Source organism: Pseudophryne corroboree, chromosome 2, assembly GCF_028390025.1.
Source record: "Pseudophryne corroboree isolate aPseCor3 chromosome 2, aPseCor3.hap2, whole genome shotgun sequence".
NCBI lineage: Eukaryota > Metazoa > Chordata > Amphibia > Anura > Myobatrachidae > Pseudophryne > Pseudophryne corroboree.
This window is the reverse complement of record NC_086445.1, coordinates 814,568,371-814,856,728: the sequence shown is the minus strand read 5'-3', so window position 1 is coordinate 814,856,728 and position 288,358 is coordinate 814,568,371. Positions and strand designations below refer to the sequence as shown.

Sequence of the window (288,358 nt, the reverse complement as noted above, 5' to 3'; positions counted from 1 at the left end):
TATATTTCTAAAGTGAAGGTTTTTAGAAGTGGAGATCTTGCCCATTGCAACCAATCAGATTCTACTTAATATTTATCTAGCACATTCCAGAAGATATTAGCTAGAAATCGCAAAACTACAACTCCTTTCTCTATCGTCCTAGTGGATGCTGGGGTTCCTGAAAGGACCATGGGGAATAGCGGCTCCGCAGGAGACAGGGCACAAAAAGTAAAGCTTTAGGATCAGGTGGTGTGCACTGGCTCCTCCCCCTATGACCCTCCTCCAAGCCTCAGTTAGGTTTTTGTGCCCGGCCGAGAAGGGTGCAATCTAGGTGGCTCTCCTAAAGAGCTGCTTAGAAAAGTTTAGCTTAGGTTTTTTATTTTACAGTGAGTCCTGCTGGCAACAGGATCACTGCATCGAGGGACTTAGGGGAGAAGAAGTGAACTCACCTGCGTGCAGGATGGATTGGCTTCTTTGGCTACTGGACATTAGCTCCAGAGGGACGATCACAGGTACAGCCTGGATGGTCACCGGAGCCTCGCCGCCGGCCCCCTTGCAGATGCTGAAAAGAGAAGAAGGTCCAGAATCGGCGGCAGAAGACTCCTCAGTCTTCTTAAGGTAGCGCACAGCACTGCAGCTGTGCGCCATTGCTCTCAGCACACTTCACACGGCAGTCACTGAGGGTGCAGGGCGCTGGGGGGGGGGCGCCCTGGGAAGCAATGTAAACCTATTTTTTGGCATAAAATACCTCACATATAGCCTCCGGGGGCTATATGGAGATATTTAACCCCTGCCAGAATCCGTTAAAGAGCGGGAGACGAGCCCGCCGAAAAAGGGGCGGGGCCTATCTCCTCAGCACACAGCGCCATTTCCTCACACAGTTCCGCTGGTCAGGAAGGCTCCCAGGCTCTCCCCTGCACTGCACTACAGAAACAGGGTTAAATCAAGAGAGGGGGGGCAAAATTTGGCGAAATTGTGATTTTATAAAAGCAGCTATAAGGGAGCACTTATTATAAGGCTATCCCTGTAAAATATAGCGCTTTGGTGTGTGCTGGCAAACTCTCCCTCTGTCTCCCCAAGGGGCTAGTGGGGTCCTGTCCTCTATCAGAGCATTCCCTGTGTGTGTGTGCTATATGTCGGTACGTGTGTGTCGACATGTATGAGGACGATGTTGGTGAGGAGGCGGAGCAAATTGCCTGTAATGGTGATGTCACTCTCTAGGGAGTCGACACCGGAATGGATGGCTTATTTATGGAATTACGTGATAATGTCAACACGCTGCAAGGTCGGTTGGCGACATGAGACGGCTGGCAAACAAATTAGTACCTGTCCAGGCGTCTCAAACACCGTCAGGGGCGTTAAAACGTCCTTTTACCTCAGTCGGTCGACAGACACAGACACGGACACTGATTTCAGTGTCGACGGTGAAGAAACAAACGTATTTCCCTTTAGGGCCACACGTTACATGTTAAGGGCAATGAAGGAGGTGTTACATATTTCTGATACTACAAGTACCACAAAAGAGGGTATTATGTGGGATGTGAAAAAACTACCTGTAGTTTTTCCTGAATCAGATAAATTAAAGGAAGTGTGTGATGATGCGTGGGTTCCCCCCGATAGAAAATTATTGGCGGTATACCCTTTCCCGCCAGAAGTTAGGGCGCGTTGGGAAACACCCCTTAGGGTGGATAAGGCGCTCACACGCTTATCAAAACAAGTGGCGGTACCGTCTATAGATAGGGCCGTCCTCAAGGAGCCAGCTGACAGGAGGCTGGAAAATATCATAAAAAGTATATACACACATACTGGTGTTATACTGCGACCAGCGATCGCCTCAGCCTGGATGTGCAGAGCTGGGGTGGCTTGGTCGGATTCCCTGACTAAAAATATTGATACCCTTGACAGGGACAGTATTTTATTGACTATAGAGCATTTAAAGGATGCATTTCTATATATACGAGATGCACAGAGGGATATTTGCACTCTGGCATCAAGAGTAAGTGCGATGTCCATATCTGCCACAAGATGTTTATGGACACGACAGTGGTCAGGTGATGCAGATTCCAAACGGCACAAAGGTGTATTGCCGTATAAAGGAAGAGGAGTTATTTGGGGTCGGTCCATCGGACCTGGTGGCCACGGCAACTGCTGGAAAATCCACCGTTTTTACCCTAAGTCACATCTCTGCAGAAAAAGACACCGTCTTTTCAGCCTCAGTCCTTTCGTCCCTATAAGAGTCATATCTGCCCAGGGATAGAGGAAAGGGAAGAAGACTGCAGCAGGCAGCCCATTCCCAGGAACAGAAGCCTTCCACCGCTTCTGCCAAGCTCTCAGCATGACGCTGGGACCGTACAGGACCCCTGGATCCTACAAGTAGTATCCCAGGGGTACAGATTGGAATGTCGAGACGTTTCCCCCTCGCAGGCTCCTGAAGTCTGCTTTACCAAGGTCTCCCTCCGACAAGGAGGCAGTATGGGAAACAATTCACAAGCTGTATTCCCAGCAGGTGATAATCAAATTACCCCTCCTACATAGAGATGAGCGGGTTCGGTTTCTCTGAATCCGAACCCGCCCGAACTTCATGTTTTTTTTCACGGGTCCGAGCGACTCGGATCTTCCCGCCTTGCTCGGTTAACCCGAGCGCGCCCGAACGTCATCATGACGCTGTCGGATTCTCGCGAGGCTCGGATTCTATCGCGAGACTCGGATTCTATATAAGGAGCCGCGCGTCGCCGCCATTTTCACACGTGCATTGAGATTGATAGGGAGAGGACGTGGCTGGCGTCCTCTCCATTTAGATTATAAAAGAGAGAGATTTACTGGAGCTTAGGACTAGGAGGAGTACTGTAGAAGTGTAGAGAGTTTACTAGTGAGTGACCACCAGACAGTGCAGTTTATTTAATATATCCGTTCTCTGCCTGAAAAAAGCGATACACACAGTGACTCAGTCACATACCATATCTGTGTGCACTGCTCAGGCTCAGCCCAGTGTGCTGCATCATCTATATATATTATATATCTGTCTGACTGCTCAGCTCACACAGCTTATAATTGTGGGGGAGACTGGGGAGCACTGCAGTGCCAGTTATAGGTTATAGCAGGAGCCAGGAGTACATAATATTATATAGTGAGTGACCACCAGACAGTGCAGTTTATTTAATATATCCGTTCTCTGCCTGAAAAAAGCGATACACACAGTGACTCAGTCACATACCATATCTGTGTGCACTGCTCAGGCTCAGCCCAGTGTGCTGCATCATCTATATATATTATATATCTGTCTGACTGCTCAGCTCACACAGCTTATAATTGTGGGGGAGACTGGGGAGCACTGCAGTGCCAGTTATAGGTTATAGCAGGAGCCAGGAGTACATAATATTATATTAAAATTAAACAGTGCACACTTTTGCTGCAGGAGTGCCACTGCCAGTGTGACTGACCAGTGACCTGACCACACTGACCACCAGTATAGTTAGTAGTATACTTATATTGTGATTGCCTGAAAAAGTTAAACACTCGTCGTGTGACTTCACTTGTGTGTTGTTGTTTTTTTTATTCTATAAAAATAAAACTCATTCTGCTGACAGACAGTGTCCAGCAGGTCCGTCATTATATAATATATAATATATACCTGTCCGGCTGCAGTAGTGATATATATATATTTTTTATATCATTTATCATCCAGTCGCAGCAGACACAGTACGGTAGTTCACGGCTGTGGCTACCTCTGTGTCTGCACTCGGCAGGCAGTCCGTCCATAATTGTATACCACCTAACCGTGGTTTTTTTTTCTTCTTTATACATACATACTACTACGACATCTCTTTATCAACCAGTCTATATTAGCAGCAGACACAGTACAGTACGGTAGTTCACGGCTGTGGCTACCTCTGTGTCTGCACTCGGCAGGCAGTCCGTCCATAATTGTATACCACCTAACCGTGGTTTTTTTTTTCTTTCTTCTTTATACATACATAGTTACATAGACATCTCTTTATCAACCAGTCTATATTAGCAGCAGACACAGTACAGTACGGTAGTTCACGGCTGTGGCTACCTCTGTGTCTGCACTCGGCAGGCAGTCCGTCCATAATTGTATACCACCTAACCGTGGTTTTTTTTTCTTTCTTCTTTATACATACATAGTTACATAGACATCTCTTTATCAACCAGTCTATATTAGCAGCAGACACAGTACAGTACGGTAGTTCACGGCTGTGGCTACCTCTGTGTCTGCACTCGGCAGGCAGTCCGTCCATAATTGTATACCACCTAACCGTGGTTTTTTTTTCTTTCTTCTTTATACATACATAGTTACATAGACATCTCTTTATCAACCAGTCTATATTAGCAGCAGACACAGTACAGTACGGTAGTTCACGGCTGTGGCTACCTCTGTGTCTGCACTCGGCAGGCAGTCCGTCCATAATTGTATACCACCTAACCGTGGTTTTTTTTTCTTTCTTCTTTATACATACATAGTTACATAGACATCTCTTTATCAACCAGTCTATATTAGCAGCAGACACAGTACAGTACGGTAGTTCACGGCTGTGGCTACCTCTGTGTCTGCACTCGGCAGGCAGTCCGTCCATAATTGTATACCACCTAACCGTGGTTTTTTTTTCTTTCTTCTTTATACATACATACTACTACGACATCTCTTTATCAACCAGTCTATATTATTAGCAGCAGACACAGTACAGTACGGTAGTTCACGGCTGTGGCTACCTCTGTGTCTGCACTCGGCAGGCAGTCCATAATTGTATACTAGTATCCATCTCCATTGTTTACCCGAGGTGCCTTTTAGTTGTGCCTATTAAAATATGGAGAACAAAAATGTTGAGGTTCCAAAATTAGGGAAAGATCAAGATCCACTTCCACCTCGTGCTGAAGCTGCTGCCACTAGTCATGGCCGAGACGATGAAATGCCAGCAACGTCGTCTGCCAAGGCCGATGCCCAATGTCATAGTACAGAGCATGTCAAATCCAAAACACCAAATATCAGTAAAAAAAGGACTCCAAAACCTAAAATAAAATTGTCGGAGGAGAAGCGTAAACTTGCCAATATGCCATTTACCACTCGGAGTGGCAAGGAACGGCTGAGGCCCTGGCCTATGTTCATGGCTAGTGGTTCAGCTTCACATGAGGATGGAAGCACTCAGCCTCTCGCTAGAAAACTGAAAAGACTCAAGCTGGCAAAAGCACCGCAAAGAACTGTGCGTTCTTCGAAATCCCAAATCCACAAGGAGAGTCCAATTGTGTCGGTTGCGATGCCTGACCTTCCCAACACTGGACGTGAAGAGCATGCGCCTTCCACCATTTGCACGCCCCCTGCAAGTGCTGGAAGGAGCACCCGCAGTCCAGTTCCTGATAGTCAGATTGAAGATGAAGATGTTGAAGTACACCAGGATGAGGAGGATATGGGTGTTGCTGGCGCTGGGGAGGAAATTGACCAGGAGGATTCTGATGGTGAGGTGGTTTGTTTAAGTCAGGCACCCGGGGAGACACCTGTTGTCCGTGGGAGGAATATGGCCGTTGACATGCCAGGTGAAAATACCAAAAAAATCAGCTCTTCAGTGTGGAGGTATTTCAACAGAAAAGCGGACAACAGGTGTCAAGCCGTGTGTTGCCTTTGTCAAGCTGTAATAAGTAGGGGTAAGGACGTTAACCACCTCGGAACATCCTCCCTTATACGTCACCTGCAGCGCATTCATAATAAGTCAGTGACAAGTTCAAAAACTTTGGGCGACAGCGGAAGCAGTCCACTGACCAGTAAATCCCTTCCTCTTGTAACCAAGCTCACGCAAACCACCCCACCAACTCCCTCAGTGTCAATTTCCTCCTTCCCCAGGAATGCCAATAGTCCTGCAGGCCATGTCACTGGCAATTCTGACGAGTCCTCTCCTGCCTGGGATTCCTCCGATGCATCCTTGCGTGTAACGCCTACTGCTGCTGGCGCTGCTGTTGTTGCTGCTGGGAGTCGATGGTCATCCCAGAGGGGAAGTCGTAAGCCCACTTGTACTACTTCCAGTAAGCAATTGACTGTCCAACAGTCCTTTGCGAGGAAGATGAAATATCACAGCAGTCATCCTGCTGCAAAGCGGATAACTGAGGCCTTGACAACTATGTTGGTGTTAGACGTGCGTCCGGTATCCGCCGTTAGTTCACAGGGAACTAGACAATTTATTGAGGCAGTGTGCCCCCGTTACCAAATACCATCTAGGTTCCACTTCTCTAGGCAGGCGATACCGAGAATGTACACGGACGTCAGAAAAAGACTCACCAGTGTCCTAAAAAATGCAGTTGTACCCAATGTCCACTTAACCACGGACATGTGGACAAGTGGAGCAGGGCAGGGTCAGGACTATATGACTGTGACAGCCCACTGGGTAGATGTATGGACTCCCGCCGCAAGAACAGCAGCGGCGGCACCAGTAGCAGCATCTCGCAAACGCCAACTCTTTCCTAGGCAGGCTACGCTTTGTATCACCGCTTTCCAGAATACGCACACAGCTGAAAACCTCTTACGGCAACTGAGGAAGATCATCGCGGAATGGCTTACCCCAATTGGACTCTCCTGTGGATTTGTGGCATCGGACAACGCCAGCAATATTGTGTGTGCATTAAATATGGGCAAATTCCAGCACGTCCCATGTTTTGCACATACCTTGAATTTGGTGGTGCAGAATTTTTTAAAAAACGACAGGGGCGTGCAAGAGATGCTGTCGGTGGCCAGAAGAATTGCGGGACACTTTCGGCGTACAGGCACCACGTACAGAAGACTGGAGCACCACCAAAAACTACTGAACCTGCCCTGCCATCATCTGAAGCAAGAAGTGGTAACGAGGTGGAATTCAACCCTCTATATGCTTCAGAGGTTGGAGGAGCAGCAAAAGGCCATTCAAGCCTATACAATTGAGCACGATATAGTAGGTGGAATGCACCTGTCTCAAGCGCAGTGGAGAATGATTTCAACGTTGTGCAAGGTTCTGATGCCCTTTGAACTTGCCACACGTGAAGTCAGTTCAGACACTGCCAGCCTGAGTCAGGTCATTCCCCTCATCAGGCTTTTGCAGAAGAAGCTGGAGACATTGAAGGAGGAGCTAACACGGAGCGATTCCGCTAGGCATGTGGGACTTGTGGATGGAGCCCTTAATTCGCTTAACAAGGATTCACGGGTGGTCAATCTGTTGAAATCAGAGCACTACATTTTGGCCACCGTGCTCGATCCTAGATTTAAAGCCTACCTTGGATCTCTCTTTCCGGCAGACACAAGTCTGCTGGGGTTGAAAGACCTGCTGGTGACAAAATTGTCAAGTCAAGCGGAACGCGACCTGTCAACATCTCCTCCTTCACATTCTCCCGCAACTGGGGGTGCGAGGAAAAGGCTCAGAATTCCGAGCCCACCCGCTGGCGGTGATGCAGGGCAGTCTGGAGCGACTGCTGATGCTGACATCTGGTCCGGACTGAAGGACCTGACAACGATTACGGACATGTCGTCTACTGTCACTGCATATGATTCTCTCAACATTGATAGAATGGTGGAGGATTATATGAGTGACCGCATCCAAGTAGGCACGTCACACAGTCCGTACTTATACTGGCAGGAAAAAGAGGCAATTTGGAGGCCCTTGCACAAACTGGCTTTATTCTACCTAAGTTGCCCTCCCACAAGTGTGTACTCCGAAAGAGTGTTTAGTGCCGCCGCTCACCTTGTCAGCAATCGGCGTACGAGGTTACATCCAGAAAATGTGGAGAAGATGATGTTCATTAAAATGAATTATAATCAATTCCTCCGCGGAGACATTGACCAGCAGCAATTGCCTCCACAAAGTACACAGGGAGCTGAGATGGTGGATTCCAGTGGGGACGAATTGATAATCTGTGAGGAGGGGGATGTACACGGTGATATATCGGAGGGTGATGATGAGGTGGACATCTTGCCTCTGTAGAGCCAGTTTGTGCAAGGAGAGATTAATTGCTTCTTTTTTGGGGGGGGGGTCCAAACCAACCCGTCATATCAGTCACCGTCGTGTGGCAGACCCTGTCACTGAAATGATAGGTTGGTTAAAGTGTGCATGTCCTGTTTTGTTTATACAACATAAGGGTGGGTGGGAGGGCCCAAGGACAATTCCATCTTGCACCTCTTTTTTCTTTTCTTTTTCTTTGCATCATGTGCTGATTGGGGAGGGTTTTTTGGAAGGGACATCCTGCGTGACACTGCAGTGCCACTCCTAAATGGGCCCGGTGTTTGTGTCGGCCACTAGGGTCGCTAATCTTACTCACACAGCTACCTCATTGCGCCTCTTTTTTTCTTTGCGTCATGTGCTGTTTGGGGAGGGTTTTTTGGAAGGGCCATCCTGCGTGACACTGCAGTGCCACTCCTAGATGGGCCCGGTGTTTGTGTCGGCCACTAGGGTCGCTAATCTTACTCACACAGCTACCTCATTGCGCCTCTTTTTTTCTTTGCGTCATGTGCTGTTTGGGGAGGGTTTTTTGGAAGGGACATCCTGCGTGACACTGCAGTGCCACTCCTAGATGGGCCCGGTGTTTGTGTCGGCCACTAGGGTCGCTTATCTTACTCACACAGCGACCTCGGTGCAAATTTTAGGACTAAAAATAATATTGTGAGGTGTGAGGTATTCAGAATAGACTGAAAATGAGTGTAAATTATGGTTTTTGAGGTTAATAATACTTTGGGATCAAAATGACCCCCAAATTCTATGATTTAAGCTGTTTTTTAGTGTTTTTTGAAAAAAACACCCGAATCCAAAACACACCCGAATCCGACAAAAAAAATTCGGTGAGGTTTTGCCAAAACGCGTTCGAACCCAAAACACGGCCGCGGAACCGAACCCAAAACCAAAACACAAAACCCGAAAAATTTCAGGCGCTCATCTCTACTCCTACAACAAGGAAAGGGGTATTATTCCACACTATATTGTGGTACTGAAGCCAGAAGGCTAGGTGAGACCTATTCTAAATCTAAAAAATGTGAACACTTACAAAGGTTCAAATCAAGATGGAGTCACTCAGAGCAGTGATAACGAACCAGGAAGAAGGGGACTATATAGTGTCCCGGGACATCAGGGATGCTTACCTCCATGTCCCAAATTTGCCCTTCTCACTAAGGGTACTTCAGGTTCGTGGTACAGAACTGTCACTATCAGTTTCAGACGCTGCCGTTTGGATTGTCCACGGCACCCCGGGTCTTTACCAAGGTAATGGCCGAAATGATGATTCTTCTTCAAAGAAAAGGCGTCTTAATTATCCCTTACTTGGACGATCTCCTGATAAGGGCAAAGTCCAGGGAACAGTTGGAGGTCGGAGTAGCACTATCTCGGATACTGCTACAACAGCACGGGTGGATTCTAAATATTCCAAAATCGCAGCTGTTCCCGACGACACGTCTGCTGTGCCTAGGGATGATTCTGGACACAGTCCAGAAAAAGGTGTTTCTCCCGGAAGAGAAAGCCAGGGAGTTATCCGAGCTAGTCAGGAACCTCCTAAAACCAGGAAAAGAGGCTTCCTACGAAGCAATTCCATTCGGCAGATTTCACGCAAGAACTTTTCAGTGGGATCTGCTGGACAAATGGTCCGGATCGCATCTTCAGATGCATCAGCGGATAACCCTATATCCAAGGACAAGGGTGTCTCTCCTGTGGTGGTTACAGAGTGCTCATCTTCTAGAGGGCCGCAGATTCGGCATTCAGGATTGGATGCTGGTGACCACGGAGGCCAGCCCGAGAGGCTGGGGAGCAGTCACACAAGGAAAAAATTTCCAGGGAGTGTGATCAAGTCTGGAGATTTTTCTCCACATAAATATACTGGAGCTAAGGGTAATTTTATTATGCTCTAAGCTTAGCAAGACCTCTGCTTCAAGGTCAGCCGGTATTGATCCAGTGGGAAAAACATCACGGCAGTCGCCCACGTAAACAGACAGGGCGGCACAAGAAGCAGGAGGGCAATGGCAAAAACTGCAAGGACTTTTCGCTGGGCGGAAAATCATGTGATAGCACTGTCAGCAGTGTTTCATTCCGGGAATGGAAACTGGGAAGCAGACTTCCTCAGCAGGCACGACCTCCACCCGGGAGAGTGGAAACTTCATCGGGAAGTTTTTCCACATGATTGTGAACCGTTGGGAAATACCAAAGGTGGACATGATGGCGTCCCGTCTGAACAAAAAACGGGACAGGTATTGCGCCAGGTCAAGAGACCCTCAGGCAATAGCTGTGGACGTTCTGGTAACACCGTGGGTGTACCAGTCGGTGTATGTGTTCCCTCCTCTGCTTCTCATACCTAAGGTACTGAGAATTATAAGACGTAGAGGAGTAAGAACTATACTCATGGCTCCGGATTGGCCAAGAAGGACTTGGTACCCGGAACTTCAAGAGATGCTCACAGAGGACTTATGGCCTCTGCCGCTAAGAAGGGACTTGCTTCAGCAAGTACCATGTCTGTTCCAAGATTTACCGCAGCTGCGTTTGACGGCATGGCGGTGGAACGCCGGATCCTAAGGGAAAAAGGCATTCCGGAAGAGGTCATTCCTACCCTGGTCAAAGCCAGGAAGGAGGTGACCGCACAGCATTATCGCCACATGGGGCGAAAATATGTTGCGTGGTGTGAGGCCAGGAAGGCCCCACGAGGAAATTTCAACTCGGTCGATTCCTGCATTTCCTGCAAACAGGAGTGTCTATGGGCCTCAAATTGGGGTCCATTAAGGTTCAAATTTCAGCCCTGTCGATTTTCTTCCAGAAAGAATTGGCTTCAGTTCCTGAAGTCCAGAAGTTTGTCAAGGGAGTATTGCATATACAACCCCCTTTTGTGCCTCCAGTGGCACTGTGGGATCTCAACGTAGTTCTGGGATTCCTCAGATCACATTGGTTTACAACCAGTCAAATCTGTGGATTTGAAGCATCTCACATGAAAAGTGACCATGCTCTTGGCCCTGGCCTGGGCCAGGCGAGTGTCAAATTGGTGGTTTTTTTTTTTTTTTTCTCAAAAAAGCCCATATCTGTTTGTCCATTCGGACAGGGTAGAGCTGCGGACTCGTCCCCAGTTCTCTCCCTAAGGTGGTGTCAGTGTTTCACCTGAACCAGCTTATTGTGGTGCCTTGCGCCTACTAAGGACTTGGAGGACTCCAAGTTGCTAGATGTTGTCAGGGCCCTGAAAATATAGGTTCCAGGACGGCTGGAGTCAGGAAAACTGACTTGCTGTTATCCTGTATGCACCCAACAAACTGGGTGCTCTTGCTTCTAAGCAGACTATTGCTAGTTGGATGTGTAATACAATTCAGCTTGCACATTCTGTGGCAGGCCTGCCACAGCCAAAATATGTAAATGCCCATTCCACAAGGAAGGTGGGCTCATCTTGGGCGGCTGCCCGAGGGGTCTCGGCTTTACAACTTTGCCGAGCGGCTACTTAGTCAGGGGCAAACACGTTTGTAAAATCCTACAAATTTGATACCCTGGCTAAGGAGGACCTGGAGTTCTCTCATTCGGTGCTGCAGAGTCATCCGCACTCTCCCGCCCGTTTGGGAGCTTTGGTATAATCCCCATGGTCCTTTCAGGAACCCCAGCATCCACTAGGACGATAGAGAAAATAAGAATTTACTTACCGATAATTCTATTTCTCGGAGTCCGTAGTGGATGCTGGGCGCCCATCCCAAGTGCGGATTATCTGCAATACTTGTACATAGTTACAAAAATCGGGTTATTATTGTTGTGAGCCATCTTTTCAGAGGCTCCGCTGTTATCATACTGTTAACTGGGTTCAGATCACAGGTTGTACAGTGTGATTGGTGTGGCTGGTATGAGTCTTACCCGGGATTCAAAATCCTTCCTTATTGTGTACGCTCGTCCGGGCACAGTGTCCTAACTGAGGCTTGGAGGAGGGTCATAGGGGGAGGAGCCAGTGCACACCACCTGATCCTAAAGCTTTACTTTTTGTGCCCTGTCTCCTGCGGAGCCGCTATTCCCCATGGTCCTTTCAGGAACCCCAGCATCCACTACGGACTCAGAGAAATAGAATTATCGGTAAGTAAATTCTTATTTTCTCTAGCATGCAGGGGCCACCCAGCACAGGACAAAGCCGCCCCGCATGCCAGTCTCCCCCCCCCCCCCCGCCCCCGCCCCCGCCCTCCTTCCCTGCTGAAATATGTAGTCCTCTGCCTTTGCCCCCATGTTTTCGGTTGCAGCAGCTGTGTGTAACATTACGCAGCAGCTGATGCCCGCCCCGCAAACGGTCCAGACACAACTCCATTGTCCGGGCCGTGCCACCCCAACCAGTGCCGTTTCTTGGGGTGGGCGTGCCGTGCAACTGCACGGGGCACCCGCCGCGGCACTTCTCCGGGTCCTTGCTTCCCCCTCCTCCCTCTTTCTGAGTACTCCGCTCGGGGGGTGGAGTTTCATGGAATGATGCGATTGCGTTGTGATGTCACAATGTAATCGAGTCATTCCGTGAAACTCCCCCCTCCGAGCGGAGTACTAATGACAAGAGGAGGGGGAGCCAAGCTACTAGAACAGGCCTGGCAAACCTGTGGCTCTCCAGCTGGTGTAAAACTACAAGTCCCATCATGCTTTGCCACAGTTTTGCTATTAAGGAATGCTAAAACTGTGGCAGGGCATGCTGGGATGTGTAGTTTCACAACATCTGGAGAGCCACAGGTTGGCCAGGCCTGTACTAGAAGGACGAGGCGGCTGGCGTGAGGAGGGAGAGGCGGGCCGAAGAGCGTGAAGAACCTCTGCAAATGTTAGTCTCTCTCCCTTCCTCCCCCCCACTTGACACTTGCCTGCCTAATGTGTAAAATGGGGACTCTTGCCTGCTTAATGTGTAAAATGGGGACACTTGCCTGCGTAATGTATAAAGTGGGGACACTTGCCTGCGTAATGTATAAAGTGGGGACACTTGCCTGCGTAATGTATAAAGTGGGGACACTTGCCTGCGTAATGTATAAAGTGGGGACACTTGCCTGCGTAATGTATAAAGTGGGGACACTTGCCTGCGTAATGTATAAAGTGGGGACACTTGCCTGCGTAATGTATAAAGTGGGGACACTTGCCTGCCGTAATATGTAAAATGGGGACACTTGCCAGCCGTGATGTGTGAAATGGGGACACTTGCCTGCCGTGATGTGTGAAATGGGGACTCTTGCCTGCCGTTTTGTGAAATGGGGACTCTTGCCTGCCGTTTTGTGAAATGGGGACTCTTGCCTGCCGTGATGTGTAAAATGGGGACTCTTGCCTGCCGTGATGTGTAAAATGGGGACTCATGCCTGCCGTGATGTGTAAAATGAGGACTCTTGCCTGCCATGATGTGTAAAATGGGGACTCTTGCCTGCTATGATGTGTAAAATGGGGACACTTGCCTGCTGTGATGTGTAAAATGGGGACACTTTCCTGCTGTAATGTGTAAAATGGGGATTTAATGTATCAAGGGCATTGCGGTTTATTGCATAATATATATATATATATGTATTTTCCTCTGGTGGCCGTGATCTGTTGGTACAAGGTCAAAAACTCGAGTGTAAGGTAGTCTTTTTAGATGAGGCCCACGCCCATTTTAATGATGCCACATCCCCTTGCCGGGAGCACGCGTGCCTTTGGCGCACGCATACTTTTTCTTTTTGTATCTGTTTTTTTTATGTCAATGGGGGGGAGCATTTTTAAATCTCGCACTGGGAGCCAAATTGGCTAGAAACAGCCCTGACTCCAACGTCACATCACCACCTCCAAAATTCTGTGTTGACAGCGCCCCCCGCTGGCTCTTAAACTACAATTGCATGCGATCGCAGTTTAAGTCATCATGCATATGCACAGTAGCGTGCGCGCATGCGCAGAAATCATTGAATAGCGATTTCCACACTTACTACGATCAGTACTGAATTGGGCCCTAAGTTTCCACTTTTATAAACCCACACTTTAGTAAATATACCCCTCAGAGTTATCATTGTAAGTAAAATTAAGCCGAGTCTGAAAAGCAAATATCTTTGTGCCTGGAAATATTTTATTAGATAAACGAGCAACCAAGAAAGACATACATCTGTACAAACCAAAGTCCAATTACTCATAGTCCATGGAGAAAAAGCCCTACAACAATAACAGGGATTCAAAATAAAACCAATAAAGTGGGGCCACAACCAACAAGAAACAAAAACAACACACATTTATATATTTACAACACAAGCAAAGAACTGAGCAAGCACTTCAAGCATATTGTAAAGCCATATACAAAAAAAAAACCTAAGGGAGTGGAAAAGGATAGCAAAAGCCAAAGTCAAGAGAAGCGCCCAACTTTGGCCGCCCACTCAAGGGGGTTTGAGGTGGCGCCATAACCTGGACTACCCCACGGCCTCCATCCGACACCTCTCCAGAACCCTTAGCTTCCAAACCTCGTGCAGAATGTCAGCCACCACCACATCCCAGGGGAGGACTTTTTGCCTAATGGAAATCTGACATTGTGCATTCCATGTGAAGTATCTAACTATTACACTGACTAAAAACAAGGTGGATAACTCAAAGTGACCAACCCTCTTGAATGCCCCATAAGCCCACTCAGGGTAACTCAGCCCCGAAAGGCATGGGATGCCCAAGGCCCTGGACACTCTCCTATAAACCTCCACATTGAAGGGACACTTGAGCAAGAAATGGTCCATTGTCTCCTCCTCCCCTAGACACTCCTCACGTGGGCAGCCACGATCATCAGCATTTCTATACATCAAGTTTCCCCTCACATAGAGCCTTCCATGAAAGGAGAGCCAGGTAATGTCCCGAAACTTCAGCGGGATCCTCTGGGAGTTAACCAGAGCAAGCCTGTCCGAAGACAAACTACCCAGGCAGTCCTTCAATGACAGCGGTTCCCAGAAGTGAGACCACAAAATCATCCTCTCCAACACCCTTTTAGAGGAGCTTTTGACCTCTCCCGCCTACAGGCCCCATCGCCTTGTCACTTTCAAGCTAAGAGTCACGTAGGTCGGGAGGTACCCGTGCCTAACTCGTAAGCTCTTTACACTTCCTCCCTCTAACCATGCATTGAGGAAGGGAGACATCCAGACCCTAAAACCCTTTACCCATCGAGGAGGAGCCTCTAACTGGAGGCCTTCCAGATGTAATTTAAGAAAGGTAAACAAAAAGAATAGCACTGGGTTGACCATTCCCAGGCCTCATTCCCTCCTCGATCTGTAGGGGACAATCCTCTTGATTAGATTCAGCCTATTTCCCCAGAGCATCTGGAAAAATAAAGCATAAATCTTAGTCCATCTAGATTCTGGCAAAATACACACGTAGCTGACATACAAGAAAATTGGGATCAGAAAGGTTTTAATAAGATCCACCCTTTCCCTGAGAGACAACTTCCATCACTTCCAATGCACCACTTTCCGGCTGGCCTCATCCAGCCTAAGATCACAATTTCGGGTGGCATAATCACCAGGGCCAAATCTGATGACTACAACTTTGATCTCTTGGCTCGCCTGGGGAAGGCGTCAGTAAGGTCAAACTCCTGAACCTCCTGTCCCATCCAGAAAACCTCACTCTTATCCTGGTTGACCTGAGAACCTGAAGCTTCAGAGTACTCCTGGACAGCCGACATCACACCATCTGCCTCTGATGGATCTGACAAGATGAGTGTGACTTCATCTGCGTAAGCCACCACTTCCAACGAGCAACCCGGGCCCAGCAAGAACCCCCTTACAAAGCCTTCTAATGAAGGGGTCAATGGCAAAGACATATAGGAGGGGGCACAGGGGGCAGCCCTGTCTAACACCTGAATCCACAGAGAAAGTGGGACCTACCCAACCATTAACCAGAGGGAAGCTCTCAGCTTGCCTATAGATTACACGCAGCCAATCCACCACCCTCACTGGGAGGCCATACTATTCCAGCAGAGCCCACAGGTACTCATGGTAAACCCTATCAAAAGCCTTTGACTGATCCACAGCCAGCAGGTACTTTCCCCAACCCTCAGCACGACACCGCTCCACAGCCTCCCGAATGCCAAGGACAGCCCTAAAAGTACTCCGGCCCTTCACGGTGCAGCGCTGAGAGGGAGAAAGCAAAGACCTGGAAAATTCCATCAGCCTATTAAAGAGTACCTTAGCCAGAATCTTTCTATCCGTATTAAGAAGAGCGATGGGGCGCCAGCTCTCAATACGGGATGGATCCTTCCCTTTAGAAAGCAAGATAAGAGCAGACAATCTCATGGAAGGAGGGAGTAAACCCTCGCCCAGGCACTCATTAAACACTTCCATAAGATGAGGGGCCAGAAGGTCACCAAAGGTTTTACAAAATTCAGAGGTTAACCCATCCCGTCTTGGGGCCTTCTTCATAGACAAAGAGTCTATGGCCTTCATGACCTCTTCCACCGTTATCTCATTCCCTAAGGAATCAAGAGAACTGCCATGGCTCTCAAGACCCGGAGTCTCCCTCAGAAACTGCTCCATCCTCTCTCTGCTCTCTGATAAGTGGCATCACAGACAACAGGTCAGAGTAAAAGGATCGCACAACCTCCAGAATGTCCCCACTATCCTCACGGAGGACACCCTGGCCATCGCACAACCCCCTCACCTCCTTACAGTTGACAGAGTTCCTACAACTCTGGTAAGGATCAGGCAATTGGTATTTACCATAATCCCTCTCCAGAACCAAGGAAGCATAACGGTCATACTGTTACTCCTTCATCTGAGCTTTCACCCGGGAGATTTCCCCACCATCCCCCTGCTCAGAAATCAAGAAATCAAGTCTCTTTCTCAAGGCATGGTAGATATTCCTTTGGCTACGAGGTTGCGGAAAAAGCTGCAAGCCCTTTTCTTGCATACCTCCCACCACTCTGACCTACTCCATCCCACCTCCAAAAGTGACTCCTGAGATTCAAAGAAGTCTCTGAAGGACTGTCTAATCTCTTCCTCTTTCAGAAGCTCAGAGTTTAAGCGCCACAGGCCCCACCCTTTCTGAGGATATTCTGAGGCGTTCAAGGATGCACACAGACAAACGTGATCAGAAAACTTATCTGGCTTCAGCTCAGGGGCCAAAGTTTTCGAACTCTCCTTAACATAAAATCTATCTATTCTACTCCTACATCTACCTCTAAAAAAGGTGAACCCCGTGAGGTCTGGTGAATGGCGAATGTGCACATCCACCAGACCTGCCTGCCTAACCATACTATCTAAAAAATAGGAATCATAACCCAGAGCAGTCTTTGAACCCCCCCTGTCTTTTGGCCTAAGGACGGTATTGAAATCACCACCAAAGACTATCTGCTGGGCTGAAAAAAGATACGGCTTTATCTCCCTGAAAAGATATTTCCTATCCCACTTAGTCTGGGGGCCATAGATATTTATAAGCCTTAGGTCGTGTCCTCTCAGGTTGACATCCAAAACCATACACCTGCCTACCTGAAGCTCAATAACCCATTGGACAGTTATAATGCCTGTAAAAAGGACCGCCAACCCACTGTATGACTCGGCCGCAAGAGACCAGAAAGACGGGCCATGCCTCCACTCAGCTTTTGCCTTGTAAAGGTCTGCAAGCTGCCCAATCCTGGTCTCCTGCAAAAACAAAATATCAACTTCCAGTTTGCTAAAAAAAAACCTCAAAAGCCATGTGCCGAGGCCCAGACAAGGAGAAGAAGGCGGTGCCCCACCCACCCCCTGAACTTTATCATGCACCTTAGGTGCCATACCCATTAAAGGAGCATCCAGCTCATCCAGAACTTCCTCCACCTCCTTCTTCCCTTTGCGTCTGCCTTTACCCTTACCCTTAGCTGATAAGGGGAAGGTACCCGAGTATGTGTCGCCTCTGCTGTGTGCGCCGCGGCCGGAGGAGAAGAGAAGAGGAGCAGCTTCGGGGGCAGGGGAGGCGGAGGAGGGCGGGGGATTGGAGCCGCAGCAGCGCTATGTAATTGGTAGTGGCGCCACTGCAGCTGTCCCTCTCCTTCCGCATTGGCTGGCCGGTGCAGCTGTGAATGCTGGGATGCGCTTCCCTCATCCCAGCATTCACCGTGGCTGCGGGCAGCCAATGCGGAAGGAGAGGGACAGCTGCAGTGGTGCCGCTACCAATTACATAGTGCTGCTGCGGCTCCAGTCCCCCTCCCTCCTCCTCCTTCTCCCCTGCCCGGGATCTGCTGCATGAAGCCTGCACCGAGGAGCCAGACTGCCTGAGCCAGTGGGGAGAGATGGTAAGTATCAGTCTGTCTATCTGTCTATCTATCTATCTATCTATCTATCTATCCTGTCTGCCGTAATGTGTAAAAAGGGGGACGCTGTCTACCATAATGTGTAAAAAGGGGGACGCTGTCTGCCGTAATGTGTAAAAAGGGGATGCTGTCTGCCGTAATGTGTAAAAAGGGCACGCTGTCTGCCGTAATGTGTAAAAAGGGCACGCTGTCTGCCGTAATGTGTAAAAAGGGCACGCTGTCTGCTGTAATGTGTAAAAAGGGCACGCTGTCTGCCGTAATGTGTAAAAAGGGGATGCTGTCTGCTGTAATGTGTATAAAGGGGACGCTGTCTGCCGTAATGTGTAAAGAGGGTACACTGGGGTAAATTTACTAAGATTCGTGTTTTCCCGTTTGAGGTCAAAGTTCAATCACGAATGACATCGAAAGTGTAAATATGCAACTTTTTGAATTGATTACGACTAATTTACTAAGCTGCCGTATTCTGCATTTTCGGGTTTTCCGATGTCGATGTCATTAATTTTTTTAGGCAGTGTTTTACGTGAGTGACTTGTAAAACACTGCCGACTTTAATACAATGAATCTCGGCCGGATCTGAGAGATCCGTGCTGGGCTTCATTGTGCACTTTGTTTAAAAAAAAAAAAAAAGTTTAAATGTTAAAAAAAAATTGCGTGCGGTCCCCCCTCCTAAGGCAAACCAGCCTCGGGCTCTTTGAGCCGATCCTGGTTGCAGAAATATGGGGAAAAAATGGACAGGGGCTCCCCCATATTTAAGCAACCAGCATCGGGCGCTGCGCCTGGTCCTGGTTCCAAAAATACGGGGGACAAAAAGCGTAGGGGTCCCCCGTATTTTTAAAACCAGCACCGGGCTCCACTAGCTGGACAGATAATGCCACAGCCGGGGGTCACTTTTATACCGTGCCCTGCGGCCGTGGCATCAAATATCCAACTAGTCACCCCTGGCCGGGGTACCCTGGGGGAGTGGGAACCCCTTCAATCAAGGGGTCCCCCCCCAGCCACCCAAGGGCCAGGGGTGAAGCCAGAGGCTGTCCCCCCCATCCAATGGGCTGCGGATGGGGGGCTGATAGCCTTTGTTGATAGTTATGAATATTGTTTTTAGTAGCAGTACTACAAGTCCCAGCAAGCCTCCCCCGCAAGCTGGTACTTGGAGAACCACAAGTACCAGCATGCGGCGGAAAAACTTGGCCGCTGGTACCTGTAGAACTACTACTAAAAAAATACCCCAAAAATGACAAGACACACACACCTTGAAAGTAAAGTTTTAATACATCCATCCACACAAACATATACACATACTTACCTTATGTTCACACGCAGGTCGGTCCTCTTGTCCAGTAGAATCCATGGGGTACCTGTTGAAAAAATTATACTCACAAAATCCAGTGTAGATCGGTCCTCTTCAAATCCATTTGTAATCCACGTACTTGAGAAAATAAAAAAACGGAGTCCCGACCACGAACTGAAAGGGGCCCCATGTTTTCACATGGGACCCCTTTCCCCGAATGCCAGAAACCCACTCTGACTTCTGTCTAAGTGGGTTTCTTCAGCCAATCAGGGAGTGCCACGTTGTAGCACCCTCCTGATCGGCTGTGTGCTCCTGTACTGACTGACAGGCGGCACACGGCAGTGTTACAATGTAGCGCCTATGCGCTACATTGTAACCAATGATGGGAACTTTGTGGTCAGCGGTGAGGTCACTTTCGGTCAACCGCTGAGCAGAAAGGGCATGCTGTAAATGTGTAAAAAGGGCACGCTGTCTGCCATAATGTGTAAAAAGGGGGATGCTGTCTGCTGTAATGTGTAAAAAGAGCACGCTGTCACAATCCTCACTGTAGTTCTCATATTTGGTACCTCTGCCATCTCTGTCCTGGATCCTGCATCTTTCTGCTCACTGGGATAAACAGCTTGCCAATACCATGAGTTTCCTGAGTTCTCTGCCTGGAAGGTAAGAGTTAACGAGCTCCACCTGTGGTGATTAATCTTCTGTGTGAGTCTGAATTCAGCAATCTGAAGTTTAGGCCTAAAAGCCAGCATCCTCTGTTTGTTTGCAGAAGTTCAGGCTTCAGTGTTCTTTCGGCCTGCTAGGACTCACTCCACATCACAGCCTAGTCTAGAGTACTCACATGACAGTGACTGTTCACCTGACCCAGAGCTGTCCAATCCTGTGCCAGCCTGAGACTCTCTGAATCACCTGACACTGCTCACCAATCACCAAGGAAAAGGAAGTATAAGTCAGGAGACTTGAGTTGGAAACTCTACCAGTTCCTTGTGTCACACACAGCTCTGTGTGAGTTTAGAAGCTGAGCTCCCTAAAGGTAACACTTGTACTTCAGTTGTGTTACCATTGATATCCAGTATTCTACGGTTTCATCTTAAAGTCACAGTTGCAGTATTCCACAGACTCCTCTTAAAGCCACAGCTGCAATATTCTACAGTTTCATCTTAAAGTCACAGTTACAAGCCCGGATTACAGTTGCGTTCGAGTATACCGGTACACAGTCCAGTTCACAGTGCGGTTCCCAGTCTCACTGGTAACCAGCTCAGTTCCAGTCTCACCAGTAACCAGTCCGGGTCTCAGTCTCACCAGTAACCAGTCCGGTTCTCAGTCTCACAAGTAACCAGTCCGGCTTACTATCTCGCCAGTAACCTTGAGTACATAAGCACCTACTCCTGTGACACTATATCCAGTTCAATCTCACCTATACATTCATCATCCTGCTATCAACACCAAGTCCCTGGTGATCCAGTGGTCAGGATACGGCTTCCTCTGCCGAGGCCCGGGTTCGATCCCCGGTCAGGGATTGCTCCTTCTTCTCACTGATTCCTACAGACCAGCCTAATATTCACATAGTCCTCCAGTCGCCCGCACAGACCTCACTAACACCGGGTTCACAAAAACCACAGTCATAACAGACGCTGTCTGCCGTAATGTGTAAAAGGGGGCTCTACCTGGTGTAGTGGCGCTACTGTGCAGCATAATTTGAATAATGGAGACTACTGTGCACCGTAGTACGAATTGGTATTATTTTGTGGCCACACCCCTTCCCAATGAAGCCTGCCCCTATATATTTTCCGTGCGCCTACGTCAGGGGGCTCCAATGCTGTTTCTTGCACACAGCTCTCAGGCCCCACCCCAGACATTGACAGCCCCAGGAGCCTTCACTAACCATGTAACCAAGGACTCTACATACCTTAATAACCAGAAGGACAGTTCAACCTTGCTCAGAGATTCATTACAGACCAATACCATGACTTTAGCCGTCTCCTATTTAGTTACAGCAATAGCCCGGAAATTAACCCACGGTTCCTTAACCTTAAAGCCTGCCAACTTCTCCCAAATGGCCTGTAACCCATTATAAGTCATGAAACTCACATCGTATTCGTTGGAACCAACCGGGTGGATTCACGCAAAAAGATCTTTAGCCACAAAACCCATATCAAAAAAACTTTAAAAAAAAATCATGTTGAGTTGGAGGGGCTGCATTATCGATCCATTTGAGCTGACCCACGTTCCTGCACTTTACAGGTTGACCCCCACTTCCTCCTAAGGTCACTACTCTATTCACCCCACCACCCAGACCACCCACCACTGCCCTTGCATAAGTTACCACCTCTGGCTCAATTGAGGTGGTAACTCCACATCGACTCCACATTTTTAGTATTAACCCCTTGTGAACCACCTACTACAACCGGCACAGGGTTTGCACTGCTATTTTTATTATTATCCCTTTCTATTAGCGCCAAAGCAGCCCCCACTCTAGCAGGAACCTCCAAATTGCAGAATATTGTTTCTACAAGCTGCGTTTGGACATTGTTTAGACTCCCTTTATTCAAAGCCGGCATACCCTGTGCCAATTTTGCTGAGCTCTTACCAACCAATGCACTGACATTTTTAACATTACCACCTGCCGGATCAGCTTTCTCAGGGCATTGTATAGGCTCACCCAACTGCTGCCCCTCCACCTCCTTTCCACCCTTAGCATCAAAAGTCACTGTCGACACGGCTACTGCCGACACAGCCACCGCTTGCACAGAGACTGCTGCCACCTTTATTTTGTCAGTATCCATAGCAATAACTCCCGATGGCTGAACATCACTATCCTGCACACACATTGCAGACGGCAATGCCCCCTCCCCCTCCAACTGCCAGATGGCCTCATAAGTTTGATGCACGCCTTCCTCACTATCCATAACCTCTACAAAAACATTAGGCGGTGGCATGTCCACAGACCGCCTCCGACTGGCCACTCTCACTAGCGGCAGTTATTTTGGACACCAAGACCTCCAATTCATCTTCTTTCAGCTTTAGCCTTCCTCCTATCTCCCGTAGCTCAACTGTCAAGGCAGAGCTATCTCTGCTGAATGCTTTATTCCTCTTTTTCTTTTTCAGAGCCACAGACCTTTTTAACATAAAAATCTCCCGCTCTAGCACTAATGCTTCCATATCTATTTTCTCTTCAACCAACACCTCCGCTATAGGAACTGAATCTGCTGCCGGGACAACCATCCCCAGCTGCTCTCCTTCAGCAGACACCAGACCACCCTCCTCTTTCATACATCCCGAGGCTTCCTGCACCTCCATTTTCTCAGTTGCAGACACATCACCAGCATTAGGCTGCATATTTGCATTGCCCACTGCAGACACGTCACCAGCATTAGGCTGCATATTTGCATTGTCCACTGCAGACACGTCACCAGCATTAGGCTGCATATTTGCATTGCCCACTGCAGACACGTCACCAGCATTAGGCTGCATATTTGCATTGCCCACTGCAGACACGTCACCAGCATTAGGCTGCATATTTGCATTGTCCACTGCAGACACGTCACCAGCATTAGGCTGCATATTTGCATTGTCCACTGCAGACACGTCACCAGCATTAGGCTGCATATTTGCATTGTCCACTGCAGACACGTCACCAGCATTAGGCTGCATATTTGCATTGCCCACTGCAGACACGTCACCAGCATTAGGCTGCATATTTGCATTGCCCACTGCAGACACATCACCAGCATTAGGCTGCATATTTGCATTGCCCACTGCAGACACATCACCAGCATTAGGCTGCATATTTGCATTGTCCACTGCAGACACGTCACCAGCATTAGGCTGCATATTTGCATTGCCCACTGCAGACACGTCACCAGCATTAGGCTGCATATTTGCATTGTCCACTGCAGACACGTCACCAGCATTAGGCTGCATATTTGCATTGCCCACTGCAGACACATCACCAGCATTAGGCTGCATATTTGCATTGCCCACTGCAGACACATCACCAGCATTAGGCTGCATATTTGCATTGTCCACTGCAGACACGTCACCAGCATTAGGCTGCATATTTGCATTGTCCACTGTAGACACGTCACCAGCATTAGGCTGCATATTTGCATTGCCCACTGCAGACACGTCACCAGCATTAGGCTGCATATTTGCATTGTCCACTGCAGACACGTCACCAGCATTACGCTGCATATTTGCATTGTCCACTGCAGACACATCACCAGCATTAGGCTGCATATTTGCAGTGTCCACTGCAGAGGGTGGTAGTCATGTGACCGCCGGTCGGCTGACCGACAGTCACATGACCTCCTCCGTGAGCCCAACGGCTCACTATCCCGATGGTCGGCATGCCGACCAACAGGGACTATTTCCACTCGTGGGTGTCCACGACACCCATAGAGTGGGAATAGAACCCGTGGAGACCGCAGGTCGCCACCGAGCCCGCATCGTGGCGAGCGCAGCGAGCCCGCAAGGGGCTTGCTGCACTCGCCCCTCCCCACCGTGATCCCGGCGTCGGTATGCTGCCGGGATCCCGGCGTCGGTAAGGTGACCGGCGGTCAGAAGACTGCCGGTCACCCGTACTACACCCCACTGCAGACACATCACCAGCATTCGGCTGCATATTTGCATTGTCCACTGCAGACACATCACCAGCATTAGGCTGCATTGCTAGATTAACCCCTGCAGACACGTTACCAGCATTGGGCTGCATATTTGCATTGTCCACTGCAGACACATCACCAGCATTAGGCTGCATAGCTAGATTAACCCCTGCAGACACGTTATCAGCATTTGGCTGCATATTTGCATTGTCCACTGCAGACATATCACCAGCGTTAGGCTGCATAGTTACACCATCTGCCATTAAATCTGGCGTACTCACAGTTTCAGCTTCCTGCCGCACAAACTTGCTTCCCGCAGACTGCTTACCATCCACGCCAGCTGGGGCTTGCTCCATAGTAGGCGTCCCACCGGCTTGCCTCCCTCCAGCCTCCATATTCACCACCTTGTTGGCAGCCATTACACACTCCCCACCAGGGGCCTCCTCCAATTGCTGCTCAGCTGACTGCATGCCATCCGCCTGTACCGCAACATGCATCAGCAGCTGAAGCTGGGGCAGTCTGCCTGGGGATATCAGCATCCTCCCACTTGGCAGCACTAGCGGTATCTCTGCCGGCTGCACCTCCTCAGAAACACTAGAATCACTGTGATTTTCTTCCACAGACACATCACTTTTCTGGGACAGGCTCTCCAAGCACTGGAGAACATCTTTAAATCCCACTAGGCCTGGGCGAAGCCCAGCAGCCAGGGACCTCTCCTGGACCTCCTCCCCAGGAGACTCGATCCCTTTCAGGAGAGGCCTCCAGGAAACACTGGTGCTCTGTCTTGCCTCTGGAAATCAAGAGCTCAGCAGCACACCTGCTCACACCACAGCTGAACTTTGTGTCTGGAACAAACCATATTGTAATACAAGGGATGCAAATGCATTTTTTTATTGCATGCAGTGTAAATACAGGTGATTTTGCATGTAACACACAAATATTGCAATCAAACTGTGAGTTTGGATACAGCCTTCTTAAATATCTCTCTGCACAGTTTGAAGTCTTCCCATCTGCTGTACAACATGGTTTTACCAAGGTGCAAAGTTACTGGCTTTATCTAGCGTTGCTCCCTACTCTGAATCACCACCAATGTGTGTGGTATACAGAGCACATAGAGAAGGAACACATTTTTATAGCACAGGTCATGGCCATAACTAGGGGGGGCTAGGGGGGCATGTAACCCGGGTGCGGATTGGATAGGGCGCTGGGATCTGTCTGTGTCTGATACAGCAGAGAAGGTAGTGGAATAACATGGGATTTGTAGTCATGTCTATTACTGCTTAGACTTTAGACAGTAACGGAGAGACTACAAATCCCATGAGGCATTGCAGAAAGAAGGCTGCCGCTGGAGCTGCAGTAGTCAGCTATCTTCAGTGGCAAGCTGAAAAAGTACACCAGCCACCAGTTGTCATACTGCTGAGCTTTTTCCAGGCCCACACAGCATTGCATGCTGATAGCAGAGTGATTGATGGAAGCAGGACAGCATCCTTCACCTCTGTCTTAGTAAAAGAGGGAGGTAAAACACAAACAAACACACACACACACTCACTCTGACTTGGTGTTAACCCCTGCAGCTCATTTAAATTATTATTATTATCCTTTATTTATATGGCGCCACAAGGGATTCGCAGCGCCCATTACACAGTACATAATCAAATGAGCAAACAAGTACAAGACAATATAGGACAGGTACAGAAAACTGTAGTTTTCTTAAGCTCACTTATATTGCCTTAGGTTATAATAGTGATAGTACAATTGTAAAAAAACGGCATTAGGGAGCGCTATTAAGATTGAACTAAATATGTGCAAACACCTGTGGAAAAAAAAGGTTAAATTAGTAAATGTTTACAGCACTTTTAAGTGCTTGTGCAGGAGTCTGCTTGTGGGTTCCGTTAATTGCCAGATTTTCGTCCCCCACTGCGGCGGTGGTCCGGGGCTAGCTATCTCACTTTCCCTGACACTGCCTACCTTTACGTTGGGGATTGTGAGTCTTTTTAAGTCCGTCCCTGCTTGGCTGGTTCCCACACGATCCTTCTCCGTTCTCACCCGTTGGCGCAGGCTGAGTGACGTAATCCAATGTCGGATCCTCCTGCAGCCGCTTTCCAACACGTTTTGGACCCGTGGGCCCTTAATCCTGGATAGCGTTCATGTTCTCAATTAGTCCTTTTATGCTGAGCCTTTATTAGTTAATTGGCTAAATTAAAATCAATGAAAAATGATTTTAACGTTTTATTAGGTTACTGTTATTCACTGGTGTTTGCAATGTGTATTAATAAATTATTATATGCACTGGTTTTTATATATTGCTTTATTGAAAAATTATAAGTAATTGATACGTAATAATAAATTATAATTAATTAATTACATTTTTATTGGGTCCTGTGTTTGTTTAATATTATTTTGTCTAGAAGATATAATAATTCTTTCTGATATTCGTCTGTTGGATTATGCATGTGTTGTTTGTATGTTGTACTATCTGATAGGAGGTTGAGTATTTCTGCTTCATATTTTCCTTTGTCAAGAAAATAGCGTTGCAAAAAATAGCTAGCGTGCGATCAGGTTGAAATTACCCCCTTAGTGATGGCAAATAATCAGCAGATCAACGTTTTGATTTAATGTAAATCGTCTTCAGGATCAAACCTTTTCATACAAAACATTAAAACCTTTTATAACTCACCCAGAGTGCCCCTGTCTACTCCCACAGCTGGGTCCAGTGGGCTGGTCGTCTTCCAATGACGCAGTGGCGTAAGTTCGTCACTGTTGCCCGGAGGCAAGATAAATATTGGTGCCCCCCTATTTCCTATATTAAGATAAATATATGTATGACTGTGCATATATATGTGTGTATGTGTGTGTTTATGGAGTGTTCTGAAAATAATGTATATACTGTATTTATACATTTAATTGTCTTTTATTTTAAATCACACGTTTCTTAGCAGTCATACCCAGGATTAGAACCCATGACCTATTACACTGACAGCAGACACTTTACTGATGGAGTTATTTGCTCCTGTAGAGGAAGCATGAGAATTCTAACTATATGAAGTTACGTGTAATTGTCAGAGAAGTATCTTCATATAGTTAAACTTCTCATATTTCCTATACAAGAGCAAACAGCTTCATCAGTAAGGTGTCTGCTTTCAGTGTAATAGGTCATGGGTTCTAATCCTGGGTGTGATACTTGTAAAATGTGTATATTCAGTATAATAAAGAGGGTGTGATTTGTAAGGTGCAGGGACCAGTGAGGAAGTCCGCCACTGAAAAGACAGCGACAGCTATCAATTAACTTAATTCAATGGTGTCACAGAATGGGAGGAGAGGTGCCCCCCTTCAGGGCAGGAGCCCGGCGGCAGATGACTCCGTTGCCTCCCAGAGTTCTGCCTCTGCAATGACGTCACCATTGGCGACATGTGTGACACAGCGTGTCCCGGCTGCCCTGCTTCCCATTGCCTGGCAACGGTGGAGAACAGTATAATCTGTGAAAACCAGTACCCAAATGTTACATTAACAGTTGCGGACAAATCCAGTCTAGCTTATCATAAATACTTATACAATTACTTATGATTACATAACAAGCAGTAGCGCACGCAGGGGGGAGGGGGGGGTTCTGAGTACCCAGAACCCCCCCCCCCCCCCGATGAACAAAAAGTTTTTCTTGTAATTTTGCAGCCCGCAATGTAGCCCCCCTACTTCCCCCACATTCCCCGCTGCTTTATGCCGCAATTTGCAGATCTGTTAATAGGGGCTGAGCCAATATGATGTGAGTCTCATAGACATCATATTGGATCTGCCCCTGCCGGCCACCCACAAATCGTGGCATTATGGGGGCGGGGCCTAACAAAAAATGTGACCCTGCCTAGCCCCGTCAACATTCTCCTGCTCCTAAACCCTTAGGCAGCGATAGTAAGTGTAACTGTGTTGTGTGTGTGTGTTGTCTGTGTGTATATGTATGTATATGTATGTGTTCTATGTGCGTGTATGTGTTCCGTGTGTGTGTGTGTGTGTGTTTGGGTGTATGTATATATTTTATGTGATTGTTTCTGTGGTTATGTGTTTGTGTATATATGTATGTGCTCTAATTGTGTGTATATTTATGTGTGTATCCGTTCTGTGTGTATATGTACAGTATATGTGATGCATGTGTGTGTATATATTTGTATATATACTGTATATATTTATTAATTTAAGCTCTCCATTCCAGCTGCAGCTGTATTTTGGTTACGTTGGAGTGTTGCGGCGGCAATCATGGACATTCAAATTAACATATTGATTTTTCTATGTTTCTGTTTTATTCACAAAAACTGTTGTCAGGAATACAATTGCTTAAAAAGTCTTGCCTTAAATCGATATTTATGGTAAGACTTTTTGAGCATTTGTAGTCCCGATGACGGTTTTGTGATTAAACAGAAACATAGAAAATTCAATATGTTCATTTGAATGTCTATGAGTGCCACCGCTACTGCTGTATATCTACATTTAAAAATATGGAAGGCACCAGGCAAATTGTTTATTGACAGCGTTGGAGTGCCAGACAATTTTTATATATACACATGGAAACCCCCCCTTACGAATCCTGCATTTGCCCCTGACAAGTATCACATAAAGGGCCAGACTGTAGCGGACTATTGCCCTTATTTATCAAGGAGTGATACATTTCACTGTGAGTGATAAATAGCACAAGCCAATCCGCTCCTAACTGTCATTTTTCAAACCCAGCCTGTGACATGAAAGTTAGGAGCTGATTGGCTCGTGCAATTTATCACTCACAGTGAAATGTATCACTCATTGATAAATAAGGGCATATATATATATTAAATCCAATACAAAATAGAGAGCAACAAATAAAAAATAAGTACAAGCATAATCACACACAGTATGTATCACATTCTTAAGAAACAATTCAGGCCGAAATTCTAGTTTCACCTAAAAGGGGATACCGTATTGAGGCGATGTATCCACCTCGGCTCACATTGTAAAAGGTCCCTACCCCTATCTCCACCTCGCATTTTCTTCTTCACCTGTTAAATGATTTTATAGCGCAAGGTGGCTAATCCATGTTTGTATTCCCTAAAATGACGTGCCACCGGCTGTTCTTGTAACAACACTTGTCGCTCCACAGCTTTACGAAAAATAGCTTTAATATATATATATATATATATATATATACAGTAGGGCAAAAAACGTATTTGGCAGCCACCTATTGTGCAAGTTGACCAACTTAAAAAGATGAGAGAGGTCTGTAATTTCCATCATAGGTACACGTCAACTGTGAGAGACAGAATCTGAAAAAAAAAAAAAAAAAAAAACAGGAAATCACACTGTATGATTTTGAAACAATTTACTTGTATATTCTTGTGGAAAATAAATATTTGGACACCTACCAAGCAGCAAGATTTTGGGCTCTCACAGACCTGTTACTTCTTCTTTAAGAAGCTCTTCTATCCCCCACTCAAAACCTGTATTAATGGCCCCTGTTTGAACTGGTTATCTGTATAAAAGACACCTGTCCACACCCTCAAATAGTCAGACTGCTACCTCTCCACTATGGCCAAGACCAGAGAGCTGTCTAGGGACACCAGGGACAAAATTGTAGAGTTGCACAAGGCTGGGATGAGCTACTCGACAATAGGCAAACAGCTTGGTGAGAAGAGATGAACTGTTGGCGCAATTATAAAAAATTGGAAGAAATACAAGATCACTGACAATCTCCCTCGACCTGGGGCTCCATGCAAGATCTCACCTCTTGGGGTATCAATGATCTTGAGAACGGTGAGGAATCAGCCCAGAACTACACAGGGAGACCTGGTCAATGACCTCAAGAGACAGTCACAAAGGTTACTATGTCGTCATGGATTGAAATCCTGCAGCACCCAAAAGGTTCCCCTGCTTAAGCCAGCACATGTCCAGGCCCGTCTAAAGTTTGCTAGTGACCATCTGGATGATCCAGAGGAGGATTGGGAGAATGTAATGTGGTCAGATGAGAGCAAAATCAAAGTTTTTGGTATAAACTCCACTCGCTGTGTTTGGAGGGAGAAGAATAATGAATGGCATCCCAAGAACACCATACCTACTGTGAAGAATGGGGTGGAAACCTCTTGCTTCGGGACTGCTTTTCTGCAAAGGGGACAGGACGACTGATCCGTATTATGGAGAGGATGAATGGGGCCATGTATCGTGAGATTTTGGGCAAAAACCTCCTTCCCTCAGTAAGAGCATTGAAGATGGAACGTGGCTGAGTCTTCCAGCATGACAATGACCTCAAACACACTGCACCGGGAAACTTAGGAGTGGCTCTGTAAGAAGCATTTAAAGGTCCTGGAGTGGCCTAGTCAGTCTCCAGACCTCAACCCAATAGAAAATCTGTGGAGGGAGTTGAAAGTTCATGTTGCCCGGCGACAGCACCAAAACTTGACCGATCTAGAGAAGATGGGCACGGAAGAGTGGGCCAAAATACCTGCTACAGTGTGTGCAAACCTGGTCAAGAACTACAGGAAACATTTGACCTCTGTAATTGCCAACCAAGGTTATATTACAAAGTATCGAGTTAAACTTTTTGATTGTCCAAATATTTATTTTCCGCAAGAATATACAAATACATTTTTTAAAAATCATACAATGTGATTTCCTGGTTTTTTTTTCAGATTCTGTTTCTCACAGTTGAAGTGTACCTATGATGGAAATTACAGACCTCTCTCATCTTTTTAAGTTGGCCAACTTGCACAGTTGGTGGCTGTCCAAATACTTTTTGGCCCCAATATATATATACAGGTTGAGTATCCCCTATCCAAAATGCTTGGGACCAGAAGTATTTTGGATATCGGATTTTTCCGTATTTTGGAATAATTGCATACCATAATGAGATATCATGGTGATGGGACCCAAGTCTAAGCACAAAATGCATTTATGTTTCATATCCACCTTATACAAACAGCCTGAAGGTCATTTTAGACAATATTTTTAATAACTTTGTGCATTAAACGAAGTGTGTATACATCCACACAATTCATGTATGTTTCATATACACCGTATACACATAGCCTGAAGGTCATTTAATACACAAAGTTATTAAAAATATTGTATTAAACAAAGTTTGTATACATTGAGCCATCATAAAACAAAGGTTTCATTATCTCACTCTCACTCAAAAACTTCCGTATTTCGGAATATTCCGTATTTCGGAATATTTGGATATGGGATACTCAAGCTGTATATATATATATATATATATATATATATATATAATGGAAAGGTAGTCCTTGTACAAGAAGTCTTTAGGACATCCGGAGTTTTTCAAGCGTCGAAGTGCAGCTCTGATATCCACTCCAAACCACTGGAGTATAAATAGAAACTGAAGAATAAACGGAGAGCATATTTGTAAATAAAAGACGCAGGGGGATATCCAATTAACCCTGTTAAAACATTGGGTCCAAAAAACGGACGTTTTCAGACGTTTTTTCCGATGTTTCACCAATTATTATTTTTTTACAGGCTATCCAGATGGATCGCCTATAAAAAAAAAAAAACTTTCTCCCGAAAACACACAGGTTCAGTGAAACCTGTGTGTTTTCGTGTGGGGCTGTTTTCGGGGACTCTGCTTCACCTGCCGGAGGCAGGTGAAACAAAATCCCTGATAAGCCGCGGCACGCGCTGGCTTATTGGGGCTAATTAGATAGCCCCCGGCGGGACAATTAGCCCCGGTAATTTACTTGGATATCCCCCGCAACGTTTACTTGAAACATAAGCTCACATACATGTAGGTTTAAAAATATCAGCATATGTGACATCAGTAATTTGGCCGCCCTGAATCGGTAATCCGGCTTGTTAACAAGCCAGCTCTGCACCCGGCGGGTGATGGTACAGCATCCACGTCCTTAGCCACACCTAATGTGTTTCGTCCAATCGGGAATTCGTCAGGGGTTGTGGTTCACCTCCAAAGTTGTTCCTATATATACCCATTTTGGGTGGTCCCTACAATCATGTGATTGCTATCACTTAATCTGAAATACTCATTACAAAATCGTTTCATTTATAAAAACACAAAATACACTATTCCTCATTACAGAATGAGATCTCACTGGAAGTCCCCTCTCTAACATTCCATAGATCTATCATTATAATTGATCTAGCCCCATTAACTTCTTCATGGCCAACCCCATAGATTTCAATTCTATATCTTTATATGTCTATTAGAGCAGACCTGCAGCGCAGATCCCAACCTTTACAAATCAATACATCTGAAATAGTTTACACTGACCATATAATTACATATTACATTGTGATTACTTTCATAAAATTTATACATCATCCGGAACAGATCAAATAGAAACAATACTGATAGGGATGCCTAATTCCACACATCGGGCCTATTTCAAGGTTGATTGCAAAATAACATTTTCCTCCAATGGGCAAAAACATGTGCACTGCAGGGGGGGCCAGACATAACACGAGCAGAGAGAGTTAGACTTGGGTGGGTTATATTGTTTCTGTGCAGGGTAAATACTGGCTGCTTTATTTTTACACTGCAATTTAGATTTCAGTTTGAACACACCCTACCTAAGTCTAACTCTCTCTACACATGTTATATCTGCCCCCCCCCCCCCAACAGCATATTTAGATACATTGGTCGGGACAATACCGCTGCCACCAATATACCACAACGCGGATGCATTAATCATGCATCAACCGCACAATATCACATCCTTCATTTATGCCAAAAGGTACAAATGTATTCAATGTATATATCCAAAAAGTTTCACATCTTGAAAGTAGAGATGTGTGGCGGGCACGTTTTGTTTTTTGTTTTTGGTTCTGGTTCTATGCTCGTGTTTTGGATCTGGATTGGTTTTGCCAAAACCACCCTTTCGTGTTTTGGATCTGGATGATTTTTGAAAAAAAAATAAAATAAAACAGCTAAAATCACAGAATTTGGGGGTAATTTTGATCCTATGGTATTATTAACCTCAATAACATTAATTTCCACTCATTTCCAGTCTATTCTGAACACCTCACACCTCACAGTATTGTTTTTAGGCCAAAAGGTTGCACCAAGGTGGCTGTATGACTAAGCTAAGCAACACAAGTGGGCGGCACAAACACCTGGCCCATCTAGGAGTGGCACTGCAGTGGCAGAGAGGATGGCAGATATAAAAAATAGGCCACAAACAGCACATGATGCAAAGAAGAAAAAGAGGTGTAATGTGGTAGCTGGATGGCAAAGCTCAGCGACACAAGTGTGCGGCACAAACACCTGGCCCATCTAGGAGTGGCACTGCAGTGGCAGACAGGTTGGCACTTAAAAAAAACTAGTCCCCAAACAGCACATCATGCAAGGAAGTAAAAGAGGTGCAATGAGGTAGCTGTATGACTAAGCTAAGCGACACAAGTGTGCGGCACAAACACCTGGCCCATCTAGGAGTGGTACTGCAGTGGCAGACAGGATGGTAGATTTAAAAAATAGGCCCCAAACAGGACATCATGCAAAGAAGTAAAAGAGGTGCAATGAGGTAGCTGTATGACTAAGCTAAGCGACACAAGTGTGCGGCACAAACACCTGGCCCATCTAGGAGTGGCACTGCAGTTGCAGGCAGGATGGCACTTAAAAAAACTAGGTCACAAACAGCACATCATGCAAAGAAGTAAAAGAGGTGCAATGAGGTAGCTGTATGACTAAGCTAGTGACACAAGTGTGCAGCATAAATAACATGGGACATGGGAGATGTAATACACACACAATATTGGTGGCACAGGAGAGCGTCCCCCTTAACCACACACACACACACACACACACACACACACACACACACACACACACGGCAAAGCCTGTAAAATTAATTTGGATAATAACAACCGTTTTATTTGGAGCTATTATAATAATATGCAGAACAGGTGAGCGTACCCCTACACCACACAGGGCAAACCCTGTAAATTATTTGGATAATAATATAAGTAATGTATATAACCCCTTTTATTTGGAGTAAATAATATACAGCACAGGACACCACCACTGGACTTATGGCAGTACAAGACACCACCACTGGACTGGACTTATACGGCAGTACCCCTGGACTGATATGGCAGTACCCCTGGAGTTGTACGGCAGTGTCAGACAGAATGGCACTTAAAAAAAACTAGTCCCCAAACAGCACATGATGCAAAGAAGAAGAAGAGGTGCAAGATGGAATTGTCCTTGGGCCCTCCCACCCACCCTTATGTTGTATAAATAGGACATGCACACTAACAAACCAATCATTTCAGCGACAGGGTCTGCCACACGACTGTGGCCGAAATGACTGGTTTGTTTGGGCCCCCACCAAAAAAGCAGCAATCAATCTCTTCTTGCACAAACTGGCTCTACAGAGGCAAGATGTCAACCTCATCCTCCGATTCCTCACTCCTTTCAGTGTGTACATTATCCTCCTCATAGAGTATTAATTCGTCCCCACTGGAATCCACCATCACAGGTGCCTGTGTACTTTCTGGAGACAACTGCTGGTAAAGGTCTTCCTGGAGGAATTTATAATTAATTTTGATGAACATCATCTTCTCCACCTTTTGTGGAAGTAACCTCCTACGTGACAAGGTTACCGGCTGCACTAAACACTCTTTCGGAGTACACACTGAAGGAGGGGGGGAGAGGGGCAACTTAGGTAAAATAAAGCCTGTTTGTGCAAGGGCATCCAAATTGCCTCTTTTTCCTACCAGTATACATACTGACTGTCTGACGTGCCTACTTTGATGCTGTCACTCATATAACCGTCCATCATTCTTTCAATGGTGACAGAATCATATGCAGTGACAGTAGACATGTCAGTAATCTTTGGCAGGTCCTTCAGTCTGGACCAGATGTCAGCACTCGCTCCTGACTGCCATGCATCACCGCCAGTGGGTGGGCTAGGAAATCTTATCCTTTTCCTCGCAGCCCCAGTTGCGGGAGAAAATGAAGGAGTAGCTGTTGATGGGTCATGTTCCACTTGAATTGACAATTTTCTCACCAGCAGGTCTATGAACCTCTGCAGACTTGTGTCTGCTGGAAAGAGAGATACAACGTAGGCTTTAAACCTAGGATCGAGCGCGGTGGCCAAAATGTAGTGCTCTGATTTTAACAGATTAACCACCCTTGAATCCTGGCAAAGCGAATGAAGGGCTCCATCCACAAGTCCCACATACTTTGTGGAATTGCTCCATCTTCAATTTCTCCAGCTGCTTCTGCAAAAGCCTGATGAGGGGAATGACCTGACTCAAGCTGGCAGTGTCTAAACTGACTTCATGTGTGGCAAGTTCGAAGGGTTGGAGAACCTTGCACAAGATGGAAATAATTCTCCACTGCGCTTGTGTCAGGTGCATTCCCCCTCCTTTGCCTATATCATAGGTGAATGTATAGGCTTGAATGGCCTTTTGCTGCTCCTCCATCCTCTGAAGCATAAAGAGTATTGAATTCCATCTTGTTACCACCTCTTGCTTCAGGTGATGGCAGGGAAGGTTCAGGAGTGTTTGCTGGCGCTCCAGTCTTCGGCCCGCGGTTGCTGAATGTCAAAAGTGGCCCGCAATTTTTCGGGCCACCGACAGCATCTCTTGCATTCCCCTGTCATTTTTCAAAAAATTCTGCACCACCAAATTAATTGTATGTTCAAAACATGGGACGTGCTGGAATTTGCCGAGATGTAATGCACGCATAATATTGGTGGCATTGTCCGATATCACAAATCCCCAGGAGAGTCTAAGTGGGGTAAGCCATTGTGCGATGATGTCCCTCAGTTTCCGTAAGAGGTCAGTGGTGTGCCTCTTAAGGAAAGTGGTGATACATAGTGTAGCCTGCCTAGGAACGAGTTGGCATTTGCGAGATGCTGCTACTGGTGTCGCTGCTGCTGTTGCTGCGAGAGGCAATACATCTACCCAGTGGGCTGTCACAGTCATATAGGTGGTCATTCCGAGTTAATCATAGTTGTGCTAAATTTAGCACAGCTACAATCATGTTCCCAGACATGCGGGAGGATGCCCAGAGCAGGGCTAGTCCGCCCCATATGTCTGTCTGCCCCCCCCCCCTTCCCGCACAAGTACAAAAGCATCGCACAGCGGCGATGCTTTTGTACTTGTTGACCAACTAACGGTCAGCGCAGCTCCTGCGACTAGCTGGGAGTTGCTTGCCGTTGCCCCTGGTCGCAGTGGCTGTGTGTGACTTCACGCAGCCGCTGCGACCCGCTCCCCGTGGCCGGACTATGCCCCCAAAATGGTGGACAAATGCCGCCATGCCGCCCCCTCCCGCCCAGTGACAGCCTCTGCCTGTCAGTCAGGCAGAGGCGATAGCTAGGGAACGACGACCTTCACCCGTCTGGCATGTGCCAGCGCACTATGGTGCCGGCGCATGCGCAGTTCCGACCCGATCGCTGTGCTGCGAACAACTGCAGCGAGCGATCAGGTTGGAATGACCCCCATAGTCCATAATCTGCCCTGTTTCACTTGTCCACATGTCCGTGGTTAAGTGGACAGTGGGTACAACTGCATTATTTAGGACACTGAGGTCATTTTTTCTGACGTCTCTGTACATTCTCGGTATCGCCTGCCTAGTGAAGTGGAATCTAGATGGGATTTGGTACCGGGAATACACTACCTCCGTCAATTCTCTAAGTTCCACTGAACTAATGGCGGATACCGGACACACGTCTAACACCAACATAGCTGTCAAGGCCTCAGTTATCCGCTTTGCAACAGGATGACTGCTGTCATGTTTCATCTTCCTCGCAAAGTACTGTTGGACAGTCAATTGCTTACTTGAAGTAGTACAAGTGGTCTTCCGACTTCCCCTCTGGGATGATGATCGACTCCCAGCAGCAACAACAGCAGTGGCAGCAAAAGCAGCAGTAGGCATACCACTCAAGGATCCTCCAGAGGAATCCCGGTTAGGAGAGGACTCCTCAGTCTTGCCAGTGACATGGCCTGCAGGACTACTGACGTTCCTGACTGAGTAGAAAGTTGACTTTGAAGGGGTTGGTGGTGTGGTTTGCAGGAGCTTGGGTACAAGAGGAAGAAGGGATTTAGGTGTCAGTGGACTGCTTACGCTCTTACCCAAAGTTTCAGAACTTAACACTGACTTCTGATGTATGCGCAGCAGGTGACGTATAAGGGAGGCTGTTCCTAGGTGGTTAGCGTCCTTACCCCTACTTATTACGGATTGACAGAGGCAACAGATGGCTTGATACCTGTTGTCCGGATTTGTGGAGAAATAATTCCACACTGAAGAGGTGGCTTTTTTGGTATTTTGCCCAGGCATCACAATGGGCTTATTCATCCCACAGTCAACAACTGTCTCCCCTGGTGCCTGACTTAAACAAACCACATCACTATCAGAATCCTCATCGTCATCTTCCTCCTCAGCACCAGCAACATGAACATCCATATCCTCGTCCTGGTGTACTTCAACAGCGACATCTTCAATTTGAATATCAGAAACTGGTCTGTGGGTGCTACTTTCGGCACTTGCAAAGGGTGTGAAAATGGTGGAAGGAGCCACCTCTTCCCATCCAGTGTTGGGAAGCTCAGGCATCGCAACCGCCGACACACTTGGACTCTCCTTGGGGATTTGTGATACCATGTTAGAACGCACTTTTCTTTGCTGTGCTTTTGCCAGCTTAACTCTTATCATTTTTCTAGTGGGAGGATGAAGGCTTCCATCGCCATGTGAAGCTGAACATCGTGTGAACGCCATGTGAAGTCATGAACATAGGCCAGGGCCTTAGCCATTCCTTGCCACTCCGTGTCGTAAATGGCATATTGGCAAGTTTACATTTCTCCTCAGACCATTTAAATTGATTTTTTTCTGCAGCGGGGTACACTGTATTCCACAGGGAAGAACATTGGGGTGTAGAGTAGGATCTTGATCCGAGGCCCCGACCGGCTAAAAGCTTTGACTGTTCCCAAGATGCATAGGGCTGCCTCCTCTATAACCCCACCTCCATGCACAAGAGCTCAGTTTTGTAAGTTGGTACCTGCAAGCAGGTCACTAACAGGAGGGCTGCTCCAGCAGCCCTGAAAAGAGCTTTTATAATGGAAAATAGAAGACTTCAATGGCTACAGCATAGGTATTGAATACTAGATGTCACTCTGACATCTCATGCTGCAGCTCCATCAACTCCCCCAGCGGCGCTGTATACTCCCGCGCCCTGGTTGCCGGGTACTTACAGCGGAGGGCTCCGGTCTCCATCAGAGCACACACACCTCACCGCTGCTCGCCAGGATCGCGTGGCTGCACCAAGGGAGGAGGTAAGAGGGTGCCCCAGATGGGACCTGCTGAAATCGCGATCTTGTGCGGTCTTTAGGAGACAGACCGCGCGCTGGCGTGAACACTGTGGCTGTACAGGGACCCCACTAGACCACCAGGGCAAGGGCGCAGGTCGGATTTCACTAAAAATTCATTTTAACAAGGCCCGTAGTACCCGGTGAAGTCCAGCAGGGGGATAAGGCTTTGACCTTTAGCCCCTTCCCCAGCCCCAGGCGCCATTTACTGCAAATGTTCCCGCCCTGGAGCTGCTTCTCCTTGCCTCCCTCACTCCCTGTCAGCGTTTGGGTTCCATTTCTCACATGCTGCGCTGATCCTGGGACTGCTAGGCTCTGTCTTCTCTGTAAAGTCGCCTGCATCCAGCACTGTGCATTTATAGGACACTTAAGTATTCTACATGTCTTTAGACAGCGTTAGTTAAGAAAGAGTGCATACATTCAGGGTTGTTTAGTACAAGTTCCCTGTGATATACATCCAGTTTCACTGTGCATTGTTATATCTATATTGTTATTTAGCATTACTCTGTAGTATTGCTAGTCCAGTGCAGTTTTATTGTTGTTTGTAATATTTAATGCATTGTACATGTAACTGTTTGTGTGTGCCAGTAGCTGCCGTGTGATTTCTATTCCGTGTAACCCACAGGTTTTGCTAACCCTATATTCTATACCTTGAGGGGGGCTACGTGCGTCAGGGTCCTATAGATATAGTGTTTCACAGAATATACTCGTTTGGTATTTTCTCTGTGAAAGTTACGGTCACTGTATACCTCTTAAATTCCCTTTTTTTGTGTTCTCTGCTTGCAGCCACACTGTGAGGGTTTTTTTTGCCAGGTATTCTGTCTGCTTATATTGAACTTTTGGTCACCCTAAGGATTCGCTTCCAAGTAATGTCTGCTAGACAGGGTGAGGATTCCGTGGCTGATCCTGCACCAGGCAGTGATGATGCCATGGAGGGTCATGAGGAAATTATAGCAGCAGAGGGTTCAGGTACGGGGGTCTCTGCACCCCAGGGTCAGTTGGCAGCACCAAGGGCAGATCAACTCCCACCGTGGGCTACCTTTACTACTTTACTGACTACGCTGATAACTAGGCTTACGGGACCTTCTGTGCCATTACAACCACATATTGTCCCTGCAGTTAATCCGCCATGGGCGGATACTCTGTCTTCTCAGTTACAGCAATTAAACCAGACTCTGGTTAAAAAAAAAAAAGCTAACCCTCGCCCGCCTAAGACCAAGGGGTCCTCTAAACGGGCCATTACCTCATCACAATCCACACATGTCCCGGATACTTCTTCCGATGAAGATGGCACTTACACTGACCCCACTGATACTGATCCAGATACTTCAGATGGGGAAACTCTGACACAAGTGGATGTTCCTGACCTCTTGGAGGCCATCAGGCTCATTCTTTAAATTGAGGATGATGAGGAGCCTCCTACTACCTCTAAGAAACCAGATAAGTTTAAACGCCAGAAGGTGACTAAATTGCTTATGCCCCATTCTGACCACCTGGTTGACATATGTCAGGAATCCTGGGAACATCCAGGTACGAAATTTTCACTGACTAAAAGATGCTGGCTCATTATTCCCTCGCCACAGAGATCAGTAAGAATTGTGAAACCCCTCCTCCGGTGGACTCGCAGGTTGCACGCCTTGTGGTGTACACGGCTCTGCCTGTCACTACCGTCACCTCCCCGAAGGAACCGACGGATAAACGTGTGGAGGGTTGCTTGAAGTCCTTTTACACTCTTACAGGGGCCGTGCATAGACAGAAAGCTATTGAAGCCTGGGTTCAGGAAGTTGAAGCAGAACTACCTTCTAGTTTTTCTGATAATGCTATACAGTGTGTTCCCCATATCATTACGGCCTCTCATTACATTCAGGAGGCGGCTTCTGATGCAGGTGTCCTTACGGCCAAGGCGTCTACTACGTCCATTCTGGCTCGCAGGATTCTCTGGTTGCAGTCCTGGTCTGTTGACCTGGAATCTAAAAAGACCTTTAAGGGGAACATACTTTTAGGGGAAGACCTCAATAAGATTGTTGCTGATTTAGCGTCAGCTAAGATGGCTTGTCTACCTAGTACTACTCCTTCAGCTCCGAAGGCTAAGAGTACTTCCTTTCATTCCTTTCAGCCTGCAGGTAAAGCAAAGGGTCAGGCGTACCCAAACAAGTCACCAAGCCCAAACCAAAACATGCCTGGGCTGCCCGTCAGCCTGCTTCCAAAACGGATAAACCTGCCGCAGGACGAAGCGGGCCTCCCCCTGCAGGATCCCAGGGTAGGAGGCCAACTTCTACGGTTTGCTCAGGTGTGGTTAAAGACCACTTCGGATGCCTGGGTAAGGAAAGTCATCACTCACGGTTACGCCATCTCTTTCAAGAAACGTCCCCCGGCTCGGTATTGCTCGACAAACATCCCTTCGGATCAGGTCAAAGCAAAGACGCTCCATCTGGTGGTGCAATCTCTCCTGGATACAGAAGTGATAATGCCGGTGCCTCTGGCTCAGAGGGGCCGGGGGTACTATTTCACGCTGTTTATAGTCCCGAAACCGAATGGGTCCTTCCGGCCCATTCTCAACCTCAAGTCTTTTAACAAATTTGTGAAGGTTTCCAAGTTCTGTATGGAAACTCTTCGTTCTATTGTTCTGGCCTTGGCGCCCATGGACTATGTGGTATCCCTGGACATACAGGATGCTTTCCTACATATCCCTATTGCCATTTCGCATCAGCAATACCTGCGGTTTGCTATTGGCAACCTACATTACCAATGTCAGGCCTTACCTTTTGGTCTGACCATGGCTCTACGAATTTTCACCAAGGTCATGGCGGTTATGACGGCTCTACTTCACCGTCAGAGCATCAGGATTCTACCGTATCTGGATAATCTGTTGATCCTGGCAACCTCACCAGAGATTCTCCTATGTCATCTGGAACTGACGGTCCAATTCCTACAAGCCCACGGGTGGCTTATCAATTGGAAGAAATCCTCCCTGGTCCTGGCACAGAGCATGCTGCACCTGGGAGCATTGTTGGACACACACAAGCAGCGGTTGTTTTTGTCTCCGGACAAGGCCTGAAACTTCAGGACAAAATAAGACACTTCCTATCTCGCCCACGTGTGTTGATACACTCAGCGATGCAAATACTAGGCCTCATGGTGTTGGCTTTCGACATGGTAGAGTATGCTCAATTTCACTCTCGCCCTCTCCAGAAGTTGATTATCTCCAAATGGGATGGCTTGCCCCACTGGATCAGGACTCACATGATCTCCCTGACTCCGGAGGTTCACCTGTCTCTGTCCTGGTGGCTCCAGGATCAGCGATTGAGCAGGGGCCGTCCCTTCTGGATCTCAAACTGGGTCCTGCTGATGACAGATGCCAGTCTGAGGGGTTGGGGCGCGGTATTGGAGCAACACTCTCTTCAGGGTCGGTGGACCAGGGAGGAGTCTCTCCTCCCGATAACTGCGGGCAGTGTTCAATGCACTGACACTAGCCCTGCCTTGAATACAGAACAGGCCTGTTCAAGTACAGTCAAACAACACCACCATGGTGGCTTACATAAATCATCAAGGCGGCACTCGAAGCCGCATGGCAATGAGGGAAGTGTCAAGGATACTTAAGTGTGCAGAACGCCATCAGCCAGCCACATCGGCAGTGTTCATTCTGGGAGTCCTCAACTCGAAAGTGGACTTCCTCAGTCGTCAGGACGTACATGCCGGAGAGTGGAGCCTTCATCCAGAAGTATTTCAACTCCTAGTGGACAAGTGGGGCCTACCAGATGTAGCCCGGATGGCGTCTTGACACAATCACAAGGTTCCGGTCTTCGGAGCAAGAACAAGGAATCCTCAAGCAGCGTTCGTGGATGCACTGGCAATTCCATGGAACTTTCTGCTGCCGTGCGTGTTCCCTCCGGTGTCACTCCTGCCCAGGGTAATAAGGAAGTTCAAGCAAGAAGGAGAAATCCTACTTCTACTCGTTCCAGCGTGGCCCAGGCGGCCTTGGTTCTCAGACCTACAGGGTCTCTCGATAGAGCATCCTCTTCTATTTCCACAATGCCCAGACCTCCTCATTCAGGGCCCCTGTGTCTACCAGGATTTGGCCCGACTGGCTTTGATGGCGTGGCTCTTGAAGCTTCCGTCCTAAGGGCCAAATGTTTTTCTGAGGCGGTCATTCAAACTATGTTGAAAGCCTGTAAACCGTCTTCCGGACGGATTTATTATAGGGTCTGGAATTCTTATTTCACATGGTGTGCTGCTAAGAATGTTGATGTATTCAAATTCAGTACTGCCAATCTGTTGGCTTTTCTGCAACAGGGCCTGGACTTGCGTCTGGCCTCTCTCAAGGTTCATATTTCGGCCTTGTTGAATTGGTTTCAGAGAAAGATTGCAACTTTGCCTGATGTTCATACCTTCACTCAGGGTGTTCTCCGAATTCAACCTTTCTACATTCCTCCTGTGGCTCCTTGGTATTTGCCGGTTGTTCTGGACACCTTACAAGAGGCACCTTTTGAACCCCTAGTGTCGGTGGACCTTAAATGGCTTACTCTAAAGGTTTTGATTTTACTGGCTATTGCCTCTGCTAGACGAGTTTCAGATTTAGGTCCCTTATCTTGTCGGTCACCATACCTGATTTTTCACCGTGACCAGGCGGTTCTTAGGACCCGCCCTGGTTATCTGCCCAAGGTGGTGTCTTCTTTCCACCTTAACCAAGAAATTGTTGCTCCGGCATTTACCTCTCCAGGTTTGTCATCCAAAGAGAAGTCTGTATATATGTGAAAAGAACGGAGTCGGTTCAGAAATCTGGTCTTTTTGGTTTTCACAAACGTGGCTGGCCTGCTAATAAGCAGACCTTGGCCAGATGGATTAGAATGGTGATTGCACATGCTTATGTACAGGCTGGCCTTCCAGCTCCTGATACCATTAAAGCCCATTCTACTCGGTCTGTTTGACCTTCTTGGGCGGCCCGCCGTGGTGCGACCCCTGAACAATTGTGCAAGGCGGCTACGTGGTCCTCAGTGAACACATTCATTAGGTGCGTCCCCTTCCTTGAGAAAGGAACTGCTTTAGGACATCCCCGATGTTATTCCCTGTGGAATACAGTGTACCCCACTGCAGAAAAGGAGATTTATGGTAAGAACTTACTGTTGTTAAATCTCTTTCTGCGAGGTACACTGGATTCCACAGGGCACCCACCCTGACGCAATTAGCTTCTTTGGGTTTGTATGGCATTAGCCGCTGGTACATTCTCCTGTCATGAGAATGTGGTTCTGTGTGGCTACTAACTGTTGTCGTCTCTTTTCTACCTGCTACTGCATTGGACTGGTTAACAAAACTGAGCTCCTGTGCACGGAGGCGGGGTTATAGAGGAGGTGGCCCTGTGCATCTTGGGAACAGTCAAAGCTTTTAGCCTATTGGTGCCTCGGATCAAGATCCTACTCTACACCTGGATGTTATTCCCTGTGGAATCCAGTGTACCTCGCAGAAAGAGATTTAACAATGGTATGTTCTTACCATAAATCTCCTTTTTGGGTCTTTTTACTGAACTTTGGCTTTTTGGATTTTACATGCCCTCTACTATCACATTGGGTATCAGCCTTAGCAGAGGACGTTGATGGCATTTCATCATCTATGTCATGACTAGCAGCTTCAGCACTAGGAGGAAGTGGTTCTTGATCTTTCCCTATTTTATCCTCCAAATTTTTGTTCTCCATTATTTTTCTGGAGTTATATAACACAATATGCGGCACAGGACAGCGTATCCCTGCACCACACAGGGCAAACCCTGTGAAAATAATTTGGATTAAATATTAATAACCCCTTTAAATGGAGTAAATACAATAATATACAGCACAGGACAGTACCACTGGACTTATATGGCAGTACCACTGGAATTATACGGCAGTACCACTGGAATTATACGGCAGTATCACTGGAATTATATGGCAGTACCACTGGAATTATACGCAGTACCACTGGATTTATACAGCAGTACCACTGGACTGGATTTATATGGCAGTATCACTGGAATTATACGCCAGTACCACTGGAATTATACGCCAGTATCACTGGAATTATACGGCAGTACCACTGGACGTATATGGCAGTACCACTGGACTTATACTGCAGTGCCACTGGACATATACGGTAGTATCACTGGACTTATACGCCAGTACCACTGGAATTATACGGCAGTATCACTGGACTGGATTTATATGGCAGTATCACTGGAATTATACGGCAGTACCACTGGATTTATATGGCAATATCACTGGAATTATATGGCAGTACCTCTGGACTTATACAGCAGTACCACTGGACTGGATTTATACGGCAGTATCACTGGAATTATACGGCAGTACCACTGGACTTATATGGCAGTATCACTGGAATTATACGGCAGTACCTCTAGACTTATACGGCAGTACCACTGGACTGGATTTATATGGCAGTATCACTGGAATTATACGGCAGTACCACTGGATTTATGCATCAGTACCACTGTAATTATACGGCAGTATCACTGGAATTATACAGCAGTACCACTGGACTGGATTTATATGGCAGTATCACTGGATTTATACGGCAGTACCACTGGAATTATACGGCAGTACCACTGGATTTATATGGCAGTACCACTTGACATATACGGCAGTATCACTGGATTTATACAGCAGTCCCACTGGACATATACGGCAGTATCACTGGATTTATACGGCAGTACCACTAGACATATATGGCAGTATTACTGGACTTATACGGCAGTATCACTGGACGGGATTTATATGGCAGTAACACTGGTCATATATGGCAGTACCACTGGACTTATACAGCAGTTTCACTGGACATATACGGCAGTATCACTGGACATATACGGCAGTATCACTGGACATATATGGCACTACCACTGGACTTATACAGCAGCACAGGGACACCACCACTGGACTGATGCAGGACAACACAGCACCACTGCAATGGAATGGACTTATACAGCAGCATATGGCAGCAGAGGATACCACCACTGGACTGATGCAGCACAAATCAGCACCACTGGACTGATGCAGCACAAATCAGCACCACTGGACTGGACTTATACAGCAGCACTGGACATAAGGCAGCAGAGGACACCACCACTGTGACTGGACTGATGCAGTACAAGACACCACCACTGGACTGATGCAGCACAACACAGCACCACTGGACTGGAGTTATACAGCAGCACTGGACATATAGCAGCAGAGGACACCACCACTGTGACTGGACTGATGCAGCACAAGACACTAACACTGTAATGAATGATGCAGGACAACACAGCATCACTTCACTGGACTTATACAGCTACACTGGACATATAGCAGCAGGGGACACCACCACTGTGACTGGACTGATGCAGCATAAGACACTACACTGGACTGAGCAGCACAAGGCAGAACTGGAATCGCCACCTCACTTTCCTTTCCGCACAGACACTAAGGACAGAGACACGTCCTCTCGTTACACTCTCTGGAACTGGAGTGAAAATGGCGGAGACGCGCGGCTCCTTATATGGAATCCAAAACCCATGAGAATCCGACAGCGGGATGATGAGGTTTTGCCTCATTCTTGTTTCCAAGTCAGGCGGGAAAACCCGAGCCGGGCTCGGATCCGGGCTCGGGTAGTGAAGTTCGGGGTGGTTTGGTTCTCAGGGAACCCAAACCCACTATCTCTACTTGAAAGGCTTTTCAATATATCCCCTTTTCTGTCATCCACCTGAATCTTTTCTATAGCTTTAAGCGAGAACATTTCGTAAAGTGACGCAGAACGCTATGGTTCTCTACTTTGTTTGTATTATTACGCATATGTTCTAAAATTCGTTATTTTAAGAAACGTTTTGTTTTTCCCACAGCGCGTTTACCGCATTTACATGCCAGCAGGTAAATTACGTGTAATTAAACAGCCTAATTTCCCTTTAATTTTCCATGATTTATCATTGGTAGAGTTAAATAATTGTTTATTATCCTTATTGGCAAACTGACAAACTTTGCATTTAGTACAGGCATAAAACCCTTCCAATCTGTCACACTGATGAACATCTTTGAACACTTTTAAGTTGCTAGGTGCTAATTTATTTTTCAAATAGCGAGATTTCCTGTATACCAGTTGTGATGGTTTAGGAATATAAATTTGCCAGACTCGGTGCATACGGTGTTCCTAATTTAGTGATGTGCACCGGAAATTTTTCGGGTTTTGTGTTTTGGTTTTGGGTTCGGGTCCGCGGCCGTGTTTTGGGTTCGAACGCATTTTGGCAAAACCTCACCGAATTTTTTTTGTCGGATTCGGGTGTGTTTTGGATTCGGGTGTTTTTTTCAAAAAACCCTAAAAAACAGCTTAAATCATTGAATTTGGGGGTCATTTTGATCCCATAGTATTATTAACCTCAATAACCATAATTTACACTCATTTCCAGTCTATTCTGAACACCTCACACCTGACAATATTATTTTTAGTCCTAAAATTTGCACCGAGGTCGCTGGATGGCTAAGCTAAGCAACACAAGTGGCCGACACAAACACCTGGCCCATCTAGGAGTGGCACTGCAGTGTCAGGCAGGATGGCCCTTCCAAAAAATACTCCCCAAACAGCACATGACGCAAAGAAAAAAAGAGGCGCAATGAGGTAGCTGTGTGAGTAAGCTAAGCGACCCTAGTGGCCGACACAAACACCTGGCCCATCTAGGAGTGGCACTGCAGTGTCAGGCAGGATGGCCCTTCCAAAAAATACTCCCCAAACAGCACATGACGCAAAGAAAAAAAGAGGCGCAATGAGGTAGCTGTGTGAGTAAGCTAAGCGACCCTAGTGGCCGACACAAACACCTGGCCCATCTAGGAGTGGCACTGCAGTGTCAGGCAGGATGGCCCTTCCAAAAAATACCCCCCAAACAGCACATGACGCAAAGAAAAATTAAAGAAAAAAGAGGTGCAAGATGGAATTGTCCTTGGGCCCTCCCACCCACCCTTATGTTGTATAAACAGGACATGCACACTTTAACCAACCCATCATTTCAGCGACAGGGTCTGCCACACGACTGTGACTGAAATGACTGGTTGGTTTGGGCCCCCACCAAAAAAGAAGCAATCTCTCCTTGCACAAACTGGCTCTACAGAGGCAAGATGTCCACCTCATCATCATCGTCCGATTTATCACCCCTTTCACTGTGTACATCCCCCTCCTCACAGATTATTAATTCGTCCCCATTGGAATCCACCATCTCAGATCCCTGTGTACTTTCTGGAGGCAATTGCTGCTGGTGAATGTCTCCATGGAGGAATTGATTATAATTCATTTTAATGAACATCATCTTCTCCACATTTTCTGGAAGTAACCTCGTACGCCGATTGCTGACAAGGTGAGCGGCGGCACTAAACACTCTTTCGGAGTACACACTGGAGGGAGGGCAACTTAGGTAGAATAAAGCCAGTTTCTGCAAGGGCCTCCAAATTGCCTCTTTTTCCTGCCAGTATAGGTACGGACTGTCTGACGTGCCTACTTGTATGCGGTCACTCATATAATCCTCCACCATTCTTTCAATGGTGAGAGAATCATATGCAGTGACAGTAGACGACATGTCAGTAATCGTTGGCAGGTCCTTCAGTCCGGACCAGATGTCAGCATCAGCAGTCGCTCCAGACTGCCCTGCATCACCGCCAGCGGGTGGGCTCGGAATTCGTAGCCTTTTCCTCACATCCCCAGTTGCGGGAGAATGTGAAGGAGGAGATGTTGACGGGTCCCGTTCCACTTGACTTGACAATTTTCTCACAAGCAGGTCTTTGAACCTCTGCAGACTTGTGTCTGCCGGAAAGAGAGATCCAACGTAGGTTTTAAATCTAGGATCGAGCACGGTGGCCAAAATGTAGTGCTCTGATTTCAACATATTGACCACACGTGAATCCTGGTTAAGCGAATTAAGGGCTCCATCCACAAGTCCCACATGCCTAGCGGAATCGCTCTGTTTTAGCTCCTCCTTCAATGTCTCCAGCTTCTTCTGCAAAAGCCTGATGAGGGGAATGACCTAACTCAGGCTGGCAGTGTCTGAACTGACTTCACGTGTGGCAAGTTCAAAGGGTTGCAGAACCTTGCACAATGTTGAAATCATTCTCCACTGCGCTTGAGACAGGTGCATTCCACCTCCTTTGCCTATATCGTGGCCAGATGTATAGGCTTGAATGGCCTTTTGCTGCTCCTCCATCCTCTGAAGCATATAGAGGGTTGAATTCCACCTCGTTACCACCTCTTGCTTCAGATGATGGCAGGGCAGGTTCAGGTGTTTTTGGTGGTGCTCCAGTCTTCTGTACGTGGTGCCTGTACGCCGAAAGTGGCCCGCAATTCTTCTGGCCACCGACAGCATCTCTTGCACGCCCCTGTCGTTTTTTAAATAATTCTGCACCACCAAATTCAAGGTATGTGCAAAACATGGGACGTGCTGGAATTTGCCCAGATGTAATGCACTCACAATATTGCTGGCGTTGTCCGATGTCACAAATCCCCAGGAGAGTCCAATTGGGGTAAGCCATTCTGCGATGATCTTCCTCAGTTGCCGTAAGAGGTTTTCAGCTGTGTGCCTATTCTGGAAAGCGGTGATACAAAGCGTAGCCTGCCTAGGAACGAGTTGGCGTTTGCGAGATGCTGCTACTGGTGCCGCCGCTGCTGTTCTTGCAGCGGGAGGCAATACATCTACCCAGTGGGCTGTCACAGTCATGTAGTCCTGAGTCTGCCCTGCTCCACTTGTCCACATGTCCGTGGTTAAGTGGACATTGGGTACAACTGCATTTTTTAGGACACTGGTGAGTCTTTTTCTGACGTCCGTGTACATTCTCGGTATCGCCTGCCTAGTGAAGTGGAACCTAGATGGTATTTGGTAACGGGGGCACACTACCTCAAGAAATTGTCTAGTTCCCTGTGAACTAACGGCGGATACCGGACGCACGTCTAACACCAACATAGTTGTCAAGGCCTCAGTTATCCGCTTTGCAGTAGGATGACTGCTGTGATATTTCATCTTCCTCGCAAAGGACTGTTGGACAGTCAATTGCTTACTGGAAGTAGTACAAGTGGTCTTCCGACTTCCCCTCTGGGATGACGATCGACTCCCAGCAGCAACAACAGCAGCGCCAGCAGCAGTAGGCATTACACTCAAGGATGCATCGGAGGAATCCCAGGCAGGAGAGGACTTGTCAGACTTGCCAGTGACATGGCCTGCAGGACTATTGGCTTTCCTGGGTAAGGAGGAAATTGACACTGAGGGAGTTGGTGGTGTGGTTTGCGCGAGCTTGGTTACAAGAGGAAGGGATTTACTGGTCAGTGGACTGCTTCCGCTGTCGCCCAAAGTTTTTGAACTTGTCACTGACTTATTATGAATGCGCTGCAGGTGACGTATAAGGGAGGATGTTCCGAGGTGGTTAACGTCCTTACCCCTACTTATTACAGCTTGACAAAGGCAACACACGGCTTGACACCTGTTGTCCGCATTTCTGTTGAAATACTTCCACACTGAAGAGCTGATTTTTTTGGTATTTTCACCAGGCATGTCAATGGCCATATTCCTCCCACGGACAACAGGTGTCTCCCCGGGTGCCTGACTTAAACAAACCACCTCACCATCAGAATCCTCCTTGTCAATTTCCTCCCCAGCGCCAGCAACACCCATATCCTCATCCTGGTGTACTTCAACACTGACATCTTCAATTTCACTATCAGGAACTGGACTGCGGGTGCTCCTTTCAACACTTGCAGGGGGCGTGCAAATGGTGGAAGGCGCAAGCTCTTCCCGTCCAGTGTTGGGAAGGTCAGGCATCGCAACCGACACAATTGGACTCTCCTTTGGGATTTGGGATTTCGAAGAACGCACAGTTCTTTGCTGTGCTTTTGCCGCAAGTCTTTTCTTTTTTCTAGCGAGAGGATGAGTGCTTCCATCCTCATGTGAAGCTGAACCACTAGCCATGAACATAGGCCAGGGCCTCAGCCATTCCTTGCCACTCCGTGTCGTAAATGGCATATTGGCAAGTTTACGCTTCTCCTCAGACGCTTTTAATTTTGATTTTTGGGTCATTTTTTTACTGATCTTTTGTGTTTTGGATTTTACATGCTCTGTACTATGACATTGGGCATCGGCCTTGGCAGACGACGTTGATGGCATTTCATCGTCTCGTACATGACTAGTGGCAGCAGCTTCAGCACGAGGTGGAAGTGGATCTTGATCTTTCCCTATTTTTTTAACCTCCACATTTTTGTTCTCCATATTTTGCGCACAACTAAAAGCCACCACAGGTATACAATGTAGATGGGTGGATAGTATAGTATTATATTACTTATGGACGACGAGTGATGACACAGAGGTAGGTACAGCCGTGGCCTACCGTACTGCTGCTTATATATATAATATACTGTATAACGGACCTGGTGGACACTGTCAGCAGACTGCTAAACTAGGATGAAGAAAAAAAGAAAAACACCACAGGTATACAATGTAGATGGATGGATAGTATAGTATTATATTACTTATGGATGACGAGTGATGACACAGAGGTAGGTACAGCCGTGGCCTACCGTACTGCTGCTTATATATATAATATACTGTATAACGGACCTGGTGGACACTGTCAGCAGACTGCTAAACTAGTATGAAGAAAAAAACAACAACACAGGTATACAATGTAGATGGATGGATAGTATAGTATTATATTACTTATGGACGACGAGTGCACTGACGACACAGAGGTAGGTACAGCCGTGGCCTACCGTACTGCTGCTTATATATATAATATACTGTATAACGGACCTGGTGGACACTGTCAGCAGACTGCTAAAGTAGGATGAAGAAACAAAAAACACCACAGGTATACAATGTTGATGGATGGATAGTATAGTATTATATTACTTATGGACGACGAGTGACGACACAGAGGTAGGTACAGCCGTGGCCTACTGTACTGCTGCTTATATATATAATATACTGTATAACGGACCTGGTGGACACTGTCAGCAGACTGCTAAACTAGTATGAAGAAAAAAACAACAACACAGGTATACAATGTAGATGGATGGATAGTATAGTATTATATTACTTATGGACAACGAGTGCACTGATGACACAGAGGTAGGTACAGCCGTGGCCTACCGTACTGCTGCTTATATATATAATATACTGTATAACGGACCTGGTGGACACTGTCAGCAGACTGCTAAACTAGTATGAAGAAAAAAACAACAACACAGGTATACAATGTAGATGGATGGATAGTATAGTATTATATTACTTATGGACAACGAGTGCACTGATGACACAGAGGTAGGTACAGCCGTGGCCTACCGTACTGCTGCTTATATATATAATATACTGTATAACGGACCTGGTGGACACTGTCAGCAGACTGCTAAACTAGTATGAAGAAAAAAACAACAACACAGGTATACAATGTAGATGGATGGATAGTATAGTATTATATTACTTATGGACGACGACTGACGACACAGAGGTAGGTACAGCCGTGGCCTACCGTACTGCTGCTTATATATATAATATACTGTATAACGGACCTGGTGGACACTGTCAGCAGACTGCTAAACTAGTATGAAGAAAAAAAAACACCACAGGTATACAATGTAGATGGATGGATAGTATAGTATTATATTACTTATGGACGACGAGTGCACTGACGACACAGAGGTAGGTACAGCCGTGGCCTACCGTACTGCTGCTTATATATAATATACTGTATAACGGACCTGGTGGACACTGTCAGCAGACTGCTAAACTAGTATGAAGAAAAAAAAAAACAGGAGTGTTTTTCAGGCAGACAAACGTATACTGGACTGGTGGTCACTGTCAGCAAAACTGTGCACTGTACTCCTGCTATAACTGCTCCCCAGTCCCCACAATTAGGCAGTGTGAGCAGAGCAGTGCACTCAGCACAGATATATCATGCAGCAGTGCAGCACACTGAGTGAGCACAGATATGGTGGTCGGAGCGTTTTTTTCAGGCAGAGAAACAAAGGATTAAACTCACTGGTGGTATAATAAAAACCTGGCACTGTACTCCCTAACAGCTGCTCCCCGTCCCCAATCCTCCCCACAATTATAACTAACTAAGTCACTCTGTGTTCTACTATAACGGAGAGGACGCCAGCCACGTCCTCTCCCTATCAATCTCAATGCACGTGTGAAAATGGCGGCGATATATAGAATCCGAGTCTCGCGAGAATCCGACAGCGGGATGATGACGTTCGGGCGCGCTCGGGTTAACCGAGTAAGGCGGGAGGATCCGAGTCGCTCGGACCCGTGTAAAAAAAAGGTGAAGTTCGGGCGGGTCGGATTCCGAGGATCCGAACCCGCTCATCACTAGTTCCTATTGCTACACCACACTCTTGGTTGTGCTGTGATGTCATTAATTTACTGGACTATTTCTTCTCTAAATTAAGCCTGCTGACTCTCACCATCAGAGGTTAAAGGGAGCCGGAACGGGGCGGAACTGCGTTCCGTCAGTTCCATATGGAGACGGAATCAGTTCCGCCTCCTCCGGCTCACCTAACCCACGCTGTCAGCCGGCGGTGCAAGGAGATGCTGGGCGCCCACTGAGACTTTATTTCCAGTGGGCGCCCGGCTTCCTCTTCACAGCGGCAGCCGGAGCTCACTCCCGAGCTCCGGCTTCCGGCTTTTGCAGTGTGCGGTGTGCGCTATGGGAGAGACATCATGACGTATCTCCCATAGTTCCGCGGAGGAGCGGGCGGAAAGCAAGAAGGACGTCAGTGGTCAGATGCGGGAGCGGGGCTTATGGTGAGTATATTGTGTGGGTTTTTTTGTGTGTAAGCGGCACTTCTAAAGGGGGCATACCTACAAGGGGCACTACTAAAGGGGGCATACCTACAAGGTGCACTACTAAAGGGGGCATACCTACAAGGGGCATAACTAAAGGGGGCATACCTACAAGGGACACTACTAAAGGGGACATAGCTACAAGGGACATAACTAAAGGGGGCATACCTACAAGGGGCATAACTAAAGGGGCATACCCACAAGGGGCATAACTAAAGGGGCCATAACTACTGGGGGAAAAATGAAAGGGGGCATATCTAAAGGGGACATAACTACTGGGGGCATATTTACAGCGGCAAAACTAAAGAGGGCATATCTACTGGGAGCATATTTACAGGGGCCAAAACTAAAGGGGCATACTGTACAGGGGCCATATCTACAGGGGGCAAAACTAAAGGTGGCATATCTGCTGGGGGCAAACTAAGGGGGGCATATCTACAAGGGGCATATCTACTGGGGACATAACTAAAGGGGGCATATCTCCTGGGGGCATATCTACAAGGGGCATAACTAAGGGGCCATATCTACAGGGGCAAAACTTAAGGGGGCATAGCTACTGGGGGCATATCTACAGGGGGCAAAACAAAAGGGTGCATATTTGCTGGGGGCAAACTAAAGGGGGCATATCTACAAGGGGCATGTCTACTGGGGACATAACTAAAGAGGGCATATCTACAAGGGGCATAACTAAGGGGGCACATCTGGAACGGGCAAAACTAAAGGGGGCATATCTACTGGGAGCATAACTAAATGGGGCATATCTACTTGGGGCAATACTACATGGGGGTATTACTACATGGGGGCACTACTAATGAGGGCATTGCATAAGGTCCACTTCATAAGGGGCACTGCATAAGGGGCACCAATACTATAGGCTCTACAAACGGGGCACTACCACTGTGGGCACTACCATTACAGTGGGAATTGTATAAGGGGCACTACTACTGTGGGCATTATGTGTATTTGGGGTGCTACTACTGTGGGCTTTCTGTATAAGGGGCACTAATGTGTGTCATAACATGAATAAGGGACACTACTGTGTGGTGTAATGTGAATAGGATTGTGCTACTGTGTGGCGTAATTTGAATTGGAGATACTACTGGGTGGCCATGCCCCTTTCTTTTTGAGACCACGCCCCTTTGTGTGGTGCGTGCCTCAGGCGCACGGGCGGTGGGGGGGGGGGGCTGTGAGTTCCACCACCTCCCTAGGACCACTTTAAGCACTGCTCACCATTAATAGGCCACCAAGGCCCCCATAGTGGGGGTAATTAAGACCTGATCGTAGCAGCAAATCTGTTAACAGTTGGGCAAAACCATGGGGGTCATTCTGACCCGATCACGCTGTAGTTTATCACAGCAGTGCGTTTGGGTCAGTACTGTGCATGCGCCGGCGCATGCCAGACGGCTGAAGGTTGCCTACCGATCGCCTCTGCCTGATTGACAGGCAGAGGTGGTCGCTGGGCGGGAGGGGGCTGGATGGCGGTGTTAAGCCGCTATTTAGGGGGCACAGTATGGACAACGCAGGCGTGACCGGACCGTTGGGGGACGGGCTGCGGCGGCTGCGTGACATCACACGCAGCCGCTGCAACCCGGGCATCGAAGAGGTTCTCCCGGCCAGCCGCAGGAGCTGCGCTGGCCGGGAGTTACTCCTCAAATGCAAAAGCATCGCCGTTGTGCGATGCTATTGCATTTCTGCGGGGAGGCCGGCCCTGTGCTGGGCGTCCCCCCCGCATGTCTGAGTGCCTGATTGTAGCTGTGCTAAATTTAGCACAGCTACGATCAGCTCGGAATGACCCCCTATGTGCACTGCAGGTAGGGCAGATATAACATTTGCAGAGAGAGTTAGATTTGGGTGGGTTATATTGTTTCTGTGCAGGGTAAATACTGGCTGCTTTATTTTTACACTGCAATTTAGATTTCAGTTTGAACACACCCCACCCAAATCTAACTCTCTCTGCACATGTTATATCTGCCTCCCCTGCAGTGCACATAGGGGGTCATTCCGACCCGTTTGCATGCAGCGGTTCTTCGCTGCGGTGCAAACGGGTTGGAAATGCGCATGCGCGGCGGATGCATTGTGCACACGTGGCGTTGCCGGGCAACGATGCCGCCAGCGACAAATGTGATCGCCGCGGCGATCGCAAGAAGATGGACAGGCGGGAGGCGTTCCGGGGCGGATACTCGCCGTTTCCAGTTGTTTTCGGGGAATGGTAAGAAAAACGCAGGCGTGTCCAGGCGAATGAAGGGCGGATGTCTGACATCAAAGCCGGGACCTGCATCGCTGGATCCGACGCACAGGGTAAGTAGGTCTAGGGCTAGTCTTGTTTTGTGTGAAACTTTTTTAGCATAGCAGGGCTGTACAAGTGTTCGCAGCCCTGCTATGCTAAAATACACTCCCCATAGGCGAAGATTAGTTGCTTGGTGCGATCAACTCGGAATGAGGGCCATGGTTTTGCCCAACTGCTAACAAATTTGCTGCTACGATCAGGTCTGAATTACCGCCTGTGTTGGAAATTATTAGTGTTCAGGTGTTGATATTGCAGAGTTATATAAGCACACACCAGCCATACCTCCCAGCTGTCTACTTAGCTGCGATAATGCCGCAGATAAAAAATTTTTAGTTTTTTTCATCACCAATATTTTTTCACCGGTAAAGTACATTGCCCTGTTTTTCTTGCGAAAATACATAGGGGTATATTCAATTGAAGTCGGATCTATTCAGACATTCATTTGTCGGAATGGATCCAACCTGGGCTATTCAATACATTCTCAATTCGACTTAAAAAAAAGTCGAATTGAGATGCAGGAGCTTAGACGGGGGAGAGCCGCTGGCAGACCGGGGAGAGCAGCGCTACAGCAGCGGCTATATAGCGCTGCTCCCCACCATCTGCCCGCGGCTCTCCCCTGTCCCCCCCCCCTCATCTCTCTTCCTCTCCACGTCCCTCCTCTCCGCGGCCCTGAATCACAGCCGCCGCTCACAGCAGCGTCCACCCAGCTCCAGCAACCAAGGTCTCGCTTGCTGGAACCGGGTGGACGCTGCTGTGAGCGGCAGCTGTGACATCCTCCGGTGCTGCTCTCCCCGTCTGATTGCCCGTGGCTGTCCCCGTCTCTGCTCCCACATCTCACTTCGACTTTTTTAAAGTCGAATTGAGATGGTCGAAAAGGGGGCCAAAACCTGTGCCCCGTTTTCGACACAAGCACGCGGATTGGTAGCTATTCCGCTGATCCACGTGCTTTTTGACAAGTTGAATTCCTCGACTTGTCAAATAATTTGGGGTTATACTGAATAGGTCGAAACCCCTACCGACGTAAAAAAGTCGAAAACTGCCGTCTTAACGACAGACGGCAGCTTTCGACTTCAATTGAATATACCACATAGGGTTCCGTGAAAAGCTGCAAACCTATGTATTTTCACACCACTTATCGCTCCAGAATTAGTCACTTATCAGGGATTTGGCTTCTGAGGCAGGCGAAACCAATCCACGATGAGTGCTGGCTATCGGTGCTATTAGGGTAGCCCCCCGGTGAACCAATTAACCGTGGCAAATTACCCCTGCTAAATGGAATACCCCCCTTTATCTAAAAAAAAAATTATTCTTCAATGAAGGAGATAATTAACAGTTTGTTTACTCACACCAAAAGGAGCCTTAGTGTACTAATTATAACAAAGTATAGTCGAAATTGGCACTTAGTCAAAACCGTACATAGTCAAAATCTGTACTATCTGTGCTATCTGGGCTCTGGGGGAGTTGAAGGGAAATCGCATAGTCAAAATCGGACATAGCAAGGATCTCGCCGTGTGTACACACCTTTAGCTTTTTAAGCTCCTCTGACCATTTTCATTTTCTTTTGTGTGATGTATAATTAGCTTAAATAAACAGTGTCCTACGGTAACTAACAAATGTTAATAATTATATCAATAAAATCGCTAAAGCTTGAAATACTAGGATAGTGTACCTGCTGCTCTCAGCTGTTATATTTAGGAAGCTCGCTAATCAGACTCAGAACTTAGGGGTACAGTATGTTTTGGATATGTATGGATTGGACTAGCTGGATCCCAAACCAACAAATATTATAAAGACCCATGAGGTTCTCATCCAGCTCTGGGTAGTTATTTGAGGCTGTCCTTTCATGTAACCAGATAAGCATATTCTCTGCATATATTTGGCACATTTACAGAATCACCAACAGGATGTAGAAGTTGTAAGGGTAAGCAAATCCTAGATCATTAAAGGCTAACAGTGCTCCTCACATCTGTGGTGTGCCGGCGGCCACTAGATGGCACCTGACGAAGCAATTCAAGTGTTGCTCCATTCAGGCACGCATACCCAGGGCCGGTGCTAGGGTGTTCGGCGCACTCATGCAAACTATCAATTTTGTGCCTTTCTACAAATATAAATGTGACCGATCTCATCCTCAGAGCTGTAAACCCCCAAGATCCATAAATATAGGGTCATAAAAAAATTACATAAAATATAGGGGCGTAAAATAATTATGACGCAGAGTAGTCAACAATTACGCCACACAGTAGTACCACGTGTATACATTACGCCAGGTAGTGCCGCTTATACAGGTTGAGTATCCCTTATCCAAAATGCTTGGGACCAGAGGTATTTTGGATATCAGATTTTTCCGTATTTTGGAATAATTGCATACCATAATGAGATATCATGGTGATGGGATCTAAATCTAAGCACATAATGCATTTATGTTTCATATACACACAGCCTGTAGGTAATTTTAGCCAATATTTTTTATAACTTTGAGCATTAAACAAAGTGTGCCTACATTCACACAATTAATTTATGTTTCATATACACCTTATACACACAGCCTGAAGGTCATTTAATACAATATTTTTAATAACTTTGTGTATTAAACACAGTTTGTGCACATTGAGCCATCAAAAAACAAAAGTTTCACTATCTCACTCTCACTCAAAAAAGTCCGTATTTCGGAATATTCCGTATTTCGGAATATTTGGATATGGGATACTCAACCTGTATACATTACGCCAGATACAGCCCCCTTTTACATATTGCACCAGGTAGAGCCAGTCACACATTATTCCAGGTAGAGCACCCTTTTACACTTTGCGCCAGGTAGGGCACCCTTTTACACGTGCCACTTCCCTCAGCAGGGGAAGTGCCAAAAATATAAGGGTCACGGAATAGTACCAATTCACATTACAGTAGTGTTCGCTAGTCACATTACACCGCACAGTAGTGTTCGCTAGTCACATTACACCTCATAGAAGTGTCCATTAGTCACATTATACCGCACAGTAGTGTCCGTTAGTCACATTACACCGCATAGTAATGTTCACTAGTCACATTACACTGCACAGTATTGTTCGCTAGTCACATTACACCGCATAGTATGTCCTTTAGTCACATTAAACTGCACAGTAGTGTCCGTCAGTCACATTACACTGCACAGTAGTGTCCGTCAGTCACATTACACTGCACAGTAGTGTCAGTTAGTCACATTACACTGCACAGTAGTGTCCCTTATTCACATGACACCGCATAGTAGTGTCCCTTATTCACATTACACCGCATAGTAGTGTGCGTCAGTCACATTACACTGCACAGTAGTGTCCGTTAGTCACATTACACCACATAGTAATGTGCGTCAGTCACATTACACTGCACAGTAGTGTTCGCTAGTCACATTACACCGCATAGTAGTGTCCGTTTGTCATATTACACCGCACAGTAGTGTTCGCTAGTCACATTACACCGCATAGTAGTGTCCATTAGTCACATTACACTGCACAGTAGTGTCTGTCAGTCACATTACACTGCACAGTAGTGTCTGTCAGTCACATTACACTACACAGTAGTGTCCGTCAGTCACATTACATTGCACAGTAGTGTCCGTCAGTCACATTACACTGCACAGTAGTGTCCGTTAGTCACATTACACCGCACAGCAGTGTCCGGCTCGGGCGCTGCTCCTCCTCTCCCTTCTCCTCCGGTTTCTCGCAGGCTCCGTTACTCCAGTGGCTCTTTAGGATGTTGTCATTTACAGGGGGGAGGGAACGGGTACTAATTACTTGGGCCTGGGACTGATGGAGGGGCCCGGAGGGGGTCCTGGTCTGCTGCACTCCCACCTTACTAGGCAGCAGCAGCAGCAGCTCTCATCTTGGCAGCACAGCACATGCTGCAGTGTGCTGTGCTGCAGTGAGGCAGACAGGCTGCTGTTATTGCTGATCCACTGTGTGTTCCTATATCGGTGGGTGGGAGGATTGTGATCACAGTGATTACACTCCCCCCTCAAATTGACCCTGGCTGGGGACTGGGGGCTCAGGGATCAGGCACTGCACCCACCCTGTACTGTACTGCAAAGACTTTAAAAAAAAAAACCATTTCAGAAAGGGGCGTGGTCACGGCTCCCTCAATTAGGCCATGCCCCCAACCCGCTAAGCAGCTCGGGATGTCAGCGGCGCTGTGTGTGAGTTGAGGCCGCACACTGCATGCACTCTCTGGGGAGGAGGAGGGGGTGGGAGCCGCGCTGCAAGCTGCCAGTGCCGCTACCTGTCATCCAGTGTGACAGGCGCAGCGGCAGTTGGCAGCAGCAGGGAGAGGCTGAGCGCCTCTTCAGTTTGGCGCCTCCCTGCACTGCATCCCTTTGCTGAGAGGCTAGCGCCGGTTCTGCGCTTACCCACACACAAACAAACACACACACCTCTACACACCCACACCTCAGCATGACAGAGCTCCGGCTCCCAGTAGCTCCGTCATTTTGACAGGCTAGTATCTAGTATATTATAAACACAGTAAGCAAGCAGGCTCAGTGCAGTACATAAGCTGCTTATTTTCCTGTTTCATTTCATTCTGTTGCACTTGTTATATTTTAACATACAGTATGTGGATAACAATAGAAAAAATCTTACGTCTTTGGTGTTTCTTCTTTTTTTTTAATTGAGTTTCTTTATGAATTTTGAAAGTGCACCCACAAGAGATATGTTTTTTTTACGTCTTTAATTAACACTTTTTCAAAACAACACATACTGTATTTTCAGTTTCACTATACATTTCTTACAGTAAAAAAAAATATTATTACCCCAAATCATAAATCTAGGATTAATAAGTACAGTATGTATGCCTCAAACTGGCAGCAAATGTTTAACCCAGTGGTTTCCAAACTTTTTTGAATCACGGCGCCCTAGAATATCAGAAATGTTTTCACGGCACCCCTAGGCCAAAATTTTCTTATTGAGAAATTTAGAAAGAAATATTACATTAAGTAGATGGCGTTTATATGTCATCCTTAGGGTCAGTTGTGTGGTGAGGGACAAGATTTGCTTCTGTTTGGCCACATATTTTATGACTGGCAGCCACCAGCACTGGTTTTGCCTATTATATTGACCATGAATAATTTGAATTGGTCCTGGACCACCAACACAGGGCACCCCTGCAAGTGTCCCGAGCCACCCCAGGGAGCCACGGCACACAGTTTGGGAACCTCTGGTTTAACCTGTTCAACCTGATTGATTGATTTTTGTAAACGGTGGATTCTTTAAGATTTTACATGCAACAACTTGTTTTCTTTGGACTTATTGATCTTCTTATTGTTACCACATTATTTTTCATATCATCTTCATGCTCCTTTAGGGATCTGTTGGAGAAATAGAAGGAAAGACATTTCAACCAGAAAAATGGAATGGCTGCTTGAGCTCCCTGCACTAGTAGTTTCTCATCAAGCTTTATGTATCTTTGGGGTCGATTCTATTCGGCAACTTAAGAATAGCGCCGGGAATTAGCTCCCGACGCTATTCAATTCAGCTCCAGTTAAGTCGGCGATGTCCCGTTCTCGCCGACTTAACAGGTAGTTTTGTCGGGAGAACGGGCATTCTCCGACTTAACTACCCGCGGCAATGCTGATTCCCGACAGATTCAGCCTCGCGCCAGCCGCGAGGCAGCACTTTTGTCGGGTTTCTTCTCTCATCCCCCGGGGATGAGAGAAGAATTCCCGACAATTGCGGGTCACTAGCAGCTGAATTGAATAGCGTCGGGAGCTAATTCCCGGCGCTATTCTTAAGTTGCCGAATAGAATCGACCCCTTTGACTTATAAGTAGAGGGGTGCTGCTCAGGGGCATTTTAGCAGAGGAGGGGGCTCTGTACGTCGCAGTAGACTCCGGCAATGTTCCAGAGACCAAAATTAATACTGCGGTAGCGCAGCGGCAATTTTGGCTGTGATTTACGACACGACTACAGCGCCCAGCGTTTCACTCCGGAAAGGTAAGTATTAAAAATGTGTGTGGTGTGGGTCCCTCCTGGACCCAGGGGCCGTGTGCACTGCACACATTGCACCCATTACAGAAACGCCTATTGGTGCTGCTGCTATTAAGTACTAATGTTGTTTTGCCTTGGAGGCACACATTTTTTTGTGGGGTCAATCTCACTAAGGGCCGTATTTATCAATATTATGTTTACTAAAATATTGTGAAAACGGGTGTTTTCACTGAAATGTATTAAAGGGCTTTTGGAGCAGTTTTCATCAAAAACTACTCCAAACTCTTTAAGTTGCATTTTTATAGTAAGCAGATCACATTTTCAATACTTGTATTAGGAAATACCACCTGCTCAGATTTACTAAAAATAAATTGTTAAAAAGCACCAGAGAGCCCTGCGACAACAACACCATCTTTAAATAGAGTTATCCACAGTCCCATCCAGTTCCCTGGCTCCATCTCTGCTCTGACAGGCAGAGCAGAGTTGGGAACTGGTGCCTGTGATTAGCCATGCGTGTCTAATAAAACCACAAGCTGATCACCATATAAAAGAAAACGTATAAACTTCTCTGTGACTCCGGTCATCTGAGCACCACCTTCCGGTTCTTTGAACCCAGTCATTTGATGTCTGCTGTAAACCGGCATCTCAGTATACAGCAGACATCAGATGATGGGGTCATAGAGCTAGAAGCCGGTGATCAGATGATCATAGTCATGAGGTGCTCACTGTGGGTCACTGATCACCCGGTAAATGCAAGAGGGGGTAGCACATTCTCAGGGTTTGTTTTGCGAAAAATACCCCAATAAGTGTACGGAAAGGATTCGCAGGGACTGAGCTTTCTTGCAAGCTCTGTCTCTGCATGCGATAAGTGATATATCCTTATGATGTATTCAATGATCGCATTGTGAGTTTGGGCGATTTTATTACCTCTTATCCACGGGGCCGGTGCAAGGTCTCTATGCACCCTAGGCAAAGCTTCAACCCGGTGCCCCCTATCCCACAACTCCCCTGCAAGAGGTGCATCAGGGCTATGAGGAGCAGCCGTGGGGGTGCCCCTCGGGAGCCATAATTACATCCACATCCTATGTGCCTTCACATGACTTGATGTTACTCATGTCTGCACAGAGGAAGCACTGAGACACTATGTGGTACAGCCTGAGAGTGGCGGCTGCACTTGATTAGACCCGCAGCAGCAGCCAGCGCAGTGTAAAAGGAGGAGGCCGCATACAGGGACATCCTTCAGTTTTTTGCTAGATGATTTCAGTGGCGCCCTCCAGGAGCAGGCGCCCCTAGGCAGCCGCCTAAAGCTGCCTAGTGGTAGAGCCGGCCCTGCTTATCCACATCTGTGAGGCGGATTGTGATAAATATCCCCATACAGTAAGTAATTACCTTGTGCAGACTAGACTGGAGATATGTTCACATTTATGACAGAAGGGCTCTAGCCTGGCACTGTGTGCCATTTTTCTGTTTTGTTTACACATTTGTTGTATGCCAGCTTCAACAGTAACTAAACTATTTTAAGAAGGGAAAGAAGCCATCTGGAGATGAGACCCATACTTACTAAGCCACATTTCCAAAAGCCTACTATATTAATTTGAGCACACCACTACTGTGCTGAACTTGGGCTGGTCTGCCCTTGACACAGCTCACAAGATGCCTGAGTCCGTAATTGCAATCTACGCTTATCTGTAATTCTGACAATATGTTACTGCATATACAGTACATAGGGGTAAATGTATGAAGCAGAGATGAGAGTGGAGAAGTGAGCCAGTGGAGAAGTTGACCATGGCAACCAATCAGCTGCTCTGTATAATGTTATAGTATGCAAATTATAAATGTTACGTCAATGCTGATTGGTTGCCATGGGCAGCTTCTCCACTCTTATCACTGCCTCATACATTTACCCCATAGTCTGGCAATGTGGGTCTTTGGCCTGCAGTTGGACCACTTGCATTCAAACTAGTCTACTTTAATACAACTCTAAATCAGGCATAGTAACAAACCTGAAACATGATTTATCATGTTTGAGTTTGTTAGCAACCACCAATGTGGAAGTACCCAGGAGACAAAACATGGACAGCTTATATTACATGTAAAATACATATATAAATGAAACACTCAGGTACAGCATGTGCTCACCTGACCATCTGGCTCAGTGATTCCATGATGTTAATGCCGGATGCTGCACTGCATTCTTTGAATAATAGTTTGTGCTCCTAGGAAAAGAGTCATGTTAAGTTTGGATTGTATTAGTAAATTGATCGGTTTCTTTTTCTAGGGATAATAGAGCCCCATACCCTAAAATAATCAGATGCTGCATCAGGTAAACACAGACAGGGCCTGCATTAATAACATGACACTGTATTATAGGGTGAGAAGGATGCCAACTGACAGGAACGGAGTGATCTGGTTATAAAACATTGCCATCGTGGACAATGCTTCCATAAGCATAAAGGCCTTCCTGGCCCAGTATGATGCATCTGCATTATTCATATAGGATACCTCCCAACTGTCCCAATTCCAGCAGGACAGTCCAGCTATTCGGACACTGCTCCGCTGTGTCCCACGGGTGGGGGACAGTTGGGGGATCCTTTGATCATCCACTGCTCTGCTCTGCAAAGCAGCGATTGATCTCTGAATACATGCTGTGCGTACACGCACGGCATCTATTCAGTGAGGGGAGGTGAGCCGAGGGCTGCCCAGCTGCTCAGGGAGTGATGGACACGCTCCCAAAATGACAAAAATAGGATTTTAATTACCTACCGGTAAATCCTTTTCTCATAGTCCGTAGAGAATACTGGGGTCCTTTTAGTTCCATGGGGTATAGACAGGTACACTAGGAGCCATGGGCACTTTAAGAATTTGTTAGTGTGGGCTGGCTCCTCCCTCTATGCCCCTCCTACCAGACTCAAGTCTAGGAAACTGTGCCCGAGGAGACGGACATACTGTAAGAGAAGGATAGATAAGGATAGTGGTGAGATTCCGAACCAGCACACACAACAAGAGGAAAGCCAAGCTAACCAAACTTGAAACAGGAACAGCAACGGCTGAACCAACATTACTTAACCAAGTAACATTGCAGGAAGAACGAAGCACTGGGCGGGCGCCCAGTATCCTCTATGGACTACGAGAAAAGGATTTACCGGTAGGTAATTAAAATCCTATTTTCTCTTACGTCCTAGAGGATACTGGGGTCCATTAAGTATCATGGGGATGTACCAAAGCTCCCAAATCGGGTGGGAGAGTGCTGAGTTTCCTGCAGAACTGATTGACCAAACTGAAGGTCCTCAGAGGCCAAAGTATCGAACTTGTAGAACTTATCAACCGTGTTCGAACCTGACCAAGTAGCTGCTCGGCAGAGCTATAAAGCCGAGATACCCCGGGCAGCCGCCAGGAAGAACCCACGGACCTAGTAGAGTGGGTCTGTACAGATTTTGGACTTGGCAAACCTGTTGTGGAATAAGCATGCTGGATAGTAGGTCTGATCCAGCGTGCAATTGTCTGCTTTGAAGCAGGACACCCAATCTTATTGGGATCATAAAGAACCAACAGCAAGTCCGTTTTTCTGTGACGATCTGTTCTCTTCACATACACCTTCAAAGCCCTCGCAACATCCAAAGACTTTGAAGTAGCAGAGGTGTCGGTAACAACCCGAACCACAATAGGTTAGTTGATGTGAAACGCAGACACCACTTTAGGAAGAAATAGCTGACGAGTTCTGAGTTCAGCTCTGTCCTCATGGAAAATTAAATAGGGACTTTTATGAGACAAAGCACCCAACTCCGACACACGTCTTTCTGAAGCCAAGGCCAACAGTGTGACAGTCTTCCACATAAGATATTTTACGTCCACCTCCTGTAACGGTTCAAACCAGTCCGATTGGAAGAACTGCAGCACCACGTTGAGATCCCAAGGTGCTGTGGAAGGCACAAAAGGAGGTTGGATGTGCAGAACACCTTTCAAGAACGTCTGGACCTCAGGGAGAGAAGCCAATTGTTTCTGAAAGAAAATGGACAAGGCCGAAATCTGGACTTTTAAGGAGCCCAGACACAGGCCCACATCCATACCTGCCTGTAGAAAAAGCAGGAAACATCCCAGATGAAATTCCACCGCAGAATAATTTCTGCTCTCATACCAAGAGACGTATTTCTTCCAAATACGATGGTAATGCTTAGACGTTACCCCCTTCCTGGCTTGGATCATAGTCGGGATAACCTTGTTAGGGATCCCTCTCCTGGCTAGAATCAGCCATTCAACTTCCATGCCATTAAACATAGCCACGGTAAGTCCTGATAGACGTACGGGCCCTGTTGCAGAAGATCCTCGTGAAAAGGTAGAGGCCACGGATATTCGAGGAGCATCTCCAGAAGGTCCACATACCAGGCCATTCTTGGCCAGTCCAGAGCAATGAGAATTTTGAACCTTTTACCCTTTTATTCTCTTTAGAATTCTTGGGATCAGAGGAAGTGGAGGAAACACGTACACCATCTGATAGACCCATGGAGTCATCAGGGCGTCTACCACCACCGCCTCTTGGTCTCTCGACCTGGAACAATAACACTTGAGCTTCTTATTGAGCTGAGAGGCCATCATGTCAATCTGGATATCCCCATCGACTTGTGAAGCACCTGAACACTTCCGGGTGAAAGCCCCACTCCCCCGGGTGCAGGTCGTGTCTGCTGAGGAAGTCTGCTTCTCAGTTGTCTACTCCCAGAATGAATACTGCTGACAACGCCACAGCATTTCTTTCTGCCCAGAGTAGAATTCTTGACACCTCTGACATCGCTGCTCTGCTCTTCGTTCCGCCCTGTCGGTTTATGTACGTCACTGCCATCACATTGTCCTACTGGACCTGAATGGCCCGATCTTGAAGAAGATGTGAGGCCTGCAGAAGAGCATTGTATATGGCCCTGAGTTCCAGAATGTTGATTGGAAGGACGACTTCATGACTTGACCATCTTCCTTGAAACTGCACCCCCTGAGTGACTGCTCCCCAACCTCTGTGGCTTGCGTCTGTGGTTAACAGAATCCAGTTCTGAATTCTGAACTTCCGACCTTCGATGAGGTGAGAAGACTGTAGCCACCACAGAAGGGAGATCCTGGCTTTTGGCGACAGACGGGTCCTCTGGTGCATGTGAAGATGCGATCTGGATCATTTGTCCAACACATCGAGCTGGAAGGGTCTTGCATGAAACCTTCCATATTGAAGAGCTTTGTAAGAGGCCACCATTTTCCTCAGAAGGCAAATGCAAAGATGCATCGATACCCGGGTTGGCTTCAGGACATTACGAACCATCGACTGGATTACCAATGCCTTTTCCAACAGAAGGAACACTTTCTGTCCCTCAGTGTCAAGTATCATTCCCAGGAATGGGAGCCTCCGTGTTGGCTTTAGGTGAGATTTCGGAAGGTTCAGAATCCACTCGTGATCCTGGAGGAGTTTGGTTGAGAGACCAATTCTGTCCAGCAACCTTTCCCTGGACGGTGCTTTTATCAGGATATTGTCCAGGTACGGAATTATGTTCACTTCCTGTGTGCAGAGTAGAAACATCATCTCTGCCATCACCTTGGTGAACACCCATGGTGCCGTGGAGAGACCAAATGGCAGGGCCTGAAACTGGTAGTGACAGTCCTGTAGTGCAAACCATAGATAAGCCTGATGCAGCCAGATCAGAATGTGAAGGTACGCATCCTTGATATCCAGAGACACTAGGAATTCCCCTTCCTCCAGACCTGAGATCACCGCTCTCAGAGACTCCATCTTGAATTTGAACACTCGTAAGTACAGGTTCAATGACTTGAGGTTCAAAATTAGTCTTACTGAGCCGTCCGGTTTCAGTACTACAAACAAGTTGGAATAATACCCCTTGTTTTGCAGATGAGGTGGAACTGGAACGACTTGAGTCTTTACCAGCTTTTGGATGGCATACTGTAAAGTAAGTTATACTTGCCTCTTGTGAAACTGGTAAGCCTGATTTGAAAAATCTGTGAGGTGGGAGCTCTTGGAACTCCAGTCTGTAGCCCTGGGAAATAAGATCTATGACCAAGGGATCCTGGCACGAACTTGACCAGATCTGACTGAAGAATTGCAATCGGGCTCCCACCTGACAGCCTTCCAGGCATTGCGGTCCACCGTCATTCTAAAGGCTTTGAGGAAGCAGAGCCTGAGCTCTGTTCCTGAGCACTGGCAGTTGCTGGTTTTCATGGTTTACCTCTTGCGCCGTTGGAGGATGTAGAAGCACCTCTGGATTTGACCTTGAACTTGGCCGTCCAAAAGGACTGAAACTTAGAAGCTGAATTAGTCTTCTTGGTTGGGGGGCTGCGGAAGGAAGATACGTAGACTTACCCGCAGTAGCTGTGGAGATCCATTTGTCTAGTTCACCTCCAAATAAGGCCTCTCCTGTGAATGGTAGGCCTTCCACGTCTTTCCTGGAGTCCGCGTCAGCAGTCCACCGGCGTAGCCACAAGCCCCTGCGTGCCGACACTGCCATAGCGGTGGTGCGTGCATTAAGCAAGCCTATTTCTTTTTTTATGGCTTCCACCATAAAGTTTGCAGAGTCCTGTATATGCTGCAGGAGTAAAACAACATCCCCCTAGACAAGGAATCTAACCCCTCAATTAGGTTACCTGACCATGTAGCAATGGACGCACATGCAATAGTGGGTCCTTGGGCCACCCCAGCAGCTGTGTACAATGATTTGAGTGTAGTCTCAATTTTACAATCAGCCGTGTCTTTAAGGGAGGCTGCACCAGGAACAGGCAATACAATTTTACGTGACAGCCTAGACTGATGCGTCCACTATTGGTGGATTTTCCCATTTTTTCCTATCCTCCAAAGAAAAGGAAAAGATGAGAGCAACCTTTTAGGGATCTGAAATTTCTTATCAGGATTAACCCATGGTTCTTTAAACAGGGTATTCAATTCCTTTGACGCAGGAAAAGTGACTGAGGACTTATTTTTACATTAAAATAAGATTCCTCGCACTCCTCTGGCACCTTATCAGGAATATGCAGAACATCTCTGATAGCCTCTATAAGAGCCTCTATTCCCTGTGACAGAGCCGCATCCCCCCTCCAAATCTACCTTACCCTCCTCCATGTCTGACCTGTCAGAGTCAGACTGCAGGATATGGGCTAGAGATTGCTTTTGCAGACAAATGGGATGGGATTGAGACACTATTTTGGGGACTGAGTCTCTGTTCATAAACTCATCCACAGTCTGTTTTAAGTATTGCGTCTCATTCTTATTGTGGGACAATTTTGTAGAAAGAGTGGAGATCATTCCTTTAAGAGAATTAACCCACTCCGATTCAGCCCTGCTATTCTGTGAACCCTGAGTACCCAGTAGTGAGCCCCCTGGTGAAGAGGAACACTCTGCTATACAAGAAACACACTCTTTGCATGACATAATGTGAATGTGAAAGTACACACACACACACACACACACACACACACACACACACACACACACACACACACACAGGAAAAGGTTAAGTACAAGTAACCCACAAAGAGCCCTTCAGGGAGACACAGAGTTGTTTGGAGCCAGCCCCCACCACACCCTTACCGCTAATGCCAAGCTCAGCCATGTCGCAGACTAAGTACCCTGATAGGGGACTTAGTACACTAATAGTCGCTCACCCCCTGCTATGACCCCCTGGTACCGCTGAGGTCATTTGGAGTAACACCGGAGGAGCTGCGCATCCCTGTCAGTCAGCGTCTGTGTCCACTGCAGAGGGAAAATGGCGCTGGTGAGCTGCTGGATCCTCTCATAGTGAAGCCCCGCCCCTTCAATGGCATGCGGTCTTCCCGCTTTTTTTATACAGGCTGAGGTAATTTTTGTGCTTAAAATGAAGCAGAACCGTTTTAAGGCTGTGCTTGCCAGTTTGGGTACTGTGTACAGTGTACTGAGACGCAGTTGTGTACTGTGTCTGGAGACGCATTCCGCCCCGTTTAGAAGCCGTGCGTCTCCATACCCTTGTGCCGCCGTAATGGCCTGCACCCCGCTAACCGGGACGCCGGCTGAGTACTCACCACTCTTCATTCTTCTGGTTCTGCTAGGGGTGGCGGAGTGCTGCGGGAATGTACGCTCGCCGTGTTGGAGCTTGCGAATAGATCCCTCAGGAGCTCAGTGTCTTGTCAGCAGGGAACGGGACCATTAACCGTTTAAGAGATTGAGCCCCCCCCACCCCTCAAGTCCCACGAAGCAGGCAGGCTGGTGCCAACCAGCCCTGCCTGAAAATAACAAACATATCAAATAAATTCAGAAAACTCTTCAGGAGCTTCCTTCAGCGTGACTGGCTCCTCCGGGCACATTTTCTAAACTGAGTCTGGTAGGAGGGGCATAGAGGGAGGCCACACTGTCAAATTCTTAAAGTGCCCATGGCTCCTAGTGGACCCGTCTATACTCCATGGTACTAAATGGACCCCAGGATCCTCTAGGACGTAAGAGAATAATGGATCTGTGCCATTAGGCCATGCCTCCTCGCTCAAGAGGCCACGCCCCCTTTTTGGGGTCAAGCATCAGTCCAGATCCCCTCCTGACAAAACTTGTAAGGTATCATATAGTGCAAGTAAGTGCAAGCACTGGAGTGCCCTAAGCGGAATAGACACTCCTCCTCTGCAGCTTCTTACCATAGCAGGTAGAGTTAGGGCTGGCATCTCCTGCGACTATGAGTATAGCGCTTGGCTGTGACATTTTAGTCAAGCACCACACTCCCAGCATAACACGGACATGCAGGACCTAGAACCAGCAGCTACACATATAAGAAGCTGCCAGCTGTTTCTCCTTCAGTAACCTTTCTAATGAAAAAATCTATGCTAAATTTTAGTAACATATAATCAGGGCCGGATTAAGACTAGTGGGGGCCCCGGGCAACAAAGGTGTGGGGGCCTCCACCAGTAAAATTGACTGCACACCGCACTGTAACTATGATGCCCCTTAGAGGAGTAGGAGAGAGTGTAAGGGGAGTGAGAGACAAAAAGGGTATCGTGGAGTGAGAACGAAAGAGGGGGAATTGAGGGAGACAGAAAGGGGGAAGAACAAGAAGGGGGTCAGGTAGAGAGAGTGTTGGAGAGAGAGAGAGAGAGGATGTCAGGGAAAAAGTGGGAGTGAGAGAAAGAGTGTGTCGGAGACAGAGAGACGGGAGAGAGCAAGAGATAGAGACAATGGCCCTCATTCCGAGTTGTTCGCTCGCTTCTAATTTTAGCAGAGTTGCTAATAGGCTAAAATCCGTCAGTTCTGCACATGCGAATGCACAGCAGGGCGCACGCGCTAAGCAATTTTACACAAAACTATGCTATTTTACTCACGGGCGAACAAAGCTTTTCAGTCGCTCTGCTGATCGTAGTGTGATTGACAAGAAGTGGGTGTTTCTGGGCGGAAACTGGCCGTTTTCAGGGAGTGTGCTAAAAAACGCAGGCGTGCCAGGTAAAAAAGCAGGAGTGGCTGGAAAAACGGAGGAGCGACTGGCCGAACGCAGGGCGTGTTTGTGACGTCAAACCAGGAACTAAACGAACTGAGGTGATCGCAATCTAGGAGTAGGTCTGGAGCTACTCAGAAACTGCAAGGAAATTGCTGTCGTTAGCAATTCTGCTAATAATAGCAGAATTGCTAATCTTTCATTAGCAATTGCTAATTTTTCGTTAGCAATTCTGCTATGCTAAGACAGACTCCCAGACGGCGGCGGCTTTGTGTTTGCATTTCTGCTAAAAGTAGCTAGCGAGCGAACAACTCGGAATGAGGGCCCATGTCATGGAGACAGATAAAGGCAGAGAGGAACAAGAGAGAGAGAAAGAGGGTCTCAGTGAGATAGAGAGAGAAAGACAGAGAGTGAGGGGGAATTAAGAGAGAGGGACAGAGAGAGAGTCAAGGAGAGAGGAGAAAAAGAGGGTGTCAGGAAGAGAGAGAGAGAAAGAGGTAGTCAAGGAAGGAAACAGAGAGAGAGAGAGAGAGAGAGAGCAAGAGAGAGAGTCATAGAGAGAGAGGAGGCAAGATAGGACCAATAATGAAAGAGAGCGTGTCAGGGATGGAGAGAGAGAGAGAGAGACAGACAGGGAGAGAGAGGGGAGCAAGAGAGAGCGTGTCAGGGAAAATGAGTGGGGAGAGAGAGAGGGCATTTAAAGAAGAGAAAGAGACAATGGGAGAGAGACAGAGAGGGAAGGGAGAGAGGGAGGAGGAGTGAGCGGGAGAGAGGGGTGTGTCAGTGAGAGAGAGAGTGAGAGGGAAATAAGGGAGAGAGGGTGTCAGGAGGGAGAGACAGAGTGAGAGGGGGGAACGAGAGACAGGGATAGAGAAAGAGGGGAGAAAAAGAAAGTCAGCAAGACAGAGAGCGGGAAGAGGAAGGGGAAGAGAAGGGAGCAGGAGAAAGAGAGAGAAGGAGGATGTCAGGGACAGAGAGGGTGTGTCACGATCCGGGTATCTGGACGCCATTACCTGCCGTTTAGGTGTCTTCTGAGACTGGCCCAGCGTTCCAAATCCGGATCTCATCTGTGTCAACACTCTGCACATCCCTCCTGTCATTCTGAGACACTACCACAGCGGCGCCATGTTTGAATCCAACATGGCGTCTCCTGTCCTCCGCGGCCGGCGCCGCCATTATCACTATGTTTGCACATTTCATTACAAACCAGTTTTCCCTCCAGGTTCCAGCATGGGCGCAGCCATGTTGGATTTAATCACATGCTCCAATTCCTCCAATCCACCATCTCTGGAATCTGCATAATTGCCTAGCCAATGCCTGCATAGCAGCAGGTATAAGTATCCTGTGTCTAGGCCAGATAGATGTCAGTGCTTTGAATGTCATACCTTGTTCCAGTCTCTCTCTCCTGTGGCTTGTTTCTCCAGGTTCCAGCTCCTGTCTCCAGCATCCACAAAGAGACCCGCACCTGCTTTCCATCCTGCGGTGCAGCCTGACTTTGCAATCCTCTGTGACTGATCCAGCTTTCAGCTATTACTTCGTTTGCTTCCAGCTTCCAAGCTTTCAGCTATTAACCCATCTGTTTCCAGCAACCTGCTTCCAACAGAATTCAGCCTCCTTAAAGAGCCGGTGTTCTCCCAGCGGATTTCTACTTACCAGCAGTATCCACTACCACCGGTAACCACTCTTCATTTCATCTGTTTCCACGCACCCTAGCATCTTTCAGTTTTAACTCCGTGTCTCCACCATCTGGCTGGTTCCGTCCAGTGACTCCTACAGTGCATTCCAGTTACCAGCATCATCTCATACACCTACTGGCATGTTCCTCGGTTGTCTTCACTACTACAGCCTGGCCTGGTAAGGTTATTCTACCCAAGGACTATAACATCCGTTCTGCAACCTACCAGTGCCCTGTTATACCTGTTATGGTTTAGTGATCCAGGAACTGTATTATCTGCCACTGCTAATTCTGACTGTGAACGCTGTTGTGATTATACGGAGTCTGTTTAATAAACTTTCATTTGACTTTTTAACCTGCTTGTCATGGTCACACCTTCGGGTTTCCTTCCACACTTACATGTCCAGGGGTCTGATTAAACCATCTAAGTTTGATTTCATTTCACCCCCTACAACTGAGGCTTCCTCCCGTCAGCCTAAACCCTCAGTTGTGACAGTAAGCACTGACCATATGAATCCAGCCGGAGACCAGGATCAAGCGGCTAGACCTATGCAAGAACTGGCAGCCAGACTCGAACATCAGGAGGCTGCACAAGGTCACATCATCCACTGTCTCCAGGATCTCTCTACTCGGCTGGATGGGATTCAGACGACCCTCCGTGGACCTGGCACGTCTGGTGCGTCCACCACAGTGACTCCAGCTGTAACCCCACCCACCTTGCCCATTTCCATACCACGTCTTCATCTTCCAACGCCAGCAAAATTTGACGGATCTCCAAGGTTCTGCAGGGGATTTCTCAACCAATGCGAAATCCATTTTGAGCTTCAATCTGGCAACTTCCCCAGTGACCGTACCAAAGTTGCTTATATTATTTCTCTCCTCAGTGGCTCAGCCCTTGATTGGGCATCACCGTTATGGGAGAAGTCTGATCCCCTGCTGTCCTCCTATACTGACTTTGTAGCATCATTCAGGCGCATCTTCGACGAGCCGGGCCGGGTTTCCTCTGCTTCATCTGAGATTCTCCGTCTACGCCAGGGAACACGTACTGTGGGACAGTATCTTATACAGTTCAAAATCCTGGCATCTGAACTGGCCTGGAACGACGAGGCCCTGTATGCTGCATTCTGGCATGGCTTGTCAGAACGCATTAAAGATGAGTTAGCTACCAGAGACTTGCCTTCTAAGTTGGATGAGCTAATTTCACTATGCACGAAGGTTGATCTACGGTTCAGAGAGAGAGCAACCGAGCGAGGAAGACCATCCGTTCCTAAATCTTCTGCTTCTCCTCCTCGTCAACCATCTCCATCCAAGGATGAGCCTATGCAAATTGGTCGTTCCCGTCTATCTCCCGCTGAGCGCCGAAGACGCCTCTCCGAGTCTCTATGTCTCTACTGTGCAGCTCCGTCGCACACTATCAACGCCTGTCCCAAACGTTCGGGAAACTCCAGATCCTAGCTCGCCAAGGAGAGGGCCGGCTAGGAGTAATGATCTCCTCTCCATCTCCTCATGATTGTAACCTCCCAGTGTCGCTCCAAATTGCTCAACGTTACAGGAACGTAATTGCCCTCCTTGATTCCGGAGCAGCTGGGAATTTCATAACCGAAGCTTATGTTAAATGGTGGTCCCTACCCACCGAGAGACTGTCCTCGTCCATCTCTTTGACTGCCGTGGATGGCAGCAAGATTTTTGACGCAGTCATTTCCTTAAGGACTCTTCCAGTTCGTCTGAGAGTGGGAGTTCTTCATTCTGAGTATATTTCTTTTCTAGTGATTCCAAGAGCCACACATCCAGTGGTTTTAGGCCTTCCATGGCTCCGTCTCCACAACCCATCGATTGACTGGACGACTACGCAAATACTGGCATGGGGTCCCTCCTGTGCTGAGACTTGTTTAGCCAAAGTTCTTCCTGTTTGTTCTTCCTTCCCCAGGTCATCTGATGTTCCGCGCCTCCTCCATATCAAGACTTCACGGACGTGTTCAGTAAAGCCTCTGCTGATATCCTTCCTCCACATAGAGAATGGGACTGCCCAATCGACCTCATTCCAGGGAAGGTTCCACCGCGAGGCCGAACTTATCCGTTGTCTCTGCCTGAGACACACTCCATGGAAGAGTACATCAAAGAGAACCTGGCGAAGGGTTTCATCCGACCATCTTCTTCTCCAGCCGGCGCAGGCTTCTTCTTCGTTAAGAAGAAAGACGGTGGTCTGCGTCCGTGCATCGACTACAGAGGTCTGAACGACATTACCGTCAAGAACCGATACCCTTTACCCCTGATTACCGAGCTCTTTGATAGAGTTAGTGGTGCAACCATTTTTACAAAGCTGGACTTGAGGGGTGCCTACAATCTCATCCGAATCCGTGAGGGTGACGAGTGGAAGACCGCCTTTAACGGACATTATGAGTACCTCGTCATGCCCTTCGGATTGAGCAACGCTCCAGCAGTCTTCCAGCACTTCGTGAATGAGATCTTCAGGGACATCTTGTACCGCCATGTCGTGGTTTATCTAGATGACATCCTCATCTTTGCTAATAATCTCGAAGATCATCGTTTCTGGGTAAAAGAGGTTCTTTCCCGTCTCCGTGTCAATCACCTCTATTGTAAATTGGAGAAGTGAGTGTTTGAAGTTAAAACCATTCCGTTTCTAGGTTACATTGTGTCCGGTTCCGGACTAGAGATGGATCCTGAGAAACTCCAAGCAATCCAGAATTGGCCTATACCCTTAACCCCAAGGGGGTCCAGAGGTTCTTAGGGTTCGCCAATTATTATAGAAAATTTCTACGAGACTTTTCCACCATTGTGGCGCCTATCACTGCATTAACCAAGAAAGGTGCTAATCCGTCCAAGTGGTCCGAGGAAGCTACGCAGGCCTTTCACCTTCTGAAGCAACGGTTCATCTCTGCACCAGTTCTGAAACAGCCCGACACCGACTCTCCTTTTATCTTAGAGGTAGGTGCCTCCTCCGTTGGAGTAGGAGCAGTGTTATCCCAGAGGGCCAAAGATGGACATCTACATCCTTGCAGTTTCTTCTCCCGGAAGTTCTCCCCAGCTGAGCGCAACTATGCCATTGGCGATCAGGAGTTGCTGGCCATCAAGCTCGCTCTGGAGGAGTGGAGATACCTGTTGGAGGGAGCTTCCCACTCAATCACCATACTTACCGACCACAAAAATCTTTTTATATCTCAAAGGCGCACAATGTCTGAATCCTCGTCAGGCCAGATGGGCACTTTTCTTCTCTAGGTTTGACTTTAAACTCCAGTTCTGTCCGGGTTCTCAGAATCGTAAGGCCGATGCCCTTTCCCGCTCATGGGAGCAAGAAAATGAGTCCGAGTCTGCAGACAAGCATCCTATTATTAATCCATTGGCATTCTCCACGGTAGGGATGGACTCTACGCCTCCACCAGGGAAAAGTTTTGTTAAGCCAGTTCTAAGGAAGAAGCTCATGCATTGGGCCCATGCTTCCCGTTTTGCTGGACATACAGGCATTCAGAAAACCCTTGAATTTATTTCTAGGTCCTACTGGTGGCCAACTCTGAAGAAGGACGTTATGGAATTTATTGCCTCCTGCCCAAAGTGTGCCCAACACAAAGTCTCCCGCCAGTCGCCTGCGGGGCAACTGGTTCCATTATCTGTTCCCCGTCGACCAAGGACCCATTTGTCGATGGACTTTGTTTCCGATCTACCTATCTGCAACAAGTTTAATACCATCTGGGTGGTAGTTGACCGGTTCACCAAGATGGCACATTTCATCCCTCTCACCGGTCTTCCGTCAGCTTCCAAGTTGGCTCAAGTATTTATACAAGAGATCTTCCGACTTCACGGTCTTCCTGAAGAGATCATCTCGGATCGTGGAGTACAATTTGTAGCCAAATTTTGGCGAAGTTTGTGTCAAGCCCTCCAAGTCAAGTTAAAGTTTTCCACGGCTTACCATCCTCAGACCAATGGTCAAACCGAGAGGGTGAATCAGGACTTGGAGGCCTTCCTCCGTATATATGTGTCTTCCTCTCAAGATGACTGGGTTCAACTCCTTCCTTGGGCCGAGTTCAGCCACAACAATCAATACCATTCCTCATCATCTTCTACACCATTCTTCATTAATTATGGATTCCACCCTAAAGTCCCAGAATTCCAACCGCTTCCCGCAACTTCTGTTCCAGCAGTGGATGTCACCTTGCGTCAGTTTTCAAATAACTGGAGGAACGTCCGCGCAGCCCTGCTTAAAGCCTCATCCAGGTATAAGAAGTTTGCCGATAGGAAGCGTAGAGCGGTTCCTGCTCTCAAGGTGGGTGATCGTGTGTGGTTGTCCACGAAGAATTTGAGGTTGAGAGTTCCCAGCATGAAATTTGCACCTCGCTACATCGGTCCCTTCAAGATTGAACAAGTCATCAATCCTGTTGCCTACAGATTACAGTTACCACCCTTCTTGAAAATACCCAGGACATTTCATGTTTCCTTGTTGAAACCGCTGATCCTAAATCGGTTTCATTCCGCACTTCCTCCAGCTCCCAAAGTTCAGACTCAACGGGGAGTCGAGTACGAGGTGGCCAAGATTTTGGACTCACATTTCCGTTACGGTCAGTTACAGTATCTCATTGACTGGAAGGGCTATGGTCCTGAAGAACGCTCTTGGACCAATGCCTCAGACGTCCATGCTCCTGCCTTGGTCCGAAATTTCCACTCAAAGTTTCCTTTAAAGCCTAAGAAGTGTCCTGGGGCCACTCCTAAAGGGGGGGGTGCTGTCACGATCCGGGTATCTGGACGCCATTTCCTGCCGTTTAGGTGTCTTCTGAGACTGGCCCAGCGTTCCAAATCCGGATCTCATCTGTGTCAACACTCTGCACATCCCTCCTGTCATTCTGAGACACTACCACAGCGGCGTCATGTTTGAATCCAACATGGCGTCTCCTGTCCTCCGCGTCCGTGCCGCCATTATCACTATGTTTGCACATTTCATTACAAACCAGTTTTCCCTCCAGGTTCCAGCATGGGCGCAGCCATGTTGGATTTAATCACATGCTCCAATTCCTCCAATCCACCATCTCTGGAATCTGCATAATTGCCTAGCCAATGCCTGCATAGCAGCTGGTATAAGTATCCTGTGTCTAGGCCAGATAGATGTCAGTGCTTTGAATGTCATACCTTGTTCCAGTCTCTCTCTCCTGTGGCTTGTTTCTCCAGGTTCCAGCTCCTGTCTCCAGCATCCACAAAGAGACCCGCACCTGCTTTCCATCCTGCGGTGCAGCCTGACTTTGCAATCCTCTGTGACTGATCCAGCTTTCAGCTATTACTTCGTTTGCTTCCAGCTTCCAAGCTTTCAGCTATTAACCCATCTGTTTCCAGCAACCTGCTTCCAACAGAATTCAGCCTCCTTAAAGAGCCGGTGTTCTCCCAGCGGATTTCTACTTACCAGCAGTATCCACTACCACCGGTAACCACTCTTCATTTCATCTGTTTCCACGCACCCTAGCATCTTTCAGTTTTAACTCCGTGTCTCCACCATCTGGCTGGTTCCGTCCAGTGACTCCTACAGTGCATTCCAGTTACCAGCATCATCTCATACACCTACTGGCGTGTTCCTCGGTTGTCTTCACTACTACAGCCTGGCCTGGTAAGGTTATTCTACCCAAGGACTATAACATCCGTTCTGCAACCTACCAGTGCCCTGTTATACCTGTTATGGTTTAGTGATCCAGGAACTGTATTATCTGCCACTGCTAATTCTGACTGTGAACGCTGTTGTAATTATACGGAGTCTGTTTAATAAACTTTCATTTGACTTTTTAACCTGCTTGTCATGGTCACACCTTCGGGTTTCCTTCCACACTTACATGTCCAGGGGTCTGATTAAACCATCTAAGTTTGATTTCATTTCACCCCCTACAACTGAGGCTTCCTCCCGTCAGCCTAAACCCTCAGTTGTGACAGGGTGGTTGTTAGCAGGGACGTGCGGTGAGCCAAATAGCTCAGGAGGCACTGGCTAGCACCAGAGCCAGATTTAAATGCAATATATGAGCCAAAGGGTACATCTGGGCATTATACACAGGTGCAGCAGTATAAACTTCTGGAAATTTGGTGAGTTTTGATCTGAGAAGTGCAGAAAAGGTCAGCGCCTCACCTGCCATAGACTTTTTATTACTCCAGAGTTTTGGCTATAAAAAGGATTAGAATAATGCAAAGAAGATATTTCAAACATATTGTTTGTATTTTTCATATACTTTATACCAGTGGTTCTCAAACTCTGCCCTCAGGACCCCACACAGTGCATGTTTTGCAGCTAACCCAGCAGGTGTACAGGTGTATTCATTATTCACTGACACATTTTCAAAGGTCCACAGGTGGAGCAAATTATTTCACTTGTGATTCTGTGAGGAGACCTGCAAAACATCCAGACCCCAACCACCTTTCCCTCTCACACTCTGCTGTCTCAAAACAACATAGAAATCCATCTAACCTCATAAATATCACGTGTCTCCCATCCCCCTCCAAATCACTAAAATGTGCCTTATTGAATGCACGCTCTGTTTGTAGCAAATTAACATCCATCCATGACCTCTTCATATCTCACAACTTTAATCTGCTGGCTATAACAGAAACATGGCTCACACAATCAGACACTGCCTCCCCTGCAGCACTGTCACATGGTGGTTTCCACTTCTCACACACATCTAGGCCTAATAATAGTAAAGGTGGTGGGGTCGGAATCTTACTGTCACAGTTTTTCACATACACTGTTCTACCTCAGGTTCCATCACTCGCATTCACCTCATTTGAAGTTCACTCTATCAGGATTTGTAACCCCTCCTCTCTGCGTGTTGCAGCTATCTATCGCCCTCCTGGGCAACCTAAACAACAATTTCTAGAAGATTTTTCTGCCTGGCTCCCACACTTCTTATCCTCTGACATCTCCACCATCATTATGGGCGATTTCAATATAGCTCTTGACAGTCCACAATCTGTTCATGCATCCAAACTCCTCTCTCTAACCTCCTCTCTTGGCCTAACCCAATGGTCCGACTCCTCTACTCACCAGGAGGGCCACTGCCTTGATCTTGTGTTCACCAGGCTCTGCTCAGTTTCCGAATTCACTAACACTCCTTTCCCTCTTTCTGATCACAACCTGATCACTTTCCCAATCTCTTCTATTACTTTAAATTCTAGGACACTAAAACCAAGCAAGCCTCCTCTAACCCGCAGAAATACTAACAATATACATTTTCAACAACTTTCCACTTCTCTGCAACAACTGCTCTCACCAATCTCTACATTTACTACACCTGACACTGCTGTATCACACATGCACCAGACCCTAGAGAGTGCCCTTGATGAAGTGGCTCCAGCTACCCATCACACTCCACGTAGGCTTAGATGCCAACCATGGCACTCTAAATCAACAAGACACCTACAAAAACTGTCACGTAAAGTAGAACGTCAGTGGCGGAAATCTCAGAATCCAAGTGACTTTCTCACATATAAGACTACCTACCACTCCTATCGTCAGGCCCTGGACACTGCCAAACAAACATATTTCCAATCTCTCATCTCTTATCATGCCAACAACCCCAAGCGACTTTTTAATACATTTAAATCACTTCTTTACCCTCCCTCACCTCCCCCACTAGCTACTATCTGTGCACAAGAACTTGCTTCCTACTTCAAGGATAAGATTGATAAAATCCGAGATGAAATGGTTTGCTCTAACTCAGCCAGTGACCTGCTCAATTCCCTACCTGAACCCTCTGGCACTTTCTCTTCATTTGATCCCACAAGTGAAGATGAAGTATCAACACTCTTTTCATCCTTCTACTCCACTACCTCTCCTCTTGATCCTATACCCTCACAGGTCAGTAAAACTTTGTCTCCTGTGCTTATCCCAACCTTAACTAAAATCTGTAATCTCTCTCTCTCTACTGGTATCTTTCCCTCTCTGTTTAAACATGCAGTCATTACTCCCATTCTAAAAAAACACAACTCTGACCCAAACACACTCTCTAACTACCGTCCCATTTCTCAGCTACCCAGTCCCTCCAAGCTACTTGAGAGGCTTGCCTACACTCGCCTTACACACTTTCTTAACTCGCACAACTTATTGGACCCACTTCAGTCAGGCTTCCGTGCCCAACACTCCACAGAGGCGGCACTGACCAAAGTAGTGAATGATCTAGTCACTGCTAGATCAAAAGTCCATTACACACTACTTATTCTTCTAGATCTCTCTGCTGATTTTGACACTGTTGACCACTCTCTTCTCATACAAACACTACAATCCCTAGGTCTTCAGGACACAGCCCTTTCTTGGTTCTCATCCTACCTATCTAATCGCTCTTTCAGTGTTCACTTCTCTGATTCTACCTCCTCTTCTCTACCTCTATCAGTTGGAGTACAGCAAGGCTCAGTCTTAGGTCCTCTGCTTTTCTCAATCTATACCTCCTCTCTTGGTAAACTAATCAGCTCCTTTGGATTTCAGTATCATTTGTACGCTGATGATACTCAAATCTACCTATCCTCCCCAGATTTGTCACCACCAGTATTGACTCGTGTCACTGGATGCCTGTCTGCCATTTCATCTTGGATGTCATCTCGCCACCTCAAACTCAACATTTCCAGAACCGAATTAATTATTTTCCCACCAGCTAAGAGTAGTAACCAACCTGATATCTCTATAACTGTTGACAATGCAACTATCCACCCCACCCCACAAGCTCGTTGCCTAGGTGTCACCCTTGACTCTGAACTGTCCTTTGCTCCACACATTCAATCTGTCTCTAAATCATGTTACATGCACCTTAAAAACATATCCAAAATACGCCCTTATCTTACACTGTCTGATGGGGGCAGGCACTTCACTGTGTTAGGCCCCGACCCCTTCTCCATACACTCACGAATCACGTAATTATGTCCATGAGGAGGCAAAGCTTAATGTATGGAGACAAAGTTTTCTCCATCTCAAATAAAAAAACAATCATGTGCTGCCAGGGCAAGCTCTAAGCCGACCAGGCAGGGTGCAGTGGGGCTGAAGTGGGGCAGTGTTTGCCAGAGTGTGGGGCCCCCCGATGTGTGGGGGCCCTGGACGGCCGCGCCGTCCACCACGCCTATAATCTGGCTCTGCATATGATATTCTCACAGTCAACATTTCACCTTACTGTATTTTGTGTATCATTTAGTAAGGTCACAGAATTTTCAGCAAATTAGATTGCCTACATGGTGAAGGAACGCTTCTCTATAATACCAATTTTCCTTTGGTCTCACCCCTTACATGACTGCACACAAATGTTCTGTACAAAGCTGAAAGTCCATCTGCAATAAGCAGGTTGGGTTGGGACTTTGTATTGCTTAGCAACCTTAATGCTATGGAAAAGTAGGATAAATTCACACCCCAAGGCTAAATATAAAATGTTCTTTCAAGTTTTTTTCAAGGTAAAACTCATTTACTCATTGAATAAATCATGTAAAATATACACATACTTGGGCCAACTTCTTCCCTTCATCATATGGCACCTTTCTTTCAGAATCACGGTCTATTTTGTTGCCGATAAGTAGAATGATAATATCATCTATAACTTTTTCCTGCAAGGAGAAAATGACAGCATAAGAACATATATGTCACACATGTAACTTATTTTACACAATTCCTCTCTACAGGCCATACACATATTTAAGAATATAGTAAGCTTTACAGGCAGACTTCTCGTACTGTAGTAACTACAGAGTCAAAGTAACACCACACAAAACAGGTGTCATTCTTTATTACTATACCTCCCAACATTTGTAAAGCAGAGATCGGGACAACTGCAAAGGGGGGGTGTCCTGTGCAGGGGCCCAGTGGTGGAACTAGCAAATGGTGGGCCCAGTTGCAACAAAATTCTTTGCCCCTCATCCCATCCAAGTCCACTCCCTCACCCCTGGAGAGGATCTGGTGAGGGGGACCTTCTCAGGGCCAGAGAAATGGATACCTAGCAACAGTGCCGTAACTAGACAGTTTAGCGCTGTGTGTAAGAAACAGCATCGGAGCCCCCCCTCTATGTAAAACAGGGGCAAAAAATATAGGGGCGTGGCTTTGTGAGGAAGGGGTGTGGCCACAAAATAATACCAATTCTTATAACGGTGCACAGTAGTCTCCATTATTCAAATTACGCCGCACAGTAGCACCACTACACCAGGTAGAGCGCCTTTTAATCCTTACAGCGGACAGATTCCCCCTTTTACACATTACGGCAGACAGCGTCCCCTTTTTACACATTATGGCAGACAGCGTCCCCTTTTTACACATTACGGCAGACAGCGTCCCCTTTTTACACATTACGGCAGACAGCGTCCCCTTTTTACACATTACGGCAGACAGCGTACCCTTTTTACACATTACGGCAGATAGCATCCCCTTTTTACACATTACTGCAGACAGCGTCCCCTTTTTACACATTACGGCAGACAGCGTCCCCCTTTTTGCACATTATGGCAGATGGCGTCCCCTTTTTACACAATACGGCAGATGGCATCCGCCTTTTTACACATTACGGCAGACAGCGTCCCCTTTTTTACACATTAAGGCAGATAGCGTCCCCCTTTTTACACATTATGGCAGACGGCTTCCCCTTTTTACACATTACGGCAGACGGCGTCTTACTTTTAACACATTACGGCAGACAGGAAAGAAAGAAAGAAAGAAAGAAAGAAAGAAAGAAAGAAAGAATAATACTTACTGTCTGCGCTGGCAGTCAGGCTCCTCAGTGCAGCTTCTTCTGGCAGAGATCCCGGGCAGGGGAGGAGGAGGAGTAAGGAGGGGGAGGAGGGAGCTGCAGCAGCGCTGTGTTATTGGTGGAGGTGCTGCTGCTGTCCCTCTCCTTCACCATAGGCTGTTTTCCGCCGCTGTGAATGCTGGGATGTGCGTCCCAGCATTCACAGCGGCGGAGGACAGCCTAAGGTGAAGGAGAGGGACAGCAGCAGCAGCGCCTCCACCAATTACACAGCGCTGCTGCGGCTCCCTCCTCCACCTCCCTCCTCCTCCTTCTCCCCCGTAGCCGCTGCGCTCCTCTCCTCGGCGGGTGGCTGTGTGCTGCGGGCGGTGGTGGCCCGCAGCACACAGTGGCATGTAATGAGTCAGTTTGACTCATTACATTCTGCGCTGCTTTGGGCCCCTTGACAGTGGTGGGCCCCAGTGCAAGGCACTGCTTGCACTGGCGGTAGTTCCACCACTGCAGGGGCGTCTTAAGCGAGGAGGGGGCCCGTGTGCAGACTTCAGGCTCTGACACTGTGCCGGAGACTACTGCACATGCGTAGGTCTCTGGAAACATAGCACCCGCCATGTTCTGGAGACCAAATTCAAACTGCGCATGCGCGGCAGCCATTTTGGAAGGGATTTTTAGCAAGGCAGCCCGATGCTGGACTCCGGAGAGGTAAGTACTAATATATGGGTGCAATGTGTGCGGTGTGGGCCGCCCTGGAGCCAAGGGCCCGTGTGCACCGCTCACAATTCAACCATGATAGAAACGCCAATGGGCCTGTGTAAAAGGGGGTGTGGGGCTTCGTGGGAGTGCAATGATCGCGAGCCACGCCCCCATTTTCATCACTGAGGGGGCATGCCCAGCGATCTATGAGCTGCTGGCATGACCCCTCTGTCTCCAGTGAAGAGACGCTGTGCCCCCACACACACCGCGGTACTGTCCCACGAAAATCGGGATAGTTGGGAGGTACGTATTACTCTACTAATAGTTACATTAGAAATTACAAAAGTGATGCTACGAAGAATAGGGATAGAGAGCCTTTAGCTGATTATTTTATTAGGTTTCACCGACTTGACTACCAGCAGTCAGGATGCCAGTGCTCATGCGATCGACGCTGGAATTCCGACACCACTCGGAATCTCGGTGGTGGAACACCGACCGTCAACATCCTGAAGGTAAGTATCGGGGTGAGGGTTAGGGCAGGGCCGAAACTAGGCGTGTGCTAGTGGTGCCTGGCACACAGCGTAGATGCGCTGGAGGTGCAGGACCACCGGCAACACCTGCCCGGCAGCTCCGCCACCGCTGTCACCGCGGCCGCACTGTGGTGTCCTGGCCGCGTCTCCTCACCGTCACCGGACGGCCCCCAGCTGCATTGCACGGCGGAGGCTGCCTCTCACATAGGTAGCAGGGCAGCACTGCAGCTCCCCCTCCGATCCCCCCATGTGCTGGGAGAGATAACCTCTCTCCCAGCCCGCCCCCAGCCCATCCACAATGCCCTGTGCTGCGAAGAGCGCAGCGTAGGGCAGGAAGACGGAAGAGGTGAGGAGAGGAGAGGAGCATCTATCATGCTCGCTCGTCACAGATGGTGAGTATAACACACATACACACTCACACACTCACTCTCTTTCTCTCCTTCCTTCCTTTCCCTTCCATCCCCACCCATAATGTGTAAAAAGGGTGACTGCCTGCAGTAATGCGTAAAAAAGGGGACTGCTTTTCATAATGTGTAAAAAAGGGGGACTTCCTGCCGTAATGCGTAAAAAAGGGGGACTGCCTGCCGTAATGCGTAAAAAAGGGGGACTGCCTGCCGTAATGCGTAAAAAAGGGGGACTGCCTGCCGTAATGCGTAAAAAAGGGGGACTGCTTTCCATAATGTGTAAAAAAGGGGGACTTCCTGCCGTAATGCGTAAAAAAGGGGGACTGCCTGCCGTAATGCGTAAAAAAGGGGGACTGCCTGCCGTAATGCGTAAAAAAGGGGGACTGCCTAGCATAATGTATAAAAAAGGGAAACTGCCTGCCGATATGTGTAAAAAGGGGGGATTGCCTGCCATAATGTGTAAAAAAAAGGGGGACTGCCTAGCATAATGTGCAAAAAAGGGGGACTCTGTCGTAATTTGTAAAAAAAAGGGATTGCCTGCCGCAATGTGTAAAAAAGGGGGACTTCCTACTGTAATGTGTAAAAAGGGGGGCTGCCTGCCGTAATGTGTAAAAAAGGGGACTCTGCTGCCATAATGTGTAAAAATGAGGGTCTCTGTTGCTGTGTGTGTGAAAAAGGAGGATTTTGTTGTCGTAATATGTAAAAAAGGAACTGTGCTGCCGTAATGTGTAAAAAAGGGGGTCTCTGCCTGCTGTAATATGTAAAAAAGGGGGTCTCTTCCTGCTGCAATGTGTAAAAAAAGTAGACTGCCTGCCGTAATGTGTAAAAAAGGGGAATTGCCTGCCGTAATGTGTAAAAAAGGGGGATTGCCTGCCGTAATGTGTAAAAAATGGGGTCTCTGCTGCTGTAATGTGTAAAAAGGGGACTCTGCCTGCTTAATGTGTCCCCATGAATCCATGCCCCTATATTATTTTTCACTGGCCCTGCTTTGTATATGGGATGGAAAGGGGGGGGGGGGGGAGTCGGGCGTCAACGATGCTGTTTCTTGCACACAGCGCTAAAATGTTTAGTTACGGCAGTGGGTTAGGGCTTGGGGGGGAGTTTAGGGTTAGGCACTGAAGGGGGGCTAGCCGTAGCCGCCACCCCCTGAGTCTTATCCCTAGCCGCCACCCCCACTATCTTAGCCCTAGCCGCCAATCAGAGCTCACGAACAGGCACTTCATTAAACAGATACGCCGCTGCCGCCGGAGACCCAGGAGGGACACACAGGAGAAGCGCGCGCTATGCCCTCCGTGTCCCTCCTTCACAAAACTCACAGCACAGCAACGGGGGAGCCCGGAGGGGAGGGAAGGGATGGGGGTGTACCTGGCACTGGGGGAGCATATTTGGCACTGGGTGAGGGGAGCATATTTGGCATTGGAGGTGTGCATATTTGGCACTGTGGGGGGCATATATGGCTCTGGGGGAGCATATTTGGCACTGGGGGGGCATATTTGGCACTGGGGGTATATGTGTACCTGGCACTGGGGGGCGTCATAGTTGGCACTGGGGGTATATGTGTACCTGGCACTGGGGGCATATGTGTACCTGGCACTGTAGGGGAATATCTGGCACTGGGAGCACAGCCCTAGCAACAAGCATTACACCCTGGTTACAAGCACAACACCCAGCTCATGAAATCCCTGGCAACAAGCATTACCCCCTAGCAACGAGCATGACACCCAGTGCATGAAACCCCTGGCAACGAATATTACCACCTGGCAACAAGCTTGAAACTCAGCACATGATACCTCTGGCAACAAGCATAACACCTACTGCATGAAACCCCTGGCAACGAACATGACACCCTGAGCATGAAAACCACTGGCACCGTGCATAGAACCAAGAGCATGAAACCCCTGCCAACGAGCAGGTAATTTCAAAGTAATTAGAAGCCTTACTGTAGGACTTAATGTGTAATGGGCATTGCGGTGTGTGGCATAAAGTGTCACGGACATTGATTGCGGTGTGTGTCATAATGTATCACGGACATTGCGGTGTGTGTCATAATGTGTGACCTGCATTACAGTGTGTGGCATACTATATCACGGGCATTGTGGTATGTGGTATAATGTGTCAGGGGCATTGCAGTGTGTGGCATAATGTATAACGGGCATTGCGGTGTGTGGCATAGGGTATAACGGGCATTGCTGTGTGTGGTATATTATATCACGGGCATTGTGGTATGTGGTATAATGTCTCAGGGTCATTGCAGTGTGTGGCATAATGTATAACGGACATTGCGGTGTGTGTCATAATGTGTCACAGGCATTGTATGTGCTATAATGTATCAGGGGCATTGCAGTATGTTACTATAAGGAGGAAAAATGACAAATAATGTAAGGGACATGAATCAGGATTCTTTTTTTTCCTGTGGTGGCCAACGTCTGGGCGTGCAGGTTGCAAAACTGGGGTATAAGGTAGTCTTTTCCTGCAATGTCACGCCCCTTTATGCAAAGCCACGCCCATTTCAGCAAGGCCATGCCCCTTTTTAGATTTACCACTTTATTAGTGCCAATTATGGCGGGGCGCCAGAGAATTTTTTAGCTTGGGGGGAGAAAAATTTCTAGTTACGCCACTGTGCCAAGGGCTTGATGAGAGAGAATCGGGAGGAGTGGTGTCAGAGGGAGTAATCCAGGTTTTACAGCAGAATTATCTACTGTAGTTTAATATACTCACTTGAATGCAATTCAGCCAGTGTCGCACAGCAGTGAAGGATTCCCTAGAGGTAATATCATACATGAGCACCATACCATCTGCTTTTCTGAAGAATTGTTCTGTGATACTATGAAACCTGTTGGAAATATGTATTATTTACAGATGTAATCCAATTCGTTAATTAAACTGATATAAAATATTTCCTACAATGAATTTAATCCAACCACTCTTATCCAGTAATACAGATTATTTTGTGTATACGCCATATCACTGTCCATCACCACCTACCACCCAGGGCCAGAATAACAATGGAGAGGATGATACTACAGCTCCTGGCTTATGTTGCCATTAACCACTTGCCTGACATGGTGTGTTATCTAATCTGGATGCAAACAATGCGACCAGTCATATACACAGTGTGGGCGGCTGCAGGAAGAGAATCTTCCCACAGCTGCTGCTCTCACAGGGACCTCCCAGGACTACTTAGCGGCTGCGGACATTAGCAACTGTTGGGAAAAGTAAATTACCCCAGTCCCCCCCAGTGTGTATCTAGTGGCTGCTCAGATTAAATGTTACCGATTTTCTGGAGGTGACTATCCAATGTTACAATGTTTGAAAAAATTATTTTTTTACAAATATGTTTGGGTTTTTTTATAATTTTTTTTAATAAGTTTAAACACATGGGGGTATATTTACTAAGCTCCCAATTTTGACCGAGATGGTGTTTTTTCTTCAAAGTGTCATCTCGGGAATTTACTAAACTCAAATCTCGGCAGAGATGAGGGCATTCGTATTTTTTTGGAAGTCAAAGAAAAAAAATACGAATGAATACACCATCGGTCAAATACGACTGTTTTTTGATACAACACGGTAAATTACTAAAAAGTGTATTTCAGGAACACTGCCGGCAATAGCCAAACACTGCCGTGAAAAAATACAAATCGTAAAAAAAAAGCAGATTTAAAACAGACCTGCTTTTTTTTACCGTGTTCTGATAGGCATGCACGGATCCATGAGATCCGTGCATGTTTATTAGTGGGAAGGGGTGGGAAAGTGTTAAATTTGCAGGAAAAAAAATGCGGGGGGTCCCCCCTCCTAAGCAAAACCAGCCTCGGGCTCTTTGAGCCGGACCTGGTTGAAAAAATATGGGGGAAAAAATGTCAGGGGTTCCCCCATATTTAATCAACCAGCACTGGGCTCTGCGCCTGGTCCTGGTTCCAAAAATACGGGGGACAAAAAGCGTAGGGGTCCCCCGTATTTTTGAAACCAGCACCGGGCTCCACTAGCCAGGTACATAATGCCACAGCCGGGGGACACTTTTATCTAGGTCCCTGCGGCCCTGGCATTACATACCCAACTAGTCACCCCTGGCCGGGGTACCCTGGAGGAGTGGGAACCCCTTAAATCAAGGGGTCCCCCCTCCAGCCACCCAAGGGCCAGGGGTGAAGCCCGAGGCTGTCCCCCCCATCTAAGGGCGGCGGATGGGGGGCTGATAGCCTTTTGAAAAAAAATTGAATATTGTTTTTAGTAGCAGTACTACAAATCCCAGCAAGCCTCGCCCGCAAGATGGTACTTGGAGAACCACAAGTACCAGCATGCGGTGGAAAACCGGGCCCGCTGGTACCTGTAGTACTACTACTAAAAAAATACCCCCCAAAAAAACAGGACACACACACCATGACAGTACAAGTTTATTACATACATGCACACCTCCAAACATACATACTTACCTATGTTCACACGAGGCTCGGTCCTCTTCTCCATGTAGAATCCTAGGGGTACCTGTGAAAAAAAATTATACTCACATAATCCAGTGTACCTTCTGTTCTTTGTATAATCCACGTACTTGGCAAGATAAAAAAAATGGAAACCCGACCACGCACTAAAAGGGGTCACATGTTTACACATGGGACCCCTTTCCCCGACTGCCAGGACCCCCCCTGACTCCTGTCAAAGAGGGTCCCTTCAGCCAATCAGGGGGCGCCACGTCGTGGCACCCTCCTGATTGGCTGTGTGCTCCTGTAGTGTCTGTCAGGCAGCACACGGCAGAGATACAATGTAGCGCCTATGCGCTCCATTGTATCCAATAGTGGGAACTTTGCGGTCAGCGGTGAGGTTACTTTCGGTCAACCGCTGACCGCAAAGTTCCCACCATTGGATACAATGGAGCGCATAAGCGCAACATTGTATCTCTGCCGTGTGCTGCCTGACAGACACTACAGGAGCACACAGCCAATCAGGAGAGTGCCACGACGTGGCGCTCCCTGATTGGCTGAAGGGACCCTCTTTGACAGGAGTCAGGGGGGGTCCTGGCAGTCGGGGAAAGGGGTCCCATGTGTAAACATGTGACCCCTTTTAGTGCGTGGTCGGGTTTCCTTTTTTTTATTTTGCCAAGTACGTGGATTATACAAAGAACAGAAGGTACACTGGATTATGCGAGTATAATTTTTTTTACAGGTACCCCTAGGATTCTACATGGAGAAGAGGATCGAGCCTCGTGTGAACATAGGTAAGTATGTATGTTTGGAGGTGTGCATGTATGTAATAAACTTATACTGTCACGGTGTGTGTGTCCTGTTATTTTGGGGGTATTTTTTTAGTAGTAGTACTAAAGGTACCAGCGGGCCCGGTTTTCCACCGCATGCTGGTACTTGTGGTTCTCCAAGTACCAGCTTGCGGGGGAGGCTTGCTGGGACTTGTAGTACTGCTACTAAAAACAATATTCACATTTTTTTCAAAAGGCTATCAGCCCCCCATCCACCGCCCTTGGATGGGGGGGGACAGCCTCGGGCTTCACCCCTGGCCCTTGGGTGGCTGGAGGGGGGGGACCCCTTGATTTAAGGGGTTCCCACTCCTCCAGGGTACCCCGGCCAGGGGTGACTAGTTGGGTATGTAATGCCAGGGCTGCCGGGACCAGTATAAAAGTGTCCCCCGGCTGTGGCATTATGTACCTGGCTAGTGGAGCCCGGTGCTGGTTTCAAAAATACGGGCAACCCCTACGCTTTTTGTCCCCCGTATTTTTGGAACCAGGACCAGGCGCAGAGCCCGGTGCTGGTTTATGAAATATGGGGGAACCCCTGTCATTTTTCCCCCCATATTTTGTCAACCAGGACCGGCTCAAAGAGCCCGAGGCTGGTTTTGCTTAGGGGGGGGGACCCTACGCATTTTTCTTTTTAGATTTGTAACAATGTTATTTTTTTTACGAAAGATGCACAATGAAGCCCTGCACGGATCTCACAGATCCAGCCGAGATTCATTGTGTTAATGTCGGCAGTGTTTTACTATTCACTCCCGTAAAACACTTTAAAAAAATACGAATGACATCGACATCGGAAAACACGAAAATGCAGAATACGACAGCTTAGTAAATTAGTCGTAATAAATTCAAGAAGTTGCAAATTTACACTTTCGATGTCATTCGTGTTTGAACTTTAACCTCATTCTGAAAAATACGAATTTTAGTAAATATACCCCATGTTCTTCTCATAATTGACTCATAAAAAAACAAAAACAAATTCTGCGCAGATTTTTAGAAAAAAGCATAGCCAGCTAAGAGGAAATCCGGCCCTGCTACCACTTCAATCTTCTACTTTGTGTCCACGATAGTGTGGCTATATGAGATTAGAGTACTGTTTACTTTAATCTTTGTACAAATTCCTGTTGTTTCTATTACAGCAAAGCCCAAAGTCGTAACAATACACATATGCATCCTGTGCCGGCCCACCCCCTGAGCCTACAACGTCATGATATCATGTTTATGATGTCATTATGTCACGCAGAGGGGCAAGGTTGTAAGCTACAGTACGTGCAGCCCTGGCGACAGGGGGGGGGGGGTCAAAGGGTACCCTCATCCCGGGCCCCAACGTTGTGAGGGGCCCCAAGGTCCAGCGGCGGCTGCAGCATGGATGGATATAGGTCGCGACATCGCGCTGGCTGCTCGCTGTTCAGTAGGTATTTGTACCACTACAGCGCTCCCCCCCCCCCCACACCCAGGTCAGCTTTCAGGAACTCCGGATGACTGTCCCTGTGTGCATTGACGCTGGGCATGATGCTGCATCCTCCCTTCTTCTCCTCCCTGCCCGCCCTGTCTCCTGTCAACCTACAGGAGCTTTGGGACTGCAAGTCTGTGAAGGGGACAGATTGTAGACAGTGAGTGCTGTCTTTACCTGTATCTGTCCATAATCAATATGTGTTGAGGTGGGGAGGGTGCATGGGAGGTGAGGTGCCTGTCAGAGTGCTGCTGCCAATGGAGCTGCACAATCATTGTGTGGGGGATTGGGGGAGGGGGGATATGGGAGGTAAGTTGCCTGCCAGGGAGGTGGGGGGTGGGGAGGGGGTCCAGTGCACAGATAGAGGAGCAGCAGCACATCCACACGCGCCTGCCCTGGCGTAATGTGTTTAATGGGCTGTACCTGGTGTAATGTGTATAATGGGCTGTACCTGGCGTAATGTGTATAATGGGCTGTACCTGGCGTAATGTGTGTAAGGGGCTGTCCTGGCATAATGTATATAATGGGCTGTACCTGGTGTAATGTGTATAATGGGCTGTACCTGGTGTAATGTGTGTAAGGGGCTGTCCTGGCGTAATGTGTGTAAGAGGCATTGACCCCAAAATTTTACTGCTCCCTGTATTTGCACAATTATGGTATTACAGTCAAATATTTGTCAGTACATGTATTGGCGCATGCACGGAGGGATGTGTGGGCCTGAGGTTAAGGAGGGGGCGCAGAGTTATCATTGTATCGGGCCCCAGGATTTCTGTTGCCGGCCCTGGGTACAAGCAGCGCTAACCAGAGTGTCTGATTAGATGCTGTAAATAGGCTGCATGGTTCATGGCTGTTGCATCTAAAGGACACTCTCATACCTCCCAAGTATCAGCACCGTCGCGCGCACCGCCAAAAAGGGGGCTACATAAAATGGGCGTGGCTTCATATAAAGGGGCGTAGCCTCGCGGCAATGCCACCATCGCAAGCCACGGCCCCCGTTCTCGTTACTATGGGGGCACGGCCAGCGCTCAGTGAGCTGCTGGCATGCCTCCAGTACCTCTGTCTTCGTGAATAGAGGCTGTGTGCGCATGCGCACAGCGTATATTCACCCTGCTCTGCAGCGAGTGAGGAGCTTCCCAACTGTCCGTCGTCCCCCCCCCCCCCCCCACTGCGGGACACTGCTGCCCGCGGGTGGGACAGCCCCAGAAAAACGGGACTGTCCCGCAAAAATCAGGACAGTTTGGGAGGTATGCACTCCAGCTGCACTGCAGCAGAGATCCTGGCTGCAGGGCGCCGTTCCAGAGACCCTGCTAGCCAGAAGCAACAGCTGTGGGAAGGCTATGGTGCAGCACACAGAGCTAGAGACCATTTTTGCTGGATTTGTATTTGGCTCTGATTCAAATCTGAGCATTACTTTCAGGCATCTTTTGGACTTGAAATACACAGTATGCTTCTATCATGGGTTTAGGCCCTGTCTCACTCTTTTAAAGAGACAGGAACCACACCCAAGCATATCAGTTAATAAACACCTGGGGAATTTCTTAACATTTAATTTACATGTGGACAAGAAAAAGTGCGACCACAAATATTTTATATAAACAATAGGCTAGAATCCACAGCACTCATACATCCAGTGCAGGGCCGGTTCTGGGGCTCTGTGAGCCCGGGTGGCAAAAGGGGGCGTGGCTTCGTACAGGGGACAAGGTCATTTACACCCCCTGTACAGACTGAAATGATGTGCGGACCTCTCCACGAAGGGAAACTAGACGCGTACGCGTCTAGTTTCCCTTCACAGCGGCCAGCGGCAGCGGGGGACACAGCAGCAGCGGATCTTCCCTGGTGCGGCGCCCTCCGGATGGCGCCCTGCGCCCTCCGGAAGGCGGCACCCCGGGCAAAAGTCCTGCTTGCCCGTGGCAAGATCCGCTACTCATCCAGTGGTACAGTACTTGTGACCACACCATTAAAATAAAATAAAAATCACTTTAAGCGTGCCCTCTATACACAGTCACTTAAATAGCACGGCTACTTGTGAGTCTGGACACAGCACAATACAGCAGAGTATAGTGCAGCATACAGCAGTGTGCCCCCTTTGCGCAGTCACTTTAAGCAGAGCCACTTGTGAGTCGGGACACAGCACAATACAGCAGTGTGCCCCCTATACACAGTCACTTAAAGAGCACAGCCACTTGTGAGTCTGGACACAGCACAATACAGCAGAGTATAGCGCAGCATACAACAGCATGCAACGTGCCCCCTATACACAGAATTCCACAGAAGCTGAACCGCTCTGTGAAGTAGCACCAATCACACACCCCTAGTTACGGCCCTGGCAATACCCACAATGTACTGTGATAAAAAGTAGTATTAGAAAGTCACATTCTTTGTATTTAAATCATAGGGGGTGATTCAAACCAGATCGCTGGGCTGTCAACTTTGCTGTACTTTCTTCAGATAGTCGCCACCCCAAGGAGGAGTACAAGTGTGCAATCGCATGTGTATGCAGAACTGCAAAAATCCAGTTTGCTCAGTGTGATACGCAGCCCAGTACTTACTCGTACAGTGCGATGAGAACAGGCTGATCGGGGCCGGAGCTGATGTCACATACCCTCCCTGAAAACGCTTGGGCACGCTGCGTTTTTCCGGACACTACCAGTTAACGGTCAGTTACCACCAGCAAATGGCCTCTTCCTGTCAATCACCTTGCGAACGCCCATGCGATCGGATTGTTTGCACCATCCTGTCGCTGACAGGCGATGCCCGTTGTTGTTGGCCGACGCACGTGCGCACTGCGGTGCATACGCATGTGCAGTCTGTGGCAGCGATCAGGTCTGATTCACCTTTATATTACCAAGTTCTACCTGTTTAGATCCAGGATATAGATCAAGAAGAGACAAAAAGGACATCAAACACTTTCAGTTCACAATAATTCCCCATAAAATCTTATTTCCTTACCTCTCCTGTCCAGCAGTGTCCCATAGCTGAAGTGCATATTGCTTGTTGTCCACAGTTATGATTTTGATACGATAGTCTATTCCTGCAGTGACGAGAGAGGAATGTATATTGTACAGATTACCACTTATGTAATACAAAGCTGCAATACATACCAGGTTAGAAGCATAATTGGTCATTTACTGTTTGAAAGTGCAGACCTGCAGCTCAAATTCCTCTTCATGAATATCCTTCATTATATGGGCAACTGTAAGGGTGCGTGACAGTTTATATCATATGACCGAAGAAACTGCTTGAACAAAAGGTGTTCCAAGCTAAGGGTAAAGGAACACGCTTGGCATTGCTCCAGAAAATAAAATAATGAACTAATTCAGAGCTCATCGTAGATGTGCGAAAAAATGCATTTTTAAGTAGAAGCAGTCCTGAGGAAATCGCAATTTCCTTTGTCCCAGCAGATACGCATTTAGGGACTCAAAAATACCAATGGAATAAAACCACATTCAAATATACAATAACAACACATGATTTTTGAAGATATAAATAAGACTTGTACAGAGAGCATGTTAGGTGAGAAATGGAAAGGATGTCTTTTATAATGTGGGTGATTACAAGGTGCTACCATGGAAGACTTGGGGGATGTTCATTTAGGTGCAGGGTTTACTGTACAGGAAAAAGATCTGGGTTGCATGCCAGGAGCTATTCAGTTATTTAACATTTTCCCTGGTAATACTGTAGTTCCTTCTCAGCAGATAAGAGGAAAGAAACCCTGGGGCAGACTTATTAAGTGTAGGGAAGTGATAAAGCAGTGATAAGTGGAAGGTGATAACCAGTTTCGGACTGGGGCATGAAGGGCCCACCGGGTAATGCTGTGGTAGGGGCCCATGTTTAGGGGTGTGGTCAGTCTCCAGGGGGGGGGGGGGGCAGCTGCTACATTGGATTGCCTAACCATTAGTGTGTGCATGGGCTGGGCCCCTTGACAAATATAGAAATACTGCTAGTGCGTGCATGATAATGTACCAGATAAATATTGGCAATGCACTGTAGAGAATACATCATAGTCCTGTGCAGTATATAAGGTAACATATGTATAATGTATAATTCAAGAACACAGTCTGGAACTTGATCACTAGAGGAGGAGGAGGACCCCAGGCAGTGGGGCCCACCGGTGGTTTCCCCTGTACCCCTGTGGGCCAGTCCGACCCTGGTGATAACGCACAAGCCAATCATTAAGGGTTTGAAAAATGATAGTTTAAGAGCTGATTGGCTGGTGCGTTATCACCTTCCGCTTATCACTACTTTATCACTTCTCCAGGCTTAATACACCTTCCTCAGGGCCTAGTAGTTGAAGGTCCGACAACAGCTCTATTCACAGTATTCCTTTCAATAGCTACTTACAGCAAACTGTCTTTAGTGACTGGCATGTGAGAGTGAAGGAAAGTTATTGTCACGATCCGGGTATCTGGACGCCATTTCTTACCCATCAGATGCCTCCTAAGGCTGGCTCAGCGCTCCAGGACCGGATCCCATCTGTTATCCTGATGTGTACATTCCTGTATCCTCTCCTGTCACTCTGGGACGCTGTCACAGTAAACGCCATATTACACCTGGCATGGCGTCTCCCGCGGCCTCCGCCGCCGTCCCTGAACTTCTGCATGCAGAGTGTCTGAGTGGCGATTACGTCAGCCGCGGCCTCCGCTGTGTCCGCGTGGTTGGATGTGCATCTGTCAGCCTGGCGCCTCCTGTCTCCGGTGGCCGGCGCCGCCATTACTGTTTTCATTACCACATGGATTACAAACCAAACTTCCCTCCAAGTGTCTGCATGGGCGCAGCCATCTTGGATTCTGTCAGCTGATCATTTCCACCTATCTGTTCTCAGTATTGATAATCTGCATAATTGCCTAGCCAATCCCTTCCTTGCTGCAGGTATAAATACACTGTGCCTGAGCAAGGAAGGCGTCAGTGCTTTGGTTGTCAAACCTAGTTCCTGTTTGTCTCTCTCCTGTGATTGTCTTCCAGGTTCCAGCTCCTGTCTCAAGACTTCCACCATAGAGACCCGCACCAGCATTCCACCTGCGGTGTAGCCTGACTCTCCAATCCATTGTGGATTCATCTGTTTCCAGCTACAACATTACCTGCTTCCAGCTCAGCTTCCAGCTCAGCTTCCAGCAGAGTACAGCTTCCCTTAAAGGGCCGGTGTCCTTTCTACACTTTACCACTCTCCACCGGTATTATTATTTCTCCGCTCTCAAGTTCTACATTTCAGTTCATATTTCATCGCTCCCAAGTTCATTTATTATTTAACTGGTTCCAGCCAGTATCCACTCCGTGCTAACAACAGTCTGGTTCCAGCCAGTATCCACAGCAGCTGTTTTATCTTCAGCAACCCAGCTTTTCCTGGAACACCAGCTGGCACAATCCTGGGTTATCTCCATTGCTACAGTCGGGCCTGGTAAGGACTTTCCATCTAGAAGATCATAAGAACTATCTCACACTACCAGTGCCCTGTGGCTCCTGCCATCCTGTAGTACCCAGGAACTGTATTTATTCTTTGCTGACTTTTACGTTTTCTTTTACTGCTGCTGTGTTGCGGAGTTGTCATAATAAACATCATTGACTTTTATCCAAGTTGTCGTGGTCACGCCTTCGGGCAGTTATTATTTATGTTACTTACATGTCCAGGGGTCTGATGCGGCCTCCCAGGTTCCGGTACATCTCAGCCCCTACAACTGAGGCTGCCTCCCGTCAGCTCAGGCCCTCAGTTGTGACAGTAAGCACTGACCTAATGAATCCAGCCGGAGACCAGGATCAAGCGGCCAGGCCGATGCAAGAACTGGCAGCCCGACTAGAACATCAGGAGGCTGCACAGGGCCACATCATCCGCCGTCTCCAGGATCTCTCTACTCGGCTGGATGGGATTCAGACAACTCTCCGTGGATCAGGCGCGTCTGGTGCGTCAACCACAGTGACTCCAGCTATAACCCCACCCACCTTACCCATTTCTGCTCCACGTCTTCATCTTCCAACGCCAGCAAAATTTGACGGATCTCCAAGATTCTGCAGGGGATTTCTCAACCAGTGTGAGATTCAGTTTGAGCTACAACCTGGCAATTTTCCCAGTGACCGTACAAAAATTGCCTACATTATTTCTCTTCTCAGTGGCTCAGCCCTTGATTGGGCATCACCGTTATGGGAGAGGTCCGACACCCTGCTATCTTCCTACACTGCCTTCGTGTCAACATTCAGGCGCATCTTCGACGAGCCAGGCCGGGTAACCTCAGCTTCATCCGAGATTCTCCGTTTACGCCAGGGGTCACGTACTGTAGGACAATATCTGATACAGTTCCAGATCCTGGCGTCCGAACTGGCATGGAACGACGAGGCCCTGTATGCTGCATTCTGGCATGGCTTATCTGAGCGTATTAAAGATGAGTTAGCTACCAGAGACTTACCTTCTAAGTTAGATGAGCTAATCTCACTCTGCACGAAAGTTGATTTACGTTTCAGAGAGAGAGCAACTGAGCGTGGAAGATCATCTGCTCCAAAATCTTCTGCTCCTCCTCCTCGTCAACTGTCACCATCTAAAGATGAGCCCATGCAACTTGGCCGTTCCCGTTTAACTCCTGCTGAGCGCCGAAGACGTCTCTCCGAGTTTCTCTGTCTCTATTGTGCAGCTCCGTCTCACACCATTAATGCCTGTCCCAAACGTCCGGGAAACTCCAAATCCTAGCTCGCCAAGGAGAGGGCCGGCTAGGAGTAATGATCTCCTCTCCATCTCCTCAAGATTGTAATCTCCCAGTCTCGCTTCAAGTTGCTCAACGTTATCGGAACGTCATTGCCCTCCTTGATTCCGGAGCAGCTGGGAACTTTATTACCGAAGCCTATGTTAAACGGTGGTCCCTACCCACCGAGAGACTTCCTTCGTCCATTTCTTTAACTGCCGTGGATGGCAGCAAAATTTTTGATGCAGTTATTTCTTTAAGGACTCTACCAGTTCGTCTGAGAGTGGGAGTTCTTCATTCCGAACTTATTTCTTTTTTAGTGATTCCAAGAGCCACACATCCTGTGGTCCTGGGCCTTCCATGGCTCCGTCTTCACAATCCTACAATTGATTGGACGACTACGCAAATCCTGGCATGGGGTTCCTCCTGTGCTGAGACATGTTTGTTTAAAGTATTGCCTGTCTGTTCTTCCTCCCCCAGGTCGTCTGATGTTCCACCTCCTCCATATCAAGATTTCACGGATGTGTTCAGTAAAGCTTCTGCTGATATCCTTCCTCCTCATAGAGAATGGGACTGTCCGATTGATCTCGTTCCAGGGAAGGTTCCACCTCGAGGCCGAACTTATCCGTTGTCTCTGCCGGAGACGCATTCTATGGAGGAATATATTAAAGAGAACCTAGCAAAGGGGTTCATTCGACCTTCTTCTTCTCCAGCCGGCGCAGGCTTCTTTTTTGTAAAAAAGAAAGATGGTGGTCTGCGGCCGTGCATCGACTACAGAGGTTTGAACGACATTACCATCAAGAACCGTTATCCTTTACCCCTGATTACTGAGCTCTTTGACAGAGTTAGCGGAGCTACCATCTTTACAAAGCTGGACTTGCGAGGTGCATACAATCTCATCCGGATCCGTGAGGGTGACGAGTGGAAGACCGCCTTTAACACCCGTGACGGACATTATGAGTACCTCGTCATGCCCTTCGGATTGAGCAATGCTCCAGCTGTCTTCCAGCATTTTGTCAATGAGATCTTCAGAGACATTCTATACCGTCATGTCGTGGTCTATCTAGACGATATCCTCATTTTTGCCAACGATTTAGAGGAACATCGTTTTTGGGTTAAAGAGGTTCTGTCCCGTCTCCGTGTCAATCATCTCTATTGCAAATTAGAAAAATGCGTCTTTGAAGTCAAGTCCATTCCGTTTCTAGGGTACATTGTGTCCGGTTCCGGACTAGAGATGGATCCTGAGAAACTACAAGCAATCCAAAATTGGCCGGTACCCTTAACCCTCAAAGGGGTCCAGAGGTTCTTAGGGTTCGCCAACTATTACCGAAAGTTTATACTTGACTTTTCCACCATTGTGGCGCCTATTACTGCTTTCACTAAGAAGGGTGCTAACCCGTCCAAGTGGTCTGAAGAAGCCATGCAAGCATTTCATCTTTTAAAACAAAGGTTCATCTCTGCGCCTGTTCTGAAACAGCCTGACATCGACTCTCCTTTCATCTTAGAGGTGGATGCCTCCTCCGTTGGAGTAGGAGCGGTGTTATCTCAGAGGGCTAAAGATGGCCATTTACACCCTTGCAGTTTCTTCTCCCGGAAGTTATCCCCAGCTGAGCGCAACTATGCCATTGGCGACCAGGAGTTGCTAGCCATCAAGCTCGCTCTAGAAGAGTGGAGGTATCTGTTGGAGGGAGCTTCTCATTCAATCACCATACTTACAGACCACAAGAACCTTTTATACCTGAAGGGCGCACAATGTCTCAACCCTCGTCAGGCCAGATGGGCACTTTTCTTTTCCAGGTTCGACTTTAAACTCCAGTTCTGTCCGGGCTCTCAGAATCGCAAGGCCGATGCCCTTTCCCGCTCATGGGAGCAAGAAAATGAGTCAGAGTCTTCAGACAAGCATCCTATTATAAATCCGTTGGCATTCTCCACGGTAGGGATGGACTCTACGCCCCCATCAGGGAAAAGTTTTGTGAAGCCGATGCTAAGGAAGAAGCTCATGCATTGGGCCCATGCTTCCCGTTTTGCCGGACATACAGGTATCCAAAAAACCCTGGAGTTTATCTCTAGGTCCTATTGGTGGCCAACTCTGAAAAAGGACGTCTTGGAGATTATTGCATCTTGCCCAAAGTGTGCCCAACATAAAGTATCCCGCCAGTCGCCTGCGGGGCAACTGGTTCCACTATCCGTTCCCCGTCGACCATGGACCCACTTGTCGATGGATTTCATTACAGACTTACCCATGTGCAACAAGTTCAATACCATCTGGGTGGTAGTTGACCGGTTCACCAAGATGGCACACTTCATTCCTCTCACCGGTCTTCCGTCAGCTTCCAAGTTGGCTCAAGTATTCATACAAGAGATCTTCCGACTCCACGGTCTTCCTGAAGAAATTATCTCAGATCGAGGAGTTCAATTCACAGCCAAATTCTGGCGAAGTTTATGTCAAGTCCTCCAAGTCAAGCTAAAGTTTTCCACGGCTTACCATCCTCAGACCAATGGTCAAACCGAGAGGGTGAATCAGGACTTGGAGGCCTTCCTCCGCATCTATGTGTCCTCCTCTCAAGATGACTGGGTTCAATTACTTCCCTGGGCCGAGTTCTGTCATAACAACCAGTATCATTCTTCATCTGCTTCAACACCATTCTTCACTAACTTTGGATTCCACCCTAAAGTCCCTGAGTTCCAACCGCTTCCAGCAACTTCTGTTCCCACAGTGGATATCACCTTGCATCAGTTTGCCAATATCTGGAAGAGCGTACGATCAGCTCTGCTCAAGGCATCGTTCAGGTACAAGAAGTTTGCGGATAAGAAGCGTCGAGCAGTTCCTGCTCTCAAGGTGGGTGATCGGGTATGGTTATCCATGAAGAATTTGAGGTTAAGAGTTCCCAGTATGAAGTTTGCACCTCGCTATATCGGTCCTTTCAAGATTGAACAAGTCATCAATCCTGTTGCTTACAGACTCCAGTTGCCTCCCTTCTTAAAAATACCCAGGACATTCCATGTTTCCCTGTTGAAACCGCTGATCTTGAATCGGTTTCATTCCTCACTTCCTCCAACTCCGAAAGTCCAAACTCAACGAGGCGTTGAGTATGAAGTGGCCAAGATCCTGGACTCACGTCACCGTTACGGTCAACTACAATATCTTATTGACTGGAAGGGTTATGGTCCTGAGGAACGTTCATGGACCAATGCTTCTGATGTCCATGCTCCTGCCTTGGTCCGGAGATTCCATTCCAAGTTTCCTCAAAAGCCAAAGAAGTGTCCTGGGGCCACTCCTAAAGGGGGGGGTGCTGTCACGATCCGGGTATCTGGACGCCATTTCTTACCCATCAGATGCCTCCTAAGGCTGGCTCAGCGCTCCAGGACCGGATCCCATCTGTTATCCTGATGTGTACATTCCTGTATCCTCTCCTGTCACTCTGGGACGCTGTCACAGTAAACGCCATATTACACCTGGCATGGCGTCTCCCGCGGCCTCCGCCGCCGTCCCTGAACTTCTGCATGCAGAGTGTCTGAGTGGCGATTACGTCAGCCGCGGCCTCCGCTGTGTCTGCGTGGTTGGATGTGCATCTGTCAGCCTGGCGCCCCCTGTCTCCGGTGGCCGGCGCCGCCATTACTGTTTTCATTACCACATGGATTACAAACCAAACTTCCCTCCAAGTGTCTGCATGGGCGCAGCCATCTTGGATTCTGTCAGCTGATCATTTCCACCTATCTGTTCTCAGTATTGATAATCTGCATAATTGCCTAGCCAATCCCTTCCTTGCTGCAGGTATAAATACACTGTGCCTGAGCAAGGAAGGCGTCAGTGCTTTGGTTGTCAAACCTAGTTCCTGTTTGTCTCTCTCCTGTGATTGTCTTCCAGGTTCCAGCTCCTGTCTCAAGACTTCCACCATAGAGACCCGCACCAGCATTCCACCTGCGGTGTAGCCTGACTCTCCAATCCATTGTGGATTCATCTGTTTCCAGCTACAACATTACCTGCTTCCAGCTCAGCTTCCAGCAGAGTACAGCTTCCCTTAAAGGGCCGGTGTCCTTTCTACACTTTACCACTCTCCACCGGTATTATTATTTCTCCGCTCTCAAGTTCTACATTTCAGTTCATATTTCATCGCTCCCAAGTTCATTTATTATTTAACTGGTTCCAGCCAGTATCCACTCCGTGCTAACAACAGTCTGGTTCCAGCCAGTATCCACAGCAGCTGTTTTATCTTCAGCAACCCAGCTTTTCCTGGAACACCAGCTGGCACAATCCTGGGTTATCTCCATTGCTACAGTCGGGCCTGGTAAGGACTTTCCATCTAGAAGATCATAAGAACTATCTCACACTACCAGTGCCCTGTGGCTCCTGCCATCCTGTAGTACCCAGGAACTGTATTTATTCTTTGCTGACTTTTACGTTTTCTTTTACTGCTGCTGTGTTGCGGAGTTGTCATAATAAACATCATTGACTTTTATCCAAGTTGTCGTGGTCACGCCTTCGGGCAGTTATTATTTATGTTACTTACATGTCCAGGGGTCTGATGCGGCCTCCCAGGTTCCGGTACATCTCAGCCCCTACAACTGAGGCTGCCTCCCGTCAGCTCAGGCCCTCAGTTGTGACAGTTATGTTCTTATGTCATACTAGTAAATAAATGGAGCAAGCCTCAGCCGGTATACTTCAGCTACTTCCGCCCGCTCTGTCCCATTACCACTGTTCCAGGTCCACTTCTGTCCTGTCGCTGTGGCGCGAGTGCACGACACACACCTAACGTGCACGCCGTGTGTAGTGGCTCTTATAATGATAGATGTTCCACATGTGTGGCATAAACTATCAAGGTATGGAGTAATTGGCCACGCAGGTCTGAAATTGGACACTGAATTCCCTAAACACCATTCAACATCAAGTTTATTAGTCTTAATATTTATGTCACAAATTCATCATAGGCATATGGCACTAGTAAACTCAATACCTCTATTGGTATTTTAATACAGCTGTTGGTTGATCTGTTTTCTTGTTTTCATCAATGAGAAATCAGATCAGTGCGTTTAGTCCTCCATAGGGCCTTATTAAGGGCTCTGAATGCCATTGGCTAATACACTCTCACCATGCAATGCTGCTAAACACTGAGCACAGTGCCTATTCTTACTCAGGAAATCACCATGCATGCTGGGCATGTGCATGTAATAAAGGTTATTCAACTGGCATGTTTAAGCAGGTCATCTAGTGATGTATGTGGAGCACTGGCGTGCGCAGCACATTTTATTAGGGGGTGCACCTTCGGAGGAGTATGTCTAGCACCGCCTTTTGGGCGTGTCTAGCACCATCTATTGATGGTCAACGCATATTAAATATCCACCTTTGTACCAATCCTAATAAAGCAGATACATTGTCAGATGTTGTGGTGTGCACCAAACAAACACCCCTGATGGCACTCACTGCAATTACACTGCTCCTCCTCAGCCTGCTCTGGCTCACCCTCTCTTTCCCCTGCAAGTTGCAGCAGCTTACTTACAAGTCAGTCACTCAATGACACTCACAGTTTCAGACAAGTACTGCTGCTGCTGGAAAAATGAGTGACGTGTCAATGCTGCTGCCGACTGCCTGCCAGTATTGAATTTGTCTTCCTAAGAGGAACGCTGGCTGCATGCTGATCCTCATCAGTGGCTGGCGTTGGCATAACATAGAAGGAGAGAGGTGTGTATATGGCGGGTGTGACGGGTGGGCGTGCGAGCAGCATGACGTAATCACGTCACATCACACTGTTTTTGTACATGGAGGTGGAGCTGGGAATTTGAAAGCCGGTGTCAGTGGCACCCTTGATTAACCCAGGTGTCCGGTCAGTAATGCAGTCCTGACAGGGTGCAGCGCAGAGGGGACAAGCAATCGGTAATCAGCCTGCTCGGCGATCGCTGAATCAGGCATGTGAGATTGGGGTGCCAGACATTAGGGGGTGCCTGTGCGCACCAGGCACCCCCCCTGCGCACACCTATGATGTGGAGTGTAAAGGAGACATTGTCCTCAGGGGACTTCTGGGAATACACTTACAATAGTGCACACAGCACTACAAGCTACTCAGCTAGAGCTAGCACAATGGGGGTCATTCTGACATGCTCGCACACTGCCGGTTGTCGCAGCGGTGTGAACGGGTCAGGTCTGCACCTGCATGGGGGCCGCAATGCGCAGGCACATCATTGCCCAGCAATGGCCGTCGCCGGGCAACGACCAGAAGAGTGAAGAAAGCAATCGCTAGCGTGATCGCAAGAAGATTGACAGCAGGAAGGCATTCCGGGGCGGCAACTCAGCGATTTCTGGGAGTGGTGAGTCCAACGCAGGCGTGTCCAGGCGTTTGGAGGGCGGATGTCTGACATCAATTACGGGACCTGCATCGCTGGTTCGATCGCACAGGGTAAGTAACTGTTACCTTGGTCTACTTCTACACAAAACTTTTTTTGCATAGCAGGGCTGCACAAGCGTTTCGTAGCCTTGCTATGCAAAAAAGCCCTCCCCCATAGGCAGCGGCAAGTTGATCGCACGGGCAGCAAAAAGTTGCTAAGTGTGATCAACTCGGAATGACACCCAATGTACATAAAAGTTAGCAGTAAGTTACAAGCATCAGATCTATTCATGAAGCAGTGAAACGAGTTGGTTAGGGAGCCAGTGGAGAAGTTGCCCATGGCAACCAATAACCAATTTTTAGAATGCTCTTGATAAATGTTTCATCAATGCTGACTGGTTGCCATGGGCAACTTCTCCACTGTTTTCACTGTTTCATGAATAGACCCCATGGTCACATCAGCACAGCCTTCTGTTAGTCACTTTAAGAACGTTTCTCTCCATATCAACTTGGGGAGGGTGAATAATAACAAAGTTTACATTTTATTACCTGGCTGCCACCTACATAGCACCACTACCGTCCCCCAAGACATGGCTCCCTAGGCTGCTGCCTATTCATCTTAATAGTTGCTCAGGCACTGGACCTCCAACCAGATACATTCCACAGCTCATTCTTATAGCTTACGGAATAGCAATACTATTTCTAGGCTAGCCCAAGTCATCCAATTCCCATCACACATGCTTACCAACAGACTCTTCCTTTCAGTGCTCTATTTAGGGTAGTCTACTTGAAGCATAATAAACTGTCCTATGAGCACTTTAAATAAATAGAACATTAAAATGCCATCCTTTATATTCCTACCTATTGTAACAGACAGATCTCTCTTGTAGGAGCCCTCGTGTACTCTCTGTAAAAAGGCAGTTTTGCCAACATATGAGTTTCCAACAAACATTATCTTATATACATAGTCTGGGATTTCATGGATTTCTTGACAATAACTTGTCTTTTCTGAGAGTGGAAGAGATATTTTTTTTTTCTCCATCTGACCATCCCTTTTGGCTATGGAGACATCATTTCCTTCCTCTTGTTTGTGAAGAATATCAGTTTTATGTCTTACATCAGAGTGATGCTGGATAGCCGTGAGATCTGTAGATACCTCCTTCTGCACTGTATCTCGGTTTTGTGTTTCCCTTCTTAGAAATAAAGCACTGAGTTCTGTTTCTGAAGTAAGAAATTTTCCTTCTTGACTTAATGATTGTGTACCAGGGGGTTCTTGGGTTGGCATCTCTTCTACAATGACATCTTCTAGTAGTTTGTGGTGCTTTAGCAAACACTCAGATATTGGGTCTTCTTCTATAGAAATTACTCTTGTTCTTAAGTTATTAGGAATAGGATATGTTGTAATATTTTGCTCGGCACTAAAAAATATAAAAGTTAAGACTGAAATGTTAAACCACACCAAAATGAGGAAATATCTAAAATGGAATATAAAATAACCCTTTCTAACAAAAGTCTCTGTCACTTTTCTACCACCATTGTTGCAAATGTTGTCTATAGTGCTGCATGTGATTTATTACCTGCAAATACTGGCACCTGTTCACAGAATGAGAAGCACCTGGATCACTGAAGCCTATCAGTGTCCACAGAATAAGAATCACCTGGATCACTGTAGCCTATCAGTGTTCACAGAATGAGAAGCACCTGGATCACTGTAGCCTATCAGTGTCCACAGAATAAGAATCACCTGGATCACTGTAGCCTATCAGTGTTTACAGAATGAGAAGCACCTGGATCACTGTAGCCTATCAGTGTTCACAGAATGAGAAGCACCTGGATCACTGTAGCCTATCAGTGTTCACAGAATGAGAAGCACCTGGATCACTGTAGCCTATCAGTGTCCACAGAATAAGAATCACCTGGATCACTGTAGCCTATCAGTGCTCACAGAATGAGAAGCACCTGGATCATTGTAGCCTATAAATGTTAACAGAATGAAAAGCACCTGGATCAATGTAGCCTATCAGTGTCCACAGAATAAGAAGCACCTGGATCACTGTAGCTTATCAGTGTTCACAGAATGAGAAGCACCTGGATCACTATAGCCTATTGGTGCACATGTTGCTTTAAAATATTACTGCACCAAGATCTAACTACCAGAAAATATGAATCAACGTTGCTGGTGGCAATGGTGAATGAACTGTATCAGCATAAGCAGCATGAAGGGCATGGATGAGAATTACCGGGAGAATAGATAAACACTTTAGTAAAATGCTCTTTATAAAAAAAAAAAATACACTACTTGTTCTAGTGTTCATGGTTGTTGTTTTTTTTATTTGGACATTTTTATGTCATCTTGTTCCTAACCTATGTATACCTCTTGTTTGATATTGCTCAACAGGAAGTGGGGCTTTCACAACATTAAGTTCCAACAGTTATTGTGACTTATAATATACTTTTCTTTGCAATACCTTCCTTTGAATGCCTAACCTTTATCTTTAGAAACCATTCAAAGTTCTAAATTCTCTGCTGTCTTTGTCTAAGCTGCTTCATGTTCTCAATGGTCCTTTGTAGATATACATATGTAGACATACTCATCTTTGTTGCGATGTGACATGCCTGCAACACGGCTTGCTGCATGGCATGCCAGGCTGCGACTATTACGACCATTGGCAGATGGCAATTGCTCCATTAATTCCTAATTAATGGAGTGATTGCTGGCGGCGAATAGTCACAGCTCTGCATGCCATGCAGCAAGCCGTGTTGTAGCATGCCGCATCGCAGCAAAGATGAGCATGGCTTCATCTGTATGACATTATACCACACATGACCACTCTACCAAATATCTGGAATACTCTAGAATGTCGGGGAGTTCTAATAGACTCCCATAAGAGTAGACCAGCCTCCCGGGTACTCTTTGAAGTGGGCAGTCTGAGGGTTTATCAACTTAATTCGCATTAATTAACATCATTGTGAAAAGCCCTCCTGAAGTTCCCAAAGTCATCAACTATGAGTTCTGTTTAAACCAGTAGCTCGCAGCCGCAATCTGGGTCGCTCAACCCGTGCCGGCTGTTACCGCTGGCCAACTTCGGCGGGAAGTTCGCAATTGACTCCCCCCGGCCACTCCCTAGCACTCCGCCGCGGAGGAGACAAGAGCTAGAGGTCATACTTGACCTCTAGTGTTTGTCAGGCAGCACAGCGCTGTAGTTACCTGGAAGTGCCAGGAGCGCCCAGCGCTGGCGGCACCCGGAGAAAGTGATGTCCTGTCTTGCTGCAGAGCCTGCCATCCCTCACAGCTTGCCTGAGATGCATCTCCCAGAGATGCCTCTGCACTTCCTGTGGACAAATACCAGTCTGAGCAAGCTCCTGAGGAAGCTGGATTATACCAGTGAAACGCGTTGAGCTTACTCCACTCATTTGGACTTCACTCTCCAAACCGGCCCGCAAAGCCTTTGTCATCCATGGCACATTTTGGACTTCTCTCTCATCACTGGACCCATTCATCAAACCGGTCTAATCTACCCCTACAGCTACAAATGGACTTGTTCCAACGCTGATGCTTACCAACGTGGGGACCTGGTAATTATTTACCTATTACAGTGAATGCACAAGGAGAGGGTGTCCTAGCCTTTAGGAATGGACAATTTCAATATAGGAGAATTTGAAATCCATGAAATTTTATCCAGATAAGACATCATTTAGTTTTATCGCCACCTTGTGGCAACAGGAATTCCTTCTTTTTAGATTTGTTTACATGTGATATGTCAATAAATTGTTACTTTTTTACATAGAGCAAACCATCTTTTACATTATTTTGTTCAGCCAGCGCTGGTATACATTTTCTTTCAACTGTTTAGTTTTGAGGAATTGACCTTCCTCCTACCTGCTGCTGTTGGTCGCGCACCTGCTTATTTATTATTTGTACCAGTCTGAGCAGTGTCTATCAGAGCCTGAGCGAGGAGCTGGGGGAGACAGAAGTGGGCGACCTGGCAGAAACAGAAGAAGGTTGGGCGCAGGAGATGCCGGGGCAGTGGCGGCTGAGCTACAACAATTTCTGATGTCAGACATTCTGGGAGTGTGGGTGAGCGCAGGGGCTGGGGGAGAGCTGCTGTATACCATGCTGTTTTTTGCCGTCATGTGTGCTCCTTGTACAGTATTCCCCTCCCTAGTAATGAGCATTACACCCCTGGCAACTAGACCCCTGGCAATGAGCATGACACGCAGAGCATTACACCCCTGGCAACGAGCATGACACGCAGAGCATTACACCCCTGGCAACAAGACCCCTGGCAATGAGAATGACACCCCTGACAACAAGCATGGAACCCAGAGCATGAAACCCCTGGCAATGACCATTACCCTCCTGGCAATAAGTATTACACCCCTGGCAATAAGCAGGACACCCAGAGCATGAAAACCCTGGCAACGAATATGAAACCCCTGGCAATGAAAATAAGACCCCTGACAACGAGCAGTTAATTTAAAATTAATTAGAAGCTTCACTGTGGGGCATAATGTGTAATGGGAATTACGGTGTGTGGCATAATGTACCACAGGCATTGCAATAGGTGGCATAATGTGTCAGGCATTACGGTGTGGGGCATAATGTATCACGGGCATTGCAGTGTGTGGCATAATGTGTCAGGGGCATTATGGTGTGTGGAAAAATGTGTAAGTGGCATTACTGTGTGTGGTATAATGTGTCACGAGCATTACAGTGTGTACCATAATGTTTAATGTTCATTGCGGTGTGTGGTATAATGTGTAATGGGCATTACTATAAGGAGGGAAAATTATAAATAATGTAAGGGGCATGAATCAGGATTATTTTTTTCCTGTGATGGCCAATGTATGGGTGTGGAGGTTGCAAAACTGGGGTATAAGGTAGTCTTTTCCTGCAATGCCACACCCCTTGCAGTGAGGCCACACCCTCTTTTTGGAGATTGCGTGCCCACGGCGCACGCTAATTCTTTGCTTTTAATATAGCAATGGAAGAGGTGCCAGAAACTTTTTTGGTAGGAGGGTGCAAAATGTATAGCTACGCCACTGCCGACGAGTCCAGTCTTAACACTGAGGCCCTCATTCCGAGTTGTTCGCTCGCAAGGCGATTTTAGCAGAGTTACACACGCTAAGCCGCCGCCTACTGGGAGTGAATCTTAGCTTCTTAAAATTGCGAACGATGTATTCGCAATATTGCGATTACAAACTACTTAGCAGTTTCAGAGTAGCTTCAGACTTACTCGGCATCTGCGATCAGTTCAGTGCTTGTCGTTCCTGGTTTGACATCATAAACACACCCAGCGTTCGCCCAGACACTCCCCCGTTTCTCCAGCCACTCCCGCGTTTTTTCCGGAAACGGTAGCGTTTTTATCCACACGCCCATAAAACGCCGTGTTTCCGCCCAGAAACACCCATTTCCTGTCAATCACACTACGATCGCCGGAGCGAAGAAAAAGCCGTGAGTAAAAAAACTATCTTCATAGCAAAATTACTTAGCGCAGTCGCAGTGCGAACATTGCGCATGCGTACTAAGCAGAAAAAACGCTGCGATGCGAAGAAAATTACCGAGCGAACGACTCGGAATGAGGGCCTGAGAACGCACCAACAACCATTCAAATACAGCATTTTTTTTTTCAAAACCTTTAGTAGCTCAGGAGCTTTCATTTTTCTCGTGTAGCTCACACCCCAATTAAGGTTGAAGACCATTGGTTTAAACCATCTGTTCTATTTTGCATTAAGTAATGGATTAATAGGTAGTGTGTACTAGGCCAGATTGATGAGACATACACCATTTACATATTTGTCTACTTAAGTACTAGCGCACTATTATAGAATCCCTGCATGGTGGTACCAACAAAGAGTTATTCAAACTTGTTGGTATTGCTAGAGGAGATCTGGCCAGGATCCCGCCTGTCGGAGTTTCCGGCAGGCATAATACCGACGCCAGAATTGCAACACTGCCAATGCCGGCATACCAAATAGGTTTACCGTCCCAGCACTGGTAGCCTGACAGCCGGTATGCCAAACAAGAAGACACCGGCCCAATGCAGATGTAAGCCAGGGGTGGACAAGGGATTATTTTCCGATTGTGAACTGGCCATAGGCTTTATATGTAGGTGCTAGATGTGTCAATTTGTTATTGTAACCCCTGTCCTCAGCTATGTTCTGTTTTGCATGCAGTTGTCATTAGTGTTATGATGTTGATAAAGGTCAGATAGTTCCAGGGATTTGTGCTAACCAGAATGACCCAGTATTTACCTTTCTTTCATAATATAAGAGAAGCAATTTAGGATTGCAGCAGATCAATAACTAGTTGATTAATCGCGCCCTACGGGCGCTCTTCACACCGTCGTGAGGGGCTATGCACCTTTAACCCTTGCATGCTCTTGTGGCGTGCAATAGTTGTATTATATGGAGTATTACCTCCAATCATAATTGTGTGAGTGGTTGAATATTGCACGGACAAAGGGCGTGCGATGGTTAAGAGGTCGTAGTCCCTTGCAACGGTGTGAACAGCGCATGCAGGGCCTGATGAATCACCTAGTAGGTGCTGTAGTTGGGGGAGTGGTGGGTGCGGGGGAGACGAGGGTGGGGGCCGTGGGGGTCATGGGTGGGGGAGGGGTGGTTGCGGGGGTGGTGTGAGTGATGGAGGGGCTGGTGCGGTGGTGGGGGAGGGGAGGGTGCCATGGGTGGGGGTCTGGAGTCACCGGGGGAGCCGTGGGAGGGAGAGGGGCAGGTGCAGAGGTGCTGCGGGCGGGGGAGGGGGTCCGGAGCCACCGTGGGTGGTGCAGGGTGTGTGTGCGGGTGCCGCGGATGGTGCCCGGAGATACTGCGAGTGGGGGAGGGGTGGGTAATACTTCTCCTGCTAGAAGCAGCTAGGCTTCTGTCCTCCCTTTGACAGTGGCTTCCCCGGAGACTCGCACAGCAGCCAATCACTATTGTTAGCACCGGTGTCCCAACGCACCGCATTACAGGGAAGAAGATGCACTCAATAAACTACAGCTCCCAGCAGTCCTTAGCGCTAGACATTACCCTCCGCGATATCACCCACTCTATCCGTTACATTAACCATCTTGGGGCTTCCAGGCCGGCAGCCCAGGTGCTGTGTTACGGAGTCAGGGCCTCTGGGGATCTGTGCGCAGCTGTGGTGGGGAGGCATTTCTGTGACATCACACACAGAGGAGGCTCCAGGGCTCAGAGAGTATGCGGCGCTGGGAGGGCTATGAAAGCCTTCCGCTGCGGCGCTTTCATACACATCTATGCCGGTGGCCGCAGCAGCTTTTGTTCCACGTGCGCCGCGGCTAGGGAGTGGGGAATGTTGATGCCAGAGGGGGCAGGTGGACTGGCAGCAGGACATAGGGGGTCATTTCGACCTGATCGTAGCTGTGCTAAATTTAGCGCAGCTACGATCACTTACACTGACATGCGGGGGGACGCCCAGCACAGGGCTAGTCCACCCCGCATGTCAGGCCGGTTCCCCCCGCACAAGTACAAAAGCAGCTTTTGTACTTGAAGAGTACCTCCCAGCCAGCGCAGCTCCTGCGGCTGGCCAGGAGTTACTCGTCGCTGCCCCGGGTCACAGCGGCTGCAAGTGATGTCACACAGCTGCTGCGGCCCGTCCACCTTACGGTCCGGCCACGGCTGCGTTGGCCGGACCACTGCCACAAAATGGCGGGAAAACGCTGCTGTGCCGCCCTTCCCCATCCCGCGACCACCTGTGCCTGTCAATCCCTATGCAACGACAGCCGGCGCATGTGCAGTTCTGACCTGATCACTGCACTGCGATGAACTGTAGCGAGCGATCAGATCAGAATGACCCCCATAGGATGCTGCAGTAAAATGATTTTTTGTTTTCCCTATCTGCAGTGCAGAGACTTGCTGCAGATGCAGTGGCATACCCTCCAGCTGGACATTTTTGGTAGGTACAGTACCTTTTTTTTATGGTCTGTACTGATTTTTGGTTCTCAAAACTTCCATTGAAAGTATAGAGAAAGGGGCGTGGCCACACCACTGTACCCGGGGCCATGCCCATTTTTCAAATTTGTTGCGATTTTTCTGTGTAAATGGAGGGTATGTCGCTGTTGCTGCAGATGCAGTGAGCCTATTTTGGGGTGTGGAGCTGGAGCTGCAGCTCCATCAGCCCCATTGTTAATCCTGCTCTGGGAACACACACAGCAGCCAAAGGGCAGAGCCTCCCATTGGATGTAACCTGTGTGGGAGGGCGTTTCTCGCCCAATCAGCTGTGGACTTGGTGTGATAGACCTGCTGCTAACGCAATAAGAGCTCCTAGCCACGCCCCGCGTTAGCCACACAGTCACAGAGTGACAGATCTGGGCAATTATATAGGAGATCCTATGTTGCCTTCAATGAAATGTTCTTGTCTGTTTATAGCATGTTTGTCCTGTACATCTTTGTACAGTAGGCTGACAGGACACATGACATTAGAGACTGTATTGACCAATGAGACTGTATTGAGGGTTTTTTTTTAACTTTTTTCCAATTTTGAATAGAAAGAGGAACAGACATGCTGTTGGTGTGCTTCCAATCAGCTGGTTCTCACAATGGACTGGACCTTATTGTATGTACAGAGCGGATTAGCTATTTGGGGAAAATAAGTTTATTAAATCTGAATCCTATTTAATTTAATTTAATGTTGGGACTGATTGTGGGGGGAAATATGTATTTGATAAATGTGAATATTATAAATGTAATATTAATTGGGATGGTTTGGGGGAATATAGGTCTATATTAATTTAATGTAGACTAGTTTGTGAGACAAGAGGCCTAATTAATTATTTAACATTGGTGCTATTGATTTAACTTTGGGCAGACTTGGAGAGAGGCCTATAGCATTCAATCATTGCCCGGCTTTCTGAGGGAAGAAAAGTAGTTATCTATTTGCAAACAGTGCTCGAACATTCCAGTATCCAGACAAGCATAAACTGAGCTTTAGACACCAGTAGCAACAAGTAGTGAAAGCCAGTGCTGTAACAGGGCTTGAGTGCGTCTTGTGCCGGCTCTGCCCCCTGAGCGCACAACGTCATGATGTTACAAATAGGGGTGGGGTTGCATCAGTAAGTGCACGGTAGTGTCTAGTTACCCTTCATGGAGAGGACCTTTCCAATAATCCCCTGGGTCCATGTCACCAACTATTTGGATTAGTAATCTGTGGCGAGCGAAGCGAGACCCCAAGCCTGAAACGTGGCTAGCGAAGCGAGCCTGCGAGGGTACAATAGTGCATAGATAAAACTAAATAACCTACAACAAATGGAGAATGGATAAACTAGAGATGAGCGTGTTTGGTTTCCTGAGAACCGAACTTCACTACCCGAGCATGGATCCGAGCCCGGCTCAGGTTTTCCCGCCTGACTCGGAAACCAGAACAAGGCAAAATGTCATCATCCCGCTGTCGGATTCTCGCAGGGTTTGGATTCCATATAAGGAGCCACGCATCGCCGCCATTTTCACTCCGGCATTGGAGAGTGTAGAGAGAGGACGTGTCTCCGTCCTCAGTGTCCTGCATCAGTACAGTAGTATTGTCTTGTGCTGCATCAGTCCGGTCACAGTGGTTGTGTCCTCTGCTGCCATATGTCCAGTGCTGCTGTATAAGTCCAGTCCAGTGGTGCTGTGTTGTCCTGCATCAGGACAGTGGTAGTGTATTGTGCTGCATCAGTCCAGTCACAGTGGTGGTGTCCTCTACTGCCATATGGTCAGTACTGCTGTATAAGTCCAGTCCAGTGGTGCTGTGTTGTGCTGCATGAGTTCAGTGGTGGTGTATTGTGCTGCATCAGTCCAGTCAGTGTTTGTGTTCTTTCCTGCCATATGTCCAGTGCTGCTGTATAAGTCCAGTCCAGTGGTGCTGTGTTGTCCTGCATCAGTACAGTGGTAGAGTCTTGTTCTGCATCAGTCCAGTCACAGTGGTGGTGTCCTCTGCTGCCATATGTCCAGTGCTGCTGTATAAGTCCAGTCCAGTGGTGCTGTGTTGTGCTGCATCAGTACAGTGGTAGTGTCTTGTGCTACATCACTCCAGTCACAGTGGTGGTGTCCTCTGCTGCCATATGCCCAGTGCTGCTGTATAAGTCCAGAAGTGACAGAAATAGACCAAAATGCTCTAAGAGGGTGTGATAAAAATAAAACTGAATACGTTCACCACTTTTTTCTCCTCCACGTTTGCGTATGTGGATATATTCCTCATGTGCATGTAAGGAAATTAAAGAGAAAAATATGCCATATGGTAAAGCACAGTTTAATACATTAAAAACATATCACAATTTCCAACATCAACATTTAAAAAGTGCAAGTGCAGTTATGATAACAACAAGTGTAGGGGATCCTTTGGAGGCTGCAAAGTAAGCAATTACCGGCTGGATGTAAGACTATTCGCAAGGAACAATCCTGACAGTGCAGAAGTCCGTTAGATAGCCCGGGTTCCACAGACCACATATGCAGGTCGGTTCTCAGTCCGGTCAGCTGCCTCCGTCTCCCCACACGTCCACCAATGCGTTTCAACCCGCCAAATCGGGTCTTTTTCAAGGTGTGTATCCAGAAAGAATATCTAAGTATTCTTTCTGGATACACACCTTGAAAAAGACCCGATTTGGCGGGTTGAAACGTATTGGTGGACATGTGGGGAGACGGAGGCAGCTGACCGGACTGAGAACCGACAGGAGATCCATCTGCATATGTGGCCTGTGGAACCCGTGCTATCTAACGGACTTATGCACTGTCAGGATTGTTTCTTGCGAATAGTCTTACATCCAGCCGGTATTTGCTTACTTTGCAGCCTCCAAAGGATCCCCTACACTTGTTGTTATCATAACTGCACTCAGGGGCGGATCCAGAAGAAAATGATAGGGGGGGCAAGTACATTTGCGTGCGGCTTCGGTGCATGTGAGGTGGCGCTTCTTATACAATGCCCACAGTTGTAGCGCTCATTATGCAATGTCCACTGTACTGGTAGTGCCCGTTATATAGACCCCATAGTAGTGGTGCCCCTTATGCAATGCTCGTATTGCCCCCAGTAGTAATGTTGCCTGTAGTAATGCCCCCAGTCATTTAGCGCGCTAGTAGTTATGCCCCCAGTGGTAATGCCCCTGCAGTTATGACCCCAGTAGTTTACACCCACCCCTTTAATTTAGCCTCCCAGTGGTAATGCCCCCTGTAGTTTGCCCCATTGAAGTTTAGCCCCTGTAGTTATGCCCCCCTTGTAGTTTAGCCCCCAGTAGTAATGCCCCCAGTAGTTTGGCCCCTGTAGTTATCCCCCAGTAGTTTGGCCCCTGTAGTTATTAGAGATGAGCGGGTTCGGTTTCTCGGAAACCGAACCCCCCCGAACTTCAGCCTTTTTACACGGGTCCTAGGCAGACTCGGATCTTCCCGTCTTGCTCGGCTAACCCGAGCGCGCCCGAACGTCATCATCCCGCTGTCGGATTCTCGCGAGGCTCGTATTCTATCGCGAGACTCGGATTCTATATAAGGAGCCGCGTGTCGCCGCCATTTTCACACGTGCATTGAGATTGATAGGGAGAGGACGTGGCTGGCGTCCTCTCCGTTTAGAGTAGAGTAGAGAGTAGAGAGTCTAGAGACACTTGATTTACTAATTTTGGGGAGCATATTAGGACGGAGTACTACTTGCTGATAGTGTGACCAGTGACCACCAGTTTAATTAATCCGTTCTCTGCCTGAAAAAAAAATGATACACAGTGTGACACAGTCACATACCATATCTGTGCTCAGCCTCAGTGTGCCCTCAGTGTGCTGCATCATCTATGTAATACTGTATATCTGACTGTGCTGAGTGCTCACTGCTCACACACAGGGCCGGTGCAAGGTCTCTCTGCACCCTAGGCAAAGCTTCAGCTTAGCGCCCCCTAACCTGCAAACCACACCCCCTTATGGAAGGGAGATGCAGGTGGCCACTAGGTGGTCTGGGGTGAATGACATCATTATACATATACAGAGAAAAGGGACAACACTCAATAGACACTGCATCTGCATATAGGGTCTGGTGCGAATATTATTATTTAATTGTAGAAATCTCCATGGGTTACTTACTTAAGTAGTTTCCTTGTTTTCCCTCATAATTGGCATGGTTCCTCTTACAGGCACAGCAGCATTACAGAGACGCTGCTAGGTGCAGACATGTAGTCAGGTGCTGCTTGCTGCTAAAGAGGCAGAATCCAGGGGCCTGAAGGAGGTGCATTAGGGCTATGAGGAGCAGCCGTAGGGGCACCCCTCGGGAGTCATAGTTACATCTGCCTTCACATGACTTGATATTACACGTGTCGGCACAGAGAAAGCGTTGAGACACTATGGGGTATATTTACTAAAATTCGTATTTTTCCGAATGAGGTTAAAGTTCAAACACGAATGACACAGAAAGTGTAAAATTGCAACTTTTTTAATTTTTTAGGACTAATTTACTAAGCTGTCGTATTCTGCATGTTCGTATTTTCCGATGTCGATGTCATTCGTATTTTTTGGCAGTGTTTTACGGGAGTGAATTGTAAAACACTGCCGACATTAACACAATGAATCTCGGCCGGATCTGTGAGATCCATGCTGGGCTTCATTGTGCACCATTCGTAAAAAATAAAACATTGTTAAAAATCCAAAAAAAAATTGCGTGTGGTCCCCCCTCCTAAACAAAACCAGCCTCGGGCTCTTTGAGCCGGTCCTGGATGAAAAAATATGGGGGGAAAATGACAGGGGTTCCCCCATATTTAATCAACCAGCACCGGGCTCTGCGCCTGGTCCTGGTTCCAAAAATACGGGGGACAAAAAGCGTAGGGGTCCCCCGTATTTTTGAAACCAGCACCGGGCTCCACTAGCCAGGTACATAATGCCACAGCCGGGGGACACTTTTATATTGGTCCCTGCGGCCCTGGCATTACATACCCAACTAGTCACCCCTGGCCGGGGTACCCTAGAGGAGTGGGAACCCCTTAAATCAAGGGGTCCCCCCCTCCAGCCACCCAAAGGCCAGGGGTGAAGCCCGAGGCTGTCCCCCCCATCCAGGGGCGGCGGATGGGGGGCTGATAGCCTTTTTGTCAAAATGTGAATATTGTTTTTAGTAGCAGTACTACAAGTCCCAGGCAAGCCTCCCCCCGCAAGCTGGTACTTGGAGAACCACAAGTACCAGCATGTGGAGGAAAACCGGGCCCGCTGGTACCTGTAGTAGTAGTACTACTACTAACAAAATACCCCAATTAAAACAGGAGACACACACCTTGACATGGCGCTCCCTGATTGGCTGAAGGAACCCTCTTAGACAGAAGTCAGGGGGGGTTCCTGGCAGTCGGGGAAAGGGGTCCCATGTGAAAACATGGGGCCCCTTTCAGTCCGTGGTCGGTTGTCCGTTTTTTTATTTTGCAAAGTACGTGGATTACAAAAAGAACAGAAGAGGACCGATCTACACTGGATTATGTGAGTATAATTTTTCCCACAGGTACCCCATGGATTCTACATGGAGAAGAGGACCGACCCTCATGTGAACATAGGTAAGTATGTATGTTTGGAGGTGTGGATGTATGTAATAAACTTTTACTTTCAAGGTGTGTGTCTCCTGTTTTTATTGGGGTATTTTTTTAGTAGTAGTACTACAGGTACCAGCGGGCCCGGTTTTCCTCCGCATGCTGGTACTTGTGGTTCTCCAAGTACCAGCTTGCGGGGGTGGCTTGCTGGGACTTGTAGTACTGCTACTAAAAACAATATTCACATTTTGACAAAAAGGCTATCAGCCCCCCATCCGCCGCCCTTGGGTGGGGGGGGACAGCCTCGGGCTTCACCCCTGGCCCTTGGGTGGCTGGAGGGGGGGACCCCTTGATTTAAGGGGTTCCCACTCCTCCAGGGTACCCCGGCCAGGGGTGACTAGTTGGGTATGTAATGCCAGGGCCGCAGGGACCTATATAAAAGTTTCCCCCGGCTGTGGCATTATGTACCTGGCTAGTGGAGCCCGGTGCTGGTTTCAAAAATACGGGGGACCCCTACGCTTTTTGTCCCCCATATTTTTGGAACCAGGACCAGGCGCAGAGCCCGGTGCTGGTTGATTAAATATGGGGGAACCCCTGTAATATTTTTTCCCCCATATTTTTTCAACCAGGACCGGCTCAAAGAGCCCGAGGCTGGCTTTGCTTAGGAGGGGGGACCCTACGCATTTTTTTTCAACAAATTTAACACTTTCCCACCCCTTCCCACTGATAAACATGCACGGATCTCATGGATCCGTGCATGCCTATCAGAACATGGTAAAAAAAAGCAGGTCTGTTTTATTTTAGCACTTTTTTACGATTTGTATTTTTTCACGGCAGTGTTTGTGAATTACACTTTTTAGTAAATTACCGAGTTCTACCAAATTACAGGCGTATTTGACCGATGGTGTATTCATTCGTAATTTTTGTCTTTGAGTTCCAAAAAAATACGAATGCCCTCATCACTGCCGTGATTTGAGTTTAGTAAATTCCCGAGATGACACTTTGAAGAAAAAACACCATCTCGGTCAAAATCGGGAGCTTAGTAAATTTCCCTATATGTGGTACAGCATGATAGTGGCAGCTGCACCTGATTAGACCCACATCAGCAACCAGCTAAGTGTAATAGGAGGAGGCTGCATACAGAGACATACTTCAGTTTTTTGCTACATGAATTCGGTGGCGCCCTCCAGGGGACGGCGCCCCTAGGCAGCCGCCTAAAGCTGCCTAATGGTAGAGCCGGCCCTGCTCACACAGCTTAATTGTGGGGGAGACTGGGGAGCAGTTATAGCAGGAGTACATATTTTAACAGTGCACACTTTTGCTGCCAGAGTGCCACTGCCAGTGTGACTGACCAGTGACCACTACTACTTGCTGATAGTGTGACCAGTGACCACCAGTTTAATTAATCCGTTCTCTGCCTGAAAAAAAACGATACACAGTGTGACACAGTCACATACCATATCTGTGCTCAGCCTCAGTGTGCCCTCAGTGTGCTGCATCATCTATGTAATACTGTATATCTGACTGTGCTGAGTGCTCACTGCTCACACAGCTTAATTGTGGGGGAGACTGGGGAGCAGTTATAGCAGGAGTACATATTTTAACAGTGCACACTTTTGCTGCCAGAGTGCCACTGCCAGTGCCAGTGTGACTGACCAGTGACCACTGACCACCAGTATATTGTGATTGTCTGCCTGAAAAAGTTAAACACTCGTCGTGTGGTGTTTTTATTCTATAAACGCATTCTGCTGACAGTGTCCAGCAGGTCCGTCATTATATAATATATACCTGTCCGGCTGCAGTAGTGATATATATATATATTTTTTATATCATTATCATCCAGTCTATATTAGCAGCAGACGCAGTACGGTAGTCCACGGCTGTAGCTACCTCTGTGTCGGCAGTCGCTAGTCCATCCATAATTGTATACCACCTACCTGTGGTGGGTTTTTTTTTTTCTATCTTCTTGATACTAGTAGCTTACTTTAGGAGTCTGCAGTGCTGAGCTGACAGTGTCCAGCAGGTCCGTCATTATATAATATATACCTGTCCGGCTGCAGTAGTGATATATATATATATATATTTTATATCATTATCATCCAGTCTATATTAGCAGCAGACGCAGTACGGTAGTCCACGGCTGTAGCTACCTCTGTGTCGGCAGTCGCTAGTCCATCCATAATTGTATACCACCTACCTGTGGTGTTTTTTTTTTCTATCTTCTTGATACTACTAGTAGCTTACTTTAGGAGTCTGCAGTGCTGAGCTGACAGTGTCCAGCAGGTCCGTCATTATATAATATATATATACCTGTCCTGCTGCAGTAGTGATATATATATATATTTTTTATATCATTATCATCCAGTCTATATTAGCAGCAGACGCAGTACGGTAGTCCACGGCTGTAGCTACCTCTGTGTCGGCAGTCGCTCGTCCATCCATAATTGTATACCACCTACCTGTGGTGTTTTTTTTTTCTTCTATCTTCTTGATACTAGTAGCTTACTTTAGGAGTCTGCAGTGCTGAGCTGACAGTGTCCAGCAGGTCCGTCATTATATAATATATACCTGTCCAGCTGCAGTAGTGATATATATATATATTTTTTATATCATTATCATCCAGTCTATATTAGCAGCAGACGCAGTACGGTAGTCCACGGCTGTAGCTACCTCTGTGTCGGCAGTCGCTCGTCAATCCATAAGTATACTAGTATCCATCCATCTCCATTGTTTACCTGAGGTGCCTTTTAGTTGTGCCTATTAAAATATGGAGAACAAAAATGTTGAGGTTCCAAAAATAGGGAAAGATCAAGATCGACTTCCACCTCGTGCTGAAGCTGCTGCCACTAGTCATGGCCGAGACGATGAAATGCCAGCAACGTCGTCTGCCAAGGCCGATGCCCAATGTCATAGTACAGAGCATGTAAAATCCAAAACACCAAATATCAGTAAAAAAAGGACTCAAAAATCTAAAATAAAATTGTCGGAGGAGAAGCGTAAACTTGCCAATATGACATTTACCACACGGAGTGGCAAGGAACGGCTGAGGCCCTGGCCTATGTTCATGGCTAGTGGTACAGCTTCACATGAGGATGGAAGCACTCAGCCTCTCGCTAGAAAAATGAAAAGACTCAAGCTGGCAAAAGCACAGCAAAGAACTGTGCGTTCTACGAAATCACAAATCCACAAGGAGAGTCCAATTGTGTCGTTTGCGATGCCTGACCTTCCCAACACTGGACGTGAAGAGCATGCGCCTTCCACCACTTGCACGCCCCCTGCAAGTGCTGGAAGGAGCACCCGCAGTCCAGTTCCTGATAGTCAGATTGAAGATGTCAGTGTTGAAGTACACCAGGATGAGGAGGATATGGGTGTTGCTGGCGCTGGGGAGGAAATTGACCAGGAGGATTCTGATGGTGAGGTGGTTTGTTTAAGTCAGGCACCCGGGGAGACACCTGTTGTCCGTGGGAGGAATAGGGCCATTGACATGCCTGGTTAAAATACAAAAAAAATCAGCTCTTCGGTGTGGAAGTATTTCAACAGAAATGCGGACAAAGGTGTCAAGCCGTGTGTTGCCTTTGTCAAGCTGTAATAAGTAGGGGTAAGGACGTTAACCACCTCGGAACATCCTCCCTTATACGTCATCTGCAGCGCATTCATCATAAGTCAGTGACAAGTTCAAAAACTTTGGGCGACAGCGGAAGCAGTCCACTGACCAGTAAATCCCTTCCTCTTGTAACCAAGCTCACGCAAACCACCCCACCAACTCCCTCAGTGTCAATTTCCTCCTTCCCCAGGAATGCCAATAGTCCTGCAGGCCATGTCACTGGCAATTATGACGAGTCCTCTCCTGCCTGGGATTCCTCTGATGCATCCTTGCGTGTAACGCCTACTGCTGCTGGCGCTGCTGTTGTTGCTGCTGGGAGTCGATGGTCATCCCAGAGGGGAAGTCGTACTCGTAAGACCACTTTTACTACTTCCACCAAGCAATTGACTGTCCAACAGTCCTTTGCGAGGAAGATGAAATATCACAGCAGTCATCCTGCTGCAAAGCGGATAACTGAGGCCTTGGCATCCTGGGCGGTGAGAAACGTGGTTCCGGTATCCATCATTACTGCAGAGGCAACTAGAGACTTGTTGGAGGTACTGTGTCCCCGGTACCAAATACCATCTAGGTTCCATTTCTCTAGGCAGGCGATACCGAAAATGTACACAGACCTCAGAAAAAGACTCACCAGTGTCCTAATGCAGTTGTACCCAATGTCCACTTAACCACGGACATGTGGACAAGTGGAGCAGGGAAGGCTCAGGACTATATGACTGTGACAGCCCACTGGGTAGATGTATGGACTCCCGCCGCAAGAACAGCAACGGCGGCACCAGTAGCAGCATCTCGCAAACGCCAACTCTTTCCTAGGCAGGCTACGCTTTGTATCACCGCTTTCCAGAATACGCACACAGCTAAAAACCTCTTACGGCAACTGAGGAAGATCATCGCAGAATGGCTTACCCCAATTGGACTCTCCTGTGGATTTGTGGCATCGGACAACGCCAGCAATATTGTGTGTGCATTAAATATGGGCAAATTCCAGCACGTCCCATGTTTTGCACATACCTTGAATTTGGTGGTGCAGAATTATTTAAAAAACGAGAGGGGCGTGCAAGAGATGCTGTCGGTTGTAAGAAGAATTGCGGGACACTTTCGGCGTACAGGCACCACGTACAGAAGACTGGAGCACCACCAAAAACGCCTGAACCTGCCCTGCCATCATCTGAAGCAAGAAGTGGTAACGAGGTGGAATTCAACCCTCTATATGCTTCAGAGGTTGGAGGAGCAGCAAAAGGCCATTCAAGCCTATACAACTGAGCACGATATAGGAGGTGGAATGCACCTGTCTCAAGCGCAGTGGAGAATGATTTCAACGTTGTGCAAGGTTCTGCAACCTTTTGAACTTGCCACACGTGATGTCAGTTCAGACACTGCCAGCCTGAGTCAGGTCATTCCCCTCATCAGGCTTTTGCAGAAGAAGCTGGAGACATTGAAGGAGGAGCTAACACAGAGCGATTCCGCTAGGCATGTGGGACTTGTGGATGGAGCCCTTAATTCGCTTAACAAGGATTCACGGGTGGTCAATCTGTTGAAATCAGACCACTACATTTTGGCCACCGTGCTCGATCCTAGATTTAAAACCTACCTTGGATCTCTCTTTCCGGCAGACACAAGTCTGCTGGGGTTCAAAGAACTGCTGGTGACAAAATTGTCAAGTCAAGCGGAACGCGACCTGTCAACATCTCCTCCTTCACATTCTCCCGCAACTGGGGGTGCGAGGAAAAGGCTCAGAATTCCGAGCCCACCCGCTGGCGGTGATGCAGGGCAGTCTGGAGCGACTGCTGATGCTGACATCTGGTCCGGACTGAAGGACCTGACAACGATTACGGACATGTCGTCTACTGTCACTGCATATGATTCTCTCCCCATTGAAAGAATGGTGGAGGATTATATGAGTGACCGCATCCAAGTAGGCACGTCAGACAGTCCGTACTTATACTGGCAGGAAAAAGAGGCAATTTGGAGGCCCTTGAACAAACTGGCTTTATTCTACCTAAGTTGCCCTCCCACAAGTGTGTACTCCGAAAGAGTGTTTAGCAATCGGCGTACGAGGTTACATCCAGAAAATGTGGAGAAGATGATGTTCATTAAAATGAATTATAATCAATTCCTCCGTGGAGACATTGACCAGCAGCAATTGCCTCCACAAAGTAGTACACAGGGAGCTGAGATGGTGGATTCCAGTGGGGACGAATTGATAATCTGTGAGGAGGAGGATGTACACGGTGATATATCGGAGGATGATGATGAGGTGGACATCTTGCCTCTGTAGAGCCAGTTTGTGCAAGGAGAGATTAATTGCTTCTTTTTTGGTGGGGGTCCAAACCAACCCGTCATTTCAGTCACAGTCGTGTGGCAGACCCTGTCACTGAAATGGTGGGTTGGTTAAAGTGTGCATGTCCTGTTTATACAACATAAGGGTGGGTGGGAGGGCCCAAGGACAATTCCATCTTGCACCTCTTTTTTCTTTCATTTTTCTTTGCGTCATGTGCTGTTTGGGGGGTGTTTTTTGGAAGGGCCATCCTGCGTGACACTGCAGTGCCACTACTAGATGGGCCAGGTGTTTGTGTCGGCCACTAGGGTCGCTTAGCTTACTCACACAGCTACCTCATTGCGCCTCTTTTTTTCTTTGCGTCATGTGCTGTTTGGGGAGTGTTTTTTGGAAGGGCCATCCTGCGTGACACTGCAGTGCCACTCCTAGATGGGCCAGGTGTTTGTGTCGGCCACTAGGGTCGCTTAGCTTACTCACACAGCTACCTCATTGCGCCTCTTTTTTTCTTTGCGTCATGTGCTGTTTGGGGAGTGTTTTTTGGAAGGGCCATCCTGCGTGACACTGCAGTGCCACTCCTAGATGGGCCAGGTGTTTGTGTCGGTCACTTGGGTCGCTTAGCTTAGCCATCCAGCGACCTCGGTGCAAATTTTAGGACTAAAAATAATATTGTGAGGTGTGAGGTGTTCAGAATAGACTGAAAATGAGTGGAAATTATGGTTATTGAGGTTAATAATACTTTGGGATCAAAATGACCCCCAAATTCTATGATTTAAGCTGCTTTTTAGGGTTTTTTGAAAAAAACACCCGAATCCAAAACACACCCGAATCCGACAAAAAAAATTCGGTGAGGTTTTGCCAAAACGCGTTCGAACCCAAAACACGGCCGCGGAACCGAACCCAAAACCAAAACCCGAAAAATTTCCGGTGCTCATCTCTAGTAGTTATGCCCCCAGTAGTTTGCCCCCCCTGTAGTTTAGCCCCCAAGTAGTAATGCCCCTGTAGTTACGCCGCCAGTAGTAATGCCCTCCTGTAGTATGCCCCCAGTAGTTAGCCCCTTTGTAGTTGACCCCCAGTTCTAATGTCCCCCAGTAGTTTTCCCCCAGTAGATGCCCCCCAGTAATAATGTCCCCCAGTAGTTTGCCCCCAGTAGATGCCCCCCAGTAATAATGTCCTCCCAGTAGTTTGCCCCCAGTAGTAATGCCCCCTAGGAGTTTGCCCCCAATAGATGACCCCCCAGTAGTAATGCCCCCAGTAGATGCCCCCCAGTAATAATTCCCCCAGTAGATGGCCCCCAGTAAAAATGTCCCCCAGTAGCTGCCCCCAGTAGTAATGCCCCCAATAGATGACCCCCCAGTAGTAATGCCCCCTGTAGATGCCCCCTAGTAATAATGCCCCAAGTAGTAATGCCCCCCCCAAGTAATAATGCCCCTTGTTGATGCCCCCCCAGTAGTAATGTGCCCCCGTAGTTTGCCCCCAGTAGATGCACCCGCTGCATTAAGGAAGATAAAAAACTTCATACTTACCGAACCCCGTTCCCGCTTCCAGACTTCCTCCTGGCGTCCTCTCCTCAGCACTATGAGAGAGACGTCATGACTGACGTCTCTCCCATAGCGCACGCCGCACAGTGACAGCGCCGGAAGCCGAAGCTCAGTACTGAGCTCCTGCCTCCGGCTGCCGCTGTGCAGGGAGACGGGCGCCCGCTGGTAACACAATCTCAGCGGGCGCCCGTCATCTCCCTGTGCGGCGCTGGCACCGGGGGAGAACGGGGGACGGAGGCCACAAATGACAGGGGGGGCACGGGCCCGAATGCCCCCCCCCCCTGGATCCGCCACTGACTGCACTTGCACTTTTTAAAATGTTGATATTGGAAATTGTGATATGTTTTTAATGTATTAAACTGTGCTTCACCATATGGCATATTTTTCTCTTTAATTTCCTTACATGCACATGAAGAATATATCCACATACGCAAACGTGGAGGAGAAAAAAGTGGTGAACGTATTCAGTTTTATTTTTATCACACCCTCTTAGCACATTTTGGTCTATTTTTGTCACTTTTGTCCTTTAATTCTCTATGTGGTGGAGGTTGAGAGTACCCTCCTAGACAGAATATTGACACACTTGCTGCTTATTTCAAGCGCACTCCTATACCCTTTCCTCCACCCTGTGGTTATATTGCTGTATAAATCCAGTCCGTTGCAGTGGTGCTGTGTTATCCTGCATCAGTCCAGTGGTGGTGTCCCTGTGCTGCTTTATATGTCCAGTGATACTGCTGTATATGTCCAGCGGCACGGACATATAAATCCAGTGATACTGCCGTATAATTCCAGTGGTACTGGCATATAATTCAAGCGGTACTGGCGTATAAATCCAGTCCAGTGATACTGCCGTATATGTCCAGTGATACTGCCATATACAGTATGTCTAGCAGCACTACCGTATAAATCCAGTGATACTGCCGTATAATTCCAGTGGTACTGGCATATAATTCCAGCGGTACTACCATATAAATCCAGTCCAGTGATACTGCCATATATGTCCAGTTGTACTGCTGTATAATTCCAGTGATACTGCTGTATAATTCCAGTGATACTGCCGTATAATTCCAGTGATACTGCCGTATAATTCCAGTGATACTGCCGTATAATTCCAGTGATACTGCCGTATAATTCCAGTGATACTGCCGTATAATTCCAGTGATACTGCCGTATAATTCCAGTGATCCTGCCATATAATTTCAGTGGTACTGGCGTATAAATCCAGTGATACTGCCGTATAAATCCAGTCCAGTGATACTACCATATATGTCCAGCGGTACTGCCCTATAAATCCAGTGATACTGCCGTATAATTCCAGTGGTACTGGCATATAATTCAAGCAGTACTGGCGTATAAATCCAGTCCAGTGATACTGCCGTATATGTCCAGTGATACTGCCGTATACAGTATGTCTAGCAGTACTACCGTATAAATCCAGTGATACTGCCGTATAATTCCAGTGGTACTGGCATATAATTCCAGCGGTACTACCATATAAATCCAGTCCAGTGATACTGCCATATATGTCCAGTTGTACTGCTGTATAATTCCAGTGATCCTGCCATATAATTTCAGTGGTACTGGCGTATAAATCCAGTGATACTGCCGTATAATTACAGTGGTACTGGCGTGTAATTCCAGCTGTACTGGCGTACAAATCCAGTTCTGTGATACTGCCGTATATGTCCAGCGGTACTGCAGTATAAATCCAGTGGTACTGCCGTATAATTCCAGCGGTACTGGCGTATATATCCAGTCCAGTGATACTGCCGTATATGTCCAGTGATACTGCCGTATAATTCCAGTGATACTGGCGAACTAATCCACTGATACTGCCGTATAAATCCAGTCCAGTGGTGCTGCCATATAAATTCAGTGGTGCTGTCCTGTGCTGTATATTATTTATTCCAAATAAATGGGTTATTAATATTTAATCCAAATAATTTTCACAGGGTTTGCCCTGTGTGTTGTAGAGGTACGCTCTCCTGTACCGCATATTGTTCTATAACTCCAGAAAAATAATGGAGAACAAAAATTTGGATGATAAAATTGGGAAAGAGCAAGAACCAATTCCTCCTAGTGCTGAAGCTGCTGCCACTAGTCATGACATAGACGATGAAATGCCATCAACGTTGTCTGCCAAGGCCGATGCCCAATGTCATAGTAGGGCATGTCAAATCCAAAAAGCAAAAGTTCTGTAAAATGACACCAAAAATAAATGTAAATGGTCTGAGGAGAAATGTAAACTTGCCAATATGCCATTTACGACACAGAGTGGCAAGGAACGGCTGAGGCCCAGGCCTATGTTCATGACTAGTGGTTCAGTTTCACATGACGATGGAAGCCCTCATACTCCCGCTAGAAAAATGAAAAGAGTTAAGCTGGCAAAAGCACAGCATAGAACTGATCTAATATGGTATCACAAATACCCAAGGAGAGTCCAAGTGTGTCAGCGGTTGCGATGCCTGACCTTCCCAACACTTCCACCATTTGCACGCCCCCTGCAAGTGCTGGAGGGAACACCCACAGTCCAGTTTCTGATATTCAAATTGAAGATGTCACTGTTGAAGTACACCAGGATGAGGATATGGGTGTTGCTGGCGCTGAGGAGGAAGTTGACGAGGAGGATTCTGATGGTGATGTGGTTTGTTTAAATCAGACACCAGGGAAGACACCTGTTGTCCGTGGGATGAATAAGCCCATTGTGATGCCTGGGCAAAAAATACCAAAAAAGCCACCTCTTCGGTGTGGAATTATTTCTCCACAAATCCGGACAACAGGTGTCAAGCCGTGTGTTGCCTCTGTCAATCTGTAATAAGTAGGGGTAAGGATGTTAACCACCTAGGAACATCCTCCCTTATACATCACCTGCTGCGCATTCATCAGAAGTCAGTGTCAAGTTGTAAAACTTTGGGTAAGAGTGTAAGCAGTACCTAAATCCCTTCTTCCTCTTGTACCCAATCTCCTGCAAGCCACACCACCAACTCCCTCAACGTCAACTTCCTCCTCAGTCAGGAACTTCAGTAGTCCTGCAGGCCATGTCACTGGCAAGACTGAGGAGTCCTCTTCTAACCGGGATTCCTCTGGAGCAGGGGTGTCAAAGACAAGGCCCGCGGGCCAAATGCGGCCCGCCAGACCTCGTCTGATGGCCCGCGGTGCCGCCGCCATGAAACCCCCTTCTCCCGAGTGCCCAGCTCGGGGGGGGCGGGGTTTCGCGGAATGACGCGATTGCGTCGTGACGTCACGGCGCAAACGCGTCATTCAACGAAACCCCGTCGGAGGAGGGAGAAGGGAGCCGCGCAGACGAGGAGGGAGAGGCGGCTGAAGAGCGTCGAGAACCGCTTCAAATGTAAGTCAGCCCCTCTCCCTTCCTCTCTTTCTCTCTCTCTCCCTCCTTCCACCACCTGCCGCAATGTGTAAAATGGGGACCTGTACCTGCCGCTGTGTGTAAAATGGGGACCTGTGCCTGCCACAATGTGTAAAATGGGGACCTGTGCCTGCCACAATGTGTAAAATGGGGACCTGTGCCTTCCACAATGTGTAAAATGGGGACCTGTACCTGCCGCTATGTGTAAAATGGGGACCTGTACCTGCCGCTATGTGTAAAATGGGGACCTGTGCCTGCCACAATGTGTAAAATGGGGACCTGTGCCTGCCACAATGTGTAAAATGGGGACCTGTGCCTGCCACAATGTGTAAAATGGGGACCTGTGCCTGCCACAATGTGTAAAATGGGGACCTGTGCCTGCCACAATGTGTAAAATGGGGACCTGTGCCTGCCACAATGTGTAAAATGGGGACCTGTGCCTGCCACAATGTGTAAAATGGGGACCTGTGCCTGCCACAATGTGTAAAATGGGGACCTGTGCCTGCCACAATGTGTAAAATGGGGACCTGTGCCTGCCACAATGTGTAAAATGGGGACCTGTACCTGCCGCTATGTGTAAAATGGGGACCTGTGCCTGTCACAATGTGTAAAATGGGGACCTGTACCTGCCGCAATGTGTAAAATGGGGACCTGTGCCTGCCACAATGTGTAAAATGGGGACCTGTGCCTGCCACAATGTGTAAAATGGGGACCTGTGCCTGCCACAATGTGTAAAATGGGGACCTGTGCCTGCCACAATGTGTAAAATGGGGACCTGTGCCTGCCACAATGTGTAAAATGGGGACCTGTGCCTGCCACAATGTGTAAAATGGGGACCTGTGCCTGCCACAATGTGTAAAATGGGGACCTGTGCCTGCCACAATGTGTAAAATGGGGACCTGTGCCTGCCACAATGTGTAAAATGGGGACCTGTACCTGCCGCTATGTGTAAAATGGGGACCTGTGCCTGTCACAATGTGTAAAATGGGGACCTGTACCTGCCGCTATGTGTAAAATGGGGACCTGTGCCTGTCACAATGTGTAAAATGGGGACCTGTACCTGCCGCTATGTGTAAAATGGGGACCTGTGCCTGCCGCAATGTGTAAAATGGGGACCTGTGCACTATAAAAGGGGGCACATGGCTGGGCACTATAAAAGGGGGCACATGGCTGGGCACTTTAAAAGGGGGCAGATGGCTGGGCACATATAAGGCAGGTGGAGCGGTAAATTTTGGATAGACCTACAGATACAACCGGCCCTTTGATGGGGACCAAACTGCTGATGCGGCCCCCGATGAATTTGAGTTTGACACCCCTGCTCTGGAGGATCCTTGAGTGGTATGCCTACTGCTGCCGCGAGTCGATCATCATCCCAGAGGGGAAGTCGGAAGACCACTTGTACTACTTCACCTAAAAAAAAATGGGTGCAGGGTGTGCGCTGTGGGCCCCACTGGAACCTGGGGGCCCGTGTGCACAGCACACACTGCACCCATTATATTGTAGATATGCCACTGACTAACTTACAAAACAGAAGAATGTTCTTTAAATGTATATTTGAGATCTTAACTTGTGACTAATCTTGCTCTATTATTTGAAACAATAAATAAATACAGATCTATTGTCTGAAAAGTAAAACAGACCATAACAATTATTTTACTGCTGCCACACCCTGTGAAACTCTTCTTCAAAGCCTGAAATTAATTACATTTGCTTTAAAGTGCTACTGGAGGGTGGGGCATAGCTGCTATATTGGTTGGTGTCTGGTTTTCTCACACAATTATGCAACAATGAAAATCAAAGCAATCTTTAAAGCATATAATGCTGCTAGACAAAAAATGGCTTACTCAGCTTTCTTGAATTAATTGCTTTAATGATGTCTCAAATATTGGATTCAACTATCGGAACAGTACGGTTTGTGTGTATAGATAATGTGGTGCTTAAAGGGACTATTACTGTACTTTGTAGATTTTAATGATACATCAGGAGAATTGAGAAAAGTGTCTTTCAGGATTCTAGCATTTTACATAGATTTTCTTTCTCTAGGGAAAGGAGGTTATACTTACATCATACAATGATCTACTGTGGCAAATGAATGTAAGTGTCAAGCTACAGTAAAAAATAAATCACATTGCCTGATCTCTCATCCACTGGGCTTTGGAAAATCATCAGTTTTTATTTAAATAGAAGCCATGGTATAATACAGGTTGAGTCTCCCTTATCCAAAATGCTTGGGACCAGAGGTATTTTGGATATGGGATTTTTCCGTATTTTGGAATAATTGCATACCATAATGAGATATCATGGTGATGGGACCTAAATCTAAGCACAGAATGCATTTATGTTACATTTACACCTTATACACACAGCCTGAAGTCAATTTTAGCCAATATTTTTTATAACTTTGTGCATTAAACAAAGTGTGTGTACATTAACACAATTAATTTATGTTTCATATACACCTTATACACACAGCCTGAAGGTCATTTAATACAATATTTTTAATAACTTTGTCTATTAAACAAAGTTTGTGTACATTGAGCCATCAAAAAACAAAGGATTCACTATCTCACTCTCACTCAAAAAAGTCCGTATTTCGGAATATTTGGATATGGGATACTCAACCTGTATATCAACATTTCAGTCCTACCAGGGACCTTTGTCCCTTAGAGGGACCATGGCTTCTATTTGAATAAATAAAAAACGACATGTTTTTTTTCTTGACCAGAGTGCACACCTATTATTTATGTATGTATCAAAAAAGCAAAAACGGAAGCATTATAATTGTCTGAGAAAGATATAAATATCACTACATTTTGGAACTTACAATGCACCAGGGTGTCGATTGACTAACAGAGGCGCAGGCAAATGACCACTAAGCCCTGCATGAAAATCATCCATGAGGACATTAAGCCTGAGTAAATAAATGTCATCCTCTGCTTCCTTTGGTACTTAATGTAGTAAAACAGTAATACTGTATATGTCTATCACATGTAATCTCAGGAACCTGCTTTGTTCAAATATAGTTTGTTTTTTGGACTGGAAGACATTTATTTACAATGCTTATTTATTTTTTGATAATTAAATCTGCTATAATAAAAGTAGACTGATAAGACACCTATATAAAAAAATAATAATCAAGATATGGTAATTACAGGTCAGTAATCTATATAACAATGAGTGTCCCTGTTTATATCAACATAAAGGGCCCTACACACTAATAGATTTTACTAAACGATATGAACATTCTCATTCATTGATGAACGAGAACTTGTTCATATCGTTTAGTGTGTAGGCATCAACAAAGAATGATGCGCGCCCCCGCGCTCGTTCATCGTTGGTGCCCAGTCACTTATGCATGCAGGCCGATATGGACGAGATTGTCCATATTAGCATGCAGTGCTATGGAGCCAGGTGACGAGGGGAGTGAGAAACTTCACTCCCCTGTCACCTCCCCCCCCGCCGCCGGGTCACCCGTCGGCCGTATCCGCCGTCGGGCAGCTCGGCAGCATATCGCCGAATGTGTAGGGGGCTTTAGACTTAATCAAAGATCTAGATAAGACTTTCGTGGGTAAAATTACTAAACAGTGCTTTTGCTGGGGTTTTGAAACCAATCAACATTGCAGACAAACTTAATTTATTGTGGTTTTGATGAGTTTTATAAAGCACTGCTCTAGTGCTGTTTTGCGGTGGTTTTTCATGGGTTTTAGACATAAACCACTGCAACACTGCCGTAGAACCACTGCATCTGTTTTGAGCATCACAATACACTTATAATGAGGGGAATTATTATTTATTGAATAAGATGGCAGATACTATAACATTGAAAATTGTCTTGTGAAGGAAATACTGTTTTATTAATATATTAGGAAGAAACGTATTGTTTCATTTTATTAAGAGAGCAATATCTATATAGTAATAGCAGAAGGACAACCTTTATGAGTAACATATTTCTATTATGCTGTTGTCTGAGCAGGGCACATCATATACCAAATGAAAGGTCTTGGTCTGTACATTTGCTGAAAAATATCTGAGTTGTTGGTGGCTTTGTTTCAGAGTTATATGGCCAAACATCCGCCTGCCATTTACAATGCATCACCGTTGTGCTCCTGAAAATGTGACGGTGAACTTTACATGTGCACTTGCTGGGTGACCTGGAACATGTGACCTGCTTGGTGGTCTGGAAACTGTGACAGTTATTTGCAGCCACCCACTAAGCAGGTATTTTTTTAAATTCACCTCGTAAGAGGATGAAAAGGGGTAAAATGTTCCGCCCAGCAAACCTTTGCCCATTTGAAACTGAGCACATCAGCTAATTATTTATTAATTATACTTAGGTACAATATCAATTTTTTTATTTATGTTACTCAGTATAAAACTGCTGCTTAGTAAATAAATATAGCTAGTGGTGTCAATGTTTTACAGCCAGACTTACTTAAACAAGTACAGTGGCACAGTGGAAATGCTATTTTGTGATATTGCACTACTTATGCAGATGCACCTGTTTTTACAAGTAAGCGTGCATGATGAAAATGAACCTCCGAGACGTACTAATGCCATAACTTATGTATTACTAGTTTTGCTCACAAGGTGGCACTGTAAGGTGGCTAATGATGATGTTGTTACACAAACAGGCAGTGCTATAAATCCTACATTTTACAAATGACGACGTTTAGGTACTGTACCTTTGTTATCATACTGAATTTAAGCATATACATCAGAGTCAGTAAAGCTGTAAAACTACAGCTGTAGCCATGCTCATCTTGCATCGTGGCGCCGGTCTGTGACTATTTGCAGCTTGCAATGGCTCTATTAATTCCATTAGGAATTAGTGTAGCGATCACAGACTCTGAATAGTCACAGCCCGGCATGTCATCTAGCAAGCCATGTTGCAGCATGATGCATTGCAGTAAAGCATACTTACCTACTCTCACGGAATGGCCGGGAGGCTCCCGAAAATCAGGTGACCCTCCCGGCCCCCAGGAAAAGCAGGCAAGTCTCCCGATTTCTATGCTCCCCCTGCCCGGCCGCCCACTTAATGAGTAAAGTGGGTGGTCTGGGCAGTCGATGATGCGATTCTAGTTGAATTGCGTCATCAAAGCCACGCCCCCTGCAGTATAATGCTGGTAATAGCAACATTACACAGCCGGGTGTGTGGCTTAAATGACGTGCCACATTAGCCATGCCCTCCGCCCCCGTTCCGCCTCTGCTCCGCACCCTCTGCTCATCACTACCCTTCCCCGCCCCCTGCTGATCCGACCAGCCTGCTCTCTCCCAGAGAGTGCAGCCAAAAAGTCAGTAAGTATGCAGTAAAGATGAGCATGGTTACATTTGTACATCCAAAATGGACAGCAGGAATCAACCATTTGCCCCAAATAATATTTACTTTGTATGTATTAGAATAATTGCTGCTACTGCTTCACTTGTATTACGGTTATCAGAAAAATAAAACCATAAAGAAATGGGAGTCCATGGTGGGGATGTAATACCCTGCGAGAAGCAGTAAGTGTGAGACTTTGTGCGAGTTCTCCTATGTTTTTTTAAAGTGCCAATTTTTTACACGGAAATAACCGGTTGGTTTTGCCATGCAAATGATTACCGCTTTTTAAAAAACACGGGAGAATTTGCAGAAAGTCTCGAGTTCCTGCTTCTCGTAGGTATTACATTCACCCATCATACTTGAAATAAGAAGATATGTTAGAATAAGACCTAGTACAGCATTAACTTCAAGTTGACAGAAGTATAAACGTCATTGCAAAATAAGGAGCATTATTTGGATCACCACATCATATTTATAAATAACGGGTTCTCCATTTGGCTCCACCTGTAAACTACGTGCATACGCTCTTACCTAAAGTTTCATAACTTAACACTGACTTATGATGAATGCGCTGCAGGTGACGTATAAGGGAGGATGTTCCTAGGTGGTTACATCCTTACCCCTATTTATTACAGATTGACAGAGGCAACAAATGGCTTGACACCTGTTGTCCGGATTTGTGGAGAAATAATTCCACATCGAAGAGGTGGCTTTTTTGGTATTTTGCCCAGGCATCACAATGGGCTTCTTCATCCCATGGACAACAGGTGTCTTCCCCGGTGCCTGACTTAAACAAACCACATCACCATCAGAATCCTCATCGTCAACTTCCTCCTCAGCGCCAGCAACACCCATATCCTCATCCTGGTGTACTTCAACAGTGACATCTTCAATTTCAATATCAGGAACTGGACTGTGGGTGCTCCTTCCAGCACTTGCAGGGGGCGTGCAAATGGTGGAAGGAGCCAGCTCTTCCCGTCCAGTGTTGGGAAGGTCAGGCATCGCAACCACCGACACACTTGGACTCTCCTTGGGGATTTGTGATACCATCTCAGAACGCACAGTTCTTTTCTGTGCTTTTTCCAGCTTAACTCTTTTAATTTTTCTAGTGGGAGGATGAGGGCTTCCATCGTCATGTGAAGCTGAACCACTTGTCATGAACATAGGCCAGGGCCTCAGCCGTTCCTTGCCACTCCATGTCGTAAATGGCATTTTGGCAAGTTTCCGTTTCCTAATTAAAAAAAAATTTTGGTCTTTTTACTGAACTTTGTCTTTTTGGAGTTTACATGCCCTCTACTATCACATTGGGCATTTTTGTTCTCCATTCTGGAGTTATATAACACAATATGCGGCACAGGAATTACTGATGGCTGATGCACAGGACACTACCACTGGTCTGATGCAGGACAACACAGCAACACTGTAAGGGACTTGTTGTTGTTAATAATAATAATAATAACAACAACAAGTCCCTTACAGTGTTGCTGTGTTGTCCTGCATCAGACCAGTGGTAGTGTCCTGTGCATCAGCCATCAGTCATTCCAGTGACCAGGCAGTCACAGTGGTATACGCTGCTGCTATATGTTCACTGCTATAGTATAATAATAATAATTAATAATATTATTATTATTATTATTATTATACTATAGCAGTGAACATATAGCAGCAGCGTATACCACTGTGACTGCCTGGTCACTGGAATGACTGATGACTGATGCACAGGACACTACCACTGGACTGATGCAGCACAATACACCACCACTGAACTGATGCAGCACAACACAGCAGCAATGGACATATGGCAGCAAGAGGACACAAACACTGTGACTGCCTGGTCACTGGAATGACTTATGGCTGATGCACAGGACACTACCACTGGACTGATGCAGCACAATACACCACCACTGAACTGATGCAGTGCAATACAGCAGCAATGGACATATGGCAGCAAGAGGACACAACCACTGTGACTGCCTGGTCACTGGAATGACTGATGGCTGATGCACAGGACACTACCACTGGACTGATGCAGCACAATACACCACCACTGAACTGATGCAGCACAACACAGCAGCAATGGACATATGGCAGCAAGAGGACACAACCACTGTGACTGGACAAATACAGCACAAGACACAGACACTGGGAGAACGGAGACATGTCCTCTCTCTACAGTCTCCAATGCCAGAGTGAAAATGGCGGGGACGCACGGCTCCTTATATGGAATCCAAACCCAGCGAGAATCCGACAGCGGGATGATGACATTTTGCCTCATTCTGGTTTCCGAGTTAGGTGGGAAAACCCTAGCCTGACTCGGATCTGGACTCGAATGATTAAGTCCGGTAGGGTTCAGTTCTCCGAGAACCGAACCCGCTCATCTCTAGTTTCAATGGAGGCTGCTATGCTGTCAGATTTACCAAGCCCCGTAATGCAAAGAATTCTGAAGCTTGGCCCCAGCAACTAATGCCATCTTCAGATGGCATAAACCATTGTAAAAGTATTGCGGACTGCAGTAGAGTCCCGGGATTTAGAAACTGAAACTGATTAGATCAGTGATCACTCTACTTTTACAATTCGCAATCATGACCTACCTGCATGGAGTTTGTATGTTCTCCCATGTTTGTGTGTGTTTTCTCCAGGTGTTCCATTTTTCTCACACACTCCAATAATATACTGGTAGCTAAATTGGCACTAGCAAAATTAACATTAGTGTGTATGTATATGTGCATGCTAGTAGTGGCCAGAGGTCAGAAACAGGAGACTTGGCTGGATGGCCAACCATGTCTTCATGGATGGACCTATCAATCACAAATGTCTGGTTTACTAGGTCTTAGAGCTGTCCTATAACTATATTGTGTATTCCTAAACGGGTGTGGTATACAAGGTCGACCACACTTAGGTCGACAGTTTCTAGGTTGACCACTATTGGTCGACAGTAAGTAGGTTGACATGACAGAAGGTCGACGTGAGTTTTTGCAGTTTTTTTGGTGTTGTTTTCTCCGTACAGTTTGAAAGTCAGTAAACCAGTTTTGAAAATGATTCTCCATCTTACAGGCAGCCAGTGAAGGGAGTAGAGAATGGGTGTTATGTGGCTTGAAAAGGGCTGGTTGGTTAATAGCCTGGCAGCTGCATTTCTGTATCTCACTTTCATTAAAGTGAGAGAGAGAACTTAGGTGGGTAGAAGAGAGAAGAGGATGTTTTGATGGATCCTGTTACTCTGACCTTTGCAGTAGGTGGCAAAGTTGTAAATGATGAGGGAGGAACAATAACATAGTGTCAGTAGAGTTACTATCCTAATTTACTTTTTTTGGACACAAAATTGTTTGAGGGAACATTTGTTTTATTTAATTTTATTTTAATGATTTAGATGACATTTTGAGAATGAACAGTGTGAGGTCACTGTACGCTGTGCTTATATTTTACTATTTACTATTTCCATTACAGTCAGGTCCTAAAATTAGAGTTTGAGGAAGTTTTATTTCTGTAATTGGTAGAAAAATATTTATTTTTCCAGTGATGGCTGGAAACTTCCTCACTCATTAAATCTCTAATTTTCCTGGGAATAGGTATCAGTAGGCTTCTCTAAAGGTTAAGGGGGATTTCCTTTCATTTAACCATTATATTCTTGCTTCATGTAGAGAGGAAGTTACAGCTTTGCAAATATACTCATATATTCAAAATAAAATGTAAGTGGAGGAGTTAAAGGTATACGGCTAACAATCTGTACTGTAGTGACACTATAGATATATAGATATCTATAGTGTCACTACAGTACAGATTGTTAGCCGTATACCTTTAACTCCTCCACTTACATTTTATTTTCAGTACTAGAATTATAACATCAGGCGTCATTTGTGTCTTTCACCTTTTTCCCAATGCTGCACACCAAGCCAAACATAGTGTTAAGGCGCTAGTGCACTGTACTCTTGTCACAACCTTGCTGCAAATAAGATGCACGTGCGGTGCACAACTGTGTTGTGTGATGCATGACGTGCCTTAGGTGCATGATATGTGGTGTGGATATATTATTGATGTATGAATAGCACTGATCCCTAAATCAGAATTATCATGTAAATTAGCATTGAATATTTTGTTAACCTAAAAAGTGTATTTGTGGGTTCTGCTATTAATGACCTGCAAAAAAATCTTGCACAGATCAGTAGTTTAGTCATGTAATGAAGTACCAATCTATGTAAGTATAGCTAATTTTTTGCCCAATAGCATTTATATAGTTCAACTGTGCCATAGGTAGTGGGAAGAGAAACTCACTGTGTTCTGCCATAGTGTGGGTACATGGCAAATTAGTCGTTATATGGCTGTGGAGGTTTTAGAGGGAAACAGAGAGCTCCATCCATAAGCCAGTGGCGTCACAAGGTGGGTGCAGGGGGTGCAGCCCGCACCCGGGTGTGACGCCTAGACAGGAGCAATGACATGAGCCAAGTGCTGCAGTGTGAAATTCAGCTACAGCACCCGGTTCCTGTCATAGAAGAGGAGCCGACAGCGCTGCAGACAGTCTCCGGGGGCAGCCCAGTAAAGCCCTGCATCTCCGGAGATACGCGGCAGGCCCACGGAGTGACGACCCATGAGACCACATCCCCTTTCGTTGTGACCATGCCCCCTTTTTGCCCGAGTGTGCTTCCGGCGCGCTGGCATATCAAGGGTGCGCACCGGGTGTCACTGCACCCGGTGACGCCTCTGCCACAAGCTGACTGCTTAGAGCACAGTTTTGTGTATACTTCAAGGGAATATAATATATTATCTGCCGCTTTCACACTCTGGAGGGAAACTGTTCCCCAAGAATGTGTCCCCACACTTTAGCACTTAAGGAGAACAAAGAGTAAAGGGCCCTAATTCAGACCTGATCGCTGGGCTGCTAAGTTTGTTGTCCAGCGTTCAGATAGTTGCCGCCCAAGGGGGAGTGTAAATTCGTCGTGCATGTGTGCGATCGTATGTGTACGCCGAGCGGCAAAAATCCAGTGTGTGCAGTGTCTGCGCAACCCAGGACTTACTCCTACAGTTTGATGAGAACTCTCCTGCATCGGCACACATACACACTTATACAAGTGTATAATTCATCTGATATCAGGAAAACGGGCCAACGATTTTGCTCAATGTGAAACAATTAATTACACTCTAACAATTCCAGTAAAGCCGCACTGTATTTAATGCTTAGGACCTTATTAAGCTTCAGTTGCAGTTTTGCTATTTTAGCAAAACTGCAACTGCTGGCAATCGCATGCTGGAGGCCGCTAAACATACAAATGCCCAGCAGTGATGCGATCACAATTCAATTGCGATCGCATCGCTAAATTGTGAGTGCCTGCCTCTGCAGTCTCGCTGTTTCTGATGGCACGCCCCTGCAACGCCAAGTCGATGCCACCGCAATGCCGCTTGACACCCTAGACCGCTCCACGAAAACGCCTCTGCCTGTCAGTCAGAGGCGTTCGCATAAGTGAGGTGCTCCTGAACATGCGCAGTATGGCTCCTGCACATGTGCATTGGGCATAAATAGTTCAGTATGCCTGAATAAGGACCTTAGATCTGTATTTCTGCTCCTAGGAGGATCTTATTATCTACAGCTTTGATGGTAGGACAAATGACACTGCAGCACCATCAATGTTCCTCTACGACCATCTACATTCTTTGTACCCCAACATGTGAAAATTATATTAATTTGAAACTAATAGAATTACTATTGGAGAAACTGTTTGGTACTGCTACAGTATATATAAAAGTAATACATGTGCTGAAAGCAAGATTTAAAAAAAAAAATTACACAAGAATAAAATGAATTGTACATATATATTTCTCACATTTTACATTGTATGAAAAATATAATATTTACATTAAATGTATAGTCCACATATGCTTTCTTGTACAGGGATAGAGGGATAGACTTTTAATATTTTGCTATTAAGGCAGAGGTTCTCAAACGCATTCCTCAGGGCACCCCAATGTTCCAGGTTTTAAGTATATATCCATGCTTGGCCACATTAGTTAATCAGTACCTCAGTCAATTTACCATCTGTGCTGAGCCATGGATATACTTAAAACCTGGACCGTTGCGGTGCCTTGTGGACCACGTTTGTGAACCTCTGATTTGGGTCTTCATGTGATGCATGGGTTATAGGTCCCTAAGATACTGCTTTCCCTATGTATTTAATTATCACTTGGAAGTCTCGCCCCATTCCGCCATTACAGAATTTTTTAAATACCCCTGAATGTCACAGGTATACTACTAAACAAAGTTGACAACCATTATTCTAAGCCTGCAGGAGTTTGGCCTGAGCTGCAACCTGAATTACATACTATAATCCAAATGTGGTATGGAGCAGAGGTATTTAGGTCCCTGGGGACACCTAAAAGTGTTATATATGCCACACAGGATTCTGTCTGTTGGGACGCCGGTGCCAGAATTGTGATCTCAAACGCTGACATTCTGAGCAGTGTTGAGATTCTGGCATCAGTATTTCTACTGCCAGGGTTTTTGTGTGTGTGCGTGCGTGATAAACAGGCATCATGTAACTATAAAGAGTGACATTTTGTGATTCCATCTGTGACATGTATCAGTGTGATTTAACAGAAGTAAATGTTTCACCACACTATTTGGCTAATATGACTGAGTGTATGTGCAATTACATCATTTCAGAATCTGCAACAGGAACAATTCAGAAAAGTCAAACTAATGTATAATAATTCAGTTATTTTTCTACATCTTTCTTAGTAGCAATGAAAGTTTTGTACTAAATACTGATTCAGAACCTCTCAAATTTCTGTTTTGTCAGGAACTTCAGGATTGCACTAACCAGCAGAATATCAATGAAGCACTCAATGCTGGAATCCTCATTATATTATATACATCCAAGGATACTAAAAGAACTTAAAGAGGTGCTGGTAGCACCATTGACAGAATTATTCAACCAGTCATTAGCTACAGGAGAAATTCCAGGGGACTGGAAAAGAGCAAACGTAGTCCCACTGCACAAAAGTGGAAGCAAGGAAGAGGCAAACAACTACAGACCAGTGAGTCTTACATCAGTAGTAGGGAAATTGATGGAAACACTCTTAAAAGAAAGAGTTGTAGATCATCTCAAATCCGGCAATTTACTGGATCCCAAACAGCATGGATTCACTGGGGGAAGATCATGTCAAACAAATCTTATTGACTTTTTTGATTGTGTGACTAAAGTGATGGATAAAGGTGGAGCCATGGATATAGCTTATCTTGACTTTAGTAAGGCTTTTGACACAGTTCCACATCGCAGACTGCTAAATAAACTTGAAAGTTTGGGATTGGATATTAGGATTATTGAATGGATAAGATCTTGGTTGAAGGATAGAAAACAGAGAGTTGTGGTAAATGGAGTGCATTCACAGGAGGGAAATGTTACCAGTGGAGTACCCCAGGGATCTGTACTTGGACCAGTGCTTTTCAATATCTTTATTGGTGACATTGCAAATGGGATTAAAGGGAAAGTATGCCTTTTTGCAGATGACACAAAAGGTATGCAACAGGGTAGACACACCAGGTGGGGTAAAACAAATGATTGAGGATCTAGGTAGACTAGAGGAATGGTCAAGAGTCTGGCAATTACAGTTTAATGCCAAAAAATGCAAAATCATGCACTTGGGTCTCAAAAATCCTAAAGCTAAATACAGTATTAATGGCACTATACTGGAAACTACTGAGGAGGAAAGGGATCTAGGAGTCACTATTTCAGATGACTTAAAGGCAGGTAAGCAATGTAACAAGGCAATGAGGAAGGCTAGTCAGATGCTTGGCTGCATTGGGAGAGGAATCAGCAGCAGAAAGAAAGAAGTAATAATGCCACTGTATAGGTCATTGGTACGGCCTCATCTAGAATACTGTATTCAGTTCTGGAGGCCATATCTTCAAAAGGATATTAATACATTAGAAACTGTACAAAGGAGGGCAACTAAAATGGTGCATGGCCTACATCACAAAACATACCCAGAAAGACTAAGAAATCTCAATATGTATAGTTTGGAGCAGAGAAGAGAAAGGGGGGACATGATAGAAACTTTCAAATATATGAAGGGTTTTAACAAAGTCCAGGAGGGAAACATTCTCCAAATGAAGAGAAGCAATAGGACACGAGGACATGCACTGAGACTGGAGGGGGGGAGGTTCAGGGGAAATTTGCGGAAAAATTATTTCACAGAAAGGGTAGTGGACAAGTGGAATAGCCTCCCATCAGAGGTGGTAGAGGCTAAGACAGTAGAGCAATTTAAACATGCATGGAATAGACATAAGGATATCCTTACAAAGAAATAAGGATCAAATAAGGTTAGTGATAAAAAAAAATAATATATAAAAAAAAAAAAAGGGGCAGACTAGATGGGCCAAGTGGTTCTTATCTGCCGACAAATTCTATGTTTCTATGTTTCTATGTTTCTATTATGCTTTTAAATCCTCTTTTTTTTTTCAGATTGCTCAATTTTATGGGAACATTCACCTTATGATACTGTCACTGGTAAAAGCGACTATTAATAACACTGTCCAGACATGTACTATATTGTGCTTTAATCATACTTCCTAACATCTTGAAACACAGAGTTGGGTCTACTCCTGAAAAGGGGCATGGCCTCAGAAAAAGAGGGCATGGCTTCGTGGGAATGTCTCTCTCGCTAACCACGCTCCCGTTTTCCATCATCTTGGGGGCATGTCCAGCGCATCATGAGCTGCTGGCATGTCCCCAGTCCATCTGTTTCCCGTGAATAGACGCTGTGCACATGCACACAGAATCTATTCACTGCAGAGCTGCGAGTGACAGGTGGCCTCCCAACTGCGAAAATTGTGACTGGCGGGAGGTATGCCTTAATTATGTTCTGTAAATTTAGCATATATTGCAAGTACTGTGACGCTAAACTTCGTGGCGTAAAGCAGGCGCGCACTGTAAACTGGTCTGTGTGCAAATCACCACAAGACTCTGGAGAGCTGCAAAAGTGTGTCTTTACTACATGCAAGTCATACTGAACAATGGCTTCAGCAGCACTTCCTGTGTAACAAAAACTTCCTGTACAACAAGTGATTAGCAATAATGCAATCCACAAACAGTATGCATTCCACACATATACTGTACTCCTGTTCTCTCCAGAAGCAAAGGAGGAGCATATGCATATCCTACCTTTGCTGAGCTGTATTCAATATTCATCTTTTAACAGAGCCAGCTCTTGAAGCTAAGAGAAATAGGTCTTTTTTTGGGTTGGATTTTGCACTTACATCCAACTCAGCATAAGCCCACCAGTGCGGAATGTCTAAGCAAAAGTGGAACTCAAATATTGTATACTGTATCTAGAACTTTGCATCTCTGCAATGCCCCACAACGATGCACATCACTAATTTGTATTTTACAAATGACTTATTCCCCACAGAAGATGTGCACTTCAGATTGCCTCAGAATTTGTTAAAATCTATTACTGTCTAAGAGGCTCCCTTCACACTTATGTCACCCACTTGTTTTTACCTTTCAAAAACAAATTGTAACTTGCTGCTGGTGTATATTACTCATATCCTGCTCATGCTAAAAATAAAACCCCTAACAACGTGACTTCTAAATAATTATTATTTGTATTATTATTTTCTAGTGTAATATTATTGCAAAGCAGGTTTCTGTGTTTACCTTTGACCTTAACTACATTATGTTAAGGTGCAGTCCAACTTACAGTAAAAGGGATATGAACTTCATGAAACCAAAATTATTTGTTTCCTCTATTTTGCCGGCAATCTTCAAAAGCAATTATGTGTATTATAAAGCAGTGCAGCCTATGTTCTCTTCAGACATCAAAGGCGAGTCTGAGAGAAGCCACTCTAAGCTGGAACTTTATTGATGTGACTTGTTTAGATTATACTAAAGATAATATGTCACACTTACTGTTCTGCAGATTCCTGAGGTTGGCTCTCTTCAGTCTCACCTTCATTATTTCTTTCTTTCTGAGTGGAGTCCTGAAAGAAAATCTGGTAGAACTGTATTGAGCATAAATTATCAATATTTTGAAGTTAATTAAAATGTCTGTCAAATAAAACAATAATTATGTAAAGCAAATGTGAAGGGTTGCACTGAACAGCAGTTTCTCATATGTAGCCCTTCAAAGTGGTGTCCTCAATAAATTACTATGAGAAATATGTAACATACACTAGTTTAAATGGAACACTTGTTATATCTTCCCACAATAACCCCTGAAATCTTCTCTGATATAGACATCTATATTTCCATATTACATGTCCATACTTTTCATCGCTCACTACATTAAGATTTTTGGAATACTATATTCTCTCTTCCTCATCTGTTGATGTCAGTACTAATTTACTAATAAATGTACTAATAATTTGAAACAATTTTTCATAATTTAAACCTATTTTATATCGTTACAAGATGAAGTTTCTTACTAATTATTTTACTAATTAGCAGGGGTGTAGCCAGAACTTTGTGGGCCCCATAGCAACATTTTGAAGGGGCCCCTGTCCTAATGCTTCTAGAGAGACACTTCTCTGCAGCAGTTGTTAATTTTATGCCCTATAACTATAATAGTGCCCTAGTTCATTTTCTGAACCATAGTAGAGCCTTATTTAATGTTATGCCCCATAATAGTGCCCTAGTTTCTTTTATGAATCGCAGTAGTGCTTAAGTTCACCGTATGTTACATTTCAGAGCTGCCCCTACACATTATGCCGCACAGTATCCCCAATTCAAATTATAATATATATTGCTCCCTGTTCATATTGTGCCTCATTACAGTGTCCCGGTTCACATTATATAACATTAAAATGCCCTCCAGTTCATTATATACCACACAACAATGAGCAGGTCCAAGGGCATACCTAGATATAATGCAGGCCCCAAGGAAAAAGTTTGAAGGACCCCTACGTACCACTCAATGGCGAAAATGTATATAACACATGTAACTTTGACAGGGAAGGTAGGCCCCTCTCAGCTCTGGGCTACATAGCAGCTGCACTGCCAATGTTAGCTACGCCCTTGTTAACTAGTATAGCAAATCCAACTAATTCTGGGTCCCCTCAGTCTCCAGCCCCTCCCACCCCCCACACACACACACACTTGACCTTACATCCCCACCCCTTCTCTGCTCTTTACATCCCCCTCCCCACGCTCTGTAATGGCTCAATCCTGATCCCACCCCAAACACAAGATTTTGGGAGGAACCCGATCCTTGGCGCTATACAAGACATTAAAAAATGAAGATTCTGGTGCAGCATACCTTTTCCGAAGGTGGTAAGTAAAATCGGCTGTCCACACTTATTCCAGTCATTTTTTAATGCTTTTGAAGGAACTGAAAAATACCTTGGTCAACTTGTCTTCTTGCAAACCAGTGCATTTTTTATTGTATTTTTATTGTGATTTAATTTTTGTGGCCATTGTATGGAAAAACTTTTGGTCTTGTTGGGAATAAAAAAAATTTCTGGACTGTATATGACCTCGTGGATATCTTCATTATTTGCTGATTGGGACTGGGACATCCCCTGAATCCACGTCAAACGAAAAGATACCTTTACATACTTTGAAACCCTCCAATTGAATCATGAGTGTGGTACGCTTGCTTTTGAAATCTACTATATACCAAAGATACCTTGATACGTCGACTATTACTTCCAGGGAGAGTGAGTGGGGTACGCCCATATACTTACCATTCATCACTTAGTAATCCCCCGTGGTTAAAGTGTGTATTCGGGTGTTATTAGCATTCATTGAATGACAGCCCTCTCTATGTGAAAAGGTTACACTGTCCTACACATTGGTGTGTTATTTTGTCTTTTATGCATACGACATCAACAACTTGGAGTGGAAATAGGACAGTTTGTAAATGGAATTTTCTGACTGGTCGAATTAAAAGATACCCTGATGTGCTTTATATCGTCTATTTCACTATGCTTATCCCTCTATGAAGCTCCTTGGAAGTTAAAGATACCTTTATGAGCTTACTCCTTTCTACACATCATAGGGAGTGGGGTACGCCTTCACGAGAAACTCATTATTAATCACAACATCACTTTATTTTTAAAGAAAATATGAACGTTTCATACCACTTTTTAATATCAATATATTTGTGAGTTACATTCTCACCACATTACTTTCTTATAGTATATCACAAAGCTTCACATTCTATAGACTGAGCTACACATTTGTATGTTTTGTATTTTTTATGTTCATCGCATCACTTGGCTTCAAACCCCACTCCCCGGGGACGTTTGAGAGAGAAAAGCAAGGAGAGAAACATTCGATTTACATTATTCTGAAAGGAACGTGGTGTGAATATCTTGCATAACAGTTTATAATATTTTATATTGTCTTGTATAGCACCCAGGATCGGGTTCCTTAAATCTTGTGTTTGTACAATTTATATGGGAATGTGGTGACATTCCGGGGAGGGAACCCAGTCCAAGGCTGCTTCCATTTGCGCCAGTGTAGCAGGAATTCTCTGACTTTGTTGTACCCTGATCCCACCCCCTCCGCAGCTTTGTCACAATATAGTTACTGGCCGTCACAGTATACTTACTGTGACGGCCAGTCCCCTCTCCCTCAGAAAGAGAGCCATTGGGGCATGCACCCAGGCTTCCACTGCCAGGGCCGCCATCAAGGGGGTGCTGGGGGCACAGCTGTCCCGGGCCCAGCCTCTCCGACAGAGAGAGGAGGACCCGGGATGCTCATGCAGCCACCTGCCTGCCCGCCGCCGTTCCGCTGTCGTCCCCGCTGTTCTGCCGCTGTCCTCCGACCCTACAGCAGCTCTGTATTGAAAACTACCCTCCCAAACTGGCCGCCGCCACAGAGGAGACAGTTATTCAAGATACTAGAGGAGCCCTCTAGTATCTTGAATAACTGTCTTCTCTGTGGCGGCGGCCACTTTGGGACGGACGTTTTCAATACAGCAGCAGGAGGACGGAGGAAAGTAGCAGAACAGTGGGGATGGAGGCGGGCAGGCAGAGGTATCAGCAACCCAGGCCCTACGGACAGCGCACATGTATGTATGCGTGCGCGCGTGTGTGTGTGTGTGTGTGTGTGTGTGTATATATAATACACACACGTGTTAACGGGTGCTATTCTACAGTGGGGGGGGGGGCCCTGCCTATTTTGTCAGTCCCCAGCCACGCAATTTCTGATGGCAGCCCTGTCCACTGCATGTGCATTGTGGAGACAGAACAGATCTGTTACAATTATTATGTAAATTTCAGACATTAAGGGGGAAATGTAATAGGGTGTGAGAATCAGAAAGTGAGAGATTTTGGGAGAGTTCTTCCTTTTTTAAAAGTGGAAATAATTTACATGGCAAAAGCAACCTGGCTTTACCATGTAAATGATTGCCACTTTTAAAAAAACAGGAGAACTCTTCCCAAACTCTCACTTTCTGATTCTCACACACTATTGCATTTCCTCCTAACTTTCCTAAACGATGTACATGCAAATTGTACTCTTTGTATTCTGCACAACTAGTGTTAACAATGTTTGGCCTGTTGTATCACACGTATTTGACCTTAGCAATGGATCAGCTTCTGCTATCATTTTATACAATGCACTTGATAAGTTATAGCTAGAAGCGGATTGTAAATCCTTCTAGAGAGGACAACCAAACTATTACACAAGTGTCCACCTGTAGATAATCATGGGAATGGCTACATCTGTTTTCAAGCTTTATGTGAAATTCTGCTAAAGGACTCCTTTTAATGACACTCCAGAACAAAAAAAATCATGCACTAGCCACAACAATGCAAAAATTGTATTTACTGTATACATGCAGGGGTGGATTGGCCATAGGGCTCACCGGAAAGATTCCTGGTAGACTGACGTGTCTGTGAAGCCTTTTTTGTGTGTTGTCATGTGGCCCCACCCTCCACATGACAGGCAGCCCTCCGCACTCTGTACACTGCATTGCCCCCATTCATGCTGTTATTCCATCTCTACAGTACAGTAACTCTGCCATCCAGTGATGCTGCCATGGCTACACGGTATGTTATATCTCTTGTGCTGCCCATGTCGGGCTACATTTAGTTCCCAATCTGCCCTAGGCTCCGAAACAACTGCAGCAAAATATGCATAGACAAGGAAGGCTGCAGTTCAGGCCTTATAAGGAGGGATCTCGCCCCCCTCAACAGACCCCACCCCCTCATCAGACCACGCACCTATTAGGGCTGCTTCCATGAATTTCCCGGGCTGATTTTCCATCCCAGTCAGGGGTGTCTTATGAGAGGAGGGGATTGTGTGCAGTCTTAGAGTGCCCCCCTTTCCTCATGCTGACTCATGTGCAGTGTAGACTATAGCAATGTGCCAGAGCCTTCTGTGCATGGACTAATCTCTAGGAAAATGGCACTATTACTGTGCATGTGCATATCGCCAGCGTCATTTTTCGGGAGATGTATTCAGCGGCAACTGCAAGGTGACTAAGGGTCTATTCATGTACAAAATGAAAAAATGAAGTGTTACATACATTGCATCAGTTCAATGCTGTATATAGCTTTGGTAAGTAGCAATTCATGTATACTCACCTTTCCGGCGATGTGATCCGGTATCCAGGGCTCTGGCAGTGATGTCCCCTCTGCGCAGAGTGGAGTCATCCGGCAGGTCCCTTCTATGCATGCGCCAACAGCTGTGCTGCAGAGACTGCTGGGAGGTCAAGGTGGTGGAGATAGCGCTGGGTGCCGGACAGAGAGCTTCCCTGCTGTTTCTGCACCAAAGTTCAGATTACACTGTCCTGATATGGTGAATCTGAACTCCATGGAGAAGCGGAAAACAGAGCTTTCCATTCCTTCATGAATCGCACTCACCATACAGAAGTATGATGATGAGACTCAGGCACGGAGCGGGGGCGCAACTGGAGAAGTCAGGTAGTCAGTAACTTCTCCATGGTAACTCGCTCTGTGAATAACCCAAAGCAGAGAAAAGCCCTGTTCTCCGGAAAACAGGACTTTTCTCTGCTACATGAATAGACCCATTAATGCAATGGGCGCAGGGTGTGCTCTGAGTGCAGCACTGAAACAAGCCCTGCTAACTTCACAGTGCCAGTGATCATATAAATATAGAATTTGACAGCATATAAGAACCACTTGGCCCACCCATTTTAATCTTTTGGAAATCTCAACCCTATTTGAGCCTTAGCTCTTTGTAAAGATATTCTGCTCTACTGTCTTAGTCTTTACCACCTCTAATGGGAGGCTATTCCACTCATCCACTAAACTTTCTGTTAAGTAATCTTCCCTCAAATTTCCCCTAAACCTTCCCCCCTCTAGTTTCAGTGCATGTCCTTGTGCTCTAATAGTTCTCTACATTTGAAGAACTGTACACTGTACTCTAGATGGGGCCGTGCCAATGACCTGGCATTATTACTTATTTTATTCTGCTGCTGATTCCTCTCCCTATGCAACCAAGCATCTGATTTGCCTCTCATTACATTGCTTACACCTGAAACAGTGGGGTATATTTACTAAGGTCCCGATTTTGACCGAGATGCCGTTTTTTCATCAAAGTGTCATCTCGGTAATTTACTAAGCAAAAATCACGGCAGTGATGAGGGCATTCGTAATATTTTGGAAGTCCTAGGAAAAAATCACGAATCAATACACCATCGGTCAAATACGCCTGCAATTTGCTAGAAATCGGGAATTTACTAAAAAGTGCAAAACACAAACACTGCCGACAATAGCCAAACACTGCCGTGATAAAATACAAATCGTGAAAAAATGCTAAAAAAAAAAAACAGACCTGCTTTTTTATCCCGTGTTTGTATAGGCATGCACGGATCCATGAGATCCGTGCATGTTTTTCAGTGGGAAAGGGGGTGAAATGTTCTAAATTTACAGAAAAAAAATTGCATGGGGTCTCCCCTCCTAAGGCAAACCAGCCTCGGGCTCTTTGAGCAGATCCTGGTTGCAGAAATATGGGAAAAAAATGGACAGGGGTTCCCCCATATTTAAGCAACCAGCATCAGGCTCTGCGCCTGGTCCTGGTTCCAAAAATACGGGGGACAAAAAGAGTAGGGGTCCCCCGTATTTTTGAAACCAGCACCGGGCTCCACTAGCTGGACAGATAATGCCACAGCCGGGGGTCACTTTTATACAGTGCCTTGCGGCCGTGGCATCAAATATCCAACTAGTCACCCCTGGCCGGGGTACCCTGGGGGAGTGGGGACCCCTTCAATCAAGGGGTCCCCCCCCCCAGCCACCCAAGGGCCAGGGGTGAAGCCCGAGGCTGTCCCCCCCATCCAATAGGCTGCGGATGGGGGGCTGATAGCCTTTGTTGAAAAGTGATTGATATTGTTTTTAGTAGCAGTACTACAAGGCCCAGCAAGCCTCCCCCGCAAGCTGGTACTTGGAGAACCACAAGTACCAGCATGCGGCGGAAAAATGGGCCCGCTGGTACCTGTAGTACTACTACTAAAAAATACCCCAAAAAAGACATTACACACACACCTTGAAAGTATAACTTTAATACATCCATCCACACCTCCATATACACATACTTACCTTATGTTCACACGAGGGTCGGTCCTCTTCTCCAGTAGAATCCATGGTGTACCTGTAGCAAAAAATTATACTCACATAATCCAGTGTTTTCGGCTCCTCGGTAAATCCTTTTGTAATCCACGTACTTGAAAAAATAAAAAAACGGGACACCCGACCACGAACTGAAAGGGGACCCATGTTTTCACATGGGCCCCCTTTCCCCGAATGCCAGAAACCCACTCTGACTGATGTCTAAGTGGGTTTCTTCAGCCAATCAGGGAGCGCCACGTTGTAGCACCCTCCTGATCGGCTGTGTGCTCCTGTACTGTATGACAGGCGGAACACGGCAGTGTTACAATGTAGCGCCTATGCGCTCCATTGTAACCAATGGTGGGAACTTTCAGGTCAGCGGTGAGGTCACTTTCGGTCAACCGCTGACCTGAAAGTTCCCACCATTGGTTACAATGGAGCGCATAGGCGCTACATTGTAACACTGCCGTGTTCCGCCTGTCATACAGTACAGGAGCACACAGCCGATCAGGAGGGTGCTACAACGTGGCGCTCCCTGATTGGCTGAAGAAACCCACTTAGACATCAGTCAGAGTGGGTTTCTGGCATTCGGGGAAAGGGGGCCCATGTGAAAACATGGGTCCCCTCTCAGTTCGTGGTCGGGTGTCCCGTTTCTTTATTTTTTCAAGTACGTGGATTACAAAAGGATTTACCGAGGAGCCGAAAACACTGGATTATGTGAGTATAATTTTTTCTACAGGTACACCATGGATTCTACTGGAGAAGAGGACCGACCCTCGTGTGAACATAAGGTAAGTATGTGTATATGGTGGTGTGTATGTATGTATTAAAGTTATACTTTCAAGGTGTGTGTGTAATGTCTTTTTTGGGGTATTTTTTTAGTAGTAGTACTACAGGTACCAGCGGGCCCGTTTTTCCGCCGCATGCTGGTACTTGTGGTTCTCCAAATACCAGCTTGCAGGGGAGGCTTGCTGGGCCTTGTAGTACTGCTACTAAAAACAATATCAATCACTTTTCAACAAAGGCTATCAGCCCCCCATCCGCAGCCTATTGGATGGGGGGGGGACACAGCCTCGGGCTTCACCCCTGGCCCTTGGGTGGCTGGGGGGGGGGGACCCCTTGATTGAAGGGGTCCCCACTCCCCCAGGGTACCCCGGCCAGGGGTGACTAGTGGGATATTTGATGCCACGGCCGCAAGGCACTGTATAAAAGTGACCCCCGGCTGTGGCATTATCTGTCCAGCTAGTGGAGCCCGGTGCTGGTTTCAAAAATACGGGGGACCCCTACTCTTTTTGTCCCCCGTATTTTTGGAACCAGGACCAGGCGCAGAGCCCGATGCTGGTTGCTTAAATATGGGGGAACCCCTGTCCATTTTTTCCCCATATTTCTGCAACCAGGATCGGCTCAAAGAGCCCGAGGCTGGTTTGCCTTAGGAGGGGGGACCCCACGCAATTTTTTTTTTTACATTTAAACTTTATTTATTTTTTTTAAACAAAGTGCACAATGAAGCCCAGCACGGATCTCTCAGATCCGGCCGATATTCATTGTATTAAAGTCGGCAGTGTTTTACAAGTCACTCACGTAAAACACTGCCTAAAAAAACGAATGACATCGACATCGGAAAACCCGAAAATGCAGAATACGGCAGCTTAGTAAATTAGTCGTAATAAATTCAAAAAGTTGCAGTTTTACACTTTCGATGTCATTCGTGATTATTCTCCCACCAAATCGGGAGAATTACGAATGTTAGTAAATATACCCCAGTGACTCCTAGATCTCTTTTCTCCTCAGTAGTTATCATTACAGTGCCATTAATACTATATATAGCCTTTGAGTTTTTGAGACACAAGTGCATGATTTTGCCATTTTTTGAGGCATTAAACTGTAATTTCCACATTATTGCAAATTCCTCAAGTTTACCTAAATACTCAATAATTTGTTTTACCCCTTTGTGTGTGTCTACCTTGTTTGGCTAAGTTAACTGTGGTCATAATGTAAATTAGTGGCTGTACTGTGTGGCACAATGTGAATAAGGGGCACTACCCGTGATGTAACTATCATGGTTACAGGGGGTGCAGCTGCTATGGGTCCTGGGCTGCTTCCAATGCCCGCTGCTCCCACTATACCCCCAGCCGTCGGACATAACAGCCCCCAACAATAGCACCCCCACAGGCTGCAGCTGCGGGGAATGCAGCAAAGGGTCCCCCACATTGCAGCAAACTTTGCTTCAGCCTGGCCAGCTCTCAGCAGAAGGGCAGGGCAGTGCCACGATTTGCGGGTATTTAAGGGGCGGAGTCTAACGCAGTGAAGTGAACTACTGTGTAGCATAATGTGAATAACGGACACTACTGTGTGACACAGTGTGAATAAGGGGCTCTACTGTAGCATAATGTGAATGAGGCGGATTACTTTGCGGCATAATGTGATAAGTGGCACTACTGTGTAACATAATATGAATAAGGAACACTAGTGTGTGGCATAATGCGAATAAGGCACTCTACTGTGGCATTATGTGAATAAGGGGCACTACTGTTTGACATATCTTGAATAAGGGGCACTACTGCGTAGTATAATGTGAATAAAGGGTCCTACTGTGTGGCATAATGTGAATAAGGGGCTCTACTGTGTGGCATAAAGTGATAAGGGGCTCAACCATGACATGTTCCATTCAGATACATTCACAGAATTCAATCAATTTTCATTTATATTCAGTAATAGGACTTCTCCTTCTGGGTATAATATCAACAGTCTCATGTTTGATTGCTGCCCTTCCACTACATTTATCATTGACAGTCAGGCTGATAGTGGGCTAAGTTCTGGCAGGAATAATAATAATACTAATTCTATTTTATATAGCACTTTTTCTCCAACAGAACTCATGGCACTATACAGACATCAAAAACAATGCACATAATACATAAGATTTTAGTAACAGAGCAATAGGCAAACCACACAGCCATAATAAAGAAAATGTAGAGCACAAAATAAACATAATGCACGATGCAGGCATTTTGGGTAATAACATCCACGGGTTGAATATTCCTACCTTACAAGGAGATGTGGTCATGTGACCGCCGCTCATGATCCCAGCGGTCAAAGGTAACAGGGCCCAAATGTATTAAGCCTTAAAAAGTGATAAAGTGGAGACTGAACTAAAATAACTATAGACCAAGTCTATTAAACAATTGGCCGGGCACAGGCAATGTGACATGTGAGCCTGGTTTAACACAAATGCTCTCATTGAGAGCAGAAAGGTATTGGTCAGTTGGGTGAATGTGGGTATCACAGATTGCACACACCTACCATGTAACCAGCCCCTCCAGCTGAAGGAGAGTCTAAAACTGGGTAAGAGATGGTGGACATCACCAACCTATAACTGAATTAAATGTATGGTTTTCTCTAGCACAAAGATAGAGAAAATTTAAAACATGACGCTCTGACAAGAGCATGTATTCATCTTTTTTTGCAAATATAAAAAAAAGGAGGGGGCTAGCACATATAAACATGCATGTGAAGACAGGGAAGTGCGGTGAGCTAAATGGCTCAGGAGGCACTGGCTAACCCCAGAGCCAGAATTCCATGCAATATATGAGCCAAAGCGTACATCTGGGCATTATACACAGGAGCAGCAGTATAAACTCCTGGGAATTTGGTGAGTTTTGATCAGAGATGTGCTAAAAAGATAATCAGGTGAGGCACTGCTTCATTTTCCATAGACTTTTTACTCCAGAGATTGGGCTATAAAAATTAGAATAATGCAAAGAAGATATTTCAAACAAATTATTAGTATTTTTCATATACTTTATTTAATCAAAACTCTGGTTTAAACATAAGTATGACAGGAAAGGCTCTGTCTCACCTGCCTCACCCCACTGTGTGAAGATGTATGTAATATATGTGCTGGCTGTGTATCCGGGCTCAGCGGCGGTGCTCTATATCACAGCCCTGTGCAGAACCAGGGACTCGCTATTAAGCTTCACTCTCCTAAGCCTGCCCCCAGACTATCATTGGCTAGATTCACAAGAGTCTGGGGACGGTGGGGGGGGGGGGGGGGGGGGGGTGTAGTTGCCTCTGTTTGCCATCTGTAGCGATCACACAAAGGCAGGTGGTTTCTGTCACAGATGATAGCAATTGGCAGACTTACATAACTGACCCCAAGTAGGTTAATCAAGTAGTAATCTATTCTAGTTCAGATGCCCCTTTGGTCTTTCTTTCTTTGCGCCCCTCTGACAGCTGGAGCCCGGCAGCAAATGCCTCTGTTGTCTCTGGGACTTATGCCACTGTGTGGAACATGCACCTTTAATATTTATCAACACTATCAAGATATTATTCTCTCTTATTACACTTCATTATACATAGGGTAATGTGATATTAGCATGTACGCTGACATTGTGTAGCTACATTGCTATGCTATCTCTATACTTTTTCTATTCCATCTCTTCATTATCATGAGGCACAAGAATAATAAACACTTGCTATGTCCGACATACGCCTGCTGCATAAGTTATTCATTAATACAGTTTGCAAGATGATAAAGCAATACCTGTGTGCTTGAAATGCTCTCTGGTTCTCCATTATCTGCTGTCTCCCTAAGTAAAGCAAATATTTCACAAGTTCAGTGCATGTAGGAGATATCCAAATCATTAGATTATAGACTAGTATCATTTTAAGTCTTTTGGTCAATAGTTGTGTATGTTACTTTTGCAACTAAGGCTAATGGTAATTTCCAAAAGTACAAAACTGCAGCCCTGTATAAAGCACACACCCTTTTGTGATGCGGTACATTTGCATGAAAACAGGTGCAAGAAGGACATGCATTTTACAACTAATTCAGATTTGTACATAATGCCAATGTTCACACAGTTGAGCGAATAGCGGTAGACCGTGCATGTACCATGATCGCACAGCGCACACGATAAGGTACTTTTGCAATGCTACGCGCAGTGAGAATTTCAACGCAGAGTGATTGACTGGAAGGGACAGTTTGTGGAAGGTAATAGTGAGTGGCGGTAAAAATGCAGGTGTGTCAGGAACGTTTGCAGATCTGTATGTGCATAGAGATTCGATCGTATAGACAGAGAAACCAAACGCCAGCGTTGCTACTGCTGTGGCCAGTTTGCATAGTCAAAGACTCACTCAGGGAGTTGATGTTCATCGTTATTGCGTCAGCAGTGGCATCGGAAGGCAGGTGCGGGGGGTGCGGCCCACACCCGGGTGTCCTCCTCTGAAGGGGTTACACCAAAGTGCCAACTCTTCTGCAGTGACAGGAGCCGAGTGCTGCAGTGAGATAAACCCCTGCAGCACTCGGCTCCTGTCACAGATAAGAGCCGGCACTGCACGCTGAGCAGTCTCCGAGGGTAGCCAGCATCTTCGGGGAAGCTGGACATGCCCCCGGAGCACAGAGAGAAAAAAGAAAAAAAATCTGCAAGACCACGCCCCCTTTCTGCTTAGGTCACGCCCCCTTTTCGGACTCCCACTGGAGGGGGGGTTATAATACAGAGTGCGCTCCAGGTGTCACCACACCCAGTGACGCCTCTGTGCGTCAATGCTGCGTATGTGTACACAGTTGCTGAGGACTTTGTGATGGCTTCCGGTGGGCATCTATATTCTTCTCTGGGTGGCAGCTTCACTTGCGATGATTAGCAAGTCTGTAGGCTGGAAAATGGCAGCTGTGTAGGCTTGTGTGTCAGGAACTGGTGCAGAATCCGGAATTTGGGATCAGGTACCAAGTGGTTGACGTTACCCAGAACAGAGGCGCGGAATCTAACACGCCGGGAGGTTTTCACCAGGAAACCCCACAAGGGGATATGGGCTTTGCGGCTCCCAACGTGCAGGTCGCAGCCCCCTGTCTGGGTCACTTGATGCCTGAACTGGACTAGAGTTATGGTAGAGGTGTTGTATATGACAAACCGCAGGGATACGCAGGAACAAACAGGAACTGGAGAAGGTGGCAGGGTACACACGGTCAGATGGTACACTGGGGCCGTGGAGATGGAACAGCAGCAGGAACTCTAGGAGAGACACAGGAGGTAGCGGCACACGGACGGACTGGGGTGCAGACACTTGCAGACAGGGTAACGGCAGTCGGAAGACTAAGGTCGTCAGCAAGATGACGAAGCTGGAATTCAATGCAGGAACAAGGCAAAACCCACTGGACAGATGAACTGAGAACAGAGAGGAACCAGAGAGCAGAACACTGCATGAAGTAGCTATAACTGGCAAAGCCTCTTGGGATTGAGAGGCTTAAAAGAACAGGCTGGACCAATCAGCTGTGAGCACCAGACAGGCCCCCAGTAATTGATATAACATGCAGCTGCAGTGCAGACTGAGCAGGCTGACAAGCTGAATAGTAGTTTTCAGGTAACCAGCTGTAATTACAGAATCCAGACACCTGTGAAGTCAGTTGCTGAGTGCAGGAGCTGAGGCACTGGGAGACAACTATGCAGGAGCTAGCTGTGACCTCTAGTTCCACAAACTGAAGCAAAGGTAAATCATAACAATAACTAACAAAACATGAGTGCTCAGGATTGTAACAGTGTGTACAGACAGGAATTAGGCCCTAAGACTGCACTATTTCTGGGGATACAAAAGCTTCCATATTGTGATGACATGAGCTTAGGGCAGAGGTTCTCAAACTCGGTCCTCGGGGGCACACACAGTGCATGTTTTGCAGGTAACCCAGCAGGTGCACAGGTGTATTAATTACTCACTGACACATTTTAAAAGGTCCACAGGTGGAGCTAATTATTTCACTTGCGATTCTGTGAGGAGACCTGCAAAACATGCACTGTGTGTGCCCCCGAGGACCGAGTTTGAGAACCTCTGGCTTAGGGTATCGGGGAATGTCTGAATACTGGCTAGGTGAACTCATGCAATTTGTATTGCACCATTTAATAATGAATGACCTTCTGTTTGCTTTATAAGATATTTAAAAGAGTATCCAGGGGTAAAAAAAAAAAGTGCATGTTGCAGCCATTTTTGGACTACAAAAGAACTGTTCAGTGGGATGCATTTTGTATCAACTAGGGGCACCTTGTATGGAAAGGGCATTGTTATGCTGTTACAACAATACTGAAGCACACAAAACTGACACAGAATAAGGACGGCCCCAATGTGCCTTTATCATTTTGTACGAAAGCAATAATAGTTACTGTGACAGGACGGTACCGTACGAAAGCACTCGCCGCTTTCGCGTCCCGTTGGCTGCGCACAGAATGGAAGGTCAAGCCACACGAGGCCTGACCACATAGGGGATTCCCGCTTACCGTCAGTAACCGCCTGTTACTGACTCCACCCACTGTGCTGTGGGCGGGTTCTCGCTGCCACCACCAAACTCCTAACCTGCCGTGGCGTTTGGAACCATGGTTCTGCTCTGTATGTGCCGACGCACTGCCTTACCACAGCTGTGTGGTGCTGACGAATCCCCACTAGCCACTTGCTAGGCCTCTACCGGTAGCTGGCGGAAGGCGGAGCTTGGAGACGCTAGGTACTTCCCTGGACAGCCGGAGGACGGGGCTAGGTTTGGCCTAACCATGTTGGTCACAAGATGAAGCAGTCTTCTTGAGGCAAAGAAGTTTATTGCTCAATAACCTTTAAAAAGGCTCCTCCCTATTGCTAGGGGTAACAGCATACAATCAGATGTTTTCAGCAGAATAAGATGGAATAATACACTCTCCTATGGGCCAACTGCCCTCCTTTTATCCCTCTCCAAGACCCCTTACCACAGGGGGTAAGCCAGCCCTGTGGTGCACAACCAATCAATGTTTACCCATGAGCTGTGCATGCCTTGGTCTCATGCACGGCTAACATTGTCCCCTATGGACAGTGGGGAGTGGTCGGTCTCCTTTGACTCTCCCACCTTGGAGAATCAGGATACTCCCCGGTGCCGTTCAGTCTGGCTGGGGGAAAGTTTTCCCTCCTAAACTGACTTCCAGAAACCTGCCCGGGACCCAGCCCACTGGCTGCAGCCTGGATTTGGGCTCCAGAGCTGGGCAGCCTGGCTCCCCGGTCCAGGTCTCTTGGCCACTACGGGTGTTCTCCATGGAGCTCCAAGAAACCACTCAGCTTGTTTCATAGCTGAGCTGCGTCTCTCTCCCCCTGTGCCCCTTGGAAGTGTGAGGCTGGATGGGAAAGCATTCCGTTTTTGGGGAAAAGGTCTGGGAGAATCCATCAGCCTGCACAGCCATGGATTCCCCCCTCCTGGGACACACAACCAAGTAAGTGCAATTTACCTTTAAATACATTACATTTAAATCACACTGTACATGTTATACATTTCAATACACTCTGAGCCTGCACAGGCTCCACATACCTAGGCACTGCAGTGCCTTACAACACACTGTACTTTCTACATTTAAACAATGTCTGGTTTGTGGAATACTGTCTGTGCTGGCTCCCCTAGCCCTGCAGCCTGGCTGCTAGGGCTCTCTCAGTGCTGGAGGTATGGGGCTGGCTTCCCCCCATCCTCCAGCCTGCCTGTAATGCCTGCCACTGGGGTCCAGGGAGCTGGCTCTCCCTGTCCCCCCAGTGGGGCACTCGCTTTGTGGCCTCGCTGCACGCAGCGGCGCACCCCCCTGTACTGAAGCCCGGCGGCCCGGGACACTTGTCCCGGCCGCCGTGACTCTGGCTCTGTTGCAGAGCTGAGGCGCCGGGAGCGTAGCTCCCGGACCCCAGCGCTCATCAGCCTGCTCGCCAGCCTAATTGCACCCACGCCGCTAGGGAGCCGGCTAGCCCGGTCCCCGTGTGCGGTGCACCCCCCTTGCCGCCCGGCAGCCCGGGACGTTCGTCCCGGCTGCCGCGGCTGGCCACCCGTGCTGGGCTGAGGCGCCGGGAGCAGAGCTCCCGGCCCCCAGCGGCGACACATACAGAGAGCACTGCAGCGGGAGCCGAGCTCCCAGCAGCAGCGCTCACCCTTCTCCCCGGAGCGCACACAGTTGGTGCGCCCGAGGTTGCACTGACCACTGCCGGGAGCGGAGCTCCCGGACTCCAGCGGTCGGCGGCTGTCCTCTCCCCCGGCGTGCACACTCTGCTGAGCGCGCCGGGGGCTGTCCTCACTGCCGTGGTCTCCGGAGGGGTCCGGGACCACGGCACAGTTAAAAATACATTTTTTAACATTAATAAAACACGGCGCCTAGCGCCCACAATATGTTTTTAAATCTGGCGCCAAGCGCCCATTCTCTTTTGAAATGGCGCCGGGCACTAGGGGTTAACCCCTTCAGTGCTGCGGCGGCCATTTCCCTCGTGGCTGGGGCTCTCCGGCCACAGTTACAATTAATAAAGAGGGTGAAGGAATGTTTTTACTTTATCTGTCCTGGAATTTGTTATGTACTAATGGAGTTATTCAGTATGGATTGCAGATTCTGCTAAAAAGCAAAAAATGCATCTTATTCGCATTGTTATACGAATAGGATACACGAGCAGCTTACGCTGAATAAAATTATATGCAGAATGCCTATATTCTGTGTGTGACCGCGAACAATGGTATTTTGCAGCATGTGCCACTATTCCTACAGAACGTGAAACATACCTCCCAACATGACCCTCTCCAGGAGGGACACAAAGCTCTTCTCCTGCACTTCCCTCTTAATTTATGATTGCCGTCACCTGTGCTGAAACAGTTTCTTATGCATTAACCTGTTCAACACAAGTGCCGGCAATCATACATTAAGAAAAAAGTCCAGAAGCAGAGCATTGTGTTTCTCCTGGAGAGGGTCATGTTGGGAGGTATGCGTGAAATAGGCCCCCGATGCATATATAGTTCCCCCACAGGCATTTTAAATGCAAATGGGGCGTGGCCTCGTGGAGGAGGCGTGGCTTTGTGGGAAGCCTTTGTTTACTTCAGTTTAAGAGATTGGCCTCATGGTGAGGGGAGGGGCGTGGCCTTGTGGTAACCCAGGTTACATTACTCTGTGGGCAGCCCAGCACCTTTATCACATCTATCATCCATCTATCATTTGTCCATCAACCCAGTGTTATGCAAATTCTTGAAAATAAAAATGTTGTGTTATTATTGCAACTGTTTTTTTTCTTACTGTTTATTTTCATGTTGAATCACTTTTTCTTTCATCTCACTCAGACAGTCTTGAGCTTCGGACAGCTGGTCTCGTATTTTCTCCAGTTGAAGTTTCAAATCCTGGTTTGTGCGTTTCAGCTTTTCATTCTCTGATTTTGTTACCTGCTCTGTGCTTTGTAGATTATGTAGCTCTCTTTCCAGCTGTAGGTAGAATAACAAAATATTCTAGCACATGGCATAAAGCACCAACATGACTTGCATATGCCAAGGGCACATTGGTCTCTAAATAAACAAATACTGTAGGCTTATATAATTATTATTATTATTATTATTATTATTATTTTCAGTTTCTTATATAGCGCATCTTATTCCATTGCTATTTACAATTGGAACATCAGTAATAGAACAAAACTGGTTAATAACAAAGAGACTTAGAGGTAATGTAGTTTGTGGCTTATGTAGGCAATGAATATTAATTAAAACCAAATATCAATATCACTAATTAACATATTTGAAGACTGAAACTCTTCATATAAAGTAATGCCAATGGTGAGAAAAATATTTGTGGGATATTCCACCAAAACAGTCGTTTTGGGGGCAAATCCTGAAATATTAAGTACCCCGCGAATGCACCATGGAGGGAGTATAACAGATATCTCCATATCATATAATAGTTGGATGGTGATAAAAAAAAAAACTACAGTAAAACTGATAACGTGCAGTATTGTGATCACAGAGCAATATCTCCAATCTGTAATAAATACACATTTTTAGTTTGAAAACAAAGTGCTCCTACTTTTCCCTTGCTTAGTGTTGTTTTATTTAGCCACAAATAGACACCATTTGAAAAAAAAGTGTCCGCCGTGTAATCAAGACGTGTAATCTAACCGAAACACTTGTGTAATGTTTGCAGAGAAAAGCATCCTCTTTCCAGCAGAATTTTCATTTATATCTCAATTAGTATATACCTTTCTTTCAATACAATGTTTTATTCTTAAATCTACTTTTACAATTCCCATAATACATTACATCAGTGGTTTCCAAACTTTTTTGAATCACGGCGCCCTAGAATATTAGAATTTTTTGCTTCTGTTTGACCACATATTTTATGACTGGCAGCCACCAGCACTGGTTTTCCTATTATATTGACCATGAATAATTTGAATTGATCCTGGACCACCAACCCAGGGCACCCCTGCAAATGTCCCGAGGCACCCCAGGGAGCCACGGCACACAGTTTGGGAACCTCTGCATTACATATAGTTTAAATTTATTATGTGCTGATCTCTTACCTCATTTTGAACAGAAACCAGCTGATGTACCTCTTTATTTTTCACGTCTATCACAGTTTTCATTTCTTGATTGTGGATACTGCTCCGGACATGACTCTAGTCAGGAAATCATCAACACTATTACGATACAGTTGATAAGGTTTGTAGAACACACTTGTGAAGGGTCATCCTATAAATCTCATCATTTACCCAGTGGAGTTTGCCAGAACATAGACACTGATGCTAAAAATGTGGTTAATATGTTAATTGTCTTAAAATAATGGGGCAAGCAAACATAAATCATCCTATAGAAGCTACTGACAGCTCATTGTATTGTATTGACAGATGATGACACAAACTAACATGTGCATGATTCACAATTGTGAGGAGGAGGAGGAGGAGGCACTGTAAACCGAAACAGGAACCGGAAGTGTAATCGAACGTGCACGTGGGGTAGGAAGGTCGGAAGCGCGGGAGGAGGGGTGTGCGGAGGTGCCGGAGAAGGGGGGCTGGATCGGGTCAGTCAGGTACTGGGTACCGGAGGGGGGTAGAGGGTGCGCCGGTGAGGGGACCAGAGCAGAGCGCGCAGCAATAGTAACAGCTGCCGCTACCGCTCTCTGTGGAAGTTGAGTGGGGCTGCATTTTTAGTGAGGTGCTGTAAATTGAGTGACTGTGAGAGGCTAAGACTTTGTGTGTGTAAGGGGCTAAGACTTTGTGTGTGTGAGGGGCTAAGACTTTGTGTGTGTGAGAGGCTAAGACTTTGTGTGTGTGAGGGGCTAAGACTTTGTGTGCGTGAGGGGCTAAGACTTTGTGTATGTGAGGGGCTAAGACTTTGCGTGTGTGTGAGGGGCTAAGATTTTGAGTGTGTGAGGGGCAGAGATTCTGAGTGTGTGTGTGTGTGTGGGGCTGAGTTTTTGGGCGCGTGGGGCTGCATGTTTTGTTTTTGTCTTGCTTTTGTTTTGTTTTTTGTGTGTGTGTGTACTAGGTACTGCCCGGTGAAGCTGCTGCAAATTGCTGCCAACACAGCCAGCCTGTGGGGTCAGAACCTACTGCTGAGCTGCACAAGGGGACAGAGTTTGCTGCTGCAGCCATCAGAGGAGAGGACGGAGTAAGCTGCCATTGCTGCTGCCATTGGGGGTGCCAGGGACTACTGCTGCATAAAAGAGGAGGTTCAAGGGGCGCACAAGGATAGATAAGTATAAGCCGAACTTCAGTATTGTATAAGTGAGTGGTTTTTTTTTTTTTTTTTTTTCAATGACTGTCCTACTGTTGTATATTTTTCTAGTCACAGCTAGGCTATAGTACTGTATTGCATTGCTTGAATTGTTTTGCTTCTTCATTTTCTTGTGAAGGTAACAGGGAGTTAGACCTTACAAGCAATATGGGTGGGGCTGAGATTGGGGATCTCACTCAGTGCATGTCATGCATGATGTACGCGTACCTGGAGCAACCGTCCCAGTGTAATTACATCTGCACGAGATGTGTTCGAATGGTTGCCCTGGAAGCCCAGGTAACTGATCTAGAGCAAACTGTTACGTGGCTGAGGGAGATTCACATTCTCGAGCAAGGCTTAGATAGAACGGTGGAGGAGTTGCGGGAGGGGTCACCGGTAGATGAGGAAGACCAGGCAGCAAGCTGGGTCACAGTTAGAAGGAAGAAAAATAGGGGGAGGCTCGACATCTCTGAACGACCAAACCCAAATAAATTTGTCCGATTGGATGAGGATTCGGTGGATGGTAGTGAGGAAATGATGGTGCCGGAGGAGATTTTTCCTTCTAGCAACCAGAGGAGCGATCCCTCTGGCGCAGTTGGGAAAAAAGATAGTGTGGTACCTAGTCAGATTGTGGTAGTAGGGGATTCCATTATCAGGAAGACAGATAGGGCAATCTGCTACCGGGACCGTGATCGCCGTACAGTCTGTTGTTTCCCAGGTGCTCGGGTGAGTCACATTGCAAACCGGGTAGATAGATTGTTGGGAGGGGCTGGGAGTGACCCGGTGGTCTTGGTGCACGTTGGCACCAACGACAAAGTTAGTGGAAGGTGGGATGTCCTTTAGAAAAACTATAGGGACTTAGGCAAGAAACATAAGGCAAGGACATCTAAGGTAATATTGTCCGAAATATTACCCATGCCACGCACTAGCCCAGGGAGGCAGAGGGAGATTAGGGAGGTTAATGTGTGGCTTAGGGATTGGTGCAGGAACGAGGGGTTTGTGTTCTCAGTCAGGCGCCATCTTTTTTGTCGTGATGGATTGCACATGAATGAGGAGGGGACAGCGGTGCTGGGGGGAAGGATGTTTAGAATGTTGGAGGAGATTTTAAACTAGGTGCCTGGGGGGAGGGTTTAGCAAGAAATTATGGGTCATCCAGTGAGAATAGCAGGGATGGCGTTAGTGAACAAAATGGGGTAGAGTAGGGGGGAGGGAAAGAGCAGCTGGCAAACGAACTTACATGGGTATTAAAACAGGTTTTAGCATAACCCTAACTAACGACGAGTACGGGTCACTGTCGCTGCATGAAGAGAATGATGTCCTTAGCACAAGGCGAAATACTTATCTAAACTGTATGTATGTAAACGCTAGAAGCCTCACAGGTAAAAAGGGGGAACTAGAAATTCTTGCAGCAAGCAAACAGTATGATATTATAGGCATTACTGAAACCTGGTGGGACGAAACTCACGACTGGACAGTTAATCTAGAGGGTTATACGCTGTTCAGGAGAGACAGACATAATAAACGGGGAGGCGGGGAGGAGGGGTATGTCTTTACGTAAAGCCATTTTTAAAACCTGATATACGGGAAGATATTCAAGAGGGGACTGTAATTTCTGCTGAGATGTTATGGGTAGAAATAACATGCGGGGGTAAAGGAATAAAAAAGTTAGCATTGGGGTTATGCTACAGGCCGCCTGGTATTAATGTGTCTGATGAGGAATTGTTACTGAAACAAACTGAAAGAGCAGCAGGATTAGGTGACATAGTAGTGATGGGAGATTTTAACTATCCAGAGATAAACTGGAAAAATTATTCATTTGATACTGCTAGGGGCAATAAGTTTTTAAACACATTAGATGATAACTACTTAGTTCAATTAATCGAGGAACCAACTAGGTACAATGCAATCCTAGACCTGGTATTAACAAACCATGGGGAATTGATATAAAATATTATAGTAGGGAGCCCATAGGAAACAGTGACCACAATATCGTCACATTCAATATCAGTTTTCATAAGCAGTCCTATAATGGCTCAACTAGGACTTAAAACTTTAGCAAAGCCAACTTTGCCATGATGAGGGAAGCTTTAAGGGACATTGAATGGGAGATTCTGTATCAAGAAAAAAATACTCCAGAGAAATGGGATGTATTAAAATCACTGCTAGTTAAAAATACTCGCAAATTTATTCCCACAAGCAGCAAAAAAAGTATTCAAAATCCCAAACCAATGTGGCTTAACAAATAGATAAAGGAACTAACAGGCAAAAAAAGTTGAGCATTCAAAAAATACAAATCTGAAGGGAATGCTGAGTCATTTCAGCATTATAAGGATTGTAACAAAATATGCAAAAAATAAACTAGAGCGGCTAAAATAGAAACTGAAAAACTAGTATCAAAGGAAAGCAAAACAAATCCCCCCAAATTTTTTCAATACATCAACAGCAAGAGATTAAAGAAGGAGAGTATAGGCCCTTTAAAAGATAAGTTGGGGGTCTTAATCAAAAATGATAATGACATTGCGAACAAACTAAATGAGTTTTTTTCAACGGTATTTACCAGAGAATACCAAATGCAGGGTCTAGCACACAATCTCAACAAAAATAATGTCCCACTGCTAAATGCTTTTTTAAGTGAGGAGGTAGTCTGTGACCGATTAGAAATTTTATAGATTAATAAGTCACCTGCCCAATGGAATTCACCCAAGGGTTCTTATGGAGCTTCATTCTGAACTAGCAGGACCACTATTTTTGATGTTCAAAGATTCAGTTATATCAGGTATGGTTCCCAAGGACTGGCATATAGCGTAGGTGGTGCCAATATTCAAAAAGGACAGTAAAGCCGAACCGGGTAATTATAAAACAGTTAGTCTTACATCTATAGTGGGGAAAGTATTGGAAGGTATTCTAAGGGATAATATTCAGAAGTTCCTTGATGCCAATAAGATCATTAAAAAGAACCAACATTGATTTGTTAAGGGTAGATCATGTCAAACCAACTTACTTGGCTTTTATGAAACAGTAAGTACGAACCTTGATCAGGGTAAGGAGGTGGATATAATCTTTTTAGACTTTGCCAAAGCTTTCTACACAGCTTTCTACAATACTTTTCTGCACATGCAACTTATCTATAAGCTACAGGAAATAGGGCTAGGGAGCACAATATGCACTTGGGTCAGAAATTGGTTAGCTAATAGGGAGCAACGTGTTGTGGTTAATGGATCATTTTCAGATTGGACTGAAGTGCTAAGTGGTGGGTCTGTACTTGGACCACTATTGTTTAACATTTTCATTAATGACCTAACAGTAGGTCTAGAGAGCATGGTATCAATCTTTGCAGACGATACCAAATTGTGTAAAGTTATAAATACGGAGGAGGATGCCGAGTCTCTTCAGAACGACTTAGTGAAACTAGACGCATGGGAAGCTAAATGGAGAATGAGATTCAATACCGACAAGTGTAAGGTAATGCATTGTGGTAGCAAGAACAAAAACAACACCTACATACTAAATGGGGTAATATTAGGGGATTCTGTACTGGAAAAAGACTTGGGTATTTACATAGATAGCAAACTAAGTAGCAGTACCCAAAGTAGGATTGCAGCAAAAAAGGCTAATAAGATATTAGCATGCATAAAACGGGGAATTGATGCAAGGAACGAGAGTGTTATACTACCATTATATACTGTAAATCACTAGGGAGGCCACATCTAGAATACTGTGTACAATTTTGGGCACCATACTTCAAAAAGGATATCCTGGAGAATGAAAAGGTTCAGAGGCGGGCGACCAAACTAATTAAAGGAAATGGAGAATCTGGAATATGAGGAAATGCTTGCAAGGCTAGGCATGTTTACACTGGAAAAGAGGAAACTGAGAGGGGACATGATCAACATCTACAAATATATAAGGGGATAATACCCAGAGCATACTTGGGACCTGTTTTTGATAAGATCAGCTCAGAGGACACGTGGGCACTCGCTTAGGTTAGAGGAGAGGAGATTCCGTACTATGTGGCTAAAGGGGTTTTTCAAATACGTGTTTGGAATTCCCTGCCTGAGGAAGTAGTAACGGCGGACTCAGTTAACACCTTTAAGAATGGGTTAGATAAATTCCTAATGGATAAGGATATTATGGTGCTTAGTCACGCACTATAGTTATTAAAACAAAACGTCTGTCATTAAAACAAAATGGCTGACATCAGCATGAGGCAAAATTAGTCTTAAAAGGAAACTGCATAGGAGACCACCAATAGGTTGAACTCGATGGACAAATTGTCTTTTTTTCAACCTTAGATACTGTGTTACTATGTTACTGAGTTTACATTGACTTTCCTAGCCTATTTCTGGAGTGAGTCAAAAGGATGTGCAGCCTCATTACCAGTGGTGTATTTCACCTATGGACTGCAGGACTGCAGCCACCTCTGGTACAATCCGCCACCCAGCTCAGTTTAAGTGAAGCCAGATGCAGTCCATAGACTGCACTGGCTTCACTGTGACTGGCAGTACAGTACGTCAGACAGCGGGGATGAGGCAGCACGGACAGCGGCACCCACATGCCTAAACCCAGGTAGGAGCCGCAGCTGCTCATTACCATGATGGGTCCACAATGGTGTAATCCTAGTAGGGAGGCACTGCTGCTATGTAAGAGCTGAGCTTCTTCATAACTTGCATCTCTGTAGATTAAAACACAGATGCAGTAGATTGACTACTGTATGTTGTAGAACATTGACTTAAATAAAGCAGTGTTGTAATCAAACTCTTCAGTACAATCTGTACTTAGTCTTATGGTTGTGCCTACAAACTTTAAAAAAAAGTCTGTGGAGTGTGGTGCTTTGTGTGCATGGCTGGAAATTGGAGTCCACCAGGACTGCATGTCAAGCAGGGGCATAAGTTCATCCCAGTTGCCCGGATATATACAATATATTATCTATAAAACACGACCTACAGAATTATATAGTGTTTTCGGGCAGTCTACAGGGACCGGAGCCCGCAGTGAAATGGCAGGTCTCCAGCTATACTGTGTGACAACAGCAGGTGGGTCAGGCTCATGAGATTCAGCCATCTGCAGCATGCAGCATCAGCATTCATGGACAGGTCCTCACAGTCCAGCAGCAGCAGTAGGAGCACCACTGCTTGCTGCAGCACAGGCTGAGCGGTACCAGGGGTATCCATTCACATGGTCGACCATGTTATGGTCGACAGTCATTAGGTCGACCACTATTGGTCGACATTGACATGGTTGACATGGACACATGGTCGACACATGAAAATGGTCGACACATGAAAAGGTCGACACATGAAAAGGTCGACATGAGTTTTTTAACTTTTTTTTCTGTTGGGGAACTTTTCCATACTTTACGATCCACATCGACTACGATTGGAACGGTAAAGTGTGCCGAGCGAAGCGAAGGCACCATGCCCGAAGCATGGCGAGCGAAGCGAGCCATGCGAGGGGACGCGGTGCACTAATTGGGGTTCCCAGTCACTTTACGCAAAAAACGACACAAAAAAAAGTAAAAAAACTCATGTCGACCTTTCCATGTGTCGACCTTTCATGTGTCGACCATTTTCATGTGTCGACCATCTGTACATGTCGACCATGTCAATGTCGACCAATAGTGGTCGACCTAATGACTGTCGACCATAACATGGTCGACCATTCATACCGGAACCGGTACCAGGCGGGAGGTGTTAGCAGGGTTCCTGGGTTAACTTAGAACCAATTAACTATGCAGCAGCAGCAGCACATACGCTGCAGAGTTCCATTGGAAGGGCAGCGGTCACACTTGGATCCTGCTGTGAACCACACAGGTGCTGCTGTACATGCAGGTGGCCCTTCAGGGCTCAGAGCCCTGAGGCAGGCATCTCCATGGCCTCTGGGATGTACGCCAATGATGTCAAGTATACATGGAATACCATAAAATGGCACTATTCTTATAAAAAATAAAACACACATTTTAGTAAATACAGGTATTTTTATATGTGAGATGTGTAAATAGTAACGTACAGTACACATGGGTTATAGAGCCTCAGCATATGTTATTGGTGGCTAACATGATCAGTCTGAAAATAACTGATATCAAATATATTTTATCCTTTTTTATTTTCTCAAATACAAATTATGTTTGTCCACATACAGTGCTTAAAAGAAATAGATCTTGTAATACATGATTGGCTACTGTAAACTTTAAGGACACATGTGCAGGGGTGTGCTGCATGCCCTGATACACCTCTTCAGATAAGGTTGACACGTTCAAGTCATGTGTAGCACAAACTGTTTGCTGCACACAATTGGATTTCTGTCCATCTCTAAAGAATATAACAAATGAATTACATGAAAATCCACTTTAATACCTTCAGCCAGGGATCCGAGGGAAATGTTAAACAGCAACAACGACAAGGGGCATTCTTACTGTATGTAGCAAAACGGTTCTAACTCAAACGTTTTGTTTATTTTTTTTCCAAACAAATATAACAGAATCTCCCCCAGGCTTTTGTATTACATTAATTATATTGCACATAGGGGGTAATTCCAAGTTGATCGCAGCAGGAATTTTGTTAGCAGTTGGGCAAAACCATGGGGGTAATTCCTAGTTGATCGCAGCAGGACATTTTTTAGCAGTTGGGCAAAACTATGTGCACTGCAGGGGGGGCAGATTATAACATTTGCAGAGAGAGTTACATTTGGGTGGGTTATTTTGTTTCTGTGCAGGGTAAATACTGGCTGCTTTATTTTTACACTGCAATTTAGATTGCAGATTGAACTCACCCCACCCAAATCTAACTCTATCTGCACATGTTATATCTGCCTCCCCTGCAGTGCACATAGGGGGTCATTCCGAGTTGTTCGCTCGCAAGCTGCTTTTAGCAGCTTTGCACACGCTAAGCCGCCGCCTACTGGGAGTGAATCTTAGCTTATCAAAATTGCGAACGAAAGATTCGCAATATTGCGAAAAGACTTCTCTGTGCAGTTTCTGAGTAGCTCGATACTTACTCTGCCAGTGCGATCAGTTCAGTGCTTGTCGTTCCTGGTTTGACGTCACAAACACACCCAGCGTTCGCCCAGACACTTCTCCGTTTCTCCAGCCACTCCCGCGTATTTCCCAGAAACTGTAGCGTTTTTTCACACACTCCCATAAAACGGCCAGTTTCTGCCTAGAAACACCCACTTCCTGTCAATCACATTACGATCACCAGAACGAAGAAAAAAACCACGTAATGCCGTGAGTAAAATTCCTAACTGCATAGCAAATTTACTTGGCGCAGTCGCACTGCGGACATTGCGCATGCGCATTAGCGACTAATCGCTCCGGTGCGACAAAAAAATAACGAGCGAACAACTCGGAATGACCCCCATGGTTTTGCCCAACTGCTAACAAAGTTCCTGCTACGATCAACTTGGAATTACCCCCCATGTGCACTGCAGGGGAGGCAGATTTAACATGTGCAGAGAGAGTTAGATTTGGGTGTGGTGTGTTCAATCTGCAATCTAAATTGCAGTGTAAAAATAAAGCAGCCAGTATTTACCCTGCACAGAAATAAAATAACCGACCCAAATCTAACTCTTTCTGCACATGTTATATCTGCCTCCCCTGCAGTGCACATGGTTTTGCCCAACTGCTAACAAAATTCCTGCTGTGATCAACTTGGAATTACCCCCATAGTACCTAATGAGGCATAGGGCATTATTCAGGTTTGTTAGCAAACAAAAAACCCAAATCTAACTCTCTCTGCACATGTTACAACTGTTCCCCCCTGCAGTGCACATGGGGGGTAATTCCAAGTTGATCGCAGCAGGAAATTTTTTAGCAGTTAGGCAAAACCATGTGCACTGCAGGGGAGGCAGATATAACATGTGCAGAAAGAGTTAGATTTGGGTCGGTTATTTTATTTCTGTGCAGGGTAAATACTGGCTGCTTTATTTTTACACTGCAAATGAGATTGCAGATTGAACACACCACACCCAAATCTAAAGGGTCCTACACACTGGCAGACATCACTGCACGATATGAACGATCTCGTTCATTAATGAACGAGATAACGTTCATATCGTGCAGTGTGGAGGCACCAGCGATGAACGATGCGCGGCCCCGCGCTCGTTCATCGCTGGTGCCATGTCGGCTGTGCATGCAGGCCAATATGGACGAGATCGTCCATATTTGCCTGCACGTCTACGGAGCCGGGTGACGGGGGGAGTGAAGAAACTTCACTCCCCCCGTCACTGCCCCCCGCCGCCGGGTCGCCCGTCGGCCGTATCTGCCGTCGGGCACCTCGGTGGCCAATCGCGTAATGTGTAGGGCCTATTACTCTCTCTGCAAATGTTATATCTGCCTCCCCTGCAGTGCACATGGTTTTGCCCAACTGCTAAAAAATGTCCTGCTGCGATCAACTTGGAATTACCCCCATGGTTTTACCCAATTGCTAACTTTTTTGGTTTACTAACAAACCTGAATAAGGTCCAAAGTCCCAAGTTGGTTTAACTTTAAACAACAGCAGTCTCTTAGTAGCTGCATTTGTTCGTTGTGTTAATACATAGACAGTTGTATGGCCTTTTATAAGTCTGTATTAACTTTTTTCATACAGTATGCCACTGATGAAAGACACTTACTGATACTCAAAAAATGTAATTCTTCTTTCCCACTGTTGTGGGCATTGTTATACAGCAAACATTGCAGCTATAGTTAAGTAGTCCCACAGCTTAGACATGGTTATATATTAAGTTGTGAAGATCCAACCCAATACCAGCTACAGGTGGCAGTGCACCACCATCACTTACAACATGTAGCAGTGTGAGCTGGAATGTGCAAGTAATAAGATGCCCACTTTCTGTGCCCATGCAGTAACACCACTGTAGACACTCCACCATCTGTGCACATCGACACTTGCACCAGCACTATGGCAGGTGTAGTGTCTCCATCTGAACGTGGCCTCTGCGATAGCGGCTGTGTTTCTGTGAATACAGCCACTTTCGCTGACGTCGGCAACACTCCTATAAAATCACCACGACATTAACTTTTATTTTAGGCCACCGCCCAGGAATGCATCTCAATTTACCACTCCATTACTGATCCCATATGAGCCGTACGCAACACACCTTTGTGCATACACTCTAGGCCAGGCATTCCCAACCACGGTCCTCAAGGCACACCAACAGTGCAGGTTTTAGTGATATCCAGGCTCCAGCACAGATGGTTAAATCAAAATAACTAAGGTACTAATTAAGTCACCTGTGTTCAAGCCTGGATATCACTAAAACCTGCACTGTTGGTGTGCCTTGAGGACCGCGGTTGGGAATGCCTGCTCTAGGCCATGGTCTTCAACCTGTTGCCCTCCAGCTGTTGTGGAACTACACATCCCAACATGCCCTGCCAAAGTTTTGCTATTAAGGCATCTTAAAACTGAGGCATGGCATGCTGGGATGTGTAGTTCCGCAGCAGCTGGAGGGCCACAGGTTGAAGACCCATGCTCTAGGCCACAGGTTCTCAAACTCGGTCCTCAGGACCCCACACGGTGCATGTTTTGCAGGTCTCCTCACAGAATCACAAGTGACATAATTAGCTCCACCTGTGGACCTTTTAAAATATGTCAGTGAGTAATTAATGCACCTGTGCACCTGCTGGGTTACCTGCAAAACATGCACCGTGTGGGGTCCTGAGGACTGAGTTTGAGAACCACTGCTCTAGGCAATGCGTGTGCCACTGCCAACTGGCTTTACTGTTGTTTGTGCATGTGCGGTAGCAAATACTCGCTAAACTACAGTAACATCAGAATTGCGAACGGTTAGCTTGGGCCTTCGAGCCTGCAGTTTAAGCCTGTCAGATAAAGCATGGAGTTGTAAGTGGAGATTTCTACACAGGTCCAGTAAATCCATCTTCCACTCCTGATACTTTCATTTACATCTGTCTGTACCTTCAACACCTCAAAATAGTCTGTTTTGTTTGCAAATGTGATCCTGCAACATCTCCTCTATTAATTAGCTTTCTGAACAAATTACTCAAACACACCTTGCCCATGTGCATCATCTTAAATGCCTGCCATGCATAGATAGGCTTCATCTTCAAGCCTGCAGTTTAAGAAAGTTGGATAAAACAATAAACATGGACTTGTAACTGGAGTTTAAACTGTCTTTTTCAAGTGCTGCACCTCAGGAATGTTACTGTTCTACCCTCCTGCAACTTCACCTGGTAATTCACACCTTATGTCTTTATACAGTTTTTTGCAATCTGTCCTCACTAATTTTTTTTAGAGATGTGCACCGGAAATTTTTCGGGTTTTGTGTTTTGGATTCGGTTCCGCGGCCGTATTTTGGATTCGGACGCGTTTTGGCAAAACCTCCCTGAATTTTTTTTTTCGGATTCGGGTGTGTTTTGGATTCGGGTGTTTTTTTTTTAAAACCCCTCAAATACCGCTTAAATCATAGAATTTGGGGGTAATTTTGATCCTATAGTATTATTAACCTCAATAACCATAATTTCCACTCATTTCCAGTCTATTCTGAACACCTCACACCTCACAATATTATTATTAGCCCTAAAATTTGCATCAAGGTTGCTGGATGACTAAGCTAAGCGACCCAAGTGGCCGGCACAAACACCTGGCCCATCTAGGAGTGGCACTGCAGTGGCAGACAGGATGGCACTTATAAAAATTGGCCTCAAACATCACATGATGCAAAGATAAATAAAAAAAAGAGGTGCAAGATAGAATTGTCCTTGGGCCCTCCCACCCACCCTTATGTTGTTGTATAAACAGGACATGCACACTTTAACAAACCCATCATTTCAGCGACAGGGTCTGCCACACGACTGTGGCTGAAATGACTGGTTGGTTTGGGCCCCAACCAAAAAAAGAAGCAATCAATCTCTCCTTGCTCAAACTGGCACTACAGAGGCACAATGTCGACCTCATCATCATCCTCCGATTCCTCACCCCTTTCACTGTGTACATCTCCCTCCTCACAGAGTATTAATTCGTCCCCACTGGAATCCACCATCTCAGGTCCCTGTGTACTTTCTGGAGGCAATTGCTGGTGAATGTCTCCACGGAGGAATTGATTATAATTCATTTTGATGAACATCATCTTCTCCACATTTTCTGGAAGTAACCTCGTACGCCGATCGCTGACAAGGTGACCGGCTGCACTAAACACTCTTTCGGAGTACACACTGGAGGGGGGGCAACTCAGGTAAAATAAAGCCAGTTTGTGCAAGGGCCTCCAAATTGCCTCTTTTTCCTGCCAGTATACGTATGGACTGTCTGACGTGCCTACTTGGATGCTGTCACTCATATAATCCTCCATCATTCTTTCAATGGTGACAGAATCATATGCAGTGACAGTAGAAGACATGTCAGTAATCATTGGCAGGTCCTTCAGTCCGGACCAGATGTCAGTTTTCACTCCTGACTGCCCTGCATCACCGCCAGCGGGTGGCTTTGGAAATCTGATCCTTTTCCTGGCAGCTCCAGTGGCGGGAGAAAATGAAGGAGGAGCTGTTGGTGGGTCACGTTCCGCTTGACTTGACAAGTGTCTCACCAGCAGGTCTTTGAGCATGTGCAGACTTGTGTCTGCCGGAAAGAGAGATACAACGTAGGGTTTAAACCTAGGATCGAGCACGGTGGCCAAAATGTAGTGCTCTGATTTCAACAGATTGACCACCCGTGAATCCTGGCTAATGGAATGAAGAAAAGCCTGATGAGTGGAATGACCTGACTCAGGCTGGCAGTGTCTGAACTGACTTCACGTGTGGCTAGTTCAAAGGGTTGCAGAACCTTGCACAACATTGAAATCATTCTCCACTGCACTTGAGTCAGGTGTATTTCCCCTCCTTTGCCTATATCGTAGGCAGATGTATAGGCTTGAATGGCCTTTTGCTGCTCCTCCATCCTCTGAAGCATATAGAGAGTTGAATTCCACCTCGTTACCACCTCTTGCTTCAGCTGATGGCGCGGCAGGTTCAGGAGTGTTTGCTGGTGCTCTAGTCTTCGGCACGCGGTGGCTGAATGCCGAAAGTGGCCCGCAATTCTTTGGGCCACCGACAGCATCTCTTGCACGCCCCTGTTGTTTTTAAAAAAATTCTGCGCCGCCAAATTCAATGTATGTGCAAAACATGGGACGTGCTGGAATTTGCCCACATGTAATGCACGCACAATATTGGTGGCGTTGTCCGATGTCACAAATCCCGAGGAGAGTCCAATTGGGGTAAGCCAATCTGCGATGATGTTCCTCAGTTTCCATAAGAGGTTGTCAGCTGTGTGCCTCTTATGGAAAGCGGTGATACAAAGAGTAGCCTGCCTAGGAACGAGTTGGCGTTTGCGAGATGCTGCTACTGGTGCCGCCGCTGCTGTTCTTGCTGCGGGAGGCAATACATCTACCCAGTGGGCTGTCACAGTCATATAGTCCTGAGTCTGCCCTGCTCTAGTTGTCCACATGTCCGTGGTTAAGTGGGAAGGTCAGGCATCGCAACTGACACAATTGGACTCTCCTTGGGGATTTGTGATTTAGAAGAACGCACAGTTCTTTGCTGGGCTTTTGCCAGCTTAACTCTTTTTTAATTTTTCTAGCGGGAGGATGAGTGCTTTTATCCTCATGTGAAGCTGAACCACTAGCCATGAACGCAGGCCAGGGCCTCAGCCGTTCCTTGCCACTCCGTGACGTAAATGGCACATTGGCAAGTTTACGCTTCTCCTCAGACACTTTTAATTTAGATTTTTGGGTCATCATTTTACTGAACTTTTGCTTTTTGGATTTTACATGCTCTCTACTATGACATTGGGCATCGGCATTGGCAGACGACGTTGATGGCATTGAATCGTCTCTGCCATGGCTAATGGCAGCAGCTTCAGCACTAGGAGGAAGCGGATCTTGATCTTTCCCTATTTTACCCTCCACATTTTTGTTCTCCATTTTTTAATGTGTGGAATTATATCCCAGTAATATTATTATATCAATAGCAATGGCCTACTGTACTGTACTACTATATACTGCTCACAACAATGCAGAACAGATATGGATACTTGCAGTGACACGGAGCTGCAAGATACAGCAATGGCCTACTGTACTGTACTACTATATATATACTGGTGGTCCCCAAAATGCTGCACTGTACTACTATACTGCTCACAAACAATGCAGCACAGATATGGATACTTGCAGTGACACGGAGCTGCAAGATACAGCAATGGCCTACTGTACTGTACTACTATATATATATACTGGTGGTCCCCAAAATGCTGCACTGTACTACTATACTGCTCACAAACAATGCAGCACAGATATGGATACTTGAAGTGACATGGAGCTGCAAGATACAGCAATGGCCTACTGTACTGTACTACTATATATATACTGGTGGTCCCCAAAATGCTGCACTGTACTACTATACTGCTCACAAACAATGCAGCACATATATGGATACTTGAAGTGACACGGAGCTGCAAGATACAGCAATGGCCTACTGTACTGTACTACTATATATATATATATATATATATATATATATACTGGTGGTCCCCAAAATGCTGCACTGTACTACTATATTGCTCACAAACAATGCAGCACAGATATGGATACTTGAAGTGACACGGAGCTGCAAGATACAGCAATGGACTACTGTACTGTACAACTATATACTGTTGGTCACCAAAATGCTGCACAGTACTACTATACTGCTCACAAACAATGCAGCACAGATATGGATACTCGAAGTGACACGGAGCTGCAAGATACAGCAATGGACTGCTGTACTGTACAACTATATACTGGTGGTCCCCAAAATGCTGCACTGTACTACTATACTGCTCACAAACAATGCAGCACAGATATGGATACTTGAAGTGACACGGAGCTGCAAGATACAGCAATGGCCTACTGTACTGTACTACTATACTGGTGGTCACCAAAATGCTGCACTGTACTACTTTATATAATATATATAGTCAGGGCCGGTTCTGGCGCTTTGTGCGCCCCGGGTGGCAATAGGGGTGTGTGGCTTTGCACAGGGGGCGTGGTCATTTATGCCCCCTGTACAGACTGAAATGATGTGCGGTGCGCGATGACGTCATCGCGCACCGCACAGCAAAGGTCCTCTCCACGAAGGGAAACTAGATGCGTAGCGTCTAGTTCCCTTCGTGGAGAGGACCTTTGCTGTGCGGTGCACGATGACATCATCGCGCACCGCACAGTAAAGGACCTCTCCACAAAGGGAAACTAGACGCGTACGCGTCTAGTTTCCCTTCACAGCGGCAGCGGGGGGCAGCGCCCAGCGGCAGCAGGGGGGCACACAGCAGCGGGGGGCACACAGCAGCAGCGGATCTTGCCCTGGTGCAGCGCCCTCCGGAAGGCGCCCTGCGCCCTCCGGAAGGCGGCGCCCTGGGCAAAAGTCCTGCTTGCCCATGGCAAGATCCGCTACTGTATATAGTATATACTGGTCACACAACAATGCAGCAGATATTGAGCACTGATGATCAGGATACTGTCTAGAACTGAGTCTGACACGGAGCTGCAAGATACAGCAATAGCCTACTGTACTGTACTACTATAATTATATACTGGTGGTCCCCACAATTCAGCACACTGAGCACAGATATTTGCACCACACTGAGCACAGATATGTAGCTTTTCAGGCAGAGAACGTAGATATTTGCAGCACACTGAGCACAGATATGGAGCTTTTCAGGCAGGGAACGTAGATATTTGCAGTACACTGAGCACAGATATGGAGCTTTTCAGGCAGAGAACGTAGATATTTGCAGCACACTGAGCACAGATATTTGCAGCACACTGAGCACAGATATGGAGCTTTTCAGGCAGAGAATGTAGCCACGTCCTCTCCGTTCAATCTACAATGCACGAGTGAAAATGTCGGCGACGCGCGGCTCTTTATATAGAATAAGAATCTCGCGAGAATCCGACAGCGGGATGATGATGTTCGTCCTCATTCGGGTTAACCGAGCAAGGCGGGAAGATCCGAGGCTGCCGCGGACTAGAGATGAGCGGGTTCGGTTTCTTTGAATCCGAACCCGCACGAACTTCACTTTTTTTTCCACGGGTCCGAGCGACTCGGATCTTCCCGCCTTGCTCGGTTAACCCGAGCGCGCCCGAACGTCATTATGACGCTGTCGGATTCTCGCGAGGCTCGGATTCTATCGCGAGACTCGGATTCTATATAAGGAGCCGCGCGTCGCCGCCATTTTCACTCGTGCATTGAGATTGATAGGGAGAGGACGTGTCTGGCGTCCTCTCCATTAGAATAGAGATAGATAGATTAGATAGAGAGAGATTGTGCAGAGTCGCAGACAGAGTTAGTTTACCACAGTCAGTGACCAGTGCAGTTGCTAGTTAACTTTTATTTAATATAATATATCCGTTCACTTCTCTCTGCTATATCCGTTCTCTGCCTGAAAAAAAAAACGATACACAGCACAGTCAGTCACACAGTGTGACTCAGTCTGTGTGCACTCAGCTCAGCCCAGTGTGCTGCACAGTCATCAATGTATAAATTAAAAGCTTATAATTAATTGTGGGGGAGACTGGGGAGCACTGCAGGTTGTTAGCAGGAGCCAGGAGTACAATTATATTAATTAACAGTGCACACTTTTGCTGCAGGAGTGGTGACCAGTGCCTGACCACCAGTATAGTATTGTTGTATACTACTAATATCTCTTTAAATATCAACCAGTCTATATTAGCAGCAGACACAGTACAGTGCGGTAGTTCACGGCTGTGGCTACCTCTGTGTCGGCACACGGCAGGCAGTCCGTCCGACCAGAATTGTATTATTTATTATTATATACCTACCACCTAACCGTGGTTTTTTTTTCATTCTTTATACCGTCATAGTGTCATCCTAATTGTTACGAGTATACTACTATCTCTTTATCAACCAGTGTACAGTGCGGTAGTTCACGGCTGTGGCTACCTCTGTGTCGGCACACGGCAGGCAGTCCGTCCGACCAGAATTGTATTATTTATTATTATATACCTACCACCTAACCGTGGTTTTTTTTTCATTCTTTATACCGTCATAGTGTCATCCTAATTGTTACGAGTATACTACTATCTCTTTATCAACCAGTGTACAGTGCGGTAGTTCACGGCTGTGGCTACCTCTGTGTCGGCACACGGCAGGCAGTCCGTCCGACCAGAATTGTATTATTTATTATTATATACCTACCACCTAACCGTGGTTTTTTTTTCATTCTTTATACCGTCATAGTGTCATCCTAATTGTTACGAGTATACTACTATCTCTTTATCAACCAGTGTACAGTGCGGTAGTTCACGGCTGTGGCTACCTCTGTGTCGGCACACGGCAGGCAGTCCGTCCGACCAGAATTGTATTATTTATTATTATATACCTACCACCTAACCGTGGTTTTTTTTTCATTCTTTATACCGTCATAGTGTCATCCTAATTGTTACGAGTATACTACTATCTCTTTATCAACCAGTGTACAGTGCGGTAGTTCACGGCTGTGGCTACCTCTGTGTCGGCACACGGCAGGCAGTCCGTCCGACCAGAATTGTATTATTTATTATTATATACCTACCACCTAACCGTGGTTTTTTTTTCATTCTTTATACCGTCATAGTGTCATCCTAATTGTTACGAGTATACTACTATCTCTTTATCAACCAGTGTACAGTGCGGTAGTTCACGGCTGTGGCTACCTCTGTGTCGGCACACGGCAGGCAGTCCGTCCGACCAGAATTGTATTATTTATTATTATATACCTACCACCTAACCGTGGTTTTTTTTTCATTCTTTATACCGTCATAGTGTCATCCTAATTGTTACGAGTATACTACTATCTCTTTATCAACCAGTGTACAGTGCGGTAGTTCACGGCTGTGGCTACCTCTGTGTCGGCAGTCGGCAGGCAGTCCGTCCATCCATAATTGTATTATTATTATAATATATACCACCTAACCGTGGTTTTTTTTTCATTCTTTATACCGTCATAGTGTCATACTAGTTGTTACGAGTATACTACTATCTCTTTATCAACCAGTGTACAGTGCGGTAGTTCACGGCTGTGGCTACCTCTGTGTCGGCAGTCGGCAGGCAGTCCGTCCATCCATAATTGTATTATTATTATAATATATACCACCTAACTGTGGTTTTTTTTGCATTCTTTATACCGTCGTCATAGTGTCATACTAGTTGTTACGAGTATACTACTATCTCTTTATCAACCAGTGTACAGTGCGGTAGTTCACGGCTGTGGCTACCTCTGTGTCGGCAGTCGGCAGGCAGTCCGTCCATCCATAATTGTATTATTATTATAATATATACCACCTAACCGTGGTTTTTTTTTCATTCTTTATACCGTCGTCATAGTGTCATACTAGTTGTTACGAGTATACTACTATCTCTTTATCAACCAGTGTACAGTGCGGTAGTTCACGGCTGTGGCTACCTCTGTGTCGGCAGTCGGCAGGCAGTCCGTCCATCCATAATTGTATTATTATTATAATATATACCACCTAACCGTGGTTTTTTTTTCATTCTTTATACCGTCGTCATAGTGTCATACTAGTTGTTACGAGTATACTACTATCTCTTTATCAACCAGTGTACAGTGCGGTAGTTCACGGCTGTGGCTACCTCTGTGTCGGCAGTCGGCAGGCAGTCCGTCCATCCATAATTGTATTATTATTATAATATATACCACCTAACCGTGGTTTTTTTATACCACCTAACCGTGGCAGTCCGTCCATAATTGTATACTAGTATCCAATCCATCCATCTCCATTGTTTACCTGAGGTGCCTTTTAGTTCTGCCTATAAAATATGGAGAACAAAAAAGTTGAGGTTCCAAAATTAGGGAAAGATCAAGATCCACTTCCACCTCGTGCTGAAGCTGCTGCCACTAGTCATGGCCGAGACGATGAAATGCCAGCAACGTCGTCTGCCAAGGCCGATGCCCAATGTCATAGTACAGAGCATGTCAAATCCAAAACACCAAATATCAGAAAAAAAAGGACTCCAAAACCTAAAATAAAATTGTCGGAGGAGAAGCGTAAACTTGCCAATATGCCATTTACCACACGGAGTGGCAAGGAACGGCTGAGGCCCTGGCCTATGTTCATGGCTAGTGGTTCAGCTTCACATGAGGATGGAAGCACTCAGCCTCTCGCTAGAAAACTGAAAAGACTCAAGCTGGCAAAAGCACCGCAAAGAACTGTGCGTTCTTTGAAATCCCAAATCCACAAGGAGAGTCCAATTGTGTCGTTTGCGATGCCTGACCTTCCCAACACTGGACGTGAAGAGCATGCGCCTTCCACTATTTGCATGCCCCCTGCAAGTGCTGGAAGGAGCACCCGCAGTCCAGTTCCTGATAGTCAGATTGAAGATGTCAGTGTTGAAGTACACCAGGATGAGGAGGATATGGGTGTTGCTGGCGCTGGGGAGGAAATTGACCAGGAGGATTCTGATGGTGAGGTGGTTTGTTTAAGTCAGGCACCCGGGGAGACACCTGTTGTCCGTGGGAGGAATATGGCCGTTGACATGCCAGGTGAAAATACCAAAAAAATCAGCTCTTCGGTGTGGAGGTATTTCACCAGAAATGCGGACAACAGGTGTCAAGCCGTGTGTTCCCTTTGTCAAGCTGTAATAAGTAGGGGTAAGGACGTTAACCACCTCGGAACATCCTCCCTTATACGTCACCTGCAGCGCATTCATAATAAGTCAGTGACAAGTTCAAAAACTTTGGGTGACAGCGGAAGCAGTCCACTGACCAGTAAATCCCTTCCTCTTGTAACCAAGCTCACGCAAACCACCCCACCAACTCCCTCAGTGTCAATTTCCTCCTTCCCCAGGAATGCCAATAGTCCTGCAGGCCATGTCACTGGCAAGTCTGACGAGTCCTTTCCTGCCTGGGATTCCTCCGATGCATCCTTGCGTGTAACGCCTACTGCTGCTGGCGCTGCTGTTGTTGCCGCTGGGAGTCGATGGTCATCCCAGAGGGGAAGTCGTAAGCCCACTTGTACTACTTCCAGTAAGCAATTGACTGTTCAACAGTCCTTTGCGAGGAAGATGAAATATCACAGCAGTCATCCTACTGCAAAGCGGATAACTGAGTCCTTGACAACTATGTTGGTGTTAGACGTGCGTCCGGTATCCGCCGTTAGTTCACAGGGAACTAGACAATTTATTGAGGCAGTGTGCCCCCGTTACCAAATACCATCTAGGTTCCACTTCTCTAGGCAGGCGATACCGAGAATGTACACGGACGTCAGAAAAAGACTCACCAGTGTCCTAAAAAATGCAGTTGTACCCAATGTCCACTTAACCACGGACATGTGGACAAGTGGAGCAGGGCAGGGTCAGGACTATATGACTGTGACAGCCCACTGGGTAGATGTATGGACTCCCGCCGCAAGAACAGCAGCGGCGGCACCAGTAGCAGCATCTCGCAAACGCCAACTCTTTCCTAGGCAGGCTACGCTTTGTATCACCGCTTTCCAGAATACGCACACAGCTGAAAACCTCTTACGGCAACTGAGGAAGATCATCGCGGAATGGCTTACCCCAATTGGACTCTCCTGTGGATTTGTGGCATCGGACAACGCCAGCAATATTGTGTGTGCATTAAATATGGGCAAATTCCAGCACGTCCCATGTTTTGCACATACCTTGAATTTGGTGGTGCAGAATTTTTTAAAAAACGACAGGGGCGTGCAAGAGATGCTGTCGGTGGCCAGAAAAATTGCGGGACACTTTCGGCGTACAGGCACCACGTACAGAAGACTGGAGCACCACCAAAAACTACTGAACCTGCCCTGCCATCATCTGAAGCAAGAAGTGGTAACGAGGTGGAATTCAACCCTCTATATGCTTCAGAGGTTGGAGGAGCAGCAAAAGGCCATTCAAGCCTATACAATTGAGCACGATATAGGAGATGGAATGCACCTGTCTCAAGTGCAGTGGAGAATGATTTCAACGTTGTGCAAGGTTCTGATGCCCTTTGAACTTGCCACACGTGAAGTCAGTTCAGACACTGCCAGCCTGAGTCAGGTCATTCCCCTCATCAGGCTTTTGCAGAAGAAGCTGGAGGCATTGAAGAAGGAGCTAACACGGAGCGATTCCGCTAGGCATGTGGGACTTGTGGATGCAGCCCTTAATTCGCTTAACAAGGATTCACGGGTGGTCAATCTGTTGAAATCAGAGCACTACATTTTGGCCACCGTGCTCGATCCTAGATTTAAAGCCTACCTTGGATCTCTCTTTCCGGCAGACACAGGTCTGCTGGGGTTGAAAGACCTGCTGGTGACAAAATTGTCAAGTCAAGCGGAACGCGACCTGTCAACATCTCCTCCTTCACATTCTCCCGCAACTGGGGGTGCGAGGAAAAGGCTCAGAATTCCGAGCCCACCCGCTGGCGGTGATGCAGGGCAGTCTGGAGCGACTGCTGATGCTGACATCTGGTCCGGACTGAAGGACCTGACAACGATTACGGACATGTCGTCTACTGTCACTGCATATGATTCTCTCAACATTGATAGAATGGTGGAGGATTATATGAGTGACCGCATCCAAGTAGGCACGTCACACAGTCCGTACTTATACTGGCAGGAAAAAGAGGCAATTTGGAGGCCCTTGCACAAACTGGCTTTATTCTACCTAAGTTGCCCTCCCACAAGTGTGTACTCCGAAAGAGTGTTTAGTGCCGCCGCTCACCTTGTCAGCAATCGGCGTACGAGGTTACATCCAGAAAATGTGGAGAAGATGATGTTCATTAAAATGAATTATAATCAATTACTCCGCGGAGACATTGACCAGCAGCAATTGCCTCCACAAAGTACACAGGGAGCTGAGATGGTGGATTCCAGTGGGGACGAATTGATAATCTGTGAGGAGGGGGATGTACACGGTGATATATCGGAGGGTGAAGATGAGGTGGACATCTTGCCTCTGTAGAGCCAGTTTGTGCAAGGAGAGATTAATTGCTTCTTTTTTGGGGGGGGTCCAAACCAACCCGTCATATCAGTCACAGTCGTGTGGCAGACCCTGTCACTGAAATGATGGGTTGGTTAAAGTGTGCATGTCCTGTTTTGTTTATACAACATAAGGGTGGGTGGGAGGGCCCAAGGATAATTCCATCTTGCACCTCTTTTTTCTTTTCTTTTTCTTTGCATCATGTGCTGATTGGGGAGGGTTTTTTGGAAGGGACATCCTGCGTGACACTGCAGTGCCACTCCTAGATGGGCCCGGTGTTTGTGTCGGCCACTAGGGTCGCTAATCTTACTCACACAGCTACCTCATTGCGCCTCTTTTTTTCTTTGCGTCATGTGCTGTTTGGGGAGGGTTTTTTGGAAGGGACATCCTGCGTGACACTGCAGTGCCACTCCTAGATGTGCCCGGTGTTTGTGTCGGCCACTAGGGTCGCTAATCTTACTCACACAGTCAGCTACCTCATTGCGCCTCTTTTTTTCTTTGCGTCATGTGCTGTTTGGGGAGGGTTTTTTGGAAGGGCCATCCTGCGTGACACTGCAGTGCCACTCCTAGATGGGCCCGGTGTTTGTGTCGGCCACTAGGGTCGCTTATCTTACTCACACAGCGACCTCGGTGCAAATTTTAGGACTAAAAATAATATTGTGAGGTGTGATGTGTTCAGAATAGGCTGAAAATGAGTGTAAATTATGTTTTTTGAGGTTAATAATACTTTGGGATCAAAATTACCCCCAAATTCTATGATTTAAGCTGTTTTTTAGGGTTTTTTTAAAAAAACACCCGAATCCAAAACACACCCGAATCCGACAAAAAAAATTCGGTGAGGTTTTGCCAAAACGCGGTCGAACCCAAAACACGGCCGCGGAACCGAACCCAAAACCAAAACACAAAACCCGAAAAATTTCCGGCGCTCATCTCTACCGCGGACTCGTGAAAAATAGGTGAAGTTCGGGGGGGGGGGGGGGGGGGGGGGGGGTTCGGATCTTGATGAACCGAATCCGCTCATCTCTAATTTTTTTAGGTCACTTTTGTACTTCTTCCTGCAATAAGTTGACTGCTTTTCATATCTAATCTATCCATACCACATCCCTTCCCTGTTTTGATATCTTTTTCGGTAATTCCTAACCGTATGTTATACTTCTACCAATTACTCATCTTGCCAACTGTAACTTATGTAGTATGCCCCAGATGGCTAACTCTTTCATGGGTAGGATGAACAACATGTGGAACTTTTCATGCAATGGATATTGAGACTAATTCAGATATGATCGTAGAAGCAACTTTGTTAGCAGTTGGGCAAAACCATGTGCACTGCAGGGGGCAGATATAATATGTGCAGCGAGAGTTAGATTTGGGTGGGGTGTGTTCAAACTGAAATCTAAATTGCAGTGTAAAAAAAAAGCAGCCAGGGGGGCGTGGCCTGCAAGCAGAGCCGAGTGGATGTGCGGCTCCGGAGCTCCCGCACAGGGGACCTTTCCAACTGTTTCCCCGCGGCTTTGCCGGCGCCTGTCACCGCTTCGGAGCACTACAACACAGTGAGTCAGCCCCACAAGACGATCCGGCGCGGCCGGGCGGCTCTCCGCACCCTCTGACCACTGCAGCCTTCTCCCCGGTCCGGCGCCGGGAGCTGGAGTTTGCCGGCGGCCCTGCCGTAAGCTCCGTCCCCGGCGCGGCCGCGACGGGACCCCTCAGAACACTCTACGGCCCTCGGCCCCCCTCTACTGTGCCCTGCTGGGTGGCTCCTGGCTCTCGGGATCCCTCTAGACGGCTGGGATCTCCCTCCACGGCTCATGGAGGATCAGGTACCCTCTGCAGGCCCTGGCGGCGGCCAACTTCCCTCTCCCAAGTGCTGGCTGCTTTTCTCCCCCCTGCCTCTGTGACTGCTCCGACAAGCTGTGCATGCCAGTGTTCCTCCATCTCTCCCTGTAGGAGCTCTAGCTGCTCTGACCCCCCTCTTTTCAGTATTGGGTCATGATATATGTTGCTGGGGCTCCCTGATATTTTATTACTGCTCTGGGCCTTCCTGTATTACAATCTACAATCCTGGGGCGCCATCTCCTGGCCATTACCTACGACTACACCTGCATTATGCTCCAGTCTTCTATGATACTTCTGCGCAGGGGAATGCGCTGCTAAATATTTATGGGCGCAGCCCTGGGGGCCTCGTGCTTATTTTCAGTACACGTAATATGATGGATCACTGACTTTCTACGCTATTGCTCAGTTTTGACCTTTGACCTTTTCTATTTCCGGGACTGTCGCACATCATGCCTAGGTACAAGAAATCTACACCTTCTGCGGAGTTGTCTTCCTTTATTTCTAAGATGAAGCCTAGTGCATCTAAATCACCAGCCACCCCCCCCCCCCCCTCCTGCCCCTGTTTCGGAATCTGAGGAAGAATCGCCTGTTCTAGACCCTTCCATGAAAGATTGCATTTCCTCTATCCTTACTGAGATGAAGTCGTTGAAACAGGCTTTCCACTCGGAGATCCACAAAGCCATCTCTGGGCTTAAGGATGAGATATCTGATCTTGGGGCTCGCACTAATGACGTCGAACAGAAAATTGATGAAGTCATTAATTTCCAGCGGGAGATGGAACACTCTGTCCATGTTATGCAGGAAGACATTTACCTCTTCCAAGACCAACAGGAGGATGCAGATAATCGCGCACGACGTAATAACCTACGTATTAAATACATCCCAGAGTTGGTGAAACCAGCTCGACTGGAAGATTTCCTCCTCCGCTTTTTTCAACATCTCCTGAGCATTTCCTCCTAGACAGAGCTCATCGCTCCCTGCGCCAAAAGCCATCACCATCGTCCCCTCCGAGTGACGTGGTCTTACGCTGTCACTACTTCAAAACTAAGGACAGAATACTGACTGCTGCTCGGAACAAGGACATGTGTCTGTATGAAACGCATAGACTGCTGGTGTTTCAGGACTTATCCCCTACTACTCTTAAGAGGCGCTTCGATCTGAAGGAGTACACCCAAATCCTCAGAGAGAATCAAATCCGCTACAGATGGGGTTATCCCTTCGCCTTGATTGTGCAGCTTGATGGGAAGAGGCTACTAGCACGATCCAAGGAGGATGCCCACCGGCTTCTTTTGAAACTTAACCTGCCTCCTCCGGCACCTGACAAGCCTTCCCCCCCCCCCCCCCCCCCCCACAGGCTGCACCGGGTCATCAATGCACCCCAAACTCACCTCTTCCACAGCGAGCACCTCGACGCCTTTGGTCGACAGTCCCGGCAAAAACCTCTTCCAGACGTGACCCTCCGTGAACTGTCCTTTACAGCTGCCTTGATAGGTTATTGCATGTCATTTCATACTGTTGTGCTTGCTAGTTTAGAGTTTTTAAGTTTCTTTTTTCACTGAGCTTATATAACTGAGCCTATGTTTTTCCTGTTCACATGATTCTGATGTGGTTCATTACGGTCATATGTTGCTCCGACCCCCATGGTCGCCCTATTAGTTCGTCTGTGGGCTCCTCGGTGTTCGGCGCCGCACCCTCCACCGAGCCATTATAGTCGGTTTTGAGCATAAGGGAGATCTTCTCTCCCTTAATACCCCATACGGGAGCTCAAACGTGCGGACCCGTGCAATGCGTACAATGGGTCTTTGGCTCGGTTTATTATATTTGTTTACTTTGCATTGTTCTCGATGTTTCTTTTCTCCTCTTTTTCCTCTTCTCCTGCTTTCTGTTACTCCTCTTTCCTTCATTTTCTCGGGAGACCAACTATGGGTCCTTAGGGACGTTCTTGCTCTGTTCTTACTTACTTACTTATACTGCTGTGTCTGTTAACATAATAACTTACAATGTGAAGGGTCTCAATAGCCCCCCAAAAAGGATCAAATTATTTCTTTTTCTGAAACAGGTTGGGGGAGATCTGGTATTCCTCCAGGAGATGCATTTTAGAGGTACTTCCCATCCTGAATTACGTTCTAGACGCCACCCAGTTGTCATACATGCATGCGATCACGCCCAGAAGAAACGAGGGGTTGCCATATTGATTCCCGCCCACTTACACTTGGAACCAGAAAAAATCATTAGGGACAAAAGGGGTAGATTCCTTATCATAGTGGGCAAGCTTAATAATGTTCCCATCACTCTGGTCAACGTCTATCCCCTAATGTTAATCAGGCCTCGTTCTTCGCCTCTTTAGATTCCAAGATTGCCCAATGTAGGAAAGGCGATATCTTAATGGCAGGGGATTTCAATACTATACTCCACCACAGTCTCGACCGCTCCCACTCCCTTCCACTGTCCCAGTCCCACACAAGCACTCACAATTCCAGAGCCTTGCTGTCGCTACTTAAAAATCACCTACTATTTGATTCCTGGAGGGTTCTCAACCCTTTAGTTAAAGATTATACGTTTTTCTCACCAGTACACAATCTATATACAAGAATCGATATGATTATGATTGGGAGAGATTTGACCTCTAGGATCCAGAAAAGTTGTATTCATCCAATTACGTGGTCTGACCATGCCCCGGTATCTTTGACTCTTTCTGGTTTGTCCCGCACTCTTTCCCCCCTCTCCTGGTCCCTTAATGATGCCCTCCAACATTCTGATGTTCTGCCGCAAATCACTCAGGTGCTAACTGATTATTTTAGATTGAATCAGACGCCTGGTATGTCTGATATGACTCTGTGGGAGGCGCATAAAGCGGTCCTTCTGGGCCACTTCATGCAGATCGCGGCTAGGCTCACTAAACAGCGCTCCCAAAAGATCTTGGAGTTAACTGACCAACTCCACCGTCTGGAGGAAATTCATAGGTCTTCTCTGAACCCGGCTGACTTAGATCGGCTACTTAAAGTTAGGGGTGAACTTTAATATGTTGATATCTCATAAGACAGAACAATGCCTTAGACACCTTAACCAGATTTATTATGAAAAAGGGGATAAGGCAGATAAACTCCTTGCCAGGAAGTTGAGGGCTCAAATTTCTTCCAAAAATATCTTATCTATTCGTACTAAACAGGGGGTACTGACTCATGATCCTGACCACATTCTTGGTGAATTTGAGGAATTTTATAAATCATTATATAATGCGGAAGCGCCTCCCTCACCTTCACTGAGATTCGACGAGGGGATTGAATCCCTTTTGGATAAATGCAATCTACCATCATTGAGTGGTTCGACGGTGTCTCAGTTGGGTTCAGAGATAACTATTGAGGAAATAGATAATGCACTTAAGACTCAGAAGCCAGGTAAGGCCCCTGGGCCTGATGGGATGTCAATTATGTATTTTAAGAAATTTAAGGGGATTCTTCTGCCCCACCTCTGTAGGCTCTTTAATGGATTCCTTAGAGGTAACCCTCTGTCGCCCCGTACACTGGAAGCACGAATTGTCTTAATTCATAAACCCGGGAAAGACCCCAACTCATGTTCTAGTTATCGCCCCATCTCTTTACTAAATAATGATATTAAACTTTTTGCCAAAATCCTAGCTTTGAGGTTAAACTCAGTTCTCCCGCATTTGATACATCCTGACCAGGTGGGCTTCATCCCAGGCCGACAAGCTAGAGACAACACCCGCAGAACTATTAATTTAGTTTGTCTTATTAACAAAGCTAGATTGCCCTCTATCCTTCTCTCGCTTGATGCAGAGAAGGCTTTTGATAAAATACTGTGGCCCTTCATGTTCGCCACCCTGCGTAGGTTCGGCCTGGGCGGAAGCCTACTCCAGGGCATTCAAGCACTCTACTCCAACCCCTCAGCTAGAGTTCGGGTTAATGGCAAGGACTCTCGCCTATTCCAAATTAACAACGGTACGCGTCAGGGGTGTCCCCTGTCGCCATTAATTTTTGCTATGACTATCGAACCTCTGGCGTGTATGGTTAGGGCCAACCCCGATATTAAGGGTATATCAGCTGGTGACGAAGAGTTTAAATTATCATTATTTGCAGATGATGTTTTGTTAACTCTTTCCTCTCCCCATACATCTATCCCTAACCTATTTAAAACTCTATCATCATACTCTTATTATTCAGGATATCGCATTAATTATTCCAAATCGGAAGCCTCCCCTTGCATCTTAATGAGTATACCAGGTCTCTCCTAGCTGCTAACTTTAAATTTCTCATGGCGCTCCAAGAAAATTAAGTACTTAGGTGTGTTCATCACGAATTCCTATGGTTCTCTATATTCTGAAAATTTCCCAACCCTTTTTAATTGTATTGAGTCTGATCTACGAGCCTGGGACAAAGAGATTATAGCCTGGTTCGGACGTATAGTCTCAGTGAAGATAAACATCCTACCCAGGCTTTTGTATCTGATTCAAACAATTCCGGTACGCATCCCCGCAGAGGCTTTGTGTCGAATGCAGAAACTCTTCCTAAAATTTATATGGTCTGGTAAACCTCCTAGAATTAGGACTTCCACTCTGGTACGTGACCCACTATCTGGAGGCAGAGGTTTACCGGATATCCGTAAATACTATCATGCAACCCACTTGAGCCAGGCTCTCGCATGGTTTTCTCCAGCGCCCCATTTGCCCTGGATACGAATCAAGCGCTTGTCGGCCGGGGTCTCCACCTTGGTTTCCCTACTCACACCGGTCAAGCCTCATCAGAAGATACAAACGTGCGCTCCCTCCTGTGTGGTTTTTCTGCGTTCGGCATTATGGTCTCTCTACTTTCCCATCTCCCATCACTTCTATTTGGGATAATCAGGACTTCCCCTCTGGCTCCACCTTACGGTCTCATTCGTGGCTTCACCTCAACCCACGACCGTGGCTGGTGTTTGATTTTATAGAAGGTTCCTCCTGGCGTTCCTTAGACTCTTTGTGTGACAAATATGGCATTACCCAACCTGTACTTTACGAGTATCTACAACTCCGCTCCTTCTTAAGTTCCCTTCCTAAACCCAAGGTTATTCGTCAACTCACCCCTTTAGAACATCTCTGTATTTATTCCCCTATGCGACAGGGTATTATCTCTATACTTTATGGTTTATTACGCTCTTTGAAATCAGCGGACATACTTCCCCATGAAAGTAAATGGGAGCAGGACCTGGGCCCTCCTCCTGAGGAAGATTCCTGGGAGATCATTAGACAAAATGTAGCCCAGTCCTCAATTTCCTCCCTAGTGAAGGAAAACTCCTATAAAGTCTATACCAGATGGTATCTGGTCCCAGCGACACTGCATAGGATTTTCCCTGGGTCCTCCCCATTGTGTTGGCGTGAGTGCGGTCAAATTGGAGATTTTAAACACATTTGGTGGTCCTGTCCCAAAATCCGTCCGTTCTGGGACCAAGTGGAAACTCTTATTGGATCTATTCTCTGTTCTTAGGTAACATTGGGTCCCTGGTCGGCTCTACTGGGCCTACCTTTGCCTAATATTAGCAGCCATGCGGGCAATCTAGTACTCCAAATTCTCCATGCCGCCAGATGTGTGATAGCCAAAAGTTGGAAAAAGCCCACTATCCCCTAGTGATGAGCGGGTTCGGTTCCTCTGAATCCGAACCCGCCCGAACTTCAGGTTTTTTACACGGGTCCGAGCAGGCTCGGATCTTCCCGCCTTGCTCGGCTAACCCGAGCGCGCCCGAACGTCATCATCACGCTGTCGGATTCTCGCGAGGCTCGGATTCTATCGCGAGACTCGGATTCTATATAAAGAGCCGCGCGTCGCCGCCATTTTCACACGTGCATTGAGAGTCATAGGGAGAGGACGTGGCTGGCGTCCTCTCCGTTTAGAGAAGAGAGAGACACAGTATTTTGGGGAGCATTATTAGGAGGAGTACTACTATACTGTATACTACTATACTACTTGCTGAAGTGATATTTATAGATTAGATAGTGTGACTGTAAGTGTATTATCTGACTTGTGGGGGAGACACTGACAGTGGGGAGCAGTTAGAGTCTGAGAGCAGGACTCAGGAGTACATATAACGTACAGTGCACACTTTTGCTGCCAGAGTCAGTGCCACACTGCCATTGTTGTGACCACACTGACCACCAGTATAATAATATATTTTGTGATTGTCTGCTTAGGCCTCGGAGTACTAGTTGCAAGTTGCAACGTGACCTGAAGTGACCACCAGTTTAATAATCAATCACCACCAGTTTAATATATATATATATATATATATATAATTGTATATAATATATATATATATATATATAATATTGTATACCACCTACCCGTGTTTTTTTTTTTTTTCATTCTTCTTTATACATACTACTATAGTAGCTTACTGTAGCAGTCTGCGGTGCTGTGCTGACCTGACAGTGTCCAGCAGGTCCGTCATCAGTCATTACATAATAAATATATATAGTACCTGTCCGGCTGCAGTACTAGTGATATTATATTGATTTCATCTCATTATCAATAATTTATCATCCAGTCTAGACTCTATATTAGCAGCAGACACAGTACGTTAGTCCACGGCTGTAGCTACCTCTGTGTCGGCACTCGGCAGTCCATCCATAATTGTATACCACCTACCCGTGGTTTTTTTTTTTCTTTCTTCTTTGTACATACTACTATAGTATAGTAGCTTACTGTAGCAGTCTGCGGTGCTGCTGAGCTGACAGTGTCCAGCAGGTCCGTCATCAGTCATCATTACCTAATAAATATATTATCTACCTGTCCGGCTGCAGTACTAGTGATATTATATATACATACATATATATATTGATTTCATCTCATTATCAATCATCCAGTCTATATTAGCAGCAGACACAGTACGTTAGTCCACGGCTGTAGCTACCTCTGTGTCGGCACTCGGCAGTCCATCCATAATTGTATACCACCTACCCGTGGTTTTTTTTTTTCTTTCTTCTTTGTACATACTACTATAGTATAGTAGCTTACTGTAGCAGTCTGCGGTGCTGCTGAGCTGACAGTGTCCAGCAGGTCCGTCATCAGTCATCATTACCTAATAAATATATTATCTACCTGTCCGGCTGCAGTACTAGTGATATTATATATACATACATATATATATATTGATTTCATCTCATTATCAATCATCCAGTCTATATTAGCAGCAGACACAGTACGTTAGTCCACGGCTGTAGCTACCTCTGTGTCGGCACTCGGCAGTCCATCCATAATTGTATACCACCTACCCGTGGTTTTTTCTTTTTCTTTCTTCTTTGTACATACTACTTTAGTATAGTAGCTTACTGTAGCAGTCTGCGGTGCTGCTGAGCTGACAGTGTCCAGCAGGTCCGTCATCAGTCATCATTACCTAATAAATATATTATCTACCTGTCCGGCTGCAGTACTAGTGATATTATATATACATACATATATATATTGATTTCATCTCATTATCAATCAACCAGTCTATATTAGCAGCAGACACAGTACGTTAGTCCACGGCTGTAGCTACCTCTGTGTCGGCACTCGGCAGTCCATCCATAATTGTATACCACCTACCCGTGGTTTTTTCTTTTTCTTTCTTCTTTGTACATACTACTTTAGTATAGTAGCTTACTGTAGCAGTCTGCGGTGCTGCTGAGCTGACAGTGTCCAGCAGGTCCGTCATCAGTCATCATTACCTAATAAATATATTATCTACCTGTCCGGCTGCAGTACTAGTGATATTATATATACATACATATATATATATATTGATTTCATCTCATTATCATCCAGTCTATATTAGCAGCAGACACAGTACGGTAGTCCACGGCTGTAGCTACCTCTGTGTCGGCACTCGGCAGTCCATCCATAATTGTATACCACCTACCCGTGGTTTTTTTTTCTTTCTTCTTTGTACATACTACTATAGTATAGTAGCTTACTGTAGCAGTCTGCGGTGCTGCTGAGCTGACAGTGTCCAGCAGGTCCGTCATCAGTCATCATTACCTAATAAATATATTATCTACCTGTCCGGCTGCAGTACTAGTGATATTATATATACATACATATATATATATTGATTTCATCTCATTATCATCCAGTCTATATTAGCAGCAGACACAGTACGGTAGTCCACAGCTGTAGCTACCTCTGTGTTGGCACTCGGCAGTCCATCCATAAGTATACTAGTATCCATCCATCTCCATTGTTTACCTGAGGTGCCTTTTAGTTGTGCCTATTAAAATATGGAGAACAAAAATGTTGAGGTTCCAAAATTAGGGAAAGATCAAGATCCACTTCCACCTCGTGCTGAAGCTGCTGCCACTAGTCATGGCCGAGACGATGAAATGCCAGCAACGTCGTCTGCCAAGGCCGATGCCCAATGTCATAGTACAGAGCATGTCAAATCCAAAACACCAAATATCAGTAAAAAAAGGACTCCAAAACCTAAAATAAAATTGTCGGAGGAGAAGCGTAAACTTGCCAATATGCCATTTACCACACGGAGTGGCAAGGAACGGCTAAGGCCCTGGCCTATGTTCATGGCTAGTGGTTCAGCTTCACATGAGGATGGAAGCACTCAGCCTCTCGCTAGAAAACTGAAAAGACTCAAGCTGGCAAAAGCACCGCAAAGAACTGTGCGTTCTTCGAAATCCCAAATCCACAAGGAGAGTCCAATTGTGTCGGTTGCGATGCCTGACCTTCCCAACACTGGACGTGAAGAGCATGCGCCTTCCACCATTTGCACGCCCCCTGCAAGTGCTGGAAGGAGCACCCGCAGTCCAGTTCCTGATAGTCAGATTGAAGATGTCAGTGTTGAAGTACACCAGGATGAGGAGGATATGGGTGTTGCTGGCGCTGGGGAGGAAATTGACCAGGAGGATTCTGATGGTGAGGTGGTTTGTTTAAGTCAGGCACCCGGGGAGACACCTGTTGTCCGTGGGAGGAATATGGCCATTGACATGCCTGGTGAAAATACCAAAAAAATCAGCTCTTCAGTGTGGAGGTATTTCAACAGAAAAGCGGACAACAGGTGTCAAGCCGTGTGTTGCCTTTGTCAAGCTGTAATAAGTAGGGGTAAGGACGTTAACCACCTCGGAACATCCTCCCTTATACGTCACTTGCAGCGCATTCATAATAAGTCAGTGACAAGTTCAAAAACTTTGGGTGACAGCGGAAGCAGTCCACTGACCAGTAAATCCCTTCCTCTTGTAACCAAGCTCACGCAAACCACCCCACCAACTCCCTCAGTGTCAATTTCCTCCTTCCCCAGGAATGCCAATAGTCCTGCAGGCCATGTCACTGGCAATTCTGACGAGTCCTCTCCTGCCTGGGATTCCTCCGATGCATCCTTGCGTGTAACGCCTACTGCTGCTGGCGCTGCTGTTGTTGCTGCTGGGAGTCGATGGTCATCCCAGAGGGGAAGTCGGAAGACCACTTGTACTACTTCCAGTAAGCAATTGACTGTCCAACAGTCCTTTGCGAGGAAGATGAAATATCACAGCAGTCATCCTGCTGCAAAGCGGATAACTGAGGCCTTGACAACTATGTTGGTGTTAGACGTGCGTCCGGTATCCGCCGTTAGTTCACAGGGAACTACACAATTTCTTGAGGTAGTGTGCCCCCGTTACCAAATACCATCTAGGTTCCACTTCTCTAGGCAGGCGATACCGAAAATGTACACAGACCTCAGAAAAAGACTCACCAGTGTCCTAAAAAATGCAGCTGTACCCAATGTCCACTTAACCACGGACATGTGGACAAGTGGAGCAGGGCAGGGTCAGGACTATATGACTGTGACAGCCCACTGGGTAGATGTATGGACTCCCGCCGCAAGAACAGCAGCGGCGGCACCAGTAGCAGCATCTCGCAAACGCCAACTCTTTCCTAGGCAGGCTACGCTTTGTATCACCGCTTTCCAGAATACGCACACAGCTGAAAACCTCTTACGGCAACTGAGGTAGATCATCGCGGAATGGCTTACCCCAATTGGACTCTCCTGTGGATTTGTGGCATCGGACAACGCCAGCAATATTGTGTGTGCATTAAATATGGGCAAATTCCAGCACGTCCCATGTTTTGCACATACCTTGAATTTGGTGGTGCAGAATTTTTTAAAAAAACGACAGGGGCGTGCAAGAGATGCTGTCGGTGGCCAGAAGAATTGCGGGACACTTTCGGCGTACAGGCACCACGTACAGAAGACTGGAGCACCACCAAAAACTACTGAACCTGCCCTGCCATCATCTGAAGCAAGAAGTGGTAACGAGGTGGAATTCAACCCTCTATATGCTTCAGAGGTTGGAGGAGCAGCAAAAGGCCATTCAAGCCTATACAATTGAGCACGATATAGGAGGTGGAATGCACCTGTCTCAAGCGCAGTGGAGAATGATTTCAACGTTGTGCAAGGTTCTGATGCCCTTTGAACTTGCCACACGTGAAGTCAGTTCAGACACTGCCAGCCTGAGTCAGGTCATTCCCCTCATCAGGCTTTTGCAGAAGAAGCTGGAGACATTGAAGGAGGAGCTAACACGGAGCGATTCCGCTAGGCATGTGGGACTTGTGGATGGAGCCCTTAATTCGCTTAACAAGGATTCACGGGTGGTCAATCTGTTGAAATCAGAGCACTACATTTTGGCCACCGTGCTCGATCCTAGATTTAAAGCCTACCTTGGATCTCTCTTTCCGGCAGACACAAGTCTGCTGGGGTTGAAAGACCTGCTGGTGAGAAAATTGTCAAGTCAAGCGGAACGCGACCTGTCAACATCTCCTCCTTCACATTCTCCCGCAACTGGGGGTGCGAGGAAAAGGCTCAGAATTCCGAGCCCACCCGCTGGCGGTGATGCAGGGCAGTCTGGAGCGACTGCTGATGCTGACATCTGGTCCGGACTGAAGGACCTGACAATGATTACGGACATGTCGTCTACTGTCACTGCATATGATTCTCTCACCATTGAAAGAATGGTGGAGGATTATATGAGTGACCGCATCCAAGTAGGCACGTCACACAGTCCGTACTTATACTGGCAGGAAAAAGAGGCAATTTGGAGGCCCTTGCACAAACTGGCTTTATTCTACCTAAGTTGCCCTCCCACAAGTGTGTACTCCGAAAGAGTGTTTAGTGCCGCCGCTCACCTTGTCAGCAATCGGCGTACGAGGTTACATCCAGAAAATGTGGAGAAGATGATGTTCATTAAAATGAATTATAATCAATTCCTCCGTGGAGACATTGACCAGCAGCAATTGCCTCCACAAAGTACACAGGGAGCTGAGATGGTGGATTCCAGTGGGTACGAATTGATAATCTGTGAGGAGGGGGATGTACACGGTGATATATCGGAGGATGATGATGAGGTGGACATCTTGCCTCTGTAGAGCCAGTTTGTGCAAGGAGAGATTAATTGCTTCTTTTTTGGTGGGGGTCCAAACCAACCCGTCATTTCAGTCACAGTCGTGTGGCAGACCCTGTCACTGAAATGATGGGTTGGTTAAAGTGTGCATGTCCTGTTTATACAACATAAGGGTGGGTGGGAGGGCCCAAGGACAATTCCATCTTGCACCTCTTTTTTCTTTAATTTTTCTTTGCGTCATGTGCTGTTTGTGGAATGTTTTTTGGAAGGGCCATCCTGCGTGACACTGCAGTGCCACTCCTAGATGGGCCCGGTGTTTGTGTCGGCCACTAGGGTCGCTTATCTTACTCACACAGCTACCTCATTGCGCCTCTTTTTTTCTTTGCGTCATGTGCTGTTTGGGGAGGGTTTTTTGGAAGGGCCATCCTGCGTGACACTGCAGTGCCACTCCTAGATGGCCAGGTGTTTGTGTCGGCCACTAGGGTCGCTTATCTTACTCACACAGCTACCTCATTGCGCCTCTTTTTTTCTTTGCGTCATGTGCTGTTTGGGGAGGGTTTTTTGGAAGGGCCATCCTGCGTGACACTGCAGTGCCACTCCTAGATGGGCCCGGTGTTTGTGTCGGCCACTAGGGTCGCTTATCTTACTCACACAGCTACCTCATTGCGCCTCTTTTTTTCTTTGCGTCATGTGCTGTTTGGGGAGGGTTTTTTGGAAGGGCCATCCTGCGTGACACTGCAGTGCCACTCCTAGATGGGCACGGTGTTTGTGTCGGCCACTAGGGTCGCTTATCTTACTCACACAGCTACCTCATTGCGCCTCTTTTTTTCTTTGCGTCATGTGCTGTTTGGGGAGGGTTTTTTGGAAGGGCTATCCTGCGTGACACTGCAGTGCCACTCCTAGATGGGCCCGGTGTTTGTGTCGGCCACTAGGGTCGCTTATCTTACTCACACAGCTACCTCATTGCGCCTCTTTTTTTCTTTGCGTCATGTGCTGTTTGGGGAGGGTTTTTTGGAAGGGCCATCCTGCGTGACACTGCAGTGCCACTCCTAGATGGGCACGGTGTTTGTGTCGGCCACTAGGGTCGCTTATCTTACTCACACAGCTACCTCATTGCGCCTCTTTTTTTCTTTGCGTCATGTGCTGTTTGGGGAGGGTTTTTTGGAAGGGCCATCCTGCGTGACACTGCAGTGCCACTCCTAGATGGGCCCGGTGTTTGTGTCGGCCACTAGGGTCGCTTATCTTACTCACACAGCTACCTCATTGCGCCTCTTTTTTTCTTTGCGTCATGTGCTGTTTGGGGAGGGTTTTTTGGAAGGGCCATCCTGCGTGACACTGCAGTGCCACTCCTAGATGGGCACGGTGTTTGTGTCGGCCACTAGGGTCGCTTATCTTACTCACACAGCTACCTCATTGCGCCTCTTTTTTTCTTTGCGTCATGTGCTGTTTGGGGAGGGTTTTTTGGAAGGGCCATCCTGCGTGACACTGCAGTGCCACTCCTAGATGGGCCCGGTGTTTGTGTCGGCCACTAGGGTCGCTTATCTTACTCACACAGCTACCTCATTGCGCCTCTTTTTTTCTTTGCGTCATGTGCTGTTTGGGGAGGGTTTTTTGGAAGGGCCATCCTGCGTGACACTGCAGTGCCACTCCTAGATGGGCACGGTGTTTGTGTCGGCCACTAGGGTCGCTTATCTTACTCACACAGCTACCTCATTGCGCCTCTTTTTTTCTTTGCGTCATGTGCTGTTTGGGGAGGGTTTTTTGGAAGGGCCATCCTGCGTGACACTGCAGTGCCACTCCTAGATGGGCCCGGTGTTTGTGTCGGCCACTAGGGTCGCTTATCTTACTCACACAGCTACCTCATTGCGCCTCTTTTTTTCTTTGCGTCATGTGCTGTTTGGGGAGGGTTTTTTGGAAGGGCCATCCTGCGTGACACTGCAGTGCCACTCCTAGATGGGCCCGGTGTTTGTGTCGGCCACTAGGGTCGCTTATCTTACTCACACAGCTACCTTATTGCGCCTCTTTTTTTCTTTGCGTCATGTGCTGTTTGGGGAGTGTTTTTTGGAAGGGCCATCCTGCGTGACACTGCAGTGCCACTCCTAGATGGGCACGGTGTTTGTGTCGGCCACTAGGGTCGCTTAGCTTAGTCATCCAGCGACCTAGGTGCAAATTTTAGGACTAAAAATAATATTGTGAGGTGTGAGGTATTCAGAATAGACTGAAAATGAGTGGAAATTATGGTTTTTGAGGTTAATAATACTTTGGGATCAAAATGACCCCCAAATTCTATGATTTAAGCTGTTTTTTAGTGTTTTTAAAAAAAAACACCCGAATCCAAAACACACCCGAATCCGACAAAAAAAATTCGGTGAGGTTTTGCCAAAACGCGGTCGAACCCAAAACACGGCCGCGGAACCGAACCCAAAACCAAAACACAAAACCCGAAAAATTTCAAGTGCACATCTCTACTATCCCCCCTATGAGCATGTTGCTATCTAAAATATGGTACATCTCCATGATGGAGAAAATCACAGCTTCCTTACATGACAGGTCGGAGAAATATATGAGGACTTGGGAACCTTGGTTCACTTATGCTATATCCTCTACTGCCCGGGTATGATATACTGTGTCAAACGGGTCCCAAAAGGCAAAGGTTGTGATTTACTGTTCATTGTGTTTAGGTTTGAAGATAGTGTGGGCTACCCCCCACGACACGACTATACCTTGAATGCTCCCTTAGTGGTCCCCCATTCTCCCATCCCCCTCTCCTCTCTTTCTTCCTCTCTTCATCTCTGTTCTTCTCTTTCCTTCTCTCTTTTTGTCCTTCGTTAAAACACAGAAAAACTGTTGTCGACATATATATTGTATTGTTGATGTTCTCCCCTTTTCTTGTTTTGTTTTGTCATATCCCACGGGATATCATGTATGTTATTTTGAATTTATTTGGAGTCATCATCTCCTGTTTGATTTGTATCAGCTTCCTCGACTTCTCTTCAATAAAAATATTGCATTAAAAAATAATAATAAAGCAGCCAGTATTTACCCTGCACAGAAACAAAATAACCAGGGCCGGTGCTAGGGTGTTTGGCGCCTCCCTGCAAACTATAAATTTGCGCCCTCTCTCCAATAATTAATAATGGGACAGCAAGCACCGAAGGCACGTGCTACAAAAAGGGGTGTGGTCTCACAAGGAAGGGGTGTGCCCAGACAATTGTACCCCCAATTTACATTACACCACACAGTAGCACAATCGTATTCACATTACACCGCACGCAGTACTCCTGATTCATATTATACCACATAGCAGTATCACTTAGTCACTTTACGGCACACAGTAGTGCCCCTTATTCAGGGCTTAAAGTGGACCTAGAGAGTTGGTGGAACTACATATTTGTGCCCTAACCCCCATACCATCTAAAAGAACAGTGCGCGGCGAAGGCGCGCGCTCCAAAAAAGGGATCAAAAGAAAGGGACATGGCCACACAATAGTACCCCCAATTCAAATTACACCACACAGTAGCACAATATTATTGTCATTACACCGCACATAGTGCCCCTATTTCATATTACGTCACACAGTACTGCTCTATATTCACGTTATGCTACACAGTTCCCATGATAGCAGTGCCGCTTATACACACAATAATGCCCACAGTATCAGTGCCGCCTATACATCTAATAATGTCCACGGTAGCAATGCCGCCTATACACATGCCCGCCGTATCTGTGCTGCTTATACATCTAATAAATGTCCCCCCCGTGTGTATATATATATATATATATATACATACATACATACATACACACATATACACACATGCAATATATAGCTCTCGTAAACAATACAACTTGGAAGCACACACTTGCAGCAGGAGAATCCCTTACAGTAGAAAAGTTTTCAAAGAGTTAAACTCACTTGGCAGAGTCAGGCTGCCCTAAACACAACTCAAGCTCCTGCATCAGCATGTAGAGTAGTCATGGGCAAAGTGATTCACTGAACTGAGTTGAGACACATGACTCAGTTCAGTGAAGTGTCTCGAGTCAGTGTCTCGGCACATGAGTCATGACTCATTTGTGGTGGAATGTATTGCAGAGACTGCACATGAATCAGTGAGTTGCCAGTGCTGGCAGATCAGTGCTGGACTCATGGAGGGAGTTATTCATCTACAGTGATTGTGCAGTGTATCTGGGGGAGGCAGTTGCTTATGCACTGATTGTTAATAATATATTAACATAGATTCAGTGTTATGTTGATATATTAATAATAACCACTTATTGCACACTAGTTACAGAATATGCACATTACTTCTGGCTGAGGAGAGAAAGCTTAACAGCCATGAAACACATCATTTAATCTGTAACTAAACCAAATAAAAACATTTTTTTTTTACTTTGCATACTTTGCTAATTAGATAATTTTAGGTGGGCTTGTATTTATTATATTATCCACTATCCATACCTCCCAACTTTTGGCTTGCTGATAGCGGGACTCTCGCGCGTCGATCCAAAAAGGGGGCGTGGCCTCACCCGTGATGGGCGTGGCCTCGCCAAACAGCCCAGGTTTTTTTCCTTTTAGGGGCGTGCCCGGCGCTCCCCCAGCAGCTGGGCAGCCCCCGCTCCCCTCCTAGCTCTGAATACATGCCGTGCGCGTGCGCACAGAATGTATTCAGTGATCACCGGCTGCTTTACAGAGCAGAGCAGCGGGTGATCAAAGCCTCCCCCCAACAGCCCCCCCACCCGCGGGACACTGCTGCCCGCGGGTGGGACAGCGGGACAGGGTCCGAATAGCGGGACTGTCCCGCTGAAAGCGGGACAGTTGGGAGGTATGACTATCTAGCCTCCAGGGAGTTTGCCACCCACAATCAAATGGAGCAGGAACAGTGAGTTGAGAACACTGAGCTGAGAACACTGTACCACAGGGGCTCCACCTCCTGCAGCCTTATGCTGCATGAATCAGATCCATTCACTAAGTCTACACAGTGTACAACTGTCTCAACTCACTGGCAGACTCAGGATGAATCATGATTCATGACATGATGCAGGCACAGCAGCACAGCACTCACTGACTGGTGAGCCGTGACTGCTCCCTCCCCCCTCCCACTGGGTGTCACCTGGTATAGCCTCTGGCCAATCACAGCTAAAGACACACATCAGAACACACTGACTGAAGGACACACTGATGCTGCATTCAGACTGCAAATGCCGGATCCTACCCGGTAAGACAAACGTGTACTTACCGGGTGGGATCCGGCATTTGCACTCCGCTGCTGGCTTTCCGACCCGGCAATATACCGGGTCGGTTGCCATAACAACGGAGCGCGCAGCAGCAGCAGGGGAGGGGGTGGAGGCGGCGTCGGGAGATGAGCTCATCTCCAGCGCCGCCTCTCCCTATCTTGTGAATGGGAACCGTGTCGCATCGACACGGCTCCCATTCACACCGCACCTGACCCGGTAATCAACCCGGGTAAAACCCTTCTTTTTTACCGGGTTGATTTACCGGGTCAGGCGACCCGCTAAATCGGCCAGTGTGCTTTCACATCGCACACTGACCCGGTTCGACACGGCAATATGCCGTGTCGGTACCGGGTTATTTGTGCGATGTGAAAGGGGTATGAGTTTCCTCCCTCTGGCTGAGAGAGGCTGCTGCTGCAGCTGTCTCGACTCATTAAACAGTGAGTGACTCGAATCATTCATACTTCCTGATGATTTGAGTCACTGTGTTGAGACAGTGAGTCAGTAGTCATCTCTAATGTAGAGGCCAGTAGAGGGCTCAGAAACCAGAGTACAGGAATGGAGAAGGCTTCATGACACGTCATAAATCATTTCCCAGCAGGAATAGAAAGTGAAAGTGGCCAGCCTGTGCGGACGCAGTGAAACCCTTTCTGCGTTCTCTGCTAGGAGGGAGAGGGGGAGGGAGGGGAGATCAGCGGGACGGGTGGACTGGACTCTGGAGCCTCATGCTGCCGGCACCACTGCCTATAGAGTCTGATAGACGCTGTGGCAGCTGGCAGCAGCAGTAGCACACAGCAGCAGAGTCTCAGAGCAGGGAGAGCGCCTCTCTGCCCACCCAAATCTAACTCTCTGCAAATGTTATATCTAGTAAAACAATATCTACACCTAATTGTTCCATGTGTTGTAAAATAAAAGAGGAGTTCATGGGAGAATTTATCTTTTTTAAACATTCCATCTTATGGTTTTCAGCTAAGCAATGCTCCAAAAGGACCTTCAGCTATTTCTGGTAGTTTAATTGTGTGAAAGTTGTTTCAGCATGAAAGTTTATTATAGAATCGATTTAGACTTGTCAGTTATGGGCTTGCTTTTTAAAGTCTTTTATGTTTTGAACTAGAGATGTGCACTTGAAATTTTTTGGGTTTTGTGTTTTGGTTTTGGGTTCGGTTCCGCGGCCGTGTTTTGGGTTCGACCGCGTTTTGGCAAAACCTCACCGAATTTTTTTTGTCGGATTCGGGTGTGTTTTGGATTCGGGTGTTTTTTTCAAAAAACACTAAAAAACTGCTTAAATCATAGAATTTGGGGGTCATTTTGATCCCAAAGTATTATTAACCTCAAAAACCATAATTTCCACTCATTTTCAGTCTATTCTGAACACCTCACACCTCACAATATTATTTTTAGTCCTAAAATTTGCACCGAGGTCGCTGGATGACTAAGCTAAGCGACCCTAGTGGCCGACACAAACACCTGGCCCATCTAGGAGTGGCACTGCAGTGTCACGCAGGATGGCCCTTCCAAAAAACACTCCCCAAACAGCACATGACGCAAAGAAAAAAAGAGGCGCAATGAGGTAGCTGTGTGACTAAGCTAAGCGACCCTAGTGGCCGACACAAACACCTGGCCCATCTAGGAGTGGCACTGCAGTGTCACGCAGGATGGCCCTTCCAAAAAACACTCCCCAAACAGCACATGACGCAAAGAAAAAAAGAGGCGCAATGAGGTAGCTGTGTGAGTAAGATAAGCGACCCTAGTGGCCGACACAAACACCTGGCCCATCTAGGAGTGGCACTGCAGTGTCACGCAGGATGGCCCTTCCAAAAAACACTCCCCAAACAGCACATGACGCAAAGAAAAAAAGAGGCGCAATGAGGTAGCTGTGTGAGTAAGATAAGCGACCCTAGTGGCCGACACAAACACCTGGCCCATCTAGGAGTGGCACTGCAGTGTCACGCAGGATGGCCCTTCAAAAAAATACTCCCCAAACAGCACATGACGCAAAGAAAAATGAAAGAAAAAAGAGGTGCAAGATGGAATTGTCCTTGGGCCCTCCCACCCACCCTTATGTTGTATAAACAGGACATGCACACTTTAACCAACCCATCATTTCAGTGACAGGGTCTGCCACACGACTGTGACTGAAATGACGGGTTGGTTTGGACCCCCACCAAAAAAGAAGCAATTAATCTCTCCTTGCACAAACTGGCTCTACAGAGGCAAGATGTCCACCTCATCATCATCCTCCGATATATCACCGTGTACATCCCCCTCCTCACAGATTATCAATTCGTCCCCACTGGAATCCACCATCTCAGCTCCCTGTGTACTTTGTGGAGGCAATTGCTGCTGGTCAATGTCTCCACGGAGGAATTGATTATAATTCATTTTAATGAACATCATCTTCTCCACATTTTCTGGAAGTAACCTCGTACGCCGATTGCTGACAAGGTGAGCGGCGGCACTAAACACTCTTTTGGAGTACACACTTGTGGGAGGGCAACTTAGGTAGAATAAAGCCAGTTTGTGCAAGGGCCTCCAAATTGCCTCTTTTTCCTGCCAGTATAAGTACGGACTGTCTGACGTGCCTACTTGGATACGGTCACTCATATAATCCTCCACCATTCTTTCAATGGGGAGAGAATCATATGCAGTGCCAGTAGACGACATGTCCGTAATCGTTGGCAGGTCCTTCAGTCCGGACAAGATGTCAGCATCAGCAGTCGCTCCAGACTGCCCTGCATCACCGCCAGCGGGTGGGCTCGGAATTCTGAGCCTTTTCCTCGCACCCCCAGATGCGGGAGAATGTGAAGGAGGAGATGTTGACAGGTCGCGTTCCGCTTGACTTGACAATTTTCTCACCAGCAGGTCTTTGAACCCCAGCAGACTTGTGTGTGCCGGAAAGAGAGATCCAAGGTAGGTTTTAAATCTAGGATCGAGCACGGTGGCCAAAATGTAGTGCTCTGATTTCAACAGATTGACCACCCGTGAATCCTTGTTAAGCGAATTAAGGGCTCCATCCACAAGTCCCACATGCCTAGCGGAATCGCTCTGTGTTAGCTCCTCCTTCAATGTCTCCAGCTTCTTCTGCAAAAGCCTGATGAGGGGAATGACCTGACTCAGGCTGGCAGTGTCTGAACTGACTTCACATGTGGCAAGTTCAAAGGGCAGCAGAACCTTGCACAACGTTGAAATCATTCTCCACTGCGCTTGAGACAGGTGCATTCCACCTCCTATATCGTGCTCAATTGTATAGGCTTGAATGGCCTTTTGCTGCTCCTCCAACCTCTGAAGCATATATAGGGTTGAATTCCACCTCGTTACCACTTCTTGCTTCAGATGATGGCAGGGCAGGTTCAGGCGTTTTTGGTGGTGCTCCAGTCTTCTGTACGTGGTGCCTGTACGCCGAAAGTGTCCCGCAATTCTTCTGGCCACCGACAGCATCTCTTGCACGCCCCTCTCGTTTTTTAAAAAATTCTGCACCACCAAATTCAAGGTATGTGCAAAACATGGGACGTGCTGGAATTTGCCCATATTTAATGCACACGCAATATTGCTGGCGTTGTCCGATGCCACAAATCCACAGGAGAGTCCAATTGGGGTAAGCCATTCCGCGATGATCTTCCTCAGTTGCCGTAAGAGGTTTTCAGCTGTGTGCGTATTCTGGAAACCGGTGATACAAAGCGTAGCCTGCCTAGGAAAGAGTTGGCGTTTGCGAGATGCTGCTACTGGTGCCGCCGCTGCTGTTCTTGCGGCGGGAGTCCATACATCTACCCAGTGGGCTGTCACAGTCATATAGTCCTGACCCTGCCCTGCTCCACTTGTCCACATGTCCGTGGTTAAGTGGACATTGGGTACAACTGCATTTTTTAGGACACTGGTGAGTCTTTTTCTGACGTCCGTGTACATTCTCGGTATCGCCTGCCTAGAGAAGTGGAACCTAGATGGTATTTGGTAACGGGGGCACACTAACTCAAGAAATTGTCTAGTTCCCTGTGAACTAACGGCGGATACCGGAGGCACGTCTAACACCAACATAGTTGTCAAGGCCTCAGTTATCCGCTTTGCAACAGGATGACTGCTGTGATATTTCATCTTCCTCGCAAAGGACTGTTGGACAGTCAATTGCTTGGTGGAAGTAGTAAAAGTGGGCTTACGACTTCCCCTCTGGGATGACCATCGACTCCCAGCAGCAACAACAGCAGCGCCAGCAGCAGTAGGCGTTACACGCAAGGATGCATCGGAGGAATCCCAGGCAGGAGAGGACTCGTCAGAATTGCCAGTGACATGGCCTGCAGGACTATTGGCATTCCTGGGGAAGGAGGAAATTGACACTGAGGGAGTTGGTGGGGTGGTTTGCGTGAGCTTGGTTACAAGAGGAAGGGATTTACTGGTCAGTGGACTGCTTCCGCTGTCGCCCAAAGTTTTTGAACTTGTCACTGACTTATTATGAATGCGCTGCAGGTGACGTATAAGGGAGGATGTTCCGAGGTGGTTAACGTCCTTACCCCTACTTATTACAGCTTGACAAAGGCAACACACGGCTTGACAAATGTTGTCCGCATTTCTGTTGAAATACTTCCACACCGAAGAGCTGATTTTTTTTGGTATTTTCACAAGGCATGTCAATGGCCATATTCCTCCCACGGACAACAGGTGTCTCCCCGGGTGCCTGACTTAAACAAACCACCTCACCATCAGAATCCTCCTTGTCAATTTCCTCCCCAGCGCCAGCAACACCCATATCCTCCTCATCCTGGTGTACTTCAACACTGACATCTTCAATCTGACTATCAGGAACTGGACTGCGGGTGCTCCTTCCAGCACTTGCAGGGGGCGTGCAAATGGTGGAAGGCGCATGCTCTTCACGTCCAGTGTTGGGAAGGTCAGGCATCGCAACCGACACAATTGGACTCTCCTTGTGGATTTGGGATTTCGAAGAACGCACAGTTCTTTGCTGTGCTTTTGCCAGCTTGAGTCTTTTCATTTTTCTAGCGAGAGGCTGAGTGCTTCCATCCTCATGTGAAGCTGAACCACTAGCCATGAACATAGGCCAGGGCCTCAGCCGTTCCTTGCCACTCCGTGTGGTAAATGGCATATTGGCAAGTTTACACTTCTCCTCCGACAATTTTATTTTAGATTTTTGAGTCCTTTTTTTACTGATATTTGGTGTTTTGGATTTTACATGCTCTGTACTATGACATTGGGCATCGGCCTTGGCAGATGACGTTGCTGGCATTTCATCGTCTCGGCCATGACTAGTGGCAGCAGCTTCAGCACGAGGTGGAAGTCGATCTTGATCTTTTCCTATTTTTGGAACCTCAACATTTTTGTTCTCCATATTTTAATAGGCACAACTAAAAGGCACCTCAGGTAAACAATGGAGATGGATGGATACTAGTATACTTATGGATGAGGCGCGACTGCCGACACAGAGGTAGCTACAGCCGTGGACTACCGTACTGTGTCTGCTGCTAATATAGACTGGATGATAATGAGATAAAATTAAAATATATATATATATATCACACTAGTACTGCAGCCGGACAGGTATATATTATGTAATGACGGACCTGCTGGACACTATCTGTCAGACTCAGCACTGCAGACTCCTAAAGTAAGCTACTAGTATCAAGAAGATAGAAAAAAAAAAACCACGGGTAGGTGGTATACAATTATGGATGGACGAGCGACTGCCGACACAGAGGTAGCTACAGCCGTGGACTACCGTACTGTGTCTGCTGCTAATATAGACTGGATGATAATGAGATAAAATTAAAATATATATATATATATCACACTAGTACTGCAGCCGGACAGGTATATATTATGTAATGACGGACCTGCTGTACACTGTCTGTCAGACTCAGCACTGCAGATTCCTAAAGTAAGCTACTAGTATCAAGAAGATAGAAAAAAAAAAAACCACGGGTAGGTGGTATACAATTATGGATGGACGAGCGACTGCCGACACAGAGGTAGCTACAGCCGTGGACTACAGTACTGTGTCTGCTGCTAATATAGACTGGATGATAATGAGATAAAATTAAAATATATATATATATCACACTAGTACTGCAGCCGGACAGGTATATATTATGTAATGACGGACCTGCTGGACACTGTCTGTCAGCACTGCAGACTCCTAAAGTAAGCTACTAGTATCAAGAAGATAGAAAAAAAAAAAACCACGGGTAGGTGGTATACAATTATGGATGGACGAGCGACTGCCGACACAGAGGTAGCTACAGCCGTGGACTACCGTACTGTGTCTGCTGCTAATACAGACTGGATGATAATGAGATAAAATTAAAATATATATATATATATCACACTAGTACTGCAGCCGGACAGGTATATATTATGTAATGACGGACCTGCTGGACACTGTCTGTCAGACTCAGCACTGCAGACTCCTAAAGTAAGCTACTAGTATCAAGAAGATAGGGAAAAAAAAACCACGGGTAGGTGGTATACAATTATGGATGGACGAGCGACTGCCGACACAGAGGTAGCTACAGCCGTGGACTACAGTACTGTGTCTGCTGCTAATATAGACTGGATGATAATGAGATAAAATTAAAATATATATATCACACTAGTACTGCAGCCGGACAGGTATATATTATGTAATGACGGACCTGCTGGACACTGTCTGTCAGACTCAGCACTGCAGATTCCTAAAGTAAGCTACTAGTATCAAGAAGATAGAAAGAAAAAAAAACCACGGGTAGGTGGTATACAATTATGGATGGACGAGCGACTGCCGACACAGAGGTAGCTACAGCCGTGGACTACAGTACTGTGTCTGCTGCTAATATAGACTGGATGATAATGAGATAAAATTAAAATATATATATATATCACACTAGTACTGCAGCCGGACAGGTATATATTATGTAATGACGGACCTGCTGGACACTGTCTGTCAGCACTGCAGACTCCTAAAGTAAGCTACTAGTATCAAGAAGATAGAAAAAAAAAAAACCACGGGTAGGTGGTATACAATTATGGATGGACGAGCGACTGCCGACACAGAGGTAGCTACAGCCGTGGACTACCGTACTGTGTCTGCTGCTAATATAGACTGGATGATAATGAGATAAAATTAAAATATATATATATATATCACACTAGTACTGCAGCCGGACAGGTATATATTATGTAATGACGGACCTGCTGGACACTGTCTGTCAGACTCAGCACTGCAGACTCCTAAAGTAAGCTACTAGTATCAAGAAGATAGGGAAAAAAAAAACCACGGGTAGGTGGTATACAATTATGGATGGACGAGCGACTGCCGACACAGAGGTAGCTACAGCCGTGGACTACAGTACTGTGTCTGCTGCTAATATAGACTGGATGATAATGAGATAAAATTAAAATATATATATCACACTAGTACTGCAGCCGGACAGGTATATATTATGTAATGACGGACCTGCTGGACACTGTCTGTCAGCACTGCAAACTCCTAAAGTAAGCTACTAGTATCAAGAAGATAGAAAAAAAAAACCACGGGTAGGTGGTATACAATTATGGATGGACGAGCGACTGCCGACACAGAGGTAGCTACAGCCGTGGACTACCGTACTGTGTCTGCTGCTAATATAGACTGGATGATAATGAGATAAAATTAAAATATATATATATATCACACTAGTACTGCAGCCGGACAGGTATATATTATGTAATGACGGACCTGCTGGACACTGTCTGTCAGACTCAGCACTGCAGACTCCTAAAGTAAGCTACTAGTATCAAGAAGATAGAAAAAAAAAAAAACCACGGGTAGGTGGTATACAATTATGGATGGACGAGCGACTGCCGACACAGAGGTAGCTACAGCCGTGGACTACCGTACTGTGTCTGCTGCTAATATAGACTGGATGATAATGAGATAAAATTAAAATATATATATATATCACACTAGTACTGCAGCCGGACAGGTATATATTATGTAATGACGGACCTGTTGGACACTGTCTGTCAGCACTGCAGACTCCTAAAGTAAGCTACTAGTATCAAGAAGATAGAAAAAAAAAAACCACGGGTAGGTGGTATACAATTATGGATGGACGAGCGACTGCCGACACAGAGGTAGCTACAGCCGTGGACTACCGTACTGTGTCTGCTGCTAATATAGACTGGATGATAATGAGATAAAATTAAAATATATATATATATATCACACTAGTACTGCAGCCGGACAGGTATATATTATGTAATGACGGACCTGCTGGACACTGTCTGTCAGACTCAGCACTGCAGACTCCTAAAGTAAGCTACTAGTATCAAGAAGATAGAAAAAAAAAAACCACGGGTAGGTGGTATACAATTATGGATGGACGAGCGACTGCCGACACAGAGGTAGCTACAGCCGTGGACTACCGTACTGTGTCTGCTGCTAATATAGACTGGATGATAATGAGATAAAATTAAAATATATATATATATCACACTAGTACTGCAGCCGGACAGGTATATATTATGTAATGACGGACCTGCTGGACACTGTCTGTCAGACTCAGCACTGCAGACTCCTAAAGTAAGCTACTAGTATCAAGAAGATAGAAAAAAAAAAAACCACGGGTAGGTGGTATACAATTATGGATGGACGAGCGACTGCCGACACAGAGGTAGCTACAGCCGTGGACTACAGTACTGTGTCTGCTGCTAATATAGACTGGATGATAATGAGATAAAATTAAAATATATATATATATCACACTAGTACTGCAGCCGGACAGGTATATATTATGTAATGACGGACCTGCTGGACACTGTCTGTCAGCACTGCAGACTCCTAAAGTAAGCTACTAGTATCAAGAAGATAGAAAAAAAAAAACCACGGGTAGGTGGTATACAATTATGGATGGACGAGCGACTGCCGACACAGAGGTAGCTACAGCCGTGGACTACCGTACTGTGTCTGCTGCTAATACAGACTGGATGATAATGAGATAAAATTAAAATATATATGTATATATCACACTAGTACTGCAGCCGGACAGGTATATATTATGTAATGACGGACCTGCTGGACACTGTCTGTCAGACTCAGCACTGCAGACTCCTAAAGTAAGCTACTAGTATCAAGAAGATAGGGAAAAAAAAAACCACGGGTAGGTGGTATACAATTATGGATGGACGAGCGACTGCCGACACAGAGGTAGCTACAGCCGTGGACTACAGTACTGTGTCTGCTGCTAATATAGACTGGATGATAATGAGATAAAATTAAAATATATATATCACACTAGTACTGCAGCCGGACAGGTATATATTATGTAATGACGGACCTGCTGGACACTGTCTGTCAGACTCAGCACTGCAGATTCCTAAAGTAAGCTACTAGTATCAAGAAGATAGAAAGAAAAAAAAACCACGGGTAGGTGGTATACAATTATGGATGGACGAGCGACTGCCGACACAGAGGTAGCTACAGCCGTGGACTACAGTACTGTGTCTGCTGCTAATATAGACTGGATGATAATGAGATAAAATTAAAATATATATATATATCACACTAGTACTGCAGCCGGACAGGTATATATTATGTAATGACGGACCTGCTGGACACTGTCTGTCAGCACTGCAGACTCCTAAAGTAAGCTACTAGTATCAAGAAGATAGAAGAAAAAAAAACCACGGGTAGGTGGTATACAATTATGGATGGACGAGCGACTGCCGACACAGAGGTAGCTACAGCCGTGGACTACCGTACTGTGTCTGCTGCTAATATAGACTGGATGATAATGAGATAAAATTAAAATATATATATATATATCACACTAGTACTGCAGCCGGACAGGTATATATTATGTAATGACGGACCTGCTGGACACTGTCTGTCAGACTCAGCACTGCAGACTCCTAAAGTAAGCTACTAGTATCAAGAAGATAGGGAAAAAAAAACCACGGGTAGGTGGTATACAATTATGGATGGACGAGCGACTGCCGACACAGAGGTAGCTACAGCCGTGGACTACAGTACTGTGTCTGCTGCTAATATAGACTGGATGATAATGAGATAAAATTAAAATATATATATCACACTAGTACTGCAGCCGGACAGGTATATATTATGTAATGACGGACCTGCTGGACACTGTCTGTCAGCACTGCAAACTCCTAAAGTAAGCTACTAGTATCAAGAAGATAGAAAAAAAAAACCACGGGTAGGTGGTATACAATTATGGATGGACGAGCGACTGCCGACACAGAGGTAGCTACAGCCGTGGACTACCGTACTGTGTCTGCTGCTAATATAGACTGGATGATAATGAGATAAAATTAAAATATATATATATATCACACTAGTACTGCAGCCGGACAGGTATATATTATGTAATGACGGACCTGCTGGACACTGTCTGTCAGACTCAGCACTGCAGACTCCTAAAGTAAGCTACTAGTATCAAGAAGATAGAAAAAAAAAAAAACCACGGGTAGGTGGTATACAATTATGGATGGACGAGCGACTGCCGACACAGAGGTAGCTACAGCCGTGGACTACCGTACTGTGTCTGCTGCTAATATAGACTGGATGATAATGAGATAAAATTAAAATATATATATATATCACACTAGTACTGCAGCCGGACAGGTATATATTATGTAATGACGGACCTGTTGGACACTGTCTGTCAGCACTGCAGACTCCTAAAGTAAGCTACTAGTATCAAGAAGATAGAAAAAAAAAAACCACGGGTAGGTGGTATACAATTATGGATGGACGAGCGACTGCCGACACAGAGGTAGCTACAGCCGTGGACTACCGTACTGTGTCTGCTGCTAATATAGACTGGATGATAATGAGATAAAATTAAAATATATATATATATCACACTAGTACTGCAGCCGGACAGGTATATATTATGTAATGACGGACCTGCTGGACACTGTCTGTCAGACTCAGCACTGCAGACTCCTAAAGTAAGCTACTAGTATCAAGAAGATAGAAAAAAAAAAACCACGGGTAGGTGGTATACAATTATGGATGGACGAGCGACTGCCGACACAGAGGTAGCTACAGCCGTGGACTACCGTACTGTGTCTGCTGCTAATATAGACTGGATGATAATGAGATAAAATTAAAATATATATATATATATCACACTAGTACTGCAGCCGGACAGGTATATATTATGTAATGACGGACCTGCTGGACACTGTCTGTCAGCACTGCAGACTCCTAAAGTAAGCTACTAGTATCAAGAAGATAGAAAAAAAAAAAAACACGGGTAGGTGGAATACAATTATGGATGGACGAGCGACTGCCGACACAGAGGTAGCTACAGCCGTGGACTTCCGTACTGTGTCTGCTGCTAATATAGACTGGATGATAATGAGATAAAATTAAAATATATATATATATATCACACTAGTACTGCAGCCGGACAGGTATATATTATGTAATGACGGACCTGCTGGACACTGTCTGTCAGACTCAGCACTGCAGACTCCTAAAGTAAGCTACTAGTATCAAGAAGATAGGGGAAAAAAAAAACCACGGGTAGGTGGTATACAATTATGGATGGACGAGCGACTGCCGACACAGAGGTAGCTACAGCCGTGGACTACAGTACTGTGTCTGCTGCTAATATAGACTGGATGATAATGAGATAAAATTAAAATATATATATCACACTAGTACTGCAGCCGGACAGGTATATATTATGTAATGACGGACCTGCTGGACACTGTCTGTCAGCACTGCAAACTCCTAAAGTAAGCTACTAGTATCAAGAAGATAGAAAAAAAAAACCATGGGTAGGTGGTATACAATTATGGATGGACGAGCGACTGCCGACACAGAGGTAGCTACAGCCGTGGACTACCGTACTGTGTCTGCTGCTAATATAGACTGGATGATAATGAGATAAAATTAAAATATATATATATATCACACTAGTACTGCAGCCGGACAGGTATATATTATGTAATGACGGACCTGCTGGACACTGTCTGTCAGACTCAGCACTGCAGACTCCTAAAGTAAGCTACTAGTATCAAGAAGATAGAAAAAAAAAAACCACGGGTAGGTGGTATACAATTATGGATGGACGAGCGACTGCCGACACAGAGGTAGCTACAGCCGTGGACTACCGTACTGTGTCTGCTGCTAATATAGACTGGATGATAATGAGATAAAATTAAAATATATATATATATCACACTAGTACTGCAGCCGGACAGGTATATATTATGTAATGACGGACCTGTTGGACACTGTCTGTCAGCACTGCAGACTCCTAAAGTAAGCTACTAGTATCAAGAAGATAGAAAAAAAAAAAACACGGGTAGGTGGTATACAATTATGGATGGACGAGCGACTGCCGACACAGAGGTAGCTACAGCCGTGGACTACCGTACTGTGTCTGCTGCTAATATAGACTGGATGATAATGAGATAAAATTAAAATATATATATATATATCACACTAGTACTGCAGCCGGACAGGTATATATTATGTAATGACGGACCTGCTGGACACTGTCTGTCAGACTCAGCACTGCAGACTCCTAAAGTAAGCTACTAGTATCAAGAAGATAGAAAAAAAAAAAAAACACGGGTAGGTGGTATACAATTATGGATGGACGAGCGACTGCCGACACAGAGGTAGCTACAGCCGTGGACTACCGTACTGTGTCTGCTGCTAATATAGACTGGATGATAATGAGATAAAATTAAAATATATATATATATCACACTAGTACTGCAGCCGGACAGGTATATATTATATAATGACGGACCTACTGGACACTGTCTGTCAGCACTGCAGACTCCTAAAGTAAGCTACTAGTATCAAGAAGATAGAAAAAAAAAAACCACGGGTAGGTGGTATACAATTATGGATGGACGAGCGACTGCCGACACAGAGGTAGCTACAGCCGTGGACTACCGTACTGTGTCTGCTGCTAATATAGACTGGATGATAATGAGATCAAATTAAAATATATATATATATATCACACTAGTACTGCAGCCGGACAGGTATATATTATGTAATGACGGACCTGCTGGACACTGTCTGCAGAATGCGTTTATAAAAACACCACACGACGAGTGTTTAACTTTTTCAGGCAGACAATCACAATATACTGGTGGTCAGCAGACAATCACAATACTGGTGGTCAGTGGTCACTGGTCAGTCACACTGGCAGTGGCACTCTGGCAGCAAAAGTGTGCACTGTACTTAAAATATGTACTCCTGCTATAACTGCTCCCCAGTCTCCCCCACAATTAAGCTGTGTGAGCAGTGAGCACTCAGCACAGTCAGATAATGATATACAGTATTACATATGATGCAGCACACTGGGCTGAGCACAGATATGGTATGTGACTGTGTCACACTGTGTATCGTTTTTTTTCAGGCAGAGAACGGATTAATTAAACTGGTGTCACTGGTCACACTATCAGCAGCAAGTAGTACTCCTCCTAATAATTAGAGATGAGCGGGTTCGGTTCCTCGGAATCCGAACCCGCCCGAACTTCATGATTTTTTACACGGATCCGAGCGACTCGGATCTTCCCGCCTTGCTCGGTTAACCCGAGCGCGCCCGAACGTCATCATGACGCTGTCGGATTCTCGCGAGGCTCGGATTCTATCGCGAGACTCGGATTCTATATAAGGAGCCGCGCGTCGCCGCCATTTTACACGTGCATTGAGATTGATAGTGAGAGGACGTGGCTGGCGTCCTCTCCGTTTCGAGAAGAAATAGATAGGAGAGTGAGAGTGAGACAGTGACACTTCATTTACTGGAGCTTAGGAGGAGTACTCAGACAGAGAGTGCAGAATTTTGCTGATAGTATTAGTTAGTTATACTAGTGACAGAGTGAGACAGTGACACTTCATTTACTGGAGCTTAGGAGGAGTACTCAGACAGAGAGTGCAGAATTTTGCTGATAGTATTAGTTAGTTATACTAGTGACTGACCAGTGACCACCAGTGCAGTTTTATATTATTTAATATAATCCGTTCTCTGCCTGAAAAAACGATACACAGTGACTCAGTCACATACCATATCTGTGCTCAGCCCAGTGTGCTGCTGCATCATCTATGTATAATATCTGACTGTGCTCACACAGCTTAATTGTGGGGGAGACTGGGGAGCAGTTAGGTTATAGCAGGAGCCAGGAGTACATATTAAAATTAAACAGTGCACACTTTTTTTCTGCAGGAGTGCCACTGCCAGTGTGACTGACCAGTGACCTGACCACCAGTATATAGTATACTATATTGTATTGTGAATGTCTGCCTGTAAAAGTTAAACACACGTCGTGTGACTTGTGTGGTGTTTTTTTATTCTATAAAATAAAAAACTCAGCAGGTCCGTCATTATATAATATATACCTGTCCGGCTGCAGTAGTGATATATATATATTTTTTATATCATTATTTATCATCCAGTCGCAGCAGACACAGTACGGTAGTTCACGGCTGTAGCTACCTCTGTGTCGGCAATTGTATACCACCTACCCGTGTTTTTTTTTTCTTTCTTTCTTCTTTATACATACTACATCTCATTATCAACCAGTCTATATTAGCAGCAGACACAGTACAGTACGGTAGTCCACGGCTGTAGCTACCTCTGTGTCGGCACTCGGCAGTCCGTCCATAATTGTATACCACCTACCCGTGGTTTTTTTTTTCTTTCTTCTTTATACATACTACATCTCATTATCAACCAGTCTATATTAGCAGCAGACACAGTACGGTAGTCCACGGCTGTAGCTACCTCTGTGTCGGCACTCGGCAGTCCATCCATAATTGTATACCACCTACCCGTGGTTTTTTTTTCTTTCTTCTTTATACATACTACATCTCATTATCATCCAGTCTATATTAGCAGCAGACACAGTACAGTACGGTAGTCCACGGCTGTAGCTACCTCTGTGTCGGCACTCGGCAGTCCGTCCATAATTGTATACCACCTACCCGTGGTTTTTTTTTCTTTCTTCTTTATACATACTACATCTCATTATCATCCAGTCTATATTAGCAGCAGACACAGTACAGTACGGTAGTCCACGGCTGTAGCTACCTCTGTGTCGGCACTCGGCAGTCCGTCCATAATTGTATACCACCTACCCGTGGTTTTTTTTTCTTTCTTCTTTATACATACTACATCTCATTATCAACCAGTCTATATTAGCAGCAGACACAGTACGGTAGTCCACGGCTGTAGCTACCTCTGTGTCGGCACTCGGCAGTCCATCCATAATTGTATACCACCTACCCGTGGTTTTTTTTTCTTTCTTCTTTATACATACTACATCTCATTATCATCCAGTCTATATTAGCAGCAGACACAGTACAGTACGGTAGTCCACGGCTGTAGCTACCTCTGTGTCGGCACTCGGCAGTCCGTCCATAATTGTATACCACCTACCCGTGGTTTTTTTTCTTTCTTCTTTATACATACTACATCTCATTATCATCCAGTCTATATTAGCAGCAGACACAGTACAGTACGGTAGTCCACGGCTGTAGCTACCTCTGTGTCGGCACTCGGCAGTCCGTCCATAATTGTATACCACCTACCCGTGTTTTTTTTTTTCTTTCTTCTTTATACATACTACATCTCATTATCATCCAGTCTATATTAGCAGCAGACACAGTACAGTACGGTAGTCCACGGCTGTAGCTACCTCTGTGTCGGCACTCGGCAGTCCGTCCATAATTGTATACCACCTGCCCGTGGTTTTTTTTTTCTTTCTTCTTTATACATACTACATCTCATTATCAACCAGTCTATATTAGCAGCAGACACAGTACGGTAGTCCACGGCTGTAGCTACCTCTGTGTCGGCACTCGGCAGTCCGTCCATAATTGTATACCACCTACCCGTGGTTTTTTTTTCTTTCTTCTTTATACATACTACATCTCATTATCATCCAGTCTATATTAGCAGCAGACACAGTACAGTACAATAGTCCACGGCTGTAGCTACCTCTGTGTCGGCACTCGGCAGTCCATCCATAATTGTATACTAGTATCCATCCATCTCCATTGTTTACCTGAGGTGCCTTTTAGTTGTGCCTATTAAAATATGGAGAACAAAAATGTTGAGGTTCCAAAATTAGGGAAAGATCAAGATCCACTTCCACCTCGTGCTGAAGCTGCTGCCACTAGTCATGGCCGAGACGATGAAATGCCAGCAACGTCGTCTGCCAAGGCCGATGCCCAATGTCATAGTACAGAGCATGTCAAATCCAAAACACCAAATATCAGTAAAAAAAGGACTCCAAAACCTAAAATAAAATTGTCGGAGGAGAAGCGTAAACTTGCCAATATGCCATTTACCACACGGAGTGGCAAGGAACGGCTGAGGCCCTGGCCTATGTTCATGGCTAGTGGTTCAGCTTCACATGAGGATGGAAGCACTCAGCCTCTCGCTAGAAAACTGAAAAGACTCAAGCTGGCAAAAGCACCGCAAAGAACTGTGCGTTCTTCGAAATCCCAAATCCACAAGGAGAGTCCAATTGTGTCGGTTGCGATGCCTGACCTTCCCAACACTGGACGTGAAGAGCATGCGCCTTCCACCATTTGCACGCCCCCTGCAAGTGCTGGAAGGAGCACCCGCAGTCCAGTTCCTGATAGTCAGATTGAAGATGTCAGTGTTGAAGTACACCAGGATGAGGAGGATATGGGTGTTGCTGGCGCTGGGGAGGAAATTGACCAGGAGGATTCTGATGGTGAGGTGGTTTGTTTAAGTCAGGCACCCGGGGAGACACCTGTTGTCCGTGGGAGGAATATGGCCATTGACATGCCTTGTGAAAATACCAAAAAAAATCAGCTCTTCGGTGTGGAAGTATTTCAACAGAAATGCGGACAACATTTGTCAAGCCGTGTGTTGCCTTTGTCAAGCTGTAATAAGTAGGGGTAAGGACGTTAACCACCTCGGAACATCCTCCCTTATACGTCACCTGCAGCGCATTCATAATAAGTCAGTGACAAGTTCAAAAACTTTGGGCGACAGCGGAAGCAGTCCACTGACCAGTAAATCCCTTCCTCTTGTAACCAAGCTCACGCAAACCACCCCACCAACTCCCTCAGTGTCAATTTCCTCCTTCCCCAGGAATGCCAATAGTCCTGCAGGCCATGTCACTGGCAATTCTGACGAGTCCTCTCCTGCCTGGGATTCCTCCGATGCATCCTTGCGTGTAACGCCTACTGCTGCTGGCGCTGCTGTTGTTGCTGCTGGGAGTCGATGGTCATCCCAGAGGGGAAGTCGTAAGCCCACTTTTACTACTTCCACCAAGCAATTGACTGTCCAACAGTCCTTTGCGAGGAAGATGAAATATCACAGCAGTCATCCTGTTGCAAAGCGGATAACTGAGGCCTTGACAACTATGTTGGTGTTAGACGTGCCTCCGGTATCCGCCGTTAGTTCACAGGGAACTAGACAATTTCTTGAGTTAGTGTGCCCCCGTTACCAAATACCATCTAGGTTCCACTTCTCTAGGCAGGCGATACCGAGAATGTACACGGACGTCAGAAAAAGACTCACCAGTGTCCTAAAAAATGCAGTTGTACCCAATGTCCACTTAACCACGGACATGTGGACAAGTGGAGCAGGGCAGGGTCAGGACTATATGACTGTGACAGCCCACTGGGTAGATGTATGGACTCCCGCCGCAAGAACTGCAGCGGCGGCACCAGTAGCAGCATCTCGCAAACGCCAACTCTTTCCTAGGCAGGCTACGCTTTGTATCACCGGTTTCCAGAATACGCACACAGCTGAAAACCTCTTACGTCAACTGAGGAAGATCATCGCGGAATGGCTTACCCCAATTGGACTCTCCTGTGGATTTGTGGCATCGGACAACGCCAGCAATATTGCGTGTGCATTAAATATGGGCAAATTCCAGCACGTCCCATGTTTTGCACATACCTTGAATTTGGTGGTGCAGAATTTTTTAAAAAACGACAGGGGCGTGCAAGAGATGCTGTCGGTGGCCAGAAGAATTGCGGGACACTTTCGGCGTACAGGCACCACGTACAGAAGACTGGAGCACCACCAAAAACTACTGAACCTGCCCTGCCATCATCTGAAGCAAGAAGTGGTAACGAGGTGGAATTCAACCCTCTATATGCTTCAGAGGTTGGAGGAGCAGCAAAAGGCCATTCAAGCCTATACAATTGAGCACGATATAGGAGGTGGAATGCACCTGTCTCAAGCGCAGTGGAGAATGATTTCAACGTTGTGCAAGGTTCTGATGCCCTTTGAACTTGCCACACGTGAAGTCAGTTCAGACACTGCCAGCCTGAGTCAGGTCATTCCCCTCATCAGGCTTTTGCAGAAGAAGCTGGAGATATTGAAGGAGGAGCTAACACGGAGCGATTCCGCTAGGCATGTGGGACTTGTGGATGGAGCCCTTAATTCGCTTAACAAGGATTCACGGGTGGTCAATCTGTTGAAATCAGAGCACTACATTTTGGCCACCGTGCTCGATCCTAGATTTAAAGCCTACCTTGGATCTCTCTTTCCGGCAGACACAAGTCTGCTGGGGTTGAAAGACCTGCTGGTGAGAAAATTGTCAAGTCAAGCGGAACGCGACCTGTCAACATCTCCTCCTTCACATTCTCCCGCAACTGGGGGTGCGAGGAAAAGGCTCAGAATTCCGAGCCCACCCGCTGGCGGTGATGCAGGGCAGTCTGGAGCGACTGCTGATGCTGACATCTGGTCCGGACTGAAGGACCTGACAACGATTACGGACATGTCGTCTACTGTCACTGCATATGATTCTCTCAACATTGAAAGAATGGTGGAGGATTATATGAGTGACCGCATCCAAGTAGGCACGTCACACAGTCCGTACTTATACTGGCAGGAAAAAGAGGCAATTTGGAGGCCCTTGCACAAACTGGCTTTATTCTACCTAAGTTGCCCTCCCACAAGTGTGTACTCCGAAAGAGTGTTTAGTGCCGCCGCTCACCTTGTCAGCAATCGGCGTACGAGGTTACATCCAGAAAATGTGGAGAAGATGATGTTCATTAAAATGAATTATAATCAATTCCTCCGCGGAGACATTGACCAGCAGCAATTGCCTCCACAAAGTACACAGGGAGCTGAGATGGTGGATTCCAGTGGGGACGAATTGATAATCTGTGAGGAGGGGGATGTACACGGTGATATATCGGAGGATGATGATGAGGTGGACATCTTGCCTCTGTAGAGCCAGTTTGTGCAAGGAGAGATTAATTGCTTCTTTTTTTGGGGGGGTCCAAACCAACCCGTCATATCAGTCACAGTCGTGTGGCAGACCCTGTCACTGAAATGATGGGTTGGTTAAAGTGTGCATGTCCTGTTTATACAACATAAGGGTGGGTGGGAGGGCCCAAGGACAATTCCATCTTGCACCTCTTTTTTCTTTTATTTTTCTTTGCGTCATGTGCTGTTTGGGGAGTGTTTTTTGGAAGGGCCATCCTGCGTGACACTGCAGTGCCACTCCTAGATGGGCCCGGTGTTTGTGTCGGCCACTAGGGTCGCTTATCTTACTCACACAGTCAGCTACCTCATTGCGCCTCTTTTTTTCTTTGCGTCATGTGCTGTTTGGGGAGGGTTTTTTGGAAGGGACATCCTGCGTGACACTGCAGTGCCACTCCTAGATGGGCCCGGTGTTTGTGTCGGCCACTAGGGTCGCTTATCTTACTCACACAGTCAGCTACCTCATTGCGCCTCTTTTTTTCTTTGCGTCATGTGCTGTTTGGGGAGGGTTTTTTGGAAGGGACATCCTGCGTGACACTGCAGTGCCACTCCTAGATGGGCCCGGTGTTTGTGTCGGCCACTAGGGTCGCTTATCTTACTCACACAGTCAGCTACCTCATTGCGCCTCTTTTTTTCTTTGCGTCATGTGCTGTTTGGGGAGGGTTTTTTGGAAGGGACATCCTGCGTGACACTGCAGTGCCACTCCTAGATGGGCCCGGTGTTTGTGTCGGCCACTAGGGTCACTTATCTTACTCACACAGTCAGCTACCTCATTGCGCCTCTTTTTTTCTTTGCGTCATGTGCTGTTTGGGGAGGGTTTTTTGGAAGGGACATCCTGCGTGACACTGCAGTGCCACTCCTAGATGGGCCCGGTGTTTGTGTCGGCCACTAGGGTCGCTTATCTTACTCACACAGTCAGCTACCTCATTGCGCCTCTTTTTTTCTTTGCGTCATGTGCTGTTTGGGGAGGGTTTTTTGGAAGGGACATCCTGCGTGACACTGCAGTGCCACTCCTAGATGGGCCCGGTGTTTGTGTCGGCCACTAGGGTCGCTTATCTTACTCACACAGCGACCTCGGTGCAAATTTTAGGACTAAAAATAATATTGTGAGGTGTGAGGTATTCAGAATAGACTGAAAATGAGTGTAAATTATGGTTTTTGAGGTTAATAATACTTTGGGATCAAAATGACCCCCAAATTCTATGATTTAAGCTGTTTTTTAGGGTTTTTTGAAAAAAACACCCGAATCCAAAACACACCCGAATCCGACAAAAAAAATTCGGTGAGGTTTTGCCAAAACGCGGTCGAACCCAAAACACGGCCGCGGAACCGAACCCAAAACCAAAACACAAAACCCAAAAAATTTCCGGCGCTCATCTCTACTAATAATATGCTCCCCAAAATTTGTGTCTCTCTCTAGTACTCTAGTCTAAACGGAGAGGACGCCAGCCACGTCCTCTCCCTATCAATCTCAATGCACGTGTGAAAATGGCGGCGACGCGCGGCTCCTTATATAGAATCCGAGTCTCGCGATAGAATACGAGCCTCGCGAGAATCCGACAGCGGGATGATGACGTTCGGGCGCGCTCGGGTTAACCGAGCAAGGCGGGAAGATCCGAGTCGCTCGGCCCTGTGTAAAAAAACCTGAAGTTCGGGCGGGTTCGGATTCCGAGGAACCGAACCCGCTCATCTCTATTTTGAACAGCACTAGTGCAACTATATGTCAGAAATATGGTGTGACACTCCATTTCAGTAAGACGACCTATCCTTGCTGATGAGTCCTAATATACAGTTCATTCGGAAAGTATTCACAGCGCTTCACTTTTTCCACATTTTGTTATGTTACAGCCTTATTCCAAAATGGAATAAATTCATTCCCCCCCCCCTCAATATTCTATACACAATACCCCATAATAAAAACGTGAAAAATTAGATTTTTGCAAATTTATTACAAATAAAAAACTAAGAAATCACATGTACATAAGTATTCACAGCCTTTGATCCATACTTTGTTGATGCACCTTTGGCAGCAATTACAGCCTCAAGTATTGGCACACCTATCTTTGGGCAGTTTCGCCCATTCCTCTTTGCAGCACCTCTCAAGCTTCATCAGGTTGGATGGGAAGCGTCGGTGCAAAGCCATTTTCAGATCTCTTCAGAGATGCTCAATCGAATTCAAGTCTGGGCTCTGGCTGGGCCACTCAAGGACATTCACAGAGTTGTCCTGAAGCCACTCCTTTTATATTTTGTCTGTGTGCTTAGGGCCGTTGTCCTGCTGAAAGATGAACCATCGCCCAGTCTGAGGTCAACAGCACTCTGGAGCAGGTTTTCATCCAGGATGTCTCTGTACATTGCTGCATTCTTCTTTCCCTCTATCCTGACTAGTCTCCCAGTTCCTGCCGCTGATAAACATCCCCACAGCATGATGCTGCCACCACCATGCTACACTGTAGGGATGGTATTGGCTTGGTGATGAGCGGTGCCTGGTTTCCTCCAAACATGACGCCTGGCATTCATGCCAAAGAGTTCAATCTTTATCTCATAAGACCAGAGAAATTTGTTTCTCATGGTCAGAGAGTCCTTCAGGTGCTTTTTGGCAAACTCCAGGCGGGCTGCCATGTACTTTTTTTTTTACTAAGGAGTGGCTTCCGTCTGGCCACTCTACCATACAGGTCTTATTGGTGGATTGCTGCAGAGGTGGTTGTCCTTCTGGAAGGTTCTCCTCTCTCCACACAGGAATGCTGTAGCTCTGACAGAGTGACCATTGGGTTCTTGGTCACCTCCCTGAATACGGCCCTTCTCCCCCAATCGCCCAGTTTAGACGGCCGGCCAGCTCTAGAAAGAGTCCTGGTGGTTTTGAACTTCTTTAATTTATGGATGATGGAGGCCAATGTGCTCAATGGGACCTTTAAAGCAGCAGATATTTTTCTGTACCCTTCCCCAGATTTGTGCCTTGAGACAATCCTGTCTCGGAGGTCTACAGACAATTCCTTTGATTTCATGCTTGGTCTGTGCTCAGACATGCACTGTCAAGTGTGGGACCTTCTATAGACAGGTGTGTGCCTTTCCAAAATATGTCCAATCAACCAAATTTACCACAGGTGGACTCCAGCTAAGCTGTAGGAACATCTCAATGATGATCAGTGGAAACAAGATGCACCTGAGCTCAATTTTGAGCTTCATGGCAAAGGCTGTGTAAAAATCTCAAAAATAAACTTTTTTCACATTGTCATTATGGGGTATTGTGCATAGAATTTTAAAGGAAAAAATGAATTTATTCCATTTTGGCATAAGGTTGTAACATAACAAAATGTGGAAAAAGTGAAGTGCTGTGAATACTTTCTGGATGCACTGTAATTCTTTAATGGACTTCTATAGGCTTTGTAGTAGCTTTATTGATTCATAGTGTAGATGTGTAACAACATAATCAGGGCGACACTTGTAGCATCAGTGTAATATAGGTCTTTTCTCAGCATGAGCCAGACACCAAGTGGAAGTAACAGGAGACAAACAGTAAGTGAGTCACCTCGGCATGACATCATCTCCCATGATGCACAGCATGCATTTACATCCCCCTTTCAAACTGGAAATATGCAGAACTTAGATGAAACAAATGTAACAATGTGGCAATGTTAGGCGTGAACAAAAGAAAAGACATTATACAATAAAGTCTTGGAACTTTGGGTTGGGTTTGGACACACGGCCCGATCTGGTAATGGTACACTATAGGCATGTCCGCTGTGACACCAGATGGCTCTATTATCTTCAGAAGTGGTCTCTGAGGAAGGACTGTCCATGCAATGCGAATCATCACTAACATTGGTTGCAGCTGTGGTAGAAACTGATGAGTCAGGCTGTGTAGAGCTTTCTTCAGGTACACTTAACAGATGGCGGCGGTTGCGTTCATAGAGGGCATTATCAGACTGTACCACGTAGCTATTTGGACGACCTGCAGGATGCTGAACCACTGCCATTTTGTAAAACCCTTGCTAGGTTTGCATGCGGACAGGCTGGCCTGGAGACAGTGGTGGCAGGCAGTGTGCTGATCTGTCATAAGAAGCTCTGGCAGCCATTCTGTGCTTGCTGATGTTCTCCCGTACCTGTGGCTCTACTCTGAGTTGCAGGAGCTGCTTTGCCATTGGGATGCCTGTGCGGGTGCGCCATGCTAATAGGCACTGCGCAGGGGATGGAAGTCCATCTCGGGGAGTGTTTCTCAAGTTTAACAGTGCCAAGTATATGTCTGATCCATGAAAAACCCGGAGTGGTGAATGGAAAAGGGGAATATAGGGGGCTTTTCCATTCACCACTCCGGGTTTTTCATTTCACCATTTAGCTTTATGCAGGATAATGGTCATGTGACCGGATTTTTTTAAATACATTCTGAGTATATATTACATATATTATATATGAGATGGTTCTTTTAATTAGTTTTACTGTGCATTTTGTTGTCTGTCATTATTTGGTCATATAATGAGAGAGGATGGTCATAACTAATTACACATGCAAATGAGCAGCCATATTGAAGGGGTTTATAAACCCTGAACAGCAATACTGTTAACACCTTGAAAAAGTTGCGTGAACGCAATGAAACGCGTCGGTGAGATCTGCTGTTTATGCCCACTCTCTACATATCCAACTTCTGGAGGATCGACACCTGGACCAAGTCCCCAACACTGCACGAATCCGGACCCTGTTTTAGGAGAGTTTCTCCTATCGTGGAACATTTCTACACAGCCAACCAAGAGAAAGCCTTTTGCTGGTGCCAACCGCTTAAACGCCTTGAGAACTGCTGGTGGTAACTATCTTACATGGTTGTGTTTTACACAGGTCATTCAGGACCAAGCGGACTGTAATTTGGAACAGGTTAAATAAACTTCCTATATCCATTTTTATATTGGAACTGAGAGGGGCACAGCTCACTTGAGATATCTTCTTTTTTCATATTTTACTCCAAAAATCTTTTTATACATGTATGTTTATACATTTTTTATGATATATTAAAATGTGTTTAATGTTTTTGATCTACCTCTCTCATTTATGACCATTCAGCGCTACTGTTGTTCTTGGAAATAGGAGTGGTGGTTGTAAGATGAATAGAGCAGTAGGATTGCAGAAATGCAGGTGAAAGGATAGTGTTGGAAGGGTTCAGTGGCATTAAAATTTGGTTACAGCAGACAGTATATGTAGTTGCATAAATTGAAGTTGAAGGAGGTGTTAGAAATGAGAGGACATGAGAGGGTAAGCAAAAAGCAAAGGTGATTCAGACTGGATTTACAAGTGGGTAAAGACAAAATGATATAGGTTCAGCATGTGCATGAAGATGTTTGTGAATACTGCAAATAAACATACAAGTAACTGTAGAAGAAATAAAAATTGTAAATGCATCAAAAAAATGGAAAGACAGAGCTTATTGTTCAGGTTACACAGACAGGATTTGTTCTGTGTGATAACAAGCTGAACTCACAATTGTGCCAATGAAGACCTTTGTGATACTGATTATGGATGGAAACTTGATCTTACATATGTTCCTTTCTGCAAATGGGTTGCATAGTGTTCACAAAGTAAAAGTTGGAGGAAGATAAATTTGCACATACAACTGATATTGATAAGTGGTTCATCTGTTGTTATTTGTGTTCAAATCCCGATGAGTATTTTAACCCTAATCTTCACTCTAACCCACCCCACCTGCAGCCTAACCCTAATCACCCCCTCACCTGCACTGCCTAACCCTAACCCTCCCCCCGTTGCCTAAACCTAACTGTAACCTCAGTACTTACCGACGGGATTTGACCATTGGGATACCGGTGTCAGTATTCTGACAGTCAGGTTGGTGACTGCTGGGATATTAACTACATCCCCTTAGGGCACAATAACAGTCCTGGTTTTAAGGATAGCCACAGTATAACTTCAGTTATTTTGATTTAAGCATCTGCACTCAAGCATGGATATCCTTAAAACCTGGACTGTTTGTTTCCCAACCATGGTCCTCAAGGCACACTCTGTCTTATATTAGATGCTAAGCACTGTCTGAAGAGGTGTTTATGTTTCATATTGGGGGTTTGTTTGTTTGGTTTTTATTTTATTTACTCCATCTTGTTTGCTCCATCTGCTTTTACTATTGCCCTGGTGTTTGTTCTACTGCTTGTAGAATTTAGAATTTTCTTCCCTGTCCCTCTCTCTCTCTTCCTTTTTCTGAAAACCTTTTTCCTATTATATAATTAATATAGTGATCTGGATGTACAAAAGGCCTGCCTCCTCCCAGGCTGTGCATACAAGCACTTTAATGGGGGATGACTGTGTGACTATGCCCCCATCCTTCTGGCACACTTGATGGTGGTAACCTTATACAGTGTTGGATTGGGGCATGATGGGCCCACCGGGAGAATGCCGTTTAATGGTGTGCATGCATGATAATGAACCAGATTAATAAAAGCAATGCACTGTAGAAAATACACCATAGTCCTGGGCAATATAAGGCAACCTATGTACAGTATAATTAAGTAAACAGACTGGATCTTGATCCCTTTAAGAGAAGTTGGGGCCCCCAGGCAGTGGGGCCCATTGTGGATTTCCCCTGTACCCTTGTGGGCCAGTCCAACCCTGACCCTATGTCAAAGATATGCATTTGTGTTTCATTTAAAAATAAATAGTCCTTTCTGAAATTTCTATTTCAAGAAGACATGATATTTTTTTGAACTCAAGGCAATTAACACGTTATGAAAACATATATGGTACAAAATCCATAAGCATAAAAAAGAGTTATACTGTGGCTTTTCATGGGAGCCATTCTGGGTCATCCATTGCAGGAATTATTCATCCCACCCATGAGGTTTCCAGGTGTGGCAGCCATGTTAGACATATTACATATGATTATACTGGGCAGGAAAGATAATACCTAAAATTGAAGACTCATAATGGCAGAGATAAGAATATACGGCAAGATCCTTGCAAGTTAAATTTTCATTCGGCACACGATACCAGACGAGGCAGCCATGTTAGGTGCACTATACTGGTTACAATGTAGTTGTAGTCATATATATTAGAATTAGTGATGTGCACCGGAAATTTTTCGGGTTTTGAATTCGGTTCCACGGCTGTGTTTTGGATTCGGACGCGTTTTGGCAAAACCTCCCTGAAAATTTTTTGTCGGATTCGGGTGTGTTTTGGATTCGGATGTTTTTTTTACAAAAAACCCTCAAAAACAGCTTAAATCATATAATTTGGGGGTCATTTTGATCCCATAGTATTATTAACCTCAATAACCATAATTTCCACTCATTTCCAGTCTATTCTGAACACCTCACAATGTTATTTTTAGTCCTAAAATTTGCACCAAGGTCGCTGTATGACTAAGCTAAGTGACTCAAGTAGCCAACACAAACACCTGGCCCATCTAGGAGTGGCACTGCAGTGTCAGACAGGATGGCACTTCAAAAAATAGTCCCCAAACAGCACATGATGCAAAGAAAAAAAGAGGTGCACCAAGGTCGCTGGATGGCTAAGCTAAGCGACCCAAGTGGCCGACACAAACACCTGGCCCATCTAGGAGTGGCACTGCAGTGTCAGACAGGATGGCAGATTTAAAAAATAGTCCCCAAACAGCACATGATGCAAAGAAAAAAAGATGCGCAATGAGGTAGCTGTGTGACTAAGCTAAGCGACCCAAGTGGCCGACACAAACACCTGGCCCATCTAGGAGTGGCACTGCAGTGTCAGACAGGATGGCAGATTTAAAAAATAGTCCCCAAACAGCACATGATGCAAAGAAAAAAAGAGGTGCACCAAGGTCGCTGGATAGCTAAGCTAAGCGACCCAAGTGGCCGACACAAACACCTGGCCTATCTAGGAGTGGCACTGCAGTGTCAGACAGGATGGCAGATTTAAAAAATAGTCCCCAAACAGCACATGCAGCACACATATGGATAGTATACTTGACGACACAGAGGTAGAGCAATGGACTACTGTACCATACTGCTATATATATACTGGTGGTCAGCAAAATTCTGCACTGTCCTCCTACTGTATACTGCGCACAACTACAATGCAGCACTGGTATGGATGGATAGTATACTTGACGACACAGAGGTAGAGCAATTGACTACTGTACCGTACTGTTATATACATACTGGCGGTCAGCAAAATTCTGCACTGTCCTCCTACTATATACTGCGCACAACTAAAATGCAGCACAGGTATGGATGGATAGTATACTTGACGACACAGAAGTAGAGCAATGGACTACTGTACCGTACTGCTATATATATACTGGTGGTCAGCAAATTCTGCACTGTCCTCCTACTATATACTACAATGCAGCACAGATATGGAGCGTTTTTCAGGCAGAGAACGTAGATATTTGCAGCACACTGAGCACAGATATTTGCAGCACACTGAGCACAGATATTTGCAGCACACTGAACACAGAAACTGAGAGAACGCAGCCACGTCCTCTCGCTATCATCTCCAATGCACGAGTGAAAATGGCGGCGACGCGCGGCTCCTTATATAGAATACGAATCTCGCGAGAATACGATAGCGGGATGATGACGTTCGGGCGCGCTCGGGTTAACCGAGCAAGGCGGGAAGATCCGAGGCGAACCGCGTAAAATAGGTGAAGTTCGGGGGGGTTCGTATCTCGAGGAACCGAACCCGCTCATCTCTAATTAGAAGATATAGATATATATATATATATATATATATATATATATATATATATATATAGACTGCAATGTTGCTCGGCACTCCAGACTCACAATACCCGGTTCTGGTGCCTTCCTCTGGGGTGAACCCCCCGTGTATACAAAAGTCCAAAGGCAAAGGCGTCACTCAGAGACTGTTAACACCTGGGTAAAATGTGCATAAAAGCCCCGCAGGACGTGCTTTATTGTGTAACGTTTCGGGGACTAATACCCCTTCCTCAGACAAAGGAAGGGGTATTAGTCCCCGAAACGTTACACAGTAAAGCACACCCTGCAGGGCTTTTATGCACGTTTTACCCAGGTGTTAACAGTCTCTGAGTGCCGCCTTTGGACTTTTATATATATATATATATATATATACATACATATATATATATATATATATATGGGCAAAAGGGAAACGAACCAACTTTTATTCAGTGGTGATAACTACTAGCACAATGTAAACTTCACAGTACCATTTTTTTTCTAAATGTCTTATTTTTGAGCAGCATGAATAACGCTCAGTATATTTGAGGGCAAAAGATACCTCATTAGTTAATTTCTTTATCTCCTCAGACATTTGCTGTTCCATCTCCTCATATAAATGCTGTACCTCTTCATTATGTTCAGCAATCCTCCTGTCATGAGAGACATAAATAGATATAATACAGAAGTGTAGGGCTGAGGAGAGAACAACAGAAGGCAAAGACAAGTTTTTTGTCTGTCTTTCTAACTTGATTTCTCACTAATTTCACTAGCTCCCATTACAATACTTTGCAATAACTGATTGAAAAAGGAGGTGTGTGTCGTAGCAGTTATCAGTATTAGCCATTATTAGCAGTGTGGTGATGGGCAGTGGGAGGAGTCAGGACAGGTAAGGAAAAGGACGTACTCTCAGGTCTGGTGTCAGTGACTGCTGCCCAAATACAGTTATTGTAGAAAGGAGTGCAAGCTATTGATGGGTGACGCTGGATGTCTAACTTCAATTATCTAACATTGGATAGCAATGTTTAGTGTTGGAAGAGATTGATAGCTTCTAAAAGTGCCTGTACACATGCAAAATTAATATGCGTGGAAACACCTGTAAAATAGATCCTTACATGGTTGAAATGTCAGCATGTACATTTGGTGAATGTAGCTCCTGTCATTCAAAATGAAAGTTGTGAAATAAGATATCCCATATTAAACATAAGAAAGGTATTGCAGGTCATAGTGGAGCTCTGAGGCCTATACATGGCCTAGTTTTGTGGTTTTGTGCCATTACATGATTGCAAAGCTCTGCTGTAATGAGCTAACCTGTTTATTGCCAGAAAGTGATCAGTGCAGGAATTAGTGAAGAAGAGACTTGTAAAATGTTGTAGCAATTTCTACTGTTTTAATTAAATGTGACTCTGGTGTATAGCTTCAACATGTGGAGGGAAAACCTTGGACTGCCCATCCTAATTGGGAGTCCCGTGCCCTTGACTTGAACCTTAGTGTTAGGGACCTACCAGATGAAGTCACCTGGTCGTGGTAGTTGGGCCCACTAAGCACCTCAGTTTTGCTCTGTGTTAGATTGTAGTTTATTATAATTATTCTGATTAACCGTGCTTATTTCTATAATAATAATAATAATAATAATAATAATAATTTTATTTATATAGCGCTCTTTCTCCAACAGGACTCAAGGCACTTTACAGACATAAAAAACAATACACATGATACAGAGGATTTAAGTAATACAGCAATAGATAAGCAACACAGATATAAAAGAAAACCTTAAGCACACAGAAAACATAACGCAGGATTGGTGTAGGCATTTTGGGTAATAACTTCCAAGGTTTGTGTATTCCACCCTCATAAGGTACCAAGTGCGGCAGCCATCTTGGGCGCTCAGCGTAGGATTACCCAGGGTGGAATAGTCCACCCCTAGAAGAGATGACACAAAATGGGGGTGATTTCAGAGTCCTACAGTTTAGAGTAGGGTTCCAACAAAACCACAAGGTCCATGTATTTTTCATCCCATCCACAAGTGTACCATATGGGGCAGCCATGTTGGGCGCACTTTGAAGGTTACACTGTGGTAGGTGAGCCATACAAGGGCCAAGTTCATATATGGGAAAAATGATGCTTATGTAGTAGTATGATGTACCCTGCATGTAGGGCACAATGGCAAGGTGTGCAATCAGTGGAGGTAAACATTACCGGAAAAACACATGGTGGGGTGGAAGCGAGCAATGGAGAGAAAAAAAAAAAAACACACACAATAAAGGAGTGCATCTGCATTTTTCCTTTTTCTTTGTACAGTATATCTTCAACATAAGGATTGTGAAAAATATAGTAGCAAAGCCATAGAACTTACACTTTAATAATGTAGTTATATATACATGAATCACAACTTAATCCCCGTGTCCCTGGTTTACTCAAAACAAGTGATTTTACATTGTCAGCAAAATTAAATGTCATTGGTTGAACTGTGTGGGAGCACTAACAGAGGGCATATTGTATATTTTTTTGCTTGAGGTCTATGCTTTAGGAAAAGGTGCAGGTATTTAATTAAAATCATTATTCTATTTGACTTACTTTTTTAACATAATCTCCAGAGTTTCCTTTTCTGTTTTGGCTTCTTTGATTTGGTTTGTCACTTTTTCCAAGAATTCTTCTAGGTTCTCCAGCAAATGAGGTTCCTCAAGACTGAGCCTGGTCCACAGTTTCCAAATTTCACTTTCACTTAAATAATGAAGATATAATAGATTTCTAGGTGTTATTGTTTTTTTGTTTTCTTATTTTGCCTATAAGATGATAACATTCTTTTGGAGACATACAGTATATGGTGGTATTTATTTGCAGACATTATGAGGTATATTATTTACTAAAGTGTGTGTTTTTAGAAGTGGAGATGTTGCCCATAACAACCAATCAGATTATAGCTATTATCTTCTAGAAGGTGCTAGGTAAATGATAAGTAGATTCTGACTGGTTGCTATGGGCAATAGCTCTACTTCTAAAAACCTGCACATTAGTAAATATAACCCTGTGGGGGAGATGTACAAAGCAGTGAAAAGAGCGGAGAAGTGAGCCAGTGGAGAAGTTGCCCTTGTCAACCAATCAGCATTGAAGTAACACTTATAATTTGCACAATATAAAATAACACAGAACTGCTGATTGGTTGCCGTGAGCAACTTCTCCACTGGCTCACTTCTTCACTCTCATTACTGCTTAGTACATCTCGCCCTATATATGTCTACATAATTACATTATAAATTAATGGACCTTAAAATAAAGTAAGGGTACACCTCTTTTCATCTTGTAATATTGCATAAGTGTAACTGGGACACACAGTGATGTTATTTTTTATTAACAGTTACGCTAGCTATACATTATGAGATTTTTTGATCTAACCGACAACCGGTTTGAGTTTTCTGCAAATCGAAGGTCCCAATATCTATGCTACACGATAAGTGATTTACTTTATAATTTACACATTTTCTGTCACACCACACATACTGTATGCATATGTTCGTCCACAGAGAGGATGTCATGGTCATGAAAAATCATAGGAAATATGGTGAGAATATTGAGAATGATCCCTCACTGCAAGACTGACCTATTGGATAATCAAAGGAGTGTGTTTGTGGCTAGGATTATTCTGTTTTATCACTGAAACGATCGTGCCTAGCCCTACACACGATGCAATATATCAGGCTGATCACCCAATTATTGGCAAATCGGGCTAATAATTGAACAGTGAGTACCTAGCTTTAGAAATACACTTGCAGCCTTAAATTGATTTTGTAGCTAATTAAGATCTAATGAGAACAAAAATAATAATTTTCTATGTCTACTTTATCTGAAAATATTCTTATTTCAGACAAAATCAATGATTGCTCATTTATCTAAGAAAAACAGTAAACCTAAATTGGAAACCATTAGTGGGTAAAAGTTGCAAAATGGAGTTAACGAACTTGCAGTAATTTAATTTATGTTTTGGTAATAATATAAAGTAGAAAGAATTTGGAGTGTATTCAATACCTGTCTGAAACTGCCGTCTTGTCAGAAAGACTGCAGTTTCCGACAGGTTTAGGTCGGAAGGGGTTCTGACCTATTGAATGCCGACGTGGATTGACAGATTAGCCACGGATCCACATGTTCTGCCGCCAAATCCGACAGGTTTTGGCCCGGTTCCAACAATGTCAATCCGACTTTTTTAAAGTCGGATTGACATAGTCGGAACCGGGGAGATGAGACGGGGTTGTTGTCTGTGTGGGGGCAGGGGCACCCCCCCTCCCGATCGCTCACCGACTTTTGAAGGCAGCTTGCAGAGGCTGACGCTGGCCTAGGGAGACTGAGGCGGGGGGGGGGGGGGGGGTCAGTGCTGCACCCCATGGCGCCCTGTGTTATGGTGATCAGTGTAGGGGTGGAGAGGGCACGGGGAGGGAACAGAGCACCGGGGGGACAGGCAGCAAGTATTTACCTGCCCCGGGACCAATGTTCTGCCTCACTGCTCTCCGTGGTTCGCTCCCTCCTTGCGATCCGCAAGCTCTCCTGCATCTCTCCCACCTGTTCCCCGCTGTCCCCATCTGTGCTCGGCGTCCAGGTTGCCAGCGATGCCTCGGTTTTTAGGAACTTCCAGACGTGTCCTCTTTGCGCAGTTCTCTGCTCCCAAGTAGCGACCTCCTCGCTCATGGAAGCAGGAGTGGCCAAATTCGACAGTCTGATTTGGCTACTCATCGAATACTGATGTGTCGGATCATTTCAGTCGGAAAGGATTCGACAGGTATTGAATATACCCCTTTGTGTTATTTATGAAAGGATAATTTTTTCTTTATGATGAGCTAACTAAGACTATCTAGTATAATCTGTAATACTAGTTATGCGCCCTGCATGCAATAAAAAGTGTATGACTAATGGCCCACATACATGAGAGGCCCCAAATACCCGATCTGCTGATCCTGACCAATTTTTAAACATGATCGGGATCAGCAAATACAGTAGCAGCAATATGTCGCTGATGTATGGGAGCCATAAGTCTTGAATAATCATGAAAGTTATCAGAATAATTAAACGGCAACAGCCAGAGCCGGCCCTAACCAATATGATGCCCTAGGCAAGATTTTGGCAGGTGCCCCCTAGCACCACCGCTATTTCCACCTCTGACCCAGCACCCCTTTCCCAGCACCATCACCCCTCACCCATAGCAGGCCTCATTTTGGTGCTCCTACCCCCTATTTTTTAAATAGGAACAGTGCACACAAAAGGGGAAAAGGGGCGTGTTCTTGCTGGGAAGGGGCATGGCCACACAATAGTACACCAAATTCAAATTACGACACACAGTAGTGCAACTTTTATTCACATTATATCATGCGATAGTGTCCCTTATTCACGTTACATCACACTGTAGTACCACTTCACCTTATGTACGTTATTTCTCACAGTAGTGCCCCTTACTCACATTACATCACACCATATTGCTCTTTATTTACATTGGACTACACACAGTAGTGCCCTGTCTATACGTTACGCCACACAGTAGAGCAGCTTATGCACAAAATGCCATACAATAGTAATGCCTTTATACTCCTAATACCACACAATAAAGCCCTTTACACATATGACACAGATTATTAATGTCCTTATAAACATAATGCGCCTTACACATTTGCCAACCTTTATTCATGCCCTTATACACATAAGGGGCCTAATTCAGACCTGATCACAGCAGCAAAATTGTTCTATAATGGAATAAACCATGTGCACTGCAGATGGGGCAGATACTGTATAACATGTGCAGAGAGAGTTAGATTTGGGTGGGGGGGTGTTCAAACTGAAATCTATATTGCAGTGTAAAAATAAAGCAGCCAGTATTTACCCTGCACAGAAACAAAATAACCCACCCAAATCTAACTCTCTCTACACATGTTATATCGACGCCACCTGCAGTGCACATGGTTTTTCCCATTAGAGAAAAATGTTGCTGCTGCGATCATGTCTGAATTAGGCCCAATGTCCCTTACATATACAGTACGCCGCACATTATTAATGCCCTTATACACATAATGATACACATAATGCCCCTTACACATATGCCGCATATTGGGGGTAATTCCAAGTTGATCACAGCAGGAAATTTTTTAGCAGTTTGGCAAAACCATGTGCACTGCAGGGGGGTGGGGGGGGGGGGGCAGATATAACATGTGCAGATAGAGATAGATCTGGGTGTGGTGAGTTCAATCTGCAATCTAAATTGCAGTGTAAAAATAAAGCAGCCAGTATTTGCCATGCACAGAAACAAAATAACCCACCCAAATCGAACTCTCTCTGCAAATGTTATATCTGCCCCCCCTGCAGTGCACATGGTTTTGCCCAACTGCTAAAAAATTTCCTGCTGCGATCAACTTGGAATTACCCCCATTATTAATGCCCTTATACACATAATGACACACATAATGCCCCTTACACATATGCTATACATTAGTAATGCTCTTATGTACATAATGACACACATAGTGCCCCTTACACATATGCCGCCCATTATTAATGCATTTATACACATGATATACATAATGCCCCTTACACATATGCCGAACACTATTGCACAATCAACCCACACACACACAGCACTCACACGGCCGCTAACACTGTGATCTCTGCCTCTGCAAGATGTCCTCATACATTTTGCCTCAATACGTCATGCAGCAGGAGATGCCTGGCGCAGGGGCATATCTAGAGAGGAGTGGACCTGTGTGCAGTCTCTGGGTGTGGGCCCCCTCCTCTGCCGTCCTGTAGCTAGCAGCAGCGCTGTTAGCGCTCTGTCTGAGCGCTTGAGAATCTGGCACAGTGCCAGCTACGGGACTCGGGAGAGGAGGGGACCCACACCGGGACACCAGAAAGGCCCAGGGGCCTGTGTGCACCACACACACTGCACCCATTATAGATACGCCACTGGCCTGGCGTGAGTCAGCTTTCAGCTTCCAGCCAGCTCTGCTAATGCTGGGCAACTTTTTTTGCTTTAAATGCATTGCTATGTGACTAGGATGCACAAGCAGCTTCTGCTGATTAAAATGATATGTGGCATGCAAATATTCTATGTGTGACTGTGGCTGTATCTGCATACGAAATGCTACGTTACAGTGATTTCCAGGAATACACTGTAACGTGGCATTTTGTATGCAGATACAGCCACAATCGCACACAGAATATAGGCATGCTACATATTATTTTAATCAGCATAAGCTACTTGTGCCCCTAGGCATTCCAAATGCCCTAGGCATTTTCCTAGATTGCCTATGCCTAGGGTCGGCTCTAGCGACAGCAAATAAGAACAAAATCAGATGACATGGATACAAGGCAAATTCACATAGACTGATGTATGTAAATAGTCATTTGGTAAGCAAGTAAACTCCAGAAGCAGTGAATACATACTCCTCAAAAACATTGTGCGCTCCCAGATGTTCCATAAAGGACTTAAATTGTTTTTTTTCTTCAGTGTCTGCTTCCTCTAATGATGGAGAGTGAGGAAACTCTGTGATTCTTTTTGTAGATTTTCTTTTTCTTTTTTGATTCCATTGACCGCTACCTGAATTCATAAAATTTTCTGTAAAAAACAAAAAACCAGAAGCCTTGATTAAAGGCAACATAACTTTTTTCTTTTAGACAAAATACAAACATTATAAACAGCGTCCTGTCCTCTAGTATCATGATCCAGAGCATCAGTAACAGCAGAAAACCTGTGTTAAGGTGGCCACACATTAGGATGACCAGCATCCTTACGATTTTCCCCACAGCTGTTCCGGCTGCTCCCAGGCAGCTCCAGGAGTATGATAGATCGTTAGGTTAGGAAATAGTACCTAACGATTTATCGTACGACATGTGAATCACCGCTACCCAGATTGCCTGATCTTATGTGCAGCACATAAGATCAGAGGATCTAGCATACGACCCGCATCAGATCGTCCTTATTAGTGAAGTGCAAGCGATTTGCACTTTCACTAATGATATATCAATTCGATATATCAATATTGGGCGCATCGACCCAATGGTCTTTCAGGTGTGTGGGGGGCTTTACAGTATTTCTTTATCTGCTCTCCCAGAGCTGTAATGCCGGTTGTTAGCTTCCACTTCTGCTTAGCTTTACCCATGATTATGATTTCCCCTACCAGAGACATTTATTTTCATTGTGTTGGGCACCACTGGCAGGTGTATCAGAAAACCGCTATGACTGTATCATTGGCCATTAAAGTTAAAACATGAGAAGACTTCTAGCATTGTAAATAAGTAATTGGTGGTATGATTGCTTATTTTTTTTAAGTTTAGTGATCTATAAGTCAGAATTCAATTAAATGCGTGACTTACCGTGGGGTTTTAGCTCCTGGGCTAAGAGCCTGGAATCGGATATATTCAATTACTGCCAGTGGTAATACCAGTAGGTGCACTTCAAGTGGAGTTCTGTGTGCACCATAGGAGGAATTTATGCTTTACTGCGCATTAGCAATGGGTCTTACTGCGGGACATAATTGAATAGTTCCAGGCAGCTAAAAGTTCAAAAACATGATTTAATAAAAGAAGCAATAAATCTTGCTTACTTAAAAAATGTAAATATATTTTGGTCCACTCACCAAGTGTGCTCCATGTTCCCCGTCTCCTCCACAGGACATAATCCAACATTTAATTAAACTACACCTTTAGCCTTTTCATGTTACTCAATATTTACCATGAATTAGCTTGTTTGTTTCGGGACCTTTAGGCAGTGCCAGATTAAGGTCCACCTGGGCCTGGAGCTGAAATTTCTGAAAGGCCTATTGTGTGCCTCGAAAGGAGGTGTGACTAGTGATGTGACCAGTGTGGTATGTCTGTGATCTAAATAGGGGGTGTGGCCTGTGCCATGAATGTGGCTATCTCCATGTAGGTCATAGCTAGTACATATCTTCAACCACTTAATAGTTAACTGTAACAAGAAAAAGTTTGTGACCACCATATAATACACAGCATCAGTGACCACCATATCATACAGGAAGCATCGCAGTGACTGCCATATAATACAGATAGCTGAAAAGGTGGAGAGGTCTAAAGAGGAGCAATGATGGGGAAAAACAGAGCAGATGTGGAAAGATGAGAAAAGATGGGGGCAATACAGAGCAGACAAGGAACTGAGGGCTACTGGAACACACTGACACATACACTACTTGCCGACACACTGACTGACAGACACAGCTTACCGACACATACACCCCTTACTAACACAGATTCCACTTACTGACACAAACACACTGATACAGACACAGTTTAGGCAGTGAGGATGGGAGGTTAGTTTCAGGCACCTCCGGGGATGATGCTTAGGGTTAGGCACTAAGAGGTGAGGTTAGGGTTAGGCTGCAGGTAGGGAGGGTTAGGAGGATGGGGAGAGGGGAGAACACCCCTTACTCACCCCTTTTGGCTTCTTAATCAGCGGGATCCCAGCGTCGGTATTTCAAACGCCGGGATCCTGTGCGCCGGGATCTCATACTGATCCCTTTAAATGATGGCTTCGCTATCCCCCCTTAAATAATATTGTTCTGCCACCTGCATACTCCCCCAATTTACATTTAAGTTGTGCCTCCTATTCCCGCTTTTATATTAATTTAACTTGTTGTCGGCCCATCTTATATATTTAACTTATGCCGCTATCTCATCTTAAATAATAATTTATATTAATACTGTATGTTCTTTTATTAATTTGTGCCACATACCCCCTTACATATTTAATTATGTTGTAATCTCCCATTTTATATATATATATATATATATATATATATATATATAAATTTACGTTGTGCACACATTCTCCCTTCTATATTTAAGTTGTGCCTCCTGACCTCCTTTATACTGAACGTTTGGCCCTGTTCCTCCTTTTATGTACTGTATATGTAACTTATGCCCCATATATATTTATATAACTTGAGCTGCCTGTCCCCCCCCCCTTTTATAATAATTATTTAACTTATACTCTCCGTTCTCTTACATACTATATGTACTTAAGTTATAACACCATCCCCCACCTACCTTGCTCTTCTACTGCTACATTTACTATGGGGGTCATTCCGAGTTGTTCGCTTGGTAAAAATCTTCGCATCGCAGCGATTTTCTGCTTAATGCGCATGCGCAATGTCCGCACTGCGACTGCGCCAAGTAAATTTGCTATGCACTTAGGAATTTTACTCACGGCTTTTTCTTCGTTCTGGCGATCGTAATGTGATTGACAGGAAATGGGTGTTACTGGGCGGAAACAGGCCGTTTTATGGGCGTGTGGGAAAAAACGCTACCGTTTCCGGAAAAAACGCAGGAGTGGCCGGAGAAACGGGGGAGTGTCTGGGCGAACGCTGGGTGTGTTTGTGACGTCAAACCAGGAACGACAAGCACTGAACTGATCGCAGAAGCCGAGTAAGTGTGGAGCTACTCAGAAACTGCTACGAGGTGTGTAATCGCAATATTGCGAATACATCGTTCGCAATTTTAAGATGCTAAGATTCACTCCCAGTAGGCGGCGGCTTAGCATGAGCAAATCTGCTAAAATCCGCTTGCGAGCGAACAACTCGGAATGACCCCCTATGTGCACTGCAGCACCACACAAGACAGGGTAAACTACAGTGAAAAGGCTTACTGTGTGTGCTGCCAGTGCCACACCCAGATACGGGTGCGGAGCTTCAGGCCGGGATGGGGGCGGAGTTTCGGACGAGTACGGGGGCGGAGCCTATGGCAGATTATCATTCGGGCAGAGGCAGAGACAGTTCGGACAGCCCCCGGCGTGGTTGGGACTTCTATCAATTGGGTTTCGGAGTGAAGGTGAGAGAGCTGCTGGTGATGACAGGATGATGACAGGATTTTCTTTCCTGTCAACACTGGCTGCAATGGAAGGGATCCTGTAGGCCTATTTTCAATGGGGGGCCTGGAGCTGCAGCTCCATCCGCCCCATTGTTAATCCGGCCCTGCCTTTAGGGGGTCATTCCGAGTTGATTGCTCGCTAGCAGTTTTTAGCAGCCGTGCAAACGCATTGTCGCCGCCCACCGGGGAGTGTATTTTCTCTTTGCAGAAGTGCGAACGCTTGTGCAGCAGAGCGCCTGCAAAAACATTTTGTGCGAAACAAGACCAGCCCTGTAACTACTCTTCGTGTGCGTTGATTCTAACGTTGGAGGGTTGGCTTTTGAAGTCAGACACACGCCCAGCGTCCGCCCAGCCACGCCTGCGTTTTCCCCGGCACACCTGCGTTTTTTCAAACACTCCCTGAAAACGGTCAGTTGACACCCAGAAACGCCCATTTCATGTCAATCTTCCATGCGTCGTGCCGTGCGAAATGAAAGCTTCGCTAGACCCTGTGCAAAACCACAATGGACTTTGTACCCGTACGTCGGGCATGCGCATTGCGGTGCATACGCAGAAATGCCGATTTTTAGCCTGATCGCTGCGCTGCGAACAACGGCAGCTAGCGATCAACTCGGAATGACCCCCTTAGTCCTGGTATATAATGAATAGACCCTTAAGTATTTTCTTATATATGTGGCATAAGTTTCAAATGAGGAGCCTGTAATAAAATATTTGTAATGGAGAACTCTAAATGTGAACAGTGCTCAGATATGCTTTTATTCATGCCCCCTAGATTTAGGCTATTGTAAAGGATAAATGTTTAAACCAATATACTGTGAAGAGCTAAATGGAAATATATCATCACATCCAGTGGCGTAACTACTGCCCCCGCAGCCCTCGCGGTGGCTTGGGGGCGAGGGGCTGCGGGGGCGCCACTGATTTACAGCAGACTGACATGCGGACGAGCGTCCGCATGTCAGTCTGCGGTCTCCTTCCCTCCGCCGCTTGTTGGAGGGACACGGAGGGCACAGCGCACCTCCCTGTGTCCCTCCTGCATCATCTCCGGCGGCCGCGGGTCTAATAGGGGGAAGTGCCGTCCGTGAGCTCTAACTGGCTCACGAACCGGCACTTCCCCCTATTAGACCCGCGGCCGCCGGAGATGATGCAGCAGGAGGGACCACAGGAGAGGCGAGCTGTGCCCTCCGTGTCCCTCCAAAAAGCGGCGGGTGGGGGGGGGGGGGGCGGGAGGTGGGGGAAGAAATATCTGGCACTGGGGGCATATATGGCACTGGGGGGGGGAATATCTGGCACTGGGGCATATCTGGCACTGGGGCATATATGGCACTGGGGGGGAATATCTGGCACTGGGGGCATATATGGCACTGGGGGGGAATATCTGGCACTGGGGGCATATATGGCACTGGGGGGGAATATCTGGCACTGGGGGCATATATGGCACTGGGGGGGAATATCTGGCACTGGGAGCATATATGGCACGGGGGGAATATCTGGCACTGGGGGGGAATATCTGGCACTGGGGGCATATATGGCACTGGGGGCATATTTGGCACTGGGGGGGAATATATGGCACTGGGGGCATATCTGGCACTGGGGGCATATGTGGCACTGGGGGGGAATATCTGGCATTGGGGGCATATGTGGCACTGGGGGGGTATATGTGTACCTGGCACATGGGGGGGGGCTATATTTGGCACTGGGGCATGTGAGTACCTGGCACCGTGGGGGAATATCTGGCACTGGGGACATATGTGGCACTGGGAGCACAGCCCTAGCAACAAGGACTACCTCCTAGCAACGAGCATGACACCCAGTGCATGAAACACCTGGCAACGAGCATGACACCCAGTGCATGAAACCCCTGGCAACGAGCATGACACCCTGAGCATGAAAACCCCTGGCACCGTGCATGGAACCAAGAGCATGAAACCCCTGGCAACGAGCATGACACCCAGTGCATGAAACCCCTGACAACGAGCAGGTAATTGAAAAGTAATTAGAAGCCTTACTGTAGGACTTAATGTGTAATGGGCATTACGGTGTGTGGCATAATGTATCACGGACATTGCGGTGTGTGTCATAATGTGTCACAGGCATTACGGTGTATGGTATACTATATCGCGGGCATTGTGATATGTGGTATAATGTCTCAGGGTCATTGCAGTGTGTGGCATAATGTATCACGGACATTGTGGTGTGTGTCATAATGTGTCAGGCATTACGGGGTGTGGTATACTATATCACGGGCATTGTGGTATGTGGTATAATGTCTCAGGGTCATTGCAGTGTGGCATAATACATAACGGGCATTGCGGTGTGTGGCATAGGGTATAACGGGCAGGGCATTGCGGTATGTGTCACAGGCATTACGGTGTATGGTATACTATATCACGGGCATTGTGGTATAATGTCTCAAGGTCATTGCAGTGTGTGCCATAATGTGTCACAGGCATTGTATGTGCTATAATGTATCGGGCATTGCAGTGTGTGGCATAATGTATCACGGACATTGCGGTGTGTGTCATAATGTGTCACAGACATTGTATGTGCTATAATGTATCAGGGGCATTGCAGTGTGTAGCATAATGTATAACGGGCATTGCGATTCCTGTCATAATGTTTCACAGGCATTACGGTGTGTGGCATAATGTGTCGGGGGCATTACAGTGTGTGCATATTGTGTCATGTGCATTATTGTGTGCGGCATAATGTCTAAGGGCCATTGCAGTATGTGGCATAATGTATACTGGGCATTACTATAAGGAGGAAAAATGACAAATAATGTAAGGGGCATGAATCAGGATTATTTTTCTTTCCTGTGGTGGCCAACGTCTGGGCGTGCAGGTTGCAAAACTGGGTTATAAGGTAGTCTTCTCCTGCAATACCACGCCCCTTTATGCAAAACCACGCCCATTCCAACGAAACCACGCCCCTTTTTTGCTGCGCATATTTATCCCTTTCTTGCTCCCAATTATGGAGCATGAAGGGGGGGGGGGGGGGGCGCCGAAGAATTTTTTGTCTTGGGGGAGAAAAATTTCTAGTTACGCCACTGATCACATCTCACCCTGATATAAAAATAATAAATAATTATTTTGCTTTTTCATACTTGCAAAAATATACACTCCACCCAAACATGTTTTATATTGTTTTTTGCGGACAAATATAGGGGAATATGTAATAGGGTCCGATTTTGCTCGAGGTGCGGTATGCCGGACGGTCTAATTTTTAAAGCACCAATCATTTATAAGGCAAAATCATGCCTTGTAAATGATTGCCGCTTTAAAAAAAGTCTGAGATCAGCCAGCTGACATACCGCACCTCCAGCAAAATCAGACTCTATTACATATGCCCCATAGTTTTCTTTTGGTGCCATAATCTAAATTAAAATAATAAATAAATATATATATATATATATATATATATATATATATATATTTATTTATTCATAGGTATTAAAAAAACAAAAATGATACAGAAACCATGTAAAATTTGTTTTTTATTTATTCTTCCTTTATTTACTTAGCACGACTCAAAGTCGCTTACAGACATCAAAAATATAGTACAAGAATTTAGTATTACAGCAAATATAGAAAACCACACAGAAATAATAAATAATAATAAAATAAAAAAAACCTAGAGAGCTCAATGTGCCTGATTAAGGTCTCGACACTCTCATAGCGTATGCCGCATAATACCGGTACTTTGAGCATGATACTGACCCATACTGCACATGTGCAGTACAGGTTTGTAACAACGGTCGCACTACAGCATCACACGGTCAGTGATTGACAGTCTGATGTTGTTTGGGGCAGGGAGGGGTCGGCCACAGCCTCCGTTTTTCAAAACTCTCTGGGATTTCCTGACCTTTATAGTACATGCAGCGGTCTGCTTGCATGAGCCCATGGGTCCCGCAGCTGGACAATGGTGTTGCAGGTGATACGATTCTGCTTCCTAGAATGCAGTTCAGATCACTAATGCAGGTAGGAGGCATGATGCCTCCTACTGCATTACCATATAAGTGCTATCACTCCTGCTTCCATGTAAGCAACAGCGATAGCTTCTCCATCCATATCTGAAGCAGGCCCAATAAGCATAATGCTTGGTTGGTGAAGACATTTGGGTAATAAATTCCATGGGTTATATATTCCACCCACAAATGGTACCAGTCGAGGCAGCCATCTTGGGCGCACTATGTAGGATTAACCTGGGTGGAATAGGTTACTCCTAGAAGAGATGACACAAAATAGGTGGTTATGGCGTCCTAGCGCTAGGAGTGGGCTCCCAACATAACTGTGAGACCCATGTATTATTCATCCCATCCACAAGCGTACTAGGTGAGGCAGCCATATTGGGCGCAATACAAAGGTTACACTGTGGGAGAAAAGCCATACACAGACCCAAGGCATATATGGGAAAACTGACACGTGTATTAGTACGAGCTCAATTCTGAGCTTCATGGCAAAGGCTGTGAATACTTATGTACATGTGATTTCTTAGTTTTTTATTTTTAATAAATCTGCAAAAATCTCAAAAAACTTTTTTCACATTGTCATTATGGTGGATTGTGTGTAGAATTTTGAGGGAAAACATTTATGTATTCCACTTTGGAATAAGGCTGTAATATAACAAAATGTGGAAAAGGGGAAGCGCTGTGACTGAATACTTTCCGGATGCACTGTATGCATCGCTGGGGGGCATACACACGACAGATCCGTGCTTAAAATCTAAGCAATCTAGTTAGATTGCTTAGATTTTAAACAGGGATCTCTCAGTGTGTACCCCCCTTAACATGGAGGGATCACAGCAGATAATGAAGATATCTGCCGAATTTGCTTCATTGGGGCTGTAAAAGTAATGATGAGCGGGTTCGGTTTCTCGGAAACCGAACCCCCCCGAACTTCAGCCTTTTTACACGGGTCCGAGCCGTGCTCGGATTCTCCCGTGTGGCTCGGGTAAACCGAGCGCGCCCGAACGTCATCATCCCGCTGTCGGATTCTCGCGAGACTCGGATTCTATATAAGCAGCCGCGCGTCGCCACCATTTTCACACGTGCATTGAGATTGATAGGGAGAGGACGTGGCTGGCGTCCTCTCCGTTATAGTAGAAAAGAGTGACTTAGTTATAATTGTGGGGAGGATTGGGGACGGGGGGCAGCTGTTAGGGAGTACAGTGCAGGGTTTTGATTATAATACCACCAGTGAGTTTAATCCATTGTTTCTCTGCCTGAAAAAAACGCTCCACCATATCTGTGCTCAGTGTGCTGCACTGCTGCATGATATATCTGTGCTGAGTGCACTGCTCACACTGCCTAATTGTGGGGACTGGGGAGCAGTTATAGCAGGAGTACAGTGCACAGTTTTGCTGACAGTGACCACCAGTCCAGTATACGTTTGTCTGCCTGAAAAACACTCCTGTGGTGGCTTTTTTTTTCTTCATACTAGTTTAGCAGTCTGCTGACAGTGTCCACCAGGTCCGTTATTATTATACAGTATATTATATATATATATATATAGCAGTACGGTAGGCCACGGCTGTACCTACCTCTGTGTCGTCAGTCGTCGTCCATAAGTAATATAATACTATACTATCCATCCATCTACATTGTATACCTGTGGTGGCTTTTTTTCCCTTCATACTAGTTTAGCAGTCTGCTGACAGTGTCCACCAGGTCCGTTATTATATTATACAGTATATTATATATATATAACAGTACAGTAGGCCACGGCTGTACCTACCTCTGTGTCGTCAGTCGTCGTCCATAAGTAATATAATACTATACTATCCATCCATCTACATTGTATACCTGTGGTGGCTTTTTTTTTCTTCATACTAGTTTAGCAGTCTGCTGACAGTGTCCACCAGGTCCGTTATTATATTATACAGTATATTATATATATATAGCAGTACGGTAGGCCACGGCTGTACCTACCTCTGTGTCGTCAGTCGTCGTCCATAAGTAATATAATACTATACTATCCATCCATCTACATTGTATACCTGTGGTGGCTTTTTTTTTCTTCATACTAGTTTAGCAGTCTGCTGACAGTGTCCGCCAGGTCCGTTATTATATTATACAGTATATTATATATATATATATAGCAGTACGGTAGGCCACGGCTGTACCTGCCTCTGTGTCGTCAGTCGTCGTCCATAAGTAATATAATACTATACTATCCATCCATCTACATTGTATACCTGTGGTGGCTTTTTTTCTCTGACCTCCTAGTGGATGCTGGGGACTCCGTAAGGACCATGGGGAATAGACGGGCTCCGCAGGAGACTGGGCACTCTATAGAAAGATTTAGGACTATCTGGTGTGCACTGGCTCCTCCCCCTATGACCCTCCTCCAAGCCCTAGTTAGATTTCTGTGCCCGGCTGAGCTGGATGCACACTAGGGGCTCTCCTGAGCTCCTAGAAGAAAGTATAGTTTAGGTTTTTTATTTTCAGTGAGACCTGCTGGCAACAGGCTCACTGCAACGAGGGACTAAGGGGAGAAGAAGCGAACCTACCTAAGTGGTGGTAGCTTGGGCTTTTTAGGCTACTGGACACCATTAGCTCAGGAGGGATCGAACACAGGACCCGACCTCGTCGTCCGTTCCCGGAGCCACGCTGCCGTCCCCCTTACAGAGCCAGAAACAAGAAGGTGGTCCGGAAAATCGGCGGCTGAAGACTTCTGTCTTCTCCAAGGTAGCGCACAGCACTGCAGCTGTGCGCCATTGCTCCTCATGCACACCACACACTGCGGTCACTGATGGGTGCAGGGCGCTGGGGGGGGGGGGCGCCCTGAGCAGCAATAGTAACACCTTGGCTGGCAAAACTAACCATATATAGCCCCAGAGGCTATATAGGTGTATATTAACCCCTGCCAGAAACGATAAAATAGCGGGAGAAAGCCCGCCAAAAAAGGGGCGGAGCCAACTCCCTCAGCACACTGGCGCCATTTTTCCCTCACAGCTTCGCTGGAAGGGAGCTCCCTGGCTCTCCCCTGCAGTCCTGCACTACAGAAAGGGTAAAAAAAGAGAGGGGGGGCACAATTTAGGCGCAATATATATATATTATAGGCAGCAATAGGGGAAAACACTCTGTATAGTGATATCCCTGTGTTATATAGCGCCCTGGTGTGTGCTGGCATACTCTCCCTCTGTCTCCCCAAAGGGCTTTGTGGGGTCCTGTCCTCTGTAAGAGCATTCCCTGTGTGTCTGCTGTGTGTCGGTACTGCTGTGTCGACATGTATGATGAGGATAATGATGTGGAGGCGGAGCAAATGCCTGTGAATGTGATGTCACCCCCTGCGGGGTCGACACTAGTGTGGATGGACTTATGGAAGGAATTACGTGACAGTGTCAGCTCCTTACATAAAAGGTTTGACGACATAGGACAGCCGGCTACTCAGCTTGTGCCTGTCCAAGCGTCTCAAATGTCAAAACGCCCGCTACCTCAGATGACAGATACAGACGTCGACACGGATACCGACTCCAGTGTCGACGATGATGAGACGAGTGTACCCTCCAAAAGATCCACCCGTTATATGATTGAGGCTATGAAAAATGTATTACACATTTCTGATGATACCCCAGGTACCACAAAAAAGGGTATTATGTTTGGTGAGAAAAAACTACCAGTAGTTTTTCCTGCATCTGACGAATTAAATGAGGTGTGTGAGGAAGCGTGGACTTCCCCAGATAAGAAATTGATCATTTCTAAACGGTTAATGGCTGCGTACCCTTTCCCGCCAGAGGATAGGTCACGCTGGGAAACACCCCCTAGGGTAGATAAAGCGCTGACATGCTTATCAAAGAAGGTGGCACTACCGTCTCCGGATACGGCCGCCCTAAAAGTACCTGCTGATAGAAAGCAGGAAAGTACCCTAAAAGCTATATACACACACACTGGCATTATATTGAGACCCGCTATTGCATCAGCTTGGATGTGCAGTGCTGCAGGTGCGTGGTCAGACTCCCTGTCGGAAAACATTGATACCATGGATAGGGACAATATTTTGCTAACGATTGACCATATAAAAGACGCGGTCTTATACATGCATGATGCACAGAGGGATATTTGCCGGCTGGCATCAAAAATAAGCGCTATGTCCATTGCCGCCAGACGGGGGTTATGGACTAGGCAATGGTCAGGTGATGCCGACTCCAAGCGGCACATGGAAGTTTTACCCTATAAAGGGGTGGAACTTTTTGGGGAAGGTCTTTCAGACCTCGTTTCCACAGCTACTGCTGGGAAATCTACTTTTTTGCCACAGGCTACCCCACAGCAAAAGAAAGCACCGTATTATCAGGTACAGTCCTTTCGGCCCCAGAAAACTAAGCGGGCTAGAGGCTCATCCTTTCTGCCGAGGGGCAGAGGAAGGGGGAAAAAGCTGCAGCACACAGCTAGTTCCCAAGAGCAGAAGTCCTCCCCTGCGTCCGGTAAGTCCACAGCATGACGCTGGGGCTGCTCAGGCGGAATCGGGAACGGTGGGGGCACGTCTCAGGTTTTTCAGCACACAGTGGGCTCTCTCACAAGTAGATCCCTGGGTCCTTCAAGTAGTATCTCAGGGGTACAGGCTGGAATTCGAGACGTCTCCCCCCCGCCGTTTCCTAAAATCTGCCTTGCCGGCAACTCCCTCTGCCAGGGAGGCAGTGTTGGTGGCTATTCAAAAACTGTATTCACAGAAAGTGATTGTCAAGGTACCCCTCCTTCAGCAAGGAAAGGGTTACTACTCCACAATGTTTGTGGTACCGAAACCGGACGGTTCGGTGAGACCCATCTTAAATTTAAAAGCCTTCAACACTTATATCAAAAGGTTCAAGTTCAAGATGGAATCGCTCAGGGCGGTTATTGCGAGCCTGGAGGAGGGGGATTACATGGTATCCCTGGACATCAAGGATGCGTACCTGCATGTCCCCATTTACCCTCCGCACCAGGAGTACCTCAGATTTGTGGTACAGGACTGTCACTATCAGTTCCAGACGCTGCCATTTGGGTTATCCACGGCACCGAGGGTCTTTACCAAGGTAATGGCTGAAATGATGATACTCCTTCGCGAGAAGGGAGTTTTAATTATCCCGTACTTGGACGATCTCCTGATAAAGGCGAGGTCCAAAGAACAGTTGATAGTGGGGGTGGCACTTTCTCAGGAAGTGCTACAACAGCACGGCTGGATTCTCAATATTCCAAAGTCATAGCTGGTCCCGATGACATCCTAAAACCAGGAAAAGTGTCGGTACATCAATGCACACGAGTCCTGGGAAAAAATGGTAGCTTCGTACGAAGCAATTCCATTCGGAAGGTTCCACGCAAGGACGTTCCAGTGGGACCTGTTGGACAAATGGTCCGGGTCCCATCTCCAGATGCAACAGCGGATAACCCTATCGGCCAGAACCAGGGTGTCGCTGCTGTGGTGGCTGCAGAGGGCTCATCTACTAGAGGGCCGCAGATTCGGAATACAGGACTGGGTCCTGGTGACCACGGATGCCAGCCTTCGGGGCTGGGGGGCAGTCACAAAGGGAAGAAATTTCCAAGGACTGTGTTCAAATCAGGAGATTTCTCTCCACATAAATATCCTGGAGCTAAGGGCCATTTCAATGCCCTAAGCCAGGCAAGACCCCTGCTTCAAAACCAGCCGGTACTGATCCAGTCAGACAACATCACGGCGGTCGCCCATGTAAACAGACAGGGCGGCACGAGAAGCAGGATGGCGATGGCAGAAGCCACAAGGATTCACAGATGGGCAGAGAATCATGTGTTAGCACTGACGGCAGTGTTCATTCCGGGAGTGGACAACTGGGAAGCAGACTTCCTCAGCAGGCACGACCTCCACCCGGGAGAATGGGGACTTCATCCAGAAGTCTTCCAAATGCTGGTCAACCGGTGGGAAAAACCACAGGTAGACATGATGGCGTCCCGCCTCAACAAGAAGTTGAAAAGATATTGCGCCCGGTCAAGAGACCCTCAGGCGATAGCGGTGGACGCTCTAGTGACACCATGGGTGTACCAGTCGGTTTATGTGTTTCCTCCTCTACCTCTCATACCCAAGGTACTGAGAATAATAAGAAGGCGAGGAGTGAAAACCATACTCGTGGTTCCGGATTGGCCAAGAAGAGCTTGGTACCCAGAACTTCAAGAGATGCTTACAGAGGACCCTTGGCCTCTGCCGCTCAGACAAGACCTGCTGCAGCAGGGACCCTGTCTGTTCCAAGACTTACCGCGGCTGCGTTTGACGGCATGGCGGTTGAACACCGGATCCTGAAGGAAAAGGGTATTCCGGAGGAAGTCATCCCTACCCTGATCAAAGCCAGGAAGGATGTCACCGCAAGACATTATCACCGCATTTGGCGAAAATATGTTGCTTGGTGTGAGGCCATGAAGGCCCCGACGGAGGAATTTCACCTGGGTCGATTCCTGCACTTCCTGCAAGCAGGGGTGACGTTGGGCCTCAAATTGGGGTCCATAAAGGTCCAGATTTTCGGCTCTGTCGATTTTCTTCCAAAAAGAACTGGCTTCACTGCCTGAAGTTCAGACTTTTGTCAAAGGAGTACTGCATATTCAGCCTCCTTTTGTGCCCCCAGTGGCACCTTGGGATCTCAATGTGGTTTTGGCATTCCTGAAATCACATTGGTTCGAACCACTTAAGACTGTGGATTTAAAATATCTCACGTGGAAAGTGGTCATGCTGTTGGCCCTGGCGTCGGCCAGGCGGATTTCAGAATTGGCGGCTTTGTCTCGTCCTCAGTTTCTCCCAAAGGTGGTCTCAGCTTTTCACTTGAACCAACCTATTGTGGTGCCTGCGGCTACTAGGGACTTGGAGGATTCCAAGTTGCTGGACGTAGTCAGGGCCCTAAAAATTTATATTTCCAGGACGGCTGGAGTCAGAAAGACTGACTCGCTGTTTATCCTGTATGCACCCACCAAGCTGGGTGCTCCTGCTTCTAAGCAGTCTATTGCGCGCTGGATTTGTAGCACTATTCAGCTGGCGCATTCTGCGGTAGGCTTACCGCAGCCTAAATCTGTAAAAGCCCATTCCACACGGAAGGTGGGCTCATCTTGGGCGGCTGCCCGAGGGGTCTCGGCTTTACAACTTTGCCGAGCAGCTACTTGGTCGGGGGCAAACACGTTTGCAAAATTCTACAAATTTGATACCCTGGCTGAGGAGGACCTGGAATTCTCTCATTAGGTGCTGCAGAGTCATCCGCACTCTCCCGCCCGTTTGGGAGCTTTGGTATAATCCCCATGGTCCTTACGGAGTCCCCAGCATCCACTAGGACGTCAGAGAAAATAAGAATTTACTCACCGGTAATTCTATTTCTCGTAGTCCGTAGTGGATGCTGGGCGCCCATCCCAAGTGCGGATTGTCTGCAATACCTGTACATAGTTATTGTTACAAAAATCGGGTTTTGTTGTGAGCTATCTCTTCAGAGGCTCCATTTGTTATCATACTGTTAACCAGGGTTCCTATCACGTGTTATATGGTGTGATTGGTGTGGCTGGTATGAGTCTTACCCGGGATTCAAAAATCCTTCCTTATTGTGTCAGCTCTTCCGGGCACAGTTCCTAACTGAGGCTTGGAGGAGGGTCATAGGGGGAGGAGCCAGTGCACACCAGATAGTCCTAAATCTTTCTATAGAGTGCCCAGTCTCCTGCGGAGCCCGTCTATTCCCCATGGTCCTTACGGAGTCCCCAGCATCCACTACGGACTACGAGAAATAGAATTACCGGTGAGTAAATTCTTATTTTTTCTTCATACTAGTTTAGCAGTCTGCTGACAGTGTCCACCAGGTCCGTTATTATATTATACAGTATATTATATATATATAGCAGTACGGTAGGCCACGGCTGTACCTACCTCTGTGTCGTCAGTCGTCGTCCATAAGTAATATAATACTATACTATCCATCCATCTACATTGTATACCTGTGGTGGCTTTTTTTTCTTCATACTAGTTTAGCAGTCTGCTGACAGTGTCCACCAGGTCCGTTATTATATTATACAATATATTATATATATATATAGCAGTACGGTAGGCCACGGCTGTACCTACCTCTGTGTCGTCAGTCGTCGTCCATAAGTAATATAATACTATACTATCCATCCATCTACATTGTATACCTGTGGTGGCTTTTTTTTTCTTCATACTAGTTTAGCAGTCTGCTGACAGTGTCCACCAGGTCCGTTATTATTATACAGTATATTATATATATATATAGCAGTACGGTAGGCCACGGCTGTACCTACCTCTGTGTCGTCAGTCGTCGTCCATAAGTAATATAATACTATACTATCCATCCATCTACATTGTATACCTGTGGTGGCTTTTTTTTTCTTCATACTAGTTTAGCAGTCTGCTGACAGTGTCCACCAGGTCCGATATTATTATACAGTATATTATATATATATATATATATAGTAGTACGGTAGGCCACGGCTGTACCTACCTTTGTGTCGTCACTCGTCCTCCATAAGTAATATAATACTATACTATCCATCCATCTACATTGTATACCTGTGGTGGCTTTTTTTTTTCTTCATACTAGTTTAGCAGTCTGCTGACAGTGTCCACCAGGTCCGTTATTATATTATACAGTATATTATATATATATAGCAGTACGGTAGGCCACGGCTGTACCTACCTCTGTGTCGTCAGTCGTCGTCCATAAGTAATATAATACTATACTATCCATCCATCCACATTGTATACCTGTGGTGGCTTTTAGTTGTGCGCATTAAAATATGGAGAACAAAAATGTGGAGGTTAAAAAAATAGGGAAAGATCAAGATCCACTTCCACCTCGTGCTGAAGCTGCTGCCACTAGTCATGGCCGAGACGATGAAATGCCATCAACGTCGTCTGCCAAGGCCGATGCTCAATGTCATAGTACAGAGCATGTAAAATCCAAAACACAAAAGATCAGTAAAAAAATTACCCAAAAATCAAAATTAAAAGCGTCTGAGGAGAAGTGTAAACTTGCCAATATGCTATTTACGACACGGAGTGGCAAGGAACGGCTGGAGCCCTGGCCTATGTTCATGGCTAGTGGTTCAGCTTCACATGAGGATGGAAGCAGTCATCCTCTCGCTAGAAAAAAGAAAAGACTTAAGGTGGCAAAAGCACAGCAAAGAACTGTGCGTTCTTCGAAATCACAAATCCCCAAGGAGAGTCCAATTGTGTCAGTTGCGATGCCTGACCTTCCCAACACTGGACGGGAAGAGCTTGCGCCTTCCACCATTTGCACGACCCCTACAAGTGCTGGAAGGAGCTCCCACAGTCCAGTTCCTGATAGTCAAATTGAATATGTCAGTGTTGAAGTACACCAGGATGAGGATATGGGTGTTGCTGGCGCTGGGGAGGAAATTGACAAGGAGGATTCTGATGGTGAGGTGGTTTGTTTAAGTCAGGCACCCGGGGAGACACCTGTTGTCCGTGGGACGAATATGGCCATTGACATGCCTGGTCAAAATACAAAAAAAATCAGCTCTTCGGTGTGGAATTATTTCAACACAAATGCGGACAACAGGTGTCAAGCCGTGTGTTGCCTTTGTCAAGCTGTAATAAGTAGGGGTAAGGACGTTAACCACCTCGGAACATCCTCCCTTAAACGTCACCTGCAGCGCATTCATCATAAGTCAGTGACAAGTTCAAAAACTTTGGGCGACAGCGGAAGCAGTCCACTGACCAGTAAATCCCTTCCTCTTGTAACCAAGCTCCCGCAAACCACACCACCAACTCCCTCAGTGTCAATTTCCTCCTTACCCAGGAAAGCCAATAGTCCTGCAGGCCATGTCACTGGCAAGTCTGACGAGTCCTCTACTGCCTGGGATTCCTCCGATGCATCCTTGAGTGTAACGCCTACTGCTGCTGGCGCTGCTGTTGTTGCTGCTGGGAGTCGATCGGCATCCCAGAGGGGAAGTCGGAAGACCACTTGTACTACTTCCAGTAAGCAATTGACTGTACAACAGTCCTTTGCGAGGAAGATGAAATATCACAGCAGTCATCCTGCTGCAAAGCGGATAACTGAGGCCTTGGCAGCCTGGGCGGTGAGAAACGTGGTTCCGGTATCCATCGTTACTTCAGAGCCAACTATAGACTTGATTGAGGTACTGTGTCCCCGGTACTAAATACCATCTAGGTTCCATTTCTCTAGGCAGGCGATACCGAGAATGTACACAGACCTCAGAAAAAGAGTCACCAGTGTCCTAAAAAATGCAGTTGTACCCAATGTCCACTTAACCTCGGACATGTGGACAAGTGGAGCAGGGCAGACTCAGGACTACATGACTGTGACAGCCCACTGGGTAGATGTATTGCCTCCCATCTGCAAGAACAGCAGCGGCGGCACCAGTAGCAGCATCTCGCAAACGCCAACTCGTTCCTAGGCAGGCTACGCTTTGTATCACCGCTTTCCAGAATACGCACACAGCTGAAAACCTCTTACGGCAACTGAGGAAGATCATCGCAGAATGGCTTACCCCAATTGGACTCTCCGGGGGATTTGTGGCATCGGACAACGCCAGCAATATTGTGCGTGCATTACATCTGGGCAAATTCCAGCACGTCCCATGTTTTGCACATACCTTGAATTTGGTGGTGCAGAATTATTTAAAAAATGACAGGGGCGTGCAAGAGATGCTGTCGGTGGCCAGAAGAATTGCGGGCCACTTTCTGCGTACAGGCACCGCGTACAGAAGACTGGAGCACCACCAAAAACGCCTGAACCTGCCCTGCCATCATCTGAAGCAAGAGGTGGTAACGAGGTGGAATTCAACCCTCTATATGCTTCAGAGGATGGAGGAGCAGCAAAAGGCCATTCAAGCCTATACATCTGCCCACGATATAGGCAAAGGAGGTGGAATGCACCTGTCTCTAGCGCAGTGGAGAATGATTTCAACGTTGTGCAAGGTTCTGCAACCTTTTGAACTTGCCACACGTGAAGTCAGTTCAGACACTGCCAGCCTGAGTCAGGTCATTCCCCTCATCAGGCTTTTGCAGAAGAAGCTGGAGACATTGAAGGAGGAGCTAAAACAGAGCGATTCCGCTAGGCATGTGGGACTTGTGGATGGAGCCCCTCATTCGCTTAACCAGGATTCACGGGTGGTCAATCTGTTGAAATCAGAGCACTACATTTTGGCCACCGTGCTCGATCCTAGATTTAAAACCTACCTTGTATCTCTCTTTCTGGCAGACACAAGTCTGCAGGGGTTCAAAGACCTGCTGGTAAGAAAATTGTCAAGTCAAGCGGAACGTGACCCGTCAACAGCTCCTCCTTCACATTCTCCCGCAACTGGGGGTGCGAGGAAAAGTCTACGAATTCCGAGCCCACCCGCTGGCGGTGATGCAGGGCAGTCTGGAGCGAGTGCTGACATCTGGTCCGGACTGAAGGACCTGCCAACGATTACTGACATGTCGTCTACTGTCACTGCATATGATTCTCTCACCATTGAAAGAATGGTGGAGGATTATATGAGTGACCGCATCCAAGTAGGCACGTCAGACAGTCCGTACGTATACTGGCAGGAAAAAGAGGCAATTTGGAGGCCCTTGCACAAACTGGCTTTATTCTACCTAAGTTGCCCTCCCTCCAGTGTGTACTCCGAAAGAGTGTTTAGTGCCGCCGCTCACCTTGTCAGCAATCGGCGTACGAGGTTACTTCCAGAAAATGTGGAGAAGATGATGTTCATTAAAATGAATTCTAATCAATTCCTCCGTGGAGACATTCACCAGCAGCAATTGCCTCCAGAAAGTACACGGGCACCTGAGATGGTGGATTCCAGTGGGGACGAATTAATAATCTGTGAGGAGGGGGCTGTACACAGTGAAAGGGGTGAGGAATCGGATGATGATGATGAGGTGGACATCTTGCCTCTGTAGAGCCAGTTTGTGCAAGGAGAGATTGATTGCTTCTTTTTTGGTGGGGGCCCAAACCAACCAGTCATTTCAGTCACAGTCGTGTGGCAGACCCTGTCGCTGAAATGATGGGTTCGTTAAAGTGTGCATGTCCTGTTTATACAACATAAGGGTGGGTGGGAGGGCCCAAGGACAATTCCATCTTGCACCTCTTTTTTCTTTCATTTTTCTTTGCGTCATGTGCTGTTTGGGGAGTATTTTTTTGAAGGGTCATGTGCTGTTTGTGGAGTATTTTTTTGAAGGGCCATCCTGCGTGACACTGCAGTGCCACTCCTAGATGGGCTAGGTGTTTGTGTCGGCCACTTGGGTCGCTGAGCTTAGTCACACAGCTACCTCATTGCGCCTCTTTTTTTCTTTGCGTCATGTGCTGTTTGGGGAGCATTTTTTTGAAGGGCCATCCTGCGTGACACTGCAGTGCCACTCTTAGATGGGCCAGGTGTTTGTGTCGGCCACTAGGGTCGCTTAGCTTAGTCACACAGCTACCTCATTGCGCCTCTTTTTTTACTTTGCGTCATGTGCTGTTTGGGGAGTATTTTTTTGAAGGGCCATCCTGCGTGACACTGCAGTGCCACTCTTAGATGGGCCAGGTGTTTGTGTCGGCCACTAGGGTCGCTTAGCTTAGTCACACAGCTACCTCATTGCGCCTCTTTTTTTACTTTGCGTCATGTGCTGTTTGGGGAGTATTTTTTTGAAGGGCCATCCTGCGTGACACTGCAGTGCCACTCTTAGATGGGCCAGGTGTTTGTGTCGGCCACTAGGGTCGCTTAGCTTAGTCACACAGCTACCTCATTGCGCCTCTTTTTTTACTTTGCGTCATGTGCTGTTTGGGGAGTATTTTTTTGAAGGGCCATCCTGCGTGACACTGCAGTGCCACTCCTAGATGGGCAAGGTGTTTGTGTCAGCCACTAGGGTCGCTTAGCTTAGTCACACAGCTACCTCATTGCGCCTCTTTTTTTACTTTGCGTCATGTGCTGTTTGGGGAGTATTTTTTTGAAGGGCCATCCTGCGTGACACTGCAGTGCCACTCCTAGATGGGCCAGGTGTTTGTGTCGGCCACTAGGGTCGCTTAGCTTAGTCACACAGCTACCTCATTGCGCCTCTTTTTTTCTTTGCGTCATGTGCTCTTTGGGGAGTATTTTTTTGAAGGGCCATCCTGTCTGACACTGCAGTGCCACTCCTAGATGGGCCTGGTGTTTGTGTCGACCACTTGTGTCGCTTAGCTTAGCCATCCAGCGACCTCGGTGCAAATTTTAGGACTAAAAATAATATTGTGAGGTGTGAGGTGTTCAGAATAGACTGAAAATGAGTGGAAATTATGGTTATTGAGGTTAATAATACCATGGGATCAAAATGACCCCCAAATTATATGATTTAAGCTGTTTTTTAGGGTTTTTTGAAAAAAACACCCGAATCCAAAACACACCCGAATCCGACAAAAAAAAATTCGGTGAGGTTTTGCCAAAACGCGTTCGAACCCAAAACACGGCCGCGGAACCGAACCCAAAACCAAAACACAAAACCCGAAAAATTGCCGGTGCACATCACTAAAAAGTATCCAGCATAGCTGCTAAAGAACAGTTGGCTTTACCAAATGGAGCTTGACCCTGCCAGTTATAGGCATTCTTAAACAAGTAATTTTGGAGCAGGATCCGGAGGCTGTCACTGATGCATGTGGAGGCTGAAAGTCACGCATGTACAGTACACGTGATGGTTTCGATCCCGGAAGCGCTGTGGTATCAGTAGCTATCAGTTTTCTTCCAGTTCCTCTGGGCCAGACCATTTTTGAAAGTTCAGTTCTGGTGCCCCAACCTTCATAAATGCAAGTGTGGTAGGGACAGTGTCGGACTGGGGTATGAAGGGCCCACCGGGGGGATGCAGTGATAGGGGCCCATACTTAGGGGTGTGGCTAGTCTACACAGGCGGTGTGGCCAGCCTCCACAGAGGCTTGAAATGCACAATAGTCTTGTGCAGTGTAATGAAACATATCTACCATGTATAATACAAGTGCACAGTCTGGAACCTGATCCCTAGAGGAAGGAGTGGGCCCTCAGGCAGTGGGGCCTACCGATGGTTTCCCCTGTACCCCTATGGGCCAGTCCGACCCTGTGTAGGGACAAAATATATACGATCCTCTCCCTGGCTACTACAGCCACCCATGAACAGAAGCTGCACTGGGCAGGAGTGGGACTGTCACTGGTAGGTAGAGGAGAACTGTAGCCTTTGATTTGATGTGGTTTGAGTTTATATAATTAGCACTTACTCAGTTCTGAAGTGAACTCTTCATATGTTATGTATCCTTTGCCTTCATTATTAAGTTCATCGAAGAGAAGTTCTAAGTCTTCAACCGTGCAGAAAATGATGTCACTGACTTTCTGAAAGATAAAATCAAGAATGTCAAATTCTCATCCTAATAGTAAAATGGTATTTTTGGATTGTGTATGTGTTCTGGTTGTTATGCTCCTGTATTCTATGACATGCTGTCATATTATTCATAAATATCGGTACCAATGTGGTAAATGTAAATCCTGTTTTACTTTTTACATGACATAGCAATTTTCTTTAGCTGAAAGTTTTGGTCACCTGTTCATTCATGTTGCAGCCAGAAGAGTGTAAGCTTTTACAGAAACTGGTGTTTGAGTGGGGAGCTGCACCTTATTTGCTATAATAACATCCACTTAAAGGGACATTTATCATCCGGTTACATTATGTAGTGTAAAAACAATGCATGCTTTGTAGCTCTTGCTGCTGGTAGGACAATTATTTGGAATGACCTCTTATTCCTCAGAATTTTTGTATTCAGAAGTTATTGCATGGTCATTTTTTTCATGTCTTATAAAATTTGGCACTGTCTTATTTGAATTATGAGTTATACTGTATTGAGGTTTACTCTGTCAATGCTCATTTTATGTGCATAGATAGCAATGCTCTAAGGGGCCTATTTATCAACATCCACATACACAAAAGAGTTCCCCCCTACCCTGGATTTTATACCTGCCAGTCCAGGAGCCGGTGTCCGCTGCTTCAGGAGGCTGCCGGGTGCTGGGTCCTTCTTCTGCGCTGTGACCCGCGGTGCTGTAAAGAGTGCTGCTGCTTCACAGCGTCACTTTACTGCACCAGGGTCACAGCGCAGCATATAGGGGACCTGGCCCCCGGAAGCGTTAACCGAAGCAGCAGACACTGGCTCCTGGGGCTGATAAGTATGATTTTTTTTTTTCAGGGGCAGAGAAAGCTGGACAAAGGGTGTACATCACAGTGCTGCCCAGTGATCTCGCCAGCCTGAGCTGGCGAAATTATCACAGGGCTCTCTGTGGTATTTTTTTTACAATTTTTTTTTTTTTTTTTTAGTAAATTCGGGCCAGATCGCATTTCCCATTACAAGTATGGAGAATGTGATCTGGGTTACTAAAAAAATGACAATTAAAGGGTTTGAAGCAGTTTTTCATGAAAACTGCTCCAAAAGCCCATTAATACATTTAAGTGATACTAAAATAATGTGAAAAGGGTGTGAAAACAAAACACCCTTTTTCACATTATTTTAGTAAAAATAATGTTAATAAATGGGCCCCTAAGTAACTTCAACCCATCCTCTACCTACCTCCTGGTGAGGGATTAAGGCACTTAAGGACAAACCAGAACATCCACCATTTACATGCAGCGCCCTGCTAGTCTCACAACACATGGCATTGCATTATTAGCACCTGCTACCAATGGAATGAAATAATAAAAAACAGCCTGGTTGCAAGTTTCATTAGTGCACAGCATCAAAGTGAGGAAAATATTCCAGTAGCAGTTAAATAATACAGTTCTCCTTAAATCAGGCAAGCTGGATTTTCTGTTTTCTAATAATTCTGAGTCAGACACTGCAGTGTTTGTGTGCATCTTCTGCCAGTATTGTTTCTGCGTCTCTATGCAAATACTGCCACAAGCCCTTCCCTGGTGTACGGCCATGCTTCTGAATGTGGAAGCCCTGAGATGCCCAATTTGAGCATCTTTATATGCTTAAAAACCATATGGTGCATTTTTAGATGCCACCTTCGGTCACACCATTGAAACTTGCCCTAGCACCATGCAGATTGAACGTCAGAGTATGGCTTCCAAAGTGAGGGATTATGTGTACGCAACCACTTCAGTGACACGCCCATGATGCTTCTGTAATATGCCCATAAAACGAACCATCTCATGCGTCTCCCTGATGCTGATGCCCAATACATTTTCAAGACATTCCTGAGACTGTGCATCTCGGTCGTAACTATGGGCCTAATTCAGATCTGATCGCAGCAGCAAATTAGATATAACATGTGCAGAGAGAGTTAGATTTGGGCGGGGTGTGTTCAAACTGAAATCTAAATTGCAGTGTAAAAATAAAGCAGCCAGTATTTACCCTGTACAGAAACAATATACCCCACCCAAATCTAACTCTCTCTGCACGTTATATCTGCCCCCCCTGCAGTGCACATGGTTTTGCCCATTAGCTAACAAATTTGCTGCTGCGATCAGATCTGAATTAGGCCCTATGACTCATGCGACTGCATGCAACATCAGTATTGCGTCTGTGTGAGATTTTATGAAGGAAACTGCCAGGGGCGGTTTGGAATGCAAAACCAACCCGGTAAATTTATGGAAGCAGCCCTAATGGGGGGCGGGGTCTGTTGAGGGGGTGGAGTCTGTTACATACAAATATACAAGGACTTAGATGCCCACTTTCAGTGTCTGCAGATGCTGCAATCATACTTTGCTGCTCTCTTTATACGTCACCATCGGTCACACCATTGTAACTTTCACCAGCTAGGTGCAAATCATCCGTCTGAGGGGGCTATCCTATTAGCCCCGGTAAAACATTGGGTGCGCAAAACATATGTTTGTTGCGATTTTTCCCGATGTTTCTACAGGCTGTTTTTATACGCTATCCTGAATTAATCGCCTGTAAAAAAAAAGCACTTTCTCCCGAAAACAACACAGTTTCAGTGAAACATGTGTGTTTTCGGTAGAAACAGCCCCGTTTTCGCATGAAAACGGGGTTGTTTCCGGGGATCTGGTTTCGTCTGCCTGAGGCAGGTGAAACAAAATCCCAGATAAGCCGCGTCTCGTGCTGGCTTATCAGGGCTAATTAGATAGCCCCCGGCGGGACAATTAGCCCCGGTAAATTACTGGGGCTAATAGGATATCCCCCTGAGTATGGATGGACTCCAATGTGAGCAATTCAATCTCTCTATAAGTAACCACTTTCAGCAACACGCTCATACTACGTTATACCTTCATCTGATTAGCCAACCCCCTGTAACCACACAGGAATGTCCAACACATTTCTAACAAACTTCTTGGTGCGTGTGCCTGACTCTGGGCTAATTCAGACCTGATTGCTCCTGTGCGTTTTTGCACAGCGGGCGATCAGATCTGAACTGCGCATGCACCAAAATGCGCAGACGCGCCGGTCCGCAGCGAAAGGGAGTGCCGGGAAGCGCCGGGATGGTGTGAAAAATCCGATCTCACCGGCGAATGCAAGAAGATTGACAGGAAGAAGGCGTTTGTGCGTGGCAACTGACCGTTTTCAGGGAGTGTCCGGAAAAACGCAGGAGGGACTCTGCGTTTTGTGGGAGGATTCGTGACGTCAGCTCTGGTCCCGATCATCGCAGCGGTTGAGTAAGTCCTGGGCTGTTCAGAGACTGCACAAACTTCTGTTTGTGCAGCTCTCCTGCACAAGCGATCGCACACCTGGATAGCGAATTCACCCTCCCCCTGTAGGCGGCGACCACCTGATCGCATGGATGGAAAATATGCACCCTAGCGATCAGGTCTGAATTACCCCCTCTGTACAAACACCATTGCGGTGCATGCATGCTTGATGCAACTCAAACGCTAGCGCAGATGAAAAACATTGCACTATAAAAAATAAAACACATTGGCCCACACAGGAAAAACACACATACTGGCCCCCACAGAAAACAATAAAACAAATTGGGGAAAAATAAATGTATAATATAGCTTTTGGTGTTACAATTTGTTTCAAATTTCCGCTGCTGTTTGAAAGGCCCAGTGACACCAAGAGGTATTATAATTCTTGGCTATAAAATATATATATATATATATATATATTTATTGATTAACATTTATGTAGCGCTGGCATGTTCTATTGCACTTTCTTTCAATGTCGGACAGGGTCAGGTTGGGAATTGAAAGTGTCCCTGCAAAAATTTGTAGAAGTGGCCTCACATGAGCAGCACCAGATGTATACCGTGTAACCATGGCGGCAGCACCACCCCTCGCGTCACCAAACAAAACAGGACTAACGTGCATATCAGCCCACCGGTAATCGTCCTAATGGATCCTATGGCCAATCCGTCCCTGGAGTCAGTAATAATAACTAGTTACTAGAGATGAGCGGGTTCGGTTCCTCTGAATCCGAACCCGCCCGAACTTCATGTTTTTTTACACGGGTCCGAGCGACTCGGATCTTCCCGCCTTGCTCGGTTAACCCGAGCGCGCCCGAACGTCATCATCACGCTGTCGGATTCTCGCGAGGCTCGGATTCTATATAAGGAGCCGCGCGTCGCCGCCATTTTCACACGTGCATTGAGATTGATAGGGAGAGGACGTGGCTGGCGTCCTCTCCGTTTAGAAATAGATAGGAGAGTGAGAGTGAGACACTTCATTTACTGGAGCTTAGGAGGAGTACTCAGAGAGTGCAGAATTTTGCTGATAGTAGTTAGTTAGTTATACTAGTGACTGACCAGTGAGACCACCAGTGCAGTTTTATTATTATTTAATATAATCCGTTCTCTGCCTGAAAAAAACGATACACAGTGACTCAGTCACATACCATATCTGTGCTCAGCCCAGTGTGCTGCATCATCTATGTATAATATCTGACTGTGCTCACACAGCTTAATTGTGGGGGAGACTGGGGAGCAGTTATAGGTTATAGCAGGAGCCAGGAGTACATATTAAACAGTGCACACTTTTGCTGCCAGAGTGCCACTGCCAGTGTGACTGACCAGTGACCTGACCACACTGACCACCAGTATATTGTGATTGTCTGCCTGAAAAAGTTAAACACTCATCGTGTGACTTGTGTGGTGTTTTTTTATTCTATAAAAAACTCATTCTGCTGACAGACAGTGTCCAGCAGGTCCGTCATTATATAATATATACCTGTCCGGCTGCAGTAGTGATATATATATATTTTTGTATATCATTATTTATCATCCAGTCTATACTAGCAGCAGACACAGTACGGTAGTTCACGGCTGTAGCTACCTCTGTGTCGGCACTCGGCAGTCCATCCATAATTGTATACCACCTACCCGTGTTTTTTTTTTCTTTCTTCTTTATACATACTACATCTCATTATCATCCAGTCTATATTAGCAGCAGACACAGTACAGTACGGTAGTCCACGGCTGTAGCTATCTCTGTGTCGGCACTCGGCAGTCCATCCATAATTGTATACCACCACCTACCCGTGGTTTTTTTTTTCTTTCTTCTTTATATATACTACATCTCATTATCATCCAGTCTATATTAGCAGCAGACACAGTACGGTAGTCCACGGCTGTAGCTACCTCTGTGTCGGCACTCGGCAGTCCATCCATAATTGTATACCACCTACCCGTGGTTTTTTTTTTTCTTTCTTCTTTATACATACTACATCTCATTATCAACCAGTCTATATTAGCAGCAGACACAGTACGGTAGTCCATGGCTGTAGCTACCTCTGTGTCGGCACTCGGCAGTCCATCCATAATTGTATACCACCTACCCGTGTTTTTTTTTTCTTTCTTCTTTATACATACTACATCTCATTATCATCCAGTCTATATTAGCAGCAGACACAGTACGGTAGTCCACGGCTGTAGCTACCTCTGTGTCGGCACTCGGCAGTCCATCCATAATTGTATACCACCTACCCGTGGTTTTTTTTCTTTCTTCTTTATACATACTACATCTCATTATCATCCAGTCTATATTAGCAGCAGACACAGTACGGTAGTCCACGGCTGTAGCTACCTCTGTGTCGGCACTCGGCAGTCCATCCATAATTGTATACCACCTACCCGTGGTTTTTTTTTTCTTTCTTCTTAATACATACTACATCTCATTATCATCCAGTCTATATTAGCAGCAGACACAGTACGGTAGTCCACGGCTGTAGCTACCTCTGTGTCGGCACTCGGCAGTCCATCCATAATTGTATACCACCTACCCGTGGTTTTTTCTTTCTTCTTTATACATACTACATCTCATTATCAACCAGTCTATATTAGCAGCAGACACAGTACGGTAGTCCACGGCTGTAGCTACCTCTGTGTCGGCACTCGGCAGTCCATCCATAATTGTATACCACCTACCCGTGGTTTTTTTTTTCTTTCTTCTTTATACATACTACATCTCATTATCAACCAGTCTATATTAGCAGCAGACACAGTACGGTAGTCCACGGCTGTAGCTACCTCTGTGTCGGCACTCGGCAGTCCATCCATAATTGTATACCACCTACCCGTGGTTTTTTTTTTCTTTCTTCTTTATACATACTACATCTCATTATCAACCAGTCTATATTAGCAGCAGACACAGTACGGTAGTCCACGGCTGTAGCTACCTCTGTGTCGGCACTCGGCAGTCCATCCATAATTGTATACCACCTACCCGTGGTTTTTTTTTCTTTCTTCTTTATACATACTACATCTCATTATCAACCAGTCTATATTAGCAGCAGACACAGTACGGTAGTCCACGGCTGTAGCTACCTCTGTGTCGGCACTCGGCAGTCCATCCATAATTGTATACCACCTACCCGTGGTTTTTTTTTTCTTTCTTCTTTATACATACTACATCTCATTATCAACCAGTCTATATTAGCAGCAGACACAGTACGGTAGTCCACGGCTGTAGCTACCTCTGTGTCGGCACTCGGCAGTCCATCCATAATTGTATACCACCTACCCGTGGTTTTTTTTCTCTTTCTTCTTTATACATACTACATCTCATTATCAACCAGTCTATATTAGCAGCAGACACAGTACGGTAGTCCACGGCTGTAGCTACCTCTGTGTCGGCACTCGGCAGTCCATCCATAATTGTATACCACCTTCCCGTGGTTTTTTTTTTCTTTCTTCTTTATACATACTACATCTCATTATCATCCAGTCTATATTAGCAGCAGACACAGTACGGTAGTCCACGGCTGTAGCTACCTCTGTGTCGGCACTCGGCAGTCCATCCATAATTGTATACTAGTATCCATCCATCTCCATTGTTTACCTGAGGTGCCTTTTAGTTGTGCCTATTAAAATATGGAGAACAAAAATGTTGAGGTTCCAAAATTAGGGAAAGATCAAGATCCACTTCCACCTCGTGCTGAAGCTGCTGCCACTAGTCATGGCCGAGACGATGAAATGCCAGCAACGTCGTCTGCCAAGGCCGATGCCCAATGTCATAGTACAGAGCATGTCAAATCCAAAACACCAAATATCAGTAAAAAAAGGACTCCAAAACCTAAAAGAAAATTGTCGGAGGAGAAGCGTAAACTTGCCAATATGCCATTTACCACACGGAGTGGCAAGGAACGGCTGAGGCCCTGGCCTATGTTCATGGCTAGTGGTTCAGCTTCACATGAGGATGGAAGCACTCAGCCTCTCGCTAGAAAAATGAAAAGACTCAAGCTGGCAAAAGCAGTAGCACCGCAAAGAACTGTGCGTTCTTCGAAATCCCAAATCCACAAGGAGAGTCCAATTGTGTCGGTTGCGATGCCTGACCTTCCCAACACTGGACGTGAAGAGCATGCGCCTTCCACCATTTGCACGCCCCCTGCAAGTGCTGGAAGGAGCACCCGCAGTCCAGTTCCTGATAGTCAGATTGAAGATGTCAGTGTTGAAGTACACCAGGATGAGGAGGATATGGGTGTTGCTGGCGCTGGGGAGGAAATTGACCAGGAGGATTCTGATGGTGAGGTGGTTTGTTTAAGTCAGGCACCCGGGGAGACACCTGTTGTCCGTGGGAGGAATATGGCCACTGACATGCCTGGTGAAAATACCAAAAAAATCAGCTCTTCGGTGTGGAAGTATTTCAACAGAAATGCGGACAACAGGTGTCAAGCCGTGTGTTGCCTTTGTCAAGCTGTAATAAGTAGGGGTAAGGACGTTAACCACCTCGGAACATCCTCCCTTATACGTCACCTGCAGCGCATTCATAATAAGTCAGTGACAAGTTCAAAAACTTTGGGCGACAGCGGAAGCAGTCCACTGACCAGTAAATCCCTTCCTCTTGTAACCAAGCTCACGCAAACCACCCCACCAACTCCCTCAGTGTCAATTTCCTCCTTCCCCAGGAATGCCAATAGTCCTGCAGGCCATGTCACTGGCAATTCTGACGAGTCCTCTCCTGCCTGGGATTCCTCCGATGCATCCTTGCGTGTAACGCCTACTGCTGCTGGCGCTGCTGTTGTTGCTGCTGGGAGTCGATGGTCATCCCAGAGGGGAAGTCGTAAGCCCACTTGTACTACTTCCAGTAAGCAATTGACTGTTCAACAGTCCTTTGCGAGGAAGATGAAATATCACAGCAGTCATCCTGCTGCAAAGCGGATAACTGAGGCCTTGACAACTATGTTGGTGTTAGACGTGCGTCCGGTATCCGCCGTTAGTTCACAGGGAACTAGACAATTTATTGAGGCAGTGTGCCCCCGTTACCAAATACCATCTAGGTTCCACTTCTCTAGGCAGGCGATACCGAGAATGTACACGGACGTCAGAAAAAGACTCACCAGTGTCCTAAAAAATGCAGTTGTACCCAATGTCCACTTAACCACGGACATGTGGACAAGTGGAGCAGGGCAGGGTCAGGACTATATGACTGTGACAGCCCACTGGGTAGATGTATGGACTCCCGCCGCAAGAACAGCAGCGGCGGCACCAGTAGCAGCATCGCGCAAACGCCAACTCTTTCCTAGGCAGGCTACGCTTTGTATCACCGGTTTCCAGAATACGCACACAGCTGAAAACCTCTTACGGCAACTGAGGAAGATCATCGCGGAATGGCATACCCCAATTGGACTCTCCTGTGGATTTGTGGCATCGGACAACGCCAGCAATATTGTGTGTGCATTAAATATGGGCAAATTCCAGCACGTCCCATGTTTTGCACATACCTTGAATTTGGTGGTGCAGAATTTTTTAAAAAAACGACAGGGGCGTGCAAGAGATGCTGTTGGTGGCCAGAAGAATTGCGGGACACTTTCGGCGTACAGGCACCACGTACAGAAGACTGGAGCACCACCAAAAACTACTGAACCTGCCCTGCCATCATCTGAAGCAAGAAGTGGTAACGAGGTGGAATTCAACCCTCTATATGCTTCAGAGGTTGGAGGAGCAGCAAAAGGCCATTCAAGCCTATACAATTGAGCACGATATAGGAGGTGGAATGCACCTGTCTCAAGCGCAGTGGAGAATGATTTCAACGTTGTGCAAGGTTCTGATGCCCTTTGAACTTGCCACACGTGAAGTCAGTTCAGACACTGCCAGCCTGAGTCAGGTCATTCCCCTCATCAGGCTTTTGCAGAAGAAGCTGGAGACATTGAAGGAGGAGCTAACACGGAGCGATTCCGCTAGGCATGTGGGACTTGTGGATGGAGCCCTTAATTCGCTTAACAAGGATTCACGGGTGGTCAATCTGTTGAAATCAGAGCACTACATTTTGGCCACCGTGCTCGATCCTAGATTTAAAGCCTACCTTGGATCTCTCTTTCCGGCAGACACAAGTCTGCTGGGGTTGAAAGACCTGCTGGTGAGAAAATTGTCAAGTCAAGCGGAACGCGACCTGTCAACATCTCCTCCTTCACATTCTCCCGCAACTGGGGGTGCGAGGAAAAGGCTCAGAATTCCGAGCCCACCCGCTGGCGGTGATGCAGGGCAGTCTGGAGCGACTGCTGATGCTGACATCTGGTCCGGACTGAAGGACCTGACAACGATTACGGACATGTCGTCTACTGTCACTGCATATGATTCTCTCAACATTGAAAGAATGGTGGAGGATTATATGAGTGACCGCATCCAAGTAGGCACGTCACACAGTCCGTACTTATACTGGCAGGAAAAAGAGGCAATTTGGAGGCCCTTGCACAAACTGGCTTTATTCTACCTAAGTTGCCCTCCCACAAGTGTGTACTCCGAAAGAGTGTTTAGTGCCGCCGCTCACCTTGTCAGCAATCGGCGTACGAGGTTACATCCAGAAAATGTGGAGAAGATGATGTTCATTAAAATGAATTATAATCAATTCCTCCGCGGAGACATTGACCAGCAGCAATTGCCTCCACAAAGTACACAGGGAGCTGAGATGGTGGATTCCAGTGGGGACGAATTGATAATCTGTGAGGAGGGGGATGTACACGGTGATATATCGGAGGATGATGATGAGGTGGACATCTTGCCTCTGTAGAGCCAGTTTGTGCAAGGAGAGATTAATTGCTTCTTTTTTGGTGGGGGTCCAAACCAACCCGTCATATCAGTCACAGTCATGTGGCAGACCCTGTCACTGAAATGATAGGTTGGTTAAAGTGTGCATGTCCTGTTTATACAACATAAGGGTGGGTGGGAGGGCCCAAGGACAATTCCATCTTGCACCTCTTTTTTCTTTAATTTTTCTTTGCGTCATGTGCTGTTTGGGGAGTGTTTTTTGGAAGGGCCATCCTGCGTGACACTGCAGTGCCACTCCTAGATGGGCCCGGTGTTTGTGTCGGCCACTAGGGTCGCTTATCTTACTCACACAGCTACCTCATTGCGCCTCTTTTTTTCTTTGCGTCATGTGCTGTTTGGGGAGGGTTTTTTGGAAGGGACATCCTGCGTGACACTGCAGTGCCACTCCTAGATGGGCCCGGTATTTGTGTCGGCCACTAGGGTCGCTTATCTTACTCACACAGCTACCTCATTGCGCCTCTTTTTTTCTTTGCGTCATGTGCTGTTTGGGGAGGGTTTTTTGGAAGGGACATCCTGCGTGACACTGCAGTGCCACTCCTAGATGGGCCCGGTGTTTGTGTCGGCCACTAGGGTCGCTTATCTTACTTACACAGCTACCTCATTGCGCCTCTTTTTTTCTTTGCGTCATGTGCTGTTTGGGGAGGGTTTTTTGGAAGGGACATCCTGCGTGACACTGCAGTGCCACTCCTAGATGGGCCCGGTGTTTGTGTCGGCCACTAGGGTCGCTTATCTTACTCACACAGCTACCTCATTGCGCCTCTTTTTTTCTTTGCGTCATGTGCTGTTTGGGGAGGGTTTTTTGGAAGGGACATCCTGCGTGACACTGCAGTGCCACTCCTAGATGGGCCCGGTGTTTGTGTCGGCCACTAGGGTCGCTTATCTTACTCACACAGCTACCTCATTGCGCCTCTTTTTCTCTTTGCGTCATGTGCTGTTTGGGGAGGGTTTTTTGGAAGGGACATCCTGCGTGACACTGCAGTGCCACTCCTAGATGGGCCCGGTGTTTGTGTCAGCCACTAGGGTCGCTTATCTTACTCACACAGCTACCTCATTGCGCCTCTTTTTTTCTTTGCGTCATGTGCTGTTTGGGGAGGGTTTTTTGGAAGGGACATCCTGCGTGACACTGCAGTGCCACTCCTAGATGGGCCCGGTGTTTGTGTCGGCCACTAGGGTCGCTTATCTTACTCACACAGCTACCTCATTGCGCCTCTTTTTTTCTTTGCGTCATGTGCTGTTTGGGGAGGGTTTTTTGGAAGGGACATCCTGCGTGACACTGCAGTGCCACTCCTAGATGGGCCCGGTGTTTGTGTCGGCCACTAGGGTCGCTTATCTTACTCACACAGCTACCTCATTGCGCCTCTTTTTTTCTTTGCGTCATGTGCTGTTTGGGGAGGGTTTTTTGGAAGGGACATCCTGCGTGACACTGCAGTGCCACTCCTAGATGGGCCCGGTGTTTGTGTCGGCCACTAGGGTCGCTTATCTTACTCACACAGCTACCTCATTGCGCCTCTTTTTTTCTTTGCGTCATGTGCTGTTTGGGGAGGGTTTTTTGGAAGGGACATCCTGCGTGACACTGCAGTGCCACTCCTAGATGGGCCAGGTGTTTGTGTCGGCCACTAGGGTCGCTTAGCTTAGTCATCCAGCGACCTCGGTGCAAATTTTAGGACTAAAAATAATATTGTGAGGTGTGAGGTATTCAGAATAGACTGAAAATGAGTGGAAATGATGGTTTTTGAGGTTAATAATACTTTGGGATCAAAATGACCCCCAAATTCTATGATTTAAGCTGTTTTTTAGGTTTTTTGGAAAAAAACACCCGAATCCAAAACACACCCGAATCCGACAAAAAAAATTCGGTTAGGTTTTGCCAAAACGCGGTCGAACCCAAAACACAGCCGTGGAACCGAACCCAAAACCAAAACACAAAACCCGAAAAATTTCCGGCGCTCATCTCTACTAGTTACAACATGTCACCCAATGAGTTCTAGAAAAACCAGGGCCGGATTAACAATGGGGCAGATGGAGCTGCAGCTCCAGGCCGCCCATTGAAAATAGGTCCACAGGATCCCCTGCAGCGCAGTCAGTGTTGACAGGACAAAAAAATTCTTGTCACCACCAGCGCAGCTTTCTCGCCTTCCGGCCACTGGAAATAACATCACCCCTGACACCAGCCAGATGCTCAGGTCACCGTGCTGTCAGAAGCTCCACCTCCAAGACCTGTCTGAAGCCCCGCCTCCTGGACCCATCTGAAGCCTGGCCTCCCGGACCGTCTGACGCTCAGCCAGCCTGCTGAGAGAAGTTTAACTTTTGCACTGCATCTATCTAAGCAGCTGTAACAGGGGCTTAGACCTTGTTGTCAGTGGGGACACGAGGGAAGGGAGTGAGTATTAGACCATTGTGCAACAGTTAATGCAGGGGTCCAGCTTTTCCCGTGTACCCCCTGACCCCATTTCTGCTCCTCCTCCTGTTCTCTGCTGCTCTTCTCCCACCCGATGCTCTTTTCTTGTGTACCATTTACGTTCAGAGAAGCACTGTGACTGGATCGGGTGCTGGGGACTATGGGCCTAATTCAGACCTTTTGGAAAAGCACTCTGCGCTAATTCATTCTATCAAGTCTCAAAGGGGAAGCTCCAGGAACGAGCGAAATGCGTTAGAAGAAGAAGGGACTTTTGGTGACAGTACCATTCACTAAGGATATCCCTGTATATTTCCCTGTGCAACGCCGGACGCCAGCAAAATCCATCAGCGGCTTTCTGGGACTGCAGCGGCAATTATATGTTGGAGATCGGAGACGTCCGGAGCCTCCTAGCTGCACCCGACTGGCACACAGTGTACGTCCAATCGATCCGTCATACAAACTAAGACAGAGGGTTAGCGCTCACATATGCTGATAGCCCCACAGAGCTCTCCAGAGTTTCTCTTGTTAATTTGCACAATCAGTCCGCTGAGACTTTTTAGCTATTGCTAAATGAAATTAATTAACACCGGGTCTCTCTACATTTGCTAAGTGAATGGTTTGAGGAATTTTTCCGTTCACTATAATCACAGGGATTGTCCTATATGTTCATTGTGGACATTTTTATATTTAGATATATTATGTGAATTGATTGACCTCCATTGAAATTTACTATATCCATAGGTATATGAAAAGCCAGCAATAGAAATAGAAATATAGTTTATATCAATTTAGTGGCATGACAGTTTATGTATATACTTAGTCTGTTGTATGAATTATCTTTTATATTACATATACATCAATTTAAAGATCTTTTGATCATTTTCTAATAAAAGAAAGAAAAGTATTTTATATTTGTGTGAATTCATTTTATTTTAAGACCTGATGGAATGAATTAGCGCAGAGTGCTTTTCCAAATTGTCTAGCTGGTTCCTCTATGAAAATAGGAGACCTCTTTTTTATATATGCCTACACAAGCATATTTGACACTCAGCAGCTGAATACAATATAAATCCTATTTTGGTTTATATAAATATAGGCAAATTAATAGCATAGCACCATGAGACATTTCTTTGTAAATTATCCTAATTCAGACCTGATTGCTCCTCTGAGAATTTGCAGAGGTTTGAGATAGGATAGTTGCAGCCCAGACAGAGTGAAAAACCGGCCCGTGCAAGTATGCGTGCGCCATGCGAAAAGCTTTGCATACGTCGATCAGCTGCACATCCGTTCGCAACTCACTCACCATCAAATAATTTTTCCAGTCAGTGCAGTCTGTGCGTAGCCCAGGACCTATTCCTACAGTTCGAAATAATCAAGCTGATCGGGCCGGAGCTGACCTCACACACCCGCCCTGAAAACGCTTGGGAACTCCTGCGTTTTTCCTGGCACTCCCAGAAAATGGCCAGTTACCACCCGCAAAGGTCCACTTCCTGTCAATCAACCTGCGTTTGCCTAGCGGTCAAAAAAGACGCAGGATTGTTTTGCAGTTTGGCCTTGCGCCTGCGCATTGTGATCTGTACACGTGCATTTGTCCTCTCTTGGCCTCTCCCAATGGACTGACTCCTCTACTCATCAGGAGGGCCACTGCCTTGATCTAGTATTCACCAGACTATGCTCCATCTCTGAACTCACTAACACTCCTTTCCCCCTCTCAGATCACAACCTTATCACCTGCATGCTCTTCTCCGTTAATTCAAACCCTGTGTTGCTGAAGTCCTCCAATCTTCCTCAAACCCGCAGAATTATTAACACAATTAATCTTCAAGAACTTTCCACTTCACTCCAACAACTGCTTTCACCTATTTCTGCATTCACCTCTCCTGAGATGGCTGTATCACACCTTAATGAGACTCTAGAACTAGCCCTTGATGAAGTGGCTCCAGCTACCCATCACACTCCACGTAGGCCTAGATGTCAACCATGGCACTCCAAATTAACAAGACAACTACAAAAACTCACACGAAAACTTGAACGTCAGTGGCATAAATCTCGTATTTCAAGTGACTTCCTCACATATAAGACTGTCTACCATTCTTATAAAAATGCCCTGGACACTGCCAAACAAACATATTTCCAAACTCTTATCTCTGCTCAAGCCTCTAACCCCAAACGACTCTTTAATACATTTAAGTCACTTCTGAATCCTCCCTCACCTACCCCACCAGCCACTATCAAGGCGCAGGATCTTGCTTCCTACTTCAAGGAGAAGATTGATAAGATCCGAAATGAAATAGTATGCTCTTCGGTAGCCAGTGACCTGCTCCGTTCTTTACCTGAACCCTCTGGCACTCTTTCTTCATTTGATCCCACAAATGAAGATGAAGTATCATCACTCTTCTCATCCTGCTTTTCCTCTACCTCTCCTCTTGATCCTTTACCCTCACAAATAAGTAAAGCTCTGTCTCTGGTGCTCATCCCTACCTTAACTAACATCTGTAATCTCTCTCTCTCTACTGGTATTTTTCCTTCACTCTTCAAGCATGCAGTGATTACTCCCATTTTAAAGAAACAAAATTCTGACCCTAATGCTCTCTCAAACTACCGCCCTATCTCTCAGCTCCCTTGTCTCTCTAAGCTACTTGAGAGACTTGCCTACACTCGACTCACACACTTTCTTAACTCATACACTTTATTGGACCCACTTCAGTCAGGCTTCCGTTCCCAACACTCCACAGAGACAGCACTGACTAAAGTGGTTAATGATTTGGTCACTACGAAGTCTAAAGGCCATTACTCACTACTTATTCTTCTGGATCTATCTGCTGCATTTGACACTGTAGACCACTCTCTTCTCATACAGACATTACAATCCCTAGGCCTTAAAGACACAGCCCTTTCTTGGTTCCTATCCTACCTATCTAATCGCTCCTTCAGTGTTCGCTTCTCTGAATCTACCTCCTCTTCGCTACCTCTTTCAGTTGGAGTACTGCAAGGCTCAGTCTTGGGTCCTCTGCTTTTCTCTATCTATACCTCATCTCTTGGTAAACTAATCAGCTCTTTTGGTTTTCAGTATCATCTGTACGCAGATGATACTCAAATCTACCTATCCTCACCTGACTTGTCCCTATCTGTACTGGACCGTGTCACTGAATGCCTTTCTGCCATTTCACCCTGTATGACATCTCGCCACCTCAAACTGAATATTTCAAAGACAGAGTTAATTATATTTCCACCGGCCAATTGTAGGTACCAACCTGATATCTCTATCACTGTTGAAAACTCGACTATCTACCCTACCCCACAAGCTCGCTGCCTAGGTGTCATCCTTGACTCTGATCTGTCCTTTGTTCCCCACATTCAATCTGTCTCAAGATCATGTTACATGCATCTAAAAAACATATCCAAAATACGACCATACCTTACACAAGACACTGCTAAAACTCGATTCCACGCTCTCATTATCTCCCGCATTGATTATTGCAATAGTCTCCTAACTGGTCTTCCCAAAACGAGACTCTCACCACTACAATCCATTCTGAATGCAGCGGCGAGGCTTATCTTCCTCGCTAGACGTTCATCATCTGCAGATCCACTCTGTCAGTCCCTCCATTGGTTACCTGTACTCTACCGCATTCAATATAAAATACTTTTACTCACACACAAGGCCATTTACCAAACTACACCAACATACATCACTTCGCTTATCTCAAAATATCTCCCAACCCGACCTCTTCGCTCTTCACAAGACCTGCGTCTCTCATTCACACTCATTACTCGCTCCCACTCACAATTGCAGGACATTCATCGGGCTGCATCCACTATGTGGAATGCCCTACCACGCACAATAAGACTCTCCTCTAGTCTCCAAACCTTCAAGCGTTCCCTGAAAACTCACCTCTTCAGGCAAGCATATCAAATTCCAGAACCGCCCACATAACTTTCATAAACCTTCCTATCAAATTGCATCCACTCTGTACAGTCCACACATATCCTCACATGTCTTCTCATTCTATGCAATAGATAGCACCTTTCCTTATGTACACATGCCTATTTCCCTATAGATTGTAAGCTTGCGAGCAGGGCCTTCCTACCTCTATGACTGTTTGTTATCACCCATTTTGTTATTGTTATTTCAAATTGTAAAGCGCAATGGAATTTGCTGCGCTATATAAGAAACTGTTAATAAATAAAATAATAAATAATCGCCCGCCTTGCGATTTCGCAAATCAGAGATCAGATCTGAATTAGGCCCGTAGTGTAGAAGCGATATAGACCCTCATTCCGAGTTGATCGCTCGCTAGCTACTTTTAGCAACCGTGCAAACGCATAGTGGCCGCCCACTGGGGAGTGTATTTTAGCATAGCAGGAGTACGAACGCCTGTGCAGCAGAGCGGCTGCAAACATATTTTGTGCAGAACAAGACCAGCCCTGTAGTTACTTATTCTGTGCGATGATTGCTGCGACGAATGACACGATAATGACGCCAGATACCCGCCCAGCAAACGCCCGGCCATCCCTGCATTTTTCCAAACACACCCAAAAAATGGTCAGTTGAACCCAGAAACTTCCACTTCCTGTCAATCTCCCTGTGTTCGCCAGTGCGACTGAAAGCATCTAGAACCTGTGCAAAACCACGATGCTCTTTGTACCCGTACGCCGCACATGCGCATTGCGGTGTATACGCATGCACAGTTTTGCCGTTTTTTTAAATGATTGCTACGCAGCGAACAACGACAGCTAGCGATCAACTTGGAATGAGCGCCATAGTGAAGTGATGTAGTGTGCATAGGAAGAGCAGTGATATACAGTATGCAGAGCCGGCCCTAGGCATAGGCAAACTAGACAAATGCCTAGGGCATTTGGTATGCTATGGGGCACCAGAAGCTTCTGCTGATTAAAATGATATGCGGCATGCCTATATTCTGTGTGTAACTGAGGCTGTATCTTCATACAAAATGCTACGTTGCAGTGTATTCCTGGAAATCACTAAAATGTAGCATTTTGTATGCAGATACAGCCGCAGTCGCACACAGAATATAGGCATGCTGCATATCATTTTAATCAGCAAAAGCTGTTTGTGCATCCTAGCCAATAGTAATGCAAATAAGATGCATTTTCATAAACAAAAGGCGCTCCAACATTAGCAGAGCTGCCAGCTGACTCGTGCCAGGCATGTCCTGCAGAACTAGCGGTGGTGCTAGGGGGCGCCAGCCAAAATCTTGCCTAGGGCATCATATTGGTTAGGGCCGGCTCTGGTAGTATGCCACCACACCCTCCTGCCCACACAAGGAGAAATTCTCTGTGGCGCTATTAACACCCACTGTGCGGCAGCAATAGGCCTTTCATAAATTTCAGCTCCAGGCCAGTGTGGACCTTAATCTGGCACTGAGCAAAACCATATTAATAGTCTCACTGCTCACATATAGCCATATCACTACATCATCCATATAGCCAATAATAAAGAGTTCTAGAGTTCCTTTATAATAGGAGCAATTAAAAAAATTCTATCTTTCCTGAAGAAGATGATGACGGGTTTAGTAGCCCCAAAAATAGTAATGACTAATGGTGGAACTACCGCTGTTGCAGGGGGTACAGCAGCTACTGTAGAAGGCCCAAATGTGCTAGGCCTTCCATAGTCCTGCACATGTCCAATGTTGGTAGTATGGACAAATAAGGATCAACAGCTTGAATGGATCCCCAGTGGTTTTCCCTAATAGGCCATAAAGAAGAAATACAGGTTGAGTATCCCATATCCAAATATTCCGAAATACAGAATATTCCGAAATACAGAATTTTTTGAGTGAGAGTGAGATAGTGAAACCTTTGTTTTCTGATGGCTCAATGTACACACACTTTGTTTAATACACAAAGTTATTCAAAATATTGGCTAAAATTACCTTCAGGCTGTGTGTATAAGGTGTATATGAAACATAAATGCATTCTGTGCTTAGACTTGGGTCCCATCGCCATGATATCTCATTATGGTATGCAATTATTCCAAAATATGGAAAAATCCGATATCCAAAATACTTCTGGTCCCAAGCGTTTTGAATAAGGGATACTCAACCTGTAATAGCAAAATTGGAACCAGGACACTCTGTAAATACCTGTAATCGTTCTAGCCACCTACAGGACCATCATGTTAGAACTGCACTTTTTTATGGACCTCTGTGTATTGGGCCTGGGCTTTCTCCGAACCACAGACTATGACCTAGACTCCCACCACAATGTCAAAAACCAGCTTCCTAGGACAGGCGAGTGCTAGGTCAGGGTTACCTGGACAAAACACTCATATCCAACCGAATAATCACTGGAAATTCAGTTTTAAAATTTTGCTAATGTCTAGTCACCCATATAATGGGAATGCTATAATAATATTGTTCCAGAGCACAAAATGCAGAGCCTAATAAAAGTAATGACAGTGGTTGCGGTAGATGGCATAAAATCAATAGGCGGGATGTTCGCATTAGCATAAGGTAGTAAAACTGGTGTCTGGTGGTCTACAGCCACTTTGTGTATGTCTCACAGGCAGCCACACTATGTGTACAGTAGGTATTTGCTACTCTTAAATGCGCTGACTCAGAGGTGTGCGCAAATTGACCAAAAGTGCGGCTGTATTGAACACATGAAAATTAATGCAAATATTCTCCAATATGCAGAGTTGCACGCATCCCTGAGGCCATAGGGCTCCCATCCGTCTGCCCGTTGCAGTAGCTACCATCATTGCCAGATCGCTATTGCATCAGGAGATTCATGGTAGCTCTCAATTCTGCCAACATGCCAATATGTCCTCGCAACATTTGCGAAAACCCTGTTTCTCCCCAATTACATCAAAACAGCCCCAAGTGGAGATGTGACCGAGATGCGTATCTCTCTGAATCACCTAGTTGATCATTTACAGGATATAAAGCATCCAACTGGCGAATACCATGGAGGTAAGTTCATTCCAGTTGCCCAGAGGCAAGTTGTAGTTTGGTGCTCCCCCCCCTCCCCGCCCCCCCTTAAATAAAGGAAAAACAAATATGGTGTGAGTGTGTGAATGTGTGTGTCAGGACTTACAAATTTATATTAGAGATGTGCACCGGAAATTTTTCAGGTTTTGTGTTTTGGTTTTGGATTCGGTTCTGCGGCCGTGTTTTGGATTCGGACGCATTTTGGCAAAACCTCCCTGAAATTTTTTTGTCGCATTCGGGTGTGTTTTGGATTCGGGTGTTTTTATAAAAAACAAACTCAAAAACAGCTTAAATCATAGAATTTGGGGGTCATTTTGATCCCATAGTATCATTAACCTCAATAACCATAATTTACACTAATTTCCAGTCTATTCTGAACATCTCACACCTCACAATATTATTTTTAGTCCTAAAATTTGCACCGTGGTCGCTGGATGACTAACCTAAGTGTCCCAAGTGGGCGGCACAAACACCTGTCCCATCTAGGAGTGGCACTGCAGTGTCAGACAGGATGGCACTTAGAAAAATTAGCCCCAAACATCACATGATGCAGAGATTAAAAAAAAAAAAAAAAGAGGTGCAAGATGGACCACCCTTATGTTGTTTAAACAGGACATGCACACTTTAACAAACTCATCATTTCAGCCACAGGGTCTGCCACACGATTGGCCCCCACCAAAAAAGAAGCAATCAATCTCTCCTTGCACAAACTGGCTCTACAGAGGCAAGATGTCCACCTCCTCCTCATCGTCCGATTCATCACCCAATTCACTGTGTACATCCCCCTCCTAACAGAGTATTAATTCGTCCCCACTGGAATCCACCATCTCAGGTCCCTGTGTACTTTCTGGAGGCAATTGCTGGTGAATGTCTCCACGGAGGAATTGATTATAATTCATTTTGATGAACATCATCTTCTCCACATTTTCTGGAAGTAACCTTGTACGCCGATTGCTGACAAGGTGACCGGCTGCACTAAACACTCTTTCGGAGTATACACTGGAGGGGGGGCAAATTAGGCAAAATAAAGCCAGTTTGTGCAAGGGCCTCCAAATTGCCTCTTTTTCCTGCCAGTATACGTACGGACTGTCTGACGTGCCTACTTGGATGCGGTCACTCATATAATCCTCCACCATTCTTTCAATGGTGACAGAATCATATGCAGTGACAGTAGACGACATGTCAGTAATCGTTGGCAGGTCCTTCAGTCCGGACCAGATGTCAGCACTCGATCCAGACTGCCCTGCATCACCGCCAGCGGGTGGGCTCGGAATTCTTAGATTTTTCCTCGCAGCCCCAGTTGTGGGAGAATGTGAAGGAGGAGCTGTTGACGGGTCACGTTCCGCTTGACTTGACAAGTGTCTCACCAGCAGGTCTTTGGATACAACGCAGGCTTTAAACCTAGGATCGAGCACGGTGGCCAAAATGTAGTGCTCTGATTTCAACAGATTGACCACCTGTGAATCCTGGTTAAGCGAATTAAGGGCTCCATCCACAAGTCCCACATGCCTAGCGGAATCGCTCCGTTTTAGCTCCTCCTTCAATCTATCCAGCTGCTTCTGCAAAAGCCTGATGAGGGAAATGACCTGACTCAGGCGGGCAGTGTCTGAACTGACTTCACGTGTGGCAAGTTCAAAGGGTAGCAGAACCTTGCACAACGTTGAAATCATTCTCCACTGCGCTTGAGTCAGGCGCATTCCCCCTCCTTTGCCTATATCATAGGCAGATGTATAGGCTTGAATGGCCTTTTGCTGCTTCTCCATCCTCTGAAGCATATAGAGGGTTGAATTCCACCTCGTTACCACCTCTTGCTTCAGATGATGGCGGGGCAGGTTCAGGAGTGTTTGCTGGTGCTCCAGTCTTCGGCACGCGGTGGCTGAATGCCGAAAGTGGCCCGCAATTCTTCGAGCCACCGACAGCATCTCTTGCACGCCCCTGTCATTTTTTAAATAATTCTGCACCACCAAATTCAATGTATGTGCAAAACATGGGACATGCTGGAATTTGCCCACATGTAATGCATGCACAATATTGGTGGCATTGTCCGATGTCACAAATCCCCAGGAGAGTCCAATTGGGGTAAGCCATTCTGCGATGATGTTCCTCAGTTTCCGTGAGCTGTGTGCCTCTTCTGGAAAGCGGTGATACAAAGCGTAGCCTGCCTAGGAACGAGTTGGCGTTTGCGAGATGCTGCTACTGGTGCCGTCGTTGCTGTTCTTGCTGCGTTAGGCAATACATCTACCCAGTGGGCTGTCACAGTCATATAGTCCTGAGTCTGCCCTGCTCCACTTGTCCACATGTCCGTGGTTAAGTGGACATTGGGTACAACTGCATTTTTTAGGACACCGGTGACTCTTTTGCTGACGTCTGTGTACATTCTCGGTATCGCCTGCCTAGAGAAGTGGAACTTAAATGGTATTTGGTACCAGGGACACACTACCTCAAGCAATTCTCTAATTCCCTGTGAATTAACGGTGGATACCGGACACACGTTTAACACCAACACAGCTGCCAAGGCCTGAGTTATCCGCTTTGCAGCAAGATGACTTCTGTGATATTTCATCTTCCTCGCAAAGGACTGTTGGACAATCAATTGCTTACTGGAAGTAGTACAAGTGGTCTTCCAACTTCCCCTCTGGGATGACGATCGACTCCCAGCAGCAACAACAGCAGCGCCAGCAGCAGTAGGCGTTACACTCAAGGATCCATCGGAGGAATCCGAGTTAGGAGAGGACTCGTCAGACTTGCCAGTGACATGGCCTGCAGGACTATTGGCTTTCCTGTCTAAGGAGGAAATGGACACTGAGGGAGTTGGTGGTGTGGTTTGCAGGAGCTTGGGTACAAGAGGAATGTATTTAGTTGTCAGTGGACTGCTTCTGCTGTCACCCAAAGTTTATGAACTTGTCAATGACTTCTGATGAATGCGCTCCAGGTGACGTATAAGGGAGGATGTTCCTAGGTGGTTAACGTCCTTACCCCTACTTATTACAGCTTGACAAAGGCAACACACGGCTTGACACCTGTTGTCCGCATTTCTGTTAAAATAATCCCACACCAAAGAGGTGATTTTTTTTGTAATTTGACCAGGCATGTCAATGGCCATATTCATCCCACAGACAACAGGTGTCTCCCCGGGTGCCGGACTTAAACAAACCACCTCACCATCAGAATCCTCCTTGTCAATTTCCTCCTCAGCGCCAGCAACACCCATATCTTCATCCTGGTGTACTTCAACAGTGACATCTTCAATTTGACTATCAGGAACTGGACTGTGGGTGCTCCTTCCAGCACTTGCAGGGGGCGTGCAAATGGTGGAAGGCGCCACCTCTTCCCGTCCAGTGTTGGGAAGGACAGGCATCGCAACCGACACAATTGGACTCTCCTTGGGGATTTGTGATTTAGAAGAACACACAATTCTTTGCTGTGCTTTTGCCATCTTAACTCTTTTCAGTTTTCTAGCGGGAGGATGAGTGCTTCCATCCTCATGTGAAGCTGAACCACTAGCCATGAACATAGGCCAGGGCCTCAGCCGTTCCTTGCCACTCCGTGTCGTAAATCGCATATTGGAAAGTTTACGCTTCTCCTCAGACGCTTTTAATTAAGATTTTTGGGTCATTTTACTGAACTTTAGCTTTTTGGATTTTACATGCTCTCTACTATGACACATTGGGCATCAGCCTTAGCAGACGATGTTGATGGCATTTCATCGTCTCGGCCATGACTAGTGACAGCAGCTTCAGCACGAGGTGGAAGTGGATCTTGATCTTTCCCTATTTTACCCTCCACATTTTTGTTCTCCATTTTTTAATGTGTGGAATTATATGCCAGTAATATATCAATAGCAATGGCCTACTGTACTGTACTATATATGTATACTGTTGGTCACCAAAATTCTGCACTGTAATACTATATATACTGCTCACAAAAATGCAGCACAGATATGGAATGGATACTTGCAGTGACACAGAGCTGCAAGATACAGCAATGGCCTACTGTACAACTATATACTGTTGGTCACCAAAATGTTGCACTGTAATACTATATATACTGCTCACAAAAATGCAGCACATATATGGAATGGATACTTGCAGTGACACAGAGCTGCAAGATACAGCAATGGCCTACTGTACAACTATATACTGTTGGTCACCAAAATGCTGCACTGTAATACTATGTATACTGCTCACAAAAATGCAGCACAGATATGGAATGGATACTTGCAGTGACACAGAGCTGCAAGATACAGCAATGGCCTACTGTACTGTACTACTATAATTATATAATGGTGGTCCCCAGTCCCCACAATAAAGCACACTGAGCACAGATGTTTGCAGCACACTGAGCACAGATATGGAGCGTTTTCAGGCAGAGAACGTAGATAGTTTCAGCACATTGAGCACAGATATTTGCAGCACACTGAGCACAGATATTTGCAGAACATTGAGCACAGATTACGGAGCTTTTCAGGGAAAGAACGCAGTCACGTCCTTTCCGTTCAATCTCCAATGCACGAGTGAAAATGGCGGCGACGCGTGGCTCTATATATAGAATACGAATCTCGCGAGAATCCGACAGCGGGATGATGACGTTCGGGCGCGTTCGAGGCTGCCTCGGAACCGTGTAAAATAGGTGAAGTTCGGGGGGGTTCGGATTTCGGAGAACCGAACCCGCTCATTTCTAATCTATATAGATAGCTCTCTGAGCCATTCTACACAGACCGGAGCCCATAGCGAATAGGTAGGGATCCAGCTATGCTGTGTGACAACGGCAGGTGGGTCAGGCATGTTCACCAGTGGGTCCCATCTCACAGCCCAGCAGCAGTGGTGGGTGCACCATTGCTTGCTGCAGCGCAGGCTGAGCGGTACCAAGCGGGAGTCATCCTATCAGCTGTTGCAGGTGTTATCAGGGCTCATAGGACAAAGCTGATTAACTCTGCAGCAGCAGTGCATGCGCCACAGAGCTCCGTTGGAAAAGCAATAGTCACACTTGGACCCAGTTGTGAACCACACAGGTGCTTCTGTACATGCAGGCAGTGCCATAACTAGGCATTTTAGCGCTGTGTGCAAGAAACGGCATTAACGCCCCCCCATGCAAGGGGCGTGGCTTCATGGGGAAGGGGCGTGGCCGCAAAATAATACCAATTCATACTACAGTGCACAGTAGTCTCCATTATTCAAATTACGTTGCACAGTAGCGCCACTACACCAGGTAGAGCCCCTTTTACACATTACGGCAGCCAGTCCCCCTTTTTACACATTACGGCAGCCAGTTCCCCTTTTTACACATTATGGCAGACAGCGCCTCCTTTTTACACATTACGGCAGACAGCGTGCCCTTTTTACACATTACGGCAGACAGCGTCCCCCTCTTTACACATTACGGCAGACAGCGTCCCCTTTTTACACATTACGGCAGACAGCGTCCGCCTTTTTACACATTACGGCAGACAGCGTCCCCCTTTTTACACATTACGGCAGACAGCGTCCTCCTTTTTACACATTACGGCAGACAGCATCCCCCTTTTTACACATTACGGCAGCCAGTCCCCCTTTTTACACATTGCGGCAGACAGAATAGATAGATAGATAGATAGATAGATAGATAGATAGATAGATAGATAGATAGATAGACAGATACTTACCATCTCTCCCCGCTGGCTCAGGCTCCTCGGTGCAGGCTTAATGCAGCAGATCCCAGGCAGGGGAGAAGGAGGAGGAGGGAGGGGGACTGGAGCCGAAGCAGCGCTATGTAATTGGTAGTGGTGCCTCTGCAGCTGTCCCTCTCCTTCTGCATTGGCTTGCCGGCCGCATCCCAGCATTCACAGCAGCGCCGGGCAGCCAATGCGGAAGGAGAGGGACTGCTGCAGCAGCGCCACTACCAATTACATAGCGCTGCTGCAGCTCCAGTCCCCCTCCCTCCACCCCTGCCTCCGGCACTGCTGCTCTCCTCCCCTGCCTCCGGCTTCTCCAGCGCGGCGCAACTAGCACAGCAGAGTTGGCTAGTAGTGTGTCAGTTTGACTCATAACAAGCCGCTGTCCGTTGTGCCCTAACGATGACTGCGCTGTGTGCCAGGCACACCTGGCACACAAGTAGTTACGGCGCTGCATGTAGGTACCCCTTCAGGGCTGGGAGCTCGGAGGCAGGTGTCTCCATTGCCTCTGGTAGTTACGCCCCTGCCATGGTGTAATGCAGTATGTGCTAGGTTATTTCATATGCAGCAGACAATGGCCTCTTCTGGAAGGTTCTTTAATTATATAAAATGCCAAGAAGTCTCTGTAATGGGTATTACGGTATTAGCAGCAGCAAGTACCTGGAACAAACCATGCAGCAGACCATTTGACAATTCTCTGGACTCGCTCAGTTGTTCTTGGCTCTACCTGAACTATCTCTGTTCCTCTGGCAGCTTGTACATGACCCATGGCATCTTACTCTCTGCCAGCGACAGACTCATCTCAGTGATTGACAGTTCCCTACAGTATGTCAATCTGCTAGCTAGCAAGGAGATGCGTCAAGTAGAGGGGGAAGGTAGCTAGCAGAAGGTTGCAGTAATCTAGGCTGGAGATGACATGGAGTGGATCAGGGTTTTGGAAACATCCAGGCAGAACATATGCAATGTAGTGACAAATCAGAGCTGCTGTTGGGGAGCAGGAAACAAGGTAGTGGAGCACTGGTGACATGGAGTGGGCGAGGGAGGGAGGAGGACCCTGCCTGTAATAGCTTACATACCAGACATTTTATACTTTCTCCACACTTAAAATGATTGGCGAAGAGAAACTGATTGTATAGTGTTTATGGATTGGTACAGAGAAAGAGTTCTGTACAGTAGTATGGCTAGTTTTTAACATATGGAGGTTCCTTAAGGCTACATACCCTTATTTTATAATTTATTGCTGACTAATGCTAACAAATCACATACAAGCTGCTTACGCATTTCATATGAATTTGCATTTTAAAAATAATATTGTAGGTAAAAGTAAAGATTTTAACTGTATTAAAACACATCAAACACACTGGGGCATATTAATTTACTGGTTAATTAGCGTGCCGTGTGCAGATAGAGCAATCAGCCAATTAGCCATCTCCCAGTGCTGAATATCAGGGATTAACACACGGTAACTAGCTACAGTAATTCTGCGTAAATTGAATATTACCCAGTGACATGGAGAGTTAAAAAAGTCACTGCAATGCTAGCCAAATAAAGTGTCCTTCCTGCCAGCTGTCTGCGCCATTATTCTGGTTATTACTTCAAAAATATGGTGCCAGCGGGTAATGTAGATAATATGGCACACATGCAGAAGACTCTGGTATAGTGTCAGACGGAATGCGTTTAGAATGCTGGCTGTCGGGATGCCGTCTCTTTCCGGTTTTCTGTGCATGTGCCGCCATCAGCACACAGGCCCCTTCCAGGCTTACAATGCCATTGGTTTACACCCACCATAAAACAAATGTTAAGATTATAATGCCAATGGGTACATAACCAAAGTTCCAAGAGGTCCACTTTCCAAGTGGAGTCACTGGAGGATACGCTGAATAGCTCGCTGGTCGGCATGCCGACCAACAGGGACTATTCCCACTCCTGGGTGTCCACTACGCCCAAAGAGTTGGAATAAAACCTGTGGCGAGCGCAGCGAACCCCCAACCGCCGGTCACCCGAACCCAACCCATTTTTACATCTCATATGCTATGTTTTTACATCTACAGTATAACAAAATATTCTTGAAATTACCTTCATGTCATCACGTGTGATAAATATATTACTATTTGTGTCATCTTCTGAAAATAGTCTTTGAATTTTTTCAGCCATTTCATTAAAAATAGCATCTTCTTCAGTTTCTAGACTTGTCTCGGTTACACTCTCATCTGTGTCTTCATGTTTGTACAGGGTTCTTCGGGATGAACCCATCCTTCTTCCTTTTGTTCTTTTCCGCTCCATGCTGTTTAAACTGTTGAGAAAATAAAGAAAGTCACATACAGTATATAGGTGTGTAATCAGGGGCGTTTCTACAGAGGAGGGGGCCCGTGTGCACCTCCGGGTGGGCCCCCTCCTCTGCACGGCACTGTAGACTCCGGCACTGGCCGAAGTCTACTGCGCATGTGCAGGTCTCCGGAAACATGGCACCCGCCATGATCCGGAGACTAATCTGGCTACCTCTCATGCGCGGCGGCCATTTTGGCTGCGATTTCCGGTGCGATCACAGCTCCTGGCGCTGGACTCAGGAAAGGTAAGTATTAAAATGGGTGCGGTGTGGGCCCCCCTGGACACAGGGGCCCGTGTGCACCACACCCATTGCACCCATTATAGAAACGCCAATGTGTGTAGTCCTGAACACATTTCTCCAAATGTGAGAACCCAAGGCCAAGTGACAGTTTGTGACCCATGACACAACATGTAGTGGGTGTGGTGATGTGCACCTAGTAAATGTCACCTTCCATCGTACACTTGCACCCACTGCCTTTCAAAATAAATATAGCCAGCCCATGTATTCCAACACAGGTATTGCCAGCCTGGGCCCTTAGTGATAACCTGTGTCCTCCAAAATAAATACAGCCAGTCCAAATCCTCTGGTCACAGAGAAAAGAATTTGGCCCTCCGTAATCTGTGCGACGCTTCCATTTCACACTGGCCATCACATTCCAGCTGTCACTGTACCACCTGACACTGGTCATGTGATGTGTACCTGTCCTCCTGAGCAGCTGCAGAGGCTGCTGGGAATTGTAATCTGTCTGTGTAATGACATACTGTATATATGTGCTGAAGGGTGATAAACAGTGTCAGCATAATAACTCACATAGTGGGGTATTACATATGACCCTGGGACAAGGGGAAGTTTAGATCTATAGGGCCGGGGTGGTAGTGTATGGCTCTAGCACTGGGGGGTGAGGCTATTGCATGTCCCTGGGGCCAAAGGTAGGGTGATGATTACTGGCTTAGCCTTTAACACAATGGTCAGTTACCTCCTGCTGCTGCCCTTCTGGGGACCAGAGGAAAAAAGGTTGTGCTGGGTCTGCAAAGAGATGAGGCGGGGGAGAGCCAACCTGAGCACACAGCAGCCAGCACTGCTCCAAAGTAACTAATGGCACTCGGAAATGCCCGCTACCTGGAGCATATGACAGATTCCGGTTTGCTTTCCACACTGTATTCAAATCCTAAAAGCTCTGTAGTGGGCCCGGCAGACGTATGAATCAGCCTGGACCAGCAGGCAGCGTAAGCCGGCCGACTGCTGGGCAGGCACCCCTCCCTGTTTGTGTATTATATTCTGCAAGAATATTTATAGAGGTTTTTATGAGATCAATTGGTGTCCCTTTTACAATAAAGTAAATAAATAAAAAAACAAGCCCTTCATACCGTGGTATCTTTTTAGTGAAAAATTGTCATATTTTATTGATAATACAGACAGTTGCTATTCCAATATAGCATATTAAAGAACTGAAACCACGCTTAGGGGGGGAGTCAATTACCTGCGGAAAAAGAGAGGTATTCTCTCGGGCTTTAACACCCGTGGCTATTCACT

The 288,358-nt window shown here is 46.4% G+C and overlaps 1 protein-coding gene across 1 annotated transcript; it reads right to left on the bottom strand.

The window, feature by feature from the left end:
* Positions 1-60,070: 60,070 nt before the first annotated feature.
* Positions 60,071-287,497, bottom strand: LOC135049799 (EF-hand calcium-binding domain-containing protein 4B-like). The gene is made up of 16 exons (XM_063955674.1): positions 287,371-287,497; positions 286,573-286,789; positions 259,292-259,403; positions 237,704-237,875; positions 232,865-233,011; positions 230,850-230,940; positions 161,863-161,958; positions 160,590-160,771; positions 155,102-155,147; positions 143,954-144,045; positions 105,352-105,908; positions 94,455-94,536; positions 87,538-87,652; positions 81,967-82,068; positions 63,550-63,626; positions 60,071-60,792 (listed from the first exon to the last, which is right to left on the bottom strand). Exons 1-16 carry the CDS (start codon positions 287,472-287,474, stop codon positions 60,702-60,704), a joined length of 2,283 nt encoding a protein of 760 aa, XP_063811744.1. The 5' UTR covers positions 287,475-287,497; the 3' UTR covers positions 60,071-60,701.
* Positions 287,498-288,358: the final 861 nt, after the last annotated feature.

Coding starts and splice junctions, on each gene's coding strand:
- LOC135049799 (XM_063955674.1), bottom strand. CDS start 287,474: ATGGCCAGTGTGAAATGGAAGCGTCGCACAGATTACGGAGGGCCAAAT. Junction 230,941..232,864: donor CTGGAGATTATGTTAAAAAA/GTAAGTCAAATA, acceptor CTCTCATGACAG/GAGGATTGCTGAACATAATG. Junction 82,069..87,537: donor ACTGGCTGAATTGCATTCAA/GTGAGTATATTA, acceptor TTCTCCTTGCAG/GAAAAAGTTATAGATGATAT.